We start from the raw sequence: 288358 nt of genomic DNA on the forward strand, positions 1-288358 counted from the left end.
GCTTGCTTGTTATCTGGATGACTCAAGATGGAAATAAATTTCTTCAAAATTCAAAAACATGTGTGGCACAAATTAATGTGTGCAATTTGCTCACTCTGGTCAGTTGTTGTTATACCTGGATTTGAACTTCCTTTTCTGCAGTAACAGCAACAAGGCTTCTTTTTCGACGCAGATTACTCAAGTATGTTCCATGAGTTCACCCACCACTTTACTTTCTGCAGATACTGATATTTAACTTCAAGAATTTTTATTTTAGGATTATATGAATGTAATTCACTAACTTTACAAACTTCATTGCAATAACAGATTTTCAGGTGTATGAACCTAGCCATTTTCAGTTAATTTAAATACAGTAGGAATGTTGTTGTTTTGTAGGTTTGTTATGGAATGTTTACAAACTATTGTTACGAAATTTTGTGCTGGAATAAAAGTAAATACTGCTCTTCAGCAAGTACTTTCTGCAGCAAAAAGTTTTGTGAAAAACTGGAAATAAGCATTATGACCCCTCACTGCGGTAATAACAGTTGAAAGTTGTGAAAATAAAAGCTGTTACATTAAGCCTAAAGTAACTTCAAGTATGAAACAAAAACATCGAGTGTTAATGTCATATGTGTATAATAAAAATGTTTTGAAGTGGTTATGGATGGGAAGTATGGCGGTAAGGAAATTCCTCCATTGGGGAAATTAAGTCATTATTTAGATACTATGAACCGTCACATACAATTTCCAGAAGTACAAAGCATTTGTACAATGTTGGGTATCAAGGAATGTCCATCTGCATGTGACTTAAGTGTGGGGACGTAACTGATAAAACGAGAATGTTACTATTCTTAGCTGATATACATGGGTGAAATGTTAGGTTGGTGCATAAGTTGACAGCGTTTTTGTTTTGTATGTAGGTATTCTGGTTGCTGTGGGTTTATTTATCGATTGTCATGTTTTATTTATAGTTCACTTTTGCTGTCTGGTTTACAAGTAGTCATTTGTCATTTGGAGATAGTGAATGGAGTTGTGGGCGCTATAAAATGGAGTGAAAAGTGAAGAAATCTGAACATTTGCGACATATTCTTTTGTGTGAGTTCAGTAGAGGGGAACATCTGTGAAGATGTATGGGGATAATGCCATTGGGTGAAGCATGGCAAGAAAATGGTTTCCTCGTTTTAAAGAGGATCGTTTTGACATTAGTGAATCACAACATTTGAGAACACTTTTATGGTTTGATGAATATTTTTTGAATGTGTTAATCCACAATGATACCCATCAGTGTACTCAAGAACTGGCAAATGTGATGAACCATGATCATTCCATCTTGGTGTGGCATTTGCATGCAGTGAGGAAGGAGCCCATACAAAGCAGCAGCTGCCCATACAAAGTCCTGGATGCATCTACAAAAGATAATGTTATGCAACTGGTGGAACGGCGATGGTGTAGTGTAGTACGAATTGATTCTCCAATGTATGACCATCGCTGCTGACATTTATTGTCAACAACTGAGAGGTCTTGCAGGCGCAAACCAAGAACAACGATCAGGAAGATTGTGTGAAGTGATGTTACTCCACAATAACGCCTGCTGCCATTCTGCTAGACTGACAATAAAAGTTGTACAGAAGCTGGGTTGGAAAGTCTTTCAGCACCAGCGCTATTCAACTTTCCTGTACTCTCAGATTTTCGTCTTTCCTGTTCTCTATCGAACAACCTGCAAGGAACTTCCTTTCCAGATGAAAATATGCTCCAAACATAGCCTCAAAACCGTAGGATTTTTACAGTCATGGAATGGAAAATTTATCCCAGCGTAGACAGACTGTTGGAAATAGTAAGGGAGGACATGTTATGTATGTGTCTGTTGTATGTACCTGTCGTATTTATTAAAATTAAGGAAGTATGCCAAGAACTTATGACCAACCTAACATTTCGAAGAAACTAACAGTAACCGAAATGAACTTTAGAGTGACCTCTTTCGTGAAACAGGTAACATGAAGTTAGAAGTATGTGAGCTTGAAGAAAATATCGTGACTAGATTTTTTGCAGTAATAATGGTAATATTTGGAGTAATATTAATATCAAAAATTTTTCAGGTGATAATAAAATCCACTCTGTAGATTTGATCTGTCAGTGCAAAGACAACTTTTCTACCAACATGACAGATGTCTTGAAAATCAAATTTGTAAATATATTTTTAAACAGTGTGGCCCTATTTTGGGAAAATCGTATTATGAATCTGGATATGAATATTGTAGAATTTGAAAGATGTTTCATGAGCAAATCTGGCCAGAAACTAAGGTATCGAGAGTAAAGTCATAGTTTTTAAATGGACTTTGTTGTAAAGAGTGTAGTGGCAGATTGAAAACCTTTTGTGAAGAATAGATTAAAACATTAGTACATCTTGAAAAACCACTAGACGAATTGATTCAGATTGATGCACTTAGAAGACGATTACCACAAAGTTCAAAGGGTGTTGGTCTATGTACCAGATGAGTCCATAGAAGCATCTTAAAGATGTATGGATAAATTGGATATGGCTTGGAAGAAACATGAGAGAGACAGGGAGAGGCAGAACTATAACGAATTTGTAGGAATGAAGGTTTTTCCAGTGATCATCATGGAGCAGAGATAAAGGACAGATAACAAAAACTATTCATAGTTTAATTATAATGGTATCAGGATGGATAATCACTGGAATGATAGTTACAGGGTTGGAGAGAGAGTCCACTAACAAAAAATGGCTGATAGGAAAATAGTAATGATAGGAACTATGGTAGCAAAAATAGAAGCAGAAGCAAGGAAAACTAAAATTTGCTTTGAAGGTGGCCTGTCGGTTTGAGGCAAGGAGTGATAGATACCTAAACCTAGCTGACAGTAATTTTAGAAGAGGGAGAAGTAATTACAATGGGGCATACCAGAGTGGAGACACCAGTAGATTACATGCAGCGATTAGAATATAATTGAAAAGAGAATTTTAGGAGGATATTTTAGGAGAGATGGAAGAAGAAGAAAATAGAAAGAAAAAACCTAAATTAGGTCTTAATAGTGATATTTTGACGAATTTGTTTGATGAATCATATAACAGTAATGAAGCTGAGCTTAATGTTGACAACAGTGTGAATTATGGTGAATGTGTTATTGTGAGATTAATAAATAATTCTCATACAGAAGTCTTTAGTGAAACTTTTGGTAGTGAGGTCCAATGCATAGTGGCAAGAAGTCATCTACTTGTGGGGGAGAGAAGAGGATGTAGGTAGGTGATTAAATGATGATGCTATAAATAATGATCTGAGTCCTGATGATGATGATGATGCTTTTAATGATGATTCTGTTAGAATTACAGAAGTAGTTGATGTTTATTTGAATGCTACTGATTACGTAAGTGTAGATAATGATATACTTGCTGATGATTTTTATAATTCGCTTGTTAATACTTTTTCTGATGATAATAGTGGTATTGATGACGCTTTGCAATGTGACAATTAAAATACACATTCAGTTAATGAAGTAAAATTTGATTCTAATGAGAAGCCATCCAATCATAATACTGTTCTGGAAAGTTTTCAGTCTGTGGAGGATAATGAAGTTTCAGAGGAAGAGAAAGGAGTGAGTTTTAGAGAAACTGAGGAAGATTTACTATATTAAAAAGAAAATGATGAAAAGTATCATGAGCTGGGAGGCCCGTATATTTTTGTTCAAACTGACATATAAAGACTGGACACTGGTAGTCCCTTCACTGGAATATCAAGAGTCAATAGATTAAGAAAAGCGAAAATTTTACTGATTTGCCTGTAACAGGTATTACAGTTAAGGGATTCACTTGAAACAGTGGCAAGTTAATTACTAGACAAGATTTAGTAGAATTTAAAATCAATGATGTTAGCTTTACTCAAGGATGCTTTATAATTGAGTAATTAAATGAAGTCTGATACTCAGTATAAATTGGATAGTGAAAGCAAAGGTAAATTTTAATTGGTGCAATATCAAATTAACGTTTACTGAAACAAAAATTGGGATTTTTGGAGAAACAGGTATAGTAATGTTAAACAGTAGCGTAAATAATCATATCATGGGGGTGGGGGCGTAGAAGAATTTGGAGACAGAAGTTATTTTGAAGAAAATGAAGAACTTTGTGATGGTGAAATAAAAAGTATCTCAAACAGTGAATCGGTTGATAAAAAATTATCTGAAACATCAGTGCAGAAAGGAAGACGAACTATAAAATTTTCTATATTAATACATGATATTTTTTATACAGGGTGTTTCAAAAATGACCGGTATATTTGAAATGGCAATAAAAACTAAACGAGCAGCGATAGAAATACACCGTTTGTTGCAATATGCCTGGAACAACAGTACATTTTCAGGCAGACAAACTTTCGAAATTACAGTAGTTACAATTTTCAACAACAGATGGCGCTGCAGTCTGGGAAACTCTATAGTACGATATTTTCCACATATCCACCATGCGTAGCAGTAATATGGCGTAGTCTCTGAATGAAATTACCCGAAACCTTTGATAACGTGTCTGGCGGAATGGCTTCACATGCAGATGAGATGTACTGCTTCAGCTGTTCAATTGTTTCTGGATTCTGGCGGTACACCTGGTCTTTCAAGTGTCCCCACAGAAAGAAGTCACAGGGGTTCATGTCTGGCGAATAGGGAGGCCAATCCACGCCGCCTCCTGTATGTTTCGGATAGCCCAAAGCAATCACACGATCATCGAAATATTCATTCAGGAAATTAAAGACGTCGGCCGTGCGATGTGGCCGGGCACCATCTTGCATAAACCACGAGGTGTTTGCAGTGTCGTCTAAGGCAGTTTGTACCGCCACAAATTCACGAAGAATGTCCAGATAGCGTGATGCAGTAATCGTTTCGGATCTGAAAAATGGGCCAATGATTCCTTTGGAAGAAATGGCGGCCCAGACCAGTACTTTTTGAGGATGCAGGGACGATGGGACTGCAACATGGGGCTTTTCGGTTCCCCATATGCGCCAGTTCTGTTTATTGACGAAGCTGTCCAGGTAAAAATAAGCTTCGTCAGTAAACCAAATGCTGCCCACATGCATATCGCCGTCATCAATCCTGTGCACTATATCGTTAGCGAATGTCTCTCGTGCAGCAATGGTAGCGGCGCTGAGGGGTTGCCGCGTTTGAATTTTGTATCGATAGAGGTGTAAACTCTGGCGCATGAAACGATACGTGGACGTTGGCGTCATTTGGACCGCACTGCAACACGGCGAATGGAAACCCGAGGCCGCTGTTGGATCACCTGCTGCACTAGCTGCGTGTTGCCCTCTGTGGTTGCCGTACGCGGTCGCCCTACCTTTCCAGCACGTTCATCCGTCACGTTCCCAGTCCGTTGAAATTTTTCAAACAGATCCTTTATTGTATCGCTTTTCGGTCCTTTGGTTACATTAAACCTCCGTTGAAAACTTCGTCTTGTTGCAACAACACTGTGTTCTAGGCGGTGGAATTCCAACACCAGAAAAATCCTCTGTTCTAAGGAATAAACCATGTTGTCTACAGCACACTTGCACGTTGTGAACAGCACACGCTTACAGCAGAAAGACGACGTACAGAATGGCGCACCCACAGACTGCGTTGTCTTCTATATCTTTCACATCACTTGCAGCGCCATCTGTTGTTGAAAATTGTAACTACTGCAATTTCGAAAGTTTGTCCGCCTGAAAATGTACTGTTTTCCCAAGCATATTGCAACAAACGGTGTATTTCTATCGCTGCTCGTTTAGTTTTTATTGCCGTTTCAAATATACCGGTCATTTTTGAAACACCCTGTATTAAGCCAGGAAGAATAAAAGGTTTTCAGCATAGGCTTAAATTAAAAGCTCATGACCCATTTTTTCTGAAGCCCTATGCCATAGGGAGTCAGAACAACAACCCTTTAGTGCTGGTATCTAAATGAGACAGAGGAATAAGATTTTTATTTGGCTCTAGAGCAGGAATCAGTAACTGGCGGACCATGGTCCACGTCCAGACTGCGGAAAGTCAAAAACTACCCCACTAAAAACATTTTGAAAATATAAATTATGTACTCAAAATATATAAAAGTGTTTTTATGTAGATAACAATTTGTTTGATCACTACCCTTATAATTTTTTCTTGTAGTGTACAGTTAACTACTGAATAATTAGAATTCTTAATGGTTATTTATAGCTAGATTAAATACATAGCAGCATAGGAGAGAGCACTGAAGAGCCGGCCGATAAGCTCTGTACACACTAATGGAACTCAAGAATCATGTCTAATGAACAATGGTATTTTATAAATCGGTTTCAGACTCTGGCAACGTCTTAAATTTCTACTAAATTGGAGAATACATATTCATTTACTTACCATTTTCTGTGCTTGGGACTCGAACCATAGCTTAAAGCTACTTTATGAAACTTCGTGCGAGTTCGCCCGATGGCGGCGATCTTTGACAACAAAGCGCCTTCTTTGCAGTGCGACTCCTTTGTGGTGTGGCAGCATACACTTTGACATGGAAGTAGCTCCTTTGCAGTGTGTCGGCATGTGCTGTGTGCCAAGCACCTGTATTTGTGTAAAAAAACAAATCTAAATGAAGCACAAAATTTTATCGCCACTTCGACATTAGTTGCTGCGATATCGTACAGAACAGTTCGTTGTTATCGAGGTGTGTAACGTTTCTTTTTCATCGATATGCATCATAAAAAGCGTAAAGTTGATAATAAAAATAGGAAATTTTTGACTGATTGAACTGACCAATATTGTTTTACGGTACCTGATAGGCCTGAAGCGCTTTCAGTTTGCCTTATATGCAACAGAACTCCCACTCTTGTTAAAAGTGCCAATTTAAAGCGACACCACGAAACAACTCATCAGCAGTTCCATAAAACTTCTCCTCTGGGTAGTCAAGGAAAGCTCCAGGCATAACTAGTTTCTTCCTAAAAAGCGCTGCCTTCCTAGCTCTGCCAATGAGCGAACAAGAAAAGTTTGCAGAAGCAGCGATGCTTGTATGTTGGTCGCTTAATAGACCCCAGAAGCCGTTTTCAGACTCTGAGGAAGTAAAAAAAATGCATGTTGGAAGTGACCGTGTCACTTTTAGTTGAACGTATTCCACTGTCGGCAGGAAGTAGTACGATGAGAACTGAAATTTTGGCTGCTGACAATAAAAGTAGTGTGCTCGAAACTCTGCATAAGGCGCAATGCTACGCCATAGCAGTAGATGAATCATGACACGTTCTTGATGAAGAACAAATGTCCATTTTCGTGCGATTTTTGTATACTGAAAGTAAAAAATTTAGGGGAGAATTGCTAAAAATATTGCCATTGAAAGGCAAGACTCATGGAGAAGATTTATTCAAGGCTTTGGAGGCTTCATGACAAAATCAAACTAAAGTTTTGATAAAATGGTGTCTCTTTCATGTGACGGGCTGCAGTGGAGATCAGCAAAGAAAAAGGACCAGTAAAGAGAATCAAAGATAAGAATTCTCGGCTACTATCTTATCAGTGCGTATGTTGACCAGGCAGTCTTTAGTGAAAAAACTTACTGTGACTCTGAAAGAAGTAATGGCTAATTTGATGAAGTTGATTACTTTTATGAGGTTTCGTTCTGCTCTTCAGCAAAGACAGTTTAAAGGGATTCTTTCTGAGTGTGATTCGGCGCATACTAACTTACTGCAGTACAACAAGCTCGTTGGCTAAGTAAATGACAAGCGATTGAACATTTTTGGCAATTAAAAGAAGACATAGCATCCTTCATAGAAAACTTAGATTCGTGAGAAGAAAGTAACCAGTTGGAGTTCCTATCAAACGAATAAGGTACTCTAGTTGCGGCTTTCTTGATGTTCTGAAACATTTAAAAGCGCTCGATACCGATCTTAAAGGAAATGGGAAATTAATATGTGATCTGATAAAATGTGCATCTTCTTTTCATCACAAGCTGGATGTCTTCGAAAAAGACATTGCACTTTCCAACAATTTTTGAAAATCAAAATAATTCTGAAACAGACATTTCGTTACTGTCATATTCTATGTCAGATCTTAAGAACGAATTTGCAGCAAGATTCTAAGAATTTTCGGGGATAACTAGCTGTCACGATTCTTAAAATCGCGTTTTGAAGTTTCTCCAGTTTCAGAATGGACGGATATGACAGCAAAGTTGTTCTGCCTTTCAAAGCCTTTACTCCAAGTGGAGATAACAGACTTGCAGGAAAACATTTCCTTGAAAATGTATAAAACTGCATCCCCTGAAGAATTTTGGAGGATACATGTATCAGAAAAAATATGAAAATTGTAAAACATTAGCCCTATACCTGCCACCATGTTTGGCTCCACATATTTTTTGTAAAATTTCATTTCTGAAAATGAATTTTTTGAACAAGTATCGCTCATAATCCATGGGCGCCCACCTTGAAGACACTATTTGCATAAGTTGCTTCCCACAAGAACCTAACTTTAAGAAACTGGCTCAAGACCACAAAAGCCATTTCCCCCATTGAGTTTTTGATACCAAAATGCCTATCTATTGTATTTCATATTTTGCGAGTGTATATTAAAGTGAAAATTACTACTGAATAAACGTTTTTTTCTGGATTTTTCAATATAAATACGCCCATCTATTGTATTTCATATTTTTTGTGTATGAAAATAGAAATAAAAAGTAATGAAAAATATGCTTTTTTAATACAAATAAGCTTATCGGTTGTATTTTACATTAGTCTGAGAGCGAAAATTAAAATAAAAAATTAAAATATGAGTTTCTTCTGGATGTCTGAATGCAAATATACCTATCTAATGTGTTTCGTATTATTTTATGAGGTTTCCCTTGTGAGCCTTGATAAAAATTATCGAAAGGATCTAGATACCATCAAAAATTACTTGCTGCCACTGGTCTAGACATTTAAATAAATACCTTCAAACACAAGCACACCATCCAGAGAACATTGACGAATTACTAAATAAGTTTCGATATGTCAGAGTTATGACGAGTTTTGCTTTCAGTGTAATGTTCTACCATTTGGTTGAAGAGTCTCAGTAGCAGAGTTTATCAGGGGATTAGATTTTGTTTTGGGAAGGGAACTTTTGGAAAAATTGGCTATATATGTAGATGATATTTTATTGCCGAGTAGAACTTCAGAAGAACATTTGGATATTTTGAGAGAAATTGGGAAAAAGATGAGAGTAGGGATATGATGTTGAAACTTGAAAAATCTAGATATGTTATGAGACAGTTAAAGTTCCTTGGCCACAGCATTATTGAAGATGGAATTTTGACTCATCAAGGAAACATCGAGGGCATCGCAAAATTTCCAAAATCTAAGAATAAGAAGAAATTAAAGTCGTTTTATGGTTTAGTAGCATTCTACAGGAAGTACATTACAACATAAGCGTTAAATGCACCCAATTTGAATAACCTTTTAAAGAAAAGTACTGTATGGGAGTGGAATGAAGAATTACAGCTAGCTTTTGATAAAATTGAGAAAGAGTTATGTAACAGCAAGACTCTACTTAGGCCTGATTTATATTTACCCTTTTACTTAATTACTTTAGTGACACAGGATTAGATGTGCATCTGTTTCAAGAAAAAGAGGTTAATGATACAACAGAACTTCATTCAACTGCATTTAGTAGTAAAATGTTACAAAAACATGAAAAGAATTACATGATCACAGAAAAATAACTTTTAGCAATAGTTTGCTGATTTAAGAAATTTATTAATTATTTACTTGATCACAATACTGAGATTTACTCAGATCACAAAGCCCAATCATATATTCAAGGGTATAAACTGTACCATGGTAGAATTAACAGGTGTGCAGTTTACTTACAATTTAACTATATAATTCAGTATATTAAAGGAAAGGTAAATGCTGTTGCTACCAGTGAAGGGTGAAGATGGATATGAGAATGAAGGTCTAGGGAAAAATTTCAAAATTGTACACCTGAAGGGGGTAAAGAATGAAAAGGAAGTTAGGAGACTTTGCAATCAGTTCTGAAGGAATCAAAATCTTGATGACCATTGGAAATTTGTAAAAAACGATAGGAAGGAAGGGATGTGAAGAAGCACAACTTTACTGACAAATTTATAAAGGTTTTTCGTCTTATATATGCAGCTCTGACGACAGTTGGGAAGTTTGTTGGCCAGACCAAGATGATGACACACTTATACTCATGAAAGTTTTCGACATTGGTAGTTTGTTTGAGTGTATTCACAAAATTCAGGAAAACATATATTTTCACAACATTGCCAGAAGAGTCAGAAGGTTTCTTGCTAATTGTGACTAAATGTCATAGAACAATGACCAGCAACAAAACGAGTAGATTCAATTTCCAAAGTGTTATTCCTTATACAAATGGATTTAGTAGGCTTTGAGTTGTTTGGCAAACTGCCAATAGCTAAAGGTACTTTTAAATATGTATTAGCCATGGTACATTTGTTCTCAAATATGTAAAACTTTACCCTTTGAAGAAAGCATCCAGCAAAAAAATCATTACTAAAATGAAAAAGGACTATTTTCCTCAGTAGGCAACCAAAAGCAATTTTATCTGATAATGGATATCAGTTCACATCAAAAGTATGGAAAGAATTTATCGAAGACTACAGCATAAAACATACAATCATTTCCACTTACTCACCAAGTTGTAACTTGACAGAATAATAAAGGACAGAAATAAAGAGAAATAAACCGTTTGTATAGCCCATATTGAAGTAAGGATCATAGAAACTCGTTAGAATAAATAGTGATTTTGAAGACGATAACAAGATCCTCATCATTCAAAACTTTGTATAACAAGAAACCCACTTATCGCATTACTGATCTGACTGAAATCCTCTGACATGCAGAAGCATATCTGCCACTGAAAGATAGGTTATTGTAAGAGAGACTATGAAACAGTATTACAACAACAGAAACCAAAGACATTATAGGAAAGTAAAACCCATACAATTTAAAACTGGAGATTTAGTTCTAGCGAAAGGTTATACAAAATATACAGCAGTAACTAGTGAAATTAAGAAGTATTAAATATTTTCATAGGATCTTCTGAATTTTTTAATACCAACACCAAAGCACTTATCGGCTCATTTACCCAAAATCCAAGAAGCTTCATGGACCAAGAAATGTTACACAATTGAAACCATATAGGAATTCAGAATATACTGATACCTCTTATGCACCAATTTTCTTATCCAGAAAATTTACATCAGTTTGAAGTTTGGTTCAGAAACATTTATCATTACATACACGCTTAAGGAATGGAAAAAAGACTTTCAGGAGGCTACATCCTCTTTATCGACAATTTGTTGGCAAGTGCAGGGCCCTAGCCATGTGACATTTTCTGCAGGTTGAACACAGTTTCTTATGTCACATGCCTCTCTTTTTTCTATTCTTTATTGCCTTTCTATACACACATAACATTACACAAACTCTTACAAAACTTGCAATACATGATTCATATACATTACAGTTTCGTCATGCACATACCTATTTGAAAATCCTAATATTCATTTGGCAGATATGCTATCAACCTGTTTTTTATACCAAACTATGTGTTCCTTTTGGGTGTAAACTACATTTCTCACTTCAGTTCTTATATGAACCTATACTTAATGTTTTGCCTAATATCACTCTGTTAATTACATACTTCATTGCATAAACCATCATTTGTCAGGATATTCAGATACTTACTTGACTTGTATAAAGTTGGACTTGTATGGAATGTTGATTACCTGTATGAATGTATGAATGAACTTTTGTCTCCTTTATTACAGAGAAGCATTTACCAAAGTGAAGTGATATTTTGTTTTGTTATTATGTACATTAAAATACTCTGATAATGCTAAAGTTAAGATCAACAGTATTCTAAAGTGGTGAGATTTTGCTTATACTGTGTCTTGTACTTTCTATCTTCAAAGATATACTTGTTTAACAAGAAGAAATTTGTACTTACTTTGAGCATTATTTTAAACTTTACACTGTCGATACACTTCATTCTGCCATAATTTGATGACGACTATGATAACACTTATGGGAAATGATAGGTGGAATCATACATATATTAGCAAATGCTATAATTAATTACTGTAGCTGAAATATTTATACTCTCTTAAAAGATTGATGAAATTTTACTCCTGTACACACAGACGTATTTCTTTTGTGAATTACATGTACACTCTCATGTCTATTGTCGATGACATTTTCCTGCATAATACAAACTGGAGAAGACTGTCATGCAGTTCTAGATGTTTTATTGCACCAGAGAGTGTAGAAACACTAAGTGGGAAAGAAAGAAGAAGTAAGGTTTAATTTGACTTGAGCTATATCTGACCAAAAATAATTATTGTAATAACAGAAGTAGGGAGGGATCTGAATTTTGCCCATGAAAGGAAAAGTTTTCCTACAATTAAGAACAACAGATGATGCAACAGCATCACTTCTGGGTAAGTAACTATTAGGATGTTATGTGAAAATCTACTTGTTAAAGTTAGTAGATATTGAGTTTAGTAATTGTATTTGAAGATAATGTGGTTATATATATATATATATATATATATATATATATATATATATATATATATATTTGTGTGTGTGTGTGTGTGTGCACGTCTCTTTGTTTATGGCCCATATTTTGCAAATGAAATATACACATCATAATATATGGTATATACTAGTAGTTTAGATACTTTGTTAAACCAGAGACTTGATTATTCCGATATAAAAAATAAATTATTTTGAAGTTGCGTCTTACATGAGATATTGAAAGATTACTATTACCATGCACTGTTCTGTGGATGTTGGGAAAATATAGGCTGGAAGTTTGAGGGTGAAGTTCTTGTAAGTAGGATTATTGTACCGAGCGAGGTGGCGCATTGGCTAGACACTGGACTCGCATTCAGGAGGACGACGGTTCAATCCCGCCTCTGGCCATCCTGATTTAGGTTTTCCGTGATTTCCCTAAATCACTCCAGGCAAATGCTGGGATGGTTCCTTTGAAAGGGCACGGCCAGCTTCCTTCCCCGTCCTTCCCTATTCCGATGAGCTGGTGACCTTGCTGTCTGGTCTCCTCTCCCACACAATCCAATCCAATCCAAAAAAAGGATTGTTGTACCTGGCTCTTGAATAAGAAAAAAAACATAAAATGCAAAATGAAAGAATAAAAACGAAAATAAAACCCTTGTCTAATAAAACATGTTACAAATGAACAGTGGTTAAAGTCAAAGTTAGAAATTTTGCTTCCTGCCTCCTCAGACACCAAAAAGAGAAAAATAAGATGTAAGTGGAGAAAGGAAATTGTCATTAGTTCATAACAGGTTAATCACTTAACTAGCAGTGAAATGAACTCCATTAACTTCACAGTGATTGAGCTGCACATGTTTATCTCATAGTAAAATGGTTTGTAATTTTATCTGCAGCAATTGAACTGAAACTGTCATCTGTATATGCAGATTTATCACATGTGATATTGTGTAAACTATAAGTACATTACTATGAATAATTTATCTAACACTTAGTATTTACACTTGTTACTAAATTGAAATGTGTTTTTACCGTAACTACACTGTTATCTGAAATCTAATTAGCAATCAAGGAACTGCATATGTAACATTATTTTGAGAAATGTAATTACTTACTGTCTGTAAATTTATTGCATTATTACTTCAAAACCTATATACACAAAACAGTACTGGTAATCATAGTTATGTATTTACTGCTGTACTCTTACATTTCCTCTCATACACCACCCACTACTAGTAACACTAAAACCATATTACTTATGCATGCCATTAGCTAAGATAGGCCTAGTATGGAGCAAACAATAACAGCAAAACATGCAATGTATAATGCAGTTGGAAAGAAATAAAAATAATAAAAAGATGTTATAGAATTGTCAAGACATAAAACTAATAAAATCATAGCGCAAAATATAAAATTAATGAATCATAGTATGAAATATAAAAGAGGCCAAACCAATATACCGCAAATTAAACATAAGTCAGTACATAGAGTCCCTCTTAGCTTTCCTTGTTTTTTGTAGCGCCTGAAGATGAGATTTACGTCCTGGGCCATGTGTACGATATTATCCAAATAATGGATTTTCCAAGTACAATTGGAGCGGATTTATTCTTCATTATAATGTAACACTTATTGAAGTTGACATTGTAGGAAGCAGTGACGAGGAGCAGGAATGTTTAAGGATCACAAATCCTTTACATGGTTTAAGTATGATGAAGCCATGACCACAAGCCAATGCAGCACTACTTTAGAAATTTCCATGTATCCAAGATGCATATCTTCTTCTATTTATCTTAGCATTTTAAATGTTTTCTTCCAGTGCCAATCTCTCTTCTATGCACAGCACAACAAGAATTTTTGTTGGATATTAGGAATGATTGATGTTAAAGTTGAAATCTCAGTGTGATGTACAATATCATTTAGATTTTTGTGTTTGCTTAATAAGAAAGTTACTGGAAATTTTGGAAAGTAATGTGTTTATTATCAACTTTGATTGAAAATGTTGCTTCATGAAATAAGAATTTTTATATATCTGTGTATTTATGTTTTTGTATCTATGTTTATACCTAGAAAAAGCTCATATGATATATTTTTTCTTTACTTGAACAATTATTGTGGTATGTTGATGAAATTTGCTGGAGATATTCATGCCCTTTTAAAGAAATGTTATTATTTTCAGGAAATATTGCGTTTTTTAAAAGGATTTTGCGTTTGTTCTGAAAATTTTGCATGAAAAGTGAACATTTAGCATTTTTTTGAAACTGATTGAGTACATAGATACTGACATATACAAATTTCTACCATAATTAGAGTTATTACACATTTTTCGTCAAATTTTATGCTTTACGAAAAGATGGATATCAGATTTGAGAGTATTTTGCAGAGACACCTGAAGCATTATAATGCCTGTCACCAAAATAGATAGGTCATGATCATACCCATTGCATGACATCCCCAGCACAAAGTGCTGCAATTTGTGCACTTCACAGCTTTCTTGCCATATGCACACTGCAGAAGTGACGGATGTCCTCAACTGTATGTTCAGTGCTCCTCTGCGATATTGTGTGTTCATGAGTTTTTCGGTCTTCCATAGAAAGTTCATGGACTTGTGTTTTGTAGTGAGCATAATACAAGACCCAGGGCCCACACTAGTCAGTCTGTGTAAATGCTAACAAAATAGATAGAAAGACACTAAAATTGCTGTATTGAAGTTTTTTTACTGGTCTACCCAACAGTGAATAAACCAACAACAATACAAATTTTGCGAAAATTCATAACTGACAGCTAAACCCTACGATATTTATGAATCAACAATGGTTGAATCACCATATGTGAGCACCTGTTTCTATTTTTCAAGGAAGGCATAGGAACGAAAATGGAAAGATGTGGACTTTGACATTTTAAGAAAAAGTTAGTATGTAGAACTGTACTTGATTAGTATGACAGAGGAGTGTATCTGACAGCTAGAGAAATACAGTATGAAATAATTAACAATTCTGGTTCAGAGGCCTCCATTCTTTGTCTGCTCTGTTTGTTTAGTTTGAGACACAGAAAGTGCAATGACTGACGAAAATTTTTGATGGAGTGGAAAGACATTGCAGCAGGAAGAGACAAGTTTAGTGTGATTGGCAAAATTTTCTTTTTGAAAATAGCCCATAACATTCTAGACCAAAATTACAGATGCCTGTATATTTTTTCCAGAATTCTTACCAACATATCACTAATTGGCAATGCTACAAGAAGATGAGACAGCCTGGAGCTCTCTATTGTGCTGACAAACATTAAAGTATGAAATTTCACTAGGAATAGTGGACTGTCAGCAGTATATTTGTAAACTGTGTCAACTCTGTGTATCATCTCTATACCAGTTTGAAACAGTTTATTGCAACAAAGAAATTTATTGTCAGACCACAGTGGTAAAACGATTACGAAAGCTACATATTATACTGGTACTTTTGTGAAAATTTTCGAGAATATATTGATTTTTTGGTCTGTGAGTGGTCATTTGTTTGAAATATGCACTGTTTTCTCATAAATGTAGTGTGGAAGCTATGATGGGAACAATTTCGTAATTTAAGTATTATGTTTGGGCTATTGCAATATTGTGGCGTTTATATGGTTATATTATTACATTTCGTCGATATATATAATTGTAATTTGTAGCAATGGGATATATTAATGATTTTGATAGAGATGATGTTAGACTGAGGGATTAAGAATTTCTCGTGTTTTGGATTGTAAGATTTCATATTCACTGTGCCTGCTTGATATATATTTCGAGCAGGGTGTAAATTAATTTTGTGCTATTACATATAGTAATCAGTGTGTCAATATTATGATGGTCTGATGATGTGGTAATTGTGTCTGATGGTTTTGAAGCAAATGTTATTTCAGTTAATAGTTTTGTAATGATAACATGTTGTCGGCAATAGGAAACTTGAAAATAGAGAATAACGCAATATGTCAAATGAATTAATGTTGTAGCTGAAAAGATACCACATAACTGTAATCTTTTGTGAATTAATTGGTTCACATATTTGAGATAAAATAGAAGTAAAATCGAGCATAATAGTGAATGGGGAGGTCACTCAAAACTAGAAAAGGAATAAAACGAAAATGGAGTTTTTGCTGTTGGAAAAAGCTGAGGGGTACTAGTCTTGTAATTTAAATGAACATGCACACCTTTGTTGCTGAGGATGAGTTAAGGCAAACATCCGAGATTACTGGCAGATTAATTTTGAACCTTCACCTACTTTCATGTGTGCAGGTTATAACCAAATTCCATTATTATTTTCTACTTTGCATTGCTTTTATTTCCCAAAGTGAAAACTCATTTGGAAGTTATATATTGTTCATTTATTTTAAAATTGTCCTCTTCTATATTTCTAGCAGCCTCGGCTAATTTTAACATATTTTTGGTAATTTAAAATAATATAGTTTAGTAAAAATTTTAATGATGATTTATGTTGTTTATTGGAACTGTTCTTGTGTTACACAGTTTTGATACTGAAATAGCTAGTTTGAAGTAAGCAGAAATTTTTGGGGGGGGCGGGGTTGGTGAGGTCAAACATTATGAAAACCATTTTAGTAATGTTTATAAAAATTGACAACTTTGAACTTTATTTATAACACAACAACACTGAACTTCATACGTTTCATATTCTTTCTTTTCACATTTTTGATAGTACTTACAGATTATAAATGTATAAATTTTGTCTTTTATTGTCAATATTAATTATTTGAATATAGCAATGTAAATTTATTGCAAATCATTTAAAAATAGTGTTATAAGAGAGTGCAGTAGGCATGTTGGCAAATTTAGGGTTTTTCCTATGTATACTTACAATCTCTAGCCAAAGATAAACCTGACATGACACTAACATCATTGTCACATGAGTACACTGAAGTTGCAAGTCGAGAGTGAGATAGACTGGGTGGAAGTAAAAGTGAAAGTGCATGTTGAATTTAGTCTGTGAATTTCTTAATGATAAAATATTGGCATGGCACTGTGAAGATAATGAGCAGTAACATGGGCCATAGTAAAAAAATTATTTAGGAAAAATTTCAAGTGAATTAATGGAAGGATGGTACTGTGTGTCCGAATGTATTTATTCCTGCTTGTAAATAGAAGGACGAGCCTGTTGCCTAATAATAGTCATCATCAAATCACACACCATACCTACAATAGTCCACTTCGAAATAAGAATGTGCCATTTCAGAATTTAGAAATGTAGAAGACATTTTAGAATCAGCAGGCAAATATTACAGATATTTTGTTAGCTTCAAGTTTTGTCTGTGTCAGCAATTATCCCAAATAATAACTATGAAGAATAGGATACTGTTCCCAACATTAAGGTAACAGAGTATCAGTTAAATGAAATACTTATTTGTTAAATTTATGAAAGACCCAGAAAGTAATGAGTGAAACTCAAATTTTACAATTTAACTGGCAATCTGTTGCAAATGTAACTACTTTCATTATCTTTTTGAGAAAGAATCTTATTAAACACTTACATTAGTTTATCTGGAAAGCTATAGTACATAATTTATTTCAATAGTTTTACATAAATTTATGTGCTTATCTATACATTTTCTCATTATCGGCTTTCATACTTCTGGCATGACCTGTTTCCATTGCTGCTTGTTATGATTTATTCTGTGTTCGTTTGTCATGTTTATAATAATGATATTCTGTTAACTTTGCAAAATCCCCTTAGAAAAATTATGCATGACTGCTTAAACTGTCACACAATATTTTTAGCGCAATGCAATCTGACTTTGAAAAATCCCTGCAAAGGAATGGCACTGACTAACAATAACCTATACCTTTCATGAATCACTTACCTCACAAAAATCTTCATTACTCGAACTACTGCAATACAGCGAGCGCCAATACTGCCAGCTAAATAAAAGATTCTAACTACTGAAGACACTAACTACTGATAGGCATAGTTAGCAAATGAAAGATTTTGATAGAGAACAAACAATGTATTTACCTTAATAGTATTCAAAAGTCATAATATATATACATATATCAGTTCACGACATCCAGTCTTACAAATTTACTGTCTCTGATGAACACACGTCCAGATCATCTGCTCTCAAAACTCCACCATCTCTCTCCCCACATCCACCACTGCTGGCGGCTCACCTCCAACTGTGCAACACTACGCGCTGTTAACAGCCAACTGCCCAACACTACAATGGCGAATATTCCAACAATGCAAACCAGCCACAGACTGAACACAGCACAGTCAGTGATTTTCGTATAGAGCGCTACATAGCGTTACCAACAAAAACCCAAACAGCCTACTTACAACTTAAAATAAATGATTAGCAAATCTTGAAGATATCATACATTGTAGGGAAGCAATATATCTCTATCATTATCATGTTACATGTAAATTGATAAATTATTTTTGGTTTTTGATTTATTACAAATTGTACAGTATACACTGAGGGGATAAATATCATTGGATAGTAATACGCACATATACAGATAGCGGTACTATCGTGTAGACAAGGTATAAAAGGCCAATGCATTCACAGAGCTGTGTTTGTTCTCAGGTGATTTACGTAAAAATTTTCTGAGGTGATTATGGCCACATAATGGGAATTAATAGACTTTGAATACAGAGTTGCAGTTGAAGCTAATGCATGAGACAGTCCATTTCGGAAATCGTTAATGAATTCAATATTCCAATATCCACAGTATCAAGAGTGTGCTGAGAATACCAAATTTCAGGCATTATCGCCACACGGGATTAGCCGAGCGGTTTAAGGCGCTGCAGTCATGTGGCTGGTCCTGGCAGAGGTTCGAGTCCTCCCTCGGGCATGGGAGTGTGTGTTTGTCCTTAGGATAATTTAGTTTAAGTAGTGTGTAAGCTTAGGGACTGATGACCCTAGCAGGTACGTCGCATAAAATTTCACACACATTTGAACATTTTTTTCCAGGCATTATCTCTCACTGCGGACTACACTGTGGCTGATGGCCTTCACTTCAAAGCTGAGAGCAGCAGCCTTTGCGTAGAGTTGTCACTGCTACAGACAAGCAACACCGCATGAAAAATCTGCAGAAATCAATGTGGGACATATGACGAATGTATCTGTTAGGACAGTATGGCGAAATCTGGCATTAATAGATTAGGCTATGGCAGCAGACGACCGATGCAAGTGCCTTTGCTAACAGCATGACATCGCCTACAGTGGCTCTCCTGGGCTCATGACCATATCAGTTGGAGCCTAGATGGCTTGAAAACCGCGACCTGAGTCCTGGTTTCAGTTCGTAAAAATGATGGGTTCGACTGTGGTGCAGACCCCACAAAGCCATGGACCCAAGTCGTCAACAAGGCACTGTGCGAACTGGCGGTGACTGCATAATGGTGTGGGCTTTGTTTCCATGAAATGGACTGACTCGTCTCCTCTGACTGAACTGGTCATTGACTGGAAATGGTTATGTTTGGGTACTTGCACACCATTTGCATCTATTAATGGACTTCATGTCTTATGGATGAAACGCGCCATCTCACAGGCCACAACTATACACAAGTTTTTGGAAGAACTTTCTGAATGATTTGAGTGAATGATTTGGCCACTTAGATTGCCCTGTATGGACTCTGTCGAACATTCATGTGACATAATCGAGAGGTCGGTTCATACACATCATCCTGCATTGGCAACACTTTCACAATTATGGCCAGTTGGAGAGGCAACATTGTTCAGTATTTCTGAAGGGGACTTCCAACAACTTCTTGAGTTCATGCCACATAGAGTTGGTGCAATACGATGGTAAAAGGAGATGAGACTCGGTATTAGGAGGTATCCCATGACTTCTGAAACAGCAAATTAACTTTAAGATATTTGATAACATTTTTCTTTTTTAAAAGCAGCTTTTGCACATACATTTACTACTATTGCCTATGGAACTTTTGGTTATTATTATGTAAATTTATAATATCATACTACATAATCAATTTTATAATGTTCACTCAGACATGAGCTTGCAACCATATTATTTTATAAATCAACTTCGGTTTGCTAAATTTCATCTCAAAATTAGTAACTTTCTGGCTAACTACTCACAGTCGGTTAATAGAATTATGTATTTTTTGTGGAAATTGTTATTAGTGAAACTTGTTTTATTGGCATAACAACTTCTAGTTTTACACTTATTCCCATTCTGCTGGTAAGAAATTGTTAAAATAGGTACCTTTTCTAACTATTACAAAACATAAGGTACATGTGTCATAAAATACTGGAGAGTGTGGACACATTACGTAGTGACATGTCATTTTGTATAGTTGTGCTCAGTAGTCGGTTTGCAGGAAAGATAATTGTTTTGTTATATCTTGAGGTGAAGTATTTCTGTCTAAATAATAGGAGATATTGAAATTGTGCAGAACATATTCAATAAATTTCCAAGCTTTCATCTTACAATTATGTACATAACTGATTTAGTATTTATGTATTATTCAAGTTCTTTCAAATGTATATGATTACTAATAACGTTAACTGTTCTCTTCCATGTTTCAGAGAAGTTAGTGCACGTTCTTCAACTTACTAGACATTGTCATTTTCATTAATATTTTCTTAAGGTCACTAGGGAAGTCACTCAATATACAAAAAATATAGTTTTCTTTTAAAATTTTCAAATGATTAATTCTTTCACCACTTTACTTAACACATATTAATACATGACTGTTTTTACTCTGTTCTTGATTTACAACATTCATTCCTATACGAAGATGGGTACCTATTGTTTTGCCATAAGTTCTTTTACTCATACGCCACTTTAACTTTGTTGGTTACAATTCAGTGAGTTTAGTTAGAAGATATTTATAATCTGATTACTCTGACCTGCTATTTCCAATCAATTCAAGTACAAAAATGGGGTCATAATGTATCTGTACAAAATAAAGAAAATAACTATTATTTGCTAAGAAATGTGTAGTTACATCCTTATTTTCTAATATTTCTCATGTCCATCTGAGAATGGTTTGTTGTTATGCCAGTCACGGTTTTGTATACTACCCATAAGATCTATTTTGTCAAACATGTTTAACCTTTTGCATCAAATTTATTTTTAAGATTGTATAAAACTTAAATATACTGTATTTTGTGTGTTTAAACTACATCCTTATTATATTTCAATTCCATTAGGAAAATACTGTAATTTGCCAGCCTTTAGGTTGCTTTACATTTTGCTCTCACACCTGTAAATGCCATATTTTTCCTTTGTTCTTATATCACAGTTAACTAATGGTAAAAATTCACAAAATGTTGTTACAACCCATGTGTTATGTTTTGCTCCATAGAATTATTGTTGACGCTACTATACAAAATTCAGTTAATACAATTACTGTGTCACACTTGACACTAAAAAAACTTCATGTTTCAAAAATTCTTATGATACATGATCATACTTGAAAAGTTTGGTTTCAGTATGATTCAGGATGCCCATATTTTTGTAGAATTTGTGATCCATAGAGTAGCAGAATGTCATATGTATACTATGCATGATTCTCTGTGAGCAGGTAACTGTAACAACCATGGATTGTTTCCCTCTTTACTTAATTGATTTGGTTGATTGCAAGTCTCTGAATTTATCCATCCAATGGCACTTTTGGTCGAACTGCTCAATTCTTGGTTTTTACTGGGGCCTTTGTTTAGTAATGGGCTTTTTGGTTGTTACTTTTTGTTTTCCTAAACAAATATAATAAGAACATGTAGTATGTTTTAAATACAAGATTATGCAGACGTTGAAGATTTAGTCATCCTGGTACATATGTGGTTAATTTAATCTCATAAATAAATAAAAAGGAATTCGTGGAAGTGGGTACAAATTGCATTACACAATAGCATGTGACTTTCTATTTTTTATCAGACACAATTCCTCACAGTTTCTATTTGTAAACTGTTGTAATTATTTTGAAGTTTATCTGTAGAATATGTATGTCTCTGATCTTGAGTTTGGCACAGTGTGAGATGATGAGCTGTAAACACTTGTGGTTATGAAACAAACATGTTATGATGAGTTATGTGAACAGTGTGTTCTGAGTAAGGGTGTAGTGGACAGAAGTGGATTTTTGACTGTAATTAATGTTGAATTGCAACCTAACATCAGTGTTGAACGTGCAGTAGTTATTTTCAAACAGAATAAACAACCAGGAATAAGATATGTGTTTTAATCTTGAAATCAAACCCATACCATTAATAAGATGATGTCAAGGGAAGAAATTTCCTCTAGACAATGCTGCTAATATAAATCATTAAAATTATTTGTTTAATCTACTCTTCTCCAATTAATTTCATCAAAGTGCAGTGTAAAATATTTTGCTCTAAAAATGTCTTCATTGACAAAGCTTTTCAATAATTCTATTATGGGAGCTAGGAACATTTCATAGTGACAGAAGGAGAAACTGCACAGATTAAAAAAGTCCTTAAACATACAAAGTACTGGAAAGCTGAAGGAATATCATGTACAGAAATTAAATACCATATGCAGGCAATGAAGAAAAATTACAAAATTAAGCAACACATTATGATTGGGAGAAATTTTTCCAAAGACAGCATTCGTGAAACCAATATGTAAAAAGGGAAATGAATACAAGCAAAAAAATCCTGCCAATCATGCCAAAAATGTTTGATTGAGCTTACACATGGAGACTCAATGGATTCCTGATAAAATTTGAAACAATCATTGACAACAAGTTTGGGTTCCAGAAAGACAAACATATCATAGATACAGGTGTAGGTCTCATAAAAAATGTCACAACCAACTTACATTCTAGAAATAATAGTGTAGGAGTATTTACAGATCTAACAAAGTCATCTGACTCTGCAGACCACAAAACTTTAGTAGTACTGTTAGATATGTACAATATGAAAGGGAATGCAGGGGACTGGATGCTGTCATATCAGACAAAGAGAAGCAAGTACACAGAAACTGCAAGTCATTAGGAGACAAAATAAGGTCTGAAGCGAAAATTCTGCTCAGTGAAGATATAGATATCTATATAGATAAATGCATAAAAGAAAACTCCACCCAACTCTACCCGAAATTTCTTGGAATAATAATTGATGAAAAAGTAATTTTGGACAAGGATATAGAAAATATAAGTGGAAGACCCAGTTCTAGTCTATATGTGCAGCACAAATGCAGCTACCTTATAGATACAAATATTATGAAAATGATATGATAATGATGATGATGATGATGATGATGATGATGATGATGATGATGAGGTCCCATACTCTGAGGAGCATGGGGGATGATGCAGGAGACCTGCACCGCCTACTAGGCGTGGTCCTAGCAGAGGTGGTTTGCCATTGCCTTCCTGCGACTAGAATGGGGATGAATGTTTGTCGAAAACACACAACACCCAGTCATCTCTGCATTAGCAATATAAGTGAGAGTAACAGTTCACAAGTTGTCCTAAAACTGGAAATACATAGACAGCCGAAAACATTTTCTTATGACGAGAGTGTCAACTAGAAAAATGATTCGTCGTTTGGCATATGAGTGGAAAATAAAACATCAGTTAAAATGCTCTCCTATGCTTATGTTGTAGTCTCACCATCAAGCATATCATCATGTGCACTAAGAAGCAACAGCAGAAGAAAAGAAAACGACTATACATATAGCACAAGGAACAGCAGGTAAATGGAAAGTAGTTGCACCCCTCTCATCTGAAGAACCAGTGCACAAAGAAGAGGCAGCCTCCAAGATAAGTAACACCTCAATGAACTAGCAAGGGAAAAAAGGTGATGTAAAGATCTATATATATATATATATATATATATATATATATATATATATATATATTTGTGTGTGTGTGTGTTTATGCATCTAAGTGTGTTCCACATCTTCTCCTAAATCATTATGTCGATTCCAAATTTGCTACAGACACTAGTTACTGTCTGGAAAGAAGTACTGTTGGGGTAAGAACTACCTAACTGCCATAGGGATGGGAGAGGGGATGAAAAGACTTGGTAACATGTGAAATTTAGGCTGGCGTGCATGACTGGTGTGTTGTGTGGGTAGTATTGTAATGTGTTCTAGAGGAACATATGTGGAGAGGCATGTCTGAGCAAAGAGAGGGTGGAGGAGATGAGTAGTGAGAAGGGGAGGCTACAATCGACACAGGGTGGGAGGGCAGGAGGTGAGAAAATGGACAGATAGTGGGAGTAAGAGATGGGCAGATAGGTTGATGGCAGCTGCCATCTCTGTAGTATCACATCAGAGTACAGAATTTCGTTTGTAAGATGTAATGACCTTCTAATAACTGGAAGCGACTTATTTTGGCTTATTGTAGCTTAAATTTTTAAATTTCTTGTTTGTGTATTTAGTAGCCACAGTTCTGCGTTTTAATAGCTATGTAGCGTATATTTCCGCCGTTTGCCTCGCGACAGGCAGTTTTTTCGTGTGAACAGGTAGTTGCTCATGTGCTACACTGAGTTGGGTGGAAGCTCCCGCTTCTGCAGCAGCAGCATGCTTGTACCCATACTGTTGTTGCTGTTTTTAGATGCAAGCCGTGTTGGTGACCCTTTGCTCATAGCATGGGTGGTGCTGACTTCAGTCACGCAGCTTGAGGCTATGACCAATGGGCATTACTGAATGGGTCTGGACATGGGGGCACAAGATATGTCCAGCATATCCCACTTATCTCCAGACTGGTACACTACTGTGACAACCCCTGTTACTGCTTGCCTTGACCATGATCCCTCACCCATGGGAGGTTGTCTCAAGGTGTGGCAGGCAGTGAAGGACCTTCTGTGGGACTGATCAACAGGCCTCCCAGTTCCTCAATGTATAGGTTTTGGGCGCTATCTCTGGCTGATAAAAATCCTGAGACAGATGCAGTCGTTAACCCTGTTCCAGAGGCAGCCTCCTCACCTATAAGATCAGACCATTCACAGAGGATGGAATTACTAGTAGTTGGAAGCTCTAATGCTAGGCACATGATGGGGTCCCTTAGGGACACGGCTGGAAAAAAGGGGAAGAAATCCAGTGTGCATATAGGAAGGAGTCATTCCACTCTTGGAATGGGTACTTCTAGTTACCATGAAGAGCATAGGGAGCAGCCAACTGCAGGGGGAGGCTCAAAACATTACTAACGAAGCGTGCTCCTGTGGATCAGAAGAGATATCCTCTGGTTTTGAGCAGCTAACTGAAGTTTTAAGGACTGCCACCACTACTTGCGGGACAAGGGCAGAGCTTACCATCTGTAGCATCATCGACAACATCGAGTGCGGCCCCTTGGCACAGAACTAGGTGGAGGATCTGAATCAAATGCTTAGACGGTTTTGTGATGACATAGGCTGCAGATTCCTTGGGATGTGCCATAAGGTGGACGGGTTTTAGGCTTCCCTTAATAGACAAGGGGTCTACGACACACAGGGAGCTGCTACACTATACGAATGGTGAGGGCTGTGTGGAATGGATTGCACAGTTTTATAGGTTAGTAGGTGTTGACAAAATACAGGAAGTTCTTCAGACCCAAGGGGTGAAGGACAAAAGCTATGCTGGGAAAGAACCAGAGCCCAAAGAGATAATAAAAAGCACTGATCTTCAAGTCATTGTAGCTACCTAAACCTGGCTAAAGCTGGACATATGTCCAGACGAAATTTTTACAAAGGACCTAATGGTGTTGCGAGACGACAGATAAAATCTCCAAGATTGGTACCATTTTACCCGAAGCTCGAAACTTAATGCAAGATGCTCTTAATAGCTCCCACATCGAAACTCTGCCTCGAAATATGGCGTATGTAGAGTATACTAGTGGCAAGACACAACCAGTGCTGTTACGTTGGTGCGTAAGTTTGTAGCGTTTTTCCACACGTTTAAAATACACATCAGATACATATAACAATGACTTGAGTCATCAATAATATATTCTCTTTCACAGTTTATAATAGTCTGCCAACGCTGGCATAACTCTTCAATTCCACGACTGTATAAATCATATGGTTTTGAGGCGAAGAACTCGTCAAGCCATAGTTCAGGCCCATTTTCATCTCGAAAGGAAGTTCCTTGAATGTTGTTCGATAGAAAACAGAAAAGGTGAAAATGTGAGTGCGCAAGATCAGGTGAATAAGGTGGAAGCGGAATGACTTCCTAATCCAACTCCTGTGTAGTGCTTAATTGTCAGTCTAGCAGAATGTGGACGGGCGTTGTCATGGAGTAGCATCCCTTCACACAGTTTTCCTGGTCAATGGTCTTGGATTGCGCCTGCAAGGCGCCTCATTTTGTTGACAATAAATGTCAACAGTGATAGCTACACCTTGGGGAAGCAATTCGTAGTACACCACGCCATCGCAGTTCCACTAGATGCATAACATTATCTTTCGTAGTGCATGCTGGTCTTTGTACGGTTAGTTGCTGCCTTATTTGGGCCTAACTATTTCTTCTTTTCCCTTATATTAGCACAAGACACCATTTTGTCGTCACCAATAACGTGGTCAGTGTTGTTCACTACCAAAATGAGAACGAGAAAGCCGAGATAAACGTATGACCACCCACTGCTTTTTGTGATTTTGGTTTAGAGCATACACTACCCATACAGCCGATTTTTTACCTTTCCCCATTAGATGCAAATGTCGAATGATCTCAGTTCATCACATTTTCCAGTTCTCGAGTACACTGACATGTATCATTGTGCATTAAAGCATTTAAACGATCTTCATCAAACCTCGAAGATCTTCCTGAATGTGATGAGCCACTAATGTCAAAAGAATTCTCCTTAAAACATTTTGTTGCCATGCTCTGTCCAATGACATTATCCCCATACACGACGCAGTTGTTTCTGGCTGCCTTCGCTTCTGTCAACCCTCTATTGAACTCAAACAGAAGAATTTGTCGGAAATGTTCGAATTTCTCCACTTGGCACTCCATTTTCTAGCGTCCACAGCTCCACTCATTATCTCCAAATGACAAAAAGCCAATATGTAAACTCAAATAGCAACAGTAAACTACAAATGAAAATGACAATCGATAAATATACCCATATCAACTGGGACACCAACACGCAAAAGAAAAACGTTACAAACGCCTGCACCAATCTATCATACAGGGTGAATTATTTTGAACTTGCACCGCAAATATTGCGCAAATGGAGCTTGCTATTGATGTGAGATTTTCACAGAATGGATCGGTAGTCAGGGGCTCGTACTCTTAGCTAATTAACATTGTAATAATGCTTAGAAAGTCTATTTTTTGTGCAAACATACACTTTTTAAATGGTACAACGCTATTGATATTAATAAGCTAAAAGTAGGGGAAAATTAGAATATCTGTGGTATTCATTGCAGGATTCTAGTGCGAGTCGTTTACCAGATATCACATTTTGGAAAGTTTCCACACTTTCCAGCTAACCGAAATTCTCAACTTATCGCATGCTGCTAAGAAGTGCCCTGTTCATTTACCTCATTTGCTTGTACCGAGCGAGGTGGCGCAGTGGCTAGCACACTTGAGTCACATTTGGGAGATTTTGGAAAGTTTCCGCACTTTCCAGCTAACCGAAATTCTCAACTTATCGCATGCTGCTAAGAAGTGCTCTGTTCATTTACCTCATTTGCTTGTACCGAGCGAGGTGGCGCAGTGGCTAGCACACTTGACTCGCATTTGGGAGGACGACGGTTCAAGCCTGCATCCGGCCATCCTGATTTAGGTTTTCCATGATTTCCCTAAATCAGTCCAGCCAAATGTTGGGATGGGTCCTTTGAAAGGGCTAAGCCGACTTCCTTCACTGTCCTTCCCTAATCCAATGAGACCGATGACCTTTGCTGTCTGGTCTCCTCCCCCAAACAATCCAATCCAATCATTTGCTTGCAGTGTTTTTTGTATTCCTGCAAGATTTTCGGACCCTATTGTGTATTCTCACTGAGTGTATCATAGCAGTCAAGCTTACAGATATACTATATATACGTTTGGTATCTCTTCTTTTGGACATGTCTGGGAAAATAGACACCACTGTTTTTGATTCAGCGGTCATAAATATCAATGTTGAGGAGGTACTGACATCAACTGCAATTGAATATTGCAATAATTCAATGGCGAAAGTTAAATTTTTTTGCTGGAGCAGTACTTGAACCCGGATTTCCCTCTTTACATGAGCAGTTACCAGAAATGCTTTGGCTATCCTAGTGCATTTTCCACCCTGCCCAAATTCTGAACTTATCGCACACAGCTAAGTAGCATCCCTGTCCATGTACCTCATTTATTCACAGTGTTTCCTGTATTCCGGCAGAACGTTCAGAACCTGTTGTGTGTCCACACTGAGAATATCATAGCAGTTAACCTTGAAGATGTACTACATATACGTGTGGTGTCTGTTCTGTCTGATGAACATTTTTACGTTGCAGTTCACTAATGCAGTGTAAATAAATGAAACGAATTAGCATGTCATTAAAGAAGTAGCATAACGCCATTTAATTATTATTAACGTCGCTGCTGTGTGTTTTGTTCTTTGGATTTCAAAGCTGGCACTATTAAAGTAAAATACATCTTCAGGAAATACGCTATTCATCATGTGCTATTGGCATGATTAAACTGTAAAACGAAAATCATTAGCTTGATTTTGTAATAATTCTTCAGCTGCTTAGGCTTATTTATTTTAATTTTAAGTCATATTTTGATGTATTTTTAATACTGAATGTTATTAGGTGGACAAATTACATACTCATATTACTTACAGAATAACATGTGATCTCAAACAAGATTTCAAAAAACGTTTGCCAGGTATGTTCACCTTTCTCTCCTCTTCCCTAGCATTGCAAATCCTGCAGGTAGGAGAGTTCTGGTTGTCACTCTATTGCTCAATACCTTGTGCTTGGGCATTAAGTGGCAAGGCTGCAGTGTGATGGAGTGAATGGCAAAAAAAACAGTGCATGTGAAACTTTGAGAGCTGTACTTTCAGAAGGTCCAGACTTATGGTCCCAATTTTGGCATGGAATCGATTGCTGGGGCTGATATCTTTTACATGTGTAGTTTTTCTCTTTAAAATAAGAGGTCAAGTTAGTGGTGCTTCCTTCTTAGTTCAGCCACATTTGATATTAGAATCATTGCGTATCTCGAGGAGAAACAAATCGGTAAGTTCACATGTTCTGTCTGTTTTCATTCAGTTATGTCATATGGAATAATTTTCCTAAGTAACAGTTCTTTAAGACAGAAAGTTTTCATTCCTCAAAAACGTGCTCACTCGTGATTATCTGGCAGACATTTATTTAAGGAGTTAGGAATTTTGACTACTGTAACATGTCGACCGTATTTGGTCAAAAAAAAACAAAAAAAAAAAACGCCAGAGCGGAAGTGAGTTGGAACAGAGCCAGCTGCAGGCTGCGATAGTGTTATCCATTAAGAAGCAAAACACGGGCAATGGGCATTGTGCAGCAGAGCCAGCTCGGCAGAAAGACAGAAACCTTTCCTTATTTGCCACCACAGAAGTGTGTAGAGTACACACCTTAAGCCCAAAACGAATATAGTCTGGAGCGTGTAAATACTCATCCATTTGTGTACTAAAATATTATCATCTCACTATCACAGCCTACACCATGAGCCTGTGACACCCTTAGCAACATCCCCGAATATGGTATGGGGTCCACTGCTCTACACAGGAAGGGGCAGCCTGCCCTTGGTCATGAGAAACCTTCTGACGGAGCAGGGAGCAGCCTGCTCGGTGGAGAGAGGTCACAGCCATCATCAACTGCGCTGCTGCACTGTCGTCATGGTCGCAGGCAGAGACATCACTGAGAGCAGAATTCAAGTGACGCCACATTCGGCCCAACTCTTTGCGCTGTCGGCAATGCCGGATGTCTATTGTTTTGCATGAGAGGGATCCGGACGCCTCCAGCAAGCTGCTCCTGCTGTACTATGGCTGAGGGCTGGAAAAAAGAAGTTAACTGAACATATCCACTGTCATGTGGAATGTAAAATTAAGAGAGATTCGAGCACGCACGGAGGCTTTCAGACAGTCGTTCTTCCCGCGAAACATACGCGACTGGAACAGAAAAGGGAGGTAATGACAGTGGCAGGTAATGTGCCCTCCGCCACACACCGTTGAGTGGCTTGCGGAGTATAAATGTAGATTTAGATGTAGACCCTGTCGTCTCATTTCACTTTCCATGGATGACATCCAAGGTCATCTAACTCTGGTGTCAGAAAGTGATGACTGGTTAGTGCCTGTTAGGTGTGCATGGCGTAACCTTGAGCGCCACTCAGCGTCATTTACAGAATCAGTTCTGGTAAAATGTTGTACATGTAATAGTTGGGGGCATATGGCTAGGCAATTTCAGGAGGCAAGACGACTCATTATTAGATGTAAGTATTAAGTTAACATATTTTGTTTCCTTGTCTTGTGAGTGTTAGTTCTTAAAATAAATGGTGTCAAGGACAAAGCTTCGACAGAACCAGAGCTGCAAGGTGTATCAGAGCCGGAAGCAGTATGCGTATTGTTAGAAAAGGTAGCACAATTAAAAGCGAATAATACAGAACTGCATGTATTGGTAGAATCGCAATCGTCGCAATGGGGTGTAGATTTGTCAGTCACAAGTTTAATTGCTCCTTTTTTGGTAAGGCAATAAAGGATGTTCAGGCTTTTGTGGGACAGCTTGGAAATCTGACTGAAACGGGAGATTGGTCTGGTAGGGAATTATTGAGTTTTGCAAAATTGAGACTAATAGGAGAAGCTAAAACTGATGTAAGGTGTACAGAAGGTCTTAAGGGAGCCACAACAGTCAAAGAATTTAAAGAAGGGTTAATTTAGAAATATATGATACGAAATAGTGCCAGACACTACAGGGAACAATTAGGGTAAGATCTAAGAAAAATAAGGAAACTGTAGAACAATTTGCGGATAGGATAAGGGAAATTAATGGGTGTACCTATGGATTAGGACAGGATGCTGCAGACAATGAAATTATTTTGTAAGAAGCTGAGCAGAGGGTGCTTGATACTTTTTTAAGAGGGTTTCCTGCAGAAATGTCAAGACATGTAGGATCAGGTGTCTGACGGATTTGCGACAGCAGTGGGGTTATCGATAGAGTCTGAGGAGATCGATTTGTCGACTGGAATGCAGGGGAAACCGTCAGTGTTTGCAGCTAGTATAAAATGTTTCGAGTGTGGACGAATGGGGCATGTAAGGAGGCAGTGTCGCCAGCGTCAGGGTGATGTGAATAACGCAAGAGGAAGTAACAGCTTTAGACGTAGATGACTGGGGAAGAATAAGGTATTAAATGCCAACGGGAACCCCAGGTCCACATGCGATCATTGCCAGTAAAATGGATGCTACGAAATCGTATGCAAAGGTGGATTGTGCAATAAGAGGAATGGTAGGAAAAAGGGTTGCAGGATATTGTTGGACACAGGGGCGCATGTGTCGGTCGCTAGGCGTGATTTGGTGCCATAAGCAATGGGATCCACCATGGTACAGATTATGCAGTGGGGGATAAATATGTCACACCATCAGGATTGATGGACACAAACTTTTGGCTGGGTATGGTTCAATTTAAACAATGTGTAGAGATTATGCCACACATGAGTGAGAGCTACAATGTGATTCTAGGATTAGATTTCTTATAACAGCATTGCGCCACAATCGATCTTCAGTAAAATGTTTCAGTTGTGTGAAGACGTTGCCAGTGTAGCTATGTGTCAAGGGGAGTCTGTCGTGAAATATGAACCAATCAAACTGTGAACGATCACTCGATTCACATGATTGTGTACCTAAAGGTACTGGGAAATAACTTTGCATCAGTGTTGAGTCTAGTTTGCCGATAGGAATTTTGTGTGTGGTGGAACCGTCAGAAAAGAATGAAGTATTAGATGAGGTGGGCTACTTAGTTAATACAGGTATTGTACATGTACAAGAAAGAAAGGGTGAAAAGGAGGTCCCTGTTTCTATAGATAATTTTATCGCAGAGAACATAGGATTAACAAAGGGGTTGTTAATCGATAACATGAATATGCTGGAGGAAGAAGAATGAGACATGAGTGATGTCAGCCACAGACAGTTGTCAGACGTCATTGAACCTGCATTATGAGAAAAACTGAAGCATCTAGAGGGAAGCAACAGGCAATCGATGGAAATATGACTTTTGGAATTTAAGGATTTATTTTTTCCTAAAGGGTCATTGCTAGCTATGCATACCAATGGGAAGTGAATCATCAGTCTACTGCAAACCATACAGAATATCTAGGTACTTAACGGCCAGTTTTGGAGGAATTTATCGGTCAACATCTGAAAGATGGAATAATTGAAGAAAGTTATAGTCCACAGGGGAGCAGGAATAGTCATCATGCCAAAAAAAATCAATGGGTGGAACACGAAAATATAGGTTTTGTTGTGATTACAGACATCTAAATGCAAAAACGATAACGGGAACCTACCCTTTGCCAAATATTACAGAAAGCTTGGATCATTCAGGTCAATGCAAACATTTTTCAACAATGGATTTGCAGAGTGGTTGTTGGATGGAGTACTGAGAGGGTTAAAACCATGGTAATGCTTAATGTATCTCACTGTCATAATCGTCTATGAGACTGATATGGAACCGAATTCACAGCTGTTAAGATGGGTATTCCTAAGGTTGATAACTGTGAAGTTAACACTGAGTACAGAAAAGTGTAATTTCATGATGGAAGAGGTAGCATATGTAGGTCATTATCATAAATAAACATGAGGGTTAAGACAGACCCAAGATGAATTAGAGCTGTACTTGCATTTCCAGTGCCAGAATCTCTAAAGGAGTTGTAATCGTTCTTGGGGCCCGCAAACTATTAAAGCTGGTTGGTGTAAAAGGATTTGCAGGTATTGTCAGATCATTGAAACAATTGTTAAAAAAGGGTACTAAACTCATGCGATCAGAAGAGTGCCAGTATGCTTTTGAGAAGATAAAAGAATCTTTAATATCGAGTCCGATATTAGTATTTCCGGATTTTAATAAAGAATTTGTTTTATCATGTGATGCATCAGACCAAGCACTTGGCTGAAAGTTGTCACAAGAGGTAGAGAGTGTAGAACGTCCATTATGTACCAAGATGGCTAAATTCTGCAGAAAGAAATTATTCCTCACAGAGAAAGATATGTTAAGTCTTATTTATGGAATCACATATTTCAAATGTTATTTGTCTGATAAAAAGTTAGAGTAATAAAAGATCATGTGGCATTAAAATGGCTGTTGAGGTTAAAGGATCGTTCTAGCAGGTTGACACGATGGGCAGTAAGACTAAATAAATTGTATTTCGAAGTCACGCATAAACCTGGGAAGAAGCACAGAAATACGGATGGCTTAAGCAGAAAAGTTGCCATGTTGCATATTGGAGGTAATGGGCATAAGGGAATGGCAAATTGCACAGAGAACCGATGACGAATGTAAGCAGTATTTTAAGCAATCACAGTTTTGTGATGGGTTGCTATCCAGAGAAAGCATGATGGGACTGCAGGCAGTGGTACCAGCGAAGCTAAGAAATAGAGTGCTACAAGAAACTCATGATCACATATTAGCGGGTCATGGAGGTTGCAGATTCATCAACAGAAGAGTAGCAGAGAGGCACTGGTGGAAGAATAGGCAGACGGACGTAAACCAGTATATGCGGCATTGCATGCAGTGCGCACAGTGAGCGGCTATCGGTCGAACAAAAGTCCATAGTAGAGGGTACCTGAAACATTAGCAGCATTCGAATTTATGCACTTTGATGTATTAGGTCAATTCAATAAAATACCTGCAGGTAATAAGTACGTACTCACAATCATTTTTCAGTATACGTGAAAATGGTCGCAATGCCAAACAAGCAGGCATCCACAGTGGCACAAACAGTTGGGAATAATTGGACACTGAAGTTTGGAGTGCCTGAAACAATAATAACAGACCAGTGAACGAAATTCACTTCAAATCTATTCAAGTATTTGTGTAAAGTAATGTATGAGAAGCCTATGGAAGAACTGAAAGGGTGCATAGGACCTTCAGGTAGATTCTTGGATACTACATTGACTCACACCGACTTTGCTGCCTATTTGAAGTATGTCGTCTCCACCTACAACTCAAAATGGCATACAAATACAGGGTTATCGCCAGTTGAAGTACTATACGGTTGTAAAGTGCTATCACTGTTTGACATATTGAAAATGAAGAAAGGGAAAACTGAAGAGTCTGCTAAGGAATTTGCTAGAGTGATTAGGAAAATTTGGAATAGAGTACAGAGGGCAAATACACGATCACTGGTAAAACAGGAAGAAACAGTGGGCTATACAGCAAGAATACCTCAGTATAAGGTTCGTCAGTGTGTGACACTATCAACTTCGTACAAAATCAAATGGTTCAAATGGCTCTGAGCACTATGGGACTTAACTTCTGAGGTCATCAGTCCCCTATAATTTAGAACTACTTAAACCTAACTAACCTAAGGACAACACACACATCGATGCCCGAGGCAGGATTCGAACCTCCGACCGCAGCGGTCGCGCGGTTCCAGACTGCAGCACCTAGAACCGCTCGGCCAACTTCGTACATGCTGAAGGGAAAGACAAAGGTGTTTTTTTACGAAGTATCAGGGGCCATGCCAAGTGGTAGAGTCTACGGCGCCAGTAAATGTCAAGATTTAAGTGCCGACGGGAACGACATTTGTGGATGTAGGGCAGTTTAAACCTTTTTAAGGGAATCCGGAAGTTATTCCATGGATAGCAGATGCGTACTGGAAAGGGAGAGGGAAGAGAAAGGTATCGGAAAATAAACAAGAAGTTGTGAATGAAATGGCAACGAAGAACCCATATGGATTAAGACCTAGGAATTAGTCGTTTATTTATTGGGGATTAGGTATGCATTTAATGTAATTAGTGTAACCAGCTGTGGAGCAGCAATGAATATAAGTAGGAAGAAAGTAATAGGTATTCCTGTTTGTATGTGAGCTGCAGAAGAGGCAGAATATCAGGGAACCACAAACCGAAGTAGAAGTTTTAGGTAGGGAGGTAGTAATGACAAAATTGTTGCAGTACATAGAAGATGGTTTTTGGAAAGCACGAGGGAAAGTAACAGAACTACAGGAGGCTATGCAGCAGGTTGTAAGAAGTCAGCTAGGGGTAAAGTTGTTGCCAGAACAGTATTTAGAGGGTCTAAGGAAAGTAGGGAAGGACTACCGTCGAAGGTGTGGTTGGTTTTAGGACCTGAGCACAAAACCGTACCTTTTTATTTTAAGTTAGCCACAGCATCGGTGAGAACTGATGGAGTGAAAGTTTACATCTCCGTTTCTATATCAGTAGAAGGGAAACAAGCATGTTACGAATGCTACACAGTTCATGCAGATCCTGTCAAGTGGACGATATTGAAGAAATCTGTAAGAGTAAAAACGCAGCGACTATTATTAAGTCAGGGGAAGATATGTAGAATCAGAGAAAGCAAAGTTTTAAAATGATACCGAGGAGACGTCACAATCTGTCCGAATATAGTAATAAGAGAGAAGCAGGATTCCTGGGCAGTGAAATTGCTAACGGGAGAAAAGGAGGTAAGAGAATGTAATAAAGAAGTGATCGAGCCAGACTTGTACTTTTAGCAGATCGAGGCACATTGGTTGAACTCTACTTTTGACAAAATGGTAGTACTGGCTAGTTGTAACGAGTACGGGAAGCTTACGTCACCCAAGAGTCTAGAGTTAAACAGGAGTGATCTGTTATTAAGTGGAACAACTGGTGAGATAATGGAGACTACTTCTCATTCCCCTATCACGGTTTCAGGGATAGCTCACCTGAATATTTCACAGCCTTGTTTGTACTGGCCAGGGCAGCCCATGAAAGTGCTACCTGCCGAAAATCTAATCAGCTGAAATCAAACTTTAGGGCTCGAATTAATGCAGTCTACAGACACCCTTCTGAATCACCTGGAGGGATGAGTCTCTCTGGAACCGTTATTGCAGCATGTGGATTTATATGAGAAGATCAGTGCCAGAGGGAGACAGCATTTACTGTTTTCATGCCAGCCACTGCAGCGACACTTGTTCTGCTGAGCGTAGATCCCTGTTTTGGTGTGTAGAAGACGAAGCATAAGACTGAGTTCAGACTTAGTCGTCGTTCAGATTTCAGCGGATTGGATACCCCGAGCATAAAAGCAGCAGAAGGAAGATGAACGCACAAGGGGGTCAGGCTTCAGCTCTCGGCTGTGATATGTATGCGACAAGTTATGTGTTTATCCTTTTGTGTGTTTTTCACGTAATATATTTATTAAATTTCGTGCGTGTTCCTCTGGTTAAGAGGATTAATATAGCGTTTTTGTAAGTATAAATTCATCCAGTCTTTACCACAATAGTTGCTCACTGAACAACCAGCTACGTAGTTCTTTAACGCATCAGCGTTCATTGGTGACGCATCAGGAGGGTATCAAATCGTATATCTAGGCTTCTTTGCTTTTATAGTTCACTTCTTCAATTAGTCTTGCTATTATGAATAAGATTTGTGCATGCTGTGTACAGATGCAGAAGCAGCTGGCCGCAGTTCGTGAACTGCTGAACGTGCTGTTGGCTGCAGTCAGTCATCTTCAGGCTGCTACCTCGGAGTGTTGTGGTGGCAGAGAATCTGGTGTGACGCATGGCACCTCAGCTGTCATTTGTTTTGCCCATGGGTTCTGCTTCTGAGGCACCACCTAGTGCACCTGACGTGGTGGATCTGCCCTCAGAGCAGGGTGAGTGGAGGATGGTAGCGCATTCGCGTCTCTTGAGGCGGAGGGCCAATGTGGAGACAGACCGTCTGGCCTCGCACATTCACCCTGTGAGTGGACAGGCGGCCGCTCCTTAAGCAGGGTCCAATCAGGCACATGGGGGAGGGGTTTATGAGTTATCAGGATCTCCAATGTTAGACGCATTATGGAGCCCATTAGCCAGATAGCGTTCAGGGCTGGAATCCTGGCTTCCTAGCCAGTGTGCACTCAGTATCTATGCTGCGGGGGGGGGGGCTCATCCGAGATGTGGAGGTGGCCTTGCCTGTGGCGATCGAGCGTGCAGGGTGCAGTCGTCAGCAAGTTGTGGCTCACGTTGGCACCAACACCTGTTGCATGGGTTCTGAGGTGATCCTCAGTTCACACAGGTGGTTGGTGGAGGTGGTGAATACTGCTGGACTCTCATGCAGGGTGCAGAGAGAGCTCGCAATTTGTTGCATTGTTCCCAGGGTTGATAAGGGTCCTTTGTTTTAGAGCCGAGTTGATGGGTCCCAACCAAAGTTTTCGTCGACTCTGAAACGGCCTTGGCTGCAGATTTCTAGACCTGCGTTATCGTGTGGGGATTTGTAGGACTACCCTTCATAGGTCAGGGGTGCACTACACCAAGGAAGCAGCTACTTGGTAGCAGAGTACTTGTTGAGTGCACATGAGGGTTTTTTAGGCTAGGCCGCAATTTCAGGTGTTCCCATGAACATTTGCCAGTCGATTCACAGCATGGGAAGTCAAACGCCATTCAGAATAAAGACACATCGACTGCTACAATTTTATCAGTACCTAAACTGTCAAAGTATTCGTAATAAAGTTCCCAAATTTACTGCACTCAAGTTATTCTTGGGACTGAGAGCTGGCTGAAACCTGAAGTGGAAGCTCTGAGATATTTAGTGGGTCGTGGAACGTATATTGGAAAGACAGATTAGAGGCCGTAGGGGGGGGGGGGGGGCGGTAGACGTCGAAGTTGAGTGTGACAGTGAAGTCACCAGATCGTGTATAATGGATGCAGGTGAAACTAAGTTAATTGTTGGATGTTTTTACTGGCCACCCAATTACACTGTGACGGTTCTAGAGTCATTCAAAGAAAGTCTACAGTTAATAGTGCATAAATACTAGATTATGCAACACTATTTGGAGGCGACTTTAACCAGCCGAGTACAGACTGGGATGTCTATGGATTCACTGTGTGTGTGTGCGGGGGGGGGGAGGGGGGAGGGGGGTTACAGAGACATGGTCTTGCGAAATACTTTTGAACTCGTTTCTGAAAATTGTCTTGATCAGCTAGCTCGGCAGCCCACACACAATGGAAATATCTTAGACCTTGCAGCCACAAATAGCCTGGACCTTATCGACAACGTCAGTATAGAAACAGGGATTAGCTATCATAATGTCATTATAGCAACTATGATTAATAAATCAGTCAAGAAGTCTAGGAGAGTGTTTTTGCTAGATAGAGTAGACAAGCAGTTATTAACATAGACAGTGAATTGTCATCATTTAGCTATAGTAAGACGACTGTAGAGGAATATGGGCAAAGTTTAAGCAGATTGTTAATTGTGGTCTGGAGATTTACGTGCCTAGTAAGTGCATGAAGGACGGAGAAGACCCACTGTGTTTTAATAACGAATTTCGGCAGATGATGAGAAATCAGAGACTGTTGCACTCTAGATTCAAAAATCGGTCGCATAAATGACGACAAGTGGGGGTTAGTAGATATTCGTGCGTCTGTGAAAGGATCTATGTGCGAAGCATACAACAACTACCACAGTCACACCTTAGCAGAAGATCGGAGAACCCAAGAAAATTCTGGTCCTATGTAAAATTGCTAAGCGAGTATAACTCTTCCATTCAACCTCTTGCTGACCAGTTTAGTGTGGCAGTTGCAGATAACAAAACGAAAGTTGAAGTTTTACAAACTTTGGGAGCATTTACTTATTTCATGTTCCTTAGGTCTCGAATTGTGTGCACATCACGTGAGATGTGGAATGAGCCACTCATACAAAATAACATAATACCAAAATATACGAAACAATCTTCTTTGCATATCTAAAAATATTCTACATATTTGGACTTTGTTAACACAAAATTTAAAGTGAAAGTAGGTAATGTACTTGTACATATAAGAACAGATTTCTTTAATGATTACAAAAATAAATATCAGTACTATAATGTCTCAAATTGGAAAATGATATCACATTTCTTTGTTTACAAAATGTATTGTTTTATCTAAATGCAATTTCCCCTTTTGGCGCATGAAACTCTTCTAATCAATAGATGAGCATATTGAACAAATATTTCTGTAATTTAGCAATTTCTGGGCAGATAGACATGCCGGTCCCCAGCACGAAACAGCCCGGCAAATGGTTTTTAAGGCGTTTTTCCTTCTGCCTTGGCGAATGCGGGCTGGTTCCCCTTATTCCACTTCAGTTTCACTATGTCGGCGATTACAGTGCAAACACTTTCTCCATGTATGCGTACACCATTATTACTCTACCATGCAAACATTGGGGTTACACTCATCTGGTGTGAGATTTTCCCAGGGGGATCCACTGGGGGCCGAATCACACAATAACCATAGGTTTGGTGTGGGGTGGCAGATGCATGAGTGAACTGCTGTAGCCTGTTGTGGGGTTGTGTACCACTGTGGGCTATGGTGGGGACGAAGTCTCTCCATCGTTTCTAGGTCCCCAGTTCCGTACAATACAAAACAATTTAGCTATGAAACCCGATTCAATGTCTCTTAAACATTTTATCTGTTCAAGGTGAGAGTTAAAATTTTTGAGTCTATTTATTTGACACTTCTTTGAACCACTATCAGGTTCTTATGTTCATAATGAAGCTCATACATTTTTGACCTGACTGAAAACATTTGCTGGATGGAAGGTATGCTGAATTAGGTCATTTTTATTTGAATGTTATGAAGAAACCTAACTGATTCAGTATTTGACAGTTGCATTCAGCATACCCCAATAATTATTTTGCTGTTTTTTGGAAACTTTAAATGAAGTATGCCTTAATGTTAGGAACTATGGATTACAGCCAATAAAGTCTTCAATCTCCTGTGTTCATTTCTTATTACTCTATGAGACAATCTTGGTATCCTTTTGTGCAAGGGTAGCCATTTTGCAGAGTTGTATCTATATAATGACCAAATGATAAACTGATTCAGGAAAAAGATAATTTAACTAAAGAGTGTCTTAAATATTAATTTCATAAACTTATGATCATCTAATAACTTCTTTGGGTATTCAACAAAGTGGATTTGGTCGTAATGTACCTGATTTATGAGTTGCAGTTTCTGTAGTTGACCCATGTAACACAAAGTTTATTTCAGGTATTTCAAATTCAAATTTATCCTTATACTGGTGCTGCACTACGTATAATTTATAAAGAACCAAACTTTTCTAGAAGAATTTTCTTTAAAATCTGTTCTCCGAACTTGTAGGTTACACATTTCCCCCATTAATTTTGGAGTTACTGAATGTATCTTACATCTAGTAATGGGTGTATTGTTGTTGTTGTTGAGGTCTTCAGTCCAGAGACTGGTTTGATGCAGCTCTCCATGCTACCCTATCCTGTGCAAGCTTCTTCATCTCTCAGTACTTACTGCAACCTACATCCTTCTGAATCTGCTTAGTGTATTCATCTCTTGGTCTCCCTCTACGATTTTTACCCTCCATGCTGACCTCCAATGATAAATTTGTGATACCTTGATGCCTCAGAACATGTCCTACTAACCAGTCCCTTCTTTTTGTCAAGTTGTGCCACATACTCCTCTTCTCCCCAATTCTATTCAATACTTCATCATTAGTTACGTGATCTACCCATCTAATCTTCAGTAGCACCACATTTCGAAAGCTTCTATTCTCTTCTTGTCCAGACTATTTATCGTCCATGTTTCACTTCCATTAATGGCTACACTCCATACAAATACTTTCAGAAACGACTTCCTGACACAGCTATACTCGATGTTAACAAATTTCTCTTCTTCAGAAATGCTTTCCTTGCCATTGCTAGTCTACATTTTATATCTTCTCTATTTCGACCATCATCAGTTGTTTTGCTCCCCAAATAGCAAAGCTCCTTTCCTACTTTAAGTGCCTCATTTCCTAATTTAATTCCCTCACAATCACCTGACTTAATTCGAGTACCTTCCATTATCCTCGTTTTGCTTTTGTTGATGTTCATATTATATCCTCCTTTCAAGACACTATCCACTCCGTTCAACTGCTCTTCCAAGTCCTTTGCTGTCTCTGATAGAATTACGATGTCATCGGCGAACCTCAAAGTTTTTATTTCTTCCCCATGGATTTTAATACCTACTCCGAATTTTTCTTTTGTTTCCTTTACTGCTTGCTCAATATACAGATTGAATAACATCGGGGAGAGGCTACAACTCTGTCTCACTCCCTTCCCAACCACTGCTTCCCTTTCATGCCCCTCGACTCTTATAACTGCAATCTGGTTTCTGTACCAATTGTAAATAGCCTTTGTCTCCCTGTATTTTACACCTGCCACCTTTAGAATCTGAAAGAGAGTATTCCAGTCAACATTGTCAAAAGCTTTCTCTAAGTCTACAAATGCTAGAAATGTTAGTTTGCCTTTCCTTAATCTTTCTTCTAAGGTAAGTGGTAAGGTCACTATTGCCTCACGTGTTCCAATATTTCTACGGCATCCAAACTGATCTTCCCTGAGGTTGGCTTCTACCAGTTTTTCCATTCGTCTGTAAAGAATTCGTGTTAGTATTTTGCAGCTGTGACATATTAAACTAAAAGTTCGGTAATTTTCACATCTGTCAACACCTGCTTTCTTTGGGATTGGAATTATTATATTCTTCTTGAAGTCTGAGGGTATTTCGCCTGTCTCATACATCTTGCTCACCAGATGGTAGAGTTTTGTCAGGACTGGCTCTCCCAGGGCCATCAGTAGTTCTAATGGAATGTTGTCTACTCCCGGGCCTTGTTTCGACTCAGGTCTTTCAGTGCTCTGTCAAACTCTTCACGTAGTATCGTATCTCCCATTTCATCTTCATCTACATCCTATTCCATTTCCATAATATTGTCCTCAAGTACATCGCCCCTGTATAGACCCTCTATATACTCCTTCCACCTTTCTTCTTTCCCTTCTTTGCTTAGAACTGGGTTTCCATCTGAGCTCTTGATATTCATACAAATGATTCTCTTTTCTCCAACGGTCTCTTTAATTTTTCTGTAGGCAGTATCTATCTTACCCCTAGTGAGATAAGCCTCTACATCCTTACATTTGTCCTCTAGCCATCCCTGCTTATCCATTTTTCACTTCCTGTCGATCTCATTTTTGAGACGTTTGTATTCCTTTTTGCCTGCTTCATTTACTGCATTTTTATATTTTCTCCTTTCATCAATTAAATTCAATATTTCTTCTGTTACTCAAGGATTTCTATTAGCCCTCGTCTTTTTACCTACTTGATCCTTTGCTGCCTTCACTACTTCATCCCTCAGAGCTACCCATTCTTCTTCTACTGTACTTCTTTCCCCCATTCCTGTCAATTGTTCCCTTATGATCTCCCTGAAACTCTGTACAACCTCTGGTTTAGTCAGTTTCTCCAGGTCACATCTCCTTAAATTCCCACCTTTTTGCAGTTTCTTCAGTTTTAATCTACACTTCATAACCAATAGATTGTGGTCAGAGTCCACATCTGCCCCTGGAAATGTCTTACAATTTAAAACCTGGTTCCTAAATCTCTGTCTTACCATTATATAATCTATCTGATACGTTCTAGTATCTCCAGGATTCTTCCATGTATACAACTTTCTGTCATGATTCTTGAACCAAGTGTTAGCTATGATTAAGTTATGCTCTGTGCAAAACCCTACCAGGTGTCTTCCTCTTTCATTTCTTAGCCCCAATCCATATTCACCTACTATGTTTCCCTCTGTCCCATTTCATGCTCACGAATTCCAGTCACCCATGGCTATTAAATTTTCGTCTCCCTTCACTACCTGAATAATTTCTTTTATCTCATCATACATTTCATCAATTTTTTCATCATCTGCAGAGCTAGCTGGCATATAAACTTGTACTACTGTAGTAGGCGTGGTCTTCGTGTCTATCTTGGCCACAATAATGCGTTCACTATGCTGTTTGTAGTAGCTTACCCACACTCCTACTTTTTTATTCATTATTATACCTACTCCTGCATTACCCCTATTTGATTTTGTATTTATAACCCTGTATTCACCTGACCAGAAGTCTTGTTCCTCCTGCCACCGAACTTCACTACTTTCCACTATATCTAACTTTAACCTATCAATTTCCCTTTTTAAATTTTCTAATCTACCTGCTCGGTTAAGGGATCTGACATTCCACACTTCGATCCGTAGAATGCCAGTTTTCTTTCTCCTGATAACGAGGTCCTCTTGAGTAGTCCCTTCCCGGAGATCCGAATGGGGGACTATTTTACCTCCGGAATATTTTACCCGAGAGGACACCATCATCATTTATCCATACAGTAAAGCTGCATGCCCTCGGGAAAAATAATGGCCGTAGTTTCCTCTTGCTTTCAGCCGTTCGCAGTACCAGCACAGCAAGGCTGTTTTGGTTAGTGTTGCAAGGCTAGGTCAGTCAATCATCCAGATTGTTGCCCCTGCAACTACTGAAAAGGCTGCTGCCCCTCTTCAGGAACTACACGTTTGTCTGGCCTCTCAACAGATACCCCTCCGTTGTGGTTGCACCTACGGTACGCTCATCTGTATCGCTGAGGCACGCAAGCCTCCCCACCAACGGCAAGGTTCATGGTTCATGGGGTGTATTAAACCACACAAATACTGATCCTAAACTGAATTTTCGAGAGCGTGCCTTCTTTTTCTGAATGCCACACAATAAATCGTCTGGGAATAGATTGTGCATAATGTATGTGTTCCAGTTATTGATGAAAGACGATGTATAGCAAGTATCCGTCGGTCGTAATCAGGATAATTTCGCATCTGGCTGTAACTGCTGACCATTAACATAGGATATTTTTTAGTGATTACTTGACAACTCTTCTACATCAGACACATATGTTTTGTCAGCATAAATCATGGCGGAGGATTGTTCAAGTTCGCTTCACTGGTTTTGCGGTACTGCCTCTCTCTACTATTATATCTCTTTGACGTATCACCAATTGGGAATTAATGTTGCCTATTGAAAACGAGTGATGTGAAGCGGCCTTTAGAAGTTCTTCTTCATGTCCAATATTTGTGGGCCTGTTTCGCAATTCACAGTGATATTCTCAATTTTTAGCCTAAAGTAAGGTTTAATACATTGCCAATCCTATGAAACATTACAGTATCTTTCATAGTGATAAGTGTTTCAGAAGAAATAACACACTAAAACAGCAATTGTCTTCTGTCGCTACAGCTGTCAACTTGCGTTTGCAAGTTTGAATGGCGAATGCATATGGAAGATTATCTAGAAGTAGTTAGTACCTTCATGGAGGTCCTTATACCTCCATGATGAGTACCTTCGACCATAGCAATATCTATGGTCGAAGGTTAGGACACGTTAACTTGTCTTTGGTAAATGCTCCTTTTGTCCATGACCTAAGAACTTTGAAACCCAAAAGTTGTATCGTTGCCTCAAGCATGTACCAAGGAAGAAGGATGGAGTGATGTTTGATTGTTAGTACAGTGTTGTGTTAAAAAACGTTGACATGAGCAGTTTTGAAGTGTATGTCACTTATCTAGAGAAAGAAGGCCCATTTTTGAAACTATGGGTGCAACTCAACAGGTCAAGTGCTATGTTCGTTGAAAAACTTATACGCCAGTACACGGATCAGTTCGAAAGAGGCCTCTTCGTAACTCATCCTTCAGCTCTTATAGTCGGTGGCATGTGTTGTGCGAAATACGTCGATGGAGTTTACTACAGGGCACGAATAATCAGCCTCGCAAACGTGTCAGAAGGCGAGATTTATGTACAGTTTTGCGATTTTGGAAATAAAGAAGTGGTTCCAGCTAGTAATATTAGAAATGTGCAGGTGCGTGCTGGTGATCCGCAACCACCTCTGGTTGCAGTTCCGGACCAAGCTACGGAATTTTATCTCGCTGGTGTACTGCCACCTCAAAGAGGAGAGTGGGAAGATTCTACAGTTGAGCGTATAAGACAAAAACTTGGCTATGAAGAGTTTCAGGGCGTTATTGTTGGAGAAACTGCTAGAAGAAAGATATTGGCATTGTACTCTTCTGGAGGTATAGATATTTCACAGGTTCTGATTCAGGAAGGTTTGGCGGTTTCTATTACACCCAGTGCACAACAGATGATCAGTCAAAGTTTGCATACTTCTCAGTCTGTAACCCACAAAGTTACTGTTAATACACCCACAGCCCCTTGGCAGACTTTCACGCCCCCGCCGTCTATAAACCGTGTTGCCAATATTAGGCCCAATGCAGCATACCAAGTTGAAACAATGCGGGCTGCCAGAACCAATGTCAATATGAAGAAAAGCCCTGTGCAACAGGGCAGTGGAAGAGTCTTTGGAGTACCTGTTTTGGAAGTTAACTCAGAGCATTTGGTATATGTATCATTTGTGGACGATGGCCCTCTTGCATTTTCTGTCCAGTTAAAGGCTTTTGAAGATCAGCTTGCCAGCATGTCGAATGAAATAAATGACAATCCTCCACAGCCAATGCTGAAGCCATTGCTCCCAGGTTCAGTGTGTTTAGGAAGATTTTCTGAAGATCATTTGCTTTGTCGTGCTGTTGTCATGAGTGTAATGGATGACAGGTGTATGATATATTATGTAGATTTTGGGAATTCAGAAGTTCTTCCTTATTCAGAAATATACGAAATTCCAGACAAATACATGAACCTGAAGTCTATGGCACTTAGATATTCTCTTGCAGGGATAAGGGATATTCCTTTAAATGATGATGTCAAAGATGAATTCAAGAAAATAGTGCTAGATAAGTTATTAAAGATGAAGGTAGTTAATCCAGAAGGTCCACCTGTGAAGCAATATTGTGAGTTGTATGTTGATGGTAAAAGTGTTAAAGACTTGCTACTTGAAAAACTAAGAGTTCAGCAACTGTCTAAGGGGTACAAAAAAATGGCACTACCTGCTGTGGGCTTAATTGAGAATGTTTATGTTTCTTATGTTGAATCAGTTTCAAGTTTTTATGTTCAGTTGGAAGCCAATGTCAGTGGACTGACAAATATTATGAATTATTTGGCTTCATATTGCAACAGAACCCAGGTTCAAGGATTTTCTCCTGCACAGTTGCGAGTTGGTATGCCATGTTGTGCATTGTTTGCAAATGATGGCCGTTGGTATCGTGCAAAAATTAAGAGTATTGAATCGAATATGGTGCATGTTTTTTATGTGGATTACGGTAATTCTGATACTGTGCCCATTAGCTCTCTGTGCAAAATTGAACCAACACTTCTAAGCCAACCTCCTGAGCAGGCCATCCACTGTATACTTAATGGTTATGAACACCGTGGTGCTGAAGACGATCTTTCGGCAACATTTGAACTTGCTGTGATAGAAAAGTTGCTGTCAATGAAGGTATTGAAACACGTTCCAGGTGGCATAGTGGTTGATCTTTATGACACCACTGTTCAGCCAGTGAAGAATATATCTGATTTGCTGACTGTAGCACAAACAAGGGCAGAAACAGCCGCAGCTCCTGCTGAATTGGACAGTGGTAAGATATGTGCTTGTATGTATATGTCTGACTTGGAAGTCCCGTATTTTATAGTATATCATTTGTAAAAAGTGTGACTGAATTAAATTGCTCATGCATGGATGTTCTATTCTACCTCTGCTAGCGAGGAAAAGTGTTAAAAGTAAGTTTCTTCTTATCAATCTGTTGTGTATAAATTTTCTAATGTTAGTATTTAATATCGCTACTGTTGTGAACTTTATTACTGGTACCTTGGGAATGTACACAAAATGATGACAATGACATCACTAAGTACACATGCTAACAACTACAAACAAAAGTAAAAAGACACAAAAATGTCACTTCTGACGTTTTGCTAACAAATTTATCAGTGAGTTAGATAGAAGTACAGTCTTCCTGTGCTCTCTGTTGCCCTGTTTCTGTTTTAACAACATTTCCAATTGTTTTAATTTTATTATCAGAGGTGCTAATCTCAGACATGATGCACATACTTCTCGAATCTTTAATAACTTTTCATAATAACTGCAGTAGTTTTTATAATGTTTGACTATTCGTGGATCATTTCTTTTTTATGTTTACAAGACACTTTTATCCCTTTAGTATGCCATGGCTTTTTAGATGGTTTCTTAAATTATGTTTCACTCTTTTCTGAGGGAAACTGTTTTCAAATATTCTCACAGAGATATCATGAAAGAGGTTAAATTTTAAATTAGCATCAGGTTCCCTGTTCACCTCATCACACTAACTGTTGCAAGCTTTCCCTAAAATTTGCAATTTTCAAATTGTTAATTGAATCCACTATTTTGGAGGATTGTTTGCATTGCTGTTTGGAGCTATGTCATATACTGTAACTAGCTGTGCACCGTGATCAGACAGGCCATTCTTAACACAAAGTTTTTATTTGATTAAATTCATCTTGGTCTGTAAAAACATTATCTATCAGTATGCTGCTTTACCATACCACCTGAATAGGAAATTCAATAACTGATGTCAAATTGAAAGAGCCAAGTAATACTTTAAGGTCGAACTTTCTAGCAGACTCTTTCAGAAAATATACATTGAAATCCTTATAAACAAAGTTTGCTTCCCTCTGACAGATCGCACAACAAAGAATCAAAGTTTTTCAAAAATAGCTGAAAATTTCCCAATGGGGACGTATACATAGCTACAATTACTGAAGTACCATTATTTAGTTTAAGCTCACATGCACGTTCTTCTGTACATTGCTCTACACAAAACTTTTTAGTTCCTAAATTTTTTACACTATCATAAATTTTAACATTATGGCAATTCCTCTCTGCATAGTGTCTTTACTTACATGTGCTGAACGTTTATGTCCACCTACCTTTACCTTTTCCATATCTGTGACTGTATGATGTTCAGACAGGCGTATTACACCTATTCCACCTGCAGTTTCTAAATCTTCTAAACAAACAAGAAGCTCATGTACTTTGCTTTATAATTATCTGATATTCTGATGTGATGTAGTAACGTTATTTTTCACTTTGCTTTTATGATAATCTTGTAACTTACTAACATTATTTTTCATTGTACTTTTATGAGAATCTTGTGATACTTTCAACATGTCTAGTACCTGCCTAGAGGATCTATCCCACTTTGAGCTGTTCTACTGGATACGTATCTGTTCAGCTCATGGTGAACTATTCTTTTCAACTTGAGCCATAGCACTATGTGCTCCGGCCCTGTTCTGGAAGTTTCAAGTTCCTCATTGAGATATGACACTACTGGTTTTTCAATTAACTTACAGAACATGTAAATCGTTATGCTTGTTTTGGTTGCCCTTGGTATTTTGGTAATCATTGTTACCACAACCACATCAGGGTCACTGATTCCAGTTTCGATTTGGAAATTATCAGAGAGTTCAGCTCTATTCATTGCTATTAGATTAAATATATTTCCCTCATGAGTGAGATTCCTAATTATCTGTACCAGGTAGTTTTCAGAGAAGGCATTTAGTAACATTTCGCAGGATGTCTTATCACACTCACCACTAACAGAACCGTAATTTCCCCAATTGATCATTGGATGATTAAAATGTCCACTGATGACTGCAGTATGATTGGGGAACTTACGTAAAGTTGCTTAAATCGTATTCTGCTCAGTGTTATGGAGAGCAAATTAGTACAGCTTGGTTTAATTTGTATGGTAAGCAAGAGTGATCAGTTCTCTCTATTTCATATTAATCTATGTTATCTGTGTATTGTGATGGCATTTATTTTTCTAACAGCAGTTACATGGAACGAAACAAAAGTAAACAAAAAAATGGAACAAAAATGAGACCAGAAAGATTGCGCATCTCATGCTCTGTAAGTCACGCAGTACTTGTAGATGTGGTGAGGGTAGAGGAGTGTATTATTTCACTAGTGCGGACTTCTCCAGAACAACAGTTGGTTGCCCATATCTCTCTGAAACAATATTTTCTGCAGAAGTATGCATTTGCATAATATTTTAAATTGGATAATGGGAGATTTGAAGGACAGGATAAATATTGTTAGACTGAGTTAATACTCTGTACAGCTCTCATTAATCTAAATAAATGCAAAATAATGTTACTACATGCTTATGACTGTACTAAACCATGATCATCTGCTTTTCCTTACTCTATATTTATCAAGGAGAAATGACATAAATTTGAAGGCATACCATTATATTTTTCCACTACGTGTATTTCAGGACTTGTGTGTTCTCTGCACCTTTCTCATCTATAAAAAGATAGTAAGGTATTCATTTTCTACTTCACTTCCTCTGTTCGCATTTTCAGCAATTTCTTGCCAATGTAATTGTGTGTGTTAAGTATTTTATGCTGTGGATCTTAGGATCCATGAAGCACTTGTGGGATCTGTGCTCTTCTATCAACAGAAGTATGCTATTGTCCAGCCACTCCATCACCAGGAAAAACACTATAAAAAAAAAAAAACCACCACTCGCGTGTGAAAAATAGCATACTACGGCAAATCAAGTGTACTTTATCTCCCTGGCACTAGTGCCAGGCTGGAGATGGTCCAAAGTTTCCTCGATGGTCCGCTCTAAAACCGACAACCAGCGAAGCGCTTCAGTCAGTACCTGCAAATGTGACCAGTGCATGACCAAAAGCCATTTGCGCATGCATGCCTAGTGTTTAACACCAGAGAGAATTCTCATTCACTATGGGGCATTTGCTTGTGTTCACTTCAATGGAAAGAGGCTTTAATGAGCATTATTTGGGGACCTACAGGAACTCGGCAGCATAAAGCTTGCTCAGGCAACCTGGGCTCACTGGGTGGACTTTGTTGAGGAAAGGCTAGTACAGTCCCTACCAGTAATCAAGTAATCATCACATTGGATTAATATCTTTATTGGGAAAGATTTTTAAACAATTCATTAACTGTCAATTGTCTGGAGTACAGAAAACTGTGATTTCAAGGATACCACTCCACTCTGGTTAATCTATCCAGTTGTAGGCAGCTGTGCAGGGAGCCTTCCTCCATAAACACACTTTCAGTGTCTTTTTTTTTTATTTTGAGAGGAAAACCTTTGATAGAACTTGAACACTTTTTCCTTCTCACTATGTCCTTCTGAGCTAATGCTGTTTGCATTGTAGAATCAGATAGGCCGTGTCAGTTCCTCATGATAATAGTGTACCCCAAGAAAATGTACACAACTCTTTTTTCGCCATAACAACCAACAACATTATGTATGCAGTATTACAGACCAATGTCCCTAACATCTTTTTTTCTGCATAATCCTTGGCCACATTCTCATTTTGAATGTAGTAAATTTTCTTGAGACCTAGAATCTTGTGTCCACGAATCACCGCCCCCCTCCCCCTGCGGGTCCAGAGCTTGCAATAGGCCCGAGGTATTCCCGCCTGTCATAAGAGACAACTAAAAGGCGTCTCACACATTTCGGCCTTTATGTGATGGTCCCCTGTAGGGTTTGACCTCCATTTTTCAAAATTTTCCCAAAGAGCGAGCCAATTGCGAAAGGGCCCCATACATGGAGCATCATGCATCGAGATCTTTAGCCGATTTCCTTGTCATCGCATTGCAGTCCTGCTTATTCCCCATCTCTTGAGTGAGGACACCTTCCTAGGTGTGTTTTCCACCATGCACTATGCAGTGTCACTTTCTGTGCGGATAATGACCATGGACTTCTTTGCACCTCATATCCAGCATGGTAGCCAGTCAGTTGCGGTGGGGCCGCCATGTACCCTGTTGGTTGTAGCCCCCTGACAACACAGGGATCACTGTGCTGATGCCTGTGTCGTTAACTCCCCACATATGCTAAGGAGTAGATGCCCGTCACCCTGGGGCATCGGGACTCCTGGCAATGGCCATCCTGCCAGGTAGTCTTTGCTATGGCTGGGTGGCACCCGTGGGGAGGGCCCCTGGTCAGAGTGGGTGGCATCAGGGCAAATGACACGCCATGAAGCGTAGTACGTCAGGTAAATGGACAAAGTCTAATTTTAGTGCTAAGAAATATGACCCCAAGTCGTTCCCCTCCCTGGCCACACCATGGGAGGAACGCCAGGCTAAGTATGGCAGCGAAGCTTATTCACCCTGGTACCTTGTATTTATGAGAGTTGATGGAGAATCTTTTATGTCCATGAAGCCTCAGTGTTTTTTAGCATTTGGAGGACAAGTTTGGGGAGGTGGAGGGCTTGTCCAAAGTGCGCTCTGGGTCAGTTTTGATAAAAACAGCATCTTCTGCCCAGTCACAGGCATTACTCGCTTGTGGCAAGTTGGCGGATGTTTCTGTTACCATCACGCCCCATAAGAGCTTGAATATGGTCCAGGGTGTCACATTCCACAGGGACCTTCTTTTGCAGTCTGGCGACGAGCTGCGTGCCAATTTAGAGCGGTGAGGTGTTAAATTTGTCCGGTGCGTCCATCGAGGGGCCAAGGGATAACCAGATTGCCACCAGAGCCTTCATCTTGGCCTTAGAGGATGACACATTGCCTGAGAAGGTCAAGGTGATGGTCTACCGCTGTGATCAAGCCATATATCCCTCCCCCGATGCAGTGCTTTAAGTGCTGAAAGTTTGGCCATATGTCTTACCGCTGTTCTTCCAGCCCTACCTGTCAAGATTGTGGATGTCCATCACATCCCAATACTCCGTGTGCCTCGCATCCCATCTGTGTTAACTGTGGAGAGCATCATTCACCTTGCTTACCAGATTACAGGATTTTACTGAAAGAGAGGAAAATTATGGAATATAAGACCCTGGACTGACTGACCTACACTGAGGCTAAGAGGAAATTTGAGTGCCTACATCCGGTGGCTATGATTTCTTATGCCGCCGCTACAAGAACAGTTGTCGCCCCATCAGTTCCTCGCATTCCAGTCACCTCTCTGAACCAGAAGACTACACCTGCCCCCTTGGTGGTGGTGGGGGGAGGGGCACTTCCCTCCCTGTTGCTCCCACACCACCTACTTCGGGAGCAACACCCCCCCTCCCCCCCCTTCAACCATCGCAGATATCAGTTCCCACTTTTGAGCTGGAGAAGCATAACTTCTTTGCCTCCTCTCGCTAGGAAGGGGTCCCTTGGGTCACTCCCTTCACAGGTTTCTGCTAGTGGGAAAGATGACACCCGCCATTGGCTGAAGAGCCCTAAAGCAGCTGGTTGTAGGGCTTCATGCTCATACACAATCCAAGTGACTGAGTCAGTAAAGTCCTCCCAGCCAAGGAAACCCAAGGAGCAGCGAGAGAAATCCAAAACAAAGGTCCCCAAGAGCAAGGGAATTGCGGCAAGACCAAGGGGCTTGTGGTGGCACCCACACCACCCCTACCTACAAGCTCTGCATCTGCAGATGAGGTGGAGATTCTGGTGTCTGCTGAGGACCTAGATCTCGCTGGACCCTCAGACACAATGGATATAGACTGCTGAGATAAAAGTCGTTAGCTGCAGGTGACCCTGAGGTGCAAAATGCCTCATTGAGTTCCATGCCTTCTCAGTCTCACAATGCTGTCATCCTCCAGTGGAATTGTGGCGGTTTTTTCCACCACCTGGCTGAGCTATGGCAACTGTTAAGCTTTATACCTGCTTTCTGCATTGCTCTCCAGGAAACCTGGTTTCCAGCAATGTAGATCCCTGCCCTCCGTGGCTATAATGGATATTACAGGAACCGTAGTGACTATAATCGAGTGTCAGGTGGAGTTTGCGTTTATGTCCTAAACTCAGTCTGTAGTGAAACTGTGCCCCTTCAAACCCCTCTTGAAGCTGTGGCTGTCAGAATACGGACGACTCAGGAAATATCTGTCTGCAATGTATATCTTCCTCCAGATGGTGCAGTATCCCTGAATGTATTAACTGCACTGATTGATCAGCTCCCTAAACCTTTCCTACTTTTGGGAGATTTTAACACCCATAACCCCTTTCTGTTGTGACACCATGCTTACTTGCCGAGGCAGAGATGTCGAAACTCTACTGTCTCAGTTCGACATCTGCCTCTTAAATGCTGGGGCCGCCACACATTTAAATCATGCTCGAGGTAGTTACTCGGCCATTGATTTATCAATTTGCAGCCCAGGACTTTACCCATCTATCCAGTGGAGAGAAAGTGATGACCTGTGTGGTAGTGACCACTTCCCCATCTTCCTGTCACTGCCCCGGCATCAGGCCCAGGGATGCCTGCCCAGATGGGCATTAAACAAGGTGGACTGGGAAACTTTCATCTCTGATGTCGCTGTTGACTCTCCCCCACATGGTAACATAAATGTGATGGTTGAGCAGGTGACTACCACAATCGTTTCTGCGGCAGAAAATGCGATCCCTCACTCTTTAGGGTGCCCCCAGGGTAAAACAGTCCCTTGGTGGTCGACGGAAGTCGCTGAGGGAATTACAGAGAGTCGGCGAGCTCTTCAGTGACATAAGCAGCACCCTTCCCTAGAGCATCTGATAGCCTTTAAGCGGCTCTGTGCCCGTGTTGGCTTATAGAACGACAGAAACGGGAGTGTTGCGAGAGGTACGTGTCGACCATTGGGTGCCACACATCACCTTTCCAAGTCTGGACGAAGATCAGACGTCTTTTTGGATACAAGATCCCAACAGGTGTCCCTGGCGTTACCATCAATGGCGTGCTATGTAGCGATGCAAACGCGATTGCCGAGCATTTTGCTGAGCTCTATGCTCGGGTCTCTGCATCAGAGAACTATCCCCCAGCCTTTTGCACACTCAAATGGCGGATAGAAAGGAAAGTCCTCTCATTCACTACCTGCCACAGTGAACCCTATAACGCCCCATTTACAGAGTGGGAGCTCCTCTGTGCACTTGCACATTGCCCCGACACAGCTCCTGGGCAGATCGGATCCACAGTCAGATGATTAAACATCTCTTGTCTGACTACAAGCGCCATCTCCTCATAATCTTCAACCGGATCTGGTGCAGTACCGTCTTTCCTTCGCAATGGCGGGAGAGCATCATAATTCCAGTGCTCAAACCCGGTCAAAACCCACTTGATGTGGGTAGCTATCGACCTATCAGCCTCGCCAATGTCCTTTGTAAGCTGCTGGAACATATGGTGTGTTGGAGGTATGGTTGGGTCCTGGAGTCACGTGGCCTACTGGCTCCATGTTAGGGCAGCTTCCGCTATGGTCGCTCTACCACTGATAATCTTGTGTGCCTCAAATCTGCCACCCGAACAGCCTTTTCCAGACACCAACACCTAGTTGCCATCTTTTTTATCTATGCAAAGTGTATAACACCACCTGGCGACATCATATCTTTGCCACATTATATGGGTGGGCTCTCAGGGGCCTGCTCCACAGATATTTATCCAGAATTTCCTGCCGCTTCATACTTTCTGTTTCCAAGTTGGTGGCTCCCATAGTGTCCCCCCACCCCCACCCGCCATACACAGAAGAATGGTGTCTTGCAGGGCTCTGTATTGAGTGTATCACTGTTTTTAGTGGCCATTAACAGTGTAGCAGCAGCTGTATGGCCGTCCGTCTCACCCTCTCTGATGCAGACGACTTCTGCATTTCGTACTGCTCCACCAGTACTGCTGTTGCTGAGCAGCATGTACAGGGAGCCATCCACAAGGCGCAGTCATGGGCTCTCGCCCATGGCTTCCAGTTTTCGCCCGCGAAGTCGGATGTCATGAACTTCGGTCGGTGTCGTACTGTTCATGATGATCCACTCACTGTAGTGTAGTCATATCGCTTCTTAGGACTGGTTTTCGACCCCCGATTGACTTGGCTACCTCACCTTCGTCACCTTAAGCGGAAGTGCTGGCAGCATCTCAGTGCCCTCCGCTGCATGAGCAACACCAACTGGGGTGCAGATTGCTGTACGCTGCAGCAGCTCTACAAAGCCCTTGCTCAATTCCACCTTGACTATGGGAATCAGGTTTATGGTTCAGTGGCGCCCTCAGCGTTGTGTGTACTCTACCCACTGCACGACTGTGGCGTTTGCTTAGTGACAGGAGCTTTTAGAACAAGTCCGGTGAGCTGTGTCCTGGTGGACACCGGAGTCCCTCCATTGCAGATCTGACATGCACAACTGCTCGCCAGTTCCGTTGCACACATTTGTAGTTCTGAGCATCTGAATTACCGTCTCTTTTTTTTCCACTCATGGTAGTTCATCTCTCGCATTAGTGGCCCAGGTCAGGGCTAACGATTGCGGTTCGCGTGCGATCCCTTCTGTGTGAACTGGAGTGCTCCTTCTCTTTACTACCTCCCATCCCTCCATGGTGTACAGCTAGGCCGCAGATTCGTCTGGACCTTTCGCATGACCGTAAGGACTCAGTTACTCCTGCCACTCTCCGCTGTCACTTCCTCTTGATTCTTGAAGTGTTCTGGGGTTCTGAAGTGGTTTACACCGACAGCTCGATGGCTGATGGTCAAGTTGGCTTCACCTACGTTCACAGTGGCCATTTTGAACAGCATTCCTTACCCGATGGCTGCAGTGTATTCACTGCAGAGCTGTTGGCCATCTGTCATGCACTTTAGTATATCAGTTCATGCCCCGGGGAATTGTTTCTTCTGTGTACTGACTCCTTGAGCAGCCTACAAGCTATCGACCAGTGATACCGTCACCATCCTTTGGTAGCGTCCATCCACGAGTCCACCTATGCCCTGGACTGGTCCCATCGTTCAGTGGTGTTTGTGGTGACCCTGGGACATGTTGGCGTCCCAGGCAACGGTGCCTGGTTAGCAGTAGCCCATATTCTGATGCACTATCACACAGTCAGTGCCCAGACTGGGGTTACCGGACTCGTTGCCGCTAATTTTATGTGACATCGTCTCATCGGCTGGTTTAGTTTTACGTTTTATTCTTGAGGGTGGGTTTTATCATTTGATATAAGTTTTAGCGCATGTCCTTTGTCTCTCTGTGTCCTCCACCCTAGTGCTTCTAGGGTGTATGTTGAATGTGTTGCAGAGTGGCTGGCTTCTCCTTTTTATTCTCATGGTCAGCCAGCCATGGTAATCTGCTTTGTTGTTTTAATCTCTTCATCCCGTTTCTTGTGTTTCTGTGGTTTTCGTGTCCTCTTTTGTCCATTTACATGTTTGTTGCCCTTCATCGTTCTTGTCATTTTTTGCTTCATTCCGTTTTGAGTTGTCAGTCTTGTTTGTTTTATTCTCACACATGTGGCATTGTTTTATTCCGCAAAAGGGACTGATGACCTTGTAGTTTGGTCCCTTTCCCCCTCTTTTTAATTCCAACCAACCACAAATCAGCATGGTTTTAGACAGCATCGATTATGCAAAATTCAAGTGTGCCCTTTTCTCACATGATATACTGTGAAATATGGATGCAGAGCAGAAGGCAGATTGCTTATTTCTAGATTTCCGGAATGTGTTTGATATGGTGCCCCACTGCAGTCTGTTCAAGAAGGTACTTGCATATGGAATAGGTTCACAGTGTTTTGAGTGACTTGAAGACTTCTTAAGTTGTAACATCCATTACATTGTCCTCAACAGTGAGTGTTCATCAGAGGCAAGGATGTAGTAAGAAGTGCCATAGGGAATTGTGATAGAACCACTATTTTTCTCAATATATATAAATGATTTGGTGGACTAGGTGGGCAGCAATTTTCTGATATTTGCTGATGAGTGGAGTTGAGTGACTAAGAGGATACAAGATGACTTAGACATAATTTCCAGTTGGTGTGATGAATGACAGCTGGCTCTAAATTTAGAAAAATGTAAGTTAATGTGTATGAGTACGAAACACAAACCCATACTGTTTGGACACAGCATTGGTAGTGTCCTGCTTGATACAGTCATGTCGTTTAAATATCTTGGCGTAACATTGCAAAGCGATACGAAATGGAATGAGCATGTAAGGATTGTGGTAGCGAAGGTGAATGGTTGAGTTCGGTTTATTGGGAGAATTTTATGAAACAATGATTCATCTGTTAAGGAAACTGCATATAGGATGCTAATGCGACCTATTCTTGGGTACTGCTGGAGTGTTGGGGTCTGTACCAGGTTGGATCAAAGGAAGACATTGAAGCAATTCAGAGGCAGGCTGTCAGGTTGGTTACTGGTAGGTTTAAACAACATGCAAGTGTTACAGAAATGCTTCAGAAACTCAAATGGGAATCCCTGGAGCGAAGGCGACTTTTTTTGAGGAACACTGTATTGAGAAAATTTAGAGAGCCTGCATTTGAAGCTGACTGAGGAACTACTCTACTGCCGCCAACATACATTGCGTGTAAGGACAACGAAGATAGGATATGAGAAATTAGGTCTCATCCGGGGCATATAGACAATTCGTTTTTCCCTTACTTTATTTGGAAGTGGAATAGGAAAGGCAATTACTACTAGTGATACAGGGTGCCTTCCGCCATACTCTGTATGATGGATTGTGGAGTATCTATGTAGGTGTGGATGTAGATGTAGAAAAGTGCAGGCCAGTGTTTCTTATTTGTAAATGATTTATCAGTTTTCTTGTCCCACCAACTCAGCTTGACATCATGTCGAATTAAGTTGGGAGAGGGGAAAAAAAAATCTGGTTTTAAATTATCATAAAAAAACCAAATTATTATAGAGTTGTTGTTGGTGCTGTCGTTTTATTTTACCTGAACTCTCATGAACAGCACGATTTTGACTTTTAATAATGCAGTTATATTTATGATCTAAATGTATTCGAATTTCACTTTTCAGGGAGTTGATCCCATTCTGAACCTTACCAAACTAACCTGGGAAGTAGACAGGTCTCATCTTCTGCAGTTTTTCAAAGTCCCAACTTCAATACAGTTGCATATACATATCTGTCAGGCAGACTTATTGAAAGATTAAAATTTAGAACATAGCTGTTCTTCAGCAACAGTGGATGCAAATGAATGATATGAGAAAATCAGCCAACTAGTAGCAGGTATAAATGTTTATTAACAACCCTTGAACATGCTTGTAGGGGACTGATGACCATAGATGTTAAGTCCCATAGTGCTCAGAGCCATTTGAACATGCTTTTAACAGTTGTAAAATTGTATTCTTCAGAAGTACATAGACAGAGTGAGGAAATTTTTTCACATCACCGTTAAAGTACACTATGAGTGAATACACTAAGCAGATTCAGAAGGATGTACGCTGCGGTAGGTACTGGGAGATGAAGAGGCTTGCACAGGATAGAGTAGCGCGGAGAGCTGCATCAAACCAGTCTCAGGACTGAAGACCACAACAACATCGTTTAAAAGAATTATCAAGGTGTAAAGGATGTACAAAACCACTGGATCGAAATGTAATAAACAAAAAATTACTTCCATGTAAAATCACATACTGGTGGCGACAAATTTCAGAGCAAACCAGCTCATGTCAAATAACATGGTTACATATGCCATCATTAAAACCAAATTAGAGCCATGAAAAAACATTCCCATTGGAGCTGGGCAGAGTATAAAGTCTTCACATTAAAATGTATGTGGAGATGTTCCCACAGATGAGACATTAGATATTATCAAGAAAAACTTACAGCAAAATAGGAAATTTTCTGAAATACAAATTGCTGAACTAATAAGTTTATTACAAGTCAGTCTCAAACATAATTATTTCACCTTCAATGGCAAAGTGTATGTACACCCATACGACTTAGCAATGGATAGCCCTCTTACTGGAATCCTTGCTGACATTTTCATAAATTCTTGCCTCTGATCATAACTTCAAAGAACTAGATTTGTTGTTTAGCACTTTCAACATGTTTCATGATAAAATTGAAAGTGGTGAGCTTAATTTTCTTGATCTCACAATTTCAGTAGTAGGTAATAATTTTAGCTTTAATGTTTTCAGCAAGCCTACATATTTGGATAATATTATTCTAGCTGATTGTGCCCAACCCCTTGCATGCAAGTTTGCATTGTTCCATGCTGCTACTGACTAAATCATCAAAAAGAAAATTTCCCTAAACTGCTCCACATTACGGTGAAATACATCCAGTGCCACCAAAGTGATAAATGGTAAACGAATTTCTGTTCCTTTCCTAGGTGATGTAACTTATAGGAAAAAACACTTATTAGTGAGTAAATACAAATCTAATGTAACTTTCTTCACTGACAATAGCTTAAAGAAAAATCTTGTGCATGCAGTCAACAATATCTTCCTCTTTAGTTTTTACTCTCTACAAAACTGTCTGATACAATGGAACATGTGTCCTATCACCCTGTCCCTCCTCATCAATGTATTCTAAATATTCCTTTCCTCGTCGATTCTGCGGAGAACCTTCTCATTCCTTACCTCTTCAGTCCAGCTAATTTTCAAGTCTTCTGTAGCATCACATCTCAAATACTTCAATTCTCTTCTGTTCCAGTTTTCCCACAGTCTGTGTTTCACTATCATCCAGTACTGTGCTCCAAATGTACATTCTCAGAAATTTCTTCCCCAAATTAAGGCCTAAGGTCTATATTTGATACTCTTGCCCAGGAGTGCCCTTTTTGCCAGTGCTAGTCTAATTTTTATGTTGTCTTTGCACCGTCCACCATGTGTTATAGTACTGCCTAGGTAGCAAAATTCCTTAACTTTGTCTTCTCTGATTTTGATGTTAAGTTTCTACCTGTTATTTCTACTACTTCACATTACTTTTGTATTACTTTGATTTACTCTTATATTGTATTCTGTGCACATTCGGTTGTTCATTCCATTCAGCAGCTCCTGTAATTCTTCTTCTTTTTCACTGAGGATAATGATGTCTTCAGTGAATCTTATAATTAATATACTTTCACCATGAATTTTAATCCCAGTCTTGAACCTTTCTTTTATTTATGTCAGTGCTTCTTCTATTTATAGATTGAACAGTAGCGATGAAATCCTACATGTGTGTCGTACACCCATTTTAATCCAAGCTCTTCGTTCTTGGTCTTCCAGTCTTATTACTCCCTCTTGTACATATTGTATATTACCTGTTTTTCCCTGTAGCTTACTCCTGTTCTTCTCAGAATTTTGAACATCTTGCACCATTTTACCTTGTCGAACTCTGTTTCCAAGTCAGCAAATCCTATGAGCGTTTCTTGATTTTTCTTTAGTCTTGTTTCTGTTATCAACGCAATGTCAGAACTGCTAATCTGGTGCATTTACTTTAAGCTAAACTGATGGTCCTCTAGCTGTTCCTCAATTTTCTTTTCCATTCTTCTGTGTATTATTCTTGTCAGCAACTTGGATGCTTGAGCTGTTAAGCTGATTAGGGTGAAGTGGGGTAAGTGTAACCATGGGGTTAGTGTAACCACGGCTTATGGTGCCTTGAAGCTGTATTTTTACCTCTGACCTATCACACATGTTAATTAACTCCTTTCTTTGTTATATTTAACCATAAGTTGTCAAATCTGACATAAATTGGTAATTAATTTTTGGACTTGAATTGACGTCTACATTTTCACTCTGCGAGTGACATGTTCAGAATTTGGTGGTCTGTCATTTTTGCAGTTTTAAAGACAACTGCACAATTTTTTGGTTACAGTCTAACTTTTGCATGATAATTTCAAATATGAAATTCGTTTTACTCTTCTGATAAAGCTCTTGATATGCCAAACAAGGTTATACTTACCCCAACTTTTTCCCATGTGGGGCAAGTGTAACCAATCAGCTGGGGCAAGTGTAACCGGGGGGGAGGGGGGGGGGGGCTACACTTGACCCAAACAAACTTACTGGAACATATTTATTTATTTAAGCCATAACCTTGTTTTCGCTATCACACTAGATCAACTAAATTGGCCTTCCTGTACATATGGATACCAGAATACCTGATGTGCTGGATTTGTAGGTCTACTGAGTTTGTGCGAGATATATTTTATTTTTTATTTAAGTCTACTATATTTTTAAACCACATTTCCTTTTATAAAATATGACACAGAACTGTAAAGAATGCCACCATTTCAATTACAGTACAGTATGTGAAGCATTGTTTGACTGACAACAATGTTGAGCAAGATAATTCATCCTGCATCCAATGGATGTAGCAGTGTTTAAGGGTGTGAAATCTAACTCGTCACCAGCGACATCATCAAGGGGTAAAAATTAGCAAACGTGACTTTTCCAATCTCCTCACTGCCGTATGGAATGACACACCATCTGAATTGTTGAAAAGTGGTTTTCAAAAAGCAGGAATATTCCCTTACAGTAAAGAAGGAATTGGTAAAACTAAATATGATCCGGAGGCATATGAAAGATACATAGCTCATACCAAATCTTCGGCAGAAACAAATGCATTGCCAGCTTACGATAATGCAGCCAGAGACTGTGTGGAAGCTATGTCTCTAACAGAAAGTACTCAGATTTTTGGGAAGCTTCCAGCTGAACAACCTCTAGAATTTTATAGGCCTACATCGACTGAGCCCTGCAGTTCTCCCAGTGTCAGGCAGAGTTCTTTGTCAATCATTCCCAAACTAACCAATATTTCATTATGTTCTGGAACTTCTGATTTGTCATTTGAAAGCTTATTATTGGAAACAGTCCGACAGTGTAGGCCCCCTGGGGAAACGAAGAAAAGGATTGCACCAGGAGCTGAAGTTATCACTTTTCAAGATGCCATCTATAAAGAAAAAGATTTTAAAGGAAACAAGAATAATAAGGAGAAAGCAAAACAAAAAACCATTATCGGTATAAAAAAGGGGCTTGGTAATGAAAAGTAAATCTTCCAAATAAAGTGCTGTTACTTTATCCGAAATGACATCTCGGTATGTTATGAAAAAAAAAATCCCTGATTGATCATGTGAGTAACAAGAAAAAAGACTGGAAGTTGAATCAATAAGTGAAGAAAGTGAAACTGAAGGCCTATCTTTAATAAGTAGTGATGAAGAAAATGGGACCATAATAACACTGGACGATCTCAGGAAAGAAATGATAAACTGTGAAGAAGAAGAAGAAGAAGAAGGAGGGGGCAAACTTTTTTGGAGCCAAAGATAAAATTACAGTTGGAAACTATGTTCTGGTAGCTTTTGCAACAAAATTTAAGAAAGTTCGTTTTATTGGCCAAGTTACCAAAATTAGTGATTTGGGAGATCCAGAAGTGATTTTCCTCAGATGCAAAAATAAGACAGTGTGGCACCACATTCTACTGGCCTGATAGAAGAGATGAGACTGAAGTTCCATCCTCTGATGTCATTTCAGTGCTGCCTGAGCCTACTTTGGGTCACAGGGGAGACCTGACATTTGGTGTTACATTTGATTCATACAACATTCAGTGACTAAATAATAGTTAGGGCCTAAGTGTGAATATAATAAGTTGAATTAGGGCAGTTTAGCATTAAACACAAATTGCCAACAACTTTAGTTCAATTACCATGAAAAATAATAGAAAGTGAACTTATAAAGTAAATTTTCTTTTCTCTTGATACTAGATATTTTATTATTTTTGTTAAATTGCCTACTAAAGAAAAAATATTACTTTTGTAGAATTTAAACTAATAAATTACTGGCCTAAAACAAAAATAAATCATCTATGAAGCAATCTGTTTCAGTGTTTTATGGTTTAGGCTAACACTTATTTTTTAGTTAAGCTAACATTTTCTGTGTATTTCATAACATACAAAGAGACATGTGCAAAAAAGTTAATATCTTGATTAAAATTTAAGATATTTTAATAATTTAAAAACCCTCAAATTCAGTGAAAATTGGGTAATCAGGTTTCTTACCCCAAGTCTCTTTTACAATGCTCTGTATAGGTACACCAATGCGGGGTTACACTTGCCCCGAACCATGGGGCAAGTGTAACCTCACAACGAAAAATTTTGAAAACAATTATTTGACCATATAATTTATTTTTTCAAAAACAATATATATATATATTGTTTAAAAGTCAATAAGTCAAACTTTAAGCATGAGAAATTTCAAAATCATATCTTCAATAACAAGTTGGCAATTTGGTGTCAGAGTTGAACTATGCCAAAACGTGGTTACACTTACCCCACTTCACCCTAATCCATTCACCATCCATTGCACCGATTGTGTGTTTGCCAAATTTCATATTGACTTCTAGTGTTATCCAGCTCTTAATTATTTAATGCACTGTGATATGTTCCGGATGTTGACCACTAATCCTGTATGTAATTGAATAGTAATGGCTTCTTATTTGTTATAACAATGATATTGCTTAAAAGATGCCAGTGGTCACTCCAAGCAGAAATATTGTCTGTCTGTCAGCACTTCCTTCCTGTTGACCAATGAAGAAATATTCCTGTAGACAACAGTATCATCAGTGAACAGTGGTGCTGACTGTTATCTTATAAATCAGCTCAGTGTAAGGCAAAGATAGAATAGATAACAAGCAAAGGTGCAGACATGCACATCTAAATGACACTTATACACTAGGTTTCAGCCACAGTCTTTATTAGAAAAGGAAACACACACACACACACACACACACACACACACACACACACAGGACTGCCATTTCCATCCTCTTGGACCGGAATGCAACTGTCACATAGAATGGAAGCAGCTATCTGGAGGGGGCAGAGAAGGGGAAGGGATAGCAGTTTACGGATGGGGCTAGAAGAGCACTATTTTTATGAATTGCCTTAGCTACTAGTGGAAGGTCTCTACCTATCTGACTCCTCCACCTATATACTGTGTAGGAGTGATCCCTTCCCAGAAATCCAGCATAACCTCCAGTCTCTGGTTAAAGTGTTAAGACTCTTCCCAGAACCTCTTCCCTCAATCCATTTCCCTCCTCACCCCTATGACACACCACACACTCACGTTCTGCATACCCCCCAAAATCCACAAACCCTGCAATCATAGATGTAGTATTGTGGCTGGTTATTGTGTCATGCTGAAAGAGTTTTGGTCCTCATTGACCAAACACCTCCAGTCAATTGTCTGTAATCTAGCCTCCTATGTCAAAGATATCAACCAACTCCTTCATTGACTTTCCACAATCCCCACCACCTTACCTGCTGGATCCCTACTCATCAGTGTTAAATGCCACCTTCTTACACACCAACATCCTTCATGCCCATGGTCTTACGCCTACTGAACACTACCATTCCCAACGTCCTTCAGACTCAAAACCCACTACCTCATTTCTCATACACATTACTAACTTCATCCTAATTCATAACTACTTGTATTTTGAAGTGAAGATATACAAACAATATCTTCATTCCTTCACAACCTGAGCATCTTCCCTACTATCCGCTTCACCTGGTTCTCCAGAACCCAATGTGCCACCTTTCTGGATGATGATCTCCTCCTCTCTGAGAGCTCTATCCACACCTCTGTCCATATTGAACCCTCCAACCATCAACATTACCTGCATTTCGACAGCTGTCATCCCTTCCACTCCAAAAAGTCTCTCCCATACAGCCTGGCCACCCGGGAACAGTGTATCTGCAGTGACAAAAACTCCCTTGCCCAGTATGCTGAAGGTCTCACCAAGGCCTTCGCAGACAGGCGCTATCCCCCGGACCTAGCTTGCAAACAGGCATCTGTGCCGTTTCTGTTGCACCCCCCAGTCCTCGCATCACCCCCAAGAACCAGCCACAGTAAAGTGCCCCATTAATCTCCCAGTACCAGCCTGGACATCCTTTACCAGGGCTTTAATTACCTATCATCATGCCGTTAAATGAGGGACATCCTACCAAAGATCTTTCTTACTACCCCTCCTAAAGTGTTTTTCTGTGTACCACCCAACCTCCACAACATCGTAGTCCATCCATACGCCACTCCCAATCCCACCCCTGTGCCACAGGGATCATATCTGTGTGCAAGACCTGCTCAATCCACCCACCATCAGTTGCTATTCCAGTCCTGTCATACACTTATCCAATGCCATCAGAGGCTGTGCCACCTGTGACAGCAGCTATATTATATACCAATCATTGCACAGCTTTTTGTATTACTACCAACCAGCTGCTGCCAGGATGAACAGTCACTGCCAGACTGTAGCCAAGAGCAAAGTAAACCACACTGTGGCACAACACGCAGCTTAACATAAAATGCTTGATTTCAATGGCTACTTCACTTCCCGAGCCATCTGGATCCTCCCCTCCACCACCACCAGCTTTTTGGAACTGCGCAGATGAGAGTTATCCTCACAAAACATTCTCTACTCTTGAAGTTATCCCAGCCTCAACCTATAGTAACATACTGTCCCCACAGCCCCCCATATCCTTTGTCCTATCACCTCCTCTCTATTCTCGTCTCCCACCCTCTCTGTATGTTGCCCTGTGCTAATGCACCCACCCATATTTCTGTGCCCCCCCCCCCCCCCCCCCCTGCCCCACAGCCACTCGATGCACACTCCACGAGACAGCGCTCTTATCTCCTCCTATCGTACTCTGTTATTATCCTTTCCCCTTCCCTGCCATCTCCAGGTTGCTGCTTCCATTCTACATGAAAGTTGCATTCTGATCCGAGATGGCGGTCGTGTGTGTGTGAAGTGTGTTTACTTGCATGAGTGAATGTGTGCACATTTGCTTCTTTGCCGAAGGCTGTGCTGAAAGCTAATGTATAAGTGTCCTTTAGTTGTGCCTGTCTGCAACTTAACGTGTCATCTTTATGGTAAGTAGCAATCTTATCTTTTCCTTGCATTGTTGGTACTCCAATCTAGTGTTTCCATTGTTTTATTCTAGATCAGTTTCATATATTGAGAACATTACAGATGCTGCTATACTTTCTTAGGATAGAGCCAATGTTATTTTTGTTTCTGTTGAATATTCCCTGTCCTGTGTAACATATTAGGTGCTCTTATTAAAAAAGTTATCAAACCATTGCATATATGAGAAGGTAACTATAAGATTCTGTCTCGAATATTAATCGAGAGTGTGGTACAGTGTCAAACATTTTTGGAAATCTAGGATAACTAAATCTGTATGTTGTTCTGCATCTACTATTTATAAGATTTTGTGTATGAATAAAGCAATTTGTGTTTCTCACAAGTGTTTTTCATGAATCTGTTCTTGTTCTCTGAAAGAAGCTTCCTTTCCTCCAAGAATGTCATTATTTTTTAGGTTAGAATATGCTCTCTGGTCGTTACGCGCAGACTTCAGCTGCATGGGTCTGTTATTTTGTGCATCTGCTCTTTTGCCCCTTTTGTAAACAGGAGCTATGTCAGCTCTTTTTGTCATCCTGTGATATCTGCAATTAAGCACGATTTTCTGTCTAACCTTAGTTGTGCTACATGCTCATTTGCTTTCTTTAAGTCCCAAGCCATGTGGGATGAAAGAGGTGCCATTCAATTTTACCTGCAGCCCCCTTTTGAAAGAGATTATAGTAGTCTGTTTCTGCAATGTTACTTGTTAAATGAAGGTGGGTTGTTGTCATCCGTGATAGATTTACTTAGTATGTATTTATGTAATTGTCCTTTTAAAATGGTTGTTAGTGAATGTCTACACTTTGTGGCATGGAATCAGAGAGAGCCTGGACATGTTTCTTGCATCCATAAATGGTGGTCGGTAAGTTCTGGACAATAAAAGCAGAAGCACTGATGCGCATGCTGGAGATGGTCAAACCATTGCTATGGCAAGATCCAGACCCAGTGCAGTATCCTAGCATTGTGCGTACATTGTGGGGTGGGGAAAGCTGCAGGGCCTATTAAGACCCAAGATCGTGTGTGCAGTGAGGTGCCACAGTGGCAAGACATCGGATTTGCATTCAAGAGGACAAGGACAGTGGGAGCCAAAGCTACATGGTCATGTGAGTCGGTACATAGTTTAAAGATTGCTGATCAGGAAATTTATAAACAAAAGAACTATTAAAAATGAAGGAAAAAAAGAATTGAGTCTATATGAATAAATAACACATTACCGAGAAAAGTTCTAAACTGCTGCACGGAACTACTAAACAAAATAGAAGTGGTGTCTTACAAAGAAACCTTTCAACCCGAATTCGTGTATTTGGGATTCCTCACTCAGTTTCTTCAGTCCTACTGTGAATGCCTGTTGAAAATGAAACCTGTTGAATGGTCCACACTTTACTGTACAATGGTTAAGCAAGTGTTATCAGCGAGCATATCTCTTTCCGACTAGTGTTCACCGAATGAATATTGAAGTTTTCTTTGAATGAGTCACCATTGTCAACAACAAATCTTATAATAGGAGAATATACATACAGGGATGGCAGAATTAAGAGTTCAGAGACTCCTGAACAACAGCCTACGCAAAACTTGCAGACTGACCCTAAGGATCAGTATGGCTGCCCTTTTTCTGGGTTAAAACATCAGTGCACGGTGTTGCCTTAAAATATAACATAACATGATATGATAGAGTGGAAGGAAGCAAAGTAACTTTTGTGTTTGTCAGAGATGGTGGAGATTATACATATAGTGTAGAAAGCAGCATTCAGTTTCTGCACGAGATCTTGAATACCAAGATAGTTGATTTCACTGATTGTTTGACTACTTTCAGATAATAGCGTTTTGCTTTTGCTTTTACAATAGTTGTACATCATAAACTGTACACATTGCATTTTGTTGCAGTTAAGTGTTAAGTTAGTGCAGTTAAGTGTTAAGCAGTTATCTGTGAGCAATCCCAGATGAGGTCTGCCAACCAGTGATGCCATACAAACATTTCATTTCATTAGCTGTATCATTTATATTATGTTCCATGTTACAATAACATTTGTCATTTGCAAAGAGGGAAATTTTTGAGCTGTCTGTCACATTTACTGTTAGATGAAAGGTAAAGGTATATATCAAGAAAAGAAATGGATCCTGGTCTGAATCCTGTGACAACTCCCTCTTTACATGATCACAGTCGGAGTCAAACCTCATTGTTATTTGTTGACACTGGAGGACCAACGTCCTGTGACCCATTTTCCAGGTGGATTGTGACTTGTTGTTGAGTGTTTTCCCTAATAACATAAGGGAATATTGGGATGGTTCTTTCAAAAAGACATGCCCAATTTCCTGTCCCAATTTGCACTTGAACTCAGTCTGTAATGACCTCTGTTTCAAAGATACGGTAAACCCTAATTCTTCCTTCTAATTGGGTACAGTGGGCACATTCCAAAGTACCAGTACCTGCTTACTGTTGCATATGCTTTCACACGTGTTATTGTAGTCATAACATGGCTTCTGTGAGCTAAAACGTCATAGTAAGGCAAACCCATTTCCTGGAGACTGATTATTCTCTTGTAACTATTATGCTCTTTGATACTAATAACTCCTGGCAGTTGATTTCACTTTTCCATTATTTTTCACAATCTTCAGTAGCTGAGTAGCTGACCTACTGATCATTGTGTCTCATTCTACCAGTGCTTTCTTAGTTAGATTTATACCTTTCCTCCATAATATTTCATCATTAGCTGCCCCCCCCCCCCTCCCTAAATTTTTGTGTCCCAGTGGCTTAAAAGGTAAGGTAATCTATTGGATCATAACAATAATTTTTTTCCCATTATCTGAAACAACACATTTACATTACTCATTGGCATTATCAGCCTAGGAGTCAGTCAACATAAACCTTGCACATTGCAGTTGCTTTCCTTATATTAAATCTGTTTGACTAGCACAGGACCCTAAATTTAAATGACTACATTATTTATGTATTCAACCTAACCTTAGAAAATAAAATTTGCTCACTCCATGTACATAATCTGGATAAATGTGCCAAATAAATCCAGTAATAGTGTAGCCAGTTAGGCAAAATGTTGTTTGCTGACTGGCACTTTATATTGCATGGAAACTGAATGGCAAATGTGGACATTTCGATAGGTAGATGCTGCAAGTTTCACACACTATGAACAATAATAATATACTAAAGTGCGATTATTTTGCTGTCATTTTGAAATGTTATAAAATATGATTGAAAGAAATTTTAATTGTCCAGATTGGCAGGAGAGTACTTCAGTTGGCACTGCTTATGGCGATAGTGCTTCGGGGAGTACCCAAAGAGAACAGTACGGTGGTAAAGGGTGAGTATGCAACAGTTTTATCACAAAATTATCATGCATAATTTAAAAAATTAATGTAGTATCACTTTAATTAAAATTTGGAAGAGAGTAGTCATATTATTTCTTTTCACGGGGCAGTAATAGGAACAAAACTACAATTAAATCAATACTATTAACCACTGACAGGCGTTGATATACATCAACGGGGACGGTTGAAAATGTGTGCCCCAACTGGGACTTGAACCCGGGATCTCCTGCTTACATGGCAGACGCTCTATCCATCTGAGCCACCGAGGGCACAGAGGGTAGTGCGACTGCAGGGACTTACCGCTGGCACGTTCCCTGTGAGACACACATTCACAACTTATAGTCCGCACACTACATTCGTAGTGCCCCTGTCATTATACCCGTTACTCGTGGCAGTCAATCCACCGAGTCCCGTAAGAGTTCTGGCAGTTCGTGTGCATCCGCACTGAAGGAGGTCATCAGCCGAGAGAGCTGCACGGTCACCAATGGCATCTGTTCTTTCGGACATGTCCGAAAGAACAGATGCCATCTTTGCTGAACCCTCACTGGACTCGGTGGATTGTCTGCCGAGTAATGGGTACAGTGGCAGGGGCACTATGAATGTAGTGTGTGGACTATAAGTTGAGAATGTGAGTCTCACGGTGAGTGTGCCGGTGATAAATCCCTGCAGTTGCTCTATCCCCTGTGCCCTTGGTAGCTCAGATGAATAGAGCGTCTGCCATGTACGCAGGAGATCCTGGGTTCGAGTCCTGGTCAGGGCACACATTTTCAAACGTCCCCGTTGATGTATATCAATGCCTGTTAGTGACTAATGGTATTGATTTAATTGTAATTTCATTCTTCATGTAGTAATGGGAATGATTGAATCAAATTTGAAATAATGATGTTTGCCATTTGTCTTGAATATTGAATGAAATTTTACAGTCTAAGGCTTCAACTCGGTCACTCATTGACCAGTCTGGTATGGCACTTGAAGGTAACAAAATGAAAGCTGACATTTTAAGTTATGCATTTAAGAAACCATTTATGCAGAAGAATCGTACAAGCATAACATTGTTTGATGATGCAGAAGAATCGTACAAGCATAACGTTTGACTATGTCCCCTGTACATGAAATAGCAGTTAGCATTCCTAGCGTAGAGAAACAACTGGAAGAGTTGAAAACAAATAAGTCGCCAGGTCCCGATGGAATCCGAATTCAGTTGTAAAAAAAGTACTCTCTGGCATTTGCCCCTTACTTAGCTTGCATTCATCACGAGTCTTTCATCCAGCACAAAGTCTCAAGTGACTGGAAAAAAGCACAGGTTCCTCCTGTATATAAGAAGGGTAAAAGAACGGACCTGCAAAATTACAAACAAGTATCCTTAACATCAGTTTGCTGCAGAATTTTAAAACATATTCCAAGTTTGAGTATATAATAAATGTCCTAGAGACCAATAAGCTTATATGTCCATGGATCAGCACTCTTTTAGAAAGAATCGCTAGTGTCAAACTCAGGTTGCCCTTTTCTCGTATGATATGCTGTGAACTATGAATGAACAACAACAGGCAGATTCCAGATTTTTTATAGATTTCCAGAAAGTCTTTGGCATGGTGCTTCACTGCAGATTGTTAATGAAGGTGTGAGCATGTGGAATAGGTTCCCAGGTATGTGAGTGATTTGAAGAGTTCTTTAGTAACAGAACTCAGCACATTCTCCTCGATAGTGAGGGTTCATGAGAGACAAGGGTGCTGTCAGGAGTGCCCCATGGAAGTGCGATAAGGCCATTCTTATTCTCTGTTCACAAATGATCTGATGCACAGGGTGAACTGCATTCTGTGCATTTTTTTTTTATTATTATTATTATTATTATTATTATTCTGTGGTGTACAGAAGGTGTCAAAGATGATTGACTGTAGGATGGTACAAGATGACTTAGACAAAAATTTCTAGTTGGTGTGGCAAATGGGAGCTGTCTGTAAATGTAGAAAAATTTAAGTTAATGCAGAGGAATTGGCAAAACAAACCTGTAATGTTCAGATACATCGTTAATAAGAGTCCTGCTTACACAGTCATGTCATATAAATATCTTGGTGTAACGCAGTATATAATAGAATGAGTATTTGATGATTGTGGGAGGGAAGGCAAATGTTCAGCTTGGCTTTATTGGGAGATCTTTAGGAAAGTGTGGTTTACCTGTTACGGAGATCGCATGTAGGATGCTAGTGCGACCTGTTCTTGAATACTGCTAGTGTGTTTGGGATCTGTACCATGTCGGGTTAAAGGAAGACATCGAAGCAATTCAGAAGTGGACTGCTAAATTTGTTGCTGGTAGGTTTGAACAACACGCAAGTGTTAGGGAGATGGTTCGAGAACTCAAATGGGAATCTCTGGAGGGAAGGCAATGTTCTTTTTGAGGAACACTATTGAGAAAAATTTAGAGAACTGACAGTTGAAGCTTATGGCAGAACGATCGTACTACCGTCAACATATATTTCGCATAAGGACCACTAAGATAAGATACAAGAAATTAGGGCTCATATTGAGGTATATGGATACTTGCTTTTCCCTCGCTCTACCTGTGAGTGGAACAGGAACGGAAATGACTAGTGGTGGTACAGGGTACCCTCCACCTCCCATCATACAGTGTCTTGCAGAGTATCAATGTAGATGTAGATGGTTAGTTTGTAGCTTGGTGGATAAATGTTGATATAAAAGGTTTACATTGTACCCCTTTGGATGTTTCTGGTGACACTTGTATGCATAAAAAAAATGTTCAGTTAACTTTGATCCAGATTCTGTGTTAAAATATAGGTTCACCACATGACAGACTAGTTGAGCTACATTTCAGATAAGAGAAATTTATAAATTATAGAACGCAGCAATCGGTCCCCCCCCCCCCCCCCCCTTCCCCCACAATCCAGATTTCGGCTAGTGGCTAGCCATTATCAATGCACTGTTTTCTACTCTTGATGCATGTAGGTTCCCTGTTGTTCGGGCATCAGTCACACTGGGTATTCTAAGAACTGCAACTGACATCCGAACAACAGGGAACTGACATGTATCGAGACTAGAAAATAGTGCATTGATAATGGCTAGGCACTAGCGAAATCTGGATTTGCCAAATAAAACCTGCACAAAAAAAAAGAAATGACTGATTGCTGCACTCTATAATTTATAAATGGTACTGCAGTCACTGAGTGCACACACTTTCCTAATGGAAGGTAACCTGGTGAAGATAAGAGAAAGACAGTGACATTTTCTTCCAATAGGATCTGGCCAAGTAAAGCTTTGTGATATTAAAAATGACTTGTGAGTTTAATGCTTTTAACTAAAAAAAGAAAAAAGATATGGAACACCAAAAGTGCTTTGAGCTTCTTTTATTGTTTTTAAAATAAAGGCCTGTTTATGAAGATGAAGATGTTGAGGTGGGACACCAGGCATAGTAAGAATACAGAAAGTTTGACACATGCTGCTGTCACTGGATTTGTAGTGTGTGATAAGTTTATAGGCAGAAGTTCATCTCGAGGAAAACAATCAATCTTATGAATCACATATGGTTGTTCGTATTACAGGAGAACTATATCTTTGTAGAAAGGGTTTTTGTAAATCTCAGAGTGATATTTCAATTCTAAAAATGCGGGAGCAACTCATTCAGTATTAATAATAATGGAGCATCTTTTAGTTAGTATTTTAGAAGGAAACCCTGGTCATGTTTTTGTTGTAATAACTCTTAACTTGGGGTCTCTTCCCAACCTGTCACCTCACTGCCACATTAGATTATGACCTTCATGTATGGGATTACATTGAGCCAGATCAGTACACATATCTTCCAGTCTGCTGCATCCACCGATTGTTGCCATAAACTCATGCCACTTGTCACCTAGCAGAGTATCGCAACCTTCTGCAGATGTTATTACCTAGAATTGTTTCTGTCCGTACAACCTATTATACAAGAAATTTTATTTACTCTGTCTAACTAAAGAGGCTCACACGTATGACTCAGTGAGCTTCAGCTTCTAGTCAACCACTCTGACATGGCATGCATTATTGAACTGTCCTCTTACATTGGGAGGTCTTACATTTTATCCTTCCACACACTCTTCCTCCACAAAATTGTAAGTTTGAGCTAGGTTCTGAATGCTTGTGTTTGTGAATGCTATTAGAGTGTGAAGTTTATCTTGGAGTGTTCTAGCCACATTTTGTGATTATTAAAAAGGTTTTCAAATCTAAATGAAGGCAAATGTAGGCCACTGAATTCTACAAAATTCATTAGCTTCACAACTAAATTAGTAGTACCAATAATATGATTGGTACATTGTTCATCAGCAACATGAAACAAAATTGTTTGAAAACCATCAAAAAATTTAACACCAGCACTGAAGTTTTTGATGTGTTGATCAGATCTTACAGAGAATACAGATACTCCACAGTGATTTTGTGTTTGTTTTACAAAATAGTGTAAGGTTGGGTGCTTGTCCTTCACTTCCTTAAAGGAAAATTGCTTAAGCTGTGGATAAATGATGGAATGTTAGGTGCAGTGCTAACTGGTTGCAGAGACAAACTTAATGAAATTTTGTTCATGTCACTTTGTGTGCTGGAATACTTACCTTCTAGTTAGCCTTTGTAGGTGGATTCCAAACTAGTTCCCAGATCTTAATGTATCAGACACAGGTAATGAAAGTAATTATCAAATTGTAAAATTACAAGGAGGCAGATTGGCCAGTAGTTACTATCAGCAGTCAAAATTTGTAATACTACTGTTAGATGCAAGTTAAAGAAAAACAGTTGTAGCTTTCCTCTCAGGTAGGGAGAGAGAGATGGATTGGGAAAGCTTAGAAAGAAGAGACAGATCTCCCACACGTTGAGAGGAACCCACCTGTTGAAGAAATAATTTTTTAGTTTTCCCAATTTTCTTTTTGATTCATTAACAGATTGTATACTTAAAACTGACGGCTATGCAAGGTTTCAAAGTATTAAGTTCTGTTAAAACATCTCCATATTGAAACCTCTTTTATTTCTTCAACTGACGCTCTTGAAATGAGCACTTTCTGAAATTCAGTTTGTGCACTAAGAATAAGAAAACAGACAGCCTTTGAGACAAAATAATTATAGTGTACTGTTGGCTGTGGTATGAATCCCAGTCCAGCTGTTCTGTTTTTATTTTTTTATTTTCTTCAGTGACCCCTCTCTCTCTCTCTCTCTCTCTCTCTCTCTCTCTCTCTCTCACACTTGGAAACAAATTCCAAGTACGAGCCAGTCTTGACACAGAGAAAAAAGATTTTTTTGTAAACTGTGTGAAACTAGAGTGAAAGCAGTTTATACTAAATAACTCTTGTTAAAATTTTCATTTGCATAAATTTAGAGCACAAAATAATTTTATCCTGTTATGTACATTGTCAGTCTTCTTTCCAGTATAGATCGAAGAAAAGGAACAAAGCAGGCCAACCATCTGACACAGCACCTTACAGTAGGCAACGGTAAACTCTCATTTATTTGTGCTGCTACAGCTTCTGTGTTTTCATGTTGCTTACAAAGCAAAAAGTTTGAAGCTTTGCAGGTGTGGGCTTTTGTGAGTGTCACTAATTTGCTTTCACAGCAAAATAATTAAAAATCTGCAGCAGAAATTACGGATTCATCTAGCAGCTTATACTGTGAATTTGAATAAAGATGACATAACTGTAAATGACAATACGTTTAACAAGTCTGTCTGTTTGGCCATCCACCACAAAAAGCACAGGAATACTTGTTTTGTAAATAAAACCACCTTTGCTTGCTGCAACTTAATTTTTTTCCCCACACATGTTTTGCCTTTTTCTTACTCTAAGGCATCTCCAGTGGGATCTGGAGTGATACAGTTCTTTATTTTTAGATTGTCAGACAGTCCAAACTTATCGTTTGTTGGCATCTGTGTTTACTCTCATCTGGTCTGGAGGTCGCACCACCACTTTGTTTCCAAAACATAAGAGAATCACCTGTGAAGTGAAAAAATAACCAAAATAAAGGCAATATATTTTTAAAGTTCAGCTATGTGTAATCAAAATTCTTCTTCTAGGCAACAGGTAACATTCAGTACTGTGTTGCTGTACCAGTACAGCATAACATTACTAGATACTCTTTGGCATTTACACCAGAAGATGGTTAAAACATTGCTGGTCAAGTCTGTTCTACTCTTCAGTCGCGGCCCTCCTTAGGTCATCAGGTTACTGCACTGACAAACTGCTGATTTCAACAAGGTTCATGTCAGCAGATAAGATTCCGCCTCCGCCTCCTAGAGAAAGCTGTTCACAGTGTGTGCAGGGTGTGCTTGTGCATTATCGTCGTTTAAGATGAACCCATCACTGACACATTGAATGTAGGACCTGCCAGTAGGTTGGAACCTCATTTCCTTATACTGCTTAACCCTCAAATTGCCCCTGATAATGATGAATGATCATCAACTAATGTTGACCTCAGAAAACCCAAAAAAAGCTTGCATAAGGACGAAATGTATCCCAAAGGTATCAGCTTGGTAGTGTTTATTTAAGATGTTCATGGTGCAACACTTTCCATTTTGTCAGTGCATGTTAGTTCCTCTTGATTTATTTTATGTGTAATACAATGAATGTAAATGTGATAGTAATTCCATTAAAAAAAAGTTCTCACCATACATAATTATTCATTAAAGTCTCTTCTATTGACACTTAGTAACATGTATTTTTGTTATCAGCAGTCAGTCCTTACATTTTAGAAGCTAAACTATTACTGGTAACTTTTGTGTCTTTAGCTGTTACATTATCAGTACAATATAATGTGTGGGTTCAGAAACAACTATTATCAAAATTGTTAATTTTATCTCAGTCCTTACATTTGACACTTTCATGGGTCGTGGAAGATATGCTTACATGTGACTATATTTCTTTACCTCATTTATGGAAATATAATTTGTCACTTCTGTAGGCTCCTGGCATCTAGTGGTAGTATGCTGTTTGTTACGAAATATAGCTTTTTAGGAGCCTAGGAAGTGTACATCCCGACAAATTACGTTGTTTGAAATGCCACTGGGAAGTATGATTACCATCACAGCAGTGTCTTCATGAGACACAGAAAGTTTACTTGCCACAAAATTAATGTTTTTTGTGAGCTTTGGGAAGCATATTTATCAACAACTTAGTGGTTTTACAAAGGTTTTGAGAATGTGTGTAATGATCTCTGATTGACCGTGATGCTGTGCCAGGTGTATAAAAATTTCTACAACAATCGCTTTCTGTTTGTTGTGGGATCATTATTGTCAGTTCTGAAGTCGGAACACTTTGCTTCTCTTCTATAGTGCATATTATTGTGACTTGTATCAGCTGAGTTTGTTATTGTGTAATAAAAAAAGTTTCTGGGTTTATTGTCATATTATGGTAAGTAAAATAAAACCATAAAATGCTTAAAAAAGTGTAATGGCTTAAAAGAGGGAAAGTGGGAAATCCACTTACCACTATACATTAACAGTCACGAAAGGGCCATGGGAGATTCACATACCACCATAGTTTATTATCTTAAATAACAAAATATACACTCCTGGAAATGGAAAAAAGAACACATTGACACCGGTGTGTCAGACCCACCATACTTGCTCCGGACACTGCAAGAGGGCTGTACAAGCAATGATCACACGCACGGCACAGCGGACACACCAGGAACCGCGGTGTTGGCCGTCGAATGGCGCTAGCTGCGCAGCATTTGTGCACCGCCGCCGTCAGTGTCAGCCAGTTTGCCGTGGCATACGGAGCTCCATCGCAGTCTTTAACACTGGTAGCATGCCGCGACAGCGTGGACGTGAACCGTATGTGCAGTTGACGGACTTTGAGCGAGGGCGTATAGTGGGCATGCGGGAGGCCGGGTGGACGTACCGCCGAATTGCTCAACTCGTGGGGCGTGAGGTCTCCACAGTACATCGATGTTGTCGCCAGTGGTCGGCGGAAGGTGCACGTGCCCGTCGACCTGGGACCGGACCGCAGCGACGCACGGATGCACGCCAAGACCGTAGGATCCTACGCAGTGCCGTAGGGGACCGCACCGCCACTTCCCAGCAAATTAGGGACACTGTTGCTCCTGGGGTATCGGCGAGGACCATTCGCAACCGTCTCCATGAAGCTGGGCTACGGTCCCGCACACCGTTAGGCCGTCTTCCGCTCACGCCCCAACATCGTGCAGCCCGCCTCCAGTGGTGTCGCGACAGGCGTGAATGGAGGGACGAATGGAGACGTGTCGTCTTCAGCGATGAGAGTCGCTTCTGCCTTGGTGCCAATGATGGTCGTATGCGTGTTTGGCGCCGTGCAGGTGAGCGCCACAATCAGGACTGCATACGACCGAGGCACACAGGGCCAACACCCGGCATCATGGTGTGGGGAGCGATCTCCTACACTGGCCGTACACCACTGGTGATCGTCGAGGGGACACTGAATAGTGCACGGTACATCCAAACCGTCATCTAACCCATCGTTCTACCATTCCTAGACCGGCAAGGGAACTTGCTGTTCCAATAGGACAATGCACGTCCGCATGTATCCCGTGCCACCCAACGTGCTCTAGAAGGTGTAAGTCAACTACCCTGGCCAGCAAGATCTCCGGATCTGTCCCCCATTGAGCATGTTTGGGACTGGATGAAGCGTCGTCTCACGCGGTCTGCACGTCCAGCACGAACGCTGGTCCCACTGAGGCGCCAGGTGGAAATGGCATGGCAAGCCGTTCCACAGGACTACATCCAGCATCTCTACGATCGTCTCCATGGGAGAATAGCAGCCTGCATTGCTGCGAAAGGTGGATATACACTGTACTAGTGCCGACATTGTGCAGGCTCTGTTGCCTGTGTCTATGTGCCTGTGGTTCTGTCAGTGTGATCATGTGATGTATCTGACCCCAGGAATGTGTCAATAAAGTTTCCCCTTCCTGGGACAATGAATTCACGGTGTTCTTATTTCAATTTCCAGGAGTGTATTTAAAAAAAGGTAGTTGACATAATTCTAACACAATGCAAAAAAAAAGTTAACTTCGTTTAGTTGCTACTAAAAGAGGCACCAGTGAAAGGGTTAACTTGGATTTAGTGCAGTTTTTTGTTATTTTTATTTAATAAGAACCCCGATGTACCACTACACATGTTTTGTGTACCTTGCTCTTTCCAATTTTATTCCTGTGTTGCCAGTGATGTCACTAGAGCAGCATGATTTTCATGTGCTGAGACCGATACAACTTCATTTTGGAGGAGAACATGAACATGGCTTCAGATATGTTTCCTTCCATGCCACTGTCAGTTGAAATGTTAGCTGTCACAGAAGAGGTCTGGCATGTGTTCCATATCAGATTTTGCAGACCTTATGTGGATATTATTGACTATTCCTTGAAATACTAAAACTGTATGTATTAAATATGAAAGAATGGGATTGTAATCTATAGGTAGCTGTTATTGGAAACTTTAGTTTAATTTTATAGAAGAATACTTTTCCTCAGTAGTTCATTACAAAATGTAGCAGTTGCATGCTCTTGACATTTACAGTTTTAAAGTGGGTTTTTAAAGTGTGTGTGGCTTTAGTGGGAAATGCTGATTTAACTTTATTATATTCTGTGTTTTCAATGAAGTTTTCTGAGAAACATCAAATTTATTTATTACTTCTTGGCCTTAGTTCTTCCCTACAAAATTTTAGTTTGTTATGCCTTGATATCAAAATGTAATCTCACTTGAAATTATTCACCAAGCTCACACACAATTTGACTGTTAAACTCCAAGAACCACCGGCATTCCATTGTTCGCAACTGTCCCCATCAGTACCTCAGTGCTCTAGCCGGTCTCTTTCTCTGTACCCAGACTTGCTAGATTCTTTTGATGATAACTCCAAAAACATTTAAAAAATAATCTAATATCAAAATTAGTGTCCAGCAACAGTGTCCAAGCAAACATATCATGTTGCTGTACCTACTATGACCATTAGCGCTATCCCTACTTACGCATGTCACTTTTGCTGGAATATGTTGCCCACTATCAAACAGCTTGAAAAACATTTGTACAGGTTCTCAAAAGCCGAACTTTAAAGGCCGTACACTCGTGTCTTACAAGTGGAGAGCACAGTACAGGGCTTCCCAGTTTGGCTCAGACTGTGTATTAACAGTTTCCCCGAAGTGGTTAAGCTGTACTATGCTATATAAGAGTGGATGTTTTTGGGAAGATTGAGTTTTTTCACCAAAATGGTTATTTGCACCATTGTAATCCAGTGTCCTGTTAAACACTGATTCATATTAGCATCCAGTCTGGTCAGTGTTAATTACGTATGTAGACAACACACACAATGTCAAATTTCGACCAAAACTATACTGGACAGGTGATTATATTTAAAGTGCAGCTACTTGTGGAGGTCCAGTGTGGGCCTTAATTATTGTACAGCAGCGAAACTTGGTAAATATTCTAATGTAGAACTGATTTATATCAGAAAAAAATTTGTTCCAATTTTGGCCACCAGATGCAAATCTCGTGCTGTACAGAATCTTGTCGTCATTTCTAGTGCTTGTATTGAAGAAACTGCGTAAGTGGCAGTTAATAATAAAAACATTTTGCCTTTCTCAATTGTTTGACCTTTTCTGCCCAAATCCCATTCTTAATCTATTACATATGGAAACATTTATGTGTCTCTTGCATTCGCAGAGCCAGATTTGTAACCTGTGGCCAAATTTTTTCCCCACATAAATCAATTCCCCATTAATGCATTAGAATATCTATCAAGTTTTGCTGCCATATGATAATTACAGCATACACTGTACCTCAGTGAGCAGCTGCACTTCAATTACAACCACCCTGTCGCTATAATCGAGGTTTGAAGTTTGACATTATATGTGTGGTCTGTGTACATAACTTCTCTGCTGCTTGCACAATTCCATCCAAAGTTGCAACGTCATTTTTGTTGATGACTTTGGGGAATTTTTGCTGTCTTACTGAATGTTAACATTTGAAACTTTTTTTCCCAGGAATCACTAGCAGTAAACTGAAAATTTTTGGACATATATGGAAATGTGACTGCCATTGCCCATTTTGTGGTATTTTTGTCATCACTTGTTCATGATAGCCGTGTACATTGTGAAATCTTCCCCATGTGTTGGAGTTAATGACTGCAATTTTGTCATTTCTAATGCTATCTTTTTGTACTTTTTTTTCTGCAAATTTTAATGTAAACAGGCAGAATACGGTACTGCCGCTGGTAGTGCCTATATAAGATAACAAGTGTCCGGCGCAGGTGTCAGATAGGTTACTACTGCTACAATGGCAGCTTATCAAGATTTAAGTGAGGCTGAAAGTGATGTTATAGTCGGCACATGAGCGACGGGACACAGCATTTCCGAGGTAGCAATGAAGTGGGGATTTTCCCGTACGACCATTGCACGAGTGTACCGTGAATATCAGGAATCCAGTAAAACATCATATCTCTGACATCACTGTGGCTAGAAAAAGATCCTGTAAGAACGAGACCAATGACGACTGAACAGAATCGTTCAACCTGACAGAAGTGCAACACTTCCACGAATTGCTGCAGATTTCAGTGCTGGGCCAACAGCTGTCGGCATGTAAGCCACTCAACGAATCATTGATATGGGCTTCGGGAGCTGAAGGCCCGCTCGTGTACCTTTGATGACTGCACGACACAAAGCTTTACATCTCACCTGTGCCTGTCAACACCGACACTGGACTGTTGGTAACTGGAAGTATGTTGCCTGGTCTGACAAGTCTCCTTTCAAATTGTATCGAGCATATGGGCATGTACAAGTATGGAGACAGCCTCATGAATCCGTGGACCCTGCATGTGTCAGCAGAGGACTGTTAAAGCTGGTAGACGCTCTGTAACGGTGTGGGGCATGTGCAGTTAGAGTGATGTGGGACTGTTGATACATCTAGATATGAGTCTGACAGGTGACACATACGTAAGCATCCTGTCTGATTTTACCGAAAGAGAGGAAACTCATGGAATGTAAGACCCTGTACCGACTGACTTACACTGAGACTAAGAGGAAATTTGAGTGTCTATATCCTGTGGCTATGACCACCTCTTACACCGCCGCTACAAGAACAGTTGTCGCCCCATCAGTTACTCGCATTCCAGTCGCCTCTCTGAACCAGAAGACTGCACCTGCCCTTTGATGGTGGGGGGCACTTTCCTCCCTGTTGCTCCCACACAACCTACTTTTGGAGCAACAAGCAACATCCCCCCCACCATCGGGGATATCAGTCCCCACTCCTGAGCCTGAGATGCGTAAGTCTTCTTCGGCTCCTCTCCCTAGAAAGGGGTCCCTTGGGTCACTCCCTTCCCAGGTTTCTGCTAGTGGGAAAGATGACACCCGCCATTGGCTGAAGAGCCCTAAAGCAGCTGGTCGTAGGGCTTCATGCCCATACACAATCCAAGTGACTGAATCAGTCAAGTCCTCCCAACCAAGGAAACCCAAGGAGCAGCGAGAGAAATCCAAAACAAAGGTCCCCAAGGGCAAGGGAATTGCGGCAAGACCAAGGGGCTTGTGGTGGCACCCACACCACCCCTACCTACAAGCTCTGCATCTGCAGATGAGGTGGAGATGCTGGTGTCTGCTGAGGACCTAGATCTCGCCGGACCCTCAGACACAATGGATATAGACTGCTGAGATAAAAGTCGTTAGCAGCAGGTGACCCTGAGGTGCAAAATGCCTCATTGAGTTCCATGCCTTCCCAGTCTCACAATGCTGTCATCCTCCAGTAGGAATTGCGGCGGTTTTTTCCACCACCTGGCTGAGCTATGGCAACTGTTAAGCTTTATACCTGCTTTCTGCATTGCCCTCCAGGAAACCTGGTTTTCAGCAATGTAGATCCCTGCCCTCCGTGGCTATAATGGATATTACAGGAACCATAGTGACTATAATCGAGTGTCAGGTGGAGTTTGCGTTTATGTCCTAAACTCAGTCTATAGTGAAACTGTGCCCCTTCAAACCCCTCTTGAAGCTGTGGCTGTCAGAATAAGGACGTCACAGGAAATAACTGTCGACAATGTATGGTGCAGTATCCCCGAATGTATTAACTGCATTGATTGGTCAACTCCCTGAACGTTTCCTACTTTTGGGAGATTTTAACGCTCATAGGGTGCCACCGTGCTTACTGGCTGAAACAGAGATGTCGAAACTTTACTGTATCCGTTCTACTTCTGCTTCTTAAATACTGAGGCCGCTATACATTTCAATGTTGCTCATGGTAGTTACTCGGCCATTAATTTATCAATTTGCAGCCCAGGACCTCTCCCATTTATCCATTGGAAAGCACATGACGCCTGTGTGGTAGTGACCACTTACCCATCTTCCTGTCACTGCCCCGGCGTCAGGCCCACAGATGCCTGCCAAGATGCGCTTTAAACAAGGCAGACTGGGAAACTTTCACCTCTGCTGTCACTATTGAATCTCCCTCACACGGAAACATCGATGTGGCGGTGACTGCAACAGTCATTTCTGTGGCTCACTCTTTAGGGTGCCCCTGTGAAGGGCAGTCCCTAGGTGGTAACAGAAAATCGCTGAAGCAATTAAGCGGTGTCGGCGAGCTCTATGACAGCATAAGCGGCACCCTTCCCTGGAGCACCTCATAGCCTTTAAACGGCTCCATGCCCGCATTTGCCAACTTATCAAACAACGGAAGCAGGAGTGTTGGGAGAGATATGTCTCGACCATTGGGTGCCATACGTCACGTTGCCAAGTCTGGGCAAAGATCAGATGTGTTTTTGGTTATCAGACCCCATCAGGTGTTCCTGGTATTAACAGAAATGGCGTGTTACCTACCGATGCAAACGCGATTGCCGAGCACTATGCTCGAACCTCTGTGTTGGAGAATTACCCCCCAGCCTTTCACACTCTCAGACTGCTGGAAGGGAAAGTCCTCTCATTCACTACATGCCACAGTGAATCATATAACTGCCCTGCGACGGACTCTTCAGTTACCAGACTCGTTGCCATTCATTTTAGCTGACAATGCATCATCGGCTAATTTAGTGTTATGTTTATACGTGACGGTGGGTTTTATCATTCTAGATAAGTTTTAGTGCATGTCCTTTGTTCCCTCCATTCTAATGTTTTTATGTTGGATGCTTTAGTGTGTTGCAGAGTGGCTGGCTTTTCTCGTGTTTCTTGCTTCTCTCTGTGGTTTTCATTTTCTGTTTTGTACATAGTGTTAGTTTTCCTTCTGTCGTTCTTCCTTTCTCTTGTTATTGTGCTATATGTCTCCTTTCTTTTCTTCTTTTCCCTGTGTAATTATTTTACCGGGAACAAGGGACCGTTTTAAACCAACCAACCATCATCATCAGACAGTTCTTCCGCTCACAGGGGCCTTCGGAATACCGTACTCTGTCCACTTGTCTGCACTGTTATCTGCGCTTACTTAATAGTGGAGTTTTTATAACATTCTTAATGTTGATGACCTTGCTTTTTGATTTCGCTGGGGGTTGTTTTGTCTCTCCTTCAGTCAGTGCTCCTGATAACCGTTTCTTTTTATTTCTTCAGATTTTCCCCACTGGCATTTTGCCTTGGCTTCTTTAACTTCTGGTTTGCTTAATGCCTAAGTGACTTTTGTTTCTGTATTCCTGTCTTTTTCCTGAACATTTTTTACTTCCTTCTTTTGGTGATCAATTGAAATATTTCATCCATTGGCCAAGTTTTCTACACTATTACCTTCTTCATATCAGTAATTATCTGTTTGACTTCTGTGATCACAATTTTTAGACTTGTCCATTCCGCTTCAACTAAGCTGCCTATTGTGGTGTTCATTAATGCAGTATCTGCTAGAGAATTTCAAATGTACCTCATCGTTCCTTAGTATACCACTTCTTTCCACTTTGATTCTTCCAGGTGGTTCTCTTACTCTTCAGTCTACCCTTCATCATTATGAATTGAATTGTGATTGGAGTCTATATCTACTCCTGAGCATGCCTTGATTTTTGAATCTCTGTCTCACTATGATATAATCGAGGTAGGATCTTCCTGTGTCTCCCGACCTCTTCTCTTGTGATTTTTCAACAGGATATTCGTTGTTACTAGCTGAAATTTATTGCACATCTCGTATTGTCTTTCTCTTCTATCATTCATACTACTGAACCCATATTTCTTGCTACTCTATCTTCTATTCCTTTCCCTACTTCACCATTTGTCACCCATGGTAATTTCCATTTTTCTTTGCATACTGAATTACACATTCAGTATTCTCATATACTTTCCTTTGTCTCTTCATCGTCTGCATGTGACCTCTGCATGTATACCTGAACTGTACTATTGTTGGAATTTGTTTGCTGTCAGTTCTGAGGAGGCTAATCCTATCACAGTAACTCATTCTACACCACGTTCCTATTGTGGTGAATCCTACTTTCACAACACTATTTTCTGCTGCTTTTGATATTACCTTATATTCATGTGACCAAAATTTCGTATCAACTTTCTGTTTCATATTATGGAACCCTGTCCATACCAAGACAGAGCCTTTGCATTTCCCTTTTCAGATTTTCTAGCTACCCTACCTTACCCTTTCAATTATTCAGTCTTTTTCTCATGGTCGCCTCTGGTCAATCCCCTTCTGCAGATTCAAATGATAGGACCAACCAATCTTCTTTTACCAATGGAGAGATCATAAAGACACATTTTCAGTTATAGGCCACACGTGTGAATACACTTGTGTAAATTATGCAGTGGTTTCTATTGCCTTCTGCATCCTCATGCCATTGGTCATTGCTGATTCTTCTGACTTTAGAGGTGGCATCACAATCCAAGGGCAAGAATGTGACATGAACCTCTGCCCACTCCTCTGTTCTCATTAACAAGGCTGTTTGCAAACTTGGGTAACTATTTACAGCAGGCATCTGTGGCCACCATTTATGATGATCAAAGATGATATACCTAGACCATGGTGATCCTGATCTGTCTTATTGCCTAGTATATTTGTTAACAGATATAAATTTGGTAGCCTACATATACTTATTTTGGATGTTATTACTAAAGTTGGTGTAGGGGTACTCTTTAACAACTTTGTGTCAAATCATTTGGTTGTTAACTGTATGATGGATCAGTTCGTTGATTTCAGTTTTTTTACTATGATTAAAAGAACATAGTACACAAAGGTTAATTGTGTTATTAAAATCGATGTTGACTGTGGCATACTCCGCGTGTAGATAAGTTTGATGTTAAGTGTGGGAACAAATGATAGGAAGAGAAGGGGATGAAAGTATGAGAAATAAGTTTTGGAGATAGTTTGTGAGGATAAGCATTGATAAATACCGACTGCTTGCTGCCATTACTGCACAGTCTAATCCAGATGCATTTGTGGAGCTCTGCTTATTGAGTATGGTGAAAATGATTATAAATAATTTCTGTTTGCATGTTACCACTGCTTCACTTTCAGTTGAATGTTGCAACTGAAATTTGCTTAAGATCTCACAGATAACTGACTTAGCGATTACCAATAATTGTGTTTCATTTGGCTGCACTTAACTCGCGTTGTACATCCATCTGTAACCCTAAAGCTAGAAAACATTTTTGCTGAGCATGCGGGAATTTACATTAGTGAACCGTTTACTTGGAGAGACTATATTGCTTTTTATTTGTATTATTATTTTTAAGTCCTTGAGATGCAGTATGCCCAGTGTGTCTTTGTTTCTTATTGTATTGTATTCCTTGTCGAAATAGTGTCGTAATATGAACTGATGGACTCTATGAATAATTCTACCTATTTCTTCATGATGCACAACATGGAGTAGTGTTGTTGTTATTATCATGCACTCTCTTTGCTTGAACAATGTGTATATATGTGTGACTTGTTTCAGTAAGCATGTTTTTGTATCAGGGAATGTTGTCATTGCACAGTGAAATTTTTTGTTGCTACTGGTGTTAGTATTTTTTGTGTGAACATGCTAGTAAGAAAATATTAGACATGATAGTTAAATTTAATTTGAACCGTAGTACAGCATTGACAGTTATATATAAAGGTAACATCAGCTGTCTTCAGTCACAAATCATGGTTGTTATCAAGTATAGTCACATGTCAGAATAGGAAAAATTCAATATCTTTCTATGTTGTTATACATTAATACACAAATATTCACGTAAGGACAAGAACAACAATGGAGTGAGCACTGAGATGCGCAGAATATGATTCCTGCCGCCAACATATAGAGGGTGATTCCGTGGTGATAATACAAACTTGCAGAGATCATGGAGATGGGTAATTGTATCAATCTAGGTAAGGGACCGTGATCCGGGAATTATAGAATGGAAAGTTATAATGGAAAATGGTTCGTATGCCACTGACAGTGGAGCAGATGTACTGGTACTGCTGTTGTTAAGATTGTAGGGTAGACAACTGTGTTATGGTTTGGACCAAAACAAGAAAAAAAAGTATAGTAAACAAGGGCTGTCAGATGCATACCTTAGGAGCTATGAACACTTGACATCTTTGCTACTGACAAGGGAACCTCCCCATCGCACCCCCCTCAGATTTAGTTATAAGTTGGCACAGTGGATAGGCCTTGAAAAACTGAACACAGATCAATTGAGAAAACAGGAAGAAGTTGTGTGGAACTGTGAAAAAATAAGCAAAATATATAAACTGAGTAGGTCATGGGAAGATATGCAACATCAAGGACACAAGGAATGCAGGAGCGCCGTGGTCTCGTGGTAACGTGAGCAGCTGCGGAACGAAAGGTCCTTGGTTCAAATCTTCCATCGAGTGACAAGTTTAATTTTTTATTTTCAGTTTATGTGACAAACTCTTATGTTTTCATCACTTTTTTGGGAGTGATTATCACATCCACAAGTAAACCTAAATCGGGCAAGGTAGAAGAATCTTTTTACCCATTCGCCAAGTGTACAAGTTAGGTGGGTCGACAACATATTCCTGTCATGTGACGCACATGCCGTCACCAGTGTCGTATAGAATACATCAGATGTGTTTTCCTGTGTAGGAATTGGTTGACCTATGACCTTGCGATCAAATGTTTTCGGTTCCCATTGGAGAGGCACGTCCTTTCGTCTACTAATCGCACGGTTTTGCGATGCGTTCGCAAAACACAGACACTAAAGTTATTACAGTGAACAGAGACGCCAATGAACGAACGGACAGATAATAACTATGCAAAAATAAAGAAAGTAAAATTTTCACTCGAGGGAAGACTTGAGCCAAGGACCTCTCGTTCAGAAGCTGCTCACGCTACCACGAGACCGCGGCGCTCCTGAGCTCGCATTGTCCATGATGTTGCCTATGTGGCCCATGGACTACTCAGTTTGTATATTTTGCTTATTTTTTCACAGTTCCACACAACTTCTTCCTGTTTTCTCAACTGATCTGTGTTCAGTTTATCAAGGCCTATCCACTGTGCCAACTTATAACTAAATCTGAGGGGGGTACAATGGGGAGGTTCCCTTGTGAGAAAAAGTCTTCTACAGAACAAATGTACGTAGCTTTAAAGGTATTCATTTTAGCGACTATATTTATGTGACGTTTTCCTTGTTTTGGTCCATACTACCACATCTTAAAGTTGAAAGTTGCCCACCCTACAGTCTTTAGCAAGAACAATGCCGTTACATGTATTCCACCGACAGAGGTATTAGAATGATTTTTGCTTATAACTTTCAACTTCATCATTTCTAGACCAGGGTCCCTGTTAATCACCTGATGATAGGCCTTTAGGGCTCAAAATCAGTTGTGCTTATTAATAAATACCACAATTTGTGACTGAAGGTGTGTGTTTCAGGTTATTTTATACAGTATATTTTATTTAAGATTACAGAAAATAACAGTTTGCAGCCTACATTAATAAATTTGTTAACGTGAATTCAATTAAATAATTTTCACATAAAATGATGGATTAAGATGTGAATATGTTCTGCATATGAGAATAAAAATGACATTATTGATTTTCTTTTTCTAGCTGTTTTTATTGTTCTTATATTTTTCATTTAAATCTCCTTGTGGTTGTGATGGTTTTGTTTAGGATCATTTGTACTAATAACAAAATTGTAAAACCATCGTGTCTGTCTGTTTGAAAACGCTGATCTCTGAAACTACTAGATGAATTTCATGCGATTTTGCTAGGTAACATGAGAGTAGCTTGGGGTAATGGTATAGGCTGTATTTCATCAAAATCGGATCACGGAAAAGAGAGATATTGTAATTTGAAGTTTCATCTAAAATTGTCTTTTCAGCTTAATAGTTTGGATGTTTAATCACAATGGCATAGTAAACCAAGGAACCAGTAGAGGTGTAGTTAGTTTCTTTAACGTGATGACAGCTGTATTTTCGGAACTTAGCATCAGTGACGGAATTAAACACTGCTGTCATATCTTTATAAATACAAACTAATGGCGAATTTACTGAGTTCACCTTTGGTATTAAAAACTTCACGACATTGCTTTGCTTCTTTTGACAGTTTTTTTTATTATTTCTTGCTATGAAAAACTATTAAGTTTGCTTTGTGATTTGGGTGCCTACTCATTACATTTTGATTTTGTTTTGTTTATGAGTAAAAATGCCTTAAAAATGGTAGATTTTTTTCTGAATACAACCGAATGGCTAAAAAACTGAGGACTTAGCAGTCTCAAGAGTCCAGTGGAGATCTTGAGGGGAGAACTGCTGTGGCTCGAGAACATCAGGCTTAACTTACTCTTTGGAAACTCCTTCCAAAAGTGAGGTGCAACATAACTCTGATTGAGAGCATCATGTATTATCTCACTCCTCAGAACACTCACAGAGGCTTAAAGTTACTTCTCTCCAACATAACATAATAAAAGCAGGAAATGTTGACGGGAAGTGGTGTAGGAGAGTGAGCTTTTATACCTCAAGTCTTGCTTATGCCTTACAGTTTACCATTTCGCTTTAAATGTGTACAATTTCCAGTGAGTTTATGTCATGGCATGACCATAAACAAAGCAAAAGGCCAGATGATGCATATTGCAGGTGTGGATCTTGGTGTCAATTACTTTTCACATGGCCAGCTTTACATGGCTCTCTCTAATGTTAGTGAAGCTAACAAGCTCATTGGAGGACGACGGTTCAATCCCGCGTCCGGCCATCCTGATTTAGGTTTTCTGTGATTTCCCTAAATCGCTCCAGGCAAATGCCGGGATGTTTCCTTTCAAGGGCACAGCAGACTTCCTTCCCCGACCTTCCCTAATCCGATGAGACCGATGACCTCGCTATCTGGTCTCCTTCCCCAAAACAACCAACCAACCAACAAGCTCATTGTTCATCTCCCCAATAATACTACTTCAGATGTTGGATACAAAGAAGCTTTTATAAGTCAAAAATAAATTCCACATGTACAAGGTTTTGGGCACAACTATAAATAAATACCCTAGCAGCATTGGGTCTCTCAGCTAGTAGCTAATAAGAAAGCTCTATCATCTGCTATGCTTGATGATTCATTGTAGTATATGAATTAAATAAGAAAGGTGAATTTTGCTCTACAGTAAATTTTGTTATGTTCTTTGAACAAAGCTCCATAGAACTTGCAGTCTTTGACTGTCATTTTTTTATCTACACAATATAAGGATTAAATGTAAAACACACACACACACACACACACACACACACACACACACACACACACACACACAGAGAGAGAGAGAGAGAGAGAGAGAGAGAGAGAGAGAGAGAGAGAGGCTAGTGTTGGAGGGAAGGATCCAGACGGCTTTGATTGTGAAAAGCCTTTGAATTGCAGCATGTTGTGCTCAGCAGCATGTTTTGGCATTAGGGTGTCAACTCTGCTCTTGGTCACACTTTGGTGGTGGCTATTTCTTTGGGTGGACAGCTGGATGGTGGTCATGCCCACAAAATACTGTGTAGAAATTAGAGGGATATTGCTGGGGTGTGACCCATGTGATGTAGGAGCAGGTAAAGTGTAGGTGTGGACTAGGATACTGCACAGATGTGGTGGCTGGCAGAATATCACTTTAAGAAAGTTGGGAAGAATTGTGGTTGTGAAGCCCTGCAGCTGCAGCCTTTACAGCTGGTTCGTAGGGATGCCCAGAAGAGTTAAAGGTGTGTGTGAATATGGCAGAGGAAATCTGCCTGCGAACTTGGGTTTGTTGGGTGCAGGCTGGAGGTAATGTAATACCTCTCTTTGAAGGTCTCAGTAATACCTCTTGCATACTGTGTTGCAGGTGCACCATCTATGGACGGCGTAACAAATGGTGGGTTTTGTGTGAACAGTGGTTTTGATGGAGCCATTAGAAAAGTGGAGGTCAACAGTCCAGATGTAGAGATCCTGGGCAGAGGAGGTCCAGTTGAAGTGGATAGGACACAAATATGTTGAGCTGTAGAGGAATGAGAATAGAGCTCTGGGGCCCTGATCATGAAGATAGCATGAACCTGACCTAGATGGGATGTGGTATTTTGGGTGGCTAGGAAGATTTCCTCTATGGCCCGTAAATAGGTTGACATACGATGATGCCATGTGGACACCAATGACGTTGCTGTGGTTTTGTGTGTTTCCACCTCAAGGGAGGAGTAGTTATTTGTAAGGATGTACTTTGTAAGGTGTATAAGGAATGAGGTGGTGTGTTTGGAGTCAGGAGGACATTGGGAGATGTAGTGTTCGATAGAGGCAAGGCTAGGCCATGGTAATATTTGTGTATAGGGTGGTGTGGCAACAGTGATAAGTTGAGATTCAAGCGATGATAGTGCAGGGACAGCTGAGGCTGTGTAGATGTGGGAAGCTATGCTGCAGGTTCTTGTCAGCTAGAATCAGGATTGTTTTGGTGGGAACACAATAGCCAACCACAATGGCATCTCTGAGATTGTCAGGTTTATGGATTTTGGTAAACATGGAGAAGGTGGATGCAGGGGAGGTGGGGGAGTAACTAGAATGAGGGAGATGGTTTCAGGGGAGAGATTCTGGGATGGACGTAACGATTTGGGTAGAGATTTAATGGAATCACTGTGGCAGTTCTGATTGGTGGAAGAGTCAGACAGTTGACAGACACCTTGTGTCGGGTAATCATTGTGATTTACCATGACAGTAATGGAGTCTTTGTTTGTTGGGTGTATGATTGAATCAGAGTCTGCCTTGAGATTCTGGATGACTGTTCTTCCCTCTGTTTAAAAGTTTTTAAATCTGGAAAGGGACCTAGGAAAGGAGGGGTTCTGCCAACTTGGAGGTAAAGAATTCCTGGAAGGTAATTTGGAGTTGTTATGTGGTAGTGGAGGAGAGCTGCTATTGTACACAGGTATGAACTGGGGAAGACAAAGTTCAGTGTTGGAGTTTAGTTGGTGAGATTTTAGCAAACGTGTTACAATCAGTAGAAGGAGAGTAGTTCTTTAATGAGTGCAGTATGATTGAACTTGGAAGTGGTGCTAAAGCTGAGGTTGGACTGATTGATTGAGGACTGTAGGATTGAGCTTTTTGGTAGATAAGTTGACAACAGTGTTTTGGATTGTGTGCTTTTTTTGTGTCATGTTGAGAGTTTTGGGGATGTGCCATATTTAAAAGTTCGGCAAGGTGAGGTCTGGTTACTATGAGGGCTTGACGAGGGTGTTTGCTGGAGAAGGGTAGCTTTTGATGGGCAATAGTGTTATGTAGACACTAGTTGTATTCAGTAGGTTCTATATGTATAATGATAATATATTGTTAAATTTAGAAGAAATCAAAATAACAGTTGTTTTTACTGTGCAGGGAGTATTTGTAACATTAAGCAAACCAGTATCATGAGCAAACGCTAAATTTTTTACCTTAAACATTGATCCTTCAATCCAGCTCTGCCCTTCCTCAGTTAGATTTTATATAGTTCTTCGCAACAGGAGAAATATACCAAAATATTTAAAAGATAATATTTTTATTGCTGCCCTGTTGTAAATCAAAGGATATTGTCCAGTTACTTTCCAACTTCTTCATGTCAGTAAAATAAGATTCGTAAGACTGCCTGCCTCAGATTCAGCATTATAATTTGAAGTAAATGTCCATCTATCCATCCAACTATTTCCTATGGTTTTGGAACAAATGGTAATCACTGGGAGCCAAGTTCATTGAATTGCATATTAGAAACATTTTGTAGTCAAGGTCTTGCAGTTATGCAACAGTAATTGTAAATGTATGGTGAGTTGCATTGTTATTGTAAGATTTTTCATGTTGTGTGTGAATAGTATCTTTGGTCTGTCCAGGAATCAACTATATTACTCACCTGTGATGCTTCTGTCCTTGAGTCTCTGAACACCACACCACAAACAGCTAAAAATATTTTTTACAGCAATTACACTTTTGTCTTCCATTATTTTGGTAGCCTCTTCATCTCTCACTTATAATGAAGCACCCACATTTTTCTACGGTTGTGAAATGTCAGTGAAGTAGATTGGGTTAAACAGGTCTAATCACATTGAGGAATGATACGTGTTTGTTGATGGTTAACAGATGCTGCATTCATTGAGACCACAGCATTTTCATACAAAAAAATCGCAAAATGTTGTGGATGTGGTCTGTTGAGAATTTGCAATATTGCAAGCTTACATAACTACAATGTAGTAATCGTTGAATTTGTAATTGTGAATTTTTGAGAATTTCATCAGTTGTGTAGGTTCTTGGATTTTAGCAGCATTCATGTAAATAAATGTATACTCATTTAATAAAAAAAATTAAAATAAAGGAAAACTTCATTACTGTCAGATCTTGCTGCTTTTTTTCTATTCATTGTTTTCACTATGCACACAAACAAATAAATTAGTAAGATAGATCCCGAAAATTTGCATTTGTCATGGGAACCAGCTCTGGGGAACTAAACCTCTCCCAGGGGCTTAGCCAATCTCTTTTCGGCCCTCTCGCCATGAGGAGATCATTTTAGCAGGTAGTGGGCGCTTTGTGCTCATTGTCGTCAACCTTTGATGTTTCTCCATTTTTTGATTGAATGCTCTTTTTTTTAACTACTTACCTACTAATGTATGTTTGCTGTCTGAGTTATTGGTCATTTTAGCAAATGACGTGTGGGCTGTTGACAGCATTTTATGTTTTATCTGTCTTAGCAATATGGCGAAGGACGGTTAATCTTTAGTTTGGGACCTCTGTTTTCCCTACAGCGTGTTTTGTGCATTTTTCTCCAAGAGAAAGTCCTTGTTCTTAGATGTCTTACCTTCCACCAGTGGGGCTTAACGTGTAGTTGCTTTTAACTGTTTTTTTTGTATTAGTGTTTCCTTTTGGAGGCTGTTTATTCCAGAATGAATCTTTCGCTCAGCGACAGTGTGTATTAGGAAACTTCCTGGCGGATGGAAACCTTGTAACTAACCAAGACTAAACCAGGAACTGTTGGGTTTGATTCCAGATCTTGCACACAGCACAAATTCTGGTTATTAATTTATCAGCTTTCAAGTCTTGGAATCACTCAAAAACTGCAACATGTACCTCGTATAACATGATACAGGCTAGCTGTTGCTCCAGAAGACAAGCTGTTTTTGCAGTGTCATTTGAGAGATTGTTACCAAGTGGTCATCCCCATTGCAGTGATAGGAATCTGCAAAGTGGGTCACTATGTACTGCAACTTGTTTTTTGATATCAGGATGTGTGAAGCAGCAGTTGTGAAAGTATGTGCTATAGGATTTATGGTAGTTTTTGTGGTGGCAAATGTCTTGTGGGTGATGTGTGGGATGTTTGACAGGACATCCACTACCACTAGCTACATGGAACCAAAAAATTGGCCACTGTAGTCTGTGCCTTCAGTGAGCTCATTCCACAATCACACTGATGAAGGTGGGGGACACTCCCAAGAATGACATAGAGAATTGATATTCTGTGTGCATTGTGTCGAATTGTCATAAAGATGGATTCCATACCTTTTTAAATGGTGGCACACAGAGAGCTATGTTTGCATTTCATGTGGTGGGCCTTCTGGTATGTTCTGGTCACCCTTCTTAAATGAATTTCCCTACCAACTGCAGTGTGGAGTATTCTGTAGTGGCTCAAGCTGTATGCTGGCCGTACTACGTTTTATGTGTTTGTTTTCTGTGCCTGTGTCCATTTGAAATCACACGCATTCCTTATATAAGTGAGTGTATTCTAGGCTAATTTTAATGTGAAAGAGTGGGTTCCTATTCTTCGTTATGAAGAATTTGATGTGAGAGCTGAAGGCTTGCCTGGTGCTGAAGTTATGAGACTAGGCCCCAGTCTGAGTTTGTGATAGAGCTTTATTTAGTTTTTTCTTGATTAATTTAAATGAAACGGGTTTATAGAAGGTTGATTATGAATTTTCATTAAATATTTACTTTACCTAAGAAGATTGAGATCTGAATGTTATTGTGCTTGGTAGCATCTTATAAAACAATTTAATGGCTAAATGTTTTGTATCAGTGTTATTAAACCTTTTTGGTGGAGATAAAGGCTGAGCTGCCTCTGCAGTTTGATACAGTGATCGATATGTAATAAATAGACTTTTTTTTTGTATTCTTCTCTGATGTAATCATATTAGGTCAGATTTTCAGCTTGTGTTAGTACAGAAATGTGTGTGTCGATTGTGAACATTACAGGTTAAGTTATTTATGCTTTGTTGATTACATGAGTTTGTGCTTTTGTTTAATTTGTACTCTCCATTATTTATTTATTTATTTTTTTGACAGAGGTAGTGAAGACAGAAATTCAGCATTTAGAAAGTCACAGAGGCATGACAATTCAGTGTCACACTGGCAGAACAAAGGAGACGGAATGTCATCAGAGTCTTCTGATGCAGGGATAGCGAAAGGTGGCAACAGATTTTCGAGTGGTACACATCGCAGAGATGACCATAAGTCAAACAGTGAAGCAGGACGAATGGGGACAGAGAGAGAGTGGGATAGAAACACAAAGTTTGGTAATAAAGGTGGACGATATAGGGGTGAGAACACGGAGGCTGGTGGTGAGTCACAAAGTGATGTATTTCAAAGTGACAGGGGAACAAGGCAGGGAAATAGCAGGGACCAAAGGAGATTGCCTGGTAATGAGAGAGATGATGATACTGAGAACAGATGGGCACCAGAACGAGGGAGGGATAGGCCATATGATGGTAACAGAAGGGGAAATGGAGGAAGATTCCGTGGATCTGATCGAGAAACTGATGGTGACAGTGGAAGGCCTTCTAATTTGGATAGCAGTAGATCACACAGCGATAACAGAGGAGGAAGTTATGGAAACCGTGAAAGAGATGGAGGGAACAGAAGAGGTGGGAGATTTGGTGATAGAGATAAAGGTAGAGACAGAGACAGTGATTGGAATGGAGGAGGCACAGGTGGTAGAAGATGTGGAACAGCAGTTGAAAATTCAAGTTCTGAAGACTCTGCACGGAACAATAACAGAAAATGGGAGGAAAAGTCTGATCGAAACAACAAACGAGATCGGTGGAACTCGAGAGATATTGGTAAGCAAGCAATAAATTTGTTGATTTTGTGAATAAGAAGTAATTCAAACAATTTTGCATTGTGAGTTATTGTTTACTGTTTTATTGTCCATTTAGGGAGTTCACATGGTGATTATCAGAGTGATATGAATACTACTGCTGTGTCAGCTGAGGTAAGAATTTTGTTTTGGGCTTCTTTCACATGTTATTAATTTTGTATTTCACTGAATTGTCATGTATGCTTGCCTGGATTTGACCCATATTTTTAGTCACACACATTTATTTTTTATTGACCTCCTCAGTCACATTCATGTATTTTTTATTGACCACCTTAACCTTAGTTATGTCCAATAAGGAGACAGTGTGTGGACATTGCTACAAGTGTGCTGCGTATTAGCCATCTTTACTACCAGATTTTGTTTCCTTTATCACATTCTCTCTCTCTCTCTCTCTCTCTCTCTCTCTCTCTCTCCCTCCCTCCCTCCCTCCCTCTTTCCCTCTCCCCCCCCCCCCCTCTTCCTCCTCATTTACACTATTTCACTTTGCCACTTGGGTCAATCCAAATGAAGTGGTCCAATAAAAATTAAGTTGGTTGGTTGACCATTTTTAAATATTTTAATTTTTTATATGTGATTACCCTATAATTGAGAAGTTCAAAACAGTTTTTAAGAAAATTTTACCTTTCACCTTTTTTGATTGGCGGGCATTTTCGTTTGCAAGCGGGCGACGATGTTTCAGTTTAGAGACGTTAGCAAAAATATGAATATCTCTGCACTGGGTTAAGTTACAGCATTGCAGTTGACACAGTTTTTTTTAGAAAAGTGTCCTATACAACATTGTCTATTACACTCAATACCCTAAATTCAAAATAACCAGTGAAAATGACCTCCAAAGTTTGGTATCCAAATATTAAAAAATCCATTTTTTTTTTTTTGCCCACAAATAACAAACAAAGAGTGTTTTATGAGAGTCTATTTTTTCCTATAGTTAGATATCATACACTACTAGCCTCATATAGAGCAAGAACACTTACAAATGTTTCCTTAATTTTGTATGAATTTTTGAAATTTGAAAGTTTTCATTTTTTGTAAAGTTTGTGGTTGGTTATCTCAGGTGGGACTGAATATAAAAATATGATTTTTGCACCGTTTTACACCTATATGATAGCAAAGTACTGTAAAAATTTCAACATTGATATCTGATTGTGAACAAAGATATGAATTTTTGAAAATGAGGAGATAATTCACATTACTCTACAACTGATCTTACAGCTGTTGCCTATTCATGTGTGATATTGGTGGGATATAATCAGTTATTATTGAAGTAAGGTACTGAATTATATAAAAAAGTGGAAACATCACTGAAATTAACATTTATATTATTTTGACATACTTGAAGTAAATATTTTCAATTAAGATCCTTTGAGATGCGACTGTTCCTAAACCTGGTGGTGAATGTTAAGAACACTTATTTATTCAGACTGCTTCTGTGATCTAGAATAAGACCTCCCAGTTGTTGTGGTAAGTTCAAGCCCTGAAAGTTTCCTTAAAACATTTTTCATTGGTATCCAAACTTTGTCACTAGTAGATTTCTTGAATGATGTTCTTGGGCCAGCAGGGTGGTAAAAATGCGCAAAAACATCATTGTTTTCCAAACTTATTCTTTCAACCTCCGCAAACCACCACTGTTCACACATGCCACTATGTCATTCAACGTTAAAGACATAGATGTAATTTTACTGACCCAATGATCCTCATAAATTTCGGTTTCTGATGTTACATAGCATCGAACTAAGTTTTCTGCAATGCCAAAGAATTTGTGGAAATGCCTTGTTCCTTTTATTGCTATACAGTTCTCAAATCTGGTTTGAAGTGTTGTTTTCATATGCAGAACCCCTTCTTCTTTCTTGATAAGAAAATAGGTAATGCCTTTAATATTATCCTTGCAAAAGACATACATGTCCTGTACTGTGAGAATTTGGTCTGTGGTTGGTCTTTGTAGGCTGGCTTTACTTACTTCATGTTTTGTTGTACCTCCTACTCCATCACATGTATTTTTACCATGGCAAGATGCAAAAAGTGCCATTCAGCCTCCAACCCAAAGTCTACTTTGTGGTTGCACAGATTTGAAGAATTCTATTTGTTCTTATACTGACTACCACTTCCATCTGAAAAGTACATCAGCTTCTCAACATTGGGAAAATTTTCTGTTATGTAATTTATAACATACTTTTGAAACACATGTACAGCCGAAGTGTTATGCTCCAAGTAATCACTTAGAATGCAAATTGAAGAACTGCAAGCTTCATCTCATTTTTAAAGTAGAGAATAAATGGCTACACTGTTGCCTAGTCATGGACCCAGTGGTACCCTTGTATTGCATCCTGAATCGCAAATGTAAAATTTTCTGCAAAATCAGCTAGCACTATGCATTCAGTTTCATGAAGTTGGCTTTTTGGTCCTTCAAAAACTTACTTTTCGATTTTAGAAACATAGTGGTGACTTTTGAGTTTTTGTAAGTTATCAATTAAAGATTCCAAGTACTGTTCCTGAGATTTAACCACTGTTTTCATTTCTGCCCTGTCGGTTCTGAGCCACTGTTTGAAGGTAATACTGTCTGGCATTTCCTCATCATATTCGTGAAACAATTCAGTAACTGTTTCCTTACCAGGGCATTTATTCCACAAACTCATCATGCAGTCATAACTGTTAGTGCACAGACCATTAAATCTAGTAACTCTTTGTAGTTAAGATAACTGAATTTTGCACCTTCAATCGTCAGTTTGACATTTTGATGATATAAGCAAATACGGAGTGTGTCCCTGAGGATCCAGCCAAAATACACCACTTAGGGCCGAGGTCACAAAATTTCGACCTTCCAATTTTGCATTCAGGATGAGAATTTTTGAAAGCTACATAAAGTTCAGTTAAAATTTGACAGCACTAGTCGTTTCTGCTTTGTTACTTTAACTCCATTTATAACAACTCTTTTGCTGTCTTTGCAACTTGGGCGTATTCTACTGTTTTCATCATCTTCAAAAAACTGCTGGATCTTTTTGTTTCTTCACTTAGACGTACTCCTTTCTTCTTTCCTAAAACTGGAAGAATGCCTTGCTCTTTCACTAATTTTCAGGTTAGTTTAACCAAACGATGAGAAACTTTGAATTCATGAACTATTTTTTCTCTTGACCATGAGTCAGGGAGCAAACTCAAAATTTTAACTTTTTCCACTTTAGATGTCACTGAACATCTAATTTTTACTTTCTCTATTAAGCGCAAATATTCATTGTCAGATGATGCTGATGTTGGTTTTCTTCTTCTTTAGAAATAATGTTGGTATCTGTATTATTAAAGCATGATTCCAAGTCTTTTCTAATTTTGTCTGGAATTTGTGTATCTTATTTTCAATAGCTGCTTTTCTTCTTCTGCTACTTAATTTTATTTTTTTCGAAGCAGGAGATTCGTCTAACTTAGAACAAGCAAAATCCAATATGCTAACAGCTTCATCATTAGGAATATTAATTGTCATTAACAAGGTTATGTGATTCTGGTTCTGGATTCACAACAAATATTTTTGAGTAACAATTTGGGCACATGGTATTTCCAGGGATCACATTATGTTTCCCTTGGGAAGCTGTTTTGCTCTCACATAACAAGGACAAATGTTAAAGTTTTATTTCCCTCAAACCTTTATTAAATGGCATTTTATGAACTTCAAGAGGATCGCAGCACTTTTCCTTCCAAAAATGTGGTCGTACTTCAGAATATATTTCTTCTCATGACACACACACACACTGTTACAGAAGAACTTACTCGAAATTTAAACAAAGTTTGTCTAGCTTCATCAGAGTCATTGACAGTTTTCAAGTTTTTTGAAACTGGACTGTAAACTGTTTTGTGACACACTTCACTTGGCTATCTCTCCAACAGAGCGCTGTTCATCCATGTTATTGTGTTCCATTTAATCTCTCAAAATGAATTAACAAATTATGCACAGAACAAAGCACATAAGACATTCTACATTCTCGAAGTATGTACATCCACTCTAACAGAGGTTTCAGAACAGACTGACTACAACAATGCCACACCCAGCAATAATGTACTTCTTCATTGACAATAAACCTAAATGTAAATGGGCATTTTATTACCATAGAACAAAAAGTGAAAGCTCCTATTGTTTAATATTGCATTATTAAAAATAAATAAACTAAATGAATATTGGGTGATAGTGTTAACTAAATAGATGTCACAATTAAATTTTATGACAATGAAACAATAAACCATTTAAATAGGCAACAGTCATAAGATCAGTTGTAAAGTAATGTGAATTATTTCCTCATTTTCAAAAATTCATATCTTCGTTCAGTCAGATATCAATGTTGAAATTTTTACAGTAGGTTGCTATCATATAGGTGTACAAAATGGTGCAAAAATCATATTCTTATGTTCAGTCCTACCTGAGATAGCCAACCCCAAACTTCACAAAAAATGGAAATTTTCAAATTTCAAAAACACACAAAAAATTAAGGAAACATTTGTAAGTATTCTTGCTCTATATGAGGCTAGTAGTGTATGATATCTAACCATAGGAAAAAAATAGTGTCTCTTAAATCACTCCTTGTTTGTTATTTTTGGGCCCAAAAAGTGAATTTTTGAAAATTTGGATACCAAACTCTGGAGGTCATTTGGACTGTTTATTTTTGAATTTAATGTATTTTGTGTAATAGGCAGTGTTGTAGAGGATAATTTTCTAAAAACAATCATGTCAATTGCAATGTTGTAACTTAATCCAGTGCAAAGAGATTCAAATTTTCGCTAATATCTCCAGATTGAAAAATTGCCGCACGCCTACAAATAAAAATGGCCGCCATCCAGTAAAGGTACAAGATAAATTATATATATAAAAAAGAAAAAAACTGTTTTGAACTTCACAAATATAGGGCAATCACATATAAAAAAATTAAAATATTTAAAAATGGTCAAGCAACCATCACTGGACCACTTTATATGGATTGACCCACATGTGTTTGAGATGCGCTATTAGACAATCTATTACAATCTTCTGCTACCACTGAATCGTATGCTGGTGCACACTATCTGCTTACTGGACATTACCATGGTTGACAGAAGATTAAATACAAATCTCCTTCTGTGCTCTGCAAATCACTGTGTCAATGAGAGGGAACTTTTTATTGCAACAATTATTAAGGCTTTTGTCCCCATTCTGTTCATGTATGGTGCACATTGTAATCACTCATTAATCTGACCCTGTCTTTGCCATCACTATGGGAATGATACATAGATCATTCCTAGATGCATCACTTGAAGCTGGTTTTTGAAACTTCGAAAGTGGGTTTTGAGTGTGTAGTTTGTGTCTGTCGTAGTGTCTGCCAGTACAGTTTTTTCAGCATTTCCATAGTACTTGCCCTTGGGTAAAAGAAATCTGTATCCTTTCTGGTTGTCCTTTTTTGTGTATGTTCTATATCCCCTGTTAGCGGTACAGGATGGGGCAAATAAAAGTTGCCCAGTGAACAGAGTACAAAGAAAGACAGCAGAGGAAAGGGAATACAGATGTTGAAAGTGACCACCTTCCATCCTTTGGCACTTTTGGATCCTGGTGTGTGGGCACATTTAGATCCTGTCTTGACACATTTTCAGACTAAGCATTGCAGGCAGTCTTTCTGGCACTTTGACATCTTTACACTTCTCAGCTAACAACTGACCAGAACTTTTCATACTGCTCTACTGTGAGTACCATTGCCCCCTATTCACTGTTCACTGTTCTAAACTGCAATGAAGCCAGTGTGGTGAAATTGCACAAAATGATGAAAACTGTAACTACAAGGAAAACCACAAATAATGCCATAAGCATGCACGTGCATGCATGTGTGCCGCACCCCCCCCCCCCCCCCCCCACACACACACACAATCTTATCTTATCAGCTAAAAATGCGGCCAGATCCCCACTGAAATTCGCTTCTGCTCTCCCATAACAATAAAAATGTAATCAGTAAAAATGTGGCAGTGAAAATAATTGCTAGCTCACCTGCAATGTTCTTAATGTCCTTGCATCCATTACCAAAATATTGAGTAAATTATAAGATGCCTTCACTTCTTTTTCGTTCTGATTATGGATGACTATACAAGAATGTTGGTTTTAGTGGGCATTACATATGTGAGTGATTGTGTGAGCAAGTTGAGAAACAAATAGTGTAACAAGAGTGTTTAAACCTGAATGTCTGTAGTATCCGATTTTACGAGTCCTTGATACTTCCATGCTTTAATACCACAGCTGCTGATTGGTACGAGGCGAGTGCACCTGTTGGCTGCAGTACTGACAGAGAAACAAGTAAACATTCTCTCTCTCATGACCGCTCTGGACACCTAGGCTATGTCATTTTTTCTCCACTTCTCCAATTGCCTTGAGCCAACGGTCTTCTTTCCTACAAGCATGAACAGAAAAAAAGACTGTATAGACAATAGTATCAATTATTATAGGAAAATATTTAGAGATTTGATGGTCAGAGCTTTTTAACTATCGATAGTACTTCGCAGGATTAATGTGTATTACAGTGATCAGAGACGAAACATACAGGAGAAATAGGCGTTCAGTAAGGGAGCCAAGAGGATTGAAGAAAAGTAGCTGTAATTCTGGGGATCTCAGGAAAAACAGGAGAGCTGTTTGCCCTAGTTGGGACAGGATAGGGCTGTGAGATCCATAGTTGGGAAACTGTGCTTCGAGGGGGGTGGGGTGGGGTGGGGTGGATAGTGCTGGAGTGGGAGTAGGGAAGGGAATAGGTAGGTGGAGGTCTCTGAGCAGCAAAGGTTAAGGACAGGGCTGTTGTGGGAAAGAAGGGTAGTTGTAGGGACACACATTTCAGAAAAGCTGGTGTTGGTAGAAAGAATTCAAATGGTGTATTCTGTGAAGCAGTCATTGAATTGAAGCACATTGTGTTGGGTAGCTGGGTGACCCAGCTGACTCTTGGCCACAGTTTGATGGTGGCCATTTGTGTGGACAGACAGCTGGTTAGTTGTCATGCCATGTGGAAAGCGGCACAGTGGTTGCAGATTAGTTTGTTGATCACATGGCTACCTTGACAGGTAGCCCTACCTTTGATGGGATGGGAGATGACTGTGACAGGACTATAGTTGGTGGTGGTGGGAAGATGTTTGGGACTGGCCGTGCATCTAGGTTTGTTGCAATGATATGAGCCACAAGGCAATGGGTTGTGAGCAGAGGTGGAGTAGGAATGGACAAGGATATTGCATAGGTTCTGTGGTTGGCAGAATACCACTATGGGGGGGGGGGGGGGGGGGGGGAGCATAGTGGGTGGGATATTTTTCATTTCAGGACATGGCAAAAGGTAGTTGATCGCTGTCAGAGGATGTCATTCAGTTGCTCAGTCTTGGGTGGTACTGGATGACCCAGCTGACTCTTGGCCACAGTTTGATGGTGGCCATTTGTGTGGACAGACAGCTGGTTAGTATGTAGAGGCATGTGACAGCTTGTAGAGGAGTGCTCCTTTGTGGTTGGACAATCAGTATGTGGGAGGTGATAGAGGACTGGAGAGCTAAGGCACAGGAGACCTGTTTCTGAACAAAGTAGGAAGGGTAATTTTGCTGAGGACACCGTATTCACATTGCTCCAGAACCTCAACACCTCCCCATAACCCCCCAGGGGATCCACAACTCTTTTGTGGATACGTGCGTAGCGAGCACGGGACCCCGAGCTGATGTGGCCTTCCTTCCTTTCCGGGCTGCATACCTTCCCTTTCCGCATCCTTCCCCATCCCCCATCTTCGCCCCCCCCCCCCCCTCACCTCTGGCTCTTTCCTTCCTTTTCTCCCCCTCTGGGGGAATGGTTTGTGCCTACGTCCGGAGACGGACGCTTGTAAATGTACCACATTCTTCGCCTTCCTTACTTGTAAGTCTTCGTTCTTCCTTTGTCCTTCTCTTTTCCTTACCTCTTCTCTCTACCCTTTTCTCCGCTGCGGCGTTTGGGACCTCTTTTTTCCTTTCCCTTTCCCTTTCTCTTTCTTCCTCCCTGTGCGTGTCTGAAGGCCGACCCACGCACTTCCATGCGTAGCCGGTGACGGGGTAACGCGTAATTCCCCGCCCCGGGTAGACAGGTAGGACACGTACGTACCCCCTGGTAACGGCCAGGCCCAGGGAGGGGTGATTACCCGAGCTGATACCTTCCGAAAGTGCCGATTGGTCCCTCCGTCCGTTTGTCGGGAGGTGTGACCTGAGGTGTGAACAATCACCTAAGGCGGGAGTGCCCTCAGAGAGGGCCCCCACAAGGGAGGAGCGCACCATCGGAGACGCCGGTAATCATGGGGGATTCTTCCGCAATGGTTTCCTCACCTTCCACTATGTCTGCTCACAAACGTAAGTTCACTGAGTCTCAACCACAGTCAGTTCTTCCATCGTTGCCACAGTTCCTTGTTGTTTCTCGGTCTGACGAAGGTCACGACTTCTCCACAGTCAACCCTTTCATTATTCAGAAAGGTGTCGACGCAATTGCTGGTCCTGTAAAGTCTTGTTCCAGATTACGGAATGGCACCCTGTTGTTAGAAACACACAGTGCCCTCCAGGCACAAAAATTGCTGCGTACCTCACTACTACACACTTTCCCTGTCCGGGTGGAACCGCACCGTACCTTAAATTCCTCGCGTGGAGTAGTTTATACACGCTCCCTCGATGGACTGTCTGACGAAGAAATTCAGCACTACCTGTCAGACCAGGGCGTAACGGCTGTTCATAGGGTTATGAAAAGGGTTGACACGAAGATCATTCCAACCCGCACTGTCTTTTTGACATTTGACAAAGTGCAACTCCCATCGAAAATCAAAGCAGGCTATGAGATAATTTCCGTTCGTCCTTACGTCCCAAACCCTACGCGTTGCTATCGGTGCCAGCGATTCAATCACACCAGCCAGTCCTGTTCTAATCCGGCCAAATGTGTTACGTGTGGCAGGGATGCCCATGAGGGTGCTTGTCCACCTCCATCCCCTCGCTGCATCAACTGTATGGGTGACCACGCTGCTTCCTCTAGAGATTGCCCAGTTTTTAAGGACGAAAAGCTCATCCAGGAAATAAGAGTGAAGGAAAAGGTGTCGACCTTTGCTGCTCGGAAATTATTCGCCAGTCAACAGCCCACCGTGCCTCAGACAGGCAAATACAGCACTGTCCTTGCTTCTCCTCGGCCAACAAAGGAGGCGGCCACGCAGACTTGCGACCTCACCTTTAGTGCCACGGTCGTCCGATCGGCCAGCGCAAAGATCGCCCGTTCAACTTCACCACTTTCGCCTGCCCACTCTTTGGCTCACCCTTCGTCGGGTTCTGCTAAATCTCGAGCCCAAAAGTCAGACACCAAGTCTTCGAAGAAAGAGCATACTCGTGAAGAGTTTTTATGTACGGCAACTTCACCACCATCGGTTCCTCCTTCCTCTAAACATCATACTTCCAAGAAGGCTACAAAGAAACCCAGTTCCTCTCCTTCTCCGCCAAGGCGTGTCCCATCCACAGCGCCACCTGGCGGAAATCGCCCGCGGCCGTCTTCTGTGTCGCCGAGGCGCACTGCTGGTGGCTGGTCAACCGGCCGATCGCTGGTGGCAGGAGCTGCTCCTGACCAACCTATGGATCAGGATCTTCTGCCTTCGGCTGAATGCCATTCCATGCTGTCGGTCGCAAGCTCTGAGCAGTCGTTGAGTTGACAGCACCCTTGGTCACATTCCTCCATTTTCTGTTCACCCTATGTCCATTATCCACTGGAATATCCGCGGCATTCGAGCCAATCGGGATGAATTGTCGATCCTCTTACGATCCTACTCGCCGGTCATCTTCTGTCTTCAGGAAACAAAGCTGCGTCCTAATGACCGCTTTGTTCTCCCTCATTTTCAGTCCGTCCGATATGACCTCCCCTCTGTGGAAGGCACTCCAGCACATGGAGGACTCATGATTCTTCTCCATGATACTCTCCATTATCATCCAATCCCCTTAGACAGTTCCTTCCAAGCTGTCGCCGTCCGTCTTTCCCTTTCTGGATACACGTTATCTCTTTGTACTGTATACATTCCATCATCCACACCGATGGCACGAGCTGATCTCCTTCATCTTCTTGGTCAGCTTCCACCCCCCTATTTGCTGGTTGGGGACTTCAATGCCCACCACCCGCTTTGGGGATCTCCACATCCTTGTCCACATGGCTCCCTATTGCTAGACGTCTTCCACCAAGCGGATCTAGTTTGCCTCAACACTGGGGTCCCCACGTTTTTGTCTGCCTCCACGACAAATTTATCTCATTTGGACCTTGCGATCGGTACTGTTCCGCTTGCTCGGCGCTTCGAATGGTTCGCCCTTGATGATACACACTCGAGTGACCACTTTCCATGTGTCCTTAGGCTGCAGCCTCAACTGCCATATATGCGCCCGCGACGCTGGAAGTTTGCCCAAGCCGATTGGACACTTTTTTCGTCTCTAGCGACATTCGATGACCGTCGCTTTCCCAGCGTCGACGATGAGGTCACACATTTTACCGACGTTATTCTTACAGCTGCGGAACGTTCAATACCACGCACCTCCGAATTGCCCCGGCGCCCCCCAGTTCCTTGGTGGACCGAGGCATGCCGTGACGCAATCCGTGAGCGGCGACGTGCTCTTCGCATTTTCCGTCACCATCCTACTTTGGCAAACTGTATCCGCTATAAGCAACTCCGTGCGCAATGCCGTCGCGTCATCTGCGATAGCAAGAAGGCAAGCTGGCAATTCTTTATTAGCTCCTTTAACATCTTCACTCCCTCCTCGGAAGTTTGGAGTCGGCTTCGACGGTTCTCAGGCGCGCCTAGTTTCTCCCCGGTCTCTGGGCTCACTGTCGCGCATGATACCTTAGTGGACCCCGTAGCAATTTCTAACTCATTGGGTCAGCACTTTGCTGAGATTTCGAGCTCTTCACATTACCCACCAGCGTTTCTCCCGAAGAAACGTGCAGCGGAAGTGCGACCTCTTGCTTTCTCCTCTCAAAATCGCGAAAGCTACAATACTGTTTTCTCCATGCGGGAACTCCAACATGCCCTCTCTTCTTCTCGCTCCTCCGCCCCTGGATCGGATGGTATCCATGTCCAAATGTTGCTGCATTTATCAACCCATAGTCTGCGTTACCTCCTTCGCCTTTATAATCGAATTTGGACCGACAGTACCTTTCCCAGACGATGGCGGGAAGCTATAGTCGTTCCCATTCCGAAACCTGGAAAGGACAAACATCTCCCCTCTAGCTATCGCCCCATTTCTCTCACGAGTAGTGTCTGTAAGATTTTGGAGCGTATGGTGAATTACCGTTTAGCTTGGTGGCTGGAATCACGCAGTCTTTTAACACCTGCCCAATGCGGATTCCGAAAGCATCGCTCTGCAGTTGACCATCTTGTTGCTCTCTCCACTTATATCATGAACAATTTTCTCCGGAAACGCCAAACGGTAGCAATATTTTTTGATCTGGAGAGAGCATACGATACCTGTTGGAGGACAGGCATCCTCCGCACACTGTTCTCTTGGGGCTTTCGAGGCCGGCTGCCCCTTTTTCTTCGCGAATTTATGGCAGAGCGAACATTTAGGGTGCGGGTGAACACTACTCTCTCCCGTACTTTCTCTCAAGAAAACGGGGTACCCCAGGGCTCCGTGCTGAGTGTTGTACTGTTTGCCATCGCTATAAATCCAATTATGGATTGTCTCCTTCCTGACGTCTCGGGCTCCCTCTTTGTGGACGATTTTGCGATCTACTACAGCTCTCAACGGACCAGCCTTCTTGAACGCCGTCTTCAAGGATGTCTCGATCGCCTCCACTCTTGGAGCCTCGAAACCGGCTTCAGTTTTTCTCCCAGTAAGACCGTTTGTATTAATTTTTGGCGACGTAAGGAGTTTCTTCCGCCCTCCTTACATCTAGGTCCTGTGAACCTTCCGTTTTCAGACGTCACTAAATTCTTGGGTCTTATGTTTGACAGAAAACTGTGCTGGTCCTCCCACGTTTCCTATCTTTCGGCTCGCTGTCTGCGAACGCTCAACACCCTCCGTGTCCTGAATGGTACCTCCTGGGGAGCGGACCGAGTGGTCCTTCTCCGCCTCTATCGCGCCTTAGTGCGCTCGAAATTGGACTATGGAAGCATAGTCTACTCCTCTGCTCGGCCGTCTATTCTTCGGCGTCTCGACTCTATCCACCACCGTGGATTACGTTTAGCGTCTGGAGCTTTTTACACTAGCCCTGTGGAAAGCCTTTATGCTGAGACTGCTGAACCTCCGCTGTCCAATCGGCGAGCGGTCCTTCTGAGCCGTTATGCTAGCCATCTGTCTTCCATGCCTGCTAATCCAGCCCATGACCCTTTTTTCGACGCCTCCTTTGATGTAGGGTATGCAGGCCGCTCCTCCTCCCTACTACCCCCGGGAGTCAGCTTCCGTCAACTGCTCCATTCTCTTTCCTTCCACTTTCCTAAAACCTTCTTGACAACTTGGGGTACAGCACCGCCTTGGCTCCGTCCCCGGATCTGTCTGCTCCGTGATCTTTGTCAATTTCCCAAGGAAGGTACACCTTCACTTGTTTATCGTCGGGCATTTGCTGCTCTATGTGCACAAATGACGGACGCCACCTTTATTTACACCGACGGCTCGAAAACATCGTTGGGTGTAGGGAGTGCCTATATTGTTGGCGACGCCCCAAATCACTTTCGGCTTCCCGACCAGTGTTCGGTTTATACTGCGGAGCTTTTCGCTGTTCTCCAGGCTGTCCACTACATCCGCCGCCATCAGTGTATACAGTACGTAATCTGCTCGGATTCTCTCAGCTCTCTCCTCAGTCTCCAAGCTCTTTATCCTGTGCACCCTCTGGTCCACCGGATTCAGGACTGTCTGCGCTCGCTCCACCTGGGGGGCGTCTCGGTGGCGTTCCTCTGGCTCCCGGGACACGCTGGTATCTGTGGGAATGAGGCGGCCGATATAGCGGCCAAGGCTGCAGTCTCTCTTCCCCGGCCAGCTATTCAGTCGCTTCCCTTCACCGATCTACGGAGCGGTTTATGTCGCAAAGTTGCTCATTTATGGCTTGAACGTTGGTCAACACTTCCCCGAAATAAATTGCGGGAAGTGAAAGCCCTTCCTTGCGCTTGGACCTCTTCCTCCCGAACGCGTCGTCGGGAGGAGGTGATTTTAGCTAGACTCCGGATAGGGCACTGTCTTTTTAGCCATCGACATCTTTTAAGTGGCGATCCTCCCCCACTCTGTCCCCACTGCTCTCAGCTGTGGACGGTAAGACACCTTTTAATTGAATGCCCCTATTTTAATCCGTTACGCTCCCGTCTCCAGCTATCGCCTGATCTATCGTCGATTTTAGCAGATGACACGCGCTCAGCCGACCGCATTCTCCAGTTTATTAGTGACAGTGAAATGACGTCAGTCACTTGAAGTTTTATCGGGGACCATCAACCCCTCTCTGTAGTGGACTTTTAAGCCTTGTTTCTGCTTTTAGTGTCTCCAATTATTTGAGTTTCGTTCCCATTTTTGCTGTTTTCCATTTTCAGTTTTTATTATTTCCTCAGTCACGGACCGGGCGCTAATGACCATAGCAGTTTTGCGCCCTAAAACCACACAAAAAAAAAAAAAAAAAAAAAAAAAAAACCTCCCCATAACTATAAAAAAATATATGTAAATCTGATTAGCATGTTGTTTTGTTGTGAGAGTACCAGAGATATTTACAAGAACAACCAGGGTTGCCACAAGTTCTAGAAATCAGGGAATATCAGGGAAATTTGTAAAAAAAGAAAAGCCTGGGAAAATCTCGTTTTTGTCTCAGTAGCATGAAATTGTTTGTTTACTGAGATGTCATGCTTTGTCGCTGGCTAGGTACAGCTGAGTATGTGGGCCACTTCCCGACTCTCTTTCTTACTTCTTCTCCCCTTCCCACTCCTCCCCTCAGCTTGCAGTCAGTGCTGCCACCACTACTTGTTGCTAGCCTAGCAGCTACAGATGATGGGCAGGGTGAGGAGTGGATGTGACTCTCAGAGCTTGTTGACGCATTGTTCAGAGACAACGGTAGTGTGTCCATTAGTTGTGTCTGGGTGATTGTGTGTGTGTGTGTGTGTGTGTGTGTGTGTGTGTGTGTGTGTGTGTGTGTGAGAGAGTGTGATTGTCTTCTCTATGTGCCTGTCTGTGGCTCAGCGATCATCTTTACGGTGAGGTGTTACCTATCCTCATTAGTATTGATTCTCACAGTATTTGCACAAGTTATGTCTCCCGAGTGATCACCATGGTCTCATTTCATCCACATGGTGTCTGTGACGTTGTGAATAGCTGGTCACACAAGTGGACCTCCATGATGGGCCAAAACCACAGGCCATTTCTTAGGTATCTCTTAACGTATTGTTCCTGCCAATCTGAAGCCTATAGTTTCCCACTAATGTGCAGGCCCTGCCTGTCGGATCTAGTCTTATTGATCTGCCCACAGGCTGGGTCTGTCTGTGTGTGTGTGTGTGTGTGTGTGTGTGTGTCGTAAAGCAGCAGGTTTTTATAGTTTGTCCATGGACCCAGGACTGTGGTACTCCTCGGCAGGCCAGAGACCACGGGCGAAGGATTTCAGGAATTGCGACTTCCCACCCGAAGTACATTGTAAAGTGTGACATTTTATAGACATATTATTTATTCTAGTACATTTTAGCACTTCAAAAGTAGTTTATATATTAGGTAGTATGGACGATAAGAAGAAGAAAATTGTGGCAGTCTCTGGCAGTTCGTATGCTATGTATTTCTTAGAAGAAAAATCACACAATACCTGTAGAATAATAGACATAACATGATGGGTAATAACCGACAGTAACAAACATAGTAGGACCAACATTTTACTCGTGGTCACCTACAGTGTTGGTTTACACAACTCTTCCCCACCTTATACATTTCTTTCAAGAGGCTTACTTTTTTGTGAGATTATTTCTGAAAGCAGTGAAGGTATTTTAAATCTGCCTTGTGACTCCAACAAAATGTTTATTTTTGTCACCAAATGTGTTTCGCTTTATTGAAAAGAAATAACATCAGTGGTCTTAATGAAACATATATTCCATTTGGTTTGCTTTCTCCATCTAAAAGCAGTTCATTGCACAATTTTTGATGTTAATAGTTGAGATTTTTGCTCACATGTTTAGAAATACAGAAGTCCTTATATTTTTTGTCAACTTATGTCTTTACTTATCCTAGAGACCTCAAAATTTGTCAGGGAAAAATGCTAAAACTTGCCTGGAAATATCAGGGAATTTCACTTGGAGAAACTTGTGGCAACCCTGACAACACTAGAATGAAAAATGATCTACAATATCTTTTATTGAATCTAACTTTGGCACAGAAAGGAGTGAAATACTCATACAAGGTGTCTCAGGAGGAATTGTTGATATTCAGTGATATGACAGTAAACATGGGCTCTAAAATGCATAACTTAAAGAGTTGTGGCACTTCTTCATCTTTGATAATGTGAAACAAATCTCTTCTACTGCAAGCTCTTTGCTTCCCATGTTTTGAGAGGTGGTATTATGAACCAAACCAAGAAAAAATGTCCACCAAACATGGCCTCCAAAGTGCATACTTTAGGAGCTATTAGCACTTGTTTATCTTTGGCGCTATTAAACATGTGTCTGTTATTGAACCAGTGCTCATAGCTCTTAAAGTGTGCATTTTATAGCTCATGTTTACTAGACTTTTTCGCTCGCATGATTGTTCCGGTCATATCCCTCAATATTGACGATTTATCCTGGGACACCCTGTATACAGCTATAAAACTCTTTGACAAGCTATCCATGAAAATAAGCTGTCAAATGCGTTTTGAAATCTAGATCAAATGTTTCTCCACAACTCCTTGTACACCATGAGGAATTTTCATCATTTTGCTTCTTTTTCTGAAGGCATGTTCCATGTCATAATGTTTATTGTGAATGTGATCTATGGAACAAATAACTAACAGTTATTCCCAGTTTTTATGTGGTTGTTCTTTTTCAGGGAGACTTATGGAATGACACTGAAACTGAACCATTAGTTAAAACAATCCCTCATATAGATGTTCAGCTAAACACCGTGCACACAATGCAACTCATCTATGTTGTAAATCCAAGTGAATTCTGCCTCCAGGTAAATATGTATAAATTTTGGTTGATGTTAAATTTTTCTTTTATTGCCATAGCAGCATAGGTCATTGCTAATGTGACTTGTGTTAAATTTACCATCACACAATTTGTTATATGAATTTTTTTAATGGCTAAATTATTTTTTCCAAGAAATATGTTTCTACATTTTTGTCAGGATAGCATTTCAGAATCTCTGCTACAGCAGATTTGTGTGCATAGTGCTGGTATGAGGGTAGTTTGAAGAGTTTTCAGAACGGAATAGAAAAAAATACTTCACATCACTGAAACTTTTATTATTTTTCAATGTAATCTCCTTGTAGATTAATGCACTTGGTCCAACAATGTTCCAGTGCCTTGATCCCATCTCGAAAATGAGTTTCCTCCAGGCCTGCAAAATAGTTGTCAACTCCAGCTATCAATTCTTTGTTTGAAGTTAATCTTTGTCCACCAAGAAACATTTTCAGTTTTTGGAAGAAATGGCAGTCTGACAGCCATATCAGGTGAATAAGACGGGCGTGGCAACAATTCATACCTTAGTGCGTGTAATTTTGCCATGTCGATGGCATGTGTGTGGGTGCGCATTGTCCTGATGGAAGAAGGTGACTTTCTTCTTTGCTAAACCTGGCCTTTTTTCCCGTATCTTTTGTTGCAATTTCTGCAGGGGGTTAGAATAATATTCTCCAGTAATTGTTTGCCCAGGGGGGAGATAATCTACAAACAGAATCCCCTTCGCATCCCAGAACACTGATGCCATGACCTTTCCCGCCAAAGGAATTGCTCCCCAACATGTTTCCATTGCTTTGACTGTTGTTTTGTCTCTGGGGTATAGTAGGGCGCCCAAGTTTCATCTGTGGTCACAAATCATTGCAAAATATCTTGTTCATTTCTCCTAAAATGGGCCAAACACTGTTCCGATATGCCCATTCACATACGTTTCGGATCCAGCATCAGGATTCGTAACACCCATCTTGCAGATAATTTTTTCATTTCTAATTTGTCAGTTAAAATGTGATGTTTCCATTCAGATGACATCTGGCAAGCGTGAGCAGTTTCACGTACTTTCAATCGGCGATCTTCAATGACCATTTTGTGTACATTTGCAATGATTTCTGGAGTAGTGACACATCTTGGCCGACCACTGTGCGGATCATCATCTAAGCCCTCCCGACCAAATTTAAATTCATTTGTCCACTTGGCAACAATTGACTAGGAAGGAGCTGAGTCCTCCAGTGTATTGTGGAAATAGGCATGAATGTCCTTTGTTTTCATACCTTTCTTTACATAGTACTTAATGACACCTCGAATCTTTTTTTTTCCCCTCACCTTCACAAATCACTAAGCAGGAACAACAACAGAGCCATGTTACCGCCACAGCTCTCTTCCAAGAGCACTGACGTGGCATGTGTTACAGGCAACATTCCAATGAATCTCACGTGAACAACTTGTTGCGCTAGCGCTGACTTCTCGTGGTGATTCCGAGAACTTTTCAAACCATCCTCATCCTACACTGAAGTGCCAGAGAAACTGGTATAGGCATGCGTATTCAAATACAGATATATGTAAGCAGGCAGAATACGGCACTGCGATCGGTAACGCTTATATAAGACAAGAAGTGTGTGACGCAGTTGTTCGATTGATTACTGCTGCTACAATGGCAGTTTATCAAAAGCGATGGGGCACAGCATCTCCAAGGTAGCAAGAAAAAGGGGATTTTCCCATACAACCATTTCACGAGTGCACTGTGAATATCAGGAATCCAGTAAAACGTCAAATCTCCGACATCGCTGCGGCTGCAAAAAGATCCTGCAAGAATGGGACCAACGACGATTGAAGAGGATCATCGCATGACAGAAGTACAACACTTCCACAGATTTCTGCAGAGTTCAGTGCTGGACCATCAACAAGTGTCAGCATGTGAACCATTCAACAAAACATCATCAATATGGGCTTTGGGAGCCGAAGGTCCACTCGTGTACCCTTTATGACTGCTTGACACAATGCTTTATGCCTCGCCTGGGTCCGTCAACACCGACATTGGACTGTTGACAACTAGAAACATGTTGCCTGGTCGATGAGTCTTGTTTCAAATTGTATCGAGTGGGTGGACATGCAGAGATATGGAGAAAATGTCATAAATCCATGGACCCTGTGTGTCAGCAGGGGACTGTTAAAGCTGGTGGAGGCTTTGTAATGGTGTGGGGCGTGTGCAGTTGGAATGATATAGGACCCCTGATACGTCTAGATACGACTGACAGGTGACACATACATAAGGATCCTGTCTGATCATTTGCATCCGTTCATGTCGAGTGTTCATTCCGATGGACTTGGGTAATTCCAGCAGGACCATACGACACAACACATGTCCAGAATTGCTACAGAGTGGCGCCAGGAACATTCATCTGAGTTGAAACACTTCCACTGGCCACCAGACTCCCCATACATGAACATTAGTGAGCATATCTGGGATGCCATGCAATGTGCTATTCAGAAGAGATCCCCACCACCTTGTACTCTTACGGATTTATGGACAGCCCTACAGAATTCGTGGTGTCAGTTCCCTCCAGCACTGAATGTGACATTAGTCAAGTCCATGCCACTTTGTGTTGCGGCGCTTCTTTGTGCTCGCGGGCCCCCCCTACATGATATTAGGCAGGTGTACCAATTTCTTTGGCTCTTCAGTGTATTAAAATAAAGTTCAAAGTGAATTAGCTAGTATGTATTAATTGTACTGAAATTGTTCATTTATGATGTCTTGCACAGATATTGAAATTTCAAGATTGTAATATGATGTTGCAGATGACTGATGATTCGAAACTTAATTCAATGATGGAGCAGATTGCAATGAAGTATGGTGATGGTGGTGGTACTCCACTAGACAATATCAAGGAAGGTATTGCATGTGCAGCACTTTATTCTTTTGATGGCTCATGGAATCGTGCTGTGATTGAAGCCGTTTACACTGACACTGTCTTATGTCGGTTTGTAGACTACGGTAACAGTGATGAAATCCCACATTCAGGACTGAAAATATTGGAAAAGGAGTTTGAAATTCTGCCAGCACAGGCAATAAAATGTGTTATGCTCTGTGCAAAGCCTTCTGGAGATTCATGGTCTGAAGAAGAAATTTTGCGTTTCAAAGAGGCTACTGATGGGAAAGAAATCAACACAAAATTTGTCAAAAGGAAATCAGATGTGTATGAGGTTGTTTTAAGAGAAGCTGCAGATTCTAGTAAATCAATCAATGAAGATTTTGGTGCTGATCCATCTGAACTGGAGAAAATTGAGGCTGGGGCAAGTGTTTCTTCAGGAATTTGTGATAATGTGGACAGCATTTGTGCTACTTTTGGAGACAAATACCAATTGCAGAATACTTTGGTTGGCACCAAGCATGATGTTCTAGTGTCATGGTTTGTTAACCCAGAAAACTTTTATTGTCAGCTAATTTCCTTACAGACCGAATTAAAAAATATGATGGAATCAATTCAGACTGATTATCGCAAGAAAAAACGTCAGAAAATAAACATTGTTGCAGATACTCCAGTCATTGCGAGATTTAAAAGTGACAAAGTTCTGTACAGAGCGATTGTGAAAGAACTTAAAGGGAATGCAGTAGTTATACAATATGTTGATTTTGGCAACTGTGATATTGCAGATGCTTCAGACATTTGGCCCTTGGAGAAAAAGTACCTTTCTTATCCAATTTACGCCTTGCAATGTTGTTTAAAAGGTGTGAAGCCTCCAAATTCTGAATGGAAAGTGAGCCCATTAGATGTTGGAAAGTTCTTCTCGGAGAAACAAGCTTGTACATTCCACGAGCAAGAGGACCACAAATATTCAGTTACATTGGAAAACAATGGCTCTTCTGTTGCAGAGGCACTTGTAACAGAAGGGATTGCTGTGAAAGATGAGAAAGGTTAGTTGCTCCATTTGTTTCTGTGTATGCTTACATAGATTTAGTTCATGTTATGATGTTACAAATTAATAAGTACAATATTATTTTTAAAAAATGAATGTAATTTCATTATTAAAAATACATTTACATGTGGAATTCCAGGTGATACTTTGTTTTGTGGAATATCTTTTTAAAAAAGTATATGACTGTAACTATACAACAGTAAGAGAGAAATCCTAATGTAATTTGTTGTTCTAACTTCCATTTATTTGTTTTATGGAGAAACCAGTCCTGAATTATTTGCAATTTTTTTCTGTCTAGAATACCTCTTATGATCACTTGGTGTGTGTCTGACTGCAATAGCCTGTTGCCATTTTACCTAGCCTTTTTTTTTTTTTTTTTCTAAACAAGCATTGAGAAGTAGTAATGATCAAAAGATGAGAATCTGACTGCTATCTGAAAACTGCAGTTAGCAGGTGATTGCTAATTGCGCAGTATTTGACAAACATTTTACAAGGTAATTACAGGTGTGCTGATAGTCATCTCTTTAATCTTGACTGCCCATTAATTTGTGAGACAGTATCATTTTGGCTGTGGAACTTCAAAACAGCAGTAACTTAATGGGAAAAAAGAAGTCTCTCAAAATGTTCCCAGTAATGAAGAAACTTAAAAGTATTGTGGGTTTCATGATGGAACTTTCTGACCACAAAAGAATTGTGCAAGTATGAAAAAAAAAAAACTTGTGATTACTTGACAAGAGGTGTCTCATAACATTGCACCAGCACAATATTAGAATTCCAACCAACTAACTTTTAATTCTTCCACATGAAAACAGTTACAGACACAAAGAAGGCTGTTGTAATAAGAACAAGCACACAAAGTCATGGGTTACATGAACGTACAATTTAATAGTGAAGATTTGTGTTAGTCACCAAAACATAGGAGTTGCAGTTTCTGTAGGCCAGCCGTGCAGGCACAGGCTGTTTAAATATGCGGGCTCACTGTATAGGATTACAGCTCTCCTCATCCCTTGGGGGAAAACTGTTGACTGTGCAGATGTCCATGTCTTCATCGGAAGGGGATGACTGCTGGAGCAGGTGTTGTACCGTTGCAGGAGAAGATGGTCTGAAATGGCGCAGGTGTGACACCCACTCCCTCGTGAGAGACCGTAAGGGAGCACTGTTGATGGTGTTTTCATATCCATATCCTCATCTGGTCAGGCACTCTGTGACGATGGCAGCAGAGAAGACAAAAGCAGTGGCAACAGGGGCCGCGGAAATGGAGATGGCCTGGCGCTAATGTGACTCTGTCCAGCTGTGGTGGCACCCAGAGCAAAGACAGTGCAGGATCAGAGGGGGCAAGCGGAAAGAGAGGCCCATGATACCACCTGATGGGAGGTGCACTGTGAGCATGCTGACACAACATGCATGATTTCATTGTCAATACCCAGCCAAAACATGTGTCTGTGGGCCACCAGTTTCATACGAAAAACATCCCAGCGGTCCAGGTGGTGCATGATGTCCCACTGCAACATGGATGGGAGCCGACTGTTGCGTAGCCCACAGTAACAAACCAAGAACTGAAAGGCAGGGTGGGGAGCATAATAATTATGCAAAGTATACAATGCTTGGCCCAGTGGTTTATCCATCCAGCTGTGGTGGACAAAGTGAACAACCAGATGCAAGACAGGCTTGGCCACAACAGCCACTAGAATTAGAGAGCTAGTAATGGGAAAACCATCAATAGTGTTTTGGCCTTCGATGTCTTAATGGACACACAACAGTTCATCCTGATGAAATGCAGGATCGGGCCCAAATGGCAACTGAAAATGAGCATCCGCATTAGCTTGTTGTCCTATGTGGTGAAAGTGAATCTCATAGTTATAGTCCAACAAAAGCAGAACCCAGCTTTGCAGGGGATGGGCCACTTTGTCTGGAAGAGATGCTGAAGGATGGAACAGAGGAACCAGAAGTTGAAGGGGCCACGCTACTGTGGCTGCATCAGGAAAAAATTTTTGGTAGTACTCCATCTTTCTGAGAAAAGCCCGAAACTCTTTGATATTGGTAGGATGCCGCCAAGATGCAATTCCATTGACATACTGGTATACAGGCTTGATGCCAACACAAGCATTCGAAACTGATGTAACTAATATAGGGGTCAAAAAATTGCTATTTGTCTATATTTGAAGCCTGCAGCACCTGAACAAGGCATGAAGGTTCTGCAAATGTTCATCTGTAGAGAAACTGGAGACTACAATATCATTCAGGTAGTTAATGCATCCTGCCACGGAAGCCGGAGTTGCTCCAGAAATCATTGGAAAATAGCAGGGGTGCTAGTTTCATTGAACGGCAGACGTTGGTATTGGTGTAACCCAAATGGGGTATTGAATATGAGGTTACACATGGAATCATCATCCAGAGGCAGTTACAGGTAGGCTTCAGAAAAGTCAATTTTGTAAAAATATCGCCCTCCAGAAGCCGAGCTAAGAGTTCATCCAGCTGGGGTAAGAGATAGGTATTATTAATTGACTGTGAATTTACAGACTTCCTAAAATTGCCCCAAAGCCAGAGTTTGGCATTAGTTTTGTGAGGATTACCAACAGAGTAGACCATTCACTAGAGGAGACGGGCATGACAATACCCAAGGACATAAGTCGATAGAGTTCAACTTTGACTTGCTTCCGTAAAGCAATGGGCGTTGAGCGGGCCAAAAAAAAAAAAAAAAGCTGTAGTTTCATTGTGATGTGAGCCTTGAAATTGGTAGCACAACCTAAGCCATCTGAAAACAGTGGGGAAAGTTACAGGCATAGTGCATCCAGTTTTTGGTATGGAACTTGGTTTGATACCAGATGCACTTCATCTGAAATAGAGAATTCAAAAATTTTGAAGATGTCTGACCCAAATAAGTTTTCAGTGTTGGTATCATCTACCACTAGAAAGGTCGAAGACCAAACAACTGTTGTATACACTATGGGACTAGAAAACTGTCCCAGTATGGGTATTTGTTGTTTGTTGTAATGCATCAATCAACAAGAGATGGAACAACACTGATGATCTGAGGTTCGCACAAGTTTGAGAATTTAACAAGGTCACTGCCACACGTGTCTACTTGCGTTTGTGTCCATAACACATACATCAATATGAAGTTTGTTTGGGGTGACCATCACTAGAGAAACACTGTTCGCCTCCATGTTAATGTCTGTCAGCTGAGATTGAGAGGTGCACTCAAACAAATATATCCTTGTTTTTTGCAGCAGTTGCACATTGCCCAAGGCTTTGGGCATGCTGCCCACTCATGCTGAACAAGGTAATAAGGGCACAGTGGAAGTGGGGCATGTGATCACTTTTGCAATGCTGACTTGCTGCTGCTTAGCGTGGTGCTGTCCCTCCTGTAATTTGTGTTGTGTGAAACAGTGAGCATCTTGAGGGAACTCTGCTACTCCTGGCACAAACAGGATTTCTTCAGTGTCACTAGTTCTCTACTGCTGTAAAGTCTGGGCACATTTCAGTCATCACTGTTAGGCATTACTGTGGATTGTTGTATGTGTCAGTAAATGCGTTTCTTGATTAAACTGTCCAAATGACAAGAGTGGGGAACTTTAAATATGAAAGGTGTGGCTGATGTTACAGATGTGACCCCTGCAGCCTTAATACAAATGCCACTGAGCCTTCAGGCCAATTGTGAAGGCTACCTGTCATCTGGCATAGTGAGAAGTGGTGTTCTTGCAGCCAGCAGTAGGTCTACAGCTGTGTTCAAATTCAAATGCTGTCGAGTGGCTGAGGCTCTTGTGGAGTTTATAATAGTATGTGCAAAATGATACCATATCGTTAAGGAGTGTAAGAAGGCTTGTGTTGAGAGAGTTCCTGAATTGTAAAAACTGTGCCACAAAATCTACAGTAGTATGGTAGACCATGAGGAAGATTTCTGCATAGTTCCTGATGAAATGTGATACTGTAGTGGACAGACAAATCTGTCACTCAGCACATTACTGGCAGAACATTCTGCCAAAGTGGCTGTAATACATCCAGAGGCCAGTCTTCCTCTGACAGAGACCCATCACTGAGGAACTGGTCAAGACTTTGGCTATAGTGCCAAAGAACTTTACAGCTATCCCCTCTCAATGTGTGAGCTGGATTTGGTATTGTCTGCTGATCATGGCTTGACATTTAGGCAGAAGAAACTACATTACACCACGTTGGGGCACTTCGCAGGTGGAGCAAAAGAAAGTACTTCATTGTTCAACTGAGTATAGGGAAAAGCACAATTTTGTGATCCTTATCATAGGTAGAAATCTTTTTCACTCATCTGAAATCAGGAAAAGAGCATACAACTGTGTAGGAAAGACCTTTAGGAGTGTACGGTAACTGTTGTTTTGTCTTGATTAAATTCAGCGGGCTGCTTAGTCCCTTCTAATGTAGATATGGTTGGTATCATGCTATTGTTGATAAACCTGTGTTGCTAGAGATGATTATCTAACAGACTTTCCTATGCAAACAACATTTTTAGGTGTCTCTCTCATCTTTGAGGAAGCCTGTGATACCATTCAGATACAAAGTATCTCAAGACAGCTCCAAAAAAGGGCTTCTGCTGATATCTTTTCGTCTTTATAAAGTCTTTTTGTTGCAGTGATATTTCAGATACTAACTCAAGGAACCTTGTCACGTATCACTATCATTTCTGCGGACATCAATAACAACAACTACTACCACAGTAAAGAAGCTGGTACTGTGCCCCTTATTTGTGGCCAGTTTTGCTATATTTTGCTCTTCCTCTGAAGCATCGGTAGTAACTTGGTAGTGCAACAGAAGTTAGTAAGGGTGGAGGAATGGACAAACTTCAAGCTCCCTGCAGGCTCCTGAGCATCTCTGGTCAGATTATGGGTGTAAGGTGTATGGGTCGGCTAGGTCTACACATCTGAAGATCATACGTGTTATTCAGACTTTAGGGGGGGGGGGGGAGGGGAGAGGTGGTAATGTCGGCCATGTGTTCGCATAGGCTTAGCTCTGTGCCCGACTATTTGCAGAGGCTGGTGAGCTGCCACTCTCCAACTGGCTGCAACTTCTTGTGGTGTGGCAGGTTTGCAGGTTTTTGAAACTTCATGCCAGACTAAAACTGTGTGCCAGCTCAGGAGTCAAAACTAGAACCTCGTCAGTCACCTGCCTGGGTAGCTGTTCATTGTTAAGACAAGTGGATTTGCTTATTTTACTGTCTACTGTTTGCTCATCGAGGATCTCCCTGTCAACATCATAATGTTTTATTTCATTTACCATTAAGATTTTAGGGTAGATAAATTAAACATTAATGTCTGGTGTCTTCATAGTCTCATTTGTCATTGCAGTTCTTATTAAGTCTACTGTCAGTGCACACACTCCTGTATGAAACTGACATTCCCCATTGCAGATGCCTATTTTTACCCCATATCTTCTGGACACCTCCATACCAAGTATACAGTTCACTGTAAGTTTGTTTACCAACAAGAAAGTACACTGCAAAATTACACCACATATGCTAATGGGTATGCTGTCCTGTAATTTTATAACTTTAGATTTACTTCCCTTCACCGTTACAATCTTGCAGTTCTCTATGGGTAGCGTGGGTATACTTACTTCCCGCACTCTCTGTAAACAAGCTGGTTGACATCAGGCTTGTTGATGTGCCAGTATCCAAAACAACTGGTATATCTACGTTTCCCACCTTTACCTTTATTGTTGCTTGAATTATTTCACTTACCTTGCATGTTGTTTCTTTTCTTCAGTGAACAATTCTTTCATTTCTGCTTCCTTATCATACCTCAAAAATAGATTCCAGATGTACTGTACATGTAAGCTTATTTCAGTGTATACTTCCTCTTTTCTGTTTCTGTTCGTGTTGGTGTTTGTGTCGCTACTGACAGTTCATTACCTTCTTCTTCTTCTTCTTCTTCTTCTAGTCACGCTCGATTATTGTTATTTCCTGGAGGCGGTAAAGGTATTGTTTCATTTTCTGCTGTCACCTCTACTACGTTTACCGTATGTTCGCGTGCTCACCAGTTTGTGCCCCAATTGTTCCCGTTTGACTGTACGGGCTGCCGGTTCCCTCTTTGATCCCTGTGTTCCACATTCTGATCCTGATAATTTGCATTTCCTTGTCGCCTAGTATCAAAATTTTCTCTCAAATTTCTCCTATCTCGGCCATTGCTCTACCAATGGGGCTGATATTTATTTTCGTATCATCAGTCATCCTGTGGCTGATATGTAAACCGATCGTACGGATTTCCGTTGTGGCGCATCGGTGCATAAGGATGCCATTCATTCATACGCACGTGACCATTATCATATTGATTGCCACATGAATTAAATGTAACTCGCAGGAAGTGTTCTCTTCGGGCCACGCGAAGTAAATACAACTCGTGGACATTTTTCCATTTAAAGCTCCGTGGTGCAGCTGTAACTCACAGGAGCATGCTGTGACTCATTGTTATAGTAGGTTATGGCCCCAGTAACAAATCATGTTTGTGGCCTACGGTTTTCAAGAACTCAAGAGTAGTTATTGGCATTTGAATTTGTGAGTTATATATCTCACATGACTCAGTTGTATTGGACTTCTTTTTATTATGTATTTATTATTTAGTTTGACATATTACGTACACAGTATATTGCAAATAACATACAGTTTTATTTACATTCTTCAACTCTAACTGCAACAACAATGAAACTGAAAAATTTGGGTCATTCCACGTTGTTTCTCTAACAACTGTGTGCACTGTGCTTTATGAAAAAACACTCTACACAAAAATATGAGTCACAATTCTTACATTTCCATGCAGTTAGTTTTCATTTCTTGACAACTTGCTCTCATCCAAATTCATTCTTCATTTTTTCATAGCACACTGTACACCTATGTGCACAATCTGCAGGTAATGTGGTGGCTTTGGTGAGAGATGTCTCGGGCATCTTACGTATGGAGTAGTTTCAAAGTCACTTCCTCTTTGAATTCTGTGATTGAGATCATCTTGTTGATGTATCGGTAAATCAGATGAGCATTTACCAGTGCTGACCCTGTCAACAACTCAATTGGTAAATCAGATGAGCATTTACCAGTGTTGACCCTGTCAACAATTCGATTGCAAGCTTCCTGTACCATTTCACACCTCTCCCTAGACAATGGGAGTAAGACTTCATTTGGTCAGAAAGATCTATAAAAGACTTCGACTGATTATAGTCAATTATCATTGCTGGTTTTTTTCTTTGTACCATTCCTGGTTTGAACTACTACTTCTCCATGAACAGTACTCAGCATGAGAACATTCCTCTTATCTTTCCATTTCAGTACTACTACACCTTTGGTACTTTCCTTTGCTTTGTGTTCCCTTCTTCAGTTTTGTCTGTACAACATCTTGAGGATTCAATTTTCTGTTTGATCTTAGAGTACCAACTAAATGTGTCGATTGTTCAAGAAGCTGGTGTGCTAGATGAACACTTGTGTAAAAATTGTCTGTATATGATTCTGTCCTCATTTAGTAATCCACTCATAAGGCTTATAACAGAAGTGGCAAGAGGAACACCAGGATTCGCATTCTTCCCACAGTAAACTTCCATATTCCAGGTGTAGCCGCCCTTTAGAGAAAGTCTGAACAATTTAATTCCGAATTTATGTCTCTTATTCTTTATATACTGAATGAAACTTAGTCTTCCTCAAAATGGCACAAGTGTTTCGCCAATGCAAGCTTCTTTCTCCGGCACAACTGCACATTGAAATCTCTGTAGTAATTTATCAATAAGAGGTTGAATTTTGAATAAGCGGTTTCCCAGTGGGCACTGGTTGTTATCGGCAGAATGCCACATACGTAAAAGCAGTTCAAAATGATTGTGTTACCTAAGATTTTTTACATTGTTGTGATCCAGAGCATATTTCTTAACCAGTAATTTGGAGTCCTCGGTTTTACATTTAGTGACATCCATAACAAAAATCCTAAAAATTGTTCAATTTCAGTTTTGCTGACATCTGTCTACTTTTTCAGTCGTGAATTAACAGTTACTGAATGACTTTCCAAGAATTGTTTTGCGTACAAATTAGTTTGTTGAGTCACATATTCTAAAATTTCTACATCTACATCTACATCCATACTCCGCAAGCCACCTGACGGTGTGTGGCGGAGGGTACCATGAGTACCTCTATCGGTTCTCCCTTCTATTCCAGTCTCGTATTGTTCATGGAAAGAAGGATTGTTGGTATGCCTCTGTGTGGGCTCTAATCTCTCTGATTTTATCCTCATGGTCTCTTCGCGAGATATATGTAGGAGGGAGCAATATACTGCTTGACTCCTCGGTGAAGGTATGTTCTCGAAACTTCAACAAAAGCCCATACCGAGCTACTGAGCGTCTCTCCTGCAGAGTCTTCCACTGGAGTTTATCTATCATCTCCGTAACGCTTTCGCGATTACTAAATGATCCTGTAACGAAGCGCACTACTCTCCGTTGGATCTTCTCTGTCACTTCTATCAACCCTATCTGGTATGGATCCCACACTGCTGAGCAGTATTCAAGCAGTGGGCGAACAAGCGCACTGTAACCTACTACCTTTGTTTTCAGATTGCATTTCCTTAGGATTCTTCCAATGAATCTGTCTGGCATCTGCTTTACTGACGATCAACTTTATATGATCATTCCATTTTAAATCAGTCCTAATGCGTACTCCCAGATAATGTATGGAATTAACTGCTTCCAGTTGCTCACCTGCTATATTGTAGCTAAATGATAGGGATCTTTCTTTCTATGTATTCGCAGCACATTACACTTGTCTACATTGAGATTCAATTGCCATTCCCTGCACCATGCGTCAATTCACTGCAGATCCTCCTGCATTTCAGTACAATTTCCCATTGTTACAACCTCTCGATATACCACAACATCATCCGCAAAAAGCCTCAGTGAACTTCTGATGTCATCCACAAGGTCATTTATGTATATTGTGAATAGCAATGGTCCTACGACACTCCCCTGCGGCACACCTGAAATCACTCTTACTTCGGAAGACTTCTCTCCTTTGAGAATGACATGCTGCGTTCTGTTATCTAGGAACTCTTCAATCCAATCACACAATTGGTCTGAAAGTCCATATGCTCTTACTTTGTTCATTAAACGACTGTGGGGAACTGTATTGAATGCCTTGCGGAAGTCAAGAAACACGGCATCTACCTGGGAACCCGTGTCTATGGCCCTCTAAGTCTTGTGGACGAATAGCGCGAGCTGGGTTTCATACGATCGTCTTTTTCGAAACCCATGCTGATTCCTACAGAGTAGATTTCTAGTCTCCAGAAAAGTCATTATACTCTTAACATAATACGTGTTCCAAAATTATACAACTGATCAATGTTAGAGATATAGGTCTATAGTTCTGCACATCTGTTCAACGTCCCTTCTTGAAAATTTCATCAGTTACAAAATATTTGAAGAAATCGTATGGTGTCTTGCCTTTGAGAGTTAGTGCAACAGAAGCATTTACACCAGAACTGGAATGAATAAATGTAAAGTTGTTCATATTTTTACCAGTAACTGGCCCCCAGACAATCTCATTGGAATTTGTTCTGAGTGTGTCATCTTCACCTTAAGAACTTACTGATATTATGCTTATTTCAATTGAACCTAAATTAACTGCAATAGTTATGGCACTAACACGGTTCGAGGTGCTTTGTTGTCTGGTTTTTACAGCTGTGAAGTCTGGTTCTTTGACTGAATGTGGACATAAAACTCTTCTTCCTACCTTCACTGATGTGATTCCATCATCAGAACTTCTGGTTTTGCTTCAGGTCTCCTCTGGTAAAAATTCGTCTGAGCTATCACCAAATGAAGACACAGAATCTTCATCACTTATGTCCATAAGTTCATCTAAAAGCTGCTGTACATGCCTTTGCCGGCCGCGGTGGCCGTGCGGTTCTGGCGCTGCAGTCCGGAACCGCGGGGCTGCTACGGTCGCAGGTTCGAATCCTGCCTCGGGCATGGGTGTGTGTGATGTCCTTAGGTTAGTTAGGTTTAAGTAGTTCTAAGTTCTAGGGGACTTATGACCTAAGATGTTGAGTCCCATAGTGCTCAGAGCCATTTTTTTGTACATGCCTTTGTTCATCATTAATAATATCTAAGAAACATTTTCTTCTGCCACAATATCACTTTGTTACACAGCAAACAACACCGAATAAGACTAGCAACAATGCAGGAAAGCAATAATGGAACTGTTCACAAATAATGCTGTGGAATGAAAACCTGACTGGAGTACAAACCTAAAATTATTAGCGACATAGCAGATGACACACCTGGTACCTTTACTCTGGGGGCATGTGAATCATATGTAACTGACACAAAAAAATTTAAAAAAGGTACTAAACTGCCATATTTTCACTTTATTTGCACTTTACAAACTTGGAGCAAACTAAAGCAGGATAGTGAAAAAAAGTAAATGGCCCCAAGGGGTCGGTAACCCAACTATACCATGGCAGTCAGTTGTTCGTCCTATTTGGGTTATGTTCATTACTGTTACGATAAATAGGCATGGCTTGCCCATCCTCATGAATTAGATTTACTAGTGTCGAACACTGAGAGAAAATACTCGATCATATTCGGGAATGGTTACTAAATTTTCCCTAACATTTGCAGGCATCTTGTTCTTTAAGATCTTCAATACATCAACATGAGATATTGGATTATTCCAGTAGCGGGTTGTGTTTAGATATGTTTCAAAACAGTTTCTTAGCCCCACCCCCCCTTCCCGAATTTTGGATGATATGATAGCGGGAATGGCTAAGCAGGGATGGCTGGAGGACAAATGCAAGGATGTAGAGTCTTATCTCACTAGGAGTAAGACAGATACTGCCTACAGGAAAATTAAAGAGACCTTTGGGGAAAAGAGAACCACTTGCATGGATATCAAGAGCTCAGATGGAAACCCACTTCTAAGCAAAGAAGGGAAAGCAGAAAGGTGGAAGGTGTATATAGAGGGTCTATACAAGGGCGATGTTCTTAAGGACAATGACAGCCTTGGAAGAGCCAGTCCTGACAAAACTCTACCATCTGGTGATGTATTAGACAGGCGAAATACCCTCAGACTTCAAGAAGAATATAATAATTCCAATCCCAAAGAACGCAGGTGTTGACAGATGTGAAAATTACTGAACTATCAGTTTAATAACCCACTGCTGCAAAATACTAACACGAATTCTTTACAGACGAATGGAAAAACTGGTAGAAGCCGACCTCGGGGAAGATCAGTTTGGATTCCGTAGAAATGTTGGAACACGTGAGGCAATACTGACCCTACGACTTATCTTAGAAGAAAGATTAAGGAAAGGCAAACCTACGTTTCTAGCATTTGTAGACTTAGAGAAAGATTTTGACAATGTTGACTGGAATTCTCTCTTTCAAATTCTGAAGGTGGCAGGGGTAAAATACAGGGAGCGAAAGGGTGTTTACAATTTGTACAGAAACCAGATGGTAGTTATAGAGAGTCGATGGGTATGAAAGGGAAGCAGTGGTTGGGAAGGGAGTGAGACAGGGTTGTAGTCTCTCCCCGATGTTATTCAATCTGTATATTGAGCAAGCAGTAAAGGAAACAAAAGAAAAATTTGGAGTAGGAATTAAAATCGATGCAGAAGAAATAAAAACTTTAAGGTTCGCCGATGACATTGTAATTCTGTCAGAGATAGCAAAGGACTTCGAAGAGCAGTCGAACGGAATGGACAGTGTCTTGAAAGGAGGATATAAGATGAACATGAACAAAAGCAAAACAAGGGTAATGGAATGTAGTAGAATTAAGTCAGGTGATGCTGAAGGAATTAGATTAGGAAATGAGACACTTAAAGTAGTAAAGGAGTTTTGCTATTTGGGGAGCAAAATAACCGATGATGGTCAAAGTAGAGAGGATATGAAATGTAGACTGGCAATGGCAAGGAAAGTGTTTCTGAAGAAGAGAAATTTGTTAACATCGAGTATAGATTTAAGTGTCAGGAAGTCGTTTGTGAAAGTATTTGTATGGGGTGTAGCCATGTATGGAAGTGAAACATGGATGATAAATAGTTTAGACAAGAAGAGAATAGAAGCTTTCGAAATGTGGTGCTACAGAATAATGCTGAAGATTAGATGGGTAGATCATATAACTAATGAGGTGGTACTGAATAGGATTGGGGGGGGGGGGTAGGAGTTTGTGTCACAACTTGGCCAGAAGAAGGGATCGGGTGGTAGGACATGTTCTGAGGCATCAAGGGATCACCAATTTAGTATTGGAGGGTAGCGTGGAGGGTAAAAATCGTAGAAGGAGACCAAGAGATGAATACACTAAGCAGATTCAGAAGGATGTAGGCTGCAGTAGGTACTGGGAGATGAAGCTTGCACAGGATAGAGTAGCATGGAGAGCTGCATCAAACCAGTCTCAGGACTGAAGACCACAACAACAACATGACATGGGTTAAATACTTCTCATCTTAATCGCTCCTGGAGAGCTGTTGACCAGTATTTATCTAAAAATGCATTCTGAAATTGATTGTGTGCCTCACAGAGTTCAGACACATCTGTAGGCCACAAAAGGGCGTCGCCGCCTATGTGTCCTACCACATATTTGATCTTTTGAGCTTCTGTCCAAGTCCTAGGCAGCACTTTCCTAAATGCTTGGACAAACACTACTGGGTGCGTTTGCTTTGTTTCATTTGAAAATACAGGAAACTCTCGATGTTTTATTAATCTCTCATCCATTAACAACGCGTCCAGCAGGACGGAACAGCATTTACATGCGGTGATGACTTATATGTCTCACATAAGTTCTGCCAGTTGCACGTTGGCATGCGCTCGCGCTGTGTGGGTTGGGCATTTATGTTCGACACCACTGATTTCTCTGATTGGCGGACAGCTGTTTATAGCTCTGATTACCGCCCCCGGCGATGATATTATCGTACTTTGTTAGCTATTTCGTCCATTAATCTTTGTTCTACCTGTTTGATATCATATTCTATGTTTCTTCTTCCTTGTCCGCCATTACTTCCTTTACCACTTCCACATAAGTACGCTGTTTGCAAATGCATTTTTCCGTGAATGTTGTGTTTTCATCTTTTGTATTGTCCTTTACTCTTTTGTAAAGTTGCACATTGTCTGAGTTGATTCTTTTATGTTCTAACTTAAGTAATCCTATCTCCACAGTGATTTTCTCTACATTTTCTGGTAAGTCGTCACAGAAAGAAAGCAGCTTCGCTACTTCTGATTGTACATTATCTATATTAACCTGTGTATTCTTCTACATTACCTGTAAATTATCCTAAGTGTCCCTGATTCCAGATAGCTACTGTCCATACGTGCGTGTGAGTGTTTCAAATTTTTCTCCCACTGTGCCTTTTAATTTCTCATAAATAGCATGAACTGAAGTTTGTACTTGCTCGTTAATTTTCCTATCCACCTCCGTGGAGATTGCGAAATCTGCTGTCTGAACTTCGTATCCAGATTTTTGAGTTCTGTGCGCAAAATTTTTACCTCGCTGAAATGTGTGTTATCTTTGTTTTTACCTTCCCGATCTTGGACTTAACTGTGGTCATGCCTGCTTTTGTTGTTTCTAAACTCAATATTTTTGAATTTATGTCTGTTTTCATCTCTTTCATGTCTGTTTTTATTGCATTAATGTATGTTTTCATTACGTTCATGCCTGTTTGTATTGTTTTTGTTAAGGCTCGAAGTAAGGCTTTGCATATCTTTCGTAGTCACTTCTGGCCTACGTCTGTCAGGATCTGCGTCTGTACTACGCGTAGTACTTTTATTTAAAATATTCTCTTGCCTTGAGGTCTCATTAATTTCATTTACTGTAATAAACGTATTACTTGTAATAAAATGTTCTGTATTCATGGGCGTCGAATGCAACAATGGCATGTCGCGCCTAGTGTCCAAATAATCATCGCTTGACGGTTCCGAACCACTCATTGTTAGGTTTTGCAAATGCAGGTCTACTACATTGGCATTTTGATTTTGAAATGATATTTCCTTATTGTTTTGTCCACCCATTATAGTTACCAAAATTAATATTTTCTCTGTTTGGATTTTACTTTCGCTTGCTTTCTTGCACGACAGCCTGCATATACAACTACATGTAATTGTAGTCTCAGTTGTTGTTCACTCAGTATGCTTTTCATCCTGATAAAGAAATGTCATTCTCTCTACTTGATTGCAATTGTGTTAACCTCTGAAGCTTTAGGTTCTGGATTTTAGAAAATAGGTGCTTGGATTTTCTAATAGGTCTACAAGGAACACATTTTCTACATGCATTGCGCGTACTACCTTATTGTCGTCTTGTAATTGGTACTTCCCTCTATTGTACTTTTAGTTGTCCACTCTTGATATTGTTATTTTCTTCCTTCTAATTTATTTATTATTTCTTTTTCTTTCAGTTAGTATTTTTCCAGTGTTACATCATCATCTCCATCATGTCACATAAAGAAATTATTAATATGTATGTATATTCATTGTCTTAGCAATATTAATACTCACAGTTTTGCCCACTACGTATCATTCTTGTAAATTGTCGCCTTTTTATTTTTTATTACATATTTTTTACAATGTCCAGATATCTGGAAGTAATGAGATTAATTTTTTGGAGCTTGGACAAGCACAATAGGCTGGGCTATGCCTGTAAATGGCTTCATATTAGTTCATATTCGTTCTGCATGGACGAAATAGTCATTCTCTGGTTACTTGGAATAGTAACTCAATTTTTCACTAACGAACTACGAATGTATTAGTTCTTCCACACATGTCAAAAATACAGACTTTTCGCTTATTCTCATAACAAAAATGGCTACCACCAATTACACTCTGAAATACATGTGTCTACCTTTGTTAATTAGCAGAGAACGAGTCTTCCCTCTTGCTGAGGCACAGGAAAAAAGCTTGTTTTTTTAAAATTTGATAATCAAAAATACATGACGGTAGGCACAGGCTCTACGCTGGGCTACCGCTTTACCTTTTCTCTTTGCTTTAAAGGAAACAAAAACATAAGAGCAAGAAATGCAAAAGGTACATCACAGGGAGTTGTGTGCATTGAAACTTGGGATATCTTGAATTAACCGTCGTCCCCCTCCCCATCCAAAAAAGGGATATATTTGATCAGGGTTAATGTCTTATAGATGATGAGGTCATCAGAGACCAAACACAATCCATAAGATGTAAGAAAAAAGCCCTTCATTCACTTCTGGCTACGACATTGCCCTCTTGGTTACCACACCAGTGAGAAGACCCAAGGGAGGTGAGACACTGTGGTTGTCACACTGGACTCGGATTTGGGAGGATGATGGTTCAAATCTGTGTCCAGCTATCCTGATTTAGGTTTTCTGTTATTTCCCTAAATCATTCCAGGCAGATAGTGGGATGTTTTTTCTTGTACAATAAAAATGATATGAACTTCAACTTGATTTCTTTGTTTTCATTGGTATTTCATGTAAAAGGCTAAGTGTCAGAGTACTTAAAAGGACATGGCCCTTGAGGTCGGAGTGACTTTTTGAAATCACCTACGTAGTGGTGTAGATTGGAGTCCCAAGCATTCCACCCATTAGATATTCTACCTGATCGGCCGTCATTCATGAGTAATTGACAAAAAGAGATTGAGTAATTGGCAAAAAGGAATATTGTGAACCAATGTGGCCTTGAAAACAGAACAAATTTGAAAACTGTGCCATAGCCATGGTAGAGTTATGTGGGTGGTTTGCTGAAGATCGTGGATTCAGATCCCGTTGGATGCTCTCTATTGTTCTTTTACATCTTTATTGAAATCACTTCCGTCGCTGTTTTTCTGTTAATTGGTTTAAATATATATTTTTTCTGCCTAATCTTATGCCACGTCATTTCAATCTTCTTATTCTCCGTTTTATTCTTTTTTTTTCTTTTTCTGTTGGAATGGTTGCCTGTGTGATTTCAATTATTTTTTTGTGCTTAATTCAGTTTAATTACTTCCTTTTCATGATGTTATATTTATATCATTTTTATATGTTACTGCAATCATTATTTCTATAATTCAATTTGCTTGAATTTCATTTTGTTTATAAAACCTCCTTTCATGTAAATCTAATGTTTATTATCTTGTCCATGGCGTGAGAAGAATATGTGTTTCAAGTGTTTCTACAATCATTACCATCCAAAACACACACACACACACACACACACACACACACACACACACCCGTGGCAAGTATAACTGTTGATTATTAATAGGAACTGTCTTGTTAGGTGTCAATGAGGAGAGGGTGGCAGGATAATGTGAGACAGGTCTTTTGACAGATGAGTCAATGGCCGCACATCAAGATGAAAGGAGTTATAAGAGTTGGAGAGGGGAGGGGGGGGGGAGGAAGGTGGAGCTCAAAGGGGAGACAGGGTGGGAAGAAAGAAAGGGAGAGAGAAGGAAAAAGGATAGGGGAGCAGAGAATGAGAGAGCGAGAGAGTGTGCAGGTATATACATTGTTGCTATTTCATCCTTTGTTTTTTCAACTTATAGATCAGTATTTTTCAACATTTAAATATTATGATAGAGGCATGAAGATAATTAAAATCGCATGCCAAATATTCCAATGGATAAAAAGAAGTAAAAAATGAGAATGAATAAAAAAGTTAATATGATGATTGAAATGACACAGAAAAGGAGTAGAAGTGAAAAAAAATTGAAACAATTATTTGAATAAAAATAATGGTTGCATTCATTTTGATAAAGAGGTTAAAAAGTAAGTGGAGTGTACCCAACAGGATGCAAAGCCACAGCCTTCACCACACCAGTGTCTGTGATCACAAGAAATTGTACAATTTTGCTTTGTTGATTACTCGCAGATAGGGCTCTGTAGGGCAAATGGCTGCCAGGTATGATACCTGGGGTCATAATTTACACCACCATATAGCTCATTTCAAAAAATTAATCCCACCATTGGGAAACTCCTCTGGTTAATGTTTATTTATAAGAAAAGCTGTAGGTTCGATTTTCATTACATTCTTGGGCACTCAATCAGCAGCTAGTCATTGTGCTGGCTGAGACAGTTTATATAATATGTACTTTGCTCAGAAACAGAATGTTTATTCTAGGATACCATAATCTCCTGTGTTGTTCAGTAAACTAGTTATTTAGTTTCTTGACTTTCACACATTATCTCAACTGTTGAGGTGTAGGAAAGAGTAGGCATCTTGTGTCACTGCTGTATCATACAGAATTTGCTGAGAATCAGTTTTTAGTAGTGTCCAGTGCTTTTCCACTCAATAATGCATGCATACATGCACTGATACATCTAGATATGACTCTGACAGGTGACTCGTACATAAGCATCCTGCCTGATCACCAGCATCCATTCATGTCCATTATGCATTCCAGCAGGCTTGGGCAATCACAGCAGGACAACGCAAAACACCTGACATATCCAAAATTGCTACAGAGTGACTCCAGGAACACTCTTCTGAGTTTAAACACTTCCTCTGGGCACCAGCCTCCCCAGACATTAACATTATTGAGCATATCTGGGAAGCCATGCAATGTGGTGTTTAGAAGAGATCTCCTCCTTCTGGTACTGTTACAGATTTATGGAAAGTCCTGCAGGATTCATCATGTCAATTCCCCCCAGCACTACTTCACACGTTAGTAGAGTCCATGCCACATTGTGTTCCGGCGCTTCTGTGTGCTTGTGGGGGCCCTACGCGATATTAGGCAGGTGTACCAGTTTCCTTGGTTCTTCTGTGTATCTTGTCACAAGGATATCCTTCATAAATATGGACTAAGCTTAGAGTTAGGAGTAACTGATAATGCATACCAACTGTGTGAACTTTTAGAATTAAATTTTAAAATTTAGTTTTGAACTCGTCATTCTACGATTCTTTTATTCACTGTGACAAAACCAATATTCAGTTACTCTATCTTTATTGTTATTTATAAGACACAAAGTATGCACCTCATGACTTTGTGTTACCCCTCAAAAGGCTGAGGGGACCCCTTTTTAAATCTTCCCACCACAGAAAAATCTGAGGTAGTCACTGGTAATCGAACCTGGGACCTGTACTAACCACTAGACTGCCGAGTGAGCACACTTCATTGATCATATGCATAGGTATATGCTGTTAACTTGCTGATCTCTTACGATAACATAGTGGAATAGGCAATTCCAAGATTTTATTAAATTATAAAGTTAGCAGCTCATTAGAAACTCTCTATATTTATTCATCTTTGGATCGACTGTAGAGATATTTCATCGTATGTGCATTAAAAAATCGTATTATCAACAGAGTATAAAAATGCTTTATAGTCTTCACTTTTTATGAAAGAAAATGCTAAATGAAAGAGGGTAGTTGTAAACAGGTTTAACGTCAAAATTGTAAAGAGTTATACAGGGTGAAGCAGAAAGAATGGACGTTTTTAGAACAGATAGCATTTAGCTCTGGTAGTAGGAGTGGGGGGAACTGATGTGGTCACGTGTTTGGTGGCTCCTGCCATTTTGTTTAGTCAAAGTCATGGAGCCCTGGACTATGCAGCATTGTGTGTTTGCTTACATTAGTTTTTTGCATAATAATGAGTCTACGTTGCAGTTCAGTGTGAGTTTCATTGCCATTTCAATCTTGCGAGACATGCTTGTGTTCTCACTCATAGCACCATTTCATGTTGAACTGAATCATTTCTTTTACAAGGAACAGTGATGAACAGGAAACCACCAGGAGTTCCTCGCTCAGTACGTACTGCAGAAAATGTTGAAAGAGTTCGGCAATCCATACTGATCGATCTGTCGAGACATTCTGCTGAACTGCGCCTCAATAATCATTCAATATGGTGTATTTTACATATTGATGTGAGATTTTATCCCTACAAAATGGCCATGGTGCAATAATTGAACCCTAGAGATTACATGAGCATCTAAATTTTGCCCAAGAAATGGAGGCCATACTTCAGCAAAATGATAACATTATTTTGTTTGTGAGTGATGAAGCTCATTTTCATTTGAACAGTATGATAAATTAGCAGAACTGTCATTATTGGGCCAGTGAAAATCCCAAAATAATCCATGAAAGACCATTACATAGTCCCAAGATGACTGGTGTGCTTTAGCCGGTACAGATGTTATTGGTCCGTACTTTTTCCAAGTCGATAGTGGGAACTCTGTAACTATAACCTTGGGACGTTACAGACAGATGATCACTGAATTATTTCTACCTGAACTAAGAAGAAAATGTATTTCTATCTGGTCAGTTTGGTTTCACCAGGACAGGGCCATAGCTCACAAAGCAAGAATGTCAGTGGAAGCAATTTGTACGTTTTTTGTGGTCGCATCATTTCCTGGTTTGGTGACATTAGTTGGCCTCCTCATTCCTCAGGCCTGTGGGGTTGCCTCAAGTCATGTGTATGTGAGCACAAATCATGTATAGTTGAAGAACTGAATGAAGCAGTTCGTGTGAAAGTCATTATAATGACAGAGCATTGTTGGAGAGAGGGGAAGCCAACTCCCGAGAATGGCTTAAGTGCATCGCTGAAAATGGCTTTCACCTGGGAGGTGGTGTTTTCATCCATTAACGTTGTAAAATGGTGACATCATTTGAGTTTTTTTTTTTAAGCACAAGTAATTAACATTTTTAAATGGAGCTATGCTGCATCCTCTACTGACTCTGTCCTGTCCTTGGACTTTGGTCCAGTAATTCAACAGCAGATAATGGCACATGTTCAGTGCTAGACTAACTGCATATATCATCGAAAATCTAAATAATAAAAGGAAGTAATAACTTCCACAGGTCCAAGTTTAGATTGCCAATATGGGTTGTTCAGATTCCAGTTAAACTATTCAGTTTGTGTAAAGCATTCTCTGTGAGTGGTACCTGTATCTTTCAGGACATTGGCATTTTACAGCAAATCGAGTGCAGTGACTGCTGCTGTTGCTGATGATGTAGTGATTGAATTAAGGTACTGGTGTGGGAGGACAGTAGCAGCAGCAGCGACGACGGCGACATTATATCCATTATGTAGGGTGTATTGAGCAATAGAACCATGTAAAAACAAGGCATTGAACACTTGCCGCCCCCCCCCCCCCCCCAAAAAAAAAAAAAATCACAACATGTGCATACAATGTACGCACGCACGCACGCACACACACACACACACACACACACACACACACACACACACATTTGCTATGCATATGTTTCATGCGGAGTAATGCAGTATCTTCCTATAGATTTACAAGTATAAGCAGTTTTCTCTGTGAAATAAGGCTGCTTGATGACGAGTAGCACTATTTACTTTGACATTCTTTATAATTTTATTTATATTAAGTACTTAGGCCTATTTGAAAACTGATCTATTGGGTGCATGGAGTTGTGCACAAATTTGGGTGGTATTTTTTCCCTCGGCATTTTTTTTTTGCGTTCCATATTTGAATTTTCAGTGTTGAAATATGAGCATATTTTTTTTTTAAATGAAGACAAATCAGTATTGGTGTTATCAGCTTACACAGAGGCAGGTAGCAATGGTGCAATGATCGTAGCAAGAGGCATAGTGTTGTATGATGCTGGCAAATATTGTCATTCTGCCAGTCCTGTCAGTTATGTGCACCATCACACCTGTAGTACACCCCACTTTCCCCCGTGATGATTCACATAACATGGTGATGGCAATTTTCCCATTGTGTTCGTTGTCGGTGTCATAAAGAACACACAAACATTATTTCAAGTAAGGTAAATAATGTATTGACATTTGTGCAAGCAACCATTTGCTTTGGGACAGAGCAGCTGGTGAAACTGAAAAATATTCCCGAAGTCTTTGGACATAATGTATTATGCATGAACTTTCATCACTGTAAGGCTTGAGAGTATAACTATACCACAATAATTTAACACAGTTAAAAATTGGGAAAGCTTTTGAATACAGCAGAAAATTACAGGTGTAAATCAATATCATACTTTAAGCTAATGTTTGTTTTTGGCTGTTCTATCATCTGTTGCATTAGATTTTCATAATGTCAAAATTTCTTTTGTGCCCTTGTAATTGGTGTAAAAAATAACAGGGTGCATTCACTCTCTGACATCTTCATTGTATCCTAAAATTACATTGTATCCTAAAATTACTAAATAAATAAATAAATAAATAAATAAATAAATAAATTAATTAATTAATTACATATTTCATAAAATATAATGTTTATGTGTTTTTACTAAATTGTAATTGTGTTCAGTTTTTTATTGCATTGATTTGTGTCATTTCTCTTGTTTTAGCACCACCTGCCAATAACATTTCAGTTAATGTTGAGGAAGAGCTGGATTTGTCACTGTGCCAGGGCCAGTGTTTGGCAGCTCATGTTACATATGTATGTTCACTTTCCAAGTTCTTTGTGCATCTGAACCCAGCACGTGCTGTAGAAATACAAGCTTGCATAGAAAATCACATGCAGCAATACAGTGAGGTACGTATTTGTATAGTAAACTTCACCACTCAAAACAATTTGAGATTTACTCAAGATTTCACTTTTCCACTACCGATTATACAAATGCACATCCAGAAATACTAGCTCAGTTTAAACCAAATAGCTGTCTTCATTATTTGCTAGTTATACCTTCATCTTTGGCTCTTACAGGACATATTGTCACCACAATGTGTGTGTGTGTGTGTGTGTGTGTGTGTGTGTGTGTGTGTTGGGGGGGGGGGGGGGGCTCGCAGGGACCCTACACGATGCTGCTCTACATAGTGTGACTGCAGTATGGGATACTAATCATCTTATCTGTATGTGTGTAATAAATTGCCCAGCTTTGACCTAGACACTACAGCACTACAGTTGATATTAACATGCCTATGTTGATCATGAGCTGGACTGCTGGCATACACACTGTTGCATTGGCTTAAATTTTTTCCAGAAACCACAACTGCCTCAGTCAGTCATGGTGATGTGATTGTGTTGGAATGCTGGGTGGCAAAATGTAATATTTTTTGTTAAAATCTCACTTCATCCCATCTTACAGTGACAGTCACACACACATTAGATGCCACCACAGTGACTGCCGTCTTGCATCTTGCATTGTTGACCAAGACAGTGGGCTAATGTGGTGGTAAGGTGTACATTTGGATAAAACATGATGTCTCCTATGGATGGAAGGAAATCTAAACAATACTGGTACATCAGGGAAGTTTAATATAGAGCTTGAAATATACATCCTTCAGGCAACCTTGCATGCCATAGTTCAGACACACACTGTCCAAGCACATGTAGGAACATTTTTTCAAAAAATGAGAAGTACAACTGCTTCCCGGGCATGTGTATTCATTCGACAAGCTCAACATCAAACAGACGCTTGTAATTTGGTTATAACTTTGTGCTAGCAATTATTGTGGGTGCTGTGCAACTTCATATCCAAATCGTGTGTGGGGAGATTCTGCAAAAACATGTCCAGACTCTTTGATTCCATGTCTGCACATTTTGATCATCTGGTTGCAGCATGTAGCAGATTCATGCCATCCTAAACTGTCAGTGTTAGAGATTGTTCAGTGTTACAGCTTTAATCATTTGTATATTGTCATATAATTAAACTGTTGATTGTAATCTGCCTGTATCCTCTTTGATATTTCCAGAAACTTTAGTGTAGGATGATAAACTGTTTTGCAAATGGACTGGAAAATATTGGGAAGGGGACATTTTTAGTACTAATTAAATATGTGATTTGAGACTTTCTCGGCGTATTCCATTCGTGAAATCTTCTCGGGTGATCAGCCGAGTAAAGGCGTCGTCTTCTCGCAACATGGCACATGGCAGAGAGAACCTGCAAGACTTCCTGCGACATCTCAACAGCATACACAGCAACATACAATTCACCATGGAGGTGGAAGAAAACGGAAGCTTGCCCTTCCTTGACATTCTAATCAAGAGGCACCCTGATGGCACCTTGGGTCACGCTGTGTATAGGAAGAAGACACATACGGATTTATACCTTCATGCACAGAGTTGCCACCACCCAGCACAACGCAACTCAGTGCTTAACACACTTGTGCACAGGGCCAAGTCTATCTGTGATGATGACAGCCTACCTGCAGAGTTACAACACCTAAGGAAGACCTTCCGCAGCAACGGTTATAATGAGACGCAAATCTCGCGCGCCCTACACAAGAGCAGGAAGGTAGACACACCAGAAGAAGAAGATGAGACCAGATGCCTGGCATTTCTACCATACGCGGGACCGCCAACAGCCAAGATTGCCCGCATTCTGGAGAAACACAACATCAAGACAATTTTTCATGCCCCAAGTAAAATTAAGGACATACTTGGCTCAGTCAAAGACCACCTAGGACTGCAGACTCCGGGCGTATACAGTATTGAATGTGAATGTGGTACGAAATACATCGGACAAACGCAGCGCTGCATCACGCAGAGGCGCTCGGAACACATTAGAAATGTACGCCTTGGTCAGACAGAAAAATCGGCGGTAGCGGAACATAGCCTTAACGAAGGACACACCTTCCTCTTTGAGGGTACGAAGAAGCTGTGTGACGCTAAAGGATTTTGGGATTCAGTTTTCAAAGAGGCTGTAGAAATTCGGTTGAACAGCAACCTGATCAATCGAGACACTGGTTTCCAACTCAGTACAGCATGGAATCCCGCAATAACTAAAATTAGAAGAGAACGCTCCGGCACGAAGACGGTAGCGGCCACAGACGTATTAGGAACCGGCAGGGACTCGACGCCCGGTCCGCGCCGCGAACCCCCCACCACTGGCGCGGTGGCCGATTCCGCAGGTACCTGATTGGTCGGCGCCCGGAATCAGTCACTGGTCCAGGAGCCTTTATAGGACCGCGCAACACAGCATCTCGACACTTCGCTTGAAGATGATGGGTACGAAACCCTTCGAAACGTTGCGAGAAGACGACGCCTTTACTCGGCTGATCACACGAGAAGATTTCACGAACTAATTAAATAGTTTAATAATGGACAGAACAAATAAGATGGCTCACCACCTAATGTGGTGTATGCTCTAAATAAATCCACAATACTTATTGATAGCAACCTAACATACATACAGTGAGTTTATTGATGAGATTCACAGTATTAGTGAAGAACATTCACATTAAATTGTTGGCTGGCTCTGTTGCAGTGCATTCCAGGCTAAACTCCGATGTGACCTACATTCTATGGAAGTAGAGTGATTGCCTTACCTTCTAGTAATTAACAGGAAACCTAGCTTTATGATGATAGGGAATATTTTTACCCCGAATAGGAAAGAATTACTAATAGCACCAACTACTGCAGAGTGGATCACATCTCTCTACTTATTAGCTGCCAAAGAAACATTTTGGATGACATGGAGGATCATGTGTCTGGCAATGCTTGTTCATGCTTTCATCCATTAGCTGTACACCATCCGTCCAAAAAGCACCAAGAATGATTTTATTCCTGCCACATAAGCGACGTCAGTGCAATAACTACAGTGGCAGTTTTAACTAACAACAAATCGCTAACATAGGCATTGAGCACCTAAATGAGAGATGTGCATTCAACCAGTCAGTAGTGAGCAGGCAGCGTTGAGTAGCTGCTGTGCGACTATAATGTGACAACATTTTTGCCACAAGTTGCAGTTGAGCAACATCTCTAAATCAAGTGTTCAAGATATTCTCCCTAACATTTTTAAGAAGAGAAAATTGTGTGAAAACTTCCTGCTGCACATCTTGGCTCCCGAACGAAGATGGCAACATGAGAATGCTTTCCACAACTTGACTGAAATGCAAAATGTGGACAGTTCTTTCCTGGAAAAAATTGTCACTGGTGAAGAAACTTGATGTTATGGGTACAAACCTAACACAAAATAACAGAATGCATAAATTCACATGAGGTGTCAACACTTCGATGACATAACCGACATTCAAGCCAGTTTGAAGTGTGAGTCAAACATCATCCCGAAAAAGAACTTTACCTACTGTTTCACATGATTGTGTGAATGTTCTGCATTTTGTATTCAACAGGGAAGGTGGGGTGAGGATACTGTGAGCACACCTGAAGCTTTAAAGCCTCCATCCTAACTTTTCTCTCTTTTTTAGTTATCTAGTCTTGAAACTTTTTGCACTGATGAGGTACAACATTGCAAGTTTTATTATGCGAAGTTTTCTGGATAACATGCCCTCTTTTGACATAAACATATTAGTTGCCATGCTCAACATTAAATTACAACACATTGGTGTGCGCATATAAATAATGTTTTTTTTTTGGCCAAAGTATGTGGTCTCTGCAGTATGATATTGTAATTGGGGCCACATACTATGGTGTCAGACACGCAATGGGCTCTTCACAAAGGTGCTAGGTGTAACCTCTTTGCCCTTAATTTTTAGATGACATCTCTGATATTAATTTATTTATCTTCGGACACTGTAAAACCAAGGTTGGCACAAGTTTTAAAAATAAGGGAATTTCACACATGTCGGGGGGCCTGGAAACTCTCATTTTTGGCTCAACTGGTGAAATTGTTTGTTTTGCGGAGACACCACACGTTGTCACTAGCTGGGTGCAGCCTGGGTGTCATGCTCCCCCTCCCTACTCCATCCTTTGTAGCACTTCACAGCATTTACACAATTTATCCACTGCATGGATTGATCACCGTAGTGTCAGTTCATCACTGCATTGTCGGTGACTCTTGACTGTGGGCATGAATAGCTGGCTACACGGGAGTGGATTTCTGCAACAGACTAGGACGGCAGTTATCTCTAATGATTTGAAGCCACCGATCTGAGACCTGTCCTTTATCACTAATGTACAGGCTGTGCATGTCGGATGTAGTCTCACTGATCTGCCCACATGATTGAACAGTTTGTGTGTGGCGTAACTTGACAGATTTTTCATGAATAGTCCGTAAACCCAGCACTACAGTGCATGTGCAACTGGCCAGAGTCCACGGACGATGAATTTTCAGGACTTGCAACTGTGTATCACCACAGGTGTGTTGTTTTATAGGCATTTTCTTTATTGTAGTACATTTTCACACTTTCAAAGTAGTTTGTATATTTGAAAGAGAGTAGCTGGCAGTTTGTAAGCTGTGTATTCATATATTTCTTGAAACAAAAATTGCACAATATCTGTAAAATGGACAAAACACATTGGGTAATATCCTACAATAGTGAACATAGCACAAGCAGCATTTCATTGGTGCTCGCTATTTTGTTTTGGTTTGTACGACTCATCCTTCCCTTTCACACTTTTTTCAATAGACCTACTTTTTTCTGATCTTATTTATTAGCACTGAATAGGGGATCATGGAGGAATTTTATAAGGGGGCCTATGCTCCAGACTGAACGCTGAAAGGCATAATCAGTCTTAGATGATGATGATGATGATGATGATGATGATGATATTTCTGAAGTTATTGAAGGCTATTTAAATCCATCTTTGCAACTGTGAGAAAATGCATATATTTTTCACCAAATGCTTTTTGTTTTATTGAAATATCATCAGTGGTCTGTAATGAAACATATTTACGATCTGGCTTGATTTCTACATCTATAAACAATTTGTTACAAAAGATGTTTACATTAGTTTCAATATGTTATGTCAGATTTTTGGAATTATTATATTCTTCTTGAAGTCTGTGGGTATTTCGCCTGTTTCATACATCTTGCTCACCAGATGGTAGAGTTTTGTCAGGACTGGCTCTCCCAAGGCCGTCAGTAGTTCCAATGGAATGTTGTCTACTCCGGGGGCCTTGTTTCGACTCAGGTCTTTCAGTGCTCTGTCAACCTCTTCACGCAGTATCGTATCTCCCATTTCATCTTCATCTACATCCTCTTCCATTTCCATAATATTGTCCTCAAGTACGTCGCCATTGTATAGACCCTCTATATACTCCTTCCACCTTTCTGCTTTCCCTTCTTTGCTTAGAACTGGGTTTCCATCTGAGCTCTTGATGTTCATGCAAGTGGTTCTCGTATCTCCAAAGGTCTCTTTAATTTTCCTGTAGGCAGTATCTATCTTACCCCTCATTAGATAAGCCTCTACATCCTTACATTTGTTCTCTAGCCATCCCTGGTTAGCCATTTTGCACTTCCTGTCGATCTCATTTTTGAGACGTTTGTATTCCTTTTTGCCTGCTTCATTTACTGCATTTTTATATTTTCTCCTTTCATCAATTAAATTCAATATTTCTTCTGTTACCCAAGGAGTTCTACTAACCCTCGTCTTTTTACCTATTTGATCCTCTGCTGCCTTCACTATTTCATCCCTCAAAGCTACCCATTCTCCTTCTACTGTATTTCTTTCCCCCATTCCTGTCAATTGTTCCCTTATGCTCTCCCTGAAACTCTGTACAACCTCTGGTTCTTTCAGTTTATCCAGGTCCCATCTCCTTAAATTCCCACCTTTTTGCAGTTTCTTCAGTTTTAATCTACAAGTCATAACCAATAGATTGTGGTCAGAGTCCACATCTGCCCCTGGAAATGTCTTACAATTTAAAACCTGGTTCCTAAATCTCTGTCTTACCATTATATAATCTATCTGATACCTTTTAGTATCTCCAGGGTTCTTCCATGTATACAACCTTCTTTCATGATTCTTAAACCAAGTGTTAGCTATGATTAAGTTGTGCTCTGTGCAAAATTCTACCAGGCGGCTTCCTCTTTCATTTCTTAGCCCCAATTCATATTCACCTACTATGTTTCCTTCTCTCCCTTTTCCTACTACCGAATTCCAGTCACCCATGACTATTAAATTTTCGTCACCCTTCGCTATCTGAATAATTTCTTTTATTTCATCATACATTTCTTCGATTTCTTCGTCATCTGCAGAGCTGGTTGGCATATAAACTTGTACTACTGTAGTAGGTGTGGGCTTCGTATCTATCTTGGCCACAATAATGCGTTCACTATACTGTTTGTAGTAGCTTACCCGCATTCCTATTTTCCTATTCATTATTAAACCTACTCCTGCATTACCCATAATTGATTTTGTGTTTATAACCCTGTAGTCACCTGACCAGAAGTCTTGTTCCTCCTGCCACCGAACTTCACTAATTCCCACTATATCTAACTTTAACCTATCCATTTCCCTTTTTAAATTTTCTAACCTACCTGCGCGATTAAGTGACATTCCACGCTCCGATCCGTAGAACGCCAGTTTTCTTTCTCCTGATAACGGCTTCCTCTTGAGTAGTCCCCGCCCGGAGATCCGAATGGGGGACTATTTTACCCAAGAGGACGCCATCATCATTTAATCATACAGTAAAGCTGCATGCCCTCGGGAAAAATTACGGCTGTAGTTTCCCCTTGCTTCAGCCGTTCGCAGTACCAGCACAGCAAGGCTGTTTTGGTTATTGTTACAAGGCCAGGTCAGTCAATCATCCAGACTGTTGCCCTTGCAACTACTGAAAAGGCTGCTGCCCCTCTTCAGGAACCACACGTTTGTCTGGCCTCTCAACAGATACCCCTCTGTTGTGGTTGCACCTACGGTACAGCTATCTGTATCGCTGAGGCACGCAAGCCTCCCCACCAACGGCAAGGTCCATGGATCATGGGGGGAGGAAGAACTGAAACTGCAGCTATAGACGAAAACATCGAGAAAGTGTGAAAACGTCTTTTGTAATTCATGGTCTTTGGTACTGGATTTTTTATTATAATATGCGACCACATTTGTATGCCTTTACAAAATAAAAATGTGTGTGGTGTATTTGTATGTGCACTAATATCCATCCAGAGCACAACGGAGTTTGTATGAGTCACTCACCTTTCGATAGTACGTAGGTTGCAACCACACAGTGTCCAAGCTGCAATATAATGTACCTGAAAATATTAACTAAGTAACTACCAAGACAAGTTCTGAATAACATATCACAAACTCAAAAACACACTCGTGTGTATTTGAAAACCCTTTAATGAAATAATCAGTTGCACTGTACGTTTGACAACAGTTAATCATGTGTGTGTGTAGCTAGGTCTAAGTATTGTTTGTTCACTATTGTATGAGTAAGTTCAGAATATTTTGTGATCTACTACTGAAATAATAAATTTTGCATGTACTGGTGTTGTACTGTCAGTAAAGACATTTATATACACAAGAATAACAGTTCAGTACAGTAATGTACTGAAGTTTTGCAGTGGTGCAGTCCAACTGGATATCATATTTTTGAGAATATTGAGACAATTTCTTTGTTCCTACTTGCTCCCCTTTGACGTCAATACTAACATGACATAACCTCTGTTTTTTCCTTATGTCTTAATGTAAGAATTCTTTCGTGTTCAAAGAACCCAGTCGCTGCCTCCAATGTTGCAGTCAAAGTTTTTCCCCTCCTCCACTATTTTATCATATTTGTCATTATTGAAAAGATTCAAATGTTTGATAGTTTCTCTCTCTCCATTTGTATCCGTCATCTTACTGTTATGAAAAATGTTGTTTCTTGAATTATTGTATTTGAGGCATCCTGGGCAATGATATGGTGTTGACCTTCATGTTTATAATGTGATTTCACGTCCGTCACGCTTCCTTGGATGATTGTTTATGGATTTTTATCAACAATAAATCACCAGCATGCTAACATATTGGTTTTACTGTTTGTCATGCTTTTTCTTGTGCTCCAAACTGTAAAGCCTAAGGTATTGTGGCAGAGAGATTTCAGCTGTGTATCGGAACTGCAGACATGTACCTGGAAATAAAATAAAAATTATTACCAAACTTTATTTTGTCAGGTGATAATTAAGAACTTCATCAATACTTCTCATAAACCAACAACTAGTGAATACCGTGTCTGTATTTCAGACCAATTTTATGAAAATAATACTTGAGAACAGGCCTTGATTGTGAAAGATAAATACCACTTTCCACCATACCACTGCACATGTCCACAAAGATGTTTTCATTATGAGAACATTGAGGAATTGGAAATACAAATTAATGGGAACATTGATGAATTGGAAATACAAATTATAACACCATCACCGACCCTGTTCACCAGATTTGGCACCATGTGACTGCCATCAGCTCCCACATCTAGAGTAATCTGTGCCTGCAAAACATTTAGAGATTCCAATGAAGGCAATCTCTGTCAGGTTTCTTCTTAATGGATTGGTCTTCTTGATTTAATAATACTTAGTATTTACTCTCCAAACAATATTGTACATCACGTTGTACCAAGGATGTGTTATCATGTCTTGACTGATGCTTTATTGCATATACCCATCTATATATAAAGCTAAAATAGCAGTGATGGTTAAGATGCTGTATGAGACAAGTTTCTGCATTATTTTTATCCAGTTTACTCTGACAACAGATCAGGGTAAAATTAAATGAAAACGAGGAACAAAGGTGTGTTGCTAATGGGAACAAGAAATCTTTCATCAGGAAGAGACAGTTACTGGCTTCAATTAGACAATGTCAAGTCCATTTCCTTCATTAATGACCTCCAGCTAGCCAATGACTCTGTGATCTGATATGATGTACCTCCTGATCACATGCACATTCACTATGCTGCAACAATCACCTAAAATAACGTAGTGGCTAATGAGGGGAAGGCCTCAGAAGCCGTCAGTCGATTTGGCTCATATTTGGCAGATCGCTTGTGTACCATCTACAATGAAGGAGCCTAAGGTATTTGGAAGCACCCAAAATTAAGTAGAATCTTTCTTTTCAAGTCAACACAATCAGATGTCCTCCAAGTGCAAAACTGAGCTTCTTGCTTATTACACACACACACACACACACACACACACACACACACTCACTCACTCAGTCACAAAAGCAAGCAGACCTCAAAGCACACATGACTGCCATCCAACCTGGTGTTTCAATTGTTTGACTGTACATTTAAGGCTGCTATGCAGTTGGTTCACAAGAAATTTTAGGCACACTCTTCCATGTACTGCATGACAAGGGCGGACTTCTGACTGCAGCAAATGTTTTTGTGTCTTTGATATTGGGTAGTGTAGGTATTTGCTGTAGTAAGACTTCTTGCCATTGAAGGCCTCTTCATTTATCTTATTGGCTCTTCATAACATTTGGAAAGTTGTAGCTGGATGTCCATCGATCAAAGGAGGTGTAGAAAAATGTTTAGAGAAATTCAGGAATACAGAAATACAGGTCACTTAGGAATGAAATAAATAGGAAGTACAGGGGAGCTAAGGCTAAATGACTGCATGAAAAATGAAGAAATTGAAAAAGAAATAAATGTTCGACGGACTGATTCAGCATATAGAAAAGTCAAAACAGTTGTTAATGAAATTAAAAGCAAGGGCGGAAACATTAAGAGCACAATGGAAATTTCACTGTAAATGCAGAAGAGAGAGTGGATAGGTGGGAAGAGTACTTTGAAGGCCTCTGTGTGAGGGAGGACTTGTCTGATGACATGGTAGAAGAAGACACTGGGGTTGACAGGGAAGAGATAGGGGAAACAGTATTAGATTCAAAATTTAAGAGAGCTTCGGATGACTTAAGATCAATTAAGGCAGAAGCAGCAGACAACATTCCAACAGAATTTCTAAAATCATTGAGGGGTAAGTGACAACAAAACAACTATTCCTGTTGGTGTGTAGAATGTATGAGACTGTCGATATACTGTCGGAGTTTGGAGAAACATCATTGCAATTCTGAAGATAGCAAGAGCTGACAAGTGTTAGAAATATTGCATAATCAGCTTAACAGCTTGTGCATCCAGGTTGCTGACAAGAATAATATACAGAAGAATGGAATAGAAAATTGAGTATGTGTTAGATGATGATGGGTTTGGCTTTAGGAAAGGGGGATTTGTCCACGTGGAAAAATCTTTCGGCAGTGTAGAATAGTGCAAGGTGTTCAAAATTCTGAGAAGAATAGGGGTAAGCTATAGGGAGAGATGGGTAATATACAATATGTACAAGAACCAAGAAGGAACAACGAGAATAGGAGACCAAGAATGAAGTGCTCAGATGGAAAAGGGTGTAAGACAGAGATGTAATTTTTCACCCACAATGATCGTTCTGTACATTGAAGAAGCAATGACAGAAATAAAAGAAAGGTTCAGGAGTAGGATTAAAATTCAATGTGAAAGGATATCAATGACAAAATTTATGATGACATTCTATCCTTAGTGAAAGTGAAGAAGAATTACAGGATGCGTAGAATGGAATGCACATTCTAATGAGTACATAATATGGTTTGAGAACAAATCAAAGAAAGACGAAAGTAATGAGAAGTAGCAGAAATTAGAACAGTGGGAAACTTAACATCAGAATTAGGGCTCATGAAGTAGATGAAGTTTAGGAATTCTGCTACCTAAGCAGCAGAATAACCCATCATGAAAGGAGCAAGGAAGACATGAAAAGCAAACTAGCACAGACAAGGCTGGCATTGCTGGCCAAGAGCTTAGGCATTAATTTTTGGATGAAATTTCTGAGACTATATGTTCGGAACACAGCACTGTATGATAGTGAAACATGGATTGTGGGAAAACCACAACAGAAGAGAATTGAAGCATTTTTGATGTGATGCTACAGAAAAATGTTGGAAATTAGGTGGCCTGCCAAGGTAAAAATGTAAGAGATTCTCAGTAGAATTGGCGAGGAATATATAGAAATACATGGAAAACACTGACAAGAAGAAGAGACAGGATGATAGGACATCTATTAAGACAAGAGAATAACTTCCATGGTACTAGAGGGAGCAGTAGAGGGTGACAACTGCAGAGGAAGACAGGTATTGGAAAACAACCAGCAAATAATTCAGGACATACATTGCAACTGCTGCTCCGTGGTGAAAATCTTAGCGCAGGAGGATGATTTGTGGTGGGCTGCATCAAAGCAAGTCAGAAGATTTATGACTAAAAAAGAAAATCAAATAATGACTGCTGCTGCTGCTGCTCGCAGTGTGGTTTCAGTTGCCTGAGACTACATTCGTGTGTGAGTTGTGTGTGTGTGTGTGTGTGTGTGTGTGTGTGTGTGTGTGTGTGTGTGTATCTGTTGTCTATTTTTGACGATGTCCAGCTCAAATCCTGTATCATTTCAGTGACACTTTCTCCCCTATTTCGCGATAATACAAAACGTGTGGGGGGGGGGGGGGGGGGTGCACCGAGCTCTGCATCCAGAGCACAGATCTCAGTTTATGAGTTACTGCGAAACAACAATATGAACAATGGAAAAAATAAGTGAATTTCAGTCACATTTCCTTGAAGTCAGAAGAAAATGAAAATAACTTTTGGAAATTAGAGTAGGTTTTTACACTCACTATTATTATAAAAGTGGCATTTTATTATTTTTGGATTAATTTATCTGTATGAGGCCGCATTTTTAATGATGAACATAGTGAAATGTAAGTGTAGAAATAAACTTGCTGATTCTCATATTTCAGACTGTGTAAGGTTGGCTGTGACAAGTTATTCACCAGATTATAATAAACCTACCAATGATACGCAAATCCAGGTATCTCACGAAAATTTTTCAGCATTTATGATCATGTATATTTTAATTTTTTTCACGTGTGTAATGTCTTGTATATTCAGTAGCCAGCCTACAGCTTTTGATGGAGAGAATTACCTTTTATGTAGTTTGTGTAATTAAAATTGTTACTTTTGGCTACAATGTTGATTTGTGCTTAAAGCTTCATGAATGTGTAAGCCAACAGATCTCTAAATGGGCTATATGATCTCAAGCCTAAAAAACGTTGAGCATCTCTGTGCTGTATGAATAGATAGTTATTGCAGTCCAAATACAAACTACTTTATCAGGAGCACAGACTTAGTTTTGTCTATTGTTTCAGTCTGCATTGATTTTAAGCAACATTTTCTATACAGTTAAGCTTCTGTTTCTAAAGTCGTCAGGCAATTCATTGTTTTCTGCAGACATATTTGTGAATCAGAATAATTGCGCACGGGACTTCATGTTCTGAAGGGATAACCTCTTGAGATTTGCAAGCTAACCATACTCCTTGTGCAATATATTTTTATTTGAGTCTGAACATGGATGTCACAAAGTTGTGTGTGGACAACCTTGCCAGTCTCAGAACTGCAAGATTTAACAAGTGTGAAAAGCTAAGTGAATTGTATGTGATAGAGGCAGAAGGGTAGTGGCGAAAAATAGACAGGCCAGAAAATGAAAGATGTTGAAAACTAAAAGAAAGTCAAGAAGGGAATAGTCACTGCAAAGAAATGCTGAGACTGAAGAAATTAACGTATATTAAGGTCAGGTGGGTGGTGAGAACGAAGGACACATTGTGGCACCAGTTCTCACCTGCGGAGTTCTGAGAAACTGGTGACTGGAACAAGAATCCAGATGGCACGTGTGGTGGAACAGGCACTTAGGTCACAACTGTAATGTTGTAGAGCATGTTCTGCAACAGGATATTGTGTGTTGTAAATGGCAACTTCTGCCTATGCCCATTCCGTCTAACTAATAACTTGATGACGACTATGCCGATGTGAAAGGCTGAACAGTGCTTGCATAACAGCTGGTATATGATGTGTTGTTTCACAGGTGACTCTTCCTTAGATAGTATATGTTTTTCCAGTTACAGGTCTGGTATACGGCGGTAGGAGGGTACATAGGGCTATTCCTACAGTGGTAACATCACAGGGGCAGGAGTCAGAGGATAGGGAGATAGGTGCAAAAGGAGCATAGTGTCTGACAAGGATATTGCAGAGGTTGGGAAGGTGGCGAAAAACTGTTCTATGTGCGGTGGGCAGAATGTCGGACAGAACCTACCTCATTTCGGGTCATGATTTGAGGAAATCATAGCCTTGTCAGAGTAGCTGATGAATACATTCAAGACCAGGATAATACTGAGTGACAAGTGGAGTACTCCTAAGTTGTTTTTTGGAGGGATCAGCAGTATCAGAATTGGGTGTGATAGCCCAGAAAATCTGCTCTGCTTTTGAACTGCTCCAGTGAAGGGTGAGGAGAGAATGGTGGTCTGTTACTGTGAAGAGTGTGCATTTGGACAAATATGTTTGCCAAGGATGTATGGGAGGGAATGTTTGATATGGAAAGGATGGCAACTGTGAAAATGTAAATGCTGTTATTTGTTGGTAGGTTTAATGTGAAAAGAAGAGTGTCGCTGACCATTGGTGAGGATGAGATTAATGTCAAGGAAAGTGGCTCGAAATTCAGAATAGGACTATGTGAAAATTAGCTGGGAGAATATATATAGAGATTCGAAAAATTTTAACATGTCAGCCACATCATGAGTCCATATGGCAAAGATGTCGTCAATGTATCTTAACTGAACCAGGGGCTGAAGGCTTATGGATCGTAGGGAAACCCCCTCCAAGCGGCCCATGAAGAGGTTGGCATAGGAAAGAGCCATCGTGGTTCCCATGGCTGCGTCCCTGATCTGTTTGTATGTCTGCCCCTCAAAGTTAATGTAGTTGTTGGTAAGTTTAAAGTTGATTAAGACGAGCAAGAAGGATGTCATAGGTTTGGAATCTGGTGTGCATGACTGAGGAAATGTTCAGCAGCAGGCAGACCTTGTACATGGTAGGTGGAATCAATGGTTACAAGCAAGGTGTGTGTTATGGTAGTGGGACAGATACAGATTTCAGACGATCTAGGGAATGGTTGGTTCTCTTATATTTATATAGAAGAGAAGTCTTTGTACTATAGGTTGTAGGAGTTGATCAACTAGGCAGTTATACGTCTGGTGGGTGCATTGAAGCCAACAACTAGAGGATGGTCAGGGTGCTTGGGTTTGTAGATCTTAGTAAGAAGGTAAAAGGTGAGAGTTCATGCTTTAGCTGGGGTTTAGAAGTTCTATGGGTTGAGGTATTAGCACTTGTGAGGGACTTGAAGTTTTAAGGAGGGACTGCAGGTCAGTTTGAATCACAGGGATTAGCCCTTGACTGCAGATGCTGTACATAGAGGTGTCAGACAGCTGGCATAGACCTTCATGTACATACTCCCATCGGTCCCACAAACCAAATCATCCTGGCTGTCCCATAATTGCTGGCTTCAGAGGACCCATGTAATGTGTATCTGCCTTAGTTGATCAACAGACGCAATCCATAGTACAAAGACTTCCCTCCTATATTAAAGACATCAACCACTTCCTAGATCACCTGAAATCTGTGCCCATCCCACTACCACCATTGATGCCACCTCCTATTTACATGGTCTGTTTGTGTACTGAACATTTCCTGAGTCATGCACACCTGATTCCAAACCTCTCACATTCTTCCTGCTCTCCTTGATCAACTTTATATTTACCAACTACTACTTTACCGTTGAGGGATGGGCAGACGCACACACAGATCAGGGGCACAGCCTTGGGAATCAGACTGGCTTTTTCCTATGCCTCTCTTGATGGGCCACTTTGAGGGGGGCTTGGCTATGATGCATAAACCTTCAGCCCCTGGTTCAGTTGGAATACATTGATAACATCTTTGGCATATGGGCCCCAGATGCAGCTGACATGTTATAATTTTTGGTATCTCTAAATACATTCTCCCAGTAAATTTCACACGGTCCTCTTCCAAATCCCATGCCTTTTTCCTTGACATAGATCTCATCCTCACCAAAGGTCAGTGACTCATTTCTTTTCACATTAAATCTACCACCAAACAATAGTATTTACATTTTGACACTTGCCATTCTTTCCATGTCAAACATTCTCTCCGATACAGCCTTGGCATTCGAGGCAAACATATTTGTCCAGATGCAGACTCTTTACAGCAATACACCACCATTCTCACCTCACCCTTCACTGGATGTAGTTATACCACTAGCCCAGTTCAAAAGCAGATTTCCTGGGCTATCATATCCAAGTCTGATACTGCTGATTCCTTAAAAAAAAAAAAACTTCAGTGTACTCCACTTGTCACTCAGTACTATCCTGCTCTGCCCACCACATGTAAAATAGCTTTTCGCCATCTTCCCAATCTCCACAATACCCTTGTCAAGCCATATGCTCGTTTTACACCTATCTTCCTACCCTATGAATCCTATGCCTGTGATGTTCCCACTGTAAGACTTCACCTGTGCACTCTCTTACCACCACCCATACCAGACCTGTAATTGGCAGAACATGTACTATCAAAGGGAGAGTCACATGTGAAACGACACGTCTTATGTGTTAGGTAAACACTGTTCAGCCTTTTACATCGGCGTGACCACCACCAAGTTATCATTTAGGATAAACAGGCCTAGGCAGATGGTGTATACCCACAGCACACAATATCCTGTTGCAGAGCATGCTCTACAATATGACACTTGTGATCTCGGTGCCTGTTTCACCACACATGCCATTTGGGTTTTCCCCCCAGACACCAGTTTCTCACAATTCTACAGGTGGGAACTGGCACCACAATATTTCCTTGGTTCTTGGCAACCACCTGGCCCTAATTTACATTAATTTCTACAGTCTCAGAATTTATTTCCACTAACTATTCCTTTCATCACTCCCTTTTAGTTTTCTACATCTTTCATTTTCTGAACTATCGATTTCTTGCTGTCACCCTCCTACCTCCATTACTTACAATGCTCTCAGCTTTTCACTCTTATTAATTCATGTTTGATGTTTCGGCAGTAATCTCTTTCTTGTTTATTACCCTATCCTCCACCTTTAAACTCTCAGGTTTCCGAATCTTTTACACTGCAGTCCCTGACAATCAGTCTTTCCTTCTCATGCCACCCAGTAAGTCACCACTGACCTCGGGTTCTGGGTTGACTTTTTCCAAACTCTGCCTCTTTTCCTGAACCTCACCAGTCTTGCTCCTTCACCTCTCTTCCTTCCTTTCAACCCTCCCCCCTGCCAGTCCTGGGGTTAGAATAGGTCCAAGGTATTCCTGCCTGTTGTAAGAGCCAACTAAAGGAGTCTCTCACCTTTTGACCTTTATGTGATGTTCCCCTGTAGGGCTTGACCTACATTTTTCAAAATTTTCCCAAAGAGCGAGCCAATTGGGGAAGGGTGCCTTACATGGTGCATAGTGTCCATCATGTGCTGAGACCTCTCGCATCCTTGGTTGACGTGGATCTGCAACTCCGGTCGTTCTCCAGCTGTTGGGCGAGATCACCCTCCTGGGTGTGTTTTCCTCCATCCTCTGTGCAGCATCACTTTCTGCACTGTCGATGATAATGGACTTTTTAGCTCGTTTGCACCTGATATACAGAATGGTGAGATCACCCTCCTGGGTGTGTTTTCCTCCATCCTCTGTGCAGCATCACTTTCTGCACTGTCGATTATAATGTACTTTTTAGCTCGTTTGCGCCTGATATACAGAATGGTAGCCAGTCCATTGTGGTGGGGCCGCCATGGACCCTGTTGATTGTAGCCCCTGACCACACAGGGATTGCTTTGCTGATGCCTGTGCCATTAACTCCCCACATACGCCAAGGAGTAGATGTCAGTTACCCTGGGGCATGGGCCATCCTGCCAGGTGGCCTTTGCTGCGACAGGGTGGGTGCCCGCGAGGAGGGCCTCTGGTCGGAGTGGGTGACATCACAGCGGATGCCATGCCATAAAGTGTAGTATTTAATCTCTTGCTGGTGGTCAAACACCAGCAGTCCCGAAGCAGTCAAGGTCTAACTTCAAGAATACTAAGAAATACGACCACAAATCATCCCCCCCCCCTCCCCCGCCATACCATGGGAGGAACATCAGGCTAAGTATGGCAGCAAAGCTTATTCACCCTGGTACCTTGTATGTACAAGAGTTGATGGGGAATCTTTCTCACCAATGAAACCTCAATTTTTTTTGTGGAACATTTAGAGGACAAGCTTGGGGAGGTGGAGGGCTTGTCCAAAATGTGGTCAGGGTCAGTCTTGATCAAAACACCATCCTCTGCCTCTGCCCAGTCACGGGCGCTACTCGCCTGTGACAAGTTGGGGGATGTTTCTGTTTCCATCACGTCCCATAAGAGCTTAAATGTGCTCCAGAGTATCACATTTCACAGGAACCTTTTTTTGCAGTCTTACGACGAGCTGCCCGTCAATTTAGAGTGGCGAGGTGTCCCTTTTGTCCAGCGCATCCACCGGGGTCAGAGGGATAATCAGGTTGCAACCGGTGCCTTCATCTTGGCCTTCGAGGGTGAACACATTACCCGAGTAGGTGAAGGTGATGGTTTACCACTGTGATGTAAAACCCCGATGCAGTGCTTTAAGTGCTGGAAGTTCGGGCATATTTCTTCCCACTTTACTTCCAGCGTCACCTGTCAGGATTGTGGACGTCCTTCACATCACAATACTTCCTGATCCCCCGCCTCCCATCTGTGTCAGCTGCAGAGAGCACCATTCACCTTGCTCCCCAGACTGCAGGATTCTCCAGAAAGAAAGAATAATAATGAAATGAAAGATCCTGGACCGACAGACCTACACGGAGGATAAGAGAAACTATGAGAGGCTACATCCTGAGCATATGAGTCAACCTACGCTTCCACTATGACAATGGGTCTACCGTCTTCCATTCCGCCGCATACAATTCTCTCTCAGATCCACTAGACTCCACTTGCCCCCCTTATTGGGGGGTGGGAGAGGTGGCACTTCCCTCCCTGTTGCTCCTGCACGACCTACTTCAGGAGCAAACCCCCCCCCCCCCCCCCAAACCATCAGATCAGGGACGTCAGTCCCCACTTCTCAGCTGGAGAACTGTAAGTCTTCTACGGTTCGTCTTGCCAGGAAGGGATCCCTTGGGACATTCCCTTCCCAGGTTCCTACCATTGGCAAGGAATGAAGCAACCACAGGTAACTGGTCGTAGGGCTTCACAATCCTCCTCAGTCCCTGAGACTGAATCAGTGAAGCCCTCCCAGCTGGACAGACCTAAGAAGCAGTGAGAGAAACCTGAAAAGAAAATGACCCCCAAGAACCAAGGCACTGCAGTGGCACCCACACCACCACTACCTAAAAGCTCTGTGTCAGAGGACGAGGTGGAGATTCTCTCACCCGCTGAGGATGTAGATCTCGCTGGGCCCTCAGACACAATGGATGTCGATCACACAGGTACTCATCTGGTGGCAGCAGTTCACGCTGAGGTGTAGACTGCCTCATTGAGTGTTTCATGCCTTCCCAGTCTCACGTGCATGTAATCCTCCAGTGGAATTGCGGCAATTTTTTTCACCACCTGGCTGAGCTACGGCAACTGTTAAGCTTTACACCTGCTTTATGCATTTCCCTCCAGGAAACTTGGTTCCTGGCATTAAGGAACCCTGCCCTCCGCGGCTATAAAGGATATTACAGGAACCGTAGCGACTAAAATAGAGTGTCAGGTGGAGTTTGTATCTATGTCCTTAACTCAGTATGTAGTGAATCTGTGCCCCTTCAAACTCTTCTTGAAGCTGTGGTTGTCAGGATAAGGATGACGCAGGAAATAACTATCTGCAATGTATATCTCCCTCGAGATGGTGCAGTACCCCTGAACGTATTGGCTGTGCTGATTGATCAACTCCATAAACCTTTCCTACTGTTGGTAGATTTTGACGTGCATAACACTTTGTGGGGTAGAGCCGTGTGTACTGGCCGAGGCAGGGAGGTTGAAAATTTACTGTCACAACTCGACCTCTGTCTCTTAAATACAGATGCCCCCATACATTTCAGTGTGGCACATGGCACATGTTCAGCCATTGATCTCTCGGTTTGCAGTCCTGCCTTCTCCCAGCTATCCACTGGTGAGGACATGACAGCCTGTGCGGTAGTGACCACTTCCTCATTTTCCTGTCACTTCCCCGGCGTCATGCCCACAGACTCCTACCCAGATGGGCTTTAAACAAGACAGACTCAGAAGCCTTCACCTCTGCTGTCATCGCTGCATCTCCCCCACATGGTGCCATCAATGTTGTAGTTGAGCAGGTCAGTACAGCAATTGTTTCTGCGACAGGAAATGCAACCCTCATTTTTTATGGTGCCCCTGGCGAAAGACAGTCCCGTGGTGGTCGCTGCAAGTCGCTGAGGCAATTAAAGAGTGTCAGCGAGCTGTACAGCGACATAAGCGGCACATAAGCGGCACCCAAGCGGCACCCTTCCCTAGAGCACCTAATAGCCTTTAAGCAGCTCCATGCCCTCGTTCGCTAGCTTATAAAATGATGTAAACAGGAGGGTTAGGAGACGTATGTGTCGACCATTGGGTGCCATACATCACCTTACCAAGTCTGGACGAAGATCAGATGTCTTTTTGGGTAGCAGACGGCAACAGGAGTACCTGACATTAACATCAATGGCGCGTTATCTACCGACGCAAACGCGATTGTTAAGCACTTTGCTCGAGCCTCTGTGTCGGAGAACTACCCCTCAGCCTTTCACACAGGAAAGTCCTCTCATTCACTACACGCCACAGTGAACCCCTAACACCCGATTTACAAAGTGGGAGCTCCTCAGCATCCTTGCACATTGCCCCGACACAGCTCCTGGGCCAGATCTGATCCACAATCAAGTGATTAAACATCTCTCGTCTGACTACAAGCGACATCTCCTCGTCATCTTTAACTGGATCCAGTGCTATTGTGTCTTTCCATCACAATGGCGGGAGAGCACCATCATTCCGGTGCTCAAACCTGGTCAACTCGCGCTTGATGTGGATAGCTACTGACCTATCAGCCTCACCAGCTTTCTTTGTAAGCTGCTGGAATGTATGGTGTGTCGGCAGTTGTTTTGGGTCCTGGAGTCACGTGACCTACTGGCTTCACGTCAGGGTGGCTTCCGCCAGGGTTGCTCTACCACTGATAATCATATGTCCCTCGAGTCTGCCATCGGATCAGCCTTTTCCAGATGCCAACATCTGGTTGCTGTCGTTTTTCACTTATGTAAAGCATATGACACAACCTGGCGACATCATTTCGTTGCCACATTGTATGAGTGGGGTCTCCGGGGCCTGCTCCCAATTTTTATCCAAAACTTCCTGTCGCACCGTACTTTCCGTGTCCAATTCAGTGCCACCCATAGTTCCCCCCGTATTGAGGAGAATGGCATTTTGCAGGGCTCCGTATTGAGTATTTGTCTATATTTAGTGGCTATTAACGGTCTAGCAGCAGCTGTAGGGCCGTCGGACTCACCTTCTCTGTATGCGGATGACTTCTGCATTTCATATTGCTCCTCCAGTACTGGTGTTGCTGAGTGGCGCCTACAGGGATCCATTCACAAGGCGCAGTCATGGGCTCTAGCCCATGGCTTCCGGTTTTTAGTCGTGAAGTCGTCTGTCATGCATTTCTGTTGGCATCGCACCATTCATCCAGAACCAGAACTGTTCCTTAATGACAAACCACTCACTGTAGTGAAAACGTATCGATTCTTAGGACTGGTTTTCGATGCCCGTTTGACTTGGTTACCTCACCTTCGTCAGCTTAAGTGAAAGTGCTGGCAGCACCTCAGTGCCCCTCACTGCCTGAACAGCACCAACTGGGGTGCAGATCGCTCTACGCTGCTGCAGCTCTACAGAGCCCTCGTTCAATACTGCCTTGACTATGGGAGTCTGGTTTACAGTTCGGTGGCGCTCTCAGCATTGCGTTTACTCGACCCACTGCACCGCTGTGGTGTTCGCCTAGCGATGGCAGTTTATAGAACAAGTCCAGTGACCAATGTCCTGGTGAGGCCGGAGTCCCTCCATTGAAGGTCAGGCATGCACAACTGCTTGCCAGTTATGTTGCACACATTTGTAGTTCTCCTGTGCATCCGAATTACCGTCTCCTTTTCCCAACCATGGCGGTTCATGTTCTGCATCGATGGCCTTATGTCAGCGGTTACGATTGCGGTTCGCATCCAGGTCCTTCTTTCTGGATTGGAGTCCTTCCTGTTACCACCTCTCCTCGAGATCCATTCACCTAAACCTCTATGGTGTACACCGAGGCTGCAGATTCGACTGGAGCTTTTGCATGGCTCTAAGGACTCCGTTAATCCTGCAGTTCTCCGCTATCACTTCCTCTCGATTCTTGACATGTACCAGGGCCATGAAGTGGTTTACACAAACGGCTCAATGGCTGATGGTCACGTAGGCTTTGCGTATGTTCATGAAGGACGTATTGAACAGCACTCCTTGCCAGATGGCTGCAGTGTTTTCACTGCAGAGCAGGTGGCCATGTCTTGTGCTCTTGAGCACATGCGCTCATGCCCTGGTGAGTCATTTCTCCTGTGTACTGATTCCTTGAGCAGCCTACAAGCTATTGACCAGTGCTACCCTCGCCATTCTTTGGTAGCGTCCATTCAGGAGTCCATCTATGCCATGGAACAGTCCAGTCGTTCAGTGGTGTTTGTGGGGACCCCAGGACATGTTGGAATCGCAGGCAACAAACTTGCTGACAGGCTGGCCAAACAGGCTATGTGGAAACCGCTTCTGGAGATGGGCATCTCCAAATCTGGCCTGTGTTCTGTCTTACGCCAAAGGATTTTTCGGCGTTGGGAGACAGAATGGCATAACAGTACGCACAACAAACTGTGTGTCGTTAAGGAGACTACAAATGTGTAGAAGTCTGCCATGCAGTCCTCTGGCAGGGAATCAGTAGTCCTCAGCCAGCTCCGCATTAGCCATAAGTAGCTAATGCATGGTTAACTTCTTTGTCATGAGGACCCATCTCTGTGTCACTGTGGCTCACAAATGACGGTCATCCACCTCTTGCTGGACTGCCCACTTTTAGCCGCTCTGCGGCGGACTTTTAACTTTCCCAGCACCCTTCCTTCGGTGCTGGGTGACAATGCCTCAACAGCAGCTGTAGTTTCACATTTTATTCGTGAGGGAGGGTTTTATCATTTGATCTAAGTTTTAGCGCATGTCCTTTGTCCCTCTGTGTCCTCTACCCTTGTGCTTTTAGGGTGGAGGTTTTAATGTGTTGCAGAGTGGCTGGCTTCTCCTTTTTATTCTCATGGTCAGCCAGCCATGGCAATCTGCTCTCTTGTTTTGATCTCTTCTACATGTTTCTGTGGTTTTCCTGTCTGATTTTGTCCATTTTAGTGTTTGTTGCCCTTCTGTTATTTTTGTGGTTTTCTCCTTTCTTCCATCTGTGTTTTGTATGTCTCAATTATTTTACTCCCACCCTTGTGGAATTATTTTAATCGGAACGGGGGACCAATGACCTTGCAGTTTGGTCCCACCCCATCCCTCCCCTCTTTTAAACCAGCTGACCAATCCTCAACCCATCTGCCAGGAGGAGGAGCCACTGGTTCCAAAAGCTCGCATACTTAAATACCTTTTATATGCATATTCCCTTGCAGCCACCTGATTAGTAGATTTTTTATCTATCCAGTAAACATTTTTTTCCATATAAGTAATTTAAGACTTGTGGACTGGTCCCATTGGGAAGAAGAGTAAGTTCAGTGTCACCAAAACTGTTTACAAGAAACACAGTCTTGCAGTTCAGTTACTTGAAACCCTTTCACCATGTGACAAATTGAACTTTTCATTTTCGCTCTTCACGAATAAATTTTCTTACTTGGTATTTTACATGAGTTTGTGAAACATCAATGATTGATGAACATTTTTAGTTCTTTGCCCCATTAGCATGACTGTGTGTTTGCTGAGCACCTTACTGTGGCAAGTTTGAGTTTATGCGGTATAAAGCATGATTTTATGCTGTGTTAAACATGACTTCATTTAACAGTCTAAATGTGTCTGCATTAAATATGTCAGCCTTTTGATAATCTGCCATCAGACATGCTAGAGCATTGTTTTTACAGGCAAAAACTTTGTAGGTGGATTTAATGTCGCCATTAAACTTCACCATTATTTTTGTTAAAAAAAAAGGTCCAAAACATGTCATAGACATAATGGGTTGGTCTTTATATACCTACATACAATAAATTTTCTGCTTATTTCTCTTAGAGTTCTAGACATCTGTGTGAACTACTGACTCTTTCGTTAGAGGAATTGCTGCAGTCTCAGTTTGATGTACTCACTGAATTAAAACATTTTCCAGATCAGCAAACCTCTAGTTATCATTTTCTCACCCTTCTCTACCTCTTCACCGAGCGAGCTGACGCATTGGCTAGCACACTGGAGTCGCTTCAGGAGGACAACGGTTCAAACTCACATCCAACCATCCCGATTTAGATGTTCCGCAATTTCCCTAAATCGCTTCTGGCAAACGTCAGGATGGTTCCTTTGAAAGGGCACAGCCGACTTCCTTCCCTAACCTGATGGGACTGATCTCACTGTTTGGTCCCCTCTCCCAAATCAACCAATCTATCTGTTCAACAGCAATTCCTTTCATTTGATAACAGTGCTTTGTGCAATTCTCAGTTACCAAAAATGAATTTTTCATATTTTGTGGTATTTGTTTTGGAAATTTTTGAGTTTTGTTTATTGTGCGCAAATGAAAACTGACTTTGTCAGAGGTGAACAGGGTGTAGGAATTCGTAGGTTACTTTCCCTATGCGACATAAGACATATGGTAGCTAATAGAAGACAGAATGTAACTAAGATGAAGGTTTATGGTGCCAAATTTTAATAGTAGCAAACACTTTCCCTTGTGCTCTCTGCTAAGTTGTTTGTTACATGCTGACAAGTTGGTTTTTTAGTCTTGAAAATGTGCTGCTGCTGGATGTATAGTGCACTATGTGCTAAAGAAACAAATTAAGTTGGAAATACTTTCATAGTGTCGCATTGGAACTAAGTGGTGAATGAACACTTTTGTGTGGGAAAGATTTCAAGAAGGGCGTAAAAGAGGTTTTGTTCCGCTGGTGCCCATCCCAACCATATTTAAGAATATTTTAACTTTTCTATTGTAACAAAATCATTTCTCAAGCTGAAATCTAGAAGACTACATCCACAACATTCTTTATACCATGTTGTTGTTGTGGTCTTCAGTCCTGATACTGGTTTGATACAGCTCTCCATGCTACTCTATCCTGTGCAAGCTTCTTCATCTCCTAGTACCTACTGCAGCCTACATCCTTCTGAATCTGCTTAATGTATTCATCTCTTAGTCTCCCTCTACGATTTTTACCCTCCACGCTGCCCTCCAGTATTAAATTTGTGATCCCTTGATGCCTCAGAACATGTCCTACCATCCGATCCCTTCTTCTTGTCAAGTTGTGCCACAAACTCCTCTTCTCCCCAATTCTATTCAATACCTCCTCATTAGTTGTGTGATCTATCCATCTAATCTTCAGCATTCTTCTGTAGCGCCACATTTCAAAAGCTTCTATTCTCTTCTTGTCCAAACTATTTATCGTCCATGTTTCACTTCCATACATGGCTACACTCCATACAAATACTTTCAGAAACTACATCAATACTTGATGTTAACAAATTTCTCTTCTTCAGAAACGCTTTCCTTGCCATTGCCAGTCTACGTTTTAGGTCCTCTCTACTTCGACCGTCATCAGTTATTTTGCTCCCCAAATAGCAAAACTCCTCTACTACTTTAAGTGTCTCATTTCCTAATCTAATTCCCTCAGCATCACCCAACTTAATTCGACTACATTCCGTTATCCTTGTTTTGCTTTTGTTGATGTTCATCTTATACCCTCCTTTCAAGACAATATCCATTCCGTTCAACTGCTCTTCCAAGTCCTTTGCTGTCTCTGACAGAATTACAGTGTCATCGGGGAACCTCAAAGTTTTTATTTCTTCTCCATGGATTTTAATGCCTACTCCGAACTTTTCTTTTGTTCCCTTTACTGCTTGCTCAATATAGCATCGGAGAGAGGCTACAACCTTGTCTCACTCCCTTCCCAACCACTGCTTCCCTTTCATGTCCCTCGACTCTTATAACTGCCATCTGGTTTCTGTACAAATTGTAAATAGCCTTTCGCTCCTTGTATTTTACCCCTGACACCTTCAGAATTTCAAAGAGAGTATTCCAGTCAACATTATCAAAATCTTTCTCTAAGTCTACAAATGCTAGAAATTTAGGTTTGCCTTTCCTTAATCTTTCTTCTAAGATAAGTCGTAGGGTCAGTATTGCCCCACGTGTTCCAACATTTCTACGGAATCCAAACTGATCTTCCCCGAGGTTGACTTCTACCAGTTTTTCCATTCGTCGCAACAAGACAATTTCCTAGATGTTCACCTCCACCTGAGATGGCTACATCAGTACCTCCGTCTATATACCATATTGCCCTATATCATTGTTATCTATTTATCAAGACACCGTCCGTGCATTCATGTCACTGGTAATAATTGTATCCTCTCATCTAATTTCTGCTCCTAGGATTTCCTTAAAATAATTTCACTGTGTCATTGTTGGTGACAGTGTAGCAGGGGCTTTATTGTACCTTAATTGTACCTGATCTGAAGTGGGTGACTGAGAACCCTATGGTTTTCTGACTCTTGATCCATCATGCTTCATTTACAGGGTGGAGAAAAATTGTGTCATGAAATTTTATTCGTGGATAGCTGATGCCAGTAGGAACCAACGCACAATTTTTAAACTACAGAAACTTGGCGCGGCACTCTCCGATTGGCTGCGGGATTGCCCTGTTAACAGATGCTCTGGGCAATGCGTGACCGTGAGTGCTTCGCTTGCCGGAGATCGCGATGTATCCAAACGATTGCTTTTTCCTTCAGTCAGTTTTTTCAGGTGAACAAAAAAACCGGAAGAAACTAGCCTCTGCGCCTATGTTAGCTACATGAATGTTTTACTCAGTGCGAGACATCCGACTGAAACGAGTTGAGGGTACAGCTATGGGCACCTGCATGGCACCATCCTACGCCAACCTATTCATGGACTATCTAGAGGAATCCTTCCTAAAAACCCAGAATCCTAAACCCCTCACCTGGTTCAGATTCAGTGATGACATCTTTACTATCTGGATTGAAGGTGAGGCCACCCTATTCACATTCCTCCAGAACCTCGACAACTTCTCCCCCATTTGCTTCACCTGGTACTACTCAATGCAACAAGACAATTTCCTAGATGTTGACCTCCACCTGAGACTGCTACATCACTGCCTCCGTCCATATCAAACCTACTAACCACCAGCAATACCTCCACTTTGACAGCTGCAACCCATTCCATATCAAGAAGTCCCTTCCGTACAGCCTAGCCACCTGTGGTCGTCACATCTGCAGTGACGAGCAGTCCCTCTCTAAATATACCTAGGGTCTCACTGAAGCCTTCACTGACCGTAATTATCCTCACAACCTTGTACAAAAACAGATCTCCTGTGCCTTATCTTTCTAGTCTCCCACCACCTCCCAAAGTCCCACAGTCCGGCCACAGAGGAGCATTCCCCTTGTAACTCAGTACCATCCGGGACTGGAGCAACTGAATTACATTCTTCACCAGGATTTCGATTACCTCTTGTCATGCCCTGAAATGAGAAATGTCCTGCTCACTATCCTTTCAACCCCTGCTACAGTGGTATTCTGCCGTCTGCTGAACCTACACAATATACTTGTCCATCCTTGCATAACCCCTGCTTCCAATCCCTTACCTCATGGCTCATACCCCTGTAATAGACCTTGATGCAAGACCTGTCCCATACATTCTCCTACCACCACCTACTCCAGTCCGGTCACTCAACATCACATATCCCATCAAAGGCAGCTATCAGTGAAACCACTCTTGTGATTTACAAGCTAAGCTGCAACCACTGTGCTGCATTCTATGTAGGCATGACAGCCAACAGGCTGTCTACCCGCATGAATTGGCCACCGACAAACTGTGACCAAAAAACAGGTGGACCACCCTGTTACTGAACGCGCTGCCAAACATGATATCCCTCATCTCAATGACTGCTTCATGGCCTGTGCCATATGGATCCTTCCCACCAACACCAGCTTTTCTGAATAGCACAGGTGGGAACTTTCCCTGCAATATATCCTTCATTACTGTAACCCTTCTGGCCTCAACCTTTGTTAGTCACTGTCCTCACGCATCCAGCCACCTCCCCCCGTTCCCATTCTAGCATTACACAACTGTCATTTCACCGCCACACCCAGTCTTTCAATTTGTTTTTATTTCTCTCCTTTCCATTACTTACTCCACCCCCCCTCCCCCCACCCCCCCTCCACCTTCTCTCATGCCCTCCGTCTAAACTGAACTGCAGCACTTCACTGTCCACCACCCCCACCATACTATCCCTCCCCCTCCCCGCCCCAGCCTCCTCCTTACCCTCACCCTGTTGCCACTCTCGTCATGCACTGATGCTGCTGCTCGCAGGGTGATTTCAGTTATCTGAGACTGCAGACGTGTGCAAGTTGTGTTTGCATGTGCGTGTGTTGTGAGAACCTTTTTGTTTTGCCTATCTGCGACTCACCATCTGCACTATATGATGAGTAACAACTTTCCTACTCATAGTATTGTTACATTCCATCCTGGATTTTTCATTGTTTGATTTTTAATATAACACTTTTTTTAAATGGGCTGAAAAGTATTAAATATTATCTGGTAGCCCCATACAGGTTCCTAATGCCATACAGAAAGTCCTGAAAATTTGTGCTTGTGAATTTTTTATGATAATACCTGTAACACACATGGCACATGGATTGGGTAATCGTAAGGAGTGTAGAGAGTGACTGTCGTTGAGGAAAATCGCAGAACTGTTTGTATTATTTGAAGTTCAATAAAATTGTTAACAACTTAGGTGAACTATTGATGCATTACCTATGTATTGCATGCATACTATGTTTTACATTTTAAATTTTATGAGTATTGTTGTAGGTATCAAAAATTAACAAGCACCAATTTTCAGGATCATTTGTATGGTATTAGGAATGTGTATGGGGCTAGGAGAAATTATCTCATACATTTTAGTCAGTTTTAAAAACGTATTATATTAGAATGTTTTTCTTAAATAATTATTTTTAATTTAAATTTATTGAGGCTCTGTCTCTTTCTTCCACCAGTTAACACCCAACATTATTTATTTATTTATTTATGTATCTATTTTTGTAAATGCTGAGGTGACATGAACATAAACGAAATATTATACATTTTTTTTAAATTGGTGACTTGATCTGTTGCATTTGAAGAATATTCTGCCACTTCTAGGCTGCATCTTTCCACGATGAATACTTATCATTTGTTGCTTTCTTTGGTTAATATAGTTTCATAATAAGAATTATCCTTGCAGATATTTTGTATTGCATTGAATTTACCTTGAGGATCACTTCTTATTCATATGATTTCTCTCATTCATATACAGGGTAATTTTTTCTACCGTGTACAAACTCTAGGGATTGATTGATGAGAGGATACAGAACAAAAAAGGTATAATGAATTTGTCTGGAACTGCATGATGCTAGAGACCATTTATTCAATCATACATTGTTACAGAGACTGTGGTCTAATATGTGCTGCACCATCCAGCCACAGTTACAGTATACATGGTTTCCTCTTTAAGGGTGGTACCATCATGCCCTACTGCTCTCTCGTGCCATATTGATAGGTAGTGTTGTGTCCATCCACTTCTCTTGCTGATTCACCTTGTAGTGGATATGATACAGCGTTGTACACAATGGTTCCATATTCAAATCGAGAGCTTGCCGACATGGTGTTTACTTGCGGAAAGGCAAATGGCAACGGGCAGCGGGCAGCAAGGTTGTATCAGGAGACCTATCTCTGCTAACAACAAGCACAGCATTCAGTGTTTGCAACAGTGTTTCACCATTTGTCTGAGATAGGGTCATTTCAGGAAACAGGAAATCATGAAGGATGTACCCAAAATGTTTGGACACCAGACTTTGAGGAAAATGTGATTAACACTGTGGAAGGTGACAGCCGCATCACTACCAGGCAGTTGGCCTGCCAGTACGGGGTAAGCCAGACAACCATGTGGAATATTCTCCATGACAATTGTTACTACCCTTATCCCTTGTAGCATCTGCAGGGCTTACTAGTGACAGACTTTCCACATTGGGAGCAGTTTTGTCACTGGTTTCTTCACCAGGCAACCACGATTCCAGAATTTGTGTCATCCATCGTATTCACAGACGAGGCCACATTTACACGTAGAGTTATCTTAAACTTACCTAACAGTCATCTGTGCGATAGCATGCAGAACCCCCATGGCATGGTGACAGTGAATCATCAACGTCGGTGCAGCTGGAATGTGTCAGCCAGGATGATTGGCGTCTGTATTTTGGGACCAGCATTCTTCCATGTCACCTAACAGGCTGGAACTATTGGCATTTCTTGCGGGTTACTTTGCATCCTATACTGGAAGAAGTGCCATTGGTGATTCAAAGGGTTATGTGGCTGTTACATGATGTGCTCCAGCCTCCTTCGCCGTTAGTGTCCGGATGCATCTCAATCGTGTTTTCCTTTGTCGATGGATCGGACGAGTGGATCCAGTTGTGTGGCCTGTTCTTTCACTGGATCTGAAACCGTGCAGTTTCTGGTTATGGGGCCACCTCAAACATACCGTGTATGCAAAATCCATCCCAGATGTGGAGGCACTGGAGCAGTGTATTATTGCTGCCTTTGACACTTTTTAGATGCAGTATGGCTGATGTAACATGTGAGACAGAATATGTTACAACGCGTACAATCGTGTGTTGAGGCATATGGAAACCATTTTCAACATATACTGTAACTGTGGCTGCATGGTACCTGGTGGAAAAAATCACCCTGTGTATTACTGTGATTCGTATATTTATGCAGTAGTTAATGCTTCTTCATTTTCATTAGGCTTTTGGTACATCACAATCACTTGCAGTATTATTCGTTTCCATTTAAGTGGTACAAATAAACAAAATACATTTATGAATTTCAAACTTTGCAGCTTCTTACAACAATCAAAACATAATAGTCTTGACTATACAACCCAAGGCTACATCTAATGGTAGTCGTATGTGTGTTGAAGTGTGTCTGCTTAGTAGTATTAATACACTCCTGGAAATGGAAAAAAGAACACATTGACACCGGTGTGTCAGACCCACCATACTTGCTCCGGACACTGCGAGAGGGCTGTACAAGCAATGATCACACGCACGGCACAGCGGACACACCAGGAACCGCGGTGTTGGCCGTCGAATGGCGCTAGCTGCGCAGCATTTGTGCACCGCCGCCGTCAGTGTCAGCCAGTTTGCCGTGGCATACGGAGCTCCATCGCAGTCTTTAACACTGGTAGCATGCTGCGACAGCGTGGACGTGAACCGTATGTGCAGTTGACGGACTTTGAGCGAGGGCGTATAGTGGGCATGCGGGAGGCCGGGTGGACGTACCGCCGAATTGCTCAACACGTGGGGCGTGAGGTCTCCACAGTACATCGATGTTGTCGCCAGTGGTCGGCGGAAGGTGCACGTGCCCGTCGACCTGGGACCGGACCGCAGCGACGCACGGATGCACGCCAAGACCGTAGGATCCTACGCAGTGCCGTAGGGGACCGCACCGCCACTTCCCAGCAAATTAGGGACACTGTTGCTCCTGGGGTATCGGCGAGGACCATTCGCAACCGTCTCCATGAAGCTGGGCTACGGTCCCGCACACCGTTAGGCCGTCTTCCGCTCACGCCCCAACATCGTGCAGCCCGCCTCCAGTGGTGTCGCGACAGGCGTGAATGGAGGGACGAATGGAGACGTGTCATCTTCAGCGATGAGAGTCGTTTCTGCCTTGGTGCCAATGATGGTCGTATGCGTGTTTGGCGCCGTGCAGGTGAGCGCCACAATCAGGACTGCATACGACCGAGGCACACAGGGCCAACACCCGGCATCATGGTGTGGGGAGCGAACTCCTACACTGGCCGTACACCACTGGTGATCGTCGAGGGGACACTGAATAGTGCACGGTACATCCAAACCGTCATCGAACCCATCGTTCTACCATTCCTAGACCGGCAAGGGAACTTGCTGTTCCAACAGGACAATGCACGTCCGCATGTATCCCGTGCCACCCAACGTGCTCTAGAAGGTGTAAGTCAACTACTCTGGCCAGCAAGGCCCCCATTGAGCATGTTTGGGACTGGATGAAGCGTCGTCTCACGCGGTCTGCACGTCCAGCACGAACGCTGGTCCAACTGAGGCGCCAGGTGGAAATGGCATGGCAAGCCGTTCCACAGGACTACATCCAGCATCTCTACGATCATCTCCATGGGAGAATAGCAGCCTGCATTGCTGCGAAAGGTGGATATACACTGTACTAGTGCCGACATTGTACATGCTCTGTTGCCCGTGTCTATGTGCCTGTGGTTCTGTCAGTGTGATCATGTGATGTATCTGACCCCAGGAATGTGTCAGTAAAGTTTCCCCTTCCTGGGACAATGAATTCACGGTGTTCTTATTTCAATTTCCAGGAGTGTATATAGATATGTTTTTCGTGTTGTAAGCATTTGCATATCATGTAAATGGGGCTGAAATGGTTAACCAGCTCAGACTTTTCCTGGATGAGTGTGAAGAAACAGTGTGACAAACCACGCTCAGGCTGGCTTTCAAAAGTGATTCGAAATGACAGAGAATCAAACCAAGATGGCTCACACCTTCTCAAATCTGGCACACAGTGAGGTGGTGGTTTGAAGAAAAAAGCTGCTCAGTTGAATTACTTTATAACATCTTGTACCTGCGTTTAATTAAGCTGTGCGCTATGAGCACAAATATATTTCAGTTAATTAGCTTTGAGGAAAGTTGTAATTTTGCAACACTGGGTTTCCCCGGGTTGGTCCTAGCTTTGAGGGTGTCCTGAGGCATACTGGAGGGATTTCTATACTACTGTCTGGCATAAACCTGGACCTTTTTTCATGTCAATGGAAATTCAATTGGTTGGAAATGACTAAATTGTAGCAAACCTTAATTAAAATTCATTAAATGATGACTGGCCCATAGGTAGTTTCTCTGTTTTAGTCTATTGAAAAACGCAGAAGTGAGCACACTTAGACACTCTCCTACACACACACACACACACACACACACACACACACACACATACACACGATCCAAAGTGATCTTTACAGATTTGATCACTTATATTTCAGGAGTTGAAATAGATAGAAATTTGCGGTTTGCAGCATAATGTTCATGCACCTAAAACTGGTCTCTCCTCCACCCCACCCCCAATAGTTGGCACAGTGTGTGGACTGGTTGGTACAGACCAGATCCGACACCCAGATCCTGCGCAACCCCATTACATTTTTTATTTTCTTTGTGTAGGACCTGCAGGAACTGTGAGCTCGCATCAAATCAGCAACAGCACACGTTAATGAGGACACGCTAAGCCATATGTGTACTGGAATATTGTTCAGATATCCTGTGTGCTACAAATGGTGCACACATTGAAGATGACCATCCATGTGCCCCCACCCCCATCCCTCTACCTACCCCACCCCATCCATTGCTTTTTTTCTGTCGTGACAATCACAATTTTTCTAGCCCTGTCGTGAACTTTTTCAAAAGTAATTCAGCACACCCATTTGTTCGAGATTTAACAAGTTTGTCACGATTTATCCTGAATTAATTGCTCATTTGCTGTAGAAACTATGAAGGTAATGTTAGTGACAATGGCGAACTATGATGAAATTTGAGGTGAATATTTTTATAAACTGTTGGAGAATACAGCCATGATGAAGAAAATTTACAGCATTGATGTTGCAGGTCCTGTACGGGCCTTTCTGGATACAGAAAATGTTAGACTGCTGCTCTGGCCAGCACATTCTCCAGAGCTCTCACCAATTGAAAATGTCTGGTCAATGGTGGCCGAGCAACTGGCTTGTCACAATAAGCCAGTCACTACTCTTGATGAACTGTGGTATCGTGTTGAAGCTGCATGGGCAGCTGTGCCTGTGCACGCCATCCAAGCTTTGTTTGACTCAATGCCCAGGCGTATCAAGGCCGTTATTACAGCCAGAGGCGGTTGCTTAGGGTACTGAGTTCTCAGGATCTATGCACCCAAATTGCGTGAAAATGTAATCATATGTCAGTCCTAGTATAATAAATTTGTCCAATGAATACCCTTTTATCATCTGCATTTCTTCTTGGTGTAGCAATTTTAATGGTCAGTAGTGTACTTTGTTGAGACAATGAGAAGCCGCCAACAGTCGACGATCCCATGCACTATGGTGCCATCTTGCTCATGAGACAACTGAGCTGTATTAAAACTGACTTAATTTATGATCATATTCCTCTGTGCAAATGAATACTATGTTTGAACATGGACATCTGTATAACATGCTTTCACAAATCCATGTTACTCTCATGTGTAATTTGTGTTTGCTGAGTGGTAGGTGTCACATGTCTGCTGACATCAGCACGGAAATGCAAGTGAGGAAACATTACCTCTCACATAACACCACTCCCGGTGGTACATTGTGGCCAGTGACCAACTTGTCTTCTACAGACTGCGTGTGTCCAGGAAAATGATCTGATTTGACCCAGATGTCTGGAATCTTTGAAGTTTTTATCTGAGGTTGGCAGTTTAAGTGATGACAGGCCTACCCCAGCGATACGTGAGCTTAATTAGTTACATGTTAATGACACCTGGAACACCTTAATCCACAACATTGTATGAATCTGTTTTAAGTGACTAAAAGAAAAATTACTCCATTCAGTACATAATTAAATTAACATGTATAAAGTGTTTTTTAACTTTGGCATACCCCCGGAGATATGTCTTCACTTACCCCCGGGGGGGGGGGGGGAGTAGAACTACTGTCTGAGGGGATAAAGTAGCATTCACTGCTTTAGTTCAACTAATGAAAGCACTGCAGGCTGCTCTTACTCAAAAGAATGAATGTATAGCTCAGTCAACTAACACACTAAAGAGTGGTTTCAGCTGAAAGAGTTAATACATGGTTCATCGGACACAAAAACTACTGATGGTTTTCGCTTGAAAAGAAAGGATGAACAATTCAGTCAATATGCAAAGTAAACAGTGGTGTTGAATTTTTTCATTCCATTGCTCCCACGGACTGCTTACACTCAGGAGGGGAGGAATGAATAATAATCCAACTGACATGTCAAACTACGACTGACTGACTCGACTATTTTCATTTGATTGCTCCCACAGTCTGGTTTCATTCAAAAGAATGAATGACTAGTCCAACTAAGTGATTGTTTTCATTCGGTTGCCCTGTCTACATCTTCCCCCTCCCCACCAACAACCAATCAACTAATTTTCCCCCTCATCTTCTCCCCCTCCCTCCTCTTCTTTCCCCCTCCCTCCTCTTCTTTCCCCCTCCCTCCTCTTCTTTCCCCCTCCCTCCTCTTCTTCCCCCCTCCCTCCTCTTCTTCCCCACCACCCCCTCTTCTATCCCCACCACCCCCTCTTCTATCCCCACCACCCCCTCTTCTATCCCCACCACCCCCTCTTCTATCCCCACCACCCCCTCTTCTATCCCCACCACCCCCTCTTCTATCCCCCAACCCCCCTCTTCTATCCCCCAACCCCCCTCTTCTATCCCCCAACCCCCCTCTTCTATCCCCCACCCCCCTTCTATCCCCCCACCCCCCTCTTCTATCCCCCCACCCCCTCTTCTATCCCCCCACCCCCTCTTCTATCCCCCACCCCCTCTTCTATCCCCCCACCCCCTCTTCTATCCCCCCACCCCCTCTTCTATCCCCCCACCCCCTCTTCTATCCCCCCACCCCCTCTTCTATCCCCCCACCCCCTCTTCTATCCCCCCACCCCCTCTTCTATCCCCCCACCCCCTCTTCTATACCCCACCCCCTCTTCTATCCCCCACCCCCTCTTCTATCCCCCACCCCCCTCTTCTATCCCCCACCCCCCTCTTCTATCCCCCACCCCCCTCTTCTATCCCCCACCCCCCTCTTCTATCCCCCACCCCCCTCTTCTATCCCCCACCCCCCTCTTCTATCCCCCACCCCCCTCTTCTATCCCCCACCCCCTCTTCTATCCCCTCACCCCCTCTTCTCTTCGCCCCACCCCCTCTTCTCTTCGCCCCACCCCCTCTTCTCTTCGCCCCACCCCCTCTTCTCTTCACCCCACCCCCTCTTCTCTTCGCCCCACCCCCTCTTCTCTTCGCCCCACCCCCTCTTCTCTTCGCCCCACCCCCTCTTCTCTTCGCCCACCCCCTCTTCTCTTCGCCCACCCCCTCTTCTCTTCGCCCACCCCCTCTTCTCTTCGCCCACCCCCTCTTCTCTTCGCCCACCCCCTCTTCTCTTCGCCCCACCCCCTTCTATCCTCCCCACCCCCTCTTCTCTTCGCCCCACCCCCTTCTATCCTCCCCACCCCCTCTTCTCTTCGCCCCACTCCCTTCTATCCTCCCCACCCCCTCTTCTCTTCGCCCTGCCCCCTCTTCTCTTCTCCTCGCCCCGCCCCCCCTCTTCTCTTCTCCTCGCCCCGCCCCCCTCTTCTCTTCTCCTCGCCCCGCCCCCCCTCTTCTCTTCTCCTCGCCCCGCCCCCCTCTTCTCTTCTCTTCTCCTCGCCCCGCCCCCTCTTCTCTTCTCTTCTCCTCGCCCCGCCCCCCTCTTCTCTTCTCTTCTCCTCGCCCCGCCCCCCTCTTCTCTTCTCTTCTCCTCGCCCCGCCCCCCTCTTCTCTTCTCTTCTCCTCGCCCCGCCCCCTCTTCTCTTCTCTTCTCTTCTCCTCGCCCCGCCCCCCTCTTCTCTTCTCCTCGCCCCGCCCCCCTCTTCTCTTCTCTTCTCCTCGCCCCGCCCCCCTCTTCTCTTCTCTTCTCCTCGCCCCGCCCCCCTCTTCTCTTCTCTTCTCCTCGCCCCGCCCCCCTCTTCTCTTCTCTTCTCCTCGCCCCGCCCCCCTCTTCTCTTCTCTTCTCCTCGCCCCGCCCCCCTCTTCTCTTCTCTTCTCCTCGCCCCGCCCCCCTCTTCTCTTCTCCTCGCCCCGCCCCCCTCTTCTCTTCTCTTCTCCTCGCCCCGCCCCCCTCTTCTCTTCTCTTCTCCTCGCCCCGCCCCCCTCTTCTCTTCTCTTCTCTTCTCCTCGCCCCGCCCCCCTCTTCTCTTCTCCTCGCCCCGCCCCCCTCTTCTCTTCTCTTCTCTTCTCCTCGCCCCGCCCCCTCTTCCCTTCGCCCCCGCCCCCCTCTTCCCTTCGCCCCCGCCCCCTCTTCCCTTCGCCCCCGCCCCCTCTTCCCTTCGCCCCGCCCCCCTCTTCCCTTCGCCCCCGCCCCCTCTTCCCTTCGCCCCCGCCCCCTCTTCCCTTCGCCCCCGCCCCCCTCTTCCCTTCGCCCCCGCCCCCCTCTTCCATTCGCCCCCGCCCCCCTCTTCCCTTCGCCCCCGCCCCCCTCTTCCCTTCGCCCCCGCCCCCCTCTTCCCTTCGCCCCCGCCCCCTCTCCCCACTCCGTCTCCTCCTCTCAACTCTCCCTATATTTCTCAACCCCTCTCCCTTTCCATCATCATCTTTTCTCCCCCTTCCTTCTCTCTTTCCCTTCCCCCTTTCTCCACTCTCCTCCTCCTTCCACATCCCTTTTTGCTCTATCCTCTGTACTATTATTGTCTTGTTTGTGCTCCTAGAAGTAATCTGTCCAAAGCCCCATAACACACCATTGTATCCTTCTCTTCCCCGTCCCTACCTCCATGAGCCCAGGCAACAGCTTTCGTTAATTATCAATAATCCTTGCCCATGGGAGTATACCTATAGTACTCTGTGAGGTTGTGCTTATAGTTGCTCTTTTGTGTGTGTGTGTGGGGGGGGGGGGGCGTGCAATTTTTTTTTTCTGCTATATAAAGAGCTAGTGCTTCAAAGACACTGTTTCCTGTTACATGTTTCTGTGCTCCTCACACTGATTTGCTATAGATGAATGGTTAACTTTCTCTTATTGTAGGTGTAGTTACATCCAGGAATTTGCAATATTTCTATCCATACATGAAGCAGAAGTGTGACAAATGTAATGAAAGTGAACATGATTAGAAAAGAACAAAAAATACTGTTCGCTAATCACTAATGCTGTAATTAGGAGATATTTACTCTATAAATATCTTGCATCAGGTGTGCCATCAATAAATGGTAAACCTTTTTCCTGTATGTTAGATTGTCTACATTTAATTTGTTTCATAGTCAGATTGTGTATTTGTGCAGTTTTTCTGAGCATATTTGTATCACACATTTTTCTGCTATTCCAGACTGCAGGCAAACTACCTTCTAGCATGCTGCAACAAGGAAAAATGTGCTTAGCAACACCAGATGGAGTGTGTTGGTATCGTGCTGTTATAATGGAAATCCATCAGGATCATGTGACAAATAATTTTATTGATTTTGGAGATACAGCTGAAGTACCTATGGAAAGGGTGAGATAAAAAATTAAAGTCATGGTTATTGTAATCCTACATTTGGACATTTTGCCAACATTTTCATTTTGTATCTTTTAGCAGTTTTGTTAAAATAGTAACATGTATAAGAGCTAGTGGAACCAGTGATCACATACACCAAACAATCCTTTTTTATAAATTTGGGCATTATCCTTGTTTTTAATATTATGTATGTGTAGATTTTTTGCAGACTACAGTTGCCACTAGATGTGCTAAAAATCACAGGGTGTATACGACCCGGGACAACCGGGAGATCCGGGAAAAACCCGGGAATTTTTTTCATCCGGGAGGAAACCCGGAATTTTTCAGAATTCCGGGAATTTTTCATTGTTTTAATTTTCAGTTAAATTTTTGTAATTTTGACTGGTAAGGATCGATACTCTAACAAAGGATATTACTGTATCACGCTACTGCAGAATAATACTGCAACAATGAAACGTCAACGAGAAAAAATATGAAAATAAAACATAAACTGCAAAGGAAATGTGCCATATAAAACAACAAAACACAGTGCTCACACAAGCGTTTGCCAACAGCAAAATGTGTCAAAGGCTTTAGAAAGACTATGCAGTACTTCGTACCAACAAATTGCCTCTGATGAGCGTGACGTCACAATTGTTTATATTAGATTCATTTTAGCAGTTATGAGCGCGCTCATGCGCATGTGCAGTTGAGTGGCGTATGAGTTGCATCTCCTCCCCCTTCTGGCTACAGAAATGTGGCTGTTGGCTGTGTAAGCAGTCGCAGCAACCAGCTAGATGCAACTGGAAAAAAATTTACTGCCACGCCCAAGCTGCCAGATTCACGCATGCGCAGCAGGCCCGGATCTATGAGTGGGGGTGGCGCAAACTGAGGTATCTGACCCAGGCGACAATAGTGTATTCTTGAGGAGAAAGAAACCTTGTTTCACAAAGCGCCTAGCATCCAGCGCACGTTGGTCTATCGATTATTCATATGATTTTGAAACGCATCCTTGTTGGTTTTTGAACACACTCTGTAAGTTGCTTTCTGAATGAATCATAAGTTGCTTTTTGAATGCTTGCATAGTGTACGTGATGTCTATCAGGGTAATCAAAAATGTTCAAATGTGTGTGAAATCTTATGGGACTTAACTGCTAAGGTCATCTGTCCCTAAGCTTACACACTACTTAACCTAAATTATCCTAAGGACAACACACACACTCATGCCCGAGGGAGGACACGAACCTCCGCCGGGGCCATCAGGGTAATCCTAGTTTCATCTAGAAATAGACTTTCCCGCAGGCAAAATAGGACCAGGCTATACGAGCTGATCGGAGTAAAGCCGAACGAGTGAACGCCAATTGCGGTCTGATTATGTTGTTGATTGGGTTTGCGAATGATCAGCATTGTTATAATTACTAGGGAAATACATAGATTCAGACTTCCCGAGTAGAAATAAACGACTAACAGGAATAACAGGTAAGAATGATTACACATTATCTTCTCGGTGTATCCGAGAAAATGAAATTTTGTCAGAAAATCTTTGGCCAGATCGCTGCATTAGTAAGGGCCAGTTGTACAGTCCCCATCTAGCAGCCGCTTAAGTTCTGTTCTGGAAGTAGCGCGTACGAACATAACAACGCCTAACCGGAGAATAATCAGGGATAAGTAAACCAGTGATTCTGGCAGGGTTAGTGAAGTTAACCGGCAAATAAGTTTTGACAAAGGCAGGAATAGTTCCAGAATTAGTCATGACAAGATTGTTTGTTAGAACGAGGAAATTTTGTAAGAATATGACAATTCCAAATATATATAAAAATCTCTTACTACTTCTTTTTGATCTCATGCTCGAGAAACTGGAGCGTATGAATGAAATGTGAAACTATTTTCTAACATAAAGCTTTTTGCTTGTAGTAGGCCTAATACGCATTATATATCGGTCTTCGTGAATTATATTATGTCATGTTATAAAAATGACCATTTGTGCCAAAACAGTCTCGTTTATTTGATGTGTGTTACAATTTCGGCAGTGTTAGAAAGGCCTATTTTGTTTTATCTAGCAGACAGTTACAAAATAGACATAATCAGATCGAGAAACCGTACCAGTCTTGGGTACAATTTGTATTAAGAGCTTACACAGTATTAAACAATGATATTTTGATTTTTCATGTAGCAAAACGTTTGACAAACTTTGATGAGGTAACAGATGCTTTCGCAGAAAGGAAAGCACGCCATGTAAAGCTGTAGCAAGATTAGAGAGAATAGAATGCTAGGAGCTAAGGATTGAAGAAATGTGTACTGTCTTGCTTGTCTCTTATCTTTACTGGTTTTGTGTATCCTATATTTAATTTTATGTCACCCAAAATAGAAATTAATTACCTAACAGGCAATAAAGAGTGCAAATTTTCTGACGAGTTGTTCTTCTCCCGATTACAAAATGCGAGTCTTTTTTTTTAAAAAAAGGGCAGGATGTGAAACCGGGTGACTGGGAGCAGGGGAGGCACCACAGGACATTTTAATTTCCACTGTCTTGAATATAGTTTGATGGCATCCAGTACAAAATACACAAGTTTCAATTCCACGGAGCGAAATACAGTGACGTGCGATAGTAGAATGCTGCTGTGTGAAGAGGGGTGGCACTGTACTCTGGCACACTTAAGACCAAATAATATGTTTTATTTCCTCGAATATGTATGTTTTATGTATTAGATTGTCGAGAAAGATGTGCGCTGCTACAAAAGGAACATATTATCGAAAATTCGATTTTTTAAAATTTTTTACGTCGTATCTCAAACGCTTGAGGGAGGGGGACAGGAGGGGGGGGGGATGCCATTATCTTAGTATTGCCCTGGTTCGGAAATATCGTAGATCCGGGGCTGATGCGCAGAGCAGTCTGAGTTATAGTGGGGAAGTGTGTAGTCTCCACGTGACCCATGTTTACATTTAGTGATTTTGCTGTTTCCTCTTCGTTTACTGGTCTCACTTCAAATGAAAACAAAACAGATTTCTGTGGCCGGGAACATTCACATAATTACGGAAGGCTAATATGTTATTAGTTTCAGATTTTATTTTATTTCCACTTTCATGACAGTCATGCATTAATCATCTTGTAGAACACTGGGGTTATTTTTGTCAGTTTGCTAAAGAAATTCGGATTTTATTAACCTTTTTACGCTGAGGCAGTCAATCTGTTTGAAACGAAGTTTTTAGTTCCACACTATTGGCTAGTTTCAACTGCTCGCTGCATTTTAAGTGCATGTGTTCCTCTTCTAGCACGTATGGCATTATGCCCTAATAAAGAATCAAAAATGAGTTCATACAGTACTGGTACTCCAAGAAAATTTACATCCCGAAACCCACACTGAAAAGCTTAATATCAGATCGAGGCCTACTTCATTGGGAATCTGGACATACGAATGTGCTCTTTAAATATACACTTCAGATGTGCCATTTTAGTGTAGTTCACGAAATTCCGATGCTCTTGGAGTATCCTTTGATGGCTTGTTTCTTTTATGACATAATGTAAGATCTTTTAATGTTTTACATGTACGTACATACAGGCTTCCTGCGTCATAGCAACGGCCAAAGCGCGGGGGCGCCCGTTATCGGGCGCTCTCTGACGAGTACTGAAATGAACCTGTTTCTAACAGGTCGCGAGAAAATATTGCAACTGGTGGTTTGAAAAGCGTTACTTTCAAAGTAAATTTTCTTTCACGCAAGCTCGACTGTGGGCGAGAATGTACGATGAATTTCTTAAATCACAGAGCGTTTGATGACGAGCTATTTCGAACCCAGAAGATCAGACATTCACGTCGTTATTACGAGCAAATTGATGTAGTGCTACGGGAAGCTCTCTCCCCTCTGCGGTAGCTAAATTATTTGTGGAAAACTTCGAGGACAAATCACTGGACTCGGCTAAAAATTTTACTGGCACATTTGTTTGATATATGTTAAAGTGTAACACGCGCAATGAAGATCAATGTTACATGTGAAAGCTTAGCTTCTCTTGTAGCTTATTAACCTTAGAGACCAATATTATATGTGAAAGCTTTTCTTTTCTTTTCTTGTAGCAACACTATGTATATTAATTTAAAACATTAACTTTTCCTGTTTGTGTATACGCGCTACTTAACAGTGCTGTTGCTATTAGCTGACTACATCACGTATCATGTGGTCTGAATAACCTCTGTCATCGACTGGCGGCATCACGTGACATGAGCTATGACTGGCTTACAAAAGTGTATCTCAATCTTGATTACAATGGTTCGGAAAGTAACATGCGGTGTTTGGTGGAATTCGAATTTATACTTTCGTAATACGAAAATATGCGGAGTACATGTTGCTGATCATCAAAAATCTTTCCAAAAGGGGTTTTCTTCCCTGAGTTTCGTTTTCTAAAGTGCTGGGAAATTCTATGCCCGTGTATAAAAACATAACCATTCAAAGGATTGATAAGTTTTACAGTTCCGAGGGAAAATATACTGTCACTTAATAACACGGAAAAAGTGTGTTTTCATCCAGGAGGAAGTGTATTTTTAACCGGGAATTCCGGGAATTTTATTTTCCATGTCCACGTATACACCCTGAATCAGTAATCTGTTTTTTTAATGTATAATTATATATAAGTTCTAATTACCATTACAATTTGACAGATAAAAGAATCTACTCACCATGTGGTAGTTGGAGAAAACACAAATAGAAGTTGATGAAATGTGCAGTCTTTCAGAGCCTGTGGCTCATTCTTTTGGCAGAAGGGAAAGAACTGGCAAGATTAGGAACTGGTTAGCGTTGTGGGAAAGTTGCCCAGAACCCCTGACTAGAGGAGACTTACCGGGTGGGATGAGAAGAAAAAATAGATTGTAGTGGGCAGTACTGGATGAGATTTGAGAAATATTCACAAACATTTACTGGTAAGACTCCATAGCAAAAGATTCCTTATGTATTAATTGGATGACACTTTTATTGACTATTACTTAAATTCATATAGATACTTATAATGCAAAATTACTGAGCACAACCATTACTAAAACTCAGTGTAGGTTAGTGACTCACCACAAAACTTCTTATTAAATACTACCTGTTCACAGTCACACGGTGGGTGGCTCAGTTTGGTTAAATGGAAAAGAAAGTAAAGAGAAAGCTCCTGTCTCTCTGTCCATCACCACTTCTTCCCCTCTCTCTGTTGATCACCTCTTCCTGCCCTCTATCTGTCGATCACCTCTTCCTGCCCAGTATCTGTCGATCACCTCCTCCTCCTCCTCCTCCTCCTGCTCCTCCCCTCTCTCTGTCCATCACCTCCTCCTCCCCTCTCTCTGTCCATCACATCCTCCCCACTTTCTCCATATTGTCTTGGCCGCCCTCCCCCCCTGTCCATCTTGTTCTTTCCGCATTTTATGTCCATTTCCTTCCACCCTCTGTAAGCCAATAAACCATAAATAAAACTTTCCTTTTTCTAAGAGCTTTGCCCTATATATATGTGTCCATACATTTCTTACAGTAACTTTCAAAAAATTTAAGTAAATTGGTCAAGAAATTTTCGAGACGATAGGTAATAATGTTTCCCCTCTACTTGTGTACTTATTTATTTATGTATTACATACATTAAAAATAGTTTTATAAAAAGTGAATATTTGTATGCAACGTTGCGTCAAAATTTTGAAGCACTCAGGAAGAACTTCGTGAAATTTAAGATTTTGAACAAACGAACACTTACATTTTTATAAATTTAAATTACAAATACAAAACAAAGTATACATGCAATGCAGTGTTCTGACAGGGCGGAAGAGGTAGACATGATGTTTATATTAATGAACATATTTCATTAGTGCTGAATGTGCACGAGTACTTTATTTTTGTTCTTCAAGTAATGTTAAGACTATTTAAAACTTCTGTTACACTGGTTATACGGCTATTAACAACTAGCAGCATAAATTAGCTAATGCAAGAAGCTAAAGTATGCTGTAGACATGTGGTAATAACATGTATCGGAAGTCTGAAAATGTATATTTAGGAAATTTCACTGATTAAATCCACATTTGTTTGTGTTTTCATTAGATAATAATACTTTTGAACAGGTATTGGTAACATCAAGGCCTTCAGTTTCAAGGAGTTGATGGGCACACTTGCAAAATGATTTTCAAATCTCTTATTTTCTTCCAGTTTGGCCTATCAGCAAACTTCGTTATTGCCTTTGGGTTGTCATGCAGCTATGATGTTGTTCACATAGCACCAAAGGCTGTTTTTTATTGCTAGAGAAATATGGGTTTCACTGAACATTGATAGCCAAAACATTATGACCACTATTACCCATTAGATTGTCACCTGGTGGTGACGGGACATGTGGCATGGTAAGGAAAGTATGTAATCGAAGTAGACACACATGGGAGAGGATTCGTGCAACGCTACAGACAGCAAATGCCCAAAATCCAATGCGTAAGCAACTTTCAAAATGGGTGAAGTGCTATGATTTGCCATTTGGGAATGAGCAGCTCACAAATGGCAAAGCTAGCTGACTGTTCATATGCTACTGTCATGAGTGCGTTTCTTAGAAGGATTTCCATTTGGTTCCCCTAGAATTTCTGTTACACTTTTGTACAGGCAATGCTGCCCTATTGCAATCCTACCAGCATGTCTTGGAATTTGTTAGATGTTTTATTGTGGCTACTTCATAAGGACTTCAAACACTACAACAGTACTCAAGAATTGGTTGCAGTAGCGTATTGTATGCATTGCTCTTTATAGATGCATTGCATTTTCCCAGAACCCTTCGAACAAATCTAAGACTTACGTTCACTTTCCCTAATACTGATTTTATGACATCTTTCCATTCTATATCCTGTCTTATTATTACCTCCAAATTATTACACAATTTGACATGCACAAGATGTTCACCACTAATTTTATAACCAGGTTCTTTTCCTTTGTTGTAAGCATTATCTTACATTTATTTGTATTTAATAAGAGCTGCCATTCATAATACCAAGGGGAAATTTTGTTATTGTCTTTCTGAAATTTTTTACAATTGGCCAGTGAAAATACTTTCCTGTGCTCAACAGCATAGTTAGGGAACAATCTTATAGTGCTGCTGATGCTGTCTGAGAATTAAAAAGCTGAACTAAAGAATAATTGTTGTCCTTCTATGTTCTGTTAAATTCATCGAGGATTGGAGGAGGGCAAACGTGAACTAAGTGTAAGAGGTATAAATAGGGACATGATAAAATTGTAATATTTTATAGTCATTTTCAGCATTACTTTTTTGCCAATTTTTCTACTAGTTTCTGATGGCTATTTTTTGAAGCACCATATACTCCTTATTTTGGTCTTATTTAATTGTTTTTCAATGTTATGTTGAAAATGAAAATATGCCTATCAGTTACATTGCACTTTCTGACATAATAAATGACATTTATTTGCATTATTTGAACATTGTCCCAACTTCCCAAGGTTCTCATCTGGCACATTTTGCCATTGATCTGTCAATACAGAACAGCCACCTGGTGTCTATATTTGAACATGGAAGTAAACTGTCTTCAGCAAAACACCAGACATTTGACGGTGTCCAAATTTCTTTTAAGCATGAGAAGTTGCTTTTTCAATAAATAATGAAAGGATTTGTATCCTTTCAGAGTGTATACACTGTTGAATCCTGCCATTACTGGTATAACTGTTTCTTTGCCACATCAGTATTAACAGATATCATCATCATCCTCATCCTCTGGTTGAAACAAGATCGTATGACTGAATACAGACTTGCATGGATGTAAGGCTTTAAGTGTTAGCCTAGTTTGAAGGTGCAACCCATTGTGTTTCAACATTTCCCTCACAATTGCCTAAAACATGCCCCTCCATTCATCACCATTTCATCAGAAAAAAATGGTTTTGTCACAATAATGAAGCAAGTTTAAAGTATATCTGGTGATGTCATATTTCCCAATAGTTTTGCCCAGCAATTGTAGTGTGCAAGTACAATTACAGAATCCACCAAGTGTGGTACTTTAGCTTCACAAACACACAGATAAATGGCTGGTCGCTTTGCTTCCATCACCCGATCACAGTAAAGGACATAAGATGTCATGTAAACATATTTTTGGCAGTGAAACAGAGCACTGTGATTGTTTATTTCAGTAGCAGTAGCCAGCTGAGACACAATCAGCAACAGGTGAGTAACCGATTTTGTGACTTTTACAGATTCCTAACCGGGAGTGAATTTTATGAGATCATCTGTGTGCTTTAATAGTTTAGCTTCATGTGTTTCTGCTTGTTTATTTAATATATAATAGCCACGGTGCTCACGTTTTCGTTTGCGTCGGAAAGTAAATTGATTTTGTGACACATTACAAGTTCCTATTCAGGGGCGAATTATTCCTGCGCTTCAGTCAGTATTTATCTGCATAGTTTAGTTTTCCACTGTCTTTAGTATGGACAGGGACTGCGATTGTTGTGTGCAGGTGCGAGCCGAGTTGGTGACACTTAGCTCTCAGCTTCAGGCATGATGGCTTCGGTTACACAGCTTGAGGCTGCATTGGATGGGCACCACTGTTGTGGGCAGGCCGGCCGTGGGGATCCAACGGACATCCAGCACATCTGAGTCCTCCAATCGGTCCTCACCAGCGGGCAGCCCAGTTACTGCTCGCACTGAGGTTGACCCCTCACCTGTGGTAGAGTGTGGAGTTGCCCCACGGTGTAGCAGGCGGCGAAAGACTCTCCAGGCAGCCGCACACGAGGCTTCCCCAGTTTGTCTGACCGATAGGTTCTAGGTGCTGTCTGTGGCTGAGACTGTCGCTGAGCTAGATGCTGTCACCTGTCCTGTTTCAGAGGAAACCTCTCAGCCTGCAAGATACAGACAGTTACAGAGGGTGAGATTATTGCTGGTTGGGAGCTCCAACGTTAGGTGCGTTATGGGACCCCTTAGGGACATGGCTGCCAAGAAGGGAAAGAAAATCAATGTGCACTCAGTGTGCATACTGGGTGGAGCCATTCCAGATGTGGAACGGATCCTCCCGGATGCCATGAAGAGCACAGAGTGCAGCCAACTGCAGATGGTTACACATGTTGGTACCAGTAATGTGTGTCACTTTGGATCATAAGAGATTCTCTCTGGTTTCGAGCGGCAGACAAAAGTGGTAAAGGCTGCCAGTGTTACCTGCGAGATGAAAGCAGAGCTGACCATTTGCAGCATAGTCGACAGGATCGATTGCAGACCTGTGGTACAGAGCCAAGTGGAGGGTCTGAATCAGAGGCTCAGACGGTTCTGCGACTGTGCAGGCTGCAGATTCCTCAACTTGCGCCAAAGGGTGGTTGGGTTTCGGGTTCCGCTGAATGGTTCAGGTGTCCACTGTATGCAGGAGGCGGCTACATGGGTAGCAGGGGCTGTGTGGTGTGGACTAGGCTGTTATTTAGGTTACAGGGTCTCAGGAAAACACAAGAAGGGCTTCAGCTACAAAGGGTGCAGGCCGAACACAGGAAGACCGTAGATACAGGAACCATCGGTACAACAGTTGTAAATTGCCATAGCTGTGTTGAGAAAGTACCAGACTCCAAGCGCTAATAGAAAGCACTGTTGCTCAACTTGTTACAGGCACTTGATGTTAATAAATTTCTCTTCTTCAGAAAAGCTCTTCTTGTCATCGCCAGTCTAGATTTTATATCCTCTCTACTTCAGTGTTGTACATTTTATATCCTCTTTATTTGAGCCATCATCAATTACTGTACTGCCCAGAATAGAAAACCTCATTTACTACTTTAAGTGTCTCATTTCCTATACTAATTCCCTCAACATCACCTGATTTCATTCGACTGCTTTCCATTATCGTTTTTTTGCTTATGTTCATCTTATATCCTCCCTTCAGGACCCTGTCCATTATGTTCAACTGCTCTTTTAAGTCTTTTGCTGTCTCTGATAGAATTATAATTTCATCAGAAACCTTCAATGTTTTCATTTGTTGTCCCTGAACTTTAATTCGTATTCCAGATTTTTCTTTGGTTTCCTTTACTGCTTGTTCATTGTTCGTATTGAACAATGTCAGAGATGGGCTACAACCCTGCCTCACTCCCTTTTCAAGCGGTGCCTTCCTTTCGTGCCCCTCAAATCTTATAACTGCTGTCTGGTTTCTGTACAAGTTGTAAATAGTCCTTCTCGCCTTGTATTTTGCTTCTGCTACCTTCACAATTTCGAAGAGAATATTCCTGTTAACATTGTCAAAAACTTTCTCCAAGTCTACAAATGCTACAAATATAGGTTGGCGTTTTCTCAACCAGTCTTCTACGGTAAGTCATTTGGTCAGTATTGCCTCACATGCTCCAACATTTCTATGGAATCCAAACTGATCTTCCCCAAGGTTGGCTTCTACCAGTTATTTCATTCTTCTTCTGTAAAGAATTCGTATTAGTATTTTGCAGCCATGACATATTAAACTGATAGTTCGGAAGTTGTCACTCCTCTCGGCAGCAGCTTTCTTTGTAATTGGAATTATTACATTCTTCTTGGTGTGTTGAGGGTATTTCGCCTGTCTCATACATCCTGTACACCAGACGGAAGAGTATTGCATGGCTGGCTCTCCCAAGACTATCAGTAGTTCTGATAGAACACCGTCTACTCCCGGAGCCTTGTTTCAGCTTAGGTCTTTCAGAGCTTTGTCAGATTATTCTCCCATCTCGTCTTCATCTGCCTCCACTTCACTTTCTATAATATTGCTTTCAGTTTCATCTCCCTTGTATAGGCACTCTTTGTACTCCTTCCACTTTTCAGCTGTCCCTACTTTGCTTAGGACTGGTTTATCATCAGATCCCTTGATATTCATGCAGCCGCTTCTTGTCACCAAAGGCCTCTTCAGTTTTCCTGTAGGCAGTGTCTATCTTTCCCCTAGTGAAATATGCTTCTAAATCCTTACATTTGTCTTCGAGCCATTCCTGCTTAGGCCGGTATTACACTATCAAATTTGTTTGTCAAATATCTTTGTCCAATATCTTTGTCAAAGATATTTGATGGTGTAATAGGGAACTTTGTCAAATGTCGTCCAATATTTGATCAAATATAGGGCCTCGCTGCAGATTTGTTCAAAGAAGTCGCTTGTCTTCTGTTCACTGCAATGTGACATGTTACCACATGGAGTGCTAGCATCGCTGCAGCATTCTGTCGTCTATAGTGTTTTTATAAACATGGCCGGTAAATACAATTGGTTTGTGCCGACAACTACAAAATTAATAGAGATGTATGAAGCTGATGAGGCGCTTGACAACGTGAGGCATGCTGAATACAAAAATAGATTAAGAAGATTGGAAACCTAATCTAACCCAACCCAACCCTCTCCTGTAGCAAGGAATCGGAGTGTTACAGCGACCCTGCCTTCTGCAGATGTAGCAGTTCTTAAGTGAATATTGTGCTTTGTGATATGAGGATACACTTCATTGAGCACATACAGAAATGTATGCTCATCCATTCTTAAGTAACTGATGTACGACTTGACGTCCTCCACTATTAGCTCATGTAACAAGTTTTGTTGAATGCTTTTATCGTGTCGTCGCAGAACCCCAGGCTTCACCCAGGTATGTCCCCCCCCCCCCCCCCCCCCTTTCTCTTCCACATGTTCACACAGTGCAATTGTGGTACATGCAACTGCTGCGGTTAATAACAAGTTGTTGTTGTCAGCCATCTTGAACTTTGACGAAAAATATGATGACAGTGTAATACCCCTTCTAGCGCTAAGTCAAAGATCTTTGTCAAATATATTTGACGGAATATTTGATCACATCTTTGGTCAAATCTTTGACAAAGAAATTTGATAGTGTAATACTGGCCTTAGCGATTCTGCACTTCCTGTCAATCTCATTTTTTTAACGTTTGTATTCCCTTTCACCTGCTTCATTTGCTGCATTTTTAAATTTCTTCCTTTCATCAATTAAGACAAATTGAGTCACAGACAGGCACAACAAAATAACTGTTACACATTGAGCTTTCGGCTCAGTATTTAACGAAGCTCAATGTATAACAGTTTTTGTGTTGTACCTGTGTGCAACTCATTGTGTCTTCTTTACAGAGAGTAACAATCTATCCTTTCCATAATACTATTGTTATTGCAACCTAACCGTTCAATTGTTTTGTCAAAAATAAATTAACATATTCAGTAGCTCTGGTTTGCTACCTGATGAGCTTGTCCGTTTTCTGCTTTGAGAGAAAAACAGTTACTCTTTTTCTTATTTTTTCCATCTGCAACAGGCATTGCCTGATTATTTTTCTTCTCAGTTCTCCCACTAATTTTAGAATGTGCTTAATGGGTGTGTATAAACAAAAAAAAAAAAAACAACAACAAAAAAAAAAAAAACAACAAAATTACTTCAGTGTCTGTGTTTGGTACAACACAGTTACTGGAAATATAAAGAGCAATAGTCTGTCTTACAAAAACGGATAAGAATAAAGTTAATCAGAAGTGTAAGGCTTAAATGTGACATAGGTACAATAGGAGTCAGATTTAAATTGGCGTTCAGGTGACACAAGTGCAAATATATGTGGAAAAAAATTGGGTATAATTTATTTTATACTGAAAATTTGTCTTGTGTGTTTAAGACAGTGCTTATTCATATGGAGAGGTTCAGAATGATATTTTGGTGAGGCTGGTTCTCAAACAGTCTGCTAAATGGAGAGGAGGACGGCATATTAACAAACTCAGTCCTTTGCAAATGCAATTAGACTAATGCTAAAATTTGTTTGCCATGAGTGAGAAGTGTATGACTTGCCATAAGATTGTTAGTCCTGGGGTGTGGTGTGAGGGGTGTTGCAGTTTCTCTCATGAGGGTGACTGTAGCGGCTCGGGAATTGGGGAAATAAACAAGACTCACTGGTGTAGGGTTTGCTGTAGAGAGGGTGGGGGGGGGGGGGGGGAGAAGGGAAAATTGAAGTGGGAAGTGACAACAGGTCATAGAAGAAAAAGGAATAAGACATTCTCAGACAGTTTTGTTGTCGATGTGGAAAACAGGTTTGATTTGCTGTCACAGTTGGAAACTTACGAGCCACAAGTAGATTTGGGAGTAGGCAGGACACAACAAACTTTCAAAAAGTGTCTGAAAAGTAAGAAGTCTGAAAATGTTGTGAAAAAATGAACTAGGGTCAGGTTACCAGGTCACAAGTTTTTTTAAATTTAGTGCAAGTCTGGGTCAGGTGATATAGGATGTAGGTTCACATTGCAAAGACTTCACAAAGGAAGACAACCATGGTAATAGTAGGTGGGGCTAGCAACAGCATAGATAGGAACCCTAATTATTCAGTCAAGAGTGACCTGGTAAAGATAGCTTCAGCAATGGGGCATACTGGTATTGGGCTTGTGTCTGTTCTGAGGCACCACGACTGGCTTCATTTAAACTCTTCTGTTAGGAGAGGTAATTTAGAGATGGAATGGCTGCTTGGATCAGGTATGGAGTCTCATATCGATGTGGTTCCTGTTGACTCAGCCAGCAGGTGGGACTATTCTAGGCATGGCCTTCACCTAAACAATAACGGGAAGGGAAAACTGTGTGGGCTAAAAGCAAATAACTTGGGGGGGGGGGGGGGGGGGGGCACTGTCGCAAGTGGTAAAGTACCAGTGATTACAAGTGACAGAACAGCAGTTCTTTAGGGTAGGGAGGGCAGAACCAAATATGTTCAGAGACAGGCTGAAAATGACATTTACATTGATAAAACAGGCAGCCAGATAGCAAATTTTAATGTACACAATTCACGCAGAAAGCCTCTGATTGAAACTAGAGATACTAAAAAATTGACAGGAACATTAGGTTCATCCAGTTGTAATTCTGCCAGTGCGCAAAATCAGTTATCCTTATGGAATCAGAATATCCGAGGACTGAGGCGTAAGCTTAATGAGTGTGAAGAATTAAAGTTGAGTAAACCAGTTGATATAATCTTCCTCTCTGAACGTCATGTGACCACTGGTACAGATATGTTAAATGTTGCAGGATTCAAGTTAGCTTCTTACTCCTGTAGAGAAACGATGGCGAAAAGAGGAGTTGCCACATTTATCAGAAACTGTTTTGATTTAAAGAATATTGTTAGTAATAACTTTTACTCAGATTAGCATTTTGAAGCTTGTGCAACAGAAGTAGTATTTCATGATAAGTCCATTATAATAGCAGGTATATACAGATCACCTTCAGGAAATTTTAATCTCTTCATAAAAATATCTGGAAACTCCCTTGTCCCATCCCACAGTAAAAAACAAGGAATCGGTGAACAATTATTGCATTCAGTAACAGTATCATTCAATTTAGTTCCTACTATGAAATTTGCAACTAGGATATGTAAATGCTCTGAGACTTCTTTAGATAATATTTTTGTACACAAATCTAGGGAAAAAGCCATATCACAAAACCAATAGTAAATGGGCTACCTGATAACGACATGCAGCATCTTGTTGTGTTAAATGTTGAAACTTCTCAGAATAAAAAAAAAAAATCTCTTAAATCTGAGCACAGGAAGGTAATAAATAAGTAAAACATTGAGAAATTCGGGAAATTACTCAGACATGAACTGGATAGATGTTTATAATACTTCAGACTCAAATGGAAAATACAAAGCATTCATTAATAGTTACCTCCACTTTAGAAATTTTTTTTCCCTCAAGGTAACTCAAATCACACAGAAGTCAAAAAATAAAACATGAATTACTCAAGGAATAAAGATATTATGTGGGACAAACAGGAGACTGTATCTACTATCTAGGAGCAGCTCTGATGTTAGCTTTGTAATGCTTTACAAAGAATACTGCAAAATGTTGAAGCAAGTAATCCAGAAATCGAAGCAGCTTTATTATGAGAAAAAGATAATTACATCGGGTTAAAAAGTAAAAACTGTATGGGATATAGTGAAGATAGAGACAGGTGGGGCCAGAAAAGGTAGAGGAAAAGATAGTTCTAAAAATAAATGAGACTTTGGTGACAAGTGCTTGTATTGTTGCAAACCTTTTAAACAAGTACTTCATTTCAGTTACTGAGAGCTTGGCGTTATCAGGTTCGGTGAACAGTACAATGGAATATTTTATTTACATCTCAAGTTCCGTAGGACCAAATTGAGTCGCCTCGCGACAGAAGCCTTCCGATCTAGCCCCTTGAACAACCTCTTTATGGAAGCTGGCATTCCTCCATTGCGGCTCCGGGGGCCACTATTGCTCACAAATTATATTGCCCACATCCATAGTTCACATCGCTATCCAAATTACCGTCATCTTTTCCCCAACACGGCAGTCTATCTCCTGCAACAGCGGCCCAGAGCTGGGAATCCCTTCACCGTCCATGTCCGGTCACTTCTTCATAAACTCGACGCTTTCCCCTTACCACCTTTATGCAGGCCCACTTCCATACATCTCCATGGACCATACCTCGACCACAGCTTCGGCTGGACCTATTGCAAGCCCCCAAAGGCTCAGTTCCACCTGAGGCCCTCGTTGGAATTTTATCTCTCTTCTGGCGAGTTTGAGGGCTCAGAAATAATCTACACCAATGGATCACTGGTTGACGGTCATGTTGGCTAGGCTTATGGTCACATTGGCCATACTGAACAACACTCCTTTCTGGATGGCTGCAGCATTTTCACTGCAGAGTTGGTTGCCATCTATCATGCTCTTGATCATATCTGCTCCTGCTCTGGTGAGTCCTTCATCATTTGTAGTGACTCCTTTAGCAGCCTACAAGCTCTCGACCAGTGCTTCCCTAGGCATCCTTTGGTACTGTTAATGCAGGAGTCTCTTAATGCCCTCTGAACCAGTGGACGCTCAGTGACGTTCATTTGCACCCCAGAACATATTGGGATACTGGGCAATGAACTTGTTGACTACCTGGCCAAACAGGCCACCAGTAAAGTAAACCATCTCTGGAGATTGGCCTGCTGGAGACCGATTTGCAAGTGGTCTTCCGCCGCAAAGCTTTCGCGAACTGGGATACTGAGTGACGCACCCTGAGTACACCAAATAAACTCCTTGCTATCAAGGCGACAACAAATGTTTGGCGGTAATCCATGCGAGTCACTTGCAGGGAATCTGTTGCCCTATGCCGGTTCCGCACTGACCATACATGGCTGACACATGGTTACCTCCTCCATCGCAAGGCGCCACCTCGGTGTCGCTGTGGCTCCATTCTGACTGTCATCCACATCTTGCTGGACTGCCCACTTTTATCCGCTCTGAGGTGGACTTTTAACTTTCCCAGCACCCTACCTTCTGTGTTGGGCAACAGTGCCTCAACAGCAGCTTTAGTTTTACGTTTTATTTGTGAGGGTGGGTTTGATCATTTGATCTAAGTTTCAGGACAAGTCCTTTGTCCCTCTGTGTCCTCCACCCTATTGCTTTTAGAGAGGTTTTAATGTGTTGCAGAGTGGCTGGCTTCTTCTTTTTATTCTCATGGTCAGCTAGCCATGGTAATCTGCTTTTTTATTTTGATCTCTTCTACATTTTTTCTTGCATCACTCTGTGGTTTTCTTGTTCTCCTTTGTTCTTTGTAGTGTTTGTTGCCTTTCTGTCATTCTTGTCATATTTCCTTCATTTCAGTATTGTACTCTCCGTTTCGTTTGTTTTCTTCTTTCCCCTGTATGATTGCTTTAACAGGAGCAAAAGACCGATAACCAAGCAGTTTGGTCCCTTTCCCCCCTTTTCAACCAACCAACCAACCAACCAACCAAATTGAGAAACAAATCTCAAAGGTCATGGAACATGTCAGTACATGAAATTACAACATAATAGTAATAATAGACAAAAATAAAATGTCTATGAATCCAGAAAAAGTCAAGCCACAAGTTTAAATAAATGCAGTCAACAATATAACATAAGAATTAGCCTAATTTTTCAAAGAACTCCTCAACAGAATGGGAGGAGTGACCCATGAGGAAACTCTTTGTTTTCAATTTGAAAGCATGTGGATTACTGTTAAGGTTTTTGAATTCTTGTGGTAGCTTATTAAAAATGGATGCAGCAGTATACTGCATGCACACCTTTCTGCACAAGCGTTAAGGAAGTCTAATCCAAATGCAGGCTGGATAATACCCAGATTAGTGAACAGGGGCCCACAAGAGGTTCATAAGTAGCTAGTCAAATACAGATTTAGAAAGGGCTACTAATCAAATTTTCCCTGACGTTAATAGATGTTGTGAAACTATTTCACTGTCGTTAAAGACAGTGAAAAGACCCATCATATTCAGTTCAGAACCTGTAAGAGATTTCCTTCCAGCATGTGTATAACATATGAAGACATGCAGATCGAATAGGTTGACAGTGTTCTGGAATTGCAACTCGATAATAAATTTAGTTGGGAAGGACGTACCACAGAATAGCTTAAGCGCTTAAACAAGTGTGTACTTGCAGTGAGAATGATGTCAGCTGTAGGAGATATAAATATAAAAAAAAAAAAACTTCCATATTTTCCTTACTTTCATTCTATTATGTCATTCAGGATCATATTCTGGGGTAACTCATCAAACCGAGAAAAAGTTTTTAGCGTGCAAAAGCGTGTAATAAGAATCATTTGTGGTGTAAATTCTAGAACATCATGTAGAAACCTGTTCAAGGAACTTTGTATTCTAACCACTGCTTCGCAGTATATTTATTCCTTAATGAAGTTTGTTGCAAGTAATACATCTCTATTTCCAACCAATAGCTCAATATACAGTACCAATACAAGGAATATGAACAGTATACATAAAGATCCAAAATTACTTACCTTGGTCCAAAAAGGGATGCAGTATTCAGGAACACACATTCTCAATAAATTGCCAGCAGCCATTAAAAACTTGGTTTCAGATAAAGCACAATTTGAACAGAGTTCAAAAGACTTTTTGATAGGCAACTCTCCTACTCTATAGATGAATATCTTAACAAAGATTATTAGGCCAGCTTAATTAAAAATGTCTGTTACATTTCATTTTTGACAGCACTTGGTGACAAGAGTCAAGATTAGGTATTTTGTGTATGATAAATTTATTTGTGCTGCATAACAATGTTTTTTTTCTGACAGCATATTAATTCTCTAAGTATTAGCTATTCCAATTTACTGTATTGTATTTACCTATTTTGACAGTCTTCTGACAAATGGTCAGGGTAGTAAGTATTATATTCAAATGTTTTATGTTTTTTATATTATACTTTCTGACATGTTCCACACCCACGAGAATCGTCTTATTTTCTGGGTCTATGGAACGAAAACTGAATCTAATCTAGTCTAGTCTTAAGAGGTTATGGTGCTAGGTATCATAATTGAATATCCATATGTCCAGAATATAAATGAACAGTTTGTTGCACTTTTCTTACTGTTGTCATCAATATTGTCATGGCCTTTTAGTCACCTGAAATATCAGTGAACTCCGAACTTTTGTATAAAACACAGTTTACAAGTTTTGTAATAGGCTCCTCTTCTGAAATGCTGTACTGCCTACGAGTCATCTCCCGAAGAGAGAGCAAAATTTTAAATTGCAATAACACAACTCCTAGACTACACAGAAAGAAGCAAATACCATGCCAGAGCCATCTTCGACCCTACATTCACACTTTGTTAGCTTATTCAGTGTGCTGTAACTACACAAGGTAAAGTCCTCAAATGATGGGAAGGGCAGGTCGCACTAGCATGTCAAATGATGCAAGAACATGATACCAATGTGATGTGTAGGGCTCAGGTTTGAATGTTTTAACCTTACATATCCTAAAAAGGAGTAAATAAGACTTTCACAGTAAAGATAGGGGTTAAGTCTTTTGCAGAAAAACACAGTTTTTCAATATATTTTCAGAATTAATACTAAGGAAAAACAATAATGTGAAGCTGCACATTTTAAGAAAAAGCTCAATAATTAAATTTACACACTGCACTGAAATCGAGCTTGCGTGTGGTGCAATGTTGTTTGTCCGTATAATTCAATAATGTGTCAGCACACTGCTGCATCGGGGACACTTGAGTCAACTTACTTTTATATGTTGGAAGGTGTAAGAGATATAGTCAGTACTGTACTCAACACTGTATGTGACAAATTGTAGCTTTGAGAATATGTCCACATGCTGCTGCATTGGGACAAACCCAGATAGCCTTTAGTTAAATACCATTTGACATTAGAGAGATATATTTTCACAAGTGCCAAACTTGTCAAAAACAAGAAAGTAAGAACAGGTTTTTTTATCATTTATGTTATCTACCAGTCTTCTTCCCTCAAATTTTCAAATTGAAATTTAGTTTACTGAAATGCATATGTTATTCAATTGAAGTTTGACATCATTATTTTTCAGTTACCGCCATCTTCTTAGTGTTTGTTTCTTTTAATTTTATGTCAGCCATGTCACATTTCCTTCAACACAATCATTCTGCACTACCATACAAGCATCACTAAGCAAGAGGACATACAAGAGTGTCAGCAGTTAATTTCCTTTGTGACAAGTAGTGCAGTGGGCAGTGGACAGCTTTAATCTAAACTTGGGTGAGCCTTTAGTGTTGGCTGATGTGCCTTAGAATGTGCTAAAGGCTTCCTGGTGAGTATCAGTGGCCACTGTGTACCAGATAAATTGATACTGTGCAAAAATTGCTTGAAACAAGTGTATGAAAATGCTATTGTTGATATTAAAACACATTGGTGACCACTGTATTCAGCTTTCAGCTGACAAGGGTACCGACAGTTGTGGCACAGCTATAGCTAATGCCACGGTGGCCAAATTTGATAGTAGGGTACATCCAACTAGTAAGTGGTCCAATTAAGAATACCTTGAAAACAGCTACTTTCCTTTTTGATGAGAAATTCCGTAAAACAGGTAATGTAATGAATCCCGATGCACCTAATTTGTGAGCACAGCCAAAGATTCATAAAGAAAATTATCTGGCGAGACCAACTGTTAATTATAGAGAGAGCCCAGCATATAGATAAAGTACCAGATTGAATAAATTTTGGTTAAAAATTATACCTTTGAATAAACTTTGGTTAAAAAATATACCTTTGAATAAATTTTGGTTAAAAAATATACCTTTGAACAACAGTATTCCTTGCTGAATGCTCATGACGACATAAATAAAATCAGAGGCACCCAGATCCCAGGAGGTTTTAAGTTGGTGTTTTTAGACGTAACAGACATGTACCAGTGTTCAGGTAGACGAAAGTTGTAAGAAAGAATTTTGTAAAACTCCAATGTCTGACACCAGGTGAAATAGATAATTTTGTAAGGTTACATTAGTTAATATTATCTTATAATTGTTTTTATTTCAATGGACAAATATATAAATGATGTGATGGAATAGCCATGGGGTGTTGCCTATCTGGTACCCTGGCTAATATTTTTCTAAAACATCTAGAGACGATTTGCTTAAGATAGTGTCAGGATGTTCCGAGACACATTTTATATTATTATAGATATGTTGACGACACTGTATTGCTATATGAACATAAAGACAATGACCTGCAACACATTATGCGTGTTTTCAACAGTTTACACCACAATATCACCATTAGAGAAGAAATTGAAGAACACAGTAAAATAAATCAATTTCTTGGGTGTTATATATGAGAAACTGACCACCACAGGTGCTATTATTCCTTTCAATTTGAGAAATACAAAATGGCATTTTTCTACAGTTTGATCAGTTTGATGCTTATAATCCCACTGGACCGGGAGAAGTGAAGGGAGTGTGAAATACACGTCTTCAAAGACATTGCAGTTAATAACAATTTTCAACCAGAGGTAGATGATCAGATACACATGAAAATTATAAGGGAACAGTCAAATATATCAAATGAAATTGCACTACCACGCTGGGTTAAAAAAGAAACAGATATTCACATATGTTTGACTGTCTTACTATTACTTGATGTTCAGTACTTGACTACATTGTTGTATGTCCTAACTAGGTGTGAAGACTTGTTACTTTCACATATGACATACATATGTTTGTCGTTTGAAAATTCAGCCACTATGTAGTATACACGTGGGTGGTTTTGATCTTGCCATATGTAGGTCTTATTTGCTATCTTGTTGCCTTCTTATGAAGGTCAGGCAGTAATATTATGTTTTGGTTGTGACTAATTCTCTATATTCAATCACTACCATGATTTCAACTATATTGATGATACGTGGTTACACTTTACAGGATTCCGTGGAATATATTATTCATTGTTTGGTTACCATGTCATTTGTTGATTTCATTTCTACATATGGTCTTTGTGTGACATTGTGCTTTTATGGCTTAGACTAACTATTCCTGATCGTATGGTCATTCATTGGTGGACAATGCAGATTTTCATTGTTTGTGTAGGATGTCTTCATTCGTATAGTACAGTATGTCCTGATGATAATGGAGTCAGCTAGGTTTTCTCCATCAGTCAAATCCGAATAGGTCATTCCATGGTACTATATACAGCAGTTGGGTTTCATACTGCATCTGTTTTATACATTATAGTGCACCCAACCATATTATTTCTAGAATTGTTGTAGTTTTTCTGTCCCACTTTCCTGTTTTATTATTTATAATACTTTCATGAACTACTACCACCTCTTTAGTTCAGATCTGAAGTAGTGGTAGTTTTCTTGCAGTGTTGGGTAATTAACGCTTGGCTTAAGATTGACATTTACTTTATACTTATATAAGATGTGCCATATTTTCATAGATGGCACTTCCATTTTAAATCATCTGTTGATCTTATTTATTCAGAAAATCATCTAAATGTTCTCAAAATCAGTCTACTAAAGCACTTATGAATATGCATCTTAAACAGTAAAATGTTGAGTCGCGATAGGCACAACAAAAAGATTCACACAATTATAGCTTTCAGCCCTTAAGGCCTTTGTCAGCAATAGAAACGCAAACACACATGCACTCTCATGCAAACGCAACTTGCACACATGTCTTTTACATTCCATCCTGGATATTCCATTGTTTAAACAGTAAAATGTGTGCTAGATAGATCTGCTAGCACTACATCGTACAGTTTTAAGTTCAGTAGTGAGGTTTTCATTTAGTTCTGTGGAGCATATGCACATCAGCACCTGATTTAGTATAAACTCGTTTTATGCCCCTTTGAACATAGAACAGTTGGTATGATGACCTATATTTTTATGCTGTGAGCTGGTGCAATGGACAGTACACTTCTATAGCTAACAGTTGGGTATAATTAGAGGCACCTGTTTTTTCGCAAAGCGCGAAATTGCGAAATTTTCACGAAATTTTACACATTTTGCTGAAAACGCGAAACTATTTACTTTTAAGCCAAATCGCGAAATAATTGATGAAACTTTCCAAAATCTCGTCATTAGAACTTAACTGCGGAAATTCAATTGGAGTTACGGTAATACAATCAGAGGGAAACATTCCACGTGGAAAAATATATCTAAAAAGAAAGATGATGAGACTTACCAAACAAAAGCGCTGGCAGGTCGATAGACACACAAACAAACACAAATATACACACAAAATTCAAGCTTTCGCAACAAACTGTTGCCTCATCAGGAAAGAGGGGAAGGAGAGGGAAAGACGAAAGGATGTGGGTTTTAAGGGAGAGGATAAGGAGTCATTCCAATCCCGGGAGCGGAAAGACTTACCTTAGGGGGAAAAAAGGACAGGTATACACTCGCACACACACCCATATCCATCCACACATGGGTGTGTGTGCGAGTGTATACCTGTCCTTTTTTCCCCCTAAGGTAAGTCTTTCCGCTCCCAGGATTGGAATGACTCCTTATCCTCTCCCTTAAAACCCACATCCTTTCGTCTTTCCCTCTCCTTCCCCTCTTTCCTGATGAGGCAACAGTTTGTTGCGAAAGCTTGAATTTTGTGTGTATATTTGTGTTTGTTTGTGTGTCTATCGACCTGCCAGCGCTTTTGTTTGGTAAGTCTCATCATCTTTCTTTTATATATATATATATAGTTTTCCAAAGACATTCTGCAATGTTCTGGCGATGTATGCAGTATTGTGTGTTGGAAATCGTTGTGGATCGCCGGCGCATTAAGTATGGTATTTTGTGTTTTGTTTTCGTGGTACAGATGATTAATATGGTAGCGACAGTTTTTAATCGAGAAAAGGAATTTTCGTCAGAAGGGTTTTATGTTTTCGACAAAAGTAGGAAGATACTTATGTGCAAATACTGCAATGTGCGTATTGAGTGGCAGAGGAAGGACGCGTGCCTGAAACACATTAATAACAGTACTTCCCATAAGAAGAACAAAGAGAAGGCACTAACAACTACTGGTATAAAAAGACAAGCTACGCTCACAGAAGTCACTGTAGTGGCAAAACGAGCGAAAAATGAGAAAGAATAATTCATTTTATAGAATACTCGAGATTTCATTGAGGCTTACATTCCAATGCAAAAAGTTGATCACCCAAAGCTGAGAGAATGGATGAACAAATACATACCAGGTTTGTGTAATAATTAATTTACCGACTGCTAATCACAGCAAAGATTAGGTAATCTCGATAGCCAATAATTTTTGTTGGTTAGAATAGGCCTATATTAAAAATAATTTTTCCTCGAGCACCCTCTTAAAAAAGTCTTATAGGCCTAATTGCATAATGTGGTAATTTAATTCGTTACATAGTACTCTAATAGCAGTTCTATTGGCATTTTTAAGGTGCTGGAGACTTACCCTCAGCTGTAAGACTACGGGAATGTTACATACCTCGAATCATCAAAGAAGAAGAGGAAAAATTAAAAGGAGCTGTGAAAGACGAAAGAGTTTCAATTCTTTGTGGTGAAACGACAGACAGAAAAGGGCAGTGTGTGTTCGTGGTTCTGATAAAAGTACTTAGTTGTGGCGATGGTGCAGTCCAGAAATTATTTGTTGGGGGAAGTGAAAGTCATTGCAAATGCAAATGCAACAGAATGTGCACAAGCAATTATGAGTGTAATACAGAAACTTGAAATTCAGTACAGAAATGTAGTTTCTACAGATTCAGCCAGTTATATGGGAAAGTATATAAGTGCAGTTAGGGTTTTAGTTTCAGAAGGGTTAGTACACGCACAATGCTGGGCTCATAAATTTGGTTGGCAATGTGTGGGCTGTGCAACTTTGTGATTTGAACCATTGTGTTTTACAGACAAAACACATCATCCTTAATACCTGAAAGAGAAAGCATGCATACATTCAGTTCTTAGCTCAGAAATATGTATGTGTACTCACAAAAGCTAAACTTTTCCCTATTCCTGTCATCACCATGTGGAACTCGTCGTTTGAAGGTGTTGAGTACCTTGGAGAATATCTCTGTGACACAGTAGAATTTGTTGAAACTGTTGAAGATGAGAATGTAGCTGTCAATTATTTTAAAGCTTTGACTTCTACTGAAGCAAAAAAATTCAATGCCTAGCTATTTTTCTTGTTGAGCACTGCTCAAAATGTTGCAATTTGCTGCTGGCATTAGATGGCTCCAAGATACCATTAATTCATCTTCTGCAGTCTAAGCTTGGTGACCTTGCAAAGAGCTTTAAGTTCCTAGAGGATGCAATTTTTTTTTAACTGTCAGAACATATGCAAGTACAGTTAACATCACTATTTCAATCTGTAGGTAGAGCAAGTCTTACAAAACGGAACCATTTGATGGAGTGTGATACAGGAAAAATTGTCATTTCTTCTATAGGTAAATTGTTTGATCCGAGAAACATAATAAAAGGCAATTTAGACAGTGATGAAATCTTTCAGCTGATAAAGAAAATTCTCATTCTACAAGAACTTGCAACGTCGGAATTTCTTGTACCATACACATTGTTTAGGGATTTAGTAGCTAGTTCTGGTAGAGAAGGTAAAGATGTTGATGTGATTGGTATTCTTCTTTCCCTGAAAGCAGAGTATGGACTTCTTGTGGAAGCTGCAGCGAAGGCTTTGTGGATCGATCCCAGTCAGTAATGTTGATAGTGAGAGATCATTTTCTAGATATTGTAATATAATGTCTGACAGGAGAACAGCTCTGACTCCCAGTAATGTGGAAGTCATGGTGTCCTTGTCTTTCTCAGACTGACTTGTGTGTTGTGTACATAGACTAGGACAGGATAAATGTTTTCCAAACTTTCATGATTTGGTATTTGTGTTTTAATAAGATTTATAATTTTTGTGCTTTATCAATTTATGTAAAATAAAAGATTTTTCATTGCAAATGTGCCATAAATGTATTTCCTTTACCTTTTACTGCTGAAAAGTGGAAATAAAATTTAGCAAAATTATTGACTAAACGGAAAAGAAACTAGCGAAAAATATACCGAAATAACTTTTTAAAAGTGACAAAATCGGGCAAAAATTTTCACCACAAACGGGTGCCTCTAGTTATAATCTTAGATTGTTTTACTTACTTAATGTGTGGCATCTTGTTCTGTAATATATCTGCTCATTTAGGTTCAGTTTACCATGACTGACAACGGTGTTTTGTTGACGTCTTGTTCTATATGTTACTTGTCACTGCAAGGCTCATTTTATAGGATGGAATGTCGATATGTGATTGTCACAGGGTGCACGTCACACATGCACACACACTCACGAACAAAAATAATGTAGTTACAGATAATAATACATCCAGTCACCCAAAGTGTTGATAATTGCTTGGCATCTGTGAGGCAGGCTTGAAACAGTTTTCCGCGTACTCGCGTGGAAGAAACCTCCACATATATTGAATTTGCAGTGACAACTGTTTCAAAGCAAATTTTGTTTGTGCTTGACACACTGTTAGGAAATGGTTTCCTAAAAAATGTTAATAACTATTATTTCCACCTTTGGAGTCATTGTAATGACTGAGCCATGTTCTCAAAAGTCATCCACGTTTTTAACCAATTTATAGAGTGGTACCCACTTTTGTACTAATGGCTTTGATTTCCCCATATATTTAGATGCTGCAGCGGGACTCATTTTCAGACCTTGCTGCAGAGGAACACAGCGTCCAAATATGATGCACAAGTTGCACTCATGTCTCTTAGTGTGTGTGTGTGTGTGTGTGTGTGTGTGTGTGTCAGTCTAGAATTCAGAGTAAACTAATGATTTATGCACGTTGTATGAAGGCTGAAGGTTCCCTCTATTGGGCTGTGAAAGAACTAAGGCAATATCCTTTACTATCTGGGTATAATGAAGACCACCCTCTTACTTGACAGAATAAATATTTGTAATTTATTGTAGAGGACACACAAGGCACTTACTCTTGATTACACATTTAGCAGCTTGCTCATTTGGTTCAGGCACATATTTCAGTGTACCTGATTACTAACAAATTGCACCCCTACCACGATAATGTTGTTTAAGGTTATTCATATCCATATACTTAATCCAAGTATGAAGGTGGTTTACGTAGCTGTTTGTGCTTTGACTGGACCAGTTTTGCTTTCTAAACTTTTCTTCAGATGTAGAATGGCTGGCAGTGCACATATTTCTGAGTTCTTTTGTGTAACACTGTGCATAGTACATTACTGTAATTGTTAGGTTTGATTAGTGGATTCTCTTTTATGTTGGCCTGCTTACATAAATAGCTGAGTTATGTAAATACATTGTATTTGCAGATGGTATTAATGTAGCTCACTTTTTTTGTATTTAACAATGGTGTCTTCTATTGATTTCTGTTTGCTATTTACCTATACCTATTGTGTGATATTGATTTGGCAGTATGCCTCGATATCAATACTGCTAGTAAAACATTAGAGTTTTTATTCCTTTACTTTTAGAAATTGTCTCTAATTTATTTTAGTCATGAGTTAACACCTCAGGCCGCATGCTTATAGTCTTATGACATATTTTATTTTGATGTTGTACCTATTTATTGGTAAGTTTATTTGTAGGGAGTGTAGACTTGTATTATATCTGTTAATTTATTTGTTTGCTGACATTTTAACTTTTGTGTGGTGTACAAAGAACATATACTTTGTTATTGGCTTACTCATGTTCAGAGGCTTCTTATTTTTACATTTTATATTATCAGCTTTCCTATTACATAGGAAACATCACTTGAGGAATATCTGTACATGGTGGTGGCCACACTTTCAGACTTACTAAAATAATATTATTTACTGACTGACATGCTCACATGTATCTACAGTTTGTACCGTTGTTTTATGTAAGTCTTATTGATAATATTGTTGATAATTTTGTTGTTTAGCACGTGATCATGGTGTATTATAGAGTCCTGCATGACCGAGTAAGCAAGCACAAAATACAGGATGGGGCGAGCACACCCTAACTGGATAGGCTGCCTGCACTAGTTCTAGTAACCGAGCATAGAAGCCGTGACCGAATATGTAGCATGTAACTTCAAACACATTACACGTGTCATTATCCGTGTGAGACTGCAGCCAGTACAGGCTTCTCATTTGTGGTGTATCTCTCTCTCTGTAATCATGCAGTGCGAGGAAGCCAGTGCAGTGAGACGTAAGATTGAAACCAATGTTTATACATTGAAGAGACGAGAAGGTCTAAAAAGCCAAGTATGGAGCACATTTTTGTTGGTTGTAGACGAAAACAGTGCGTCCACTGGGTACGTATCGTGCATAAACTGCTCCACATTATTGTGTTTCCAATCGGGAACCACTCATTTAAAGAAACACAGTTGCAAGAAACCTCTCAAAGATACAGCTCCTTCATGGATACAGGCAGTAATAAAAAACAGTATTACAGCAAAGTGTGTTGCAGTGTGTGCGAAAGATATGAGACCTTTTAATGCTGTTTGCGTTGAAGGTTTCAGAGAACTAGGCCAAGCATTAATACATCTAGGTGTGCATTATGGAGAAGTTAACGTGGCAGATGTCGTGCCACATCCCTCTACTATAAGCAGACATGTCAAAGAACAAGCTGATGTAATACGAAACAGCATAATGCCTTCTGTTATTGCAGAAGTTATTAATAAAACCTGTGCTGCGACAGTTGACATGTGGACTGATTCGCATAATCAGGTGCACTATTTGACGCTTACAACACATTACATTAACACAGATTGGTCTCTTGTGATCAATGTTTTATTTACAACAAAATTCCCGGACGTTAGGAAGATGGGAGTAAATATTATTAAAGAAAGTGCTCTATGAATTTAGCTGTGTTACGCACCCGCTCTTGGAAACGTTACTTTTGTATTAAAAGAGGGAGGGGGGAGAGAGAGAGAGAGAGAGAGAGAGAGAGAGAGAGAGAAATACATTGTTTGTGTGTGTGTGTGTGTGTGTGTGTGTGTGTGAGAGAGAGAGAGAGAGAGAGAGAGAGAGAGAGAGATGCTTTGGATTTGTATGGTACAGTGCAGCGAGCCGGGGCGAGGCGAGGTGAGACGTCGGCGGTGACCAGTCATGCTCGGTTATCCGCGTGTCCGGAATCCGGACATCAGACATGGGGCGAGTACGTGACCGAGCCGAGTCGTATGGGGCCGGACACAGCGGCTGGTCCCCCCGTCAGCAGGCGAGCTGTGACCGGTCAAACATTGAGCGTTGCAGCACTCTAGTGTATTATATCACTGACACTTAAAATAAATTGGAGATGAACTTACAGCTGACAGTGTTCATGATATATTTTACATATATATCGGTTGTTGTCCTACCATTCAGCAAAGCAAGAATGGAAGCACCTAACTAATTTTGCTAAGGTTAACATTATCATTTCCTCTGTTACGAAAGTATTTCTCAAAGCTCCTAACAACATTTAGTCCTTTAAGGAAATAGCTGCAAACATTCCCCTCCCACATGAATTGATACTTCAAGCATCAGTGGACCTGGTTCTTGGCAGCTTTATGTTAATGCTGAACCCTATCAAAAAGTCAAAGAATTAGTAGACACATTCAATTCCATTGTATCAGCTTTTATTGAAAAAGCCAAGATGGCCCATATGAATAACAAGAACGTTTGCATCCATGGAATTTTTAAGAGCTCACTTCCAACATCTGTCTGTTGCAATTTGGCACCTAGAGTCTGCATCTCTACCAATGATAGATACGTAGACATGATCTCTGAGGTGCAGATGTGTCTGGAAAACATACTTTGTTCAGTAGGTACAGCATGTATCACAAAATTAAAAAATATTCTGATGAGGTATCCCAACTATGAAGATACGAAGAAAGTGTCTGCCATTATGAAAGGGGAAAAGTTGCTGTAGAAAGATCTTCCTCAGGCTACAGAAATGTACTGAAAGACAGTAGAAAAAGTTTAACTTTACAAAACTTACAAATATTTTTAACTGTGTACTCCAATATCAAAAAGTAATATAAAATTTATTGTTAGTTGTCGCTTTAGGCCACAGATGGTAGTCATACACAGTTACACATCTCAAGATTTTGTTATTGTCACATGAAAGGAATTTTTCAGTAAAAGACCTCTCAATAAAATATTATAACAAGAGATAATAATTGTAGCATGTGTAAATATCTCGATTATTTTTGCATTTTTTTGAGTGCTGTAAGGAATGGTTAATTGTTAAATTTCCACAAAGAACTAGGATAACTGTGTCAAAATTATAATTAAATTTTGTATGTCAATATTAGTGTTTGTTATATTTTTCATTAAAAGACACCAAAAAGGTTAAAATAGCTTGTTTAAACCTAAAAAAGGCTAGTCCAAGAAAATAAAGGACTAAAATTTATTTATACTTAAAAATCCAAGCCCTAGTGATGATCTACTTACTTACTCACTAGTCGTACCGGACTTGAGAGTCCATTACTGCAGCAACGTATTTTCGCCACCTGTCCCTGTCTTGGGCTATTTCCTTCCATTCACCTTCAATACCTAGGCTCCTTAAATCAGCCTTCACATTGTCCTCCCATCTACTCCTCGGTCTCCCCACAGGACGTTTTCCCTCTAGGTGCCCTACCACTACTCTGCACACTGCCCTGCCCTCATCCATTCGCGCTACGTGACCCACCCATCGCAGCCTACGTGATTTAATAATTCTGATTATGTCAGGGCTTGAATAGAGTTTGTGAAGCTCTTCATTATGCAGTTTTCGCCACTCTCCGCTAGTGTCATCCCTTTTTGCTCCGAAAATTTTCCTCAAAATTTTGTTTTCAAATACTCGAAACAGCTTTTCATTTTGCACAGTGAGAGACCAAGTCTCACACCCATACAGCATAACTGGGAGAATAATAGTTTTGTTTATTCTAATCTTTAAATTCCTAGACAATATCCGTGATGAAAGTAATCTATTCAGTGAGAAGTAGCATGCATTTCCCGCCCGTAATCTCTTCTTCAGTTCGGATTCAATCTCATTTCTCGAAGTGATGTCCACGCCTAGATACTTAAATGTGTTCACTTTTTCAAACTGCAGGTCTCCAACTCTTAACATTTCCTGATCTGCTGCTGTTGGCATTCTAGTAGTAACCAGGTATTTAGTTTTGTCTTCACTTATCCTCAGACCTACATCTTCACTAGCCTTGAATAACGCATTCGCTTTTGCTGTTACAGATTCTTTCCTATCGCTAATGATGTTTAGATCATCTGCATACCCTAATATCTTCATATTTCCATTTAACTCCACACACTCTGAATTATCTGCTGCCATTCGTACAATATATTCTAGGACTAAATTAAAAAGTAGTGGAGACAGGGCATCTCCCTGCTTAAGTCCGTTCTTTATTACAAATTCTCCTGACTCCAATTTCCTCATGCGTACTCTACCTTTTGTGTTTTTCAAACTCGCTTCTATAAGTCTAACATATGTCTTTGGTATTCCAAGTTCCAAAAGAATTCTGTACAATTGTGATTGCAATACTGAATCATATGCTTTTGTAAAATCTATGAAAAGATTATGAACTGGTTTATTGTATTCCCATTTCTTTTCCAAAATTTGACGCAGGTTGAATATTTGGTCTATAGTTGATCTGTTCTTCCGAAAGCCAGCTTGGTAATCCCCCACAATTTCATCTGCATATGGTGTAAGCCTGCTTAGCAGAATATTCGAGAAAATTTTAGAACTTACTGGTAATAGTGCTATCCCTCTATAATTACTACAATCCATTTTGTCGCCCTTCTTGAAAATTGGGATCAGAATCGACTCCTGCCACTCTTCAGGTATCATCTCTGAGTTCCATACTTTAGTTATCACTTTGTGAACTACTTCCACCAATTTCTGTCCCCCATTTTTAACTAATTCTGCAGTTATGCAGTCTGATCCTGGTGCTTTATGGTTTTTCAATTTGTTGATTGCATTTCTTACTCCTTTAACGTTGGCTCAGGTATCTGGGGATCTGCTGTATGTATTTCGTACGCCTGTTCATTTCCTGCTTCCTGGTGTACATTTAATAGATGTTCAAAATGCGCCCTCCATGTACTTAATATAGCACTGGGGTCTGTCAGTATTCCCCCAGCATCCCCTCGAAGTGCATTTGTCCTGGCCCTGAAGCCCTTCCTATACCCATTTATGTCTAGGTAAAGTTCCCTAATGTTTTTTGTTTGTTTCCATTTTTGTAATTTGATTGTTCAGATAACCCCTCTTCTTTGCCTGTAGCCTACGACCAACTTCCCTTCTCAAGTTCAAGAACTCCTCTCGTTTTCTGTCTCCCATTCTATCCCAATCTAATCGTGCTTTTCTCCTTTCCTCTACCAATTTCTTGTATTCCTCATTAAACCACGGTTTCCTCCTGTTCTTCTTAATTGTACCTATTGTGACCTTCGCTGCCTCTTCGATATTATTCCTCACAGTGATCCACTGTTTATTTACATCCTCGTCTTGATCTTCGTGTGTCCTGAGAGCATCAAACCTATTTGAAATTTCTATCATGTATCTTCTTCTAAAGTTTTCATCATTTAGCTTGTCAGTGTCGAACCTAACAAGTTCTGCATTGTGACACCTTGATGTTGCTGTAGATAGCCATTGGTGAACTTTGGCAACTACAAGAAAATGATCAGAATCACAGTCTGCTCCCCTGAAAGTCCTAACATTTTCTATACTAGTGTGCCATCTCCGATCTACAAGAACATGGTCAATTTGGTTTCGGGTGTGTCCATCCGGAGAGACCCAAGTTGCTTTATGAATGTCCTTCCTTTTGAAATATGTGCTGTCAACAATCATGTCTTTTGAAACAGCAAAATTAACCACCCTTGTGCCATTATCATTCGAAATGTTATGCAAACTTTCTTTCCCAGTTGTAGGCCGGAATGCTTCCTCCTTCCCGATCTTCGCATTAGAGTCACCTATGATTAATTTTGTATCATACGAGGAGAACTCATCCCACAGTTGATCTAGTTCTTCATAAAAGCTGTCTTTAACATCCTCTTCAGTGTCCTCAATTGGTGCTTGTACAGTGATGATCTAGGCTTGTCAAATTTTGCAGATGGATTAAACAAGGACTGAAAGACAGACCAGAAGTAGAAATTAAATGTCATGTTTTCACAGTTGAGAGACTTTTTTTAAAAGAGATAAAGGGGTAATTACAGAACAATAGTGCATATAGTCAAGCTATAAGGCAGGAAAAAATGAAGTTACATTGCTCATCATTCTAGTTACAGCCTGTCATTATTAAAATGGTATTTGACAGTCAATATATCTGTAAATAGTGTATCTTATTTACTATAAAATTTACCATAAAGATTATTATCTGTGGGAAGTTTAACTATTGTCTAGGAGAACCAGTGAATGTTAATTAAGTAGTTACCAATAGAAACTGAATGCATAAGGTTATATGTAAAAAATTTTACATTTCAGATGGCACCCATCCCAGATGATATGGTGCCATGTCATCGTTTGGCTTTCGAGTGCTCAGTAGTGGGTTCCAATTCAAATACTTCTGGTGAACTAGACGAACAGTTTAAACTGGAAGTAGAGGAGCAAGATGTTATCCTGCACGTGGATAGTGTTTGCGAAGACAGGTACTCGTTCTTACTATTTTGTCCTCATTTACTAACCCCGTCCCCCCACCAGTGTGTGTGTGTGTGTGTGTGTGTGTGTGTGTGTGTGTGTGTGTGTGTTCTTTTTTTTCTCCCTCATGATGAAGAATTCTGACACAGTCTTACAAAATTCTCCCAACACTGCCGGAAAAGGGGGGGAGTGGGGCAGAATTATTTGATGATAAGCTATTTCACTGCTTCATGGACTTTCTTGTAGAAACTGAACTGTCAACCTTTTGTGTTTTTACTGTCAAAACTCCTTAATAGTTCCATGGTGGAGAGGAGAGGCCAGGGTTGTAAAGTGGATGCCAGGAGACAACAGCCAGAATGTATATTGTCTGGATGGAAGTGGTATAAGTTCCACTATGTAAATTCCATTCTTTAAGCCAAATAATTATTATATTTTGTTTCTGTTGTCTGCTTGGATAATAAAATTAAAATTTCAAATATGAAATGGACCACGTGCTTCACACTGACAATTTTAGAGGCAGTTAACGATACCGCGTTTCTAACAACTGACATTTCATAGTTGTGTACTACTATAAATTAATTAATAATGTAGCAGAAATGTGTATCTGTTACTCATGTGATAACACTATACTTGTAGTACAAGTGACTGATGGGCAACTGTTAGTTTAATCTGAAGTTACCCCATTGCACATATAAAACAAAATTACATTTTATTTAATAAAGAAATGTAATACTGCTTTCTGTTGGCCTGCATGCATTATAAAGACCTCAAGTGTGAATTTATTGGTTTCATGTCAGTTTTACCCATCTTGAAACACAGTGAACTATACTGTAATATCAACTAAAGTTTGCATCATTTAGGAAGGCAACCCAATTTTCAGCCATTCTCCGCATCCCTCTCCACTAGCCACTGGCAGCCAATAATATTCATTCTCTTTCCGAGCTGCTAGTAACAAGCTTCAGCTATAGAGCAAGAATCTCGCTCCCACGTGCTGCACTCTTGCCATACTTCGCGACAACCGAATGAATACATTCAACTGCCAATTTTTTTTTTTTTTTCTTTTTATTTTTTTCCTTGTCGCAGTGTAGCTGTGAATGCTTATCTGTATATGTTTAAGGGCAATTGAAAAAAGTCAGGTGACAACAATAAATGTGGAGTGCTTCACAAGCAGACGAGGGGAGTTATTTACCGCATTTATAACTTTTTTGAATGTGAATTTGAAATCAGGTCTCTTACTGTTGACATTTGAAGACACAAGAACGGACTCCAGAACCATGTGGTGATGGCAAGAGAACTGTAAAGATAGTTGTAAACAAAAGTTTCAGTGATGTAGGAACCATAGAAAAAGTTGGTTTTGTGTCACCTGGAAAGCATCGAAATTACAAGGAAGCTGTAACACAAATGGATTGTTTTAACGACTTATGTTTTAAAGTGCTCCATGTGAATGATGAATGCCTGAAATCACAGAAATGTGTTACAGTTATGCAGGAGAAAACTGGCTTCAATGTTAAGCGCTTTGTCAATGTAAAGAATTTTTAAAAGACATTGGTTCCAGATAGGTTAAGAAGAGAGTTTTTAGTTCAAAGAAGTGACATGAATGATATAAAGATTCATGATACAAGAGGAGTAGATCGCTCAACAGTCTATTACCTTGATGCAACATGGGTCAGTTAGAATCATTCCAGGAAGATCTGTTGGAAAACGAGTGATGGTACTGTCAATTTTGAAGTTCTCACTGGAATAGATTCTCAGATAATTATTCTGTGTGCTGACTCTTCTTCTGGTTTTGTTTCTGAGAATAAACTTGTATTCACATGTAAGAAAAACAGCAGCGACTTCCATTTGGAAATGAATGCTGTCAGTTTCATGACATGATTCACAATTCTTGTCATACCTTGCTTTGAAATCTGTCATTGCTAGTTATAATTCAGCTGTTACAGAGAAAACATCAAGTACAAATACCAGAAAAGTGGATATTTTTCCCTGGCTTAAAAATAAAAATATTAAGCACAGTATAAGCCAGACTTGTGCCGATCTCCTGCAGCTCGTTAATTTATACAAGTCGTGTGACAGAACGTACAAATTTGATTTCCTTGCATGTGACTGGCGTCACACAATTTTGCATTTATCCACGTGTCACTGTCGTTTTAGCCCTGTGGAATTAAAATGAGCAAAGGGCTATGTGGGAGGGAGGGGGGAAACAACATTCAGGATAACGTACACTGAATCACTTGTGCATGAGGCAATAGACAACATCCCACCTATAACTTGGGCGCATTGTGTGCGGCATGCTGAAAAGCTTCAGAAAGAATAATTTGACAGGGAAGTGATGATGGAGATAAACTTTGAACTTATCATCATAAATTTACAGATTGTTCGGAAATAGACTCAAATAGAAGTGGTGATGGTAGTACGATGTACACTTTGGAACAGAGTTCTTAGTTTTAAAGACTCGTTGTATAAAAAATGCATTTGTCAGCATATCCGTTGCATACGTAATAATGAGAACTTCCTACTCTTTTTGATTAGTACTTTGTATCCTTTGAATTATGAGGACTATAATGTTCAACATGTTGCCCAAGGAGAAGTTAAGCTTCTCCGGCCATGTTGTATGCTCAATGTTATCGGTTAGCATTCCCTGGAGTTATTCGCAGATAATGGTTAATTGTTTGCTTGTTCAGTGGATTATAAATGCCGTCTCTCACTGTAATTTCAAATGAGTTAGTTTACACTCATAATACTCACTAACAGTGAAAAATATGACAATTTACTGACCATTTTTACAATAGTCTTTTACACCACTAATTCTTTTTTACATGCAGTGATTACACTTAACTAGAGTCAAATACATCAACATATACACCTTATACACATTTTTAAAAATTCCATTGAGTAGAAACAGTTGTCACGCAGATATAATAATTTCGGTTTGTGCTTTAAGTTAATTTTGTTGTACATTAAATTTTTACTTATAATACATTTCAAATAGCAATAACTGATGATTATTGCAAGCAGTTTCAATAATCTTGTCATTAGGCAATTGTCATTTTGAGAAAAATTGTACTTCACATCTTCACAAAGCTGTGTCAGCTGTTCTCTTCTCCCAACGTCATGCAGAATAAATCTGTGGAGCAGTGGACGTGATGTCGTCGAGACGTGAATTAATATTTCTCTCATAACGACTGATCGAAATTGGTTTTAAAATCTACTATTCCCCTGATAGATTTGAACACATAATATGATGTACCGTAAGCAAATGTGCCTGACTGTTGTCCGCAGCAACGCAGTTCAGTAACATGGACTTTGTCTGCTCTCTGCTGCCATGCATGCACAGTTCTCATACCCCCCCCCCCCCCCCAAAGCTGCCACTATGCGCGGAAGCGTTGTCTGTGCGATGCGGGCTATAATGCTGTGTTGAAAATTTTAAGTGTGTTATTTGATAGTATGGCTGTGATTACTGTGGACCTTAAAGACAACTTTGTATTTTTCATTTCTCTTGGAATTATTGTTCTAAGGATGGCATTGAATATGGTCAGCGTGTATATGGTCAGTGTGTGTTTGATGACTATCCCATTTGGGTGTTTCCATTTCTGACTCATGCACTTTGTTACTGGTCTGAAGCAAAGACATGATGATTCATTTCCATTCACAGGGTGCATGTAATGTTAGCAAAGAATATCAATTTGAATCTCATCTTGAGGTTGGAGGCCCTTGGATGACGGTTGAATGAAGCCATTACATTACAACAATTGCATATGACAGGACATCACAAGTTGATCCCAGGTTGCTGTTTAGTCATTGACAACTTCTTGTATGAATTAGTTTACTTGTTCAATTTAGAACTTGGCACTAAGATTTCCTTCTAAAATTTTTTTTTATCAAGCTTGTAAGGAACTGAAAGATGTTCAAACCCAGTATTATGACACTTACATACGAAAGCTTTTGCCATTGTGTAACTTAAACCATGAAAGATAAGTGAGTGCAGCCACATTACTGTCACTGCATTTTGCATTGTCCAGGTTGGTGATTCTTCTGAAGAACCTGGAATTCTCAGGGAATTACATTTTACGTGGAAAAACCAGGGAAGTCTCAGGGAATTTCAGAAATTTTGTAAAATCTGTGTTTTTAACCTAACATTGGAATTTAACTTTATTGAGCTTTGTAAATCACAAATTTTAAAATACTTAATATTTCAAAGTGTGTTAATTATTTGAATGTCCATATAAATATTAGTGTTTAAAAACTGCTGTTAAACTACAGCTGAGAAATAAAAGTCATAATAGTGAGATACTTAACCCCCACCCACTCACTGTAAATTTCGTAGGCGCTTCGTATGGCATCATCTTTCTCCGCATACCTGGAATTCTCAGGGAATTTGTTTTCCAAGTTTGATTAGTCACTGGTAACAGAGATAAGAATGTCTGCACATCATGACTCGGTGTTATATCTGGCCATAATGCTCCAAACGTTCTCAGTTGTGGAGAGATGCCAGCAACCTTGCTAGCCAAATTAGGGTTTGGCAAGCACGAAGTTGAACAGTAAAAACTCTCGCTGTGTGTGGCAGTTTTCCTCTTAGAGTGTATTAGTAATTGTATCATGGGTTGTTGTTTGACATCAGTACATATTGATGATGACATGCTGAAGAGAATCTTGAGTTGCCAAATTTACTATAAATGAGAAGATCGAAGCGATTTCATATCTGACCAGTGACAAAGAGTTCTTAGAGATATGTGACAATGTGGAAACTTGAGTAAAAAAGGAGTTATGTCCAATATTGCCAATTTATGTATACGAGGGGTGTTCAATGAGTAATGCAACAATTTTTTTCTGAAAGCAGGTTCATTTTATCCAGGAATCTAATACATCATATTCTTCCCCACTCTTTTGGCTACAAAATGCTGTTTCTGAACATAATCACCATTCAGTGTGATGGGCTTACGCCATGTTAGTGGGGGAGCCTGTATGCCCACACGTTGCCAATCCAGTGGTCAACGTCGGAGCCAATGTCTTCCTACATTAGTAATGTCGTCGTCATCCCGATACTGCTTCCCGTGGAGTGCATCCTTTATTGGACCTTAAAAATGGAAGTCTTGTGTTAAGGGGTGAGGAACCCAGCAGGCATACACCTGTTAGTAGCCAACTGGTGGATGAGTGTGTCAGTACTACCAACAGATATATCCAGTTGAACTGCGAGGTGTTTTATTGTGATTTGTCAGTCACCTCGAATGAATATGTCTGCCGTTCCAGGGGTCACAGCTGAATGTGGCCGGCCAGCACAAGGAAATCAGACAAGTTTACGTGACATGTTTCAGTGATGGCAGACACCTTGCCCAAAGACTCACTGTGCTTTCGTTCACTGCTAGGTCCCCGCAGACATCCTGTAAGCATCATGTAAATGTGCGATGCTCTGGTTTTCTGCAAAAAGAAACTCGGCAATGGATTGAAACACACCTTTACAGGTGCCATTTCAAAGGGTACCTATAGCACTGCCACATATTGGAATTTCATTAAACTACAGGGACTGAAGCAGGAATATTCCATAATGTCCCACAAAAAATTCTGCATTTTGTCTACCGAAATTGGCTGAGAAAAAAAGTGTTGTTTTACTTATTGAACACCCCTGTTATATAGCTAAGACAGATCTATCTTGGAGGGGGGATAGATTGGTGTGGAATGTATATTTCCCTACCATCTGTTGACAGGTTCATGTTCTCCTTTGAAGTGAACTCTCTTTGTTATGTAATGTAGTGGGCCATGGCCATTGAATGTTAAATATAGTAGACTGTGATTTGGAGTTTCAAATTTGCAGTAGTTCTGGAGATGACAAAAGTAAGTAAAACATGAAAGTTAAATTTTATATTTAGTATGATACAAAATGTGAAAATAATTTCAGTGATCTGTACTTAGGGTTTTTGCAGAGAAAGAGAATTGCAGCTCATTAAGAATTGTACCAACAATGTTTTCACAAACATTTTGATCTGACTTTCCCTATTCCAATGCATTTTACCAGTATGTGATAAATCTGGAATTGATAATCAGATTGCAAATAAAGGACGAAGGGAAGCACTGAAAAATGATCTTGAGGTGCATAAGCAAAAGGCAGAGGTGCAAGAGAGAGCCTCAACAAGGCTAAATAACTCCAATAAACGTCTTTCCTACAATGCCTGGTGTACCACTCCTTCCAGTTGAATCTGACATCAAAGAATGGAGTTAACGAAGAAGATGAGGTATATGTTGCTAATTATGAGTAAACCAGCTCTTGTGCTGATGACAAAGGAAATGCTGTGGGTATGCTATCCATGTAAGGTATTTGATTCAAAAATTTGTGCAATGAAAATGTATAATATGGATACAGTCGAGTTTTCTCCAAAAATCCCAGCTGCTGCATTAAGAGTCAGAACATTTTTCTGTCATAGCAACAGCTGAAAGGCAAAATTCTTTGCAGTTGTAATTTTTTTATGTAAACAACATTCTAACAAATATAATAGAATCATATCTCGCTATAGAAAGTCCAGAATGGAAAAACAAGAATATTATGAAAAGGACAGATCGCTACACACAATATAGAGGAGACATTGAGTCACAGACGGGCACAATGGAAGACTGCTATACAATTTAGTTTTCAACCAAAAAGCATCCTTCTGAAGTAGAAAACGTGCACATTCATATGAGTACAAGTCACACACACATGACCACTGTCACCGTCCGCTGTAACTGGACTGAGTTATAACTGCACCTGATGGGAACAGCAATCCAAAGTGGGTGGTAGGGTAAGGAGGAGCCATGGGGTGAGGAAGAGGCCAGAAAGCAGGGTGGGATGCAGGAAGGTGTAGTGCCGCTTCTGGGAGTGAGTAGGGCTTTGATGGGGACAGGTTAGGGTTGCTACGTGCAGTCAGAGGTCTGAGGGGTGGATGGGGGGAGAGTAGAAAAGTAGAGAAAGGAAAAATGTCCAATGAGTGCACTGCATTGATTGAATAGGAGATTGTGCTGTGGTGGGGTGGGAGCATGTAAGGGGAAAGAAAGTGGAGGACAGAGACGAGAGAAGGTTGAGGCCAGGGCAGTTACGGGAACATAGAATATATTGCAAGAAGAATTCCCACTGCACACTTCGTTAAAGCTGGTGTTGGTAAAAAGGACCCAGATGGCACAGGCTGTGAAGCAGTCATTGAAGTGCAGCACATTGTGTTGGGTAGGATGTTCAGCAACTGGATGGTATTCATGCAGACAGCCAACTTGTCAGTTGTCATGCCCACTTAGAAAGCAACACTGTGATTGGAGTGTAGGGTTTGTAGTCCACATGACTGCTTTGACAGGTAGGCCTGCCTTTGATAAGGATATGGGATGCCTATAACCAGACTGGAGTATGTGTTGGTGGTGGTGGTGGTGGTGGTGGTGGTGGTGGTGGTGGTGGGAGGATGTGTGGAACAGGTCTGTTTTAGGGATATAAGCCATGAGACTTGGGGTTAGGGCAGGGGTGGAGTAGAGATAGCCAAGAATATTGTGTAGGTTTGGTGGGCAATGAAGTACCACTGTGGGAGCAGTGGGAAGGACATTGGACAGGATATCCACATTTCAAGCCATGGTGACATGAGAGGTGCTGAAATCCTGGTAGTGATTGATTCAGTTGCTTCTGTCCTATATGGTACATGATCTCTTGTCATGCCATGCCACTATCCTTCCCAAACCTGTACAGCACCCTGCCCCCAACCCCTAACCTCATGGCTCATATCCCTGCAGTAGACTTAAAGACCTATTCCATACATCTTCTCGCAACCCTCTACTCCAGTTCAGTCTCAGGCATCTTGTATCCTATCATAGGCAGAACTACCTGTGAAAACAGTCTTGTGATCTATAAACTCAGCTGCAAGCACTTTGCTGCCTTCTATGTGGGAATGATGACTAACAAGCTTTACTTCTGCATGAATGGCCAAAGGCAAACTGTGACCAAGAGACAGTAGGACCACCCAGTTGCTGAACGTGCTAGCCAACGCAATGTGCTTCACTTCAATGACTGTTCCACAGCCTGTGCCATCTGGGCCCTTCCTACTAATACCAGCTTTTCTGGATTGTGCTTCAGGAGGAGGCCTTTTGCCCAAAACCCAAAATGTGTAGAAATTTTTTCATGTCTGTGACTCAGTGCTTCCTGTATGTGATGTGTATCAATCTGTCATTTTAATAATACTGTAGATACAATGATGTCTACAACATAAGTGCATTTTTCCCAATGGGCAGAATATGCATGTGGGTGATTTTCTATACTCGTGTGTCTATATGTAGTCAGCCATTATCTTATTGGGGTATAGCACTGTTTGTGCATTTAATGAAAAGTGTCATTTGATAAAGAAGTTAAGCTGCGTGTAGATAAAACTGAATATGTATGGGTCTGGTTTCCTCCAGTAGTCAGTATGAATGAACTGTGAACAGGGAGGCTGCACTATTTCTTTCTTTCTTTTTTAACACATCTAACATCTGTACTAATTCAGTGCCACAACCTATACTGATTGTATGCCATAATGTATAAAAGGTCTTACTGCTGTTCATAGTGACTTCATCCACATACTGAGCTGCTGTAGATGAAGTGACTTCATCCTATATTTATTATGTATCGTAAATCTGTTTTTGTTGGTCTGAGGTTATTTCAGTGTGTTGTATCCATTATGATGTACGAATTCTAGTGAGGTATTTTACCTCTACTGCCACATGCCATTTGAATCTAAGTGTCCATACTGTTCTGTCACAACATCACTATTTAAGAAATCTTTGTCCCAGTTGGAAATTCATCTTAAAGTGTTTCATTGTTGGTAATTGTATTGTAATATTACACTGTCAGTATGCAAAAATCAGTCCCCCACCCCCTCCACCCAAATTGCAGTTTTTCCTGTTCTTTTTATTAGTGGATATATGAGCATTACAGTAATTCAAATATAATATTTCTTTCTGCAAGTTGTAATACATTTTTGTTTTTATTTTTCATTTGTGCAGGTTGTGTGTACGTCTGTTTGACATTGAAGGTCAGCGTCTAGAATTACTCAAGGAATTATATAATGATAATTTACAAGAAGTAGAACCTGTGTGCCCACTGCCTGTGCTATCGTCAAAAATGATGGTATGTGTATCGCACGTGGAAGAGACAGCACCCTTCTTTTGGATACAAAATGTTCAAGACATTGCTGGGCTTACTCAATTACTGGAATCGTGGTTTGATTTCTATGAAACTAAAGGCAATGGAAAAGATTTACAAGACATTAAACCAGGCAAGTTGTGTGCTGCAAAGTCAGGAAATGATGATAATTGGTACCGAGCCAGAATAAACTCAGTGGACAATGAAAATGTGTCCGTAAACTTTATAGACTATGGAAATTGCGAAATTGTGCCCATTTCAAACATTAAAGCATTAGATGATGGCTTTTATAGCCCACATGCAATGGCATTGAGAGTTCGCCTTCCTGTTAATGTACTTGATAATAAACGAACAGTTACTGAATTTCAGAACTACACAGCAGAGAGAGAATTTTTTGCCCAACTTTCCAGAAAAACTTCTGAAGAGGATCACTGGTTTATTGACCTAATATCAGAAGGGAAACGTGTGGTAGATGAGCTTTCAAATTTAGGCTTGATTACAGAAGTTGAAGATTCACCATTCACTGGAAGCTTTATGGTAAAATCTATAACCGAGGGTGTGAAGGCATCCGTTTATGTTACCCATGTAGAAAGTCCATCCAGTTTTTGGGTGCAACTTGGAAGTAATTTGGATGAAATTGAAAAACTGCGGAATATGTTGCAGAAGCATGCAAATACTGCTGATAGTATGAAGACATTACCTGAAATAGGTATGCTTTGTGCAGCTCAATATTCAGAGGATGCATCTTGGTATAGGGCTGTTGTAATGGATGTAGAACAGACTACAGTCACAGTAAGTTTCATAGATTATGGTAACACAGACAAAATAACTCTATCTTCTAGTGGACTGAAGCCTCTAAAATCTGATCTTATTAGTCTACCAGCATTTGGCTGTAAATGTTCTTTGGATGTAACACCATTGCCTGGTGAAACAGAATGGTCTGAGGCTGCTATCAAAAAATTCAATGAAATAGTTGATGAAACAGGTGGTGTGATGGTTGCAGAGGTACTTAAAAGTGCAGAAGTGAATGTAGTGACTCTCTACACTGATGAAAGTAATGTGTCCTCAATTCTCATTGACCTGAAGCTAGCAATGTCTCCATCAATGAAACTGGAAAACCAGTCTGAGTCCCTACTTGAGACATCAGAAGTTGACAAAAGTGGAGATAATGGGTTACAGGGGAAGGCAAATGATTATGATGTAGTATTTGTTAGCCATTGTGATAGCCCTGTTGATTTCTGGATACAACGCAAAAGTGCTATAGGAAACTTGCAATATATAACAGAGAAAATGGAAAATGCTGCAAATTTTAGTGTGTTTCCAGATGCAAGGGAAGGTGCACTGTGTGCTGCACTATTTAAAGATGATGGTTTTTGGTATCGAGCTGAAATTCTTTCACATAATAATGATGATATGTCTGTAAGGTTCATAGATTATGGGAACACGTCTACCACGCACGAAGTACGTGTTTTGCCATCTGATTTATTACAAATGCCAGGCATTGCTGAGCACTGTTCATTAACGTTTCCTGATGAGGTGAATGAATGGTCTGAAAATGCATGTTCAAAATTCTTGAGTCTAGTCGGTGGAGGAGAAACAGAATTTCATATGAAGTTAGTGAAAGAAGGTCCTGTGAATGTCGTGAGTCTGGACTACAATGGAGAACTGGTAGAACTGATACTTAAACAGTTATATTTGAAGGAAAGTGACTCGGGGAAAGTCAGTATGGTAATAGATGAACCACCAGACACAGCAGAAGTATCTGAGAAAAAAAGTTTTACTGTTAGTGGATCTGAAATTCCAGATGGTGAAACATGCCAAGCACCTCAAGAAATTGATTCCACAGTTTCATCGCAAAATAAAAGTGATAACTCTCAAATCAATGAGATGCCTAAAGTGAATAAATCTTTTGAAGTTGAGAAAAGTGGAGACATTGAGTTACAAGAGAATGCAAATGATGATTTAGTATTTGTTAGCCACTGTGAAAGCCCTGCAGATTTCTGGATACAACGCAAAAGTGCTATAGAAAACTTGCAATACGTGACAGAGAAAATGGAAAAAGCTGCAAATTTTAGTGTGTTTCCAGATGCAAGGGAAGGTGCACTGTGTGCTGCGCTATTTAAAGATGATGGTTTTTGGTATCGAGCTGAAATTCTTTCACGTAATGATGATGATATGTCTGTAAGGTTCATAGATTATGGGAACACGTCTACCACGCACGAAGTACGTGTTTTGCCATCTGATTTATTACAAATGCCAGCCATTGCTGAGCACTGTTCATTAACGTTTCCTGATGAGGTGAATGAATGGTCTGAAAATGCATCTTCAAAATTCTTGAGTCTAGTTGGTGGAGGAGAAACAGAATTTCATATGAAGTTAGTGAAAGAAGGTCCTGTGAATGTCGTGAGTCTGGACTACAATGGAGAACTGGTAGAACTGATACTTAAACAGTTATATTTGAAGGAAAGTGACTCGGGGAAAGTCAGTATGGTAATAGATGAACCATCAGACACAGCAGAAGTATCTGAGAAAAAAAGTTTTACTGTTAGTGGACCTGAAATTCCAGATGGTGAAATACACCAAGCGTCTCAAGAAATTGATCCCACAGTTTTATCACAAAATAGAAGTAATAACTCTCAAATCAGTGAGACGCCTAAAGTGAATGAATCTTTCGAAGTTGAGAAAAGTGGAGACATTGGGTTACAAGAGAATGCAAACGATGATGATTTAGTATTTGTTAGCCATTGTGAAAGCCCTGCCGATTTCTGGATTCAACGCAAAAGCGCTATAGGAAACTTGCAATATGTAACAGAGAAAATGGAAAATGCTGCAAATTTTAATGTGTTTCCAGATGCAAGGGAAGGTGCACTGTGTGCTGCGCTATTTAAAGATGATGGTTTTTGGTATCGAGCTGAAATTCTTTCACGTAATGATGATGATGATATGTCTGTAAGGTTCATAGATTATGGGAACACGTCTACCACAGATGAAGTACGTGTTTTGCCATCTGATTTATTACAAATGCCAGGCATTGCTGAGCACTGTTCATTAATTTTTCCTGATGAGGTTAATGAATGGTCTGAAAATGCTTGTTCAGAATTCTTGAGAGTAGTCAAGGGAGGAGAAACAGAATTTCATATGAAATTAGTGAAAGAAGATCTTTTGAATGTCGTAAGTCTTGACTACAATGGAGAACCAGTAGAACTGATGCTTAAACAGTTATATTTGAAGGAAAGTGATTTGGAAAAACTCGGTACACTAAAGGATCAAACATCAGACACAGCAGAAGAATTAGTTTTGCAAGAGCATGTCAATGGAACATGTGATAAAACTGCACTACACAACACAGAACTTCAGCCGGTTACCTTAAGTGCAGATGGAGTCGAAATTGAAGAGAAACTTGCTGCATGTATGGTAAAAAATACATCTGAAAATAAAAATTTTGATATTGTAAGATCTGAAATTCTGGATGATGAAACATACATTGCACATAATGAAATCGGTACATGTATTTCACCACAATTTAAATCTGGTGACTCTTGTCAAAATGAGGCATCTGAGATGAAGACCTCTAGTGATTTTGTATCTCCAGATATTAAAGGTATAGAGAATAGTTACAGGCACCCTACAAACATGCAACGAGAAGTTCAAAGACTGGAACTATTACAAAATGAACAGAAAGATGATAATCAGATCAAGACAAAGCATAGTGAAACACTAATCCAGGACCTTAATGTTGAAGTTAAATTTCAATCTTTATCAGATCAGACCAAGGAAGACATTGTTTCACAGAAAGTGGTTGAACATCCTCCAGCAGATGCTGGTAGCCCTGAGGCATTAATTAAAGAAAACGAAGCAGTTCCTGATCTGTTGCATTGATTTCAACATTCAAAAACATCACCACAGTTAAACCTCTGCAAAAAATATGAGTAATACAGTAATAGTAGGACACTGTTGTCGCCCCACAACCCCAACCATGAGAACATTGAAAGACTTTGACTGGGTTAAGGAGGGAAGTGATGATTACACAGAATGTTACTACTTTTGTCACAAGTGACAAAATGGAAAAATTCAGTATTTTTTCTTCCTCCTGCCAATGTTAAGACAGCATAAATAACATATGAGAAAATTTGTGAAATTTATATTTCTGATAGACATTACTTGGCTGCTGTATACAGGATTGTTATTGTGTTACTTACTTTATTGTTGTGAATATCATGTACAAACGATGTCTGGAACAAATGGGATGGAATATTGTCAATTTGTTTCTAAGTGTACTTGTTCTGTAAGTGCATTGTAGCAATTTATATCCAGTTGCTTTTTATAACTCAGTTTTAAATTTAAGTCAGTTCTTTTAAAACTCCATTTGTTGAAATGGAAATGAACTTATTATGGCAGCTGCTCGCCTGGTGTCAATAGAAACAGTTTTTGGCTGTGATACATAAAGCACTTACATTTGCTTGCTGCATGTCAGGCTATGCTTGATGGTGCTTTGAGTGCAAGTTGTTTGTTTGCTTTTCTACCATCTGCACTATATCTTCAAGCCGTGTTACTGTATATAGTAAATATAGAGTTAATATTTGTATCTGTTAATTTAATATAATTCTCAGTTACATTGGAAAATGTGAGCATAATCCATTGTAATATACACATTGGTAAAAGAAGACTGAACCACATGTGGGTTAGTGTCATTGTTAACACATCTAATCTATTTTGTTTGTTATTTTCTACCTTGTTGAACAAGATGTACATTTTTTACAGACAATACTTTCCTTTTTCATAATAAAACATACTGAGGAGATGCTGTAGTTTTTCTTTGACATGTTTTTTCAAGCACACACACACACACACACACACACACACACACACACACACACACACACTCACACTCTCTCTACAGTCTCAGGCAACTGAGGCTTCTGTGTGTGTGCGTGGTGGTGGTGGTGGTGGTGGTGGTGGTGGGGGGGGGGGGGGGGTGAAGTCCAATGGCAGAAAGCTTTAATTTTGAAAGTCTTTTCGTTGTGCCTATATGTGACTCAGCATCTCCACTATATGGTGAGTAGCAACTTCCCTTCCCATTATATTGTTACATTCCATCCTGGATTTTCCATTGTTTGTCTAAAACTGATATGGGAGACATACTGCAGGAACTATCAAATCTGGAGCCATGTGTGTGTTATATTTTATTAGAAATTTTTAACTTCAGACATTCATACAAAACAGTATTATTCTTTTAGTTCAATAATAGTGTTCAACACACACAAAGACTGATATGCATTGTACTGAAACAAAAGTTGTTACAACAATTACCACTGATTGAGCTGTTGGCAAAAATTCACTGTGCCTTTGTTGTTGTTGTTGTTGTTGTTGTTTGGATTTGAGTCACCGAGTGAGGTAGTGGAGCTGTAGCACACTGGAGCTGCATTTGGGAGGATGACGGTTCGAATCCACATTTGGCCAATCAGATTTATTTTTTCCATGGTTTTTCCAAATTGCTCCAGGAAAATGCCAGGATGCTTCCTTTGAAAGGGCACGGCTGATTTCCTCACCCCTCTTTGACACAATCCGAGCTTGTGCTCCATCTCTAATGACCTCGGCGTTAAAGATACATTAATCCCAACCTTCCTTTTCCTTTTGGGTTTGTGACACTCATCATATTGGATGTTAATGCTGGCACACACACACACACACACACACACACACACACACACACACACAGAGTGTAAGAAACTAATAAAACCTTACTTACCCAACCATTAAAGTCTCAATAGTAAACATAGCAGCCCCGCATGCAAGTGGCACACACACACACACACACACACACACACACACACACACACACACACACTTCTAAACATTCACTCAGACACACAATCTCAATGTTTAAAAGTATATTTTTACCAAAATATAAAAAATAAAGTAAAATCAAAGTAGTTAAACCTTTTTTTGCAAAAGCTTGTGGCTGGGCGAAGAGCCAACCACTCCTCCAGCAGTGGCCTGTACCCTAAAAATTATGGATTAGTCTTGCTACCTCAGAAAATATCATGCTACTTGCTGCACTTCTGCAAGTCAATAGGCAGTAGTAGAATTGTCCATGGAACAGCAAATAGCGTACAGTCAACTAAAATGTTGTGTGTTGTCGGTGTAACACCCTAAGCACTGCAGAGTAGTGAGTCATCCTCTTGCTGGAGGTAAAATCAGTGTGTCAGGAGGGGGGGAGGGGGCTAACCAATACAGAAGAATTCATTCTGCATGTAAGTGAAAGAACCTGTGCCATAACTGAATGGTTGGTTTCATGAACTGCAATCTGTTACTTCACTTCAACCACTTTATCACCCAATGACATGGGATTTGTTTGATCAAAAGTGAGACGACTGCATGTGGAGAGACTTAATATTGAGCCACTGTAGGTATTGCGTAATGTTCCTTGTCCTCAGTGTGCACTTATTCATTGCCCGAATTCCTAAGTGCACTAGTAACTAGCAAAATTTGTAGATGAATGAGGATTTTCCAAAGTTCTTTCTGTGCTAGATAACTGGATGACATGGAGTGCACTTACAGAGTCAACAGATGAACTTCATAGCTCCAGAATGTTTCCTCTGTTCCAGTGTCATCAAGATTTCCTATACCTTTGTGTTGTGTAATGTGAATTCATTTGCCCCACCTGGTAAAGGGACAGTTGTAATCATCTTTGTTGTTAGATCGAAACTCCCACCTTGTCTTTCAAGCAATAGTTAAGTGATAATGGAAGGATGGGTCGTGGCTGGCGGTATCAGTCACTTCAGTGAAGTGTCTTGCCGTGACCATGGCTATATCTTGAGGGCTAATCAGGAGAGAACTGTTGAGGATTCTATATCAGTTACTGGGCATCCCTCCCAAAAATCCTCCCATACTGATGTAGACTTCACAGAACAATTTACAGAATTAAGCAATTCTTGCTAGGATCTCGTATTGCTCTCCTTAATACTGCAGTGGCATTTTCCTATTACCACATGAGACTCTGCAATTTCTCTGCACCTACTTAACATGTAAATCATTGTAGAGCCATACACCTGCCCCTGATTGCTGAAAAGCACTCCTTATTCCATCTGGGGAGAAGTGGTCGCTGTGTGTGACCTGGTGACTGTGGAATGGACACAATCTGCAACAGAGTCACAGCTTCCATTTGGCTGTACGTCGCTCAGTTGGCCTTGCTTATCATTCATATGAGCAGCTTCCTTCTGGACACTGCTTAGTCTGCTAGGTGCATCCAGATAGGGAAATGGTCACTGGAGTGCAAATCATTAATCGTATCCCACTGTGTAGTGTCAGTGAGGTCTGGAGAGAGTATTGAAAAATTAGACACGGAGAATGATCTTGTAATTTTATTTCACTACATACATTTCTCCTTGTTCTGAAGGTATAATTGTTCTTTTTGTGTGAGGTTTTCGATAGCTTTGTTAGAGGGGCATATGGTAATGGATCCCTACAGCACATAGCAGGTTATTTGCCATATTGAGAACTTGGAATGAAGATCTTCATTAGGAGCAGATAGAATACATAATCACTGTATACAGTATATGCAGCATTAAAGCAACTCCTTGCTGCTGGAGAGTAGGATAGGAGATGGGGAGTGATTATTTTTTTGTGAATATGGCCACATCACCTTTAGCCCTCTCCCCATTAAAGTCAACCATCCTGTGGAGACTCTAACCCCTCAGTACGGGGGTGACACTCTTCGAAATGGGTTTCCTGCAGACACAGGAGTTTCTCTTGTGTAGAGTCTCTCAACTTCTCGATGTGAATTTTAAATACATTCATGTTCCATTGTAGGATGGGAACCATTTTGTTAGTATGGTTTGTCTTTGTCTCCCCATTTGCATTTACTTTCACTTAGAGATATTGAAATGATCAGGGGGTATATATAGGGACTTTATGGTTCCTAGGCTTGGTCCATTTCTGTCTGTATTACTTGTAGCAGTCTTTGTTGACTTTCCAATTTTATGTTTCCATCATTATTATTAAATTTGTTTGCTGTACATAACTGTAGCTTTGTACATGTGCTTGCCAGTGCGGGTATTCATACTGGCATTACTTGAGTCTTCTATGTGGAAGAGTGAACTTAAGGTGCTGTGTTCTTCACCATTGAAGCAAAAGTACGAGGTGGCAGTACCTCTTAGGTGTTTTTTGCTTCAGTATAGGACATCCATATTGTTTCCTTGATTCATGCTCACTGAGACTAGTGAACACATGATCCTTTCACAGAGGGCTGCTGTGCCATATACCCTTACACTTGAGAGTAGTATGCATGCCTTTGAAATTCATGATAATGTATAGGATTTTGAGTAAACTGCTGCACTTTCAGACAAACAAAGGAAATCTGCCTTCATATAGTCTAGGAAAATTTGTGAATCAAATGTTGCAATAAACACCAGTTTTTTTCCAGCTCACTGTTTGCCCATTTCAGAATGTTCCTCATTTCTGCAACGCTTGTCAGACTAGTACTTCGCAGTTCACTCACATCAGTCAACGCACTGTCACAGCCAGGCTGACATCTTTGTGTTAAGAACAGTGTGCTTTTCAACACTGACAGCATTCCCCCAGCTTCTTATGTTTAAGAATACATTTTGCCTGCTAAGATGCTGACATTTCAGTGGCAAGGGTGCCATTTCTAAGTCTTTTTACAGACTTGATGTCTTTGTAGCTGCCTGTAACACTTTCTCAATGTAAATGATGACAACTTTTCAGCTGTCTCTTCCCCTCTTTTAATATGTAAGTACATATTCTGGTGCAAATCTGATTTCCCTCCTCTTTGAGGCTAGCCATCTGAGCGAACTTTGTTGGTTGGCTATGAATGCTCTCCTGTGGTCCACCTAGTCCACTCTTCTCGAGTTTTATTTTATAGAATTAGTGGCTCCATATGTGTCTCATGAGCACATAGGTAAGTGATGTTCCATCTAGAAGGATCCTCACTTCCTTGTCTGGGCCTTATGCATGCGGGATGCAACAGATGTCCACTAATGAATTTTTCACTTACAGAGCCATCAACCACATTTGGTACACAGAACACCATAATCCATCCAGTTAACCCAACCCTGTGACACACAACATTCCACCGCTACACTGCAAGGTTGGTGAAGCCGTCGAAAAGTTTACAGCTACATAGGACTGACCACACTCGCTAGCCCACAATTCAGGAACCCTAGGTTCACCAGATAGCTACGCAGCCAACTGATAAAGCTCCCAGAGGTGCTAACCATTTACCACAACACAGGAGGCACATGTGGCTTATTGAATACCAGAATACCAGTGACCCATTGACATTACTCTACCCCCCCCCCCCCCCTTGCATTTAATTGAATCTTTAAGATGTACATTATTCATCATGTGGATGATCTGGGGTACAACTCACAAGTATGAAGTGGTAACCAACTGTATCACATAACAGAAAATTCCCCGCACATGACTGATACATTGGGTAATATGTCAGTATGAGCAACTTTTTAATTAGAACCTTCAAATAGCTAATCTTTTTCCATCAATTTCAGTTATGCAGGCATTAAAACCAGACAGATGGGAGACAATGTTAAAGACGTTGATCTTGGGTTTGTTAGTATAACTTAAGCAGATTTTTGTCATCGTTCCTGAAGTAATTACAGCCACATCCTTATCCCTACCATTTTAAACATTTAATTGACTTTTGGCCTGTAAGCAATACAGCCGTCCATCTATAATTTATTTTTATTTTATTGGTGATTAGCTGGTAGCCCCCCTCTCCCCTTGCCTCCCTTTGATTACGTCGGAGCACGTATTACTGAGTTAATGTCTTTATGAAATAAACAATTGTGTGTATCGCCCTGGTAAAACACGTGGTGAAGATTGGAGGAGACAGACTATGGACAAGGAAAATTAAAATACAGTAAAATCAGCATGCATAGATTCAAAAAAAGGATCGGCATTATCATCTGTAAGTGAAGCAGCAGATGGCAAATCCACAGACACTGCTGAGGAAAATAATGACGTCACTTGGGAATGTAGTTTTATGGATGCTGCCAGCAAAGTGTCGTGAACAGCTATGATGAGAAATACTAGATATTCTGTTTCTGTTCTTGCTCTAAATGGGCTCTTCATTCAATGGCATGTAACAATGTGTAGCATGTGACAGTGCTCCATTTGGAAGAATATTGGATTGCAAACTATTGTTACCTTCCCTCCCTGCTTCTCAGGCATAAAAATTGCAGAGCTGCCACCCCGGCCAAGTAACTTGTTCATTTTGTCTTGCAATAAGAATTCCCGATATCTTGCTTTAGTTGTTATAACCAGAGCACAAAACTCCATTCTGAAACATCAGATTATCTTCCATTACGAATGTGGGTGCACTCAGCGACTGTGATCTGACTTATAAATGATAGAGCACAGCAGTCAGTCACCCTTTGTTGCAAGTGTTATTTGGCAAATCCAGATTTCGGCTGGTGCCTAGCCATTATCAGTGCACTATTTTCTAGTCTCAATACATTTCAGTTCCTGTTGTTTGGGTGTCAGTCACACTGGGTATTCAAAGAACTGTGACTGATACCCAAACAACAGTTCCCTGGGCATCAGTGATATTGCAAGGCAGTTCCAGATATCTCAAAGACTGGTTGAAGTGTCGCATAATGAAGAACTACAGCCATATCATTACTAGTTAACTCAACGGGCATGCAGTGACATAAACCTGTTGGCTAGAATCGTGGAAGGAGTGCCTTTGGGCCCTTATCTATTGCTGGACAAGTTGAATGCGCCCCTGTATTGTACGTTTCTTTGCAGTACTTTGCCTGCTGCTTTAGAAAATGTTCCACTTGTGTTGAGGGACAGCTATGGTTCCAGCGTGATGGTGAACTGCCACACTATGGCATGAATGTGCATAACTATTTAAATGAAGCGTTTTCTGGGAAATGGATTAGTCATGGTGGCCCAGTGTTCTGGCCACCACATTCCCCTGTACCTTAATCCAGTAGATTTTTATTTGCGAGGACACGTAAAGGAACAAGTACTCTGCCCATATATGTACATGACCTAATATCTTTCATGCATGCAGGTATGTTGCATAGGGTCTAGCAAAGCATGATCCAGCAATTGGCGAACTGTTTGCAATTGCAAGGTAGGCCCTTTGAACATCTTTCCTAAAATGAATGTTGTTCGTACATGTATTTAACATCTCTGCGAAGATAAGACTGGACATGAAAGGTAAAGAATGTAATTATTGTTCATAGTGTAATGTGCAGTCTAGTGTAGCCTACCTACTGTGTTGTTTTCTAGCTCATTGGATACAGACGATTTTGCTCTATCCACTATTATGTTCTATTGGCTTTATTTGTGTCATGGATGAAGGAAATTGGTGTTGCATGTTTGAAGTTCATGGTATGTATTAATGTTTAAATAAAGGCAGCATAACAGAAAGTAATACACAAGATGCCGCATTGTGGAGGTATGAATTGGGACGATAACACGACTAGGACATCGGCAAGTCTGAATATCCATTCCCCAGAGCATCGCTTGGTATCACTGAAGTAATGGGACAGCTCCAGCACAGAACAGAGTTCTTGCTATCTATTCTTAGCAACACTGCACACAGTTAAAGCATTGCCTGAGCATTCTCGTTTTAAATTGCATTTCCATTAAATCTATTGGTGGGACTAGGTTTTTCTAGATACGCTTTTGTCTTGAATTGGGAGCCAGAGGTTGTGTTGGCTCCTGGAGTGTCGGGGCCTTCTGGCTCCATCCCAGGGTGGTTTCCTCTGAGACCGCTCAATGACAGATAATTTGGTGTGCCTTGAGTCTGCCATCCGAACAGATTTTTCCAGGCGCCAACATCTGGTAGGGCCTACGGCATGACCTGGCGCCACCACATCTTGCTATGCTGCACGAGTGGGGCCTCCGTGGCTCACTCCCGAATTTTATTTTATTTATTTATTTATTTATTTTTTTTATACGGAATTTCCTCTCCCTCCGTACCTTCCGTGTTCAAGTCGGAGGCTCCTTTAGCTCCTCCCACATCCGAAAGAATGGGGTCCCGCGGGGCTCAGTATTGACCGTTCCACTGTTTTTAGTCACTATAAATGGCCTAGCAGCAGCTGTAGGGCCATCTGTGTCGCCCTTTTTATATGGTGATGATTTCTGCTTTTACTTCAGTTCCTCAACCATTGGTGTTGTTGAATGCCGACTACAGGGAGCCATTCAGAATGCACAGTCATGGGCTTTCACTATGGGTTTCACTTCTCTGCCAACAAGACCTACGTTTTGCACTTCTGTCGGCAACGGACAGTCCATCCCACCCTGCACTTTTTCTTGATGGCCATCCACTACAGGTAGTCAAAACATATTGCTTTTTAGGACTCGTTTTCGACGCCCAGCTAACATGGCTCCCCCTCATTCGTCAGCTTAAGCGAAAGTGCTGGCGGCATCTTAACGCCCTCCTCGCTGTTTGAGCAACACCACTTTAAGGCAGATTTCTCTACATTGCTGCAGCTCTACAAAGCCCTAGTTCAGTCATGCCTTGACTATGGGAGTGTGGTGTATGGTTCGTCAGCACCCTCAGCATTGAAGCTGCTTGATCCTGGGCCCCACTGCAGGGCCCGTCTAGTGACGGGCGCCTTTCGAACGAGCCCAGTGGTCAGTCTGCTAGTGGAGGCTGGAGTCCCTCCATTGCGCATCAGGCACATCCAGCTGCTCGCCCACTATACAGCACACGTATAGCTCACCTGAGCATCCGAATTACCGTCTTTTATTCCCGAACACAGTGGTTCATCTCCCGGAACGGCGACGTCAGTCAGGGATAACGATCGCTCTATGTATCCATTGCCTATTGTTTGAACTAGAGTCCTTACCTTTACAGCGTCTTGTGTGAGTCCATAAACATATGCCTCCGTGGTGTCTGTCTCGGTCAAAACTACGGCTGGACCTATCGTGTTTTCATAAGGACTCCATTCCTCCTGAGGCACTCCGCAGTCACTTCTTATCAATCCTTGACGAATCCCAGGATTCTGAAGTCATCTGTATCGACGGCTCGCTGGTTGATGGTCATGTAGGCTTTGCCTAAACTCTCTCGGTGCATGTCGAACAGTGTGCCTTGCCGGATGGCTGCAGTGTCTTCACTGCCGAGCTGGTGGCCATCTCTCGTGCCCTTGAGCATATTCTTTCCTGCCCCGGTGTGTCCTACCTGGTCTGCAGTGATTCGCTGAGTGGATTACAGGCCATTGATCAGTGCTACCCACGCCATCCTCTGGTAGCAACTGTCCAGGAGCCGGTTTATGCCCTTAAACTATCTGGTCGTTCAGTGGTCTTTGTATGGACCCCGGGTCATGTTGGAATCCCAGAAAATGAGCTCGTTGACAGGCTGGCCAAATAGGCCACTCATAAGCCACTTCTGGCGATTGGAATACCCGAACCTGACCTCCGATCGGTGTTACGACGCAAAGTTCTAGGGATTTGGGATGCTGAATGGTGCAGCTTAGTTACGCCCAATAAACTCCGCGCCATCAAGGAGAGCACAACTAAGTGGAAGTCTTGTCTGCGGGCTTCTTGCAGTTACTCTGTGGTCCTCTGCCGCCTTCACACCGGCCACACTTGGCTGACGCACGGATATTTATTGATTGCGCTGCGAGGACCCACCTCTGTCGATGTGGTTCAGCATTGACGGTGGTCCACATATTGTTGGACTGTCCATTTTTAACTCCGCTCAGGTGGACGTTTTCGCTGCCTGATACCCTCCCTGCACTTTTAGCAGATGACGCTGCAATGGCAGACTTAGTTTTGAGTTTTATTCGTGCAGGGGGCATTTATGGCTCGATCTAAGCGTTTGTCTCCTTTTTTGTGTTGAGTCCGATCTTTGGCCTACAGTTTTAGATTGGAGTTTTTAGTGTGTTTCTTGGTGGTCGAGTTTTCCTTTTTTGTTTCCGTGGTCGGCCAACCAATGTCACATTCTGTGTGCTTTAAATTCCTTTTGTCTCTGTCTTTCTTGTTCTGTGTCATCCCTTGTCATCTCCGTTACTTGTGTGTGTGTGTGTGTGTGTGTGTGTGTGTGTGTTTTTTTTTTTTTTCCCTCTTGTAGGATTTTATGGTTGTGGAACAAGGGACTGATGGCCATTATAGTCTGGTCCCTTCAGTCCCCACAAACCAACCAACCAACCAACCAAACAAACAAATCTGAGGGCTGGAATCGTGGAAGGAGTGCTTTTAGGCCCTTATCTATTGCTGGACAAGTTGAATGTGCCCCTGTATTGTACGTTTCTTTGCAATACTTTGCCTGCCGCTTTAGAAAATGTTCCACTTGTGTTGAGGGACAGCTATGGTTCCAGCATTAAGGTGCACTGCCACACTTCGACATGAATATGCATAACTGTTTAAATGAAGCGTTTTCTTGGAGATGGATTAGTCATGGTGGCCCAGTGTTCTGGCCACCACATTCCCTGTACCTTTAATCCATTGGATTTTTATTTGTAAGGACACAAAGGAACAAGTTTATAGTACTCTGCCCATATATGTACATGACCTAATATCTCGCATGAAAGCAGGTATGTTGCATAGGGTCTAGCAAAGCATGATCCGGCAATTGGCGAACTGTTTGCAATTGCAAGGTAGGCCCTTTGAACATCTTTCCTAAAATGAATGTTGTTCGTACATGTATTTAACATCTCTGCGAAGATAAGACTGGACATGAAAGGTACAGAATGTAATTATTGTTCATAGTGTAATGTGCAGTCTAGTGTAAGCCTACCTACTGTGTTGTTTTCTAGCTCATTGGATACAGACGATTTTGCTCTATCCACTATTATGTTCTATTGGCATTATTGTGTTGTGGATGAAGGAAAGTGGTGGTGTATGTTTGAAGTTCATGGTATGTCTTAATGTTTAAATAAAGGTAACGTAACAGAAAGTAGTACACAAGATACGCATTGTGGATGTATGAATTGGGTACAATTTGTTCCTTCAACTCTCTCTCTCTCTCTCTCTCTCTCTCTCTCTCTCTGTTTTAACATTTGAAGACTTTAAAGGCTCTGTATCGTCCAAGAGAAACACGTGGTGAAGACTGGAGGAGACAGACTGTGGACAAAGGATAATTAAAAAAAAAAAAAAAAAAAAAAAAGTTCGACGAGAACACGACTAGGACATCGGCAAGTCTGAATATCCATTCCCCAGAGCATCGCTTGGTCTCACTGAACTAATGGGACAGCTCCAGCGCAGAACAGAGTTCTTGTTATCTATTCTTGGCAACACTGCACACAGTTAAAGCATTGCTTCAGCCTTGTCTTTTTAAATTGCATTCCATTAAATCTATTGGTGCAACTAGGTTTTGCTAGATACGCTTTTGCCTTCAATTGGGATGAAGAATCGCATGCCGACCACAAAATGTGGCATTTTTTCTTTATCCGCTATACATACATCATAGCTAAAACTAGGTTTAAGAATCCTGAAAGAAGGTGTATACGTGGAAGAGGCCTGGAGATACTGGGAGGTTCCAGATAGATTATATAAGGGTGAGACATATTTAGGAACCAGATTTTAAATTGTAAGATATTTCCAGGAGCAGTTGTGGACTCTGACCATAATTTATTGATTAGGAACTGTAGATTGAAGCAGAAGAAACTGCAAAAGGGTAGGAATTTAAGGAGGTGGGACCTGGATAAACTGAAAGAACCAGAGGGTACAGAGAGTTGCCGAGAGAGTATTAGGGAATGATTGACGAGAACAGGGAAAGAAATACAGTAGAAGAAGAAGGGTAGCTTTGAGAGATGAAATAGTGAAGGCAGCAGAGGATTAAGTAGGTAAAAAGAAGAGGGCTAGTAGAAATCCTTGAGTAACAGAAGAGATATTGAATTTAATTGATGAATGGAGAAAATATAAAAATGCAGTAAATAAAGTAGGCGAAAAGGAATACGGACATCTCAAAAATGAGATTGAAAGGAAGCAGGGATGGCTAGACGACAAATGTAAGGATGTAGGAGCATATATGACTAGGGGTAAGATAGATACTGCTCACAGGAAAATTAGAGACCTTTGGAGAAAAGAGAACCACCTGTAAGAATATCAAGAGCTCAGATGGAAGACCCATCCTAAGCAAAGAAAGGAAAGCAGAAAGGTGGAAGGAGTATGTAGAGGGTCTATACCAGGGTGATGTACTTGAGGGCAATGTTATGGAAGTGGAAGAGGACGTATATGAAGATGAAATGGGATATATGATACTGTGTGAAGAATTTGACAGAATACTGAAAGACCTAAGTTGAAACAAGGCCCCGGGAGTGGACAACATTCCTTTAGAACTACTGATAGCCTTGGGAAAGCCAGTCATGACAAAACTCTTCTATCTGGTGAGACAGTTGAAATACTCTCAGACTTCAGGAAGAACATAATAATTCCAGTCCCAAAGGAAGCAGGTGTTGACAGGTGTGAAAATTACCGAACTGCCAGGTTAATAAGTCATGGTTGCAAAATACTAACATGAATTCTTTACAGACGAATGAAAAAACTGGTAGAAGCCAACCTAGGGGAAGATCAGTTTGGATTCCATAGAAATGTTGGAACATATGAGGCAATACTTGACCCTATGACTTAACTTAGAAGATAGGTTAAGGAAAGGCAAACCTACGTTTTCAGCATTTGTAGGCTTAGAGAAAACTTTTAACAATGTTGACTGGAATAATCTCCTTCAGATTCTGAAAGTGGCAGGGGTAAAATAGCAGGAGCGAAAGGCTATGTACAATTTGTACAGAAACCAGATGGCAGTTATAGAGAGTCGAGGGGCATGAAAGGGAAGCAGTGGTTGGGAAGAGTGTGAGACAGGGTTGTAGCTTATCTCTGATGTTATTCAGTCTGTATATTGAGCAAGCAGTAAAAGAAAGAAAGAAAAAAAAATTGGAGTAGGAATTAAAAATCCATGGAGAAGAAATAAAAGCTTTGAGGTTTGCCAACAACATAGCAATTCTGTCAGAGACAGCAAAGTATCTGGAAGAGCAGCTGAACAGAATGGACACTGTCTTGAAAGGAGGATATAATATCAACAAAAGCAAAGCGGAGAGAATGGAATGTAGCCGAATTAAATCAGGTGATGGCGAGGGAATTAGTTGAGGAAATGAGACACTTAAAGTTGTAAATGAGTTATGCTTCTTGGGGATCAAAATACCTGATGATGGTCGAAGTAGAGAGAATATAAAATATACCGTACACTGGTTATGGCAAGGAAAGCATTTCTGAAGAAGAGAAATTTGCTAACATTGAGTATAGATTTAAGTGTCAGGAAGTCTTTTCTGAAATTATTTATATGGAGTGCAGCTATGTATGGAAGTGGAACATGGACGATAAACAGTTTAGACAAGAAGAGACTAGAAGCTTTTGAAACATGGTGCTACAGAAGAATGCTGAAAATTAGATGGGTACATCACGTAACTAATGAGGAGGTAGTCAACAGAAATAGGAGAAGAGGAATCTGTGGCATAACTTGACAAGAAGAAGGCATGAGTTGGTAGGACACATTCTGAGGCATCAAGGGATCACCAATTTAGAACTGGAGGGAAGTGTGGAGCATAAAAATTGTAGAGGGAGACCAAGACATGAATACGCGTAGCACATTCAGAAGGATGTAAGTTACAGTAGTTATTTGGAGATGAAGAGGCTTGCACAGGATGGAACAGCATGGAGAGCTGCATCAAATCAGTCTCTGGAGTGAAGACCATGACACACGAGTGCACGCACGCGCGCGCGCACACACACACACACACACACACACACACACACACACACACACACACACACACACACACACACACACAAAATAACATATATAAACTAACTGCTATTTAAAAAATATATATATAATTGAAGACAGTGTTACATGTTACAGATCATAGTCCACATCGTATACATTAAAAGAATGTTAAACAGAGGAAATAAAGACAGATATGACAATCTAAGTAACTTTATCCCTGTAATTGACAATCACAACAGCTTCAGAGCTTGTAGATATCAAGTCATTAATGGTAAATCTTACAGGACATATTCTAAACTGATATAAGTGCTCTTTAGTTTTAGTTTTTTTTAACTTCACAGTTACAAAGGGCTCATGATGTGGGATAACACCATTTTTGCAAATTGTCTTTCGACCTTTTGACTCCAATTCTGAGGCTGATCAGAGTTTTCCAGATGGGCCAATCTTCAGTCAAACCAGCAGCTACGTTTTCTGATGCTATCATCCAGTGGTGTTCAGTCCTCATCTTCCGTGAGACAGATAATTGGGAACATCTTTTGGATAATGTTATCTGTTGTCTCCATAATTTTTTTTCCTGAAGATTGGTCGAGGAGGAGGAGCAGCATTGTGACTATAATGGGTGTTTATTGAAGGAGGATACCTTACACCTTTCTCTGCCTGCAACTACCTCATGCATCTTTAAGGATCTTGGGATTCTTACATTCACTTCCCAGTACATTTACTCCTTGACAGTTTTATTCCAATACAAGAGCATCCTTTGGAACAAAATCAGTAACGAGTAAATGTATTGGGGAAATGAATGTGAGGGTTCTAGGGTCCTTAAGAGATGTGTGCAAGTTATAGGATTATCCATTTTACACGATTTTCTATCTGCTCAGGTGTTCTGAAGAAACACATTTACTTGCTAAATAGGCTCACTGTCCCAGACGATGTTCCATACGACAAGGATGAGTTTGTAGGTTAGGCTTAAAGTGGTGAACTGTGCTTCTTGATTAGCTTACCCATGTATTGTCTCCATTTTAACTTTTCATCCAGCTAGATTCCAATGAATTTTATACACTCTGCTTCACTCCATGAATGACCATTAATAATGTCTATTTCTGGTGCTAAAAGGTCATTATTACTTTTTTGAAATTGTGTAATGTATGTGTGAGATTAAGACTTAAAATGTTAGTTGTGAACCAGTTGTATGTCTGCTTAGCTATCATCTGAGCTGTGTCTGTTAGGATTTGGACCCTTGATAAGTTTACTTGTGCCATCAGCAAAGATTACAGATGACGAAAGAAATTACAGACTTTTGCTGCAATGGGGCACTGAGATAATGTGGTGGCAACAGATGAAAATTTGTGCCACATCTGGATTAGAACCTGGATTTCCTGGTTGCTATCTGAGCATGTCCTCCCATCTGACCCAAATCTCCATATGCCGCACACAGCAGAATAGTGTCCCCTGTCCCGTATTCCCCTTGCTGCATCTGCATTGAAAGATCAATATGCCATCATGCATGTCAGAAAGAACAGCCACCATATCTATACAAAATATTACAGATTTTGAACTGCACTTTAAAGTCATTGGAAGATCATTTATGTAGGTTAGATACAAGAATGGACCCAGTACCGATCACTGTGGCACACCACTTAACTAAGTTTTGCCATTCTGAGTCACTTTTCATGTCTAACATGTATTCTGTTAATGAGACCCTCTGCTTTCTGTTATGGAGGTAGATTGCATCCATGCTAAAGTGATGCCATTAGTGCCATAAGGCTTTATTTTACTAAATATAGTTTGTGATCTATACAATCAAAGGCTATGGAAAGGTCACAGAATATACCAACAGGATAATTTTTATTGTTTAGCTCAGCTAACACCTCATCCATAATGTACTGTATTGCTATATGTGTTGAAAATCCCTCACAAAAGCCAAACTGACAAGTGGTTAACAAGTTCTGCTCAGTTAATTGACTCAGTATTCTGGCATACTAACTTACTCAAATACTTTTGAAAACACTAGAAAGATTGACATATATTTTTAATTAGAGGTGGTTTGTTTATCTATAGTCATGTATGTAGGTGTTACTACAACATATATTGGTCAGAAAATATATCCCGAGTCATCAGTTCACTATCAAAATAGTTTGTTGGCAATCCTATCAAGTCAGAGTAAGATTTTAACTTTCTGATAAAAGCACCATTGTAGTCAGCAGAAATACTACTATTTAGTGATCATGATTTCTGTAATCTCCTTATGGGTCTTCTTTGTGAAACCAATGTCTCTTGGTGGTGCACGTAGAGCGTGCACAACTAAATCTTATACTTCTGTATTTGGTTATTACTGGGTTCTGTGTTTTTAACCCCTCTGAGGAAGCAATCGTTAAATCTGGTTACAAAGTGTCACCATTTCTGCCAGAGTTATTTTTTGTGGGGTTCATTTCATACGTGTTACACTAGTTACATTTGTTCCTTTTTATAAATGTTCCAAATAGTTGCTGCTTATTTCTTTTAGTGTTTTATTTTTTGAGCATACTATGTGAATTTTGACTTTTTTATTACAGAGTGGTAATGGTGCTGCTTGTTCTGTAAATTATGTAGAGATCTCTTCCCCTTGCACAAGATACTTTAATCTTCAGAGTTATCCACCGCTAATCCTTGCTTCTATTCAGTTTTGCCCTTACTTTTTGGAGAAAAACAAGACTTACAGTACTGTAGGAGAATGTTCAAGAATGAGTTACATTTTCCATAAACACTGCTTTATACACACCTCTCCACTGTTCTTGTAATTTCTCTCTAAACACAGTAATTGAACCATTGTTTGGATTTCTGCGATACAATACCTTTCTTTTATGATGTGTATCTAACTGGTCAGTACATTCTGTTGTTAAAATTTAACCATCACAGCCGGATAAGTTATCGCCATTGGTTTTACAGCTGAATTGCTGAAAGTCGCTTTATCTAAATATAAGTTGTCAATAGTTGGTGTGCCATGTTCTTCAATGCTCATAGAGAATTTTACTTTGAAAAACAATTCAAATCTGGACATCACTGACAGAAAGTCAATGTGAAAGCCTGCAATACATTATTAATGCTGTTTCTAACTGTGTTATGAAACTTAAGATACTTCCAGCTATTGGTCTGTAAATTGACAGCAGTACAAGGTTGCATTTTTCCTGATTTACTATTGTGGCACGGTGTTCAAAAATCTATTCAACACAATATTTGTTAACCTGAAGAGTATGGAACTTTATTATTATCTGCCAGGCACTTAAATGTGATTTGCAGAGTATCCATGTAGATTATTATTATTTATTTAATGGATTATTCCCCTTTATTTTTATTATTCCTTTGTTATTATTATTATTTAAAAAATTTATTATTCTAAAAATCTACTTCCCCTTCCATGGTAGTTGTTGTACAGTTTTCTTTCCTTTTTGATTAAAATATCGAGGAAAGAATGGCTCTGTATATGCCCTGATCTCTCTTGTACTTACAATACCTAATGAGAGGTGTACAATGGTGGCTCCATAGTGGTTGCATAGTCTTCTTTGAGTACAGGTTCTCTAAATTTACCCAAGAGGGTCATCGATTTCCTTTACACAACATTGTTGCCAGCAAATAAACTTGCAGGGCTTCCAGTCCCATGTAATAAATTGTTTGGGAATGTTGAAACAATGTAACACAGAGGATGGAATAACAGCATAGAAAGGATAGATTGTTTCTCACAACCTAGAGGAGACATTGAGCTGCATATAGGCACAATAAAAATTCTACCGAAATGTTAAACTTTAACACAAAATAAAAAACACACACGCATTCAAAAAAGCACAACTTATACACACATGACCCGATTGTGATTTCATCTGCTTCTGCACAATCTGCTCTGGTGTGGTTGGTCAGGATAAGGTGGAAGCCTGGGGAGGGGACGGGGAGGCATAGCAGGGTAGGAGGGGTGAAGATGCTGTGCTGCCTTTAGGAGCCTGCAGGGACATAGTGGGAAGAGAATAAATCTGCTAGATGCAGTGTTGGTAGGATGTGCTGGTGGAGGGACAAGGCAGCAAAGTGTGTGTTTGGAGGGGGAGGGGAGGGGGGGGGAGAGAAACAGAGAAGGGGAAAAGACTGTGAATTGGTGTAATAGAAGGTGTGTTCAGTGTTGTTTGAGTGGGAGGAGGGAAGGGGATAGCTGGGTGGAGGACAGGGATTATCAAAGGTTGATGCCTGGGGGGTTATAGGTACGAAGGAGATGTTGTAGGATGAGTTCCTACCTGCAGTTCAAAAATGTGGGTGTTGATAGGGAGAAAAAAGATGGTGCAGGTTGTGAAGCAGTCATTGAAGTGAAGCACATTGTGTTGGATAGCATGCTCAGCAACTGGGTGGTCCAATTGTTTCATGGGCACAGTTTGTCAATGGCAATTCATGTGGACAGACAACTTGTTAGTTATCATGCCCATGTACAAAGCAACACAATGGTTGCAATGTAGTTTGTATATCACATGGGTACATCCACATCCAGTCTTTGATGGGGTAGGAGATGCCAGGGACAGGACTGGAGTAGACACTAGTGGGAGAATGTATGGAACAGGTCTTGCATCTGTGTCTATTGTAGGGTAGCACCACCTATGCCAGTCCTGTCAAGCCATCTCCTGTGAAAGCAGCCATGTGATCTGCAAACTAAGCTGCAACCACTGTGCTGCTTTGCACATGGGTGTGACAACTAGCAAGCTGTCTCTCCAGATAAATGGCCACCATCAAAGTGTGGCCAAGAGACAGCTGGACAACCCAGGTGCTGAAAGGCAGCACAGTATGTTTTCCCATCCCCTACCCAAATGCAAATTGTTGTTCACGTCAGATAGTTGCAGTCTGGTCCTGGCTCCTGGAGACAGTGACTCTGTGTGTGTGTGTGTGTGTGTTTTCTATTTCTTTCTGCAAAAGCTTAATATTTTAGCAGTCTTTTTCAGTGTTTGTGAATGTTGAGAACATTAGAGGTCCTATTATGGTTTCTTCTGGCACACCCAATTTTGTTTCTGTTGACCATTTACTCTCTAGTAAAATGTGATAGGTTGTGTTACTTAAATATTTCTTGGTGTGTGGCAGAGGGCACTTCTGGCATCACTTCATTTCCCACTTTCCTTGTTCCATTCACGAATGGTACATAGGAAGAATGACTGTTGATAAACCTCTGTATTGCCTCCAATTTGTCTGATTTTCTTGTGGCCATTTCACAAGGTGTGTTTGTGTATTACCTCTTGACAGTGACTAAACATGCTACTCTTCATTGGATCTCCCTAATCTTTCCTGTTGATTCAACCTGACAATGGTGCCAGCCTGAAGAACAGTGCTCAAGAATTTGTCTTACAAGTGTTTTGTAAGCCACTTCTTTTGAAGTTAAATTGCAGCTCTTTCAGATTTTTCCACTGACTCCCAGCTTGGCATCAGTTTCTCCTACAATTAGTTTCATGTGGTCATTCCATTTTTTGTCACTCTTGATGGTTACTCATAGTTGTTTCATGAGTATTCCAACTTTCACTGATTTATTACCAATAGTGTAATCAAAAAGCAATGGGTCTCTTTGTCTCTGTATGGACACAACATTATGCTTATTGACTTTCAGTGTCAACTGCCAGTCCCTGTAGCAATCATTGATCCTCTGTTGATCTTCCCTCATTGTATATCCTCACCCTCCAAGGGTTGATGGCCCTGTGACACTTTGGGTACTCCAAAATTTACCTTTACACATATTGATTTCATCCCTTTAAGAACAATGTGTTGAGTTTTGTCTGCTAGGTGGTCCTCAGTTTGGCTTTTAGTTTGTTCACTAAACAACAATGTGGAACTTTATCAAATCCGTTCTAGGGATGAATGGACATGGCATCAACTTGTGGTGGGTATCTGTGTATGGCACTGAATTTTCTGTGTGAGAGCAGAGTGAGAAGGTGGGTTTCGCAAGATCTCTGTTCACAGAATCCATGTTGATTTATGTAAAGAGACTTCATAATGTGTGAGTATAAAATATATTCCATAATTCAACAAGAGATTGATCTCACCAGTATACACCATGCGAGGTGGTGCAGTGGTTAGCACACTGGACTCGCATTCGGGAGGATCATCGTCAAACGCGTGTCCGGCCATCCTGATTTAGGTTTTGTGTGATTTCCCTAAATCACTACAGGCTAATGCCGATGGTTCGTTTGAAATGGCACAGCCAATTTCTTCCCCATCCTTCCCTAGTCCAATGGGACCGATGGACCTCACTATTTGGTTCCCTCTCCTCGAATGAATCAACCAACCAACCATCGCCATTATACACACAAAAATATGTGCATCTTTCCAACCACACATTTTAAAAATAGGAGTGATTTGTTTTTTCACAATCACTCAATGCACTCTGCTCCTCTAACAACGTACAGTAAACAGTTGTTATGATGTATAGTTCGAAGGGAGCAAGTTCTTTCACATAATTTAGTTGAATTTATCAGTTTTTACATTCATGAGATAATTGAAATTGGGAACTGTATTATGATCTTCCTCAGTTCAATAATTTTGGTAGACTGATTTCAATGTACTGGCCTCCTCTCCATTGTCTTTTGCTTCTAGTTCAGTATTAGCTCTGGGCATCTGTACAGACAATTTTAATCTGCTTACTGATTTTACATAAGACCAAAGTTTCTTTGGGGGTCTTAGTCAGATTGGTTGGCAAAATTTTACTTTTAAATGCATTGAATGATTCTCACATTTCTCTTCTTATGCTCCTTTTGGCTTTATTAATTTTTTGTTTTATAAGTCACTTAAATCTGTGAAGAAGCTCTCTTTGATTTCATAGTATTTTTCTAACATAGCTGTTAGTTACTATTAGTTAATGGTTGATCTTTTCCAACTGTACGTCATATGTGTCTATTATACAATGATTATGAAATTAACCAATTTGTGCTGCATATCTTTGCTGTCGAAGGTCAATATTGACTACACATATACTCTGCAAATTGTTTCCTGTCAACCTTGCTTATCTGTAAGGCGTAAGACACTACTTGGAGAGACAGTATTCTCATGCAGCTGCATCAATGGGGCTTTTGTGGCCAACTCCCCATCTTCTATCTATGGTAAGGAGTCTTGTAGAGTGCTCCTTATTTGTGGACGATTTTGCTGTTTTCTGTTCCTCCTCTAGTATTGCAACAGTGAGTCATTAGTTGCAGTTTAAACTGCAGAGGTTAGAGGAGTGGGCTGCAAAGATGAGTTTTCAGCTTTCTTCAATTACACCTTCAAAAACACCACTAACTTTACACCATACATTTAATCTCTCATTTGCGTTAATCTTCCTTCTGTTCTTCGTATACAAAGTGAATGGTTTGTCTGTAGTAACGACACAAGTACCATAACTCTTGTTTGGAATAACACCAATACAGAACGTACGGAAGCTAATAATATCTCTCTCATTATAGCTCTCAAGTCCTCCAAGTGGTGAATCACCTCCTCGTAGAACAGCAATTGTAAGCCAAGAATTACCACTCACAACCTCTGTAGTAGTACAAGAAAAATTAATCTTGCATCCTACAAAAGTAATTGGTCCTCCGAGTAGTTGCTGCTGTCTGCTGTTCTACTTGCTTAGGTTTCATGTCAAAAGTATCTACATTCTTGTACACAGGTAGTCTCGTTCTTCTTCTGTATCTTCTCACTCGTGGCATGGCTGTCTGTACTGTGCGGCTGCCTCGAGTCGAATGAGCATGCTGTTGCCTCACAAGCGAGACTGGGCCCCCAGCGGATGTGCCTATTGATAACTGCGCCCATGCAGGGCGTTGGCCGGATGTAGCGCGCCTTTATCAAGCAATGGCGGCGCCGGAAGTACCCTTTTGCAGCAGATCGCGCTTAGTTAAAACTAAGCCCGATCCTGCGGCTGCCTCGCTCAGCGACTAAGTCCCATTCAAGGTCACCCGCCTTGCGTAGCTACAGTGTGTAACTGAAGACAGCCATGCATGTCAAAAGTATCTACATTCTTGTACACAGGTAGTCTCGTTCTTCTTCTGTATCTTCTCACTCGTGGCATGGCTGTCTGTACTGTGCAGCTGCCTCGAGTCGAATGAGCATGCTGTTGCCTCACGAGCGAGACTGGGCCCCCAGCGGATGTGCCTACTGATAACTGCGCCCAAGCAGGGCGTTGGCTGGATGTAGCGCAAGTAGTACAGCAGCAACTACTCGGAGGACCAATTACTTTTGTAGGATGCAAGATTAATTTTTCTTGTACTACTACAGAGGTTGTGAGTGGTAATTCTTGGCTTACAATTGCTGTTCTACGAGGAGGTGATTCACCACTTGGAGGACTTGAGAGCTATAATGAGAGAGATATTATTAGCTTCCGTACGTTCTCATGCATGGCTGTCTTCAGTTACACGCTGTAGCTACGCAAGGTGGGTGACCTTGAACGGGACTTAGTCGCTGAGCGAGGCAGCCGCAGGATTGCGCTTAGTTTTAACTAAGCGCGATCCGCTGCAAAAGGGTACTTCCGGCGCCGCCATTGCTTGATAAAGGCGTGCTACATCCGGCCAACGCCCTGCTTGGGCGCAGTTATCAGTAGGCACATCCGCTGGGGGCCCAGTCTCGCTCGTGAGGCAACAGCATGCTCATTCGACTCAAGGCAGCTGCACAGTACAGACAGCCATGCCACGAGTGAGAAGATACAGAAGAAGAACGAGACTACCTGTGTACAAGAATGTAGATACTTTTGACATGAAACCTAAGCAAGTAGAACAGCAGCAACTACTCGGAGGACCAATTACTTTTGTAGGATGCAAGATTAATTTTTCTTGTACTACTGCAGAGGTTGTGAGTGGTAATTCTTGGCTTACAACTGCTGTTCTACGAGGAGGTTATTCACCACTTGGAGGACCTGAGGCTATAATGAGAGAGATATTATTAGCTTCCGTACGTTCTCTATTGGTGTTATTCCAAACAAGAGTTATGGTACTTGTGTCGTTACTACAGACAAACCATTCACTTTGTATACGAAGAACAGAAGGAAGATTAACGCAAATGAGATAGAAGGAAATGATAAGTATTTATTATGGATGATAATATAAAATAAAATCTCCTTGTACATCAATTACTCCTTCTAAAGCATAAATGACTTTACACCATACCTTCAGTCTGTCAATTTAGTTAATCTTAGTACTGTTCTAGGAAGTAAGCATATAATATCCCACCACCCATTGAGTACCCAGAGAACATTCCAGAGCCAGAGTGAGACCCAGAGAGCACCCCAGAGCCTGGGTGAGACCCAAACAACATCAAAGAGCTATGGGGAGACCCAGAGAGAATCCCAGAGAGCATCCCAGAATGCCCCAGAGAGCTACAACACTAAGAAGAATCGCTTCTCGGCTTTTGGAAAGATTAATGTGTACAGTTTGTAATGAAATATAAATCTCATTATCGTTCTGTATCTTCAACAATAATAAGGCATGGGTGTCTGTAACATGCTGTTGCTTGTATATGGCTGCCACAACTGAGAGATCTGAAAGCCAGAACCCTCAAGACACTGAACATCTTACAGTGCCTTAGCCACAGGCCTTGGGGACCAGCAGGGCATATCTGCTCAAGTTTTCTAGGGCTTCTTTGCATTCATGCCTCAACTATGGGTGCACATTGTGTGGATCGGCAAGGCCTTCTCATTTGAAGATCATTGATGTTGTCCACTGTAAGGGGATTAGGCTTGCCACTGGTGCTTATAGGACCAGTCGCATACCCAGGCTGGGAAACCATCACTCACTATCGGATGGCAGCTCCTCATGTTGCATCAGGCATGCATGTTCCTTGCAGCTCTTGACTTTGCCCACATGTCATACTGTTGCTCGTCCATCTCTGGAATGCCTTTCCTCCAACCGTCGACAAGCTACAATGCCATTGGGATCTGGTTGCAGTGTTTGATGGAGTCATTTAGTGTGGAGCAAGTACAACCACAAGTCCAGGATTTTAACCATCTGCCACCTTTGTTACTGCAGAGGCCCAGAGTGATTTTAGATTTGTGCAGTACAGGAAAGATTGTACTCCTGCTTCTGTTTTTAATGCGATATTTTCTGACCTTCTGTCTCACCATTGCATAGCTGTCTTCACAGACAGGTCCAAACAGGTGGCCTCAGTTGGTTGCTTTGTTGTTTTCCTGGATCGTGTGCTCAAGGTCCAACTGCCGGAATGCTTTACCATCTTCAACACAGAAATATATGCAGGCACAGGAGCAGATGAGATGTCCTTCCATCATTAAATTTCTTGTCTGTTCCGATTCTCTGAGATCCCTTCACTCTATACAACGTTTGTACCCAGCAGATAAAGTAATCCAGAATACCCAGGATGCCCTTCTCCAACTACAATGGCTGGGAAAGGAGATGTCTTCCTTCTGGGTACCAGGGCACATGGGTATTGCAGGGAATGAAAGGGCAGATCTAGCGGCCAAGGAGTCATGTCATACTCCTTAGTTATTTCAGTGTGCCATCCCCTGGCATACTATAGTCTTGCCGTTGAGATCCCGAGTCTTTTGTCGGTGGGACGAGGAGTGCCTGGAAGTGACAGGCAACAAGTTTCGTCCAGTGAAGCCCACAACGCAGCTATGGCATACCTCCTCCTAGCCACAGTGTCAGAATGAGGTCCTTCATACTTGTCTCCGCATAGGCCTCAGCCCTTTGATGCATGGCTTCTTGCTTCGGCAAGAGAAGCTTCCAAATGTGTGGTGCTTCTGGTGTACAGATTACTGTGTGCCACATTTTATTGGACTATACTTTATTTTCTGACCAGTGGTCCATGGCAGATTTGCCGATGGATCTCCCCCCCCCTATTTTAAGCATCGTTCAAATGAGTGTGGTTCAAGTTTTAAAATTCTGTGAATTGTCCAATATTTTTCCCAAAATTTTCTTGTGTTTTAGTCTCATATATAGCTAGTTTTACTATTTTATCTTGTTTTAGCACACGTGAGAGAGAGTGATTGTGCAGTCAATTCAAGTGCGTGAGATTTTATCCACATTTGTTTGTTTTAGTGAGTGTAAGGGCACTGATAACCTCGCCGTTGAGTGCCGTAAGCTCCAGAAAACACACACACACACACACACACACACACACACACACAGTGTTACTAAACAAACATATTTTGCTACCTTTCTCGACATTCCTTGTAACATCCTTATGATCACTGATGCCTTCATCTGTATTAACTGATACAAAAAGTTTGGATCTGTTAGGATTAAGAAATTTAAAACATTGCCCTCATGAGTCTGTTGTCTAACTATTTGCTGGAAGTTAATATTCAGACAAGACATTCGGAACAGCTTAAGTCAATCCCTCTGGTACCAGGTTTAATCACATGACTCTCACATCTAAAGCTGGAAAAATTAAAGACTCCCCCTATTACAACTGCATAAAGCATTCTGCCTCCTGAGGTAAAATCAGCCAGTCATCAATGTCTGACCCACCTTTGAAGCTTCCCTTTTCTCAGATTATTTCATGTACAGATTCTGTAATAATTTTGCTATAGATTATCAACCTCTTTACAACCATAAATACTCAACAGCTGCGTCATTTTGCCTATGCTTGTGATACATATTGTCTCTGAAATTAGGATTTTTCTACTGCTCACTAACTGTTAATAAATAATTTAAGGCTGTCCATCCATTGTCTTCCCATGAACATTTTTGTTTCTTCTTTCCATTTCCATTATATTCAGATTCTCATTATTGATGATTCTGTGTAAGCTCTCTATCTTCTAAGAGGAATGCTGTGCAATATTTTAGCACTTTATTTAAAATGTGATGGGATTTCAAAAAGTAAATTACACATTGTTATGGCATGACAGGTAACGTTTGGTCAGTGCTGCCGTTATATTTCATCATAGTCACCAAGTGTCTGGAAACAATGAAAGGAACAATCTACCAACTGTTCAATTCCTCAATGATAAAAATCTGCTTTGTGGGTCATGGAGCCATTTGAAAACTGCTGTGTGAATGTTCTCATTGTTGGAAAATCTCTTTCCTGCCAGATGTTCTTTCAGCTCACCAAAAAGATTGTCATCACATTGTCATCTGTGGTTGATACCACTGGCATTATTTCCAGCATAACTACATCTGTGCACAGATGGTCAAATTATTGACACCATTTTATCATGACTGTATGTGAAATTATATTTTGTCCATACACTGCCAGAATTTCACAGTAAATTTGTGTTCAATTTAGAAGTTTCGCCCACAAGAATCGTACTATCCTACATACTTCAACTTCAAAGTACATTGCCAATTGCCGCATCATTTCACTCACATCTATTAACTGTACCACAGTGGGAATATATCTGCAGGAAAACACATCATTTACTCTCTCCTGAAAATGTGCTTCTGTTGTTGCACAGTAGTCTTAGTGCGGGGTGACATACGTAACTTGAACTCCTTCCATACCATCATTTTGTGATTTGACAGAACATGGCTGTTGGTACAGTATACACTTTGTGACTAAGTAAGTGTAATGGATCTGCTTTTGATGGTCCATCATTTTTTCCATATTTTTCAGCTACTGTTGTAATGTAGTCATTGAATTTAATGGTTAAAAATTTGAATCTGCTGTCATCTGTCTTGCAACTACTCTCACCAGTGAGTTGAACACTACATGTCTTTATCATACCTACAGTGCTCCAAATTGTATTTGAATTGATCTCAAAATTTTGAATTTTCTGTCCATAGTGCAGTTTTTGATCATACAGTGAATAACTTCCAGTATTGGTCATAGTGTACATCCGTGTCTTGATTAGAGATACTTCATACATCTCTCTTCCTGGTACAAGATCCTTTAGACCAGATCTCTCTCTCTCTCTCTCTCTCTCTCTCTCTCTCTTTTCTCTTTCTTTATAACCTTCTTATATTTTTGAGCCACTGTCATATAATAATGTTTGAGTGACATTTCCACCATTTGACAGTACAAATGTCTCTATTTTATATTATTATCATGATTTCAGCCTTAAGTCATCTGAACTACTCCACAAAACTAAGTTGTGTTTAGCATTTTTACCAAAAATCTCAAAAAGTAAAAGACCAATTTACTTCAGATTTCTACATGATGCTCAAATGATTGGACAGACAGAGACTACAATTTTTTTAAAAATCACTGTATTATGAAAGGATAGCTGTTACCATATAGCGGAGATGCGGAATCGCAGATAGGCACAACAAAAAGACCATACTCTGGCTTCAGCTGCCAGAGGCCGTGGTCATTGTGTGTGTGTGTGTGTGTGTGTGTGTGTGTGTGTGTGTGTGTGTGTGTGTATTTTTGACAAAGGCCTTGTAGGCCGAAAGCTTATTTTTTGACGGTCTTTTTGTTGTGCTTATCTGTGACTCAGCATTTCCACTATATCCTGAGTAGCAAGTATCCTTTTCATAATATGTTGCATTCCATCTTGGTTTTTTAAATAAAACATTTGTGTAAGTACATACATACTATTTACAAGGGCAATTTTATTAGCAAAATCACAAAACACTCTAATAAATGTTTGGATGGACGTAGGCTCCACATTTCTTTAGTATGTATGGTATATGAGTGTATACATGCTATATGAAGTACTTGACTGATTTACTTCAAATTTTTACACGTTACTCTAATAAACTTTGAGCATAGGACGCGCGCGCACACACACACACACACACACACACACACACACACACACACGCACGCCCACGCACTCACACTGTATAAGAAAAAAATGTTGGAAAGTTGGTGTGTGTGTGTGTGTGTGTGTGTGTGTGTGTGTGTGTGTGTGTGTGTGTTGATCAAAAAAGTGTTGAAAACTTTGAGAGGTGGTAGTACTCATTGAAACAAGGAAAATAATTCCACCAAACATGGGTCTGAAAATGCATACTTTCTGCGATAGACAAGTGTTTACAGGGGGTGTTCCACATAGCATCCATTCATGACAATGCAACCGTCTGCCCTCGGGCACAAGGAATAAGACACCCTTTGAAGTATACCCAGTTGTTTCATACATGCTGGCACACGTTGAAGACGTGACCCGATAGTGTTTGCACATTGTCGATTCCACCAAAGGTCTAGGGTATTGAGGTCTGGGGAATGAGCAGGCCAAGGTGTGGGGCCCCTTGACCAATCCAGGGGTGCTGAAATACCTGCATCAGATGTTTGTGCACATTGGTGCGCCATCATTCATGAACCGCATTTGTATTCATTGCTGCCATGGCATAACCTGCAACGAGTTAGGCAATACATTAATGATGAAGTCCAGATAGTGTACCCCAGCTAGCCTTTGCGGCTAACACTTGTGGCCCTATTAATCTATCACCAAGTACACCTGCCCGTACATTGATTGAGAATCAGTGTTGCTTTCCAGAGTTGCTTGGGGATTGCAGTTCACAACACCATCTCTTGCTAACTCTGCCTCATTGGTGAATAAAATGTTCAATGTGACCAGTGGATCTGTGGCACACTTCTGCAACAGCCATTGACAGAACCACCGTCTGCCCCGATGATCCTGTGGCCTTGGAGTCTGAACACTGTTTAGATGATATATCTACAGCAGTTGTTCATTAAGTACAGCCCCCCCCCCCCCCCCACACACACACACAGGTAATAGAGAGCCACGCCTCCTACTGCTGCTTATTGTCGCACACTGGTCCCAGGGGTTTCTTCCGCTGAATGTAGCACACGCTCCTCCATGTCAGGCGTGTGGAATGTGTGGGGTCTTCCGTTGTCAGTCTTCCGAGGTGCAAGGATACCTATGTCCCTCAGGTGCAGGAAAAGTCTGCCAAACTGCTTATCAGAGGGCACTCTGCGCTATGGATATTTTTCAGTGTAGAGAGCATGGGCTTGCAGGCTACATCCATTTGCTAAACCATAGCAGAATATCATATCCGCCATTTCACTTGTCAAGTAGTAGGCTTCCATTGCGAACAAGTGGTGGAAGAGAGACAATGTAAATGTACTACCATTTGTACATACAAACAACATAATAACAGCAAACACGCAAGTGAATCCGCATTTGTAAGAAGGTGAAACACCATGATACGTACCCAGGGTTGACAGTACTGTATGATACGACACACAAATACAACGAAAACTAACGTAGCCTACAACACAACTCGAAACACACAACTGACTGTAGACCACCAAATGGTAGGTAGGGTACTGCGAGTAAGACGTCATAAAACCCTGCTGACACATTTGCCGGGGCACCAATGGAACGACTTTGCAAACATCCGCCACTGAGCATCCCACAGCCCTTCGTATAAACATGTGTTTATCTCGGAAAGTATGCTTTTCTGGACCCATGTTTGTTGGACTTATTGTTCTTGTTTCGATGAGTACTACCACGTCTCAAAATATTTGATACCTCCCCCCCCCCCCCCAACAGATATAGGTGATATATTTTTAATATACAGGGATAGGAAAATAATGTGAACACTTGTATTTACTTGGGAATGGTTTATTAATAAGGGATAGGACCACCATTTTCCCATAATACATATGCGATTCTTCTTGGAATACTGACATATAATGATTGTATAGTCTCCAGTGGAGTGTAATGGCATTCTTTGATCAGAACCTCTTCTAATTCCTGTAGTGACGAGGGAGGCAGAAATCTGCTCCAGAGTCTGGGCTCCAATATCGCCCACAAGGGTTTGATAATGTTCAAGTCCAGGGACTGTGGTAACCAGGGAAGGTGCTGCAATTCAGTTGCATGCTCCTCATACCACAATTGTACTGTCCTGGCTGTGTGAATGGGTGCATTATGTCCTGAAATATGGCATCATTGATGGGGAACAATATTTGAATCATGGGGTGCACATAATCATTGGCTGTAACATGGTCTTTGAGAGTAATGATGGGACCAGCGGAATACCATGCTATGGCTGCCCACACCATCACACTTCCATCTCCATGCTTAGCTGATGGAATCAAGCAATCAGGTTTGTAGGCTTCTTTTGGCGTTCTCCAGGCTTAAACCCAGCCCGATGTTGGAAATGATGAAAACATTGACTCACTGAACCATGTGACGTTTCTCCACTGATCAGCCATCCAGAACTTGTGCTCCTGACACCATGTTTTATCCTTTTGGTTGTTGTCACTATTGGTTTCTTTATAGCAGCACATCCATGAATATTCGCTTTATGGAGTTCTCAGTGACAGTGTCGATAGTTACTGGGTCTCAAAGATGGCCATTGAGCTCTGCAATCACTTTAGCCACTGTAGTGTTGTGTTATTTTGATACAGTTTGTGTTAACATACAATGATCTTTGTCATTTAATTTTGATTTGCACTTACTATTATGTTTACATGATGAAGTCTTTCCACGTTTTGTGTAACCGTCATGGCTGTTAAAACAGTTGCTCTTGAAACATTCAAGAAGTTGGTTGTCTTGGTTACTGATGTTCCAGCTAATCAGCCCCCACAATATGGCCTCTTTGGAACTCTTTTAGGTCTTTCATTCACTTCAACCTTGGCCTCTGAATGCAGATACGAAGTGTGCAGTACTCGTAAACAACCTGCACTGATGCCTGGTCCGTACTGAACATGCACAGTCCAGTGTGACACGTGCCTTCCCTGCGTTGTTGATTGTAAAACACAACCATCCCATTATTACGACTGTTCCAATTATTTTTCCTATCCCCTGTGTATAATGTATTAATGGAAAACATTGTTACCAAGAATTTCAAAAAGTTCCTTACGTATTTACTTCAGACTTGTACTGATACTCTAATGAACAATAAGATGGACATAGTCTATATAGTTTTTAACTATAATATAGAAATATATATGGAATATGTAAAGGGGAATCTCAAAAAGTTCTTTGATTTACTTTAAATTTTTACACTGTACTCCAGTGAACATTTGACAGTGTGGGCTATATATTAATATATATACTATATGAGTATATGTGATATATAAATGGCAAATGGTGTTATCAAAATATCTTGAAAAGTTCTTGACCAATTTACTTCAGGTATTGACACAGTATTACAATGAACATTTGGACGGACACAGGCTGTATATTTATAATGTATAGAATATGTAAATATATATTTAATACAGAAAATGGAAACATTATTAGCAAAAATCTCAGAAACTCTTTGATCAATTAACTTCAAACTTTTACACAATACACTAATAAACATTCAGACAGATGAAGGCTATATATTTTTCAAACAATATTGTATGGGTTTCCTTTTAAAACTGACAGTAAGAAAGAAAATGCTCTTCTGTGCTGTGAAAATGTGCAGTTCTGTTTGCTTGCTTGGAATCCATTTCAACTACAATAGCAAGTTCCTAAACCATTAGACAAATTGTTTCACATACATATATTCTTTATACTTACATCTAATTTCAAACAAAAATTGTACAAACAACAATCAACTGTTTTGTTTTCTTCCTTGCCATCAGTCTTACAGAAAACGGGAAAGGTGTATTTGTGGCTTAGAATACCAAGACAAGATTTGAATCATTCGAATCTTTGTGAACTGACACACTATGGGAAATACTACCATTGAATCTACTGTCCACACAGATACAGCAGCTGGAGGCATCTGTAGTGTTGAGTACAACACTGAAAAATAATTTTGTACATATTGATAACTTTCCCACCACCATCTCATCTCAAGCTTTGTTCCCAAATCCATTCCACCCCCCACCACCATCACCCCATGTTTATAGATGCCCAATCATTATATGAATTGTGCATTTAATAGCTTGTATTTTAAGCCTTATATCTTTTCCACAACATGTTGGTTACAACACGTAATATATAAATGGTTAACTTTCGTAATTTTATGTACCATGTTTATGTTATGACACACAAACCCACTTCATAATAAGATTAGACAAATGGTTGTGTTTTGTAATTGTTGTAATCATTCTACATGCACTGATTTGTGGGTGTTTCTCAATTAAGCCAATATATGATGCAGAGTACATTTTTTAGAGAAAAATGTTTACGTGCTGTAAGGATATTGCTTACACCTTGTATTCACAGATAGCACATTTCTTCCAAAGATGTATGAATGCATTTCAATTTTACGTACCTAAGATCTTTGCACAACCATGAAATATGCAACATAGACTTACAACCTACACTGTTCATCTGTGACCACCAGTCAACTAATAACTTCTATGACATAGGAGGGTAAGCCAATTATTATCAGCAACTTAGTTATATTTTTGTTTATTTTGGTAGTACTGTCATTTTATGTTGATGACGAATGCTTTGTTCATTTGTTGTTATATCTTTGCAATTTTAAAGTTGCTAGCTTAGTTTCATTATCACTGCCGTGCTGTTAATCATGGCTGCTCCACTGTCTATTTGCATCAAAGAAGAGCAACATTCAGCGATCCGTTTTTTGTGGTTGGAAGGTGTATCAGGAGCTAAAATTTATCGAAGACTTACGGTACAGTACTGAAACAATGTTGTGCCACAATGGGGTGTCTACGAATGGATTGAAAAATTCCAAAATGGCCACTGAGCTGTTACGCCTGGAGAAGGAGCTGGACGACCATTTACCCCCACAAATGAAGAAACCATTGAGCATTTACGTGAAATGATTCTCTTAGACAGATGATTAACAATTGATGAAGTGGCACATCGTCTGCAAATTAGTCATGGTTCTGCCTACGAAATCATCCACAACAGACTTGGGATTCATAAAGTTTATACAAGATAGATCCCAAAACAACTCACACAGTTGCATAAACAAACGTGATTGGACATCTGCAAAAAACATTTGGATCGCTGTGGTAATGAAGAGGACAGCTTCTTAGACAGGATCCTTACTGGTAACGAAACATGGATCCATCATTACGAGCTGGAGAGTAAGTGGCATAGTATGGAATGGAAACATCCAAATTCGCCATGCAAGAAAAAGTTCAAGACCTGACCATCCACAGGAAAACTGATACTTACGGTTTTTTGGGATGAATGAGGTCCAGTGCTGAAACATTATGGGGAAAGGGGCACAACAATAAACAGTGTACGTTCCAGTGAGATGCTTATTGCTAGGCAAAGCCTGCAATTTGAAGCAAACGCCGAGGATTGCTGTCAAAAGGTCGTGTGTTGTTGCACACCAATGCCCGTCCTAATACTGCTGCCCCCACTGCTGAAACGCTCTAGAAACTCAAATTTGAAGTACTAGATCGTCCTCCAAATAGTCCCGATCTTGCCCCTTCTGATTATCACTTGGTTAGTCCACTCAAACAGGCATTAAGGGGCCATCGATTTGTCTCAGATGAAGAAAGAAGCGTTGAATTCCAGGCTCGCAGCTCAGCCGAGAACCTCCTTTTATGAGGGAATCAGGAAGCCTGTACAACGATGGACCAAGTGTGTTGAAATAAAGAAGCCTCTGTCGAAAAATGATGTTCTTGTAAGTTTCCTGTTATTGATTACAATAAAATCTTATAACTCCTTTGTGGATAATAATTGACGTACCCTCGTATTTTGAGACCATGTTCACTACTAATGTAATGATTGTATTGATGTTCATTCTGTGGATTAATTGTTCTGTGATTGGAAAATAAGTTTGCTAGTTGTCTGCCATATATTTTTGTGATTTTGTACTTACCGTACTTACTCGAATCTAAGCCGCACTTTGTTCCGGTTTTTGTAATCCAAAAAACCGCCTGTGGCTTAGAATCGAGTGCAAAGCAAGCGGAAGCTGTGAAAAATGTTGGTACGTGCCGCCACAATTAACTTCTGCCGTCGAATGTATGTAGCACTACACATGCATGCTTTGCAGGCACAAAGATAATTACTGGCACCAAAACCTCTGCGTCAGTAAATAAATAAAAAAAAAGGGTGGAAGACGAGCTTTTCTCTCCGCCTCGAGTTTCGACCACTGCATTTTCATACATTATCCAACGAAGTAAATACAAATTCCGTATTGTTCATCTTTGAACGTAGCAGCATTTCAATGTATTACGAAAATCTGACTGGCAAGACTGTTTGGGATGTTTGTCAATATGGCCAACTCTACGTTCTGAATTTTTTCCTACCTGTGAGAAGAGATGGTTGCTAATAGGAACTTTTATGAATTGCGAATCACATGCAGCATTCTCTTCACCATAAGAATAATACGAAAATAAACATTTTGCCATGTATTCTTTCGTGTTTGCTGCTATCTCATTTAAATCCTGTCTGCCTAATAAACTACGAAACTAGTGTGAGACAACAGCAAACGCGGAAGAATATACATATCATGCCATGTTTATATTCGTATTATTCTTATGCCTAATAGTGATACAGTCAGAAATGAAGCACGGCAATTGATTAGATTTTTAAATCTAACATGACTCTAATTTATGTGCAGACTGTAATGTACAAGAGGCGTCTGCAAAGATTTTCAAACGGAGAAAAATTTTAGCCAAACTCTCATTCAGAACATCTTCTATCATATGCAGTCCATTATTTGGTTCTTGTTGATCATTATCAAAGAAAGCAGCAGTGTAAGTAACAAGAAATAGCAGTCCCTTGCCATTGTTTCGCTAATGAGCAAGCCATGCCGCGAGCGGCAACAGGTCGTAAACACACATTATCAGAATGCGACAAACAATGCATGACACAGTACAATAACGCATTTTCTGCTAAGAGTGATGTAAACACCTATAACAAAGAGAACGGCACTTATCAGAGCAAAGAAAAAGAAGCAATCGATTCAAACCAGACGAAGCACGTGAAAAAGGAAGGGTACCTGTATAAATACGGACGGAGCGCCTGACGCATAACAATGGCTACCTGGTAAAGCTCAATTGCTAAGTTTACGACTCAAACCAAACTACTGTAGCTGTATCATCATTCATTCGACCTAAATTGTGTCTCATATTACAATGGACCAACTTTGTTTCGATTTGCAGGTGCGGCCTAAAACTTTTCTCGCCCCTTGAATTTCGAGTCACAAATTTCAGGTGCGGCTTAGATTCGGGAAATTTTTTTTCCCTTGATTTCGCGTCTCATTTTTCAGGTGCGGCTTAGATTCGAGTGCGGCTTAGATTCGAGTAAATACGTTATCTACACAGTGCGACACCCAGTGTAATGAAGCTTGATGATAACTTTACTTAACAAAGTCTAATTATACCCAACATGTAAGTAGTATTATTTCAATAACTTTTAATCTGACATTGGAATGGCATAATTATGTTAAATTGTGGTCTATAAATAATTCAAAAGTGAAGATCGCTTAAATACTATTTACTGGATAACTGGTTTCAACACACTAAAGGTGCCATCATCTGATCTGTGAAGATATAGCATGACAGGTTTGAGGGAGGGCATACATGAGTTAGACTATTAGCATAGTGCCACATACCTGAATGTAGCTTAACATTTATAAACCATTTGGATATAACGATACATGAGGCAGACCAACTGATATAAAATCATTGTGACAAAAAATAAAAACAACTGTTCTCATGGTTATTCTTTTCCATGAGATAGGCCTATGTAAAACTGAAGTCACAAGATAAAACTATTTGGTACATGACCACTGCTCAACTAACAACGGTCGGCATCACACTGCCCTATTCCGCACCGGTTTACCTGCTTCGATTCTAGTGGTTCACAACCGGCCACTAGGTAGCGCTGTCCATGCAGTGCACACAGTCCCATGGTATAACCACTCATTATTACTACAATATAACTTTACTATTACTGCTAGTCAAATACCCACGCAAAGAGCACTTTCGCATATACTTACTTTACATACTATACATGGTATGCATACTATAAAGTATGTCAATTACAGAGTAAAAACATCTGAAGCAAAGGCATTATCCATATTAGTGCCATACAAAACTACATATTATAATTTACCCTTATTCATATATGGAAGTCAGGAATTTAAACATAGGAAGCTGTTTATAACACGACTTAGATACGATGTGACGAGTGATTAAAAACTATATGCTGGGCTTTACCTACCTGGGCACTACGGTCTTAGGTATTGTAAATGCTAAAAAAGCACTAACGTTCTATAAAAGGCTCTCACGATCTATACACTCATTATGAACGTAGTACAAACCAACTATAAAAACCTGCATAGGCACATGAAATTAAGGAAGGCCATAATTATGCCATTCCAATGTCAGATTAAAAGTTATTGAAATAATACTACTTACATGTTGGGTATAATTAGACTTTGTTAAGTAAAGTTATCATCAAGCTTCATTACACTGGGTGTCGCACTGTGTAGATAACATATTTACTCGAATCTAAGCCGCACCTGAAAAATGAGACGCGAAATCAAGGGAAAAAAAATTTCCCGAATCTAAGCCGCACCTGAAATTTGTGACTCGAAATTCAAGGGGAGAGAAAAGTTTTAGGCCGCACCTGCAAATCGAAACAAAGTTGGTCCATTGTAATATGAGACACAATTTAGGTCGAATGAATGATGATACAGCTACAGTAGTTTGGTTCGAGTCGTAAACTTAGCAATTGAGCTTTACCGGGTCGCCATTGTTATGCTTCAGGCGCTCCGTCCGTATTTATACAGGTACCCTTCCTTTTTCACGTGCTTCGTCTGATTTGAATCGATTGCTTATTTTTCTTTGCTCTGATAAGTGCTGTTCTCTTTGTTATAGGTGTTTACATCACTTTTAGCAGAAAATGCGTTATTGTACTGTGTCATGCATTGTTTGTCGCATTCTGATAATGTGTGTTTACGACCTGTTGCCGCTCGCGGCATGGCTTGCTCATTAGCGAAACAATGGCAAGGGACTGCTGATTCTTGTTACTTACACTGCTGCTTTCTTTGATAATGATCAACAAGAACCAAATAATGGACTGCATATGATAGAAGATGTTCTGAATGGGAGTTTAGCTAAAATTTTTCTCCGTTTGAAAATCTTTGCAGACGCCTCTTGTACATTACAGTCTGCACACAAATTAGAGTCATGTTAGATTTAAAAATCTAATCAATTGCCGTGCTTCATTTCTGACTGTATCACTATTAGGCATAAGAATAATACGAATATAAACATGGCATGATATGTATATTCTTCCGCGTTTGCTGTTGTCTCACACTAGTTTCGTAGTTTATTAGGCAGACAGGATTTAAATGAGATAGCAGCAAACACGAAAGAATACATGGCAAAATGTTTATTTTCGTATTATTCTTATGGTGAAGAGAATGCTGCATGTGATTCGCAATTCATAAAAGTTCCTATTAGCAACCATCTCTTCTCACAGGTAGGAAAAAATTCAGAACGTAGAGTTGGCCATATTGACAAACATCCCAAACAGTCTTGCCAGTCAGATTTTCGTAATACATTGAAATGCAAGATTTGACCATGAGAGCAGTTGTTTTTATTTTTTGTCACAATGATTTTATATCAGCTGGTCTGCCTCATGTATCATTATATCTAAATGGTTTATAAATGTTAAGCTATATTCAGGTATGTGGTACTGTGCTAATAGTAATGTATATAGTGTAACTCATGTAAGCCCTCCCTCAAACCTGTCATGTTATATCTTGACAGATCCGATGGTGGCACCTTTAGTGTGTTGAAACCGGTTATCCAGTAAACGGTATTGAAGCGATCTTGGCTTTTGAATTATTTCTGCAGCAGAGTGATCGCCATTCTATGCACTGTGTGTTCACTGCAAAATTGTTGTCTGTTTCACTTTCTCAGCATTTGTATAAACATTTCTTTCAGTGTTGTACTTAATAATTGCTTGAGGCCAAAATCATAATCATAATAATAATATAAAGAAGTTTGTACTGTTAAATGGCAGAAAAATCATTCAAAGATTTCTCTCTTTTTTTATTGTAGTTATTGGTGTAAAGGAAAAATGGATTCATAGTGTTGCAAGAAAACTCACCAAATAGTTTAGTCAATAGGCACATAAACAAGACTACATTGTTCCACTGCTGCCTGTATTCCACCAAGGACTTTACATTACCATATTAACCCTTTGAGAGGCCCTGGGAGATATACTTACCAGTAACTGTATTTGTTTACTGCATTTATGGGAATAAGTCATACCACTTCTGTACACTCCTGGAATCTAGTGGCATTCTGTACACCAGCTATATTTTCTGTCTGTTGTGAATTACATGTTTTGGGGTTGTGGGAAAATGCACACTGCCAAATAATGATGTTTTAAAGGGCATTGGTAAAGATACTTACTCCACAATAGTCTCTCCATGTGACACAGGAAGTATACTTACCACAAAATTAATACTTCTTTTGTGGACTTCAGAAAATGTACTTATCACCAACTTAGTGGTTCTACAATGTTCATGGGAATATGTCTCACCAATTCTGGATGTGCCTGACAGCTTGTGGTAGTGAACTGCACCAGGTGTATAAAAACTACTGCAACAATCAGTTTTTGTTTCTCATGAGATCACCACTGTTGTCAGTTGCAAAGTTGGAAGACATTGCTTCATTTCTGTAGTATATATTATTATAACATATCAGCTTGTTTCTTTATTGTGTGCTAAATGAAGTTTCTGGGATTTTTTCACATTGTAATGAAGTAAGTGTCGATCATTGACTAGTGATCACGAGGATTCCAAAACAGAAACTGATAAGACTTGCAGTTGATGAATTATTTTCATACACTTTGTAGGACAGTGATCTATTTTGTTTCACAGCCTGATAACAACAATAGTGTAAACAGTGTGTGTGCTGTGGACATTGAAATGATACCATAAATCAAGAAAAGTTATTGGCAGAAGAAGAACTGTCAGATGATACTGCTATTTCCAACTTGCTTCACAGTGATACGCAAGGAAAACCAGTTGGGGGTAGTTCACTGACAAAATGAAACACAGAAAAACTTCCTTTTTATTAAGCACTGAGATATTAGATAATGTAGTTCAGCAGTCAAATCTGTATCTGGAGCAATCCAAAAGCAAAAACAGCATTCTAGTCAGACCTGAAGTGATGTGATGAATAACTGGAAAAATTTATCTGTAGACGAGTTACATGCTTGAATTTGTACGAATAGCTTGACGGGGATCAGTGTGTTGCCAGGAGTGTGGCACTATTGTAGTTCTGAACCTGCTGTAGGTCAGCCCTATTTATCAAAGCCTATGACATGGAAATGTTTCAAAAATATATGTAAACAATTCATATAAATGACAACAGGATGAATCCTCCAAGAGGGCATCCAAATCATGATAAACTTCGTAAGGTCAGACCACTTATAACCTTTGTGAACAACACAGTTTGTAAGCTATACACTGGCAGTAAGGTATTTACTGCAGATGGAAGACTGATACCTTCAAGGGACAGATACCACACAAGCAGTATATGCCTTTAAAACAAGGGTGCGAAGTGAGGCATTTAGCCGATGCAAAGACAGGCTGTGTGACAAAATTTGATATTTACACAGGAAAATACGATGATAGGTCTACAGAAAATTCTGTTGGAGAATGAGTAGTCATTAGCCTAACACACCACCTGAATCGTGGCAACACTTCTATGAAAAAGAAAGAAAGAGAAATCTATGCGAATTGCACATAAAACATTTTTTTGGAGTATGTATTTTCTGATTTGAAGAGCTGTGTTTTGCCGTGTGTGCTCTCGCAGTAGTTTTCTGAAGCTTGGAGCCAACTGCAGATTGTCTCTGTCTGACCTCATAAGCACTGTCTGAAGGACTCAGCCATAAGTTTCTATATGCTTCTTAAGGTGCAGATGGAGCCACAGCTGGTCTGAGTCAGAGCTTTAAGTTTCTTCCGCCAGAGGGCAGTAAAGTGCAGAGCCTATAGAAGTGCGATCTGCCATCTAGCGATCGTGTTAGAATACATCGAGGTGCAAATTTCTTGTAATCAAGTTTTACAATCTTTCTGCAAGTTAATGCTAATGCAATCCTAAACACAAATTAATGTGTAATTAAATCGAATACAGAAATAATACACTTAAATATCGTTATAAATAATCTATATATAATTTGAATATAATTATGCCCTCAGACTTCGAAACTAAGGGGCATTATTTCAATATTGGTATGTTTCACAACAGCAGAGCTATTGCTACAGAACGAAGAAACTAACGTATTCACCACCTGTTGAGTATCTGTTTTCCAAACAACAGTGTAGTATTTCTGTTTATACTTGTTACGTTTGTGTAATACAGTTCTGTACAAACACATTGTAGTTATTGTGAGGTCAAACAATGGAAAATCCAGGATGGAATGTAACAATACAATCCCAGAGAAGGAAAGTTGCTACTCACCATATAGCGGAGATGCTGAGTCGCAATAGGCACAAGAAAAAGATTCACACACTTATAGCTTTTGGCCATTAAGGCCTTTGACAGCAGTATACACGCGCGCGCACACGCACACGCACACGCACACGCACACGCACACGCACACGCACACGCACACGCACACGCACACGCACACGCACACGCACACACACACACACACACGTCTGCAGTCTCAGAGAGCTGAAACTACACTGCGAGCAGCAGCACCAGTGCATGATGGGAGTGGCAATGGGGTGGGGGTAAGGAGGAGGCTGGGGCAGGGAGGGGGAGGGATAGTATTGTGTGAGTGGTGGACAGTGAAGTGTTGCAGTTTAGACGGAGGGCAGGAGAGAAGGTGCGGAGGGGTAGGGGGTAAGTAGTGGAAAGGAGAGAAATAAAAATAAATTAAAAAACTGGGTGTGACGGTGAAATGACGGCTGTGTAGTGCTGAAATGGGAACAGGGACGGGGTTGGATGGGTGAGGACAGTGACTAACAAAGGTTGAGGCCAGGAGGGTTATGGGAACATAGGATGTATTGCAGGGAAAGTTCCCACCTGCGGAATTCAGAAAAACTGGTGTTGGTTGGAAGGATCCGTATGGCACAGGCTGTGAAGCAGTCATTGAGATGGGTGATATCATGTTTGGCAGCGTGTTCAGCAATAGGGTGTTCCACTTGTTTTTTGGCCACAGTTTGTCGGTGGCCTTTCATGCGGACAGACAGCTTGTTGGTTGTCATGCCTACATAGAATGCTGCACAGTGGTTACAGCTTAGCTCAGTTCACTCCTCCATCCAACTGTGATCCACCCCCACTGCCTCCAAACCACCCCCTGTTAACTTTCCATAATTTCTGATCCTCGAACCTTGCCTCACCATCATTCCCCAAATCCCTCAACATGCATACTAACCTTACATATGCAGAAAGAACCGCAGTCCGCAATCTAAAAACTGATCCCGATCTTATAATCCTACCTGCAGACAAAGGCTCCACCACCGTTGTTTTGAACCACAAGAATTATGTGGCAGAAGGACTCCATCGGCTGTCGGATACTTCCACCTGCAAACCATGCCACAGTGATCCCATTCCAGCAATCCAGCATGATCTCCAGTCACTACTCAAATCCTTAGGCCCATCCCAGAACCTCTCCTCGAAGTACATCTCTCCCCTCATCCCTACCACTCCCCACACTGCTACCTTCTACATGTTTCCTAAAGTTCATAAACCCAACCACCCAGGAAACCCCATTGCGGCCAGTTACTGTGCACTCACTGAGAGAATCTCTGCTCTCATAGACCAACACCTTCAACCTATTACCCGGAACCTGTCCACCTATATAAAAGATACCAACCATTTCCTTGACCGACTCTCCACAGTTCCTTTCTCTTTACCACACGGTGCCCTGCTCGTCACTATTGATGCCACCTCCCTGTACACTAACATCCCTAATGCCCATGGCCTTAGTGCTATCAAAGACTACCTTTCCAGACCCCTATGGATTCCAAACCAACAACCTCCTTCCTAGTCTCCGTGACCAACTATATCCTCACCCACATTTACTTCTCCTTTGAAGGCATTACCTACAAACAAATCTGTGGTACAGCTATGGGCACCTGCATGGGACCATCCTATGCTAACCTATTCATGGGCCATCTAGAGGAATCCTTCCTAAGAACCCAGAATCCTAAACACCTCACCTGGTTGAGATTTCACTGATGACATCTTTGCTATCTGGATTGAAGGTGAGGACACCTTATTCACATTCCTCCAGAACCACAACTTGCCCCATTTGCTTCACCTGGTCCTACTCAACCCAACAAGCCACCTTCCTAGATATTGGCCTCTGCCTCAGAGATGGCTACATCAGTACTACCATCCATATCAAACCTACTAACCACCAGCAATACCTCCACTTTGACAGCTGCCACCTGTTTCATACCAAGAAGTCCCTTCCATTCAGCCTAGTCACCTGTGGTCATCACATCTGCAGTGACAAGCAGTCCCTCTCTAAATATACTGAGGGTCTCACTGACGCCTTCACTGACCGTAATTACCCTCCCATCCTTGTAAAAAAAAACAAATCTCCCGTGCCTTATCTTTCCAGTCTCCCACCACCTCCCAAAGCCCCACAGTCCAGCCACAGAGGAGCATTCCCCTCGTAACTCAGTACCATACGGGACTGGAGCAACTGAATTACATTCTCTGCCAGGGTTTCGATTGCCTCTTGTCGTGCCCTGAAATGAGAAATGTCGTACCCACTATCCTTACCACCCCCTTCTACCGTGGTATTCTGCCGTCCACCGAACCTACACAATATACTCGTCCATCCTTACACAACCCCTGCTCCCAATCCCTTACCTCATGGCTCATACCCCTGTAATAGACCTAGATGTGAGACCTGTCCCATACATTCTCCTACCACCACCTACTCCAGTCCGGTCACTAACATTACCTATCACATCAAAGGCAGCTATCAGTGAAACCAGTCATGTGATTTACAAGCTAAGCTGCAACCACTGTGTAGCATTCTATGTAGGCATGACAACCAACAAGCTGTCTGTCCACGAATGGCCACCGACAAACTGTGGCCAAAAAACAAGTGGAACATCCTGTTGCTGAACACGCTGCCAAACATGATACCCCTCATCTCAATGACTGCTTCACAGCCTGTGCCATATGGATCCTTCCCACCAACACCAGCTTTTCTGAATTGCGCAGGTGGGAACGTTCCCTGCAATACATCCTATGTTCCCGTAACCCTTCTGGCCTCAACCTTCATTAGTCACTGTCCTCACCCATCCAGCCCCCTCCCTGTTCCCATTCCAGCACTACACAGCCATCATTTCACCGTCACACCCAGTTTTTTAATTTATTTTTATTTCTCTCCTTTCTGCTACTTACCCCCTCCCCCCTCCGCACCTTCTCTCCTGCCCTCTGTGTAAACTGCAACATTTCACCGTGCGCCACACCCATCATACTATCCCTCCCCCTCCCTGCCCCAGCCTCCTCCTTACCCCCCCCCCCCTCCCCAGTTGCCACTCACATCATGCACTGGTGCTGCTGCTCACAGTGTAGTTTCAGCTCGTGTGTGTGTGTGTGTGTGTGTGTGTGTGTGTGTGTGTGTGAGAGAGAGAGAGAGAGAGAGAGAGAGAGAGAGAGAGAGAGAGAGACTGCTGACAGAGGCCTTGATGGCCGAAAGCTGTGAGTGTGTGAATCTTTTTATTGTGCCTATCGCGACTCAGCATCTCCGCTATATGGCGAGTAGCAGCTTTCCTTCTCTGGTATTGTTATTGTGAGGTCAGGTAATTGACCATATATAGCTGTGTGCAAAGAGTTATTTGTAAGGGAAAATTCACTTGGCTGTGAAAATAGCAAATATGAACAAAATAAATGAATTATTAAAAACGCCATTTAGCGACAGGACTCTCAGTGAAAAAATTCAGATAAAAAACACTAGGTAGGCCACTCCCGAATCTGAATCTACAGCAGTAAGCAAAAAATCATTGCTGTAAGTTCAATCCGGAAATTTCCCAAAAGAACGAATGGATGTGTGGCTATGAAGAAGCCACTGCTGTTTCATGTTTTCCTTGTGTGCTATTTGGGGGAGATGTTCATTGGTGTAAGACCAGAAAAACTGATATTGGGCATATATGGTCTAAAATGAAAGTACATGAAATGTCAAAACAACACTTCAATAATGTGTTTAGTCTTTCATTTCTAGGCAAAACGAACATTCAGCAGAAATTAGATTCGCAATGTAGACAAACAGTTGTCAGTCATAATAAACATGTAGAAAAGAATGGATATATATTGAATTTATTTGTAAACTGTATTCAGTTCTGTGGTGCTTTGGAAATGGCTCTCAGGGCCACGATGCTTCTGATGCTGCTCAAAATAAGGGGCTTTTTCATGAGCTAATTCAGTTCAATGCAGAACTGGATAAAGAAAATAAAGTTCATCTCAGTCAAGCATCAGTGTTCAGAAAGAACTACTGCAATGCATGTTGGAACTGTACCATGATGAAGTTTGTAAAGAAATAAAATGCGCAAATTATGTTGCAATAATCATGGATGGAACCACAGATCTGCCTTGTGAATTCCAATTAGTTATTGTTTTGTGTTATGCTCTTGAGAGAAAACCTGTGGAAAGATTTTGAAACTTTGTTTATCCAGAAAGTTAGAATGCTCAAAGCTAAGGGTATTCTGAAAGAAACTGAACCATTAACTGACAATGACCGAGCAAAACTAATAGCTCAGAGTTACGACAGAGCAAACATTATGAGTGGCAAGTCGGATGGGGTTCAGAAATTAATTAAAGACAAATACTCAAATGCAAACTACACCCATTGTCATGTGCTCAGTTCAACCTTATTATGTCTATGGCAGCCTCTGTTAATTGCAAAGTCCGCATTTTTTTTGCTCATCTGTAAGGTATTTCCTTTTCTTCCCCCTCCCCCTCCCCCCCCCCCATTCCCCAAAGAGATTATTCAAAGAAGCTTGCCCCGTGTGTGTGTGCCACAAGATGGAATTACCATTTGTGAGTAGTAAAAGATGTTTTTGAAAACGGGGAAAATCTTATTAGTGTTATGGAAGTCATTGAAACAAGTGAAAGCATAAAACTATATTCTAATGTTGAAAAAGCTGGTTCACACAAAGACTGCGAGATAACAAATTCATTTTCTGGCAATCAGCTTTCTATAAGATAATGCCTCATGCAGACGTACATTTTAATCAGCTTCAGAGGAAGATAACTGAACTGACTAAAGCAAAGTGAGACAACCAGAACTTTGAAGCGGTAATGCAAAACATCAGAGATGACATTGACTCTATTCTTTAATGAGATTAGTTTTGCAAAGACGAAACGATACTTGCCCAGAAGGCATGGATTCTTAATGGGCATAAGCAAGAGATGGTTTGGAAGTGTGCAGTGCCATCCTTTCTGAAATAAAATTAGGTTTTCAGTTCACTGGACACCTCACTGCAGCCAGCTTATTTAATGTAAATCAGTTTGATAAATACATCACAAATTTGTTTAAAGAAATACCTTGAAATTACAGACATATATATACATTTTTGGAAAAAAGAAAATTGAACCATGAGCTTCAAGTCTTCTATGCCAGGCCTGAGTTGTGGGCAGTTTCTGGTGCAGTTCTGCGTCTTTTGCTGATTCTGGAGGATGAACTTTGTGACATATTCAAGAAGACTGTTAGAGTTTGAAACTGCTAATCATAATGCCTATCTTGACATCAGAAGCTGAGTGGTGCTTTTCAGTGCTCAAGAGAATTAAAACATTCCTATGAAACACCATGGAAGACTGAGTGCCTTAGGGATGCTATCGTGTGAGGTCATTCGTGTGTAAAATTGAAGATTTCAATTTGAGAGTGACAGATTTATTTGCCAACAAGAAGTAGCGACAAATGGATTTCCAATACCATTCCTACTAATTATCAGTTATTATTTTGAAGCTATATTCCCAAAGTGATGGAGTTGCTAATTTTGGTGAGTACAATACTTTTAGTTTTTAATGTTGGTAATTTGACTAAATTTGTTTCACAAAATCCAGATTACAAAAAAATGGTTCAAATGGCTCTGAGCACTATGGGACTTAACATCTGTGGTCATCAGTCCCCTAGAACTTGGAACTACTTAAACCTAACTAACCTAAGGACAGCACACACGTCCATGCCTGAGGCAGGATTCGAACCTGCGACCATAGCGGCCACGCGGTTCCAGACTGAAGCGCCTAGAACTGCACGGCCACACCGGCTGGCTCCAGATTACAAGTTCAAATAATTTATACATGCTCTATTATTCCTAGTACTGGCACTCATGTTGTAGCGGACTCTTTTCTGGCAGTTGGCCGTGTATGTAAAACAAATGAGTAGTCTTGGCTGTCGAGGGGAGAAGAGTAGAGTGTGGGGACAAGCCACACCGCCTCCTCACAGGGCTGGCAGCCTACATCCCTGTTCTGTGCTCCTGGGAAGGCAGAACCGATGTAATAATGGACATATGGATCACTGATTCCATCTGTTGTTGTGAGAGTCATATTCGAACCCTGTGACAGAACAAGATTTCTCTCTGCACTCATTTCAAAATAAGAAAAGGAAACGAGCAGCAAGGACAATTCAAAGCAAAGCGGAGCACATAAATAATTTGGTCAGGCTAGAGTGCAATGTTAGCCGAGGTTGCCAGTGTCATCAACGTGGTAGTTCAGGTCCGATCTCCACCGGTATCTTAAGCAACCAAACATCAAAACACCCCCTACTCACAAATGCCATGTAAAAGTGACCACACACACCCTGCGAGCAGAAGAATTGTGCAGCTGATACGTGTGCCCTTGCAAGCATTTGTCTGTGCAAGAGAGATTTTCGTAGTTAGTGTTACATTTTATATCTCATGCAGACGTGCGAAAAAGATAGCTAAAGCAACCGTTCCCCCTCTCTCTCTCTCTCTCTCTCTCTCTCTCTCTCTCTCTCTCTCTCTCTCTCTTATTTGAAAGCTTGCTATCATGTTTTACAGGAATGTATCAAACTCTTACTGTGCATAGGAAGGGCACTGTTGTAATAAGTGTTTATTTCTGTTTCCCTATACGTTTTGTTTGATATAGTATCTTATAAAATATATGAATTATTCACAAAATTCTGTAATAGGTTTGATGCTGCCAAAATAAGTTTTTTTTTTTTTGGGCACCGTCAGTGGAATACCTCAATGGCCACCACAGGAATGCCTCAGTAGCCACCACTGGGCAGCATGATAGCATTTGACAACTTCACTACTGTCAGTCTAATGCAAATCCTGTGGAACAATGGTATCTATTCTATAGGCACTGTGAGAGCAAACGGGAAAGGGCTTTCTTCAATTATAAAAGGGAAATGTATCATGAAAGAGAAGAATTTCACTTCCAATGCAAAAGTGGTATTGCAGCTATAAAATGGATGGATAACAACCATGTCTCCATTTTGACAACTTCAGACAACCATATAGACACCACACTTGTTTCAAGGAAGATTAAGAATGGTGCTACCAACAGTATTAGTTGTCCAACAGCTGTAGCAATAAACAGTAACATAATGGGAGACACTTTAATCAGCTAAGAGAACATCATACAATAGGTAGAATGTTTTCGTAAGGCATGGCACTGGATCCTCTACTTACTACTAGATGCGCCAATTGTAAATGCCTTTATGTTGTGCAGAATGAATAAATGACAAGGGGGATATGAAGATCAACTGAATTTTCATTTATGTTCCCTAAATGGATTGATAGGTGGCACACATCTCATACAAAGAAAGACTGTTTACTAACCTTTACAACCAAGAAGAACCCCATACCACCTCTTGTTCAACTGGCAAAGGTAGATCATTGTGTGCCTGTTTAGGGAAAAATGTACATACAGCACTAGAAACATTCTATAAAAGCTTGAGACAAAAGCTCCTGCAGAGTGCCCCTGTGTATTGAACCATGCTTTCACCAATTTAGTGGAAAATTTTTAAAAATGTGAAAATCATTTGTGTGGTGAAGCTCACACAATAAGCCTCCAGATCCCCAGAGACTGACAGCTGCTCCACTCCTGGATCTTTGCTCCCAGCACCCAGCACTAGCTACAAATGTTCACTTCTGGCTGGCTGAGCGGCACACCACTGGGTGCAGCATCACCACCACTGGTGCAAGTTTATGGCGCAGGTTGGGCTTGCTGTTTCAATCCGTAGCACCATGGGCTCCTCCAAGAACTATGGGTGGCTATATCTGCCACTGCTCCTGCCTTTACAAATTACTCTTCAGTCACATCTCTGGGACGACTCATCATAGTACTTACACTTGATTGGTTGCTGGAACTTGCTTGGATTACTACTATTTGGACTCTTGTGTATATTGCCTATGTAAGTCTTGTGCTTCACCAATAAAAAAAGTGTTAACTGTTGCATGCTGTCTTTTTATTGTGTAATAATCACTACAATTTGAACATTGTCTGGGAAAGAAGTATTACTTGTTTACCAGTACTATATTGTTAACATTGAATATAAACTACTTGTAAACATAAAATGTAAATAAATTTGAAATAAAATAAAATGGAAACACAAAATGCTATTTATTTATTTTATCATGTGTAATGTCAACACATAAGTGGGAAATCCCCTTACCATCATAGTTTTAACTGTTCACAAAAGTGCTTTGGGAGCTACTCATAACACCATAAATTTTGAGCCTAACTCACAAAAATAATCAAAAAATAAATATAGTCAGATGATTGCAAAGCTAAAACGATATCAAAAATATTAACTTTCCTTAGTTGCTACAAAAAATGCCCTTGCAAAAGGGTTAAGAACGACTTAAATTTCTGGTTAACTGTGTGGAAAATTAATATAAGGAAAAGGACAGTTGCAAACCATAAAGGTGACACATTGAGTTGCAGACAGGCACAAATAAGAAGACTGTTACAAATGTTCTTCAGGATAGAAAAAACACAGGCACACATCACACCCACAAACGGCAGCTCGGACAAGAATGCAACTGTGACACTGAGTGGTGAGTGGGCGCATGAAAGAGGAAGGTATAGCAGGGAAGGAGGGGGGGGGGGGGGGAGAGAGAAGAGCACTGTCTGAGGGAGTGTGCAGAGCTAGGTGGAGGCATGAGAAGGCCGTCAGGTGCAGCGTTGCTGTGGTTCGGGCAGGGGGGGAGAGTGGGAAATGATAAGTGGAGAAGCAGGGGAACAGGGTAGGGGAAGGAGGGTGGGTGCATTGGCAGAGGGCTGCACATAAAGAGGATGACAGAATATGAGTACGGAGGAGGTGATTGGGTAGAGGGTGTGGGGACATTAGGTTACCATAGGTTGAGGGCAGGATAATTTCAGGAGTACAGAATGTGTTGTAAGGATAACTCCCATCTGCGTAGTTCAGAAAAGCTGTGGGGTGGACTGGAGGATTCAGACGACCCAAGTTGTGAAGCAGCAATTGAAGTCAATCATGTTATGTTCAGCTGGATGTTGTGCCACAGGGTGGTGTACCATGCTCTAGGCCACAGTCTGGCAGTGGCTGTTCATCCTGTGGGGCAGGTGGTTGGTAGTCATACCAATATAATCAGCTGCACTATAACTGCAGCAGAGCTGGTAAATGACATGGCTGATTTCACAGGTGGCCTGGCTGCTGAAGGGGTAGGATAAGCCTGTGACAAGACTGGAATAGGATGTGCTGGGTGGTTGGATTGGGCAGGACTTGCAACTAGGTCTTCAACAGGGAAGGAGTTGGTATTGAAAGTGGCATTAGGGATGGACTAGGATGTTGTGGGGGTTGGGTGGGTGATATAACAATCACATTAGGAGGGGTGGGAAGGATCTTGGATAGGATGTCCCTCATTTCATTCTGTCTACATGTTCCCCATAATCCACAAACCAAACAATCTTTGATGCTCAATTGCAGGTGGTTATTATGTCCTAACTGAGAGAATTTTGGCTCTCATTGACCAACACCTCCATCCAGGTGCCTGAAATCTAGCCTCCCACATCCAAAGATGCCATCCACTTCCTTCACTGATTCTTCACCTTCCTCACCACTTTAGCTCCTGGAACTCTACTTACCACTGTTGATGCCACTTCCCTGTGCACCGACATTCAATTGCACATGTGGTCTTGCACTATTGAACACTAACTTTCCCAATGCCCTTCATACTCCAAGCCCACTAGCGCATTCCTCGTACACCTTAATAACTCTATCCTAACACACATCTATTTCTCTTTTAAAGGAAAGGTATACAGAAAAATCTGTGGTACAGCCATGGGCACTCACATAGCACCCTCCTACGGCAACCTGCTTCTGGGTCATCTAGAGGAAACCTTCCTAGTCTCCCAAACCTCTGGTCTCATCCAGGTTCATTGATACTTTCATGATCTGAACACAGGATCAAGACACCTTATCCTCATTCCCTCCCATTCACTTCAACTGGTCCTCCTCAATGCAACATGGTACCTTCCTGGAATTTGACCACCTCCTCCTCTCTGATGGCTCCAACCACACCTCTGGCCAAATTAAACCCACCAACAGTACCCTGCATTTCGACAGCTGCCATCCGTTCCGTGCCAAAAAATGCTTCCCATAAAGCTTGGCATATCTGAAGTGACAAGAACTCTTTTGTCTAGTATGCTGAAGATCTCACCAAGGCCTTCACAGACAGGCATTATCCCTCAGACCTAACTCACAAACAGATCTGTGCAATTTTGCCACACAACCCCAATCCTCCCACCACCCCAAGAACCAGGTGTAAAGGAGTGCCCTCATCATCAACAGTATGACTTCTGACTGGAACAGCTGAACAAATCCTTCATCAAAGCTTTGATTACCTGTCATCATGTCCTGGAATGACAGACATCGTACACAAGATCCTTCCCACCAATCCTAAAGTGGTGTTCTGTTGTCCACCCAACCTCCACAACATCATAGTCCGTCCTCATGCCTGTTCCAATCCCAAACCCTAGCCACAGGGGTCATATTCCTGTGGAAGATTGAAGTGCAAGACCTGCTCAATCCACCCACATAGTACTTCCTATTCCAGTCCTGTCACAGGCTTTTTGTACCCCATCAGAGGTTGAGCTGCCCGTGAAAGCAGCCATGTTGTATACCAATTGCACTGCAATCATTGCACAGCTTTTTATATTGGTATGACTAGGAACCAGCTGTCCACTAGGATGAATGACCACTTTCAAACTCTGGCCAGCAGCATAGTAGACCACCCAGTGGTACAACAAATATATGAGAGGGTACCCACAAAACACATTGGCGCGGGTAGAGCTTGTGTAGTGAAATTTTGTTTTCTGCTCAGTAAAAATGCTGCTGAAACTGTTTTCAACAATAAAACAGTTCATCTGTATGATGATGTGGGAAAAACTCGAAGAGTATGATTGGTTTGCTCAATTTAAAAATGCTGATATGTTGATTGATGACAAACCTCATTCTGGACATCCACAAACTGCCCAAATCGATGAAAATATTGAAAAAATTAGAGAGCTTGTGCTCACAGACTGTGAACAGATAATTGATCTACTGAAACTTTCGGGCAGATTAAAACTGCGTGCCGGACTGAGACTCTACCAGCAGTAGAGCACTTGCCCATGAAAGGCAAAGGTCCCAAGTTCGAGTATCGGTCCGGCACACAGTTTTAATCTGCCAGGAAGTTTCATATCAGTGCACACTCCACTGTAGAGTGAAAATATCATTCTGGAACTGATCAACTGTCAGAGATTATTACGTTATTTTGGAGCTCAATTCAGTGAATTTTAATGGTAGATTTGGGAATGAAAAGACTGGTTCTTCCACCACAGCAATGCACCTGCACACACAGCCATCTCTGTTTGGCAGTTTTTGGCTAAAAATGGCATGGTTCTGCTGCCCCACACACCTTACTCACCTGACTTGGCTCCATGTGACTTTTTCTTGTTTCCACACATGGAAAGGAGCATGAGAGGACACCAATTTGACAACACTAAATAAGTCAAGAAAAAAATGACTGAGTAGCTGCCAGCCATTTCTAAAGATGACTACAAAAAAGTTTCGAACAGTGGAAACTCTGGTGAACACAAGTATTAGATGTAATGAAGAGTATTTTGGAGGGGATAAGGTTGTTTTAGGAACAATTTGAAAATATAGAGCTTTTAAAAGATAATTCCAATGTTTTCAGTACACCTTTGTAACATGCTATATTTCAATGGGTGCTTCACAATATGATCCACCTGGATCTTCCTCTCCATTACCAAGTTTTCTTAACTATGCAGATAGGAGTTATCCTTACAACACATTCTCCGCCCTCGAAATTATTGTAGCCTCAACCTACGGTAACCTACTGTCCCAACACCCTCCACAACAGTTTCCACCCCTTCTGTCCTGTCACCTCCTCCCTGTTCATGTCCCCTCACCCTCTTTGTGTACCATTCTCTGCCAAGCCATACCCAAATCCCCTCTCTCTTCCCCCTTCTATACCCACAGCCTCACGATGCTGTGCCTGGTAGTCTTCTGATCTCTCTATCTAGTGTGTGTGTGTGTGTGTGTGTGTGTGTGTTCTTGAGAAGGCTTTGACTGAAAAGCTGTGTGACATCCTTTTTCTTTGTGCCTATCTACAACTCAACATATCTTTACTGTGAATTGCAATTTCTCCTTTTCCTAATATTATTGATATTCCAATCTGGAATTTCCAATGTTTGATTTACTGTGCGGATTTGGTAAAAAACTTCCTATTGTCCACCCACTAAATTCTGACTGAATGGTATGACTGAGCCTGTATTTATAATTTTATGAAACTGTATTTATCCTTTCATAACTAAGTCTGATTGGGAGGGGTTGATTTATTATTGGCAGTTGACCATCAGACGAACTATTTACTATTAAGTTGGTTGGTTTTGGGGGAGGGGACCAAACAGCAAGGTCATCAGTCCCATCGAATTAGGGAAGGATGGGGAAGGAAGTCGACTGTGTTCTTTCAAAGGAACCATCGTGGCATTTGCCTGAAGCGATTTAGGGGAATCACGGAAAACCTAAATCAGGATGGCCGAATGCGGGGTTGAACCACCATCTTCCTGAATGTGAGTCCAGTGTGCTAACCACTGAGCCACTTCACTACGAGGCTCACATATTTTATGCGGAAGAAAATTGTATTTAAAAATTGCCTTGTCAATCTTAGTCACACTCATGTGCTTTAAACCAGTACTGCCGGAGGTGAAATTAGTACTGATATGACCACATGGGATGAATTACTTCAACAGAGTCAATTTTTTGTTAAATTCCTGATGGAACCATGTAAATCGTAAGAACCATTCTTTTGTGTTTTACCAGGTCTAATACTGCAGCACAGCACTCGCAGAGCTGTTCAACACAATACTCATTTGGGTAACTGGCTTGAAAGTTTATACCACTTTACTATATGTAGGCAGCCCTCTCTTCATACTCTGCCTACAATAATGTGATATTAGCTTCTAGTCTCCTGGATGCCTCTCAGTTTCTAGTGTCCTGGATGCATCTCCTTAATTTTTATGACTCTTAAATTATGTGGTTTCTTGAATAAGAGATCTGCATATTTTTGACTTTGCAATTTCCTGTGGTAGTATGGGAACCTTATTTTTTATGCTCTAATGAAGTCCAAATTATTTTTACCCATTGTGTGGCCAAGCTGCAGGTTTTTGGTTTTCTGTTAATTGCTAATACAGTTGTTCTTATTATTCAGGTGCTTTATCCTTCAGAATCACTTTAGTTATGATTCTGTGTGCTTACATGGTTTACAAAAAAATTTTGTTGTTATTTCAATGGACATTTGTGATTGTTTTATCACTTTAAACCACACTCACTTGCATAAAGTTTTAATATGATTTCTTAATGGTGTCTGTCACCTGCCCTAACTTGAAAATCATCACTATTATTCTTCCTTGTACAATTAAAATTTTCTTCCCTTTCTCCCCCTTAGTCCCTTCTCAAACTTACTCTATTTACTTTTTAAATTTTGTTTATTTTATTCTTTTCCACTGACATAAGATTTCCTTTTCTGTCTTTATTCACATTTACTTCTCATGTATTTCCACTTTCAATCAGAAGCTGGTACAATTCCTATTTACCTATTGTCATTGCCATCTCAATTGTTTTAATTTGTTTCATCATAGTCAGTGTTTTTGAAAAGCCTGCAATGGTGTCATTCATTATTTAAATTATAAGTTGTTTTGAGCTCTTTTCCTTCATCACTCTTCATAGATTCTTTTTAACTTGGGTTCTGCATCACCAGTTCCAATTCTCCCCCTGCCCAACTAATTCCTCTTTTCTTATTTGAAGAAGAAACTTGTGGCTCAATAGCTAGTAATATCGTCTTTGTTTTCAGTTATTTACATGTTTTTCTATTGGACATACTGCCTCCTTAAGGTAAGTACTGAGCATCTGATCTGTCTATGTGACTTTAACAAATTGGTATTTTCCTTTTTACACAGATAAAGATCAACCAACTCACACACAGATACAGCCTTATCCAGAGGCATCCATGGCACCTATAACTGATGGGTGGTAATAGGTTCCAGCTTTCTATTAAATTAAAACACACCTGCCTCCATTCTGTAAGCTAAACTGGAACTCATTCAATCCTTTACATTGATGCTGGTGGGTATAAATCTGGCGTGTTGTCTAAAACATGAACCGTCATCATGAATATGTAGGAAGTACAGTACTTGGGATAGTAGTTACATATAATAACAACTACTAGGTCATCACGATTCCATACAAATATATTTTATTGTTTTACAACATACAAAGCATGTTGTCACAAACATCAATCAGAAGCAAACTAACTGCAGGTCCAGAGAGGTTAGTTGAGCTACCTCAGGGAAGGAATATTGTTCCAGGCAACTCCACAGAGTTATGTCCCCACAGATGCATCTGCACACAGCATTTGATGAAAGCTTCCCCTCAGTGACTGAAGCAAGGACAAAGTTTAAGTGATATGCTTATCATGGCCCTATTCCTTTGAGGGTGTTGGTGTTAAGAGTGAATTTTGACCATTGGTATATACTTAACTTTTTTTTGTAAAGTATATAGCCCCATATGTTGTGAAAACATTCATTCTCTCTCTCTCTCTCACTCTACCACCTCCTCCCCCCCCCTTTCCCTCCCTACAAGAGCATTGGCTGTGTTACACATGGGGAACTCTTAAATCATTACAATAATAATCTATCTGCAGCCAAAGAAATCTCATGTAATATTAAAACTCTGTGCAATATTAGATTGTAATTATTAATAAATCACGAGTTTTTTCTGCTTAGCATGTGAGTTTCAAATTTTCTGTTATAAAAATCTAGGCACATATCTATGTTAATGTGTTTTAAGGGTATCATTATTGTAGGCAGTGAATAAGCATTGTTGGAAACAATTTGGGTTGTTTGTGATCATAAAAAATGTTTGTGATCACAAAGAAAGTAAGGTAGGTAGTAGCATTCACAATGTACAGAACAGCTACAGCTTTACATGTTCAGTAATGATAATGGAAAAAAGAATAAATTGTATGATATGTTAACTGGTCTGTATGATGGAAGAGAGTCTGATCTGTCCCAGATGAGCTATTTTCCTACAATTCCATCTGTGAGTGCAACGATACCTTCAGCTATACAGCTCTGGCAGCAGATGTAGTCATGGAGAGGTGTTAGGCCATTAGACAAAGTGAGCTGGTGCATTGGTAAGACCCTGTCCTCGCATTTGGAAGGAGAGCAGTTCACACTCCTGTCCAACCATCCATATTTATGTTTGCCGTGGTTTCCTTAAATCACTTAAGGCAAATGCTGGGATGGGTCCATTAAAAAGAATGTGTTCCATTTCCATCCCCTATCCAAAATTGTGGTCCGCATCTAATGACCTCATCAACAGAGGGACATGAAACTCTAAACTTCCTTCCTTTGCTTCCCATTAGGATTTGTAGAATTCTTCTACCAATGAGTATTTTCATGAATTATTCTTTTCTTCAGAATGTTAATGTTGAAAACTGAAAATTGGGCAGACTTACAACAAGGATTATTCCTTGTCATTGATCTCATCCATGTCACTTGGGTCCTATTATTAAAGTTTAGCATGTTTTCAGTATCAAAAGCAACAGAAGTTATGAAAAGCAGTGAGCACACATAATTTAAAAATTATTAAATTATTTGCCAAAATAACATATTCTGTACAGCACCAAGCCAGGTTTACTTATAGTGTGTTTCTTGTCACACACAAGTAAAATTCTTCTTTTCTGGTCTTATTCCATATCTTCACTGGAGCAGTATGTTATTCTGAATTTAGCAATGTTCATGATAAAAGATGACTGGATGCCATCCTCCCCCTCACTCCTTCCCCCCCCCCCCCCCCCCCCCCCCGCCCCTTCCGCACACACACACACACACACAGAGCGAAATTTGTTCACACCATCTGTTTCCACAGTGTTATCCCATATGAAAGTGTGATAATATGTTTGAAATGTTAACAAATCACATAACTGAGAAAGGATTTGGGCACCAGCCTGGTATTCACCTAGCTGGATGTGAGAAAGTGCCTAAAAATCAAATTCAGGCTGGCTGACACACCAGCCCTCATTGTCAATCCGTTGGGCAGATTCGAGCCAGGGCTGGCATACCTCCCTGAGTCCTAACACAAGCAGCTATAAGGGTGGGTCTTAATCAATACTACAGTTGTATTTCCTTCTTTCTTTGATTTTTGTTTTATTTTTATTGTTATTAACCAATAATGAGGTAATGTGATGACATGCATATGAAGTGATTTTGTTTTTTTCTATAACAACAAACCAGTGTTGGATTCCTTCATTTGGATCACCACCAAATGAGGTGAATTCTCAGAATAATTGTGAAATTAACAGTGCAAAACTGAATAGCAAAAGCTGATTTATTCACATTCATTAACTGAAGCTTATAAAATCTATATCATCAAACTGCAGACAATAAGGTTTAATTTTGGCTATGTTATTCTTTTATGACTGTCTCTATGCACTCAAGTAGCAACAGTTACACTGACAATTGCAACAAGGGTTGTTTTGTGTATGAGTAGGAGGCACTTCAAATAAACTCGTTAGCTTGGTTTCATGTTGACAAGGTTGTCCAAATTATTGTGATGCTTCACAAACCTCTTACATATGTTACCATTATAATCAGTCATCACTGGACATATCTTCTTTATGCCAAACCTGTGGTTAAAAATTGTGGTCCAAGCATATGAACAATAGAAGATCAAACACTGAATTATTTAGCCACTTGTCTCTGTAGAATGTCAATGGGACTTCATCAAATTTTATCTGGTAAATGATCACCCAATATCATTTGATGATGGTTACTCCATCAACCTGCTCTTTCTCACTCTCACAGCATCATTTTCTATTTACTCTTAAACTTGGAACTGTTTGATCTGTGCAGATGATGGTTTTCATGCCAAGGTGTCGTGCAGAATTACTGTTGCAACAACACAATCAGCTTAAATGTACACTGATTTTTCCTAATTTATGGGAAACATAATGTACTTCAGAACTTACACTGTAACACTTTTAGAGAAACACAACAAATTTATATAACAAGAACAGTGAAGTCAGATTTCAAATTTGTCCACAGTTTATTATGACTACCTTTTTGCGTGGTTTTCCGGTTCGATACCCAAACTCTTCTATCTGAAATTAAAAGACACACATTTATTTATTTACTGGATACATGTTTCATGGATCCATACAGAGATTAATTGCCCTGGATGTGGAATGTGCCAAAATTGTACCCATTGAAGATGCTAGTATAGTAATCTTACAAGTCAATAAAGCAGTTGTACAGTAAAAACACAGATACGGCAGTAATAAAAATCCTTAACAACATTAGAAATGAGACAATAAATAGAGTTCTACAGAAATAACATAAATACAGTACTGACATAAGCAAACCAGCGTAATCATTAAATGATAATACCAGCGTAATCATTAAATGATAATGACATACGTACAGTGCAGCCCCAGCAGCTGGAAACAGCTTCCTATTTGGGAAGAAGGACTTTTTATCCAAAAGCTAAAATGCTTATCAGTCTTCAATGTGCTTGTCTGCAACTACATCTATACTCTGCAAACTACTGCGAGGTGCATGGCAGAGTGTGAGTGCCTCCTCTATGGGGTGAGTAACAGTCTATCCTTTTTATATTGTTGATAATGTGCAATAGACATGGAATGTGCTTGCTGTGTGTGGATGCAGTTTGGTCTTGGTCAGCCATCTACAGGCTGCTGCCTCAGGGTGTGAGGACGATGGTACATTGCATGGACCATCTTAAGCATCACTTGTTCTGTCCATGGGCTCTGTTGCCGAGGCACCTTCCATAATACTTGACACAGGAGAAGTACACTCACCTTAATGTGAGTGGCAGGTTGTAACTCATTTGTATCACTCAAAGAAGAGGGCGGCGTGTTGACTGGCCTCACCCATTCATTGTTCGAGGGGACGAGAGGTCATTTCTTCAGCATGATCCAACAGCACAGGCAAATGGATGGTTTTGCTTGTTATATGGAGCTTCAATGTTATACTATTATGGAGCCCCTTAGGGAAACAGCATCCCTGTCTTGCAAGAAGTCCAATGTGCACTCAGTATGTTTACCAGTGAGCATCATCTGAGATGTAGGGGCAACCCTGCCTTGTGGCTATTGAGGGTTGGGTTGCTGTCATCTGCACATTATGGCTCATGTCTACATTACTGACTCCTAACACTTGGGTTCTGAGGCCATCCTTAGTGCATACGGGTGGCTAAAAGAAGTGGTGAAAACTATACTGGCCTTGTTCACAGGGTGCAAGCAGACATTACAACTTTCAGTATTGTACCCAGAAATAGTTGAGGTCATTTGGTTCAGAGCCAAGTGGAACATCTGAACTAGAGGCTCTGTAGATTCTGTGATGATTGTGACTGCATGTTTCTGGGCCTGTACTTTGGGTGGGGAACTTCACGATTCCCCTTGATGCAGTAGACAGAAGGAACAACTACTCGCGTGGCAGAGTACTTGTGGAGAACACGTGGAGGTCTCATAAGCTAGGTGATATTTGACATCCTCTGTTGAACACCTACGGGTCTTTACTGCAAAGTCAGACATTCAGAGTAAAGATGCTTTGAATGTCAAGACTGTAATGGCAGACTGCTGAAACATTCATAAAAAAATCATTAAATTTACTGCCCTCCAGGAAAGTTATTACTCTCAAGTTATACATGGAACCGATAGCTTGGTGGGCCCAAAGTACAAAGCTCCATAATATTTAATTAGGCAAGGAGTGTGCATTCAAAAACCATGCTAGACATCATAAAAGATGTAGTGTTTATTGCAACTGCCAAAAATAATATATCCGTTGAGGTCAAAATTGAGTCTTTGGTGCCATAATTGCATTGTAAATTTGCATTTTAGTTTTCAAAATTATCTCTTTCTTCCTTACTATTGTGTTACTTATCTGATAGTATGCTGAGCCTGCTGTTTTGGTTCTTTTATCTATGCTCACTATCAACTTTCCTCCTCAGTTCTTCATACCGTTCCACCAATACTACATTATTGCATAGAGCAATTTTTGCAGGTTGACTGGTCATAGTCTCCATATTGCAAGCTTTGTTATTTGGGTTTGCCTCTTGCATGTTTTTGTTGCTTTATATAGAAAGATGTTAAAGAGTAAGTGGATGGGGCTTTCACTTTGCTTGATTCCTTTATTCAATGGGAATTCTCCTGGTCTTTCACCATGACTACGAACCACTCCTACTGGTTTTTGTATTGTTTATTTCATTGGTACACTCTTTACTGTCAGTGCTTCCCCCAAGTACTATCTTGGCACAGAGTCAAATGCAGCTTTTAGATCAATAAACATGAGATAAAGCTCCCAGCTCTTGGAAAGTGCTCTTCTCCATGATTGTTCTTATAATGTAGATGTGATCCTGTGTTTGCAATCCCAGCCTAAAAGCAGCCCGCCCCTCCTCCATATCCTCTTCCACCATCCTTATCAGTAACCTCTCCGATATAGGAATGTAGTCTTTATAGACTACTCATGATAGACAGATAGCTCTTTAGTTATCACAGTCATATCTGGTCCCCTTATTATGCAATGATAAAAGTTGTTCTTTCATTCCTCTGGGATCCCATTCTCCACCCACAATCTCTGGAATAGCTAATTAAGTACCTTTACCACTTCTTCTCCGGCATACTTGATTATTTCTGGAGCTACCCGATCAGAGCATGCAGTGTTTTCTATTCTAACTTAGTCAACTGCCATTTTTACCTCCTTTAGTTTCTTGGTCTTGTATTATTTCATATTGCCTGGTGATAATTCCTTCTTCTTGTATTCCCACAACTTCACACCTCAAGCATTGCTGCTTTCTCTGACATTAGCTTACTTCCATTCTTAATGGTCCTTCTTTGCTTCCCATGTTTCCTTCTTGGTACTTTTATGCTTCTCCAGAAGTTCCTTGTGTTGTTCTCTCAAGATTTCCTTTAACTTCCTTCACTACTCCTTTTACTTCATTCTTTCTTTCGCTACACTTCATCCTGCCTTTTTCCATATGAGTTGCTATGTATCTTGTCCTTCCTTCATATCATTCACCATCCACTTCACTTCCTCATTCTGCCAACTTGTTCTTTTTGTCTTTGTACCTATTTCTGTATTCCCACATTTGTCTTTTCTGACTGTAGTAATACTGATTTCATCATAACCCATATGATATTAATATCCTCATCCTCATTAGTTCTACTTTGCAGACTTGATGTCACCAGATCTGCATACTGTATCTTTTTCTCTTCCATCTGAAATTCCTTCAGTTTAATCAACTTGAAATTTTTGGGTTTAGGTTTAGCTGGTTTCCTAAATCTAGTGTTTATCACCAGCAGTCTTGATCTGTAGCAAGTTCTGCTCCTCGTACAACCCTCTCATCCATGATATTATACTGTGTACCTTAGGAATATATGATGCAATCAGTAACACTTTTAGCATTTCTATGTTCTGCTTCATAGGTAATTTTGTGCACTTGTTTGTGAGGGAAAAAGGAGTTACCTAGTAACAGTTGATTTTTCACACAGAATTCTATAAGATGCCTGCCACTGTTGTTTTGGGTCTCCTCCTCACCATGACTGCCCATGCTTTCATGTGATACTCTTTTTTCTGACCTGTTCTGCCATTTAAATCTGCTCCTATTAGTACTTCATGTACACTGGCTCAATCTGAGTCCATTGTCCATTGTAGTTGTGTACTGAATTCTTCATTACCTAGTATACTGGACTCTTCAGCTGATGCATGTACTTGAATGTAGGACAGTTCCATATCTAATTCCAAGTTAAAAACCATTGATCTTGAACTGACTGGTTCCCATCCTCTCACTTTCATTTCAAGTTACTTATTGGTAATTATGCCTACTCCCTCTTTTACTCAACAGTCCATTCCAGCTCCAGAGTATTTTAAAATATAGCCCTTCTGGTATTTTAAAATATATCCCTTCTGCTTCTTCTCATTCCACTACCTTTCCTCTTCACATCATTTAGTCGAAGAACATGTAGTTTATGGTCCATCATTTCTTGAATCAATTCTATCTCTTTATATTCCATGGTCTATATGTCATCTTCCATTTCCAGGCTGGTCATCATCACACAGATCTGTCTGGTCAAAGGCTACCATTATTTCTCTGAATCACTTACATCACTGCATGGGTGATCAGCCCAGTGTAGAGTTGTTTGTTGGCTCATCTTCCCTGTGGCCCAATTGGCTGTCATACTCCAGGTAGTCAGGGTTTGGGCTAGGCATTTTCCTTCTTCTTCATTTAAGTATGGTTTTCCTGCCAATTCTTGAGATGGTAATTGCAGTGGTTTCCGACTGGGCAATAGGGTTGCCATGTCTTATGCCAAGCACTGATGATTACTTAAGTTAATAAAACCATCAAGAAGGCTAAGAGATGTAAAGGGTACATAAGTAGCTCTTAGCATCCTATTTAGACACTGAGTGGACATCATTTAGTTCCAAAATGATGGACATAGAAAAACTGTGGATAAAGTTTTAATGGATTGTAAACTCTTGGGACACTCCCATATGGAGAACAAAGAAATAGACATCTCTGGTAATGAGAAGCAACTGAAAGAATTGGGAAACAAATAAGTCACCTGGTCTGGATGGAATCCCATCTTGGTTATACAGAGAGTACTGTTTAGTAATGACCCCCTACTGAGTTTGCATTTACCATGAATCTCGTACCCACCATGAAGTCCCACGAGCCTCCAAAAAAGTACAAGTAACTCCCATACATACGGGTGTGAAAGAAAGCACCTGCAAAATTACAGACAAATAGTCATATTCCTGAGAAACTGGGTGAATATGGTGAAGATTTGCATATTTAATTCGTTGATTTTAAGAAGGCCTATGATTGTATACATTGCAAGAGTCTGCTCAGCTGTTTAAGGGAGTTTGGCATGGCAGATAAACTCATCAATCTGATAAAGATCTGTCTGAGCATAGCACGTACAAAGGTGAAGATGGGAAATCGCGTAACTGAGGAATTTGAAATTGTGACAGGACTCAGGCAAGGAGATGGGTTGTCCCCTATCATGTTCAACTTTGCTCTCGAGAAGATTGTACGCAAGACTTCTAAGAGAATGAAGGAAAGAGACTGACATACTTAGCCTATTAAGACAACATCCGTTTACTCTCTCGGTCTAAAGAGGAGTTGGAGCAAATGACAAGAGCACTAAAGGAGGCTGCCAGCAAATTTGGGCTAAACATAAACGAAGCCAGGACAGTGTACCTTGTTATGACACATGGTCAAGGTCAGACTGCTGGTCGTCTACAATCATTGCAGGTGGGAGACCAGTCCTACAAGAGATTGCAAGAATTTAAATACCTAGGGTTACTTTTCACTGAGAACCCATAATGTGAAGCAGAGATCAATGCCAGAATACAAGCAGGAAACTGATCTTACCATGGCCTAGCACAACTGCTTTGGTCCAGATTTCTCTCCAGACAATTCAAGATTAACTATACAAAACCCTGACCCTATTTGTTGTTCTATATGGCTGTGAGACATGGAGTATCCGGAAACAGGACTTCCATAAGCTCCTCATTTTTCAGAGAAAAGTGCTTTGGAAGATCTTCGGTCTGGTTCTGGATGCAGACACATGGGAATGGAGGATCAGACACAACCAAGAGCTTGAGGAACTATACCAGCAGCCCAACAAAGCAGGAACTGTCAAAGCCAAACAAATGCAGTGGGCCAGATGGAAGATCACAGATGGCCTCGGCAGCTCCTGGATTTCACACCTACAGGAAAGAGACCCCAGTGTTGGAGGGATGGCCTCCATGAAGATTTAAACCAAGCATCAATAGATGTGGACAGATGGTGGATAGCAGCAATGGACAGAATACAATGGAGGAGGAAACTTGTAGCAGCATGCAGTCCACTGGGCCTGGAGAAGAAGTAATCATATTGCTGCAGAATTCTTGGAAATATTTTGAGATTGAATGTAATAAATTTCCTTGATAGAGAAAACCTCTGTCCACAAATTAAAATGGATTTAGAAAACAATACTTGTCCAAAACACAGTTTACCATTTTCTCACTGCAGAACACAGATGAAGTGCAACAGGCAGATTCCATATTCCAAGATTTGTTTGTGTTTGACGCAGTGTGCTATTGCAGACAGTTGGTGAAGGTCCAAGCATGCAGAATAGGTTCTGAGATATGTCAGTTTCTCAAAGACTTTTTAAGTAAAAGAACACAGTACATTGTCTGGGATGGCAGTATTTATCAGAGATGAAGTATTGTCAGAAGTGCTCCAGGGAAGTGTGATAGGACTGCTCTTGTTATCTACACACATTATCATTCTGACAGACAGGGTGAACATCAGTCTGTTACTGTTTGCAGGTGATGCTGTGATGCTTTAGTGTACGGGAAAAGTGTTATCATTGAGTGACTATACGAAGATACCAGATGACTGACAGAAATTCTTATTGGTATGCTACATGACAGCTTGCTCTATATGTAGAAAAATGTAAGATAGTGCAGATGAGGAGATATGGAGTGGAATGAGCACATAAGTTCAGTTGTAGGGAAGGTGAAGGTTGACTTTGGTTCATTTGGGGAATTCTAGGAAATTGTAGCTCATCTATAAAGAAGACTCCTGCAACCCATTCTCGAATACAGCTCAATTTCTTTGGGCCCCTGCAAGGTAAGATTAAAGGAATAAAGCATTGATGTAATTGAGAGGGATACTGCTAGATTTGTTGTGGGTAGGCTGGATCAACACATGAATATTACAGAATTGCTTTTTGAACTCAGATGGGAATCCCTGGAAGAATACTTTCTTTTCATGAAACACTAATGAGAAGTTGTAAAGAACGAGCATTTGTGATCGACTGCAGACCAATTGTACTGCCACCAACATACATCTCGCGTAAGTACTGTGAAGACAAGATAAGAGATTATTAGGGCTTGTATGGTGACATCTAGACAGTCATTTCTTCCTCAATCCTTTTGCAAGTGGAACATGAAAGGGAATGACTATCAGTAGTACAAGGTACCTTCTGCCATGCACAGTTTTGTGGCTTGTGCAGTATGCATGTAGCTAATAATAGTTTAGAAGAAGCATGAGTTGCTCAAGATGGTAAACTGTCTGGTAAATTTGCATTACAAGCTCATCAATAAAATAAAAAGAATAGTCCAACATACATACATTGTTTTGAAACAATGGAAAGTCCAGATTGGAATATCAACAATATTATGAAAAGGATAGATTACTATTTGCTGTAAAGACGACACACTGAGTTGCAGACAGGCACACAATGAGGAGACTGTTATGTATAAGATTTCAGTCAAAGCCTTCTTCAGAAAATAAAAATGAACATGCACTCTCGCAAGCAAGCATGCCCCCCCCCCCCCCAGGTCTCTCTCTCTCTCTCTCTCTCTCTCTCTCTCTCTCTCTCTCTCTCTCTCCCCCCCCCCCCTCCCTCCCCCCCCCTCCCCCCCTGCCCCTCTACCGCTATCTACAGCCACTCAAGCTAGACTGACAGTCAGCTTTACTGTGATTAATGATGTATCCTTTCCATAATATATTATTTTTACTTAGATGTGAAAATATTTTGAATGTTTGATCTTTGTGAGAAGTGGATTGAACATTACATTGCCAGTGTACTTTGTACTAATGACAGTCTTTTTATTACTATTTGTCTTATTATTGTAATGGACACACTTCATGGTATTGGTTTCATGACTGTGGGTTTTTTAATTGTTTCACAGAGGTTATGGTCTTTATAATGAAACATATGAGAGGGAGTAAGTAGTTATAATTCCTGAACACTTTACAGCAGTAAGTCCTTCTATTTACTCTAGATTTGATTATAATTACTCTGTTTTTTGAACAAGGAATACCTTTTGTGAATAAGTAGAGTATCCCCAGAAAATAATGCTGTATGAGATGCTGCTGCTTCTGTCTACAGACAATACATTTCCACTGTACATCTAGTCTTGTCAGAGAACATGGGCACTCTACATTTGTGGTTAAATCTGAGGACAGATTGTCAATACACATCCAGAATAATGAGGGCAGAGGACAGAACCTTGAGGGACTGCACAATAATAACTCACCAGTCTGATCTACAGTTGTAAGGAGATTTGCTGATGGCCCCTTAATGCTATAGCAAAAGACATTCACTAATAGTAATTTATAATCAACATAGTTAAATGCTTTTGAAAAACCACAAAAGGTACCTACAGGCAAATAACAATATATCGGAGTATTATTGATATCACATTAATACTACAGATGAGGCTGCATGTGAAAGGAAGTTTGCATGATGTGGGAGAGGAAAAGACATTTCACTAACTGAAAGTGTTGTTTTGTGATAAAATTGTGTAAAAAGACGGTTACATTCTATTGCGAGTGCGAACACTAATAATCGGTGTCGTGCGCTTTAGTATTACATGATGCTACAAGTCACAGAATGAACAAAGATAATAAACTACTTCTGTCTGAGATGTCAGAGGAGATGGATGTACTACAAACATGCCAAAAAAGGAATCTTACATTGTTAATGGCAGACGTGTTGAATTTTCAATTACTGCGATTTTGATGTTAAATTGTATGTAGAAAGAAGAGTAATTACAATTGTAAAAGGAAAATTTAGAATATAAACAACTAAGACAATGTAACCAAGTTTATTTCAAGACATAAAAGGTACTTTGGAGTTTCATTTCAGTGATAACGAAACACAAAATTCATATACTGGTATGACTCATGTAAACTAAACGGGCAGATGCATATTGGAAAGTCAGGGAGAGTTGCAGCTTACATGGTCAAATTCATTTTTGAAAGTAAATTTCTGAGAAGAAAAATAATAATTTTTCTACACGTAAATCCTTGGGTTCAGATATCCAATGGACATTTGAGCTCTGTTAATGCACACAAACAGATGCCATGAGATTTATGTAAAAATTGATCACATTTTTTGAATTCTGTCTAAATCATCAGACAAGTCAACCAATCTGTGAAGAATGAGCTCAATCTACAGAGGCCTGATCAGTATAGTAGAATGGAGACCTAGTTCAGGACCACAGAAAGGAAAAAGTATAGACTGAAGTAATGGTGAAAAAGAAATTTAATAATAACAAGAAAGAGAAAGATAAATAAAAAAGAACTGATATAAAAATGAAATAGAAGTTAATGATTTTCGATGTGTTTTGTGCATGTTAGGTATATACACTAACACAGGTGCACTGTTTTTCATGCAAGCATCTGGTGGATACAAAGAGCAAATTGCTGTGCAGTCGGGTACATCATAAACAAATTTCTGTTCCAGTGATCATCAGAAAAGCAGGCACATGCACAGGAATTATTCTTCTGTACAATCTGAATTGCTTTAACATTTAAGCATTGAGTAGGAATAGTATACTTGGACTCTACAGTTTCCACAGAATTGTGTTATAAATCTTGTACTTCTTTCTGTGGATTAGATATTTATGTTTTATGGGTGAAAATTGTACAGTATTATCTAGGTACTAATTATTAGAAAGTGTATTGCTCATTAAATAAACAGATTAGTGAGGGACTGTTGTGGGTTATGGTACTAACTAGACAACAGTATAAAACTGACAACAAAAGGTAGGGTAATATACAGCCAATGGAAGCAACAGGAATAGGTGCTCAGCCTCCACAACTAGTCAAGGAGAGGTAGACCCTTTGACCACTATTTTGCAGTAGTTATCGCTTCTAATAAGTTGAAGGTATCTCAGCCAAACAAACAGAGATGTCAACTAAACAAACAAAGATGTTGTCTCAAGTCACAAGTATTTGAACTCAAGTTTTTGAAGTAGTGCAAAAACAAGAAGAGATCTCTATGAAGTTAGCTGAACTTGGAAGAATGCAGGAGAGTTTCCTGCAGGAAACACAGAAGATAAATCAGGAAATTTCAGACATTAAGTCAAGGCAGGATGATGTGAAATCAAACTTAGCGCAAATCACAGAAACTAAAGGACTTGTTTCAGGGAAAGAAAAAGCAAATAGAACAGAATTTCAATGAATATAAGCAGTTTCTTTCTCAGGAAATATATACTTGGACTAGGACAAAGGAGAGACAAGTTATCCAGTGCATAAATAAAAGCATATCTGAAGCAGTCATTAACTTGTACGTAGATAATTTACCTAACGAAAGTTTTGTAAAACATGAACTACAAGAAGTCAAAAGCCAAATTGGTTCAGATTTCTTGGAGTGGAAAGCACAGTTATCAAAATTGATACAGAACCTGAGCAGAGAAATAGAAGAAATGCAGGGGGCTATAAAGGAAAGTCACACTGAATTACAGCATACTGACATTCATCCCACAGTTAAGAAACAAGTGAGGAGCAGTCACATCAGCTGATCAGCAACAATCAACAGTTCTCAGAATCACCATGAGAGGTTAGTGCTAGTGCAACGAATTGTTCATGTGATATTCACTGGGCTTTTAAATGTAAACATGTGTCACATCAGTGCTCTTGGAAGAAAGCTGTGGTGGTTATGTGGCTCTGTTGTTGTTCCTGCATAGTGATTTGCAAAGATGGAAAAAATTGAGATTCGAGCAGTGATTAAGTGCTTCATAAAGAAGGATATGAAAGCAAAGGACATTCATGCTGATTTCCAGAATACATGGACCTAAGTCGTCAACAAGGCACTGTGAAAACTGCTGTGGCTCCATAACGGCGGGAGCTGCGTTTACAAGGAATACACTGAGTCTTCTGGTCCAATTAAACCGATGGTTGACTCGAAATGGTTATGCTCTGCTACGTGGAGACTAATTGCAGCTATTCATAGAATCCATATTCCGAAACAACGATGTCATGTGACCGGGCCACAACTACTCGCGATTGGGTTGGAGAAGATTTTGGACGATTCGAGCGAATATTTTCACCACACCGATAGCCCGACAAGAATCCCATGGATTATTTGTGGGACTTAATTGAGTTGTTAGTTCATGCACAATACTCTGAACTGCAATACTTTCGCAATTATGAATGGGTAGAGAAACAACATGGCTTAGTATTTCTGCGGGGGGACTTCCCGTTGGAAGTTGTTGAGTCCCTGCCACATCGAGTTGCTGCAGTACGAGGAGCAAAAGAACATTCAAAAGATTCGACACGATATTAGGATACATCCCTTGACCCGGCAGGGTAGCCGAGAGCGCTAATGCGCTCCTTCCTGGACTTGGGTAGGTGCTCCGGCCCCGGATCGAGTCCACTCAGCGGATTAACGACGAGGGCCGGTATGCCGGGCAGCCGGGATGTGGTTCTTAGGCGGTTTTCCACAACCCGCTAG

General features: G+C 40.6%; 1 protein-coding gene across 1 annotated transcript; it reads left to right on the plus strand.

The window, feature by feature from the left end:
* The first annotated feature begins 44785 nt into the window (after window positions 1-44785).
* Window positions 44786-220958, plus strand: LOC126253238 (uncharacterized). Its single transcript, XM_049954425.1, has 11 exons — window positions 44786-46831; window positions 69008-69092; window positions 74499-74558; window positions 94665-95437; window positions 95534-95589; window positions 111433-111561; window positions 114354-115470; window positions 136662-136849; window positions 174172-174336; window positions 206884-207047; window positions 216019-220958. Exons 1-11 carry the CDS (start codon window positions 44842-44844, stop codon window positions 220034-220036), a joined length of 8745 nt encoding a protein of 2914 aa, XP_049810382.1. The 5' UTR covers window positions 44786-44841; the 3' UTR covers window positions 220037-220958.
* The last annotated feature ends 67400 nt before the right edge of the window (window positions 220959-288358 follow it).

Source organism: Schistocerca nitens, chromosome 4 (assembly GCF_023898315.1).
Source record: "Schistocerca nitens isolate TAMUIC-IGC-003100 chromosome 4, iqSchNite1.1, whole genome shotgun sequence".
Taxonomy (NCBI): Eukaryota; Metazoa; Arthropoda; class Insecta; order Orthoptera; family Acrididae; genus Schistocerca; species Schistocerca nitens.

Excerpts from the sequence above, each read along its gene's own strand:
- LOC126253238 (XM_049954425.1), top strand. The coding sequence starts at position 44,842 with ATGAGCAGTTTTGAAGTGTATGTCACTTATCTAGAGAAAGAAGGCCCA. Across the intron at positions 95,438-95,533 it reads GTGGAACTCGAGAGATATTG|GGAGTTCACATGGTGATTAT; the intron begins GTAAGCAAGCAA and ends TTGTCCATTTAG. Across the intron at positions 111,562-114,353 it reads CAAGTGAATTCTGCCTCCAG|ATGACTGATGATTCGAAACT; the intron begins GTAAATATGTAT and ends ATGATGTTGCAG.